This window comes from Anoplopoma fimbria, chromosome 24 (assembly GCF_027596085.1).
Source record: "Anoplopoma fimbria isolate UVic2021 breed Golden Eagle Sablefish chromosome 24, Afim_UVic_2022, whole genome shotgun sequence".
Lineage (NCBI taxonomy): Eukaryota > Metazoa > Chordata > Actinopteri > Perciformes > Anoplopomatidae > Anoplopoma > Anoplopoma fimbria.
In genome coordinates, this window is record NC_072472.1 from 13153788 (window position 1) to 13442145 (window position 288358).

Genomic DNA, 288358 nt, shown 5'->3' on the forward strand with positions numbered 1-288358 from the left:
ATTTTACCACTAACCAAACAGTATTTTGTGTCTCCTGTATAGTAAAGTGAGCCTGAATGCATACTGTATGGTCATCATGTCATGGTCAATGTGGGTAAATGTAGACACTTACTGGTGAAAGTGTAAATGCACCATTCCACTCCACTGACTGCAACGTAATCGGGCATGTGCTCTCCCGAAGCATGAGGGGATGGATTGATTGCTGTCCTTGGCAACCGCCTCCAGCACCCACCCACAGACCCCTCCTCATGTTCACACCTCCCACCTCCAGACCATCGCTCCCTTTTTCACACCGCCTCCTTTGCTCTGGTTCAATGATGCAGGCGAAGGCTTGACCTAAAATTGCGGGGTGATGAATGACTACCTTCTTGCTGACGCTAGCAGTCCAAAGGGTGCGAGTGTCTGAACTCAACCCAGGCTGCTGTGCTGCTTCCTCCTCTTGATTATAGCTGTATAATTTTACATTCACATATAACAAAATTAACCAATCCAACTTCAATAATAAGGCTACTCTAATATATTTCATTTATTTAAAAGTTGCCAATATATCATAGTAAATTCAGTTCAATTCTACATGAAATAGAATTATATAGGCATGTGTTGTAAAATGTGCTGGTGATAAACTTCTTACATGATTACATTTTTTTTATGTGATTTGCTTTCAATAGCTACTAATTACTTGAAATATAAATATTTACATACAGCTTTGTATACATACATACTAATTAAACAAACAATAATACTATAAAAAATAGTATAAGCCTCCCATCAAAAATGCAGAACAACATTAGGCTCTTTTTGTTTTATTCTTCACTAGTTATAAAATATTTGAGTTGGTTGCAGATGATAATGCCATCCAGACCCACAGCGGCATCTTGGAAGCATAGCACCAACCGTATCCTCCAAGTAAACGCTGTTGGCTCTTTTCAGCACTGTTGCCATCGTTTGCACTGTTAGCGCTGATTTCATCGTTAGCTGCTAGATATCTGCTGGGATTTTGAGAACCTTTGATAATATTGGATTGTTCATAGGGACTATTTGGGGAGGTTTTAAAAAAAAAATTGGGTGGTATATTCTTCTAAATGATATCATAAAATAAAGTGCCCACGAATAGGACATATAAATGATGCTGTTAATGATTCAGTTCCATTCATAATGTGCCCTGCTGAGCTAAACTCTTTGATGAGGAGTGGTGTGCTGCGCTCTTTTGTTTCAAAGACTACTTCCACTGAACGGAGCTGGGGGGCACCAAAGGCTGCTCTCCAACCTCCTCTCCAACCTCCTCTCCCCACTGGCTTCCACAGCCTCCTTCTCCTCTGTCCTCCCTTTTGTGCAGCTACCCGAATAAATTAGCAACCCCAGTCAGTAATGGGAGGAGGAGGAGGAGGAGGAGGAGGAGAGTAGGGGGGCTGGGCCTGGTGGCGGAGGAGTTGGCTTTCAGTCTGTGAGGTGCACGGTGCCCCGAAACGGCTCCGTCTACACACACACACACACACACACACACACACACACACACACATACACACTGTGTCTGAGTGACTGGATGCTGAGGGAGAGAAACGTTTAAGATCAACGAGAGGGGGAAAAAAAAAAAAAAAGGAGCAGTGCAGAGCCACAGACGGCTCCTTTCTTCTGCAGACAGCAAAGGACCCGTGGAGCTCTGCAGCTGATCGGGACGCGCTCACCTGACGCGGGGACGGGGACGGAATAAAGACCCTTTACCGGAGGACTAAACCAACCCACATTAGAACATCTGTGGAACTGTCATTTTTGTGGATATTATGTAAAAAAAAAAAAAAAAAAAAAAAAAAGACCGGTCCAGCTGGCCAGCACGGCTCCATTCAAGATTTTTTTTTCCCCGGAGGATTGTCTGTCGTTGAGGGGGAATTGGAGACCGTTTGCATACTAATCAGGTTTGGAGGGGATATCCAGAGCGTACATCCAGAGCCGCGGAGTGGATCAGATGAATGTAAGTGACAGCTCCTTTTATTCTCATCCTCTCTGTTCACTAATGCATCTGATCAGTACGGAATGAAGGTAGAGAATTCTGGCTTCTGGTTCTCCGTATAGAGGGGTGCACCCTGCATCTGCACCTTGCATGGTTGAGCTGGTAGCTGGTCCCGGCTGTGCTGAGATATGGGGAAACCATGCTAGAGGGGCTACAATAATAGGGGTATTATTCAAAATCAATGGATCATGGTGATGCTGCAGCCCTTATATTGATTATTGATTCCGACCCACAGCCAATCTAGCTAAACAGCCAGGTTGGAAAAGGAAAAAAAGAGGGGAGCCCCTTTCACAATATATGCTGAACATGAAAGGGAGGTTAGTCTAGTAGGCCAGCACAGGCTTCCTATGTCTAATGGACCTATTTGATGATAGTAAGTCAGTGGTTTCCTCCTCAGGGTTTTCAAAGTTTTACACTTTGATTTGGAGGGAGTACAGAACCAGTTGAAGGGAAACACCATTAAGCGCACAAAGCGGGCCAGCACACTTTGGACTATTTCCTGAGGAGACCAACTGATGTGACAGTGAAGAGATTTAAAAAGACTGTGAGGCGTCACTATTGGAGAGAATTTGAAGTAGCCTTCTGTTGTGCACTTAAGACCATAAGCTTCAGCAGAGCATGCTCTGTTGATGATGGTGTGGTTTCCACTTTTCTGTGTGATTTATGAAAACAGAACCAAAAAAAACCCACAGAGGGACTATCTCAGTAGACAATAAAGACTGTATAGCACGTTAAACCTACAAAAATAACAAGTCCAAGAGGATTTCAGGTAGTTTTAATATCCAGCAAATATATTCTGACACAATTGAAATACTTTTTAAACATTAAGTGTATTTATAGCAGCCAGTTCTGTCTATATATGTTTACATGGCCAAAAGCTAAAAATGGGAACCCAGGGGCATATTTAAGTACCTAACCACAGTAGTTATTCCAGTCATATCTTGTGTCTGCTCGCATCCACAGCCCCTGATTTTCTGCTTTATGGAGGGATGCGGATCTTTGCATTATTACACTATCCACTTACATGGTCTCATGTGCTCCAGCTCTGCAGCATACTGGCCTCAGCCTCTGGTGTGCACACAACCAGTAAGACTTTGGTTTCTTGCAGAGCGACAAGGCATGCAGCAAAACATTTTCTAACAGGAACCATATGGATATCTGTTGGTGCGGCTGCAACCGAGTGGAGCTTATGTTTGTGCAAACAACTTATATTTACTCACATCAGCTGCTTAGATGGGCTCATATACAGAAGCAGAGACTTTACAATAGTGGCAATTAAACATTTCTGGAGAGTTTGGTAATATCTTGATTCTGGCAGTCATAGTGTAGATTTTTAAAGGATACAATTATGAAAGGAGGGATAACAAGTTTGAGCCTAGACCATCATTTAATGTGTTCTTGGGGTGGCAGTTGTGAGTGAGTTGTCCACTTTGAGGACTAAACATCCTTGTGAAATTTTTTTTATTCATCGTTTTATTCGTCCTCTATTTAATTAACTGTGATAATTTATGTTACTCTTTTTACTTCCTGTCTATCTCAAACTGTCTACAACAAGCGAAGTGTGTCAAGGCAGAGAGGTCTATTCATTCAGTTAAGTGTCAAGTCTTTTTGTAGAGCTTATCAACAAAGTAAACAGTCAGCTGTTTACCTTGCACTTGATGTTGTTCTGGGCAGCAGGATGGATGAGCATGATACTGACTCTGCCAGGGTCAGGGGATTTTCATCAGGGCTCTGTTCAAAACACATTCACTCGTAAGACAACAGCATCTGTTGAAAGACTTTATATAAAAAATTGGGGGGAAGGGTGACTGAATAGCAACCACAACCCTCCAACCCCCATTCCCGAAATTGTATATAGGATTATTTGGGGTGCATGTTGGCAGCGACGTGAAATCTAACTTGGCTTGGTTCCTACATCTTATTCTACTACTTGTAATGTGATAATACTACATTGGAATCATGCTGACATACAGGCCAATATTGATAAATCTCTGTTTAATGTTGTATTCAATGTTGCCTTTTTGCAGGAGGAAATATAATACCATCACCCACAGTCTTTATGGTTTTTGTTTACTCTAATGGAATTACTTTAGGGAATGTCCAAGTTGAGGCTTTATTCTTCTGCAAATATCAAGTAATCTTGAGAGTTTACTTTAAACTCTGGTCATATACAGTGTAATCAAACTGAGGATTCGCCACCCACATTGTCACTGAAATCCTGCTCGTACTCTCAAAACCCACATAAGAAGAAAATGTCATCTTTTTGAGTCAAGTTTCATTATAAGCATCATTTTTTTTTTTAGAACTCTGAATGTCTGAAAACAATAACCTGATGAAGGTCTACGCACCGAAACGTCGTGACTAAAATACATTTATACGCAAGTGAAGAAGCCAGTGTGCAGGAGTTTTTGTTCTATATAACTCTGAATGTCTGAATTGTTAATAAGAACACAAAGTCACCAGGCGTACCATATTGCAGAGAAAACTGTAGCGAGTGAAAGGTTTTGTGCAATATCTGTTTCAGCTCATCAACTCAAATCATGGAGTGCTGCCAGCACAGAAAGAGAGTGAGGGGAAAAACCAGAAAGCATCTTCCCACCCAAATGTTGCAGCTCAAACAAAAATCTGTCTGATTGTATTCCAGAACTGTTTTTTCCTAGGTTTGTTTTTTTGTGCATGGGAAATCAGCGCCTCAGTATAAATATCGGAAAATGACTCATAAGGTCTGTGTTGGTGTCTCTATTTACATCTAAGACCACCGTTTTTAGACAGAACATGAACCAAGATTCAATTTTGAGGGGATTTCATGTAATTTATGTTTATTAGGCAGCATGTGAACTTTAACTAGTGTTATGCTGCAGTATTGCAAGGTGGAGTTGGTTCCATTTCCTTAAAAGCCACTTCTGTTTGCATCAGCCATCCACAGGAGGGCCAGGCAGTTATAAATAGCTTTAGTAGTAGAGTCACAAAATAAGATTCCCATTGATAAGGAATCCCCTTTGCTGATTGCTCCACATTTCATTAACTTTACCCTCAGGGCCTATTAGTTGCCATGGCAGCTACAATCGCCAAGTCTGCCATCTTGCTGTGATTACAGCCGAGAAATTTAATTACACTATTGTAAAATTTGAGCTGTGTGTGTGCTTACATGCAGAGAAAGTGCTTCCCAAATTCACATTGTAATTTAAATGCGGCCGTATCAGGTCGGTTTTAATGAGCTCTCCTTTAAGTATCTCGATGCATTAGTGGAATTTCTTCAATGAGTATCAAAGATTGGACAAATATAAAAGCATCAGGCTGTAATTTCATAATTTAATATTGGCTAGCCACCCAGTGGACTGAGGCTTATTTTCTTACAGTGTACTGTAGTCTCCCCACTGGGGAAATACAGATCTAACCTTCCTACTAACAGTATGAAGACCCATCTATCTGCTGCTCTGGAGAAGATATTACTGTACGACTGCCTCAACCAATCAAAGGAAATGACTGGACTCTCCCTTCAGACACAGAGTGATTGACTAGCTGGAGTTTTCAGATGGTGCAATTCCATTTTTGTTTGTTCTGAGGCCCAGTTATGAAGTAACCGCCATTATTCATGGTCTGGTCAGCTGAATGGGAAGGACTACAGACACTGGCTAAATTAAAAAAAGTAAAAAATCTTCCCAGTGCAGAGTAGTAGGTGCTGTCTGCACAGCTATGGAAAGACTGCTTTTGGACGAGTTCCACTATCCTTTCAAATTACCAAGTTTCAAACCTCTCGACTTGCTACATTATAATCTTCAAATTTGAAAACAGACGTTGATCCAAACTGGCCAGCGTAGCAAGACCAGGCCTTTAGATTCAGATCTGGGATAATGACTGCTGGAATTGGGTTGTTAGATTCCTGGAGGAAGCTGCAGATGGAAGTCTTCTAAGGCTTGGTTTTGTCTCGAGTTTCCCCATCCTGCGTTTCTCTGCCGTGGGTTGGAAAAGTGACGCTGGCTCCCGAGTGCCAAATGTGTGGCCTTTGGATTGAACTGTGTTGTTGATGGAGAAATCTCATTTGGGTGAAACTAATGACTATTTCCATTACACTCAATCTCTCAATTATTATTTTGAAAATAGCAGTTGTTTGTCCTTTTTTGCTTGAGAAATGTTTTAATTGTTAATTTGATGTCTGTCCCCTATTTGATTAATTGACTAGCTGTTGCAGAGCTGTATCCTAGTGTGTTCTATCAGATGCCAGCAGAGACATTCCTTCTCGGATCTCTTTATCGATTTTTCCCCATTGAGGAAACGACTTATGCAGGCATGTGTGTGCAGTAAATGCACACATGTTTCTGAATGAAGTGATGTATTAATTTCATTAGTCACATGAAGAGATGAATGTGGGAATTGCTCTGGGCGAAGATGAATGAAACGTAGTAACTGCTGCCCATCTGGGGGCATGATGGATGAGAAGTGTCTAAGCTCTGAGGCAAGAACCGAGAGAGGAAGAGAGAGCATGTCTGTGCAGAGCTTCATGTGTTTTTAATGAAGTAAGTGAGATGATCTTAGCTTCTGGTACATCAAACATTTGCACCGAGCTGAGAACTGCATGTAGGGCACCGCAGCTCAGGTAGTCCAACGTGTTGTGCAAGTAAAGGGATTCAGAGACTGGATATGTGCAGGTAGTGCGAGGCAAAAGGAGGAGAAAGAAAAAGTTGGCTAGAGAAGAAATAACCTAGAGATTGAAAGCAGTGGCCTTTTATGAAGATCAAAAACGTTATTCTGTGATATTTGTCATTGATTCAGTCATGAAGTAAAGATTTTCATTTGGAGCCTCAAACTCATCAATCACATGATTTCATTGCATCATTATTAACTGATGCCCTGCGACAGACTGGCGACCTGTCCAGGGTGAACCCTGCCTTCGCCCATTGACAGCTGAGATCGGCTCCAGCACCCCTGCGACCCTTAACTGGATAAGCAGGTTACGGAAAATGGATGGATGGATGGATGGATTATTAACTGATGAGTATTGATATCTGTTTAACTCTGTAGAGCAAATTAAAACAAAGACAGACAGACTTATTTCCCAGGCTTACCACAAGAAACATAATGTAGTAACGTGATACAAGGGCATTCTCTTGGAGAACAGCTGTCGGCGCGCCACTAACCCGAGAGTTGAAGGAGATTTTATTAGTTAATATGCTAAGTCAATGATACATATTCTGAGCAGGAGATGTGTAATTATGGATTTTAATAGTTTTCATTTATGTCAACCTAAGAACTAAAGTCCTAGTCCTTCCCAGTTAATAGCATCTCTCTTAGGAAGATACCCTCCTCCTTTCACACTAAAAAGTTTTGCTCTGTTAGCTGGCAAACTCTTCAACAAAACTTTTTATCACTTTGATTAATGTTTATGTGTTTTCTGATACAATAACATAACCTCATACGACTTTCTGCCTTAGGCCATGCCACTGATTATTTCATCGGGTGGAATGTGGAAAAAGATTAAAGTGTGTGCCTGCCTGTGTGTGTGTGTGTGTGTGTGTGTGTGTGTGTGTGTGTGTGTGTGTGTGTGTGTGTGTGTGTGTGTGTGTGTGTGTGTGTGTGTGTGTGTGTGTGTGTGTGTGTGTGTGTGTGTGTGTGTGTTTAAGTTACAAGATGGGTCTTCGGTTTCCCTTCTCCTGATCCTGTTTTGGCTATAAACTGAGTGTTTTGACTTTTAACTTTCCTCTGTTTGTTCATTAACAAATGCTGTGATTACTCCGTTAACAATACATTCATTTCAGAGTTTTAGTTTTTTGAATTATGGCTGGGTTAAGGTTAGGGTAAAGGTACAGGTCAGGCATTTAATGTTAGGATGACCCTACAGCGAATTAAAGTAGGTTAAGTGTGTGTGGGTACCAGCACTACACAATCATGCACATCATTCAAACAAATTATTGGCAAATGTTTCAAACAAAACTTTAATGAACTCCAGAGTGGTTAGTGTTGATTTGCATTTCATTCACATCACATTAGTATCTGAATGTTATGATTTGCCATGCATAAACAGACAACACTTACACTGTCTAATAATACTCTTCTAATACTTAAAAATAACAAAACACCTGAAATAACTAGCTAATAAATAACCAAAACTGTGTGTGTGCAATTCATACTACAGACTTGTAGCACAATGATCAGCCAAATGAAGCCGTGAAGTGCTTGTTGGTGCATTTTAAAGTATTTAACTTAAGGTTATTTATCTCACTTTCACAGATGAGGTAATGATGTTTGACAGAGAGTCAAGGCCTTGGTTCAGCTCGAAAACTTGCCCTGTTGGGATATTAAACATACTCTGATTGGGAGGGGCGATGATTGCTGGTAGAGGGCAGCTGCTGCTTCACCTTCAGGAATAACCGGCCATGTAAATCATTTTATTTTTACTTTTTATTACCCTGCTGACCATGTAGGCCCACTCTTTGTTTTGTATTTTATCTACTCTTTGAATTTCCATCCACTTTCGCCATTTTTCTTTTCAAAGGAATAGTCACACACACATACACACACACACACACACACACACACACACACACACACACACACACACACACACACACACACACACACACACACACACACACACACACACACACACACACACACACACACACACACACACTTTCATCCGAGAAGCAAAACTCACTGCACATTTACTTGGCAGTGTGGCCTTGAAGGTTGAGGGGTAAGTGAATCACCTCCGGCTGTGTTTTCACTTGCTCCTTGGCTTCACTGACAGTCCAGAGGGTACATTATTTATGTGGGTGCGTGTGAGGCTGCATGCATGTGTGTGATTCAGCACTCACTCAAACTATGGTTAACTCCTTCTTCTCGTTTCTGTCTCTGTCACTGTGGAAATGTTCTTTTTTTAAGGAAACCTAACTCAGAATCAAACTTTTCCTCTGTACTTCCACTTCTACCTCTGCTCCCTCCATCGCTGACTGTGTTGTTCTCTTTCTCCTTCTTGCCTGGCGGGCAGTAAAATCTAGGACGTTTTGTCACAGGGGAGCTAGTGCAGTTTGTAAGTGTGTGTGACTGTATTCCAGCTTGACATCTTCTTTGTGGGTAAATAAACAAATCTGAGTCATCACACCAGCTTTGAATTGTCATGCTGCAGCTGCAGAGTCTTCTGCAGTTATTTCTACCAACTATTATCCCCATGGAGTTAAGTTAGTATGATAGTGAGAAATGCAAAGATATAAGTACAACATGCCTATTTTAAGATTCTGACGTAGCAGCACGGTGAATTGAGACTTATTTGAAGACATTAACCAGAAATTACTTTTAAAAGTGCTTTACTACAGAATAAATTTGTCAAATATGGCTTAATACATGTTGATGGTTTTCATGATTGGTAAGATTTGGGATGCAACATACAACAAGAATGGGTTTTATTGAATAATATCTTAAATATCACTGACCCGCACATATGACTGAGTATAAAACAAAACTTAAACAAAAAGTCAGCACATTAACCTTGTTTCCATTGCATCGTTTGACATCCAAATGAGAGCATGGAGCCAAACCATAAAAAATATCTCACTCTCCAAATAGCTTTGGATCGGAACAAAAATAAAAATCACACGCAAGCAACATTCAATTCCTTCGAGCGGTGATTCCAGTCAGTGATGTGCTTTTAACAGCAGTAATTCCAGCAGGTCGGAAGTCTTTGACTATGTGGTGACCTATTCTTTGTATTTCTTATATACTGTGCCACGTTACGGAGCTCCGTTCTTGACTCACACGTTAAAAACAGTCCAAATCAAAACTCAAAAACTGATTCCATTGCCGTCATCTGATCGATTTATTGACACTTTCAACAAACTTAACAAAAACATAATAAGTCTAACGTGAGGTCAATGACTGTACTGATGCCCCGTTCTACACAAAGGAAAAACAAAAAGCCGAGATTCGGTCCCACCCTTTCCTCTTATCACAGCTGATCATCATCAGATTGATAACAATAGTTCAAAAAAAGAATTTTTCAGAATACGAGTTTCACATCCATTCATAAGTCAAAAGGATATATTTAGATCACCTAAATATATAAGCAAATTGAAAGAAAATAATTTGTAATCAAAACAAAAGATATGGTTCTGACCATCGACTCCAATCTCTTAAAGAACTGAAGACAAACTGAACTGATGAAAACAAAGTCTGGACTTTAGCCTTAAACTCTGTCTCAGTAGGCTCCTGGCAGAGAGGCTCGCTCTCTCGCTGTGAACCGACTCGTCTCTGTGATGACGTGTTCCCCCTCTGCAGACCCACTGATGTCACTGACATGGACATTTATGTAGGAAATAAGTAATGAAATAAAAACTCTAGAGCAACATTTCATGGATAGAATTAAAACCAAAAGTTTTCACAGTCTTGGTAAACCGGGAACAATGTTACAGCTTGGTTCCTCAGTACTTGAGTTTGAAATCACTACTGACTTAGATAAGAGAAATTAAGAAACAAATTGAAAAAAAAAAAGATTAGTCTTGAAAAAATCGATGTATCAAAAGTCTTGTGATGATACGGTACCTCAACTGGATGAAATCTGAACTTCAGATCAGTCATACCGACTTCTCTGTCACGTTCCCTTTTACAATATGTATTTGTCACTCTGTATCAGATCAACCAATCAAGCTCAGAGTAACCAAGGAATTGGTCCTCACTTCATCATGATTAATTCAAACGTACTCACTTAGATTCTGCCAGTCTCCACAAACCAGATACGTAGGTTCCGTTTCACAGGTTGTAAGAGCTTTTATGGCTGCAGGCTTCCCATGGGTGAGGTAACCTGCTTGTATGATACAGTCACAAACTCTCTCACTACATAGTATAATTAATATTAACTGTGCTGTGGTGCAGCAGATGCATGTATATTTCAGTGTGTGTGTGTAACTGTCCAGACAGTGGACGTCTGGCTGTCTGTGAGGCTGGTGCTAAGATACTTAAGATTCTGTTTTTAATAGTGGGCTATGGAAATAAATTGAAACTGATATCCACCTTTAGTGTAATCCTGAATGGAGGAGAAAGTAAAAGTGGAACTGAGGAAGCATTGGTATATGTGCATAGAAGGGGGCACACACACTCACACACCAATGCTCACAGTGCTGGTGACAGCTGGGGTTGGTAATGGGACGTCTATATCCAGAAATCCGGGGAAAGGCGATTCAAAGGGGGGACAGGGGTCATAGTTGTCGTCCCCCTAAACACACACACAACCCAAACGACATGAAAACTGAGAAGCAAAGCATTCCTCCATCCTCCCCCCCCCCCCCCCACCAGACTCTCAACCCTCTGTCCTTCATCTCACAGAGCTATTTACCGCTGCAGCCTGTTTCACTACAACCAGGTCTAACCTTTCATTCTCAGTAATTTAAAGTGTTGGTGTTGCTCTAGCCACTCTGTAATTGTACACTTGTCGAGAATTGTCAAGTGTTTTTTACGCTTTTAAATGGCGAAAAACGACAACTATCTAATGTCTTAACACACATGTATGCAATTGCATTTCAGATCTGTACTTGGCTTTGAAAGCCTTTCCCTTTATTCTTTCCCCTGGTTTGACTTTTACCGTCAATCCCAGGACCATACCAATGTTTGTTGTGGGTGGCACAGAAGCAGTTTCAGGGCTCAATGTGTGGCTGCCAACTATCTAGAGCCAATGCCAGACCTCTAAACCGCTGAGGAACTAGCTGAATGCAATCCTGAGCTGTTCCATCAAAGCACAAGAAACATGGCTGAGATAGAGGCGGTATGGAGTGGCCGTTTTTTACTTGGAACTTCGTGACTTTTGGTCCTGTTTAGCTTGGCCCGCGGATTGCAATGGCGTGCCCTACTCGATCTGCTAAATCCATTAAAGGGGACGGACGGACGGAGGGAAGGAGGAGGGACGGACATGGGAGGGATAGGGAGATAGGGAGGCCTGTTTAGAACTGGCACTGCCTGAGGGAAAAAATCAGAGATACTACAGTGTGAACACTCTCACACGCATCCCTATACACATACTGTACTACTTTAAATGGTTACATCCTATAGAAAACACTATGGTTTTCTATTATATGGCAACAGCACTTTAGAGTGGAGGCCCATGTATTTGAGGCTTTGAGGCTTACGCACACCAGAGGCAGATTATGGGGTCGCAATGCCAGATAAAATGTGGCTGAGACTGCGTGGAGCCCTCCGGGTCTGCCCTGTCTGTCAATGTGGTCGCACAGAGATGATGTCACTGTTCGCATGCACATGTGTTGTGCAGGCGTAGAAAGACGCAGACGTAGAAAGACCAATGCAACCAGACGGACGGTTGAAGCTTGTTGTGCTATTGTTGTATTTGATTCATTTTTTTAATACATACAAACGTAATTGATCATCATTAGCATAATCCTATAAAGAGTGCCACTAGAGGGAGTGAATTAGGTGGCTGTCTTTTCCACCAGCCATCTGTTCTGCCAGTAGCCTTTCAGCATGAGCTACATTTCAGCCCTTGCTCTCTCTTTCCCTCATCAGCTTGTGTTTTTCACTGTAAACACAAGTGTATTACAGCACACGTCAAAAGGGAGATGATGTCATGCAACGACTGCTCATTGACAGTGACAGATTGCAGCCATGCGATTTGTTCATCAATATAACCTTTCATTGACACATAACTGAAGCAGTGGTAGAGAGGATGTGAAAAAACACTCACACACACACACACACACACACACACACACACACACATACATTCAGTAATACTCCCTCTATGACTTTCCTTTTCTCAATCATGAGTTTCTCCTACACAGCTCAGTGGTCCCTTAAGACAATAAGGCAGTCAGGCCAAAGCAAACTATAATTACCCCTCAGAATGTAACTTGTTCTATTATGTCCTAAATCGACTCTTTCCTGTTCTCTTGTTCTTTTTCTTTGTCCTCCCTGGTGTTCTCAATGGCTGCATTATGGTACTTCAGGGTATCATGGGTTCATTTCATCACAGCGGTGACGCTAAATGCTCTGAGTTTCCCTCACAGCAGCAGAAAGGTTTCTTTTCATCATCACACCCCTATTTGTCTCTCTGCGACCTTCACTTTTTTCTATTTTCCTCCTTAGTCAAGACAGACAGTCCCAAAAACACAAACACTCCCACCACTTTGACACACCGCATATACAACAAAAGAAAGGCGTGTATGCTTGCTCAGCTCAGCTTCCCTCTTTGGGGAGGGGTGAAGCAACTGTCCAGAGCAGCCGTCTGGACCAGATGTAGGGATCAGTGACCGCACCAGAGGGACCAGTATCAGTGTCTCTCTCCATGTCCCAGTGGAACTATAGACTTTATTAATCTCTCCTCCTTGGAGGCCTCATAAACTACCGCAGGAGGTCAGGGTCGGAAGAAAGACTGGTGGGATGGATGATTGCAGGGGATTCATTAGATATTAAATAATGTTTTTTTATTTGCTCTATATATTATGCAAAAGTCTTTCAGGAACCCTGTAAATCGAAAATGAATTACAGAGTTGTATTTGCTCAATAGCATGGGATCTGAGGGATGATTTGCATTACTCATGCAGACAAAAATTAGTTTTACCCAAAACATATTTTTTGGACTAAAGCCATGATTAGAAACGAAAAAGAAACTCACCATATTAAGCTAAAAGACAAGCAAATATTTCAAATTGATTATGATGATTGATATGGCGAATCTACTCCTACTGCTGAGTGTAACCTCACTCCAATGAACTATTGTCTATTAAAAAAAGAAGCCGTTTCTCTTCCTTTGATAGTATATGGAATAGCAGTCAGCCTTACAATCGGCCTGGAGGAAGGTCAGTCTAAGGTCTTTTTGTATTTGTCAGCGTGAATGCTTCAATTCAACGTATGTGCAGAAACTGCAGCCGGCAGCAAGCTGGCTTTCTCTCTAGAGGTGGAAGGCATTCCTAAAGTTAACTGTCCAGACTATACATGCACTGTGGGAGTGATTGTAGTGGTGAATTTGGCTGGCCAGCAAAGGCCAATAACCTCCATTGACAACGAGCGTACTGTCTGCTATTGGACCTTTTTTCCTCCATCACACATTTATAGAAATTATGATTTGTACCGAACATTAGCTAATAGAGGCAGGATTCATTCACATTCCAGAGGGTTTAGGTGTTCAATGTAGAAGATTGTTAAAGCAGCATCCCTCTGGTCTCTTGGGTTTAATGAATGAGTTATGTTCGGCCTGGATGGCCCTCCTCATTGCAGGATGTTTTCAAGAGTTACACGCTCAATAAATCTTCCCTTGTAAATACGAGAGAAACATGCATAAACAGTTGGTCTCATTTTGAACATAATCTAAATATTTGTGGACCTCATCAAGGGGTAAAATGAACGTTTAACTCGTGAGAGACTAGAGTGGCCATGCAGGTTAGATTTGTACTTCCAGAATTTTATGTCAGATTGCAAAAGTATGTGTGTCAAACCTGGGTCAAACAGAATTTGCAAATAATTAATGGTGTTTGTTTTAATTTGCTGGAAGCACCAGATGGTTGGTTTGCTGTAGGATAACTCAGTGTCAGGTGAGTTTGAGATAGCCCTTAAGCTCTTGTGATTGCCTTTCATTCTGTCAATGTGCCAACTGATGAGGCAAATCCCCTCTTCTGACACACCAGGAACATAAAGAATTTTTGAGAAAAAAGTGTTTGACCCTGAACTGATGCATGCCTTTGTACACAGCTACAATACGTGTATCTGTTCATGATTAGATTCAGCTATGATAAGACTGATATAGCATTAGCATGAGGAGGATATTATCTTTATGGATTTGTGCATGATTTAGAGTTCAGGGAACATAGAAGCTAAGCTTACAGACTTAAATGGCTGCTTCTCCACATAAAGGCAGCCATAGACTTACTTTCCCATGCATTCCATGTATTTTTAAGTGTGTGTGTGTGTGTGTGTGTGTGTGTGTGTGTGTGTGTGTGTGTGTGTGTGTGTGTGTGTGTGTGTGTGTGTGTGTGTGTGTGTGTGTGTGTGTGTGTGTGTGTGTGTGTGTGTGTGTGTGTGTGTGTGTGTGTGTAAGCATTTTCTATCATAAAAATTAAAATCTTGCAAAGGACCTTGGTGCCCATTTCAGGTTCTTAGATGTGTTTTCTCTTGGGATTTCACTGCGTGACCGCTCTAGACACTTTAAAATGTTCTCACCCAGCGAATAAAACTTGTTATCCTTCAGATAAATATAGTTTATGATTCTGTCCTCAATGTGGTCCAAGCCAAAGTGGATCCTGGACAGATTTAGACTTCCATTTTCATGCTCTTTCAAATGTTCTTGATCCAGCTGAAGAGTTCTCTCCAAAACTTTTGCATATGTCAATTTAATGGGAGGAGAAGCTCACATTCATGTGTCTTAAATATAGGTTGAGGACTGTGAAAATGTTAACACACTGTCATAAGATACATACTCCACTGTGGAAAAAATGTTTTAATTTTGTGCTAAGTGAATTTTCATGTTTTTAGAGAATGAATATGGCTGTTCAATTGTTCAATTCACACATAAAATATATCGTTACTTGAAGAAATACATATTTTCTCTGGCTGATTTTTCTCTTTCTCTCTTTTTCTTTTGCCTAGGTGTAGCAGATCCCAACCATGCCGATAACAAGTAAAGGGTCAAGACGGAGGGCTTGGGTCAGCGGGCCCTGTGTGTGTTCAAGTCTCTGGCGACGAAAGCCACTCTTTTATTTATGCATCCTCCTTCTTCTTATTCAGTCTACAACTGTCCTCGGAGCACTGGAGCTCCAGCTGGATGAGGAGCAGCCGGCTGGGACCATCGTAGGTGACATCAGCGCTGGGTTACCGCCCGGTGAAATTGGGGGTCTTTACTTCATCTCGGACCATGAGGGCACAGGCGTTAACAGCGATCTCAACATCGACGAAACCACAGGCATCATTACCACCGCCCGCTCTCTGGACCGCGAGCAAAGGGACCACTATAGCTTCATCGCCGTGACAATGACAGGAGTCACAATTGAGGTGTCGATCACCGTCAACGACATCAACGACCATGCACCTGTGTTCCCCAAAAAGAAAGCTGCTCTTAAGATCCCTGAGCACACCGCAGTGGGGACAAGGTTTTCCCTGGAGCCTGCGACAGATGCAGACAGGGACCAGCTGACCACTCAAGGCTACGCTATTCGAGAGGGCAACGTAGGCCAGGCGTTCAGACTTGAGACCAAGAGAGCTGCTAACAAGGTGCTGTATCTGGACCTGGTGGTCAATGGACCTCTGGACAGGGAGAAACGCTCATTGTACACCATGGTCCTGGAGGCCTTTGATGGGGGCTCACCCAGAAAGATGGGATCCATGACCCTGGAAGTGACTGTGACGGACATCAACGACCACGCGCCGGTCTTCAATCAGACCAGATACCACGCTATTATCTCTGAAAGTCTCCCACAAGGCAGCAGCATCCTACAGGTTAGCTCAAGTCTTGTCAGTGTTCGGATAGTTAGTCAATACTTCATAACGGTTCTTTTGTCTGTAAATCCACATGGTTCAGGTCATTTTAATTTCAAAGACTTTCTCATCTTTTCAGGTGTTTGCAACAGATGAGGATGAGGGCGATAATGGTATGGTTCTTTATGAAATCAACCGGCGTCAGAGTGACCCAGATCGCTCCTTTGTCATGGATATGAAGTCTGGGGTCATCACCTTGAATAGGCCCCTGGATTATGAACTGAAGAGGGTTCATGAGCTGGTGGTCCAGGCCAGGGATAACGCCAGCCACCCTGAGGTAATTGCTTTATGATTATATTCATAACAGTGCTTTAAGCATAAAGACCCGTTAATGATGACAGGTAATATATTGTTTTATATTATATGTATTAATAAATGGACATTGTTACCTGGATTTTTGTTCAATTGATTGCTCACTCCAACACTGAAAAATAAAAGTAACATGAATATTGCCCGTTTTCTCAGGTGACCAATGCGTTTGTGACCATTCATGTCCGTGACTACAATGACAACCAGCCCACCATGACCATCATCTTCCTCAGTGAGGACGGCTCTCCGAGGATCTCCGAAGGGGCCCAACCAGGCCAGTACGTTGCTCGGATATCCGTCACAGACCCAGACTACGGAGAGTATGCCAACGTGAATGTGTCCCTTGAGGGGGGTGATGGGAAGTTTGCTCTCACAACCAAGGACAGCATCATCTACCTGATATATATTGACCAGGTCTTGGACCGAGAGGAACGGGATTCTTATGACCTGAGAGTTATGGCCACAGACTCCGGCACACCTCCCCTCAGGGCGGAGTCATCGTTCACCATTCAGGTGACCGATGTGAATGACAACCCCCCTCTGTTTGACCAGCAGGCCTACAGACAGACTATACCTGAGGTTGTCTATCCTGGCTCCTTTGTTCTCCAAGTTACCGCCAGGGACAAGGACCAGGGCCCCAATGGGGATGTACGATATAGCCTCCTCAAGGGCAAAAACTCTCACTCTGATTGGTTTTCCATTGACCCGGTCACTGGGATCATTACCACAGCGAAGGCTCTGGATTTTGAAACAGAGCCGGCACCTAGTGTGACCGTTGTTGCTACAGATAGCGGCCGGCCGCCATTGTCATCCACAGCAAAGGTGGACATTGTGCTACAGGATGTTAATGATAACACACCTGTATTCTCCAGCAACTTATACAATGCCTCCATCAAGGAGAACACCCCAGCTGGGACCTGCTTCTTAGAGGTAAGAGAACACCCTGAAGAAGATTTCTCTGCAGCCTTCTTTCCCTCTCAATCTTTTTTATCCCCCTCTCTTTTACTCTGCTCTTCTTTATTTTGTAAGAGACCTGCCGTTTTTTAATACTCATAGTGCTATGTCTCGCACCATGTTGGCCACAACAATGTCGTTCTACTTATGCAGCCAAAAACAAGTATTCACTGGCTCCCTTGTCCTCTCATCTCTTTATTCACTCACTCTTTTCACTCACACCCTTCCTGTAAACTCTCTCAGAATACTCCCCCGGAAAAAGCCTGATTTATACATTAATGCAAATTAGTCTGGAAATCAAAGTTATATCTGAAGTGAAAAGCAGTCTCAAAGTTCTATTTCCGAAAAGGATGTTTGCACTTGGAAGCATCGTGATGTGATTCATAAAAAACGAGCTATGGGAGGAGAAGCAAAGCCATTCAGTGTGTAAATTTAAGGGTAAAAAGATTTATAGGAGAAAAAAGAAACGGAGAGAGAAGGGCAGGGAGGCAGACTTCACCTGCATTCCTGAACCGAGTGTGAGGAGATTTACTCTGTGCTGCTATGTCCTCTCTCTCACCTCGTATGGTTGCCATGGTAACCAAGCCATCAGCGTAGGGTGAGCCCTTGGTATCTCGAGGCAGCTCGGCTGTCTTGCTTTTATCTTGATTCCAGCAGGTCTTATGTATAAAGGAGGACTTCTCTGGAGAAATGAAAAAAAAGGATGACTGTCTGTTTGTCTTCCAGCATGGTCTTAACTTGGCATCAAGCACCGTTTAGCCAAACTGTTTTTACAGGTTGGTTTTACCCTTCTGCCGTGAAGAGGTTGACATTTGAAGATTTCTGCTTCTCAGCATTTCCAAAAGGGCCTGCTGCTAAAACTGAAACATGCAGTGGCTCTAACAAAAGGTTTTAGACCCCAAATTATACCAGGGGAACTGAAATTAGATAAAGTTGAATTTCACATTCTTTCAGGTTCATATACCAAGTATTTGGAAAGGGTAACTAGTTGGGATTCTTTGGAAACTGGCATATGGGCCTGCTGGGACAGCAGATGAGGAAAGTAAGGGAATGTAATGAAGAGGAGGGATATGAGATGCAGATTAATTAAAAAGGAAAAAGAGAGATGGAATAACCTGTGGAAGGATTTTGAAAAGAAAAAAGCAATACTTATACAGCCAACCTGATTTATTTCCGAGTTGTCTTTACAATCACAGATACAGCATGTCCATTGCTGAATTATAAAACCCCTATAATTTGCTCCTAATTTAGATGCTCTGTTGAATTATTTTATCCCTCAACCCACTGAATGAACCCCCTGGACCTCGACTCAAGTTGCTGCAACAGTTCAACAGTTAGCCGTTTCTCTAATCCTAGCCTGCAGTTATTCTGGCAGTAGGTGCAGGCATAATCCCACGCCAGACACCACGGGTGGTTTTGATGCCAAAGTGAGTGAATAAGGCTTGAATTGCTCATTCCGGCACGTTCCTCAAGGTTTGCTCGAAACCGAGCCAAGAATCCAGGCGCGAGTCCTCCCACAGGGGCTGCGATTTGCAAGATAATGGTAGTTTGAGTAAACTATTTTTCTGGGCCAATGGAATATGTGGCCACTCAGATAGGACACACGCACGCAAATGATGTTATACCTGACATCATACCCTAATGGATGTCGTTCCAGATCTGTTCTGTATTTTCTCCTTTTGCCTGCCAACCAGCTGTCGAGATTGTGGAGCATTTGGTATTTTACTCTGTCAAGAAAGTGACAGAGTGAAGAATTGGGTCAGATGGTCCAGAAGACCCAGTTTACATTTTTGTGTGATGTTGTTTGGCACCGGCAATCAAGTTGTGAGGGTTCGTCACGTTCCTACAAAGTCGAGGCGAAGGCAGAATGTTCTCACAATTGAACCATTATTTATAACAGATAACAATCACATCACTGTTTAACTTTCGGAATTATTATACTGGACTTGCTGGCTTGGTTTTAAATTGTGTAAAAATACGGGAAAATAAGCAAATGTTTCATATCTAAACAAGGAAATATGTTAACAGAAGAAGTGTTTCGTGGAGCAAGACACATACACATATAAGGTAAGGGATAGTTTTTCTTCTCCTTTCTGTCTGTCTTCTTCTAAACTTTTTTCTTTCACATTCTCTCGATTTCAGTTTTTCTTATCTATTTGCTCTGTTCTTCTTTTTTGGTATCTTTATCATGATGCCTCTTTTGATTTCTGTCATTCTCCCCTCACCAATACACACACATACAAGCAGCAATAGTGTGTAGGAAGTTTTCTTATCAGTTGGGCTACTAAAGCAATCTGTAATGTGCTGCACTGTTTATGTAGCCGCGACACAAAGGAGTTATTTATTTCTTGGTTTCCCTGCTTTCCTCTTCCCCCGCTTCCTTAAAGTATTTCCCAGGCAGGAGAGGTTATGGTGCCTCAGTGTGTGTGTGTGTGTGTGTGTGTGTGTGTGTGTGTGTGTGTGTGTGTGTGTGTGTGTGTGTGTGTGTGTGTGTGTGTGTGTGTGTGTGTGTGTGTGTGTGTGTGTTGTGTGTGTGTTGTGTTTGTATGCACGTCCATCTGATTCATGTTCATATCCTGAGAAGGTAAGGGTCATGAGAACAGCAAGAATTGTGAACTGGTGATGAAAAGTGACAAGCGTATTTTAGAGTGAAGCATTTTCATTGTTTAAAAACTCTTATTCACATGCAAATGTTGCTGGAATCATCTGATCTGTGTGGGGCCTGTTTGAATGCCTGTGAGTTGATCAGGTTATTTTCCTTTTTTTCATGTTTTTTAGAGACAAAGGGTATTTCCCTACTGGGTGGGTTGTGCCTTGTAGAGTTTCTGTCAAATCCAATGACATGCTCACATCTTGCATGTCCTGACCGTTTGGTAACCACTGTTGATCTCACAAGCAATGAAATGCATACTCTTGTCAAGCCTCAAATGCAGTAACAACATACATCAACAGATGAGATGCCAGCATAAAAAAACATTGATTTAAGAACACTGAAAACTCAGTTCAACTCAAAATAAATAATAGTACAAATGAAATAAAAGGGCCCTAGCAAAGAAATAATCAAATAGTTGAGAAAGCTGAGAACGAGACGGAAAAACAGAAAGATAAAGTTTGTGTGTGTGTACATCTACATATAAGCATTCCTGTATGTCAGATCTGTGTTTGTGTACTTGTATACACTTTTGAAGCCAGTAACTCACTTTCAGCAGGTGATGCATCGCCCCTGGGATGTTCCACCATGTGGTTTCCTGGTCAAGCCTGTTAAACAACACTTAATCATCTCAACAGAGGCCCAGATGTGCTCTGCAGGGAGATGTACAAACCTGTAGAGAATAGCTTGCTTGCATTGCTGTACAACAGTATAATGGTACTGCACTGCTTGTTGATGGATTCAAATTTGACACCGTGCTTTAAAAATGAATCATTATCAGAATCAAAAAGAAATAAGGCGATGAAATAAGGTTAATGATGATTAAAACCTTGAATCCATGCTGGAGGCCCATGGAGGCTGCACATTTATTTACGCCCCCCAGTACAAAATGCTGGACAGAATGAGAAACATACTGTTATTTTGTTATTTATACGTTGCTAGCACTGGAGGTAAAATTTTATTCAGAGGGATTATCTCTTAAGGAAAATTAATATGCCCCTGATTATGATATAGCTGGCAAAGAAAATGACATTCTGACCTGAGACTAATGCAAGAGTGGTTCTGGAATGTCCATAATAGAAATGGTCCATCCTCTGGGGAGCATAGATGTCCTAAGTACATGTATTTACAATCTTACCATTAAATAACAGCTGCCCACTGCAAATTTCTATGTAAATCTGGGTATTTGAGATGCTTTGCCACTCACCGAACAGCTTGTCAAGGGGAACTTATGTCGGCAATTTCATTCTCACCAGTCAAGCGTGGCCAAATCTTGCTGTAGACTACATTTTTTTTTTAGCAGACAGACATATTATCTCACCTACAGAGCAGACCTTGTGGGTAGTCAGGTAAAACAAGAAGGGAGAGTCACACAAGAACATGTGAGTGTGAGTGTGAGTGTAGTGTGAAGGTGACAGAAATAGAGCAAAAACATATAGGAAAGGAGACAGGTTTCTTTTGACAGGTGGAGCTAGTCCCCCTGAACTTCCCGCTAAACCACTTAAACAAACACAGCACGTCGGCCTGTCAAAGCAATCAGCAATTTTTGGTGTGAAGTCCAAAGTCTGGAACCCTGTGGCTAAAGTCTGTATGGCTCTATAAGGAAATACTAATCATATTTTAAACATATACACAGGCATGCACACTGAGACTAATCACATTTGATCAACCAATAGACCCAGAGACATTTGTTGACGCACTGAAAGCAGAAAGGTGTTCTTCTTAAGCTTCCTGTAGAACTGGACCAGTCTCCTGCTGGTGTCGCACTGAATCTGAGCCCTGCCAGACCAGAGACCAAACCATTGCTTCCATTTTGAGCTTTCACACTCTCCTCAAGCCCAGACTTACAATACACACTCTTGAAAATGTGAGGGGGGGTGTCTTCCTTCAATGCTTGTTCTCAAACAGTGGCAGCTGTGCTTTAATACGGCCGCGCTCTGTTGAAACTTTATCTTGTGTGTTTTAATTAATCTGTCAGTGTGTTTAATTTGCTAGCATCAATAGCTGCGTTTAAAAAAAAGGCTGCAGGTTGGAACAATCGCTTGTCAACACATGCCTGGGTTGCATCTAACAGGTGATCAGCGCTGACAAATGGTCGGGTTAACACGCAAACAGACACCACGATCGAAAAATTTGGTGAATCGTTTCATGCTGTTAACAGCTGTCCCGTGTTCTGACACACTTACTTTCTCTCTCTCTCTGGTTCTGTATTTCTGTCTCTGTCTCCTGCTCTCTCCCGCCGACTCGCACGTCTCTCAGCTGCCAGCGATGTTGACAGGATGTGTGTGATGAGGGATCAGGATGGTGTGTCTGCCATGCGAACTATTCTCATATCATCCATCAACACTTACTGTGAATTCATCACCTGTTTGCTACTGGAAGCTAAACAGCCATGAATGAAATCCATCTTGGTTTTACGCTCATGTCCTAAACTTTCTCCATGATGAGGTGGGCTTTATTTGTTAACTGTATGATGGTTATGCCCGTCTTAAAAGAACAGATGGTCTGAATATATCAGTGTTTTTGCATCCACCTGGATGCAAGGATGAACTGATTAGAATTTAGTGCTTAAATGTCACTGACCTCACAAAATATGGGGCCATAACTCAAGAATACTTACCTCAAGTAACCACAGGTGTGGAATCTACCGTGACTGAAAGTCTTTTATCACATAGGTGCAATCTATAACAGTTTTTGAAATGTTCCTTTATTTTGTGGAGGCAACAGTTCAAAGCCTAGATTCTCTTATCAGAGAGATTTAATTTTTTGGAACAGCATTTTTCAGCTCTTTGGTGGGTGTTGGATTCTGGCCCGAGTTGGATAAATCATTCTTTTGTCTTTCTTTTTCCCCCTCAGAAGCAGTAGTTTTGTTCCATATCACTAGCCATTGGCATATGCTGTGTTTTAACCCTATCAGAGGGTTCATTCATGTGTGATCTGAGTGGCCGATGCCTCTGTGGCAAGGATAGCCTCATGCCTCATTAAGCCCAATACTCCGTACCATATGGCAGTGAGGGGTTTTCCTCTCTCACTCTCTTTCATTCTGTCGCTCTCTAGCCTGACTGGTTTTATTCCATTTCTTCATCTCATCTGTTAGTGAGCATCTCAATTTCCATTCTTTCTTTGTTTTTTTCTTAACTTTTTACCTCATGTCTCACAGGCTTTTACCCCTTCTGACTCCTGTACTGGGCTCAACTTTATCTTTGCCTCCGCTATTTAAAAAGACTCAATCTTTCATGAGCGAGTGAGACTCAAGTATGGAAAGACTTTCTTTCTTTGTCTCTCTCTGCATTAGTGGAACATTTTAAAGATAAGCATTTTAATACTATACAATTAAATGTTTTTAATGTGTCGGTTTTACTTCTTATGGGACTTTTACTTATTTTACTTTTATTATTATAGTTGTTCAGTCTGTGTAATGTCTAAAAAAATGTCATTGACCGTGTCACAATTTCCCACACCTAATGGTGACATATTCAAATAGCTTCTTTTGTCAAACCAAATATCCAAAACCCAAAGATATAATTAAAAGAAGTAAACATTATTGCCTCACATGTGCAAAATGAAATAAGAGTTCCTGAAAAATCTGCAAATCACACTAGCATAAATGAGTTTATTAAAAAGTCTTTAGTGCGGCAAGTTTCTTTCCACAGTCTGAAACTGAAGTGGTGGACACATTCAGATTTAGCGAGAACACAGTCGAGATAGCTCCTCAGTGAAACACACTGATATCAAACATCTGCAGGCACAGGATCCACCATATACAACACAGACAAAACTGAAGCCATTCACACACACATGCACACATTTTCTATCTGTCTCCTCTCTCCAGCCTATCTCTCTATTCCAGCTCTCCTGGGCTGCTTTTGCATTGTGTTTCTTTTCAAACTTATCTGGCGTCCAGACGTCCCCTCTATCTCTGTCTGGGCCTCCATTTTGTGTCAGTCTCATCTCTTATTGGTTCTCACTCCTACACTTGAGTATGAGAGTGAAAGGAACAAACTCACAGGCAAATACACACACACACACACACACACACACACACACACACACACACACACACACACACACACACACACACACACACACACACACACACACACACACACACACACACACACACAGTCACATGATGTGGATTAACACACACTCAAAAAGTGCACACACACACAAACATCACAAGTGAGCTGCAGGTGATCCTTAGGCTTTCCACAGTTCATTCGGTCACACTAATCTAATTTCATGACACATGGAGTTAAGTTGGTGTAAATTAGTATGCTTCCTGTGTTTCTCTAGATTGTATTTGCTTTGGGAGAGGTTCTGCAGTTTGGGACAGCAGGTGGTCGATAAGTTAGGGGTGAAGGGCGGTACAAGCACTTGTTTCCCAGCGTATCAGATTCTGTCATTTTTGCTTCAGAGAGATATACGTGTTAGATTTGAAGTCGCAGTTGGGTGTGACCAAGACATTTCCCTTTGAGCGCAGTGTTTTTTTGTGGCAGTGGGCTAAAAGATATGAATGACTCAAGTTGTTTAATTATTTTGTCTTTGTTGTAATCTTTTGCGTTACTTGAGGACATGACGTGTTTGTGCATTTGTGGGTGTGGTTGTCAGAGCTGTTATCTGGCTGATTCTGCTTCTCTTGTGTTGTGTCTGTCCCAGCTCTCTCCACGCTATTTATTTTCATCTCTGGGGTCAAAGACTGTGCAGCTACATATATTTGTTTTCTCAAATGAATCATCCATTTAATCATCTCACTTGTCCTCTTCGACTTCCTTCTCACCTCAGAAACTCAAACGTGGAGCGATGCTGAGAGAAGCAGAGAGGGAAACATTGGTATTCCAGATCCAGCGTGGCGTTCGCTTTGCCAAAATACACAGTGTTTGTTTTTTTATTAATGGCACCGACTTACAAAAAGCATTTTTATATCCAGTATGGTCTGCATCACGCTTCCAGCTTTCTTTACATCTCCCAGATGCATTACTTTCATGCGTGCACCTCATATTGTCTTTTGTTCGGGATTCAGCTTTTATAAGAATAGTTCTCACCATGAGTTGTCTATTAAAGGTTAGACCAGCACCAGAAAGAATAAAAAAGAAAGTTTCCACTCCGAAGGTGGAATCTTTTACAAGAGAATCTCTTACTACTTCCCACCTTCCCTCTCTACCTTTCACAAATCCACATTTTTCCCTTGTTTTTGTTTGCTGTCTAGTTCCGATGAGCTGTAGTGTACGTGTATTTCCATTGTGGGTCATGGTGCATGTGAGCGAGCATGTGTGTTTGTGGTTGCTGGCTGCGGTGTGTCAAGACAGGGTTGGAAGGACTTCAGGAGTGGAAATAACATTACTGTTTGCATGGGCAACTGCTGTGATTTGTTTCATTGAACTGTACAAACCTTGAGCCGCAGCGGCTGCGGGACAAGGATGAATAAATGAGTGTTGACAATAGATGGATAGGTGATCAGAAAGGGGATGGAAATGTTGGAACAGAACATCAATAGTCAAAATAAAAATAGATTTTGATTGTTAGCTTTTTCTTTATCCCAAACTCCTGTCTCTTTCCTTCATGCAGGATAAGCAGAACACCAATTTAATAAGCAGCCTTGAGATGAGCAATAAACCTATTTTTCCATTTAAATTGACAACCTTTCTTAGTGTGGCTGGACTTTTTAAAAGCAGTGCTTAATGTAGTCTTGTCTATCATTTCTCTATTTGGGCCAAGGTCTATCATTTCAGCACAAATAGCTATAATATCCTTTTGAATGGAAAATCTCTGCAATATAAGGAAAGCTCCACTGACATTAACACTAATAATATACCTATAAATACAAGCCTCTGAGTTTGCCGTTCATCAATAATGGCTTTGATTATTTCTCTAAGCTCTTGAGTTTAAACATTCTTGACAAGGCCTGTGGCTTTTATACTCTGGTCATTTAAAAATTAAGCTTTTGGCAACTTTCAGCTGCTTTCAGGGTGGTCTATCTTTTTCTGACCAACCATACTGTAACTCTTTATAAAGGAAAAGGGATTCTCCATCTCTCCTGTCACTATGCCCTTCAGTATTCTCACCCTGCAATTTGGACAAAGCTCTTGTTAGAACTATGACAGAATTTTTTTTTCATAGCAGCATGTCTTGGAGTCAGATCATGCACAAGGTGTTTGTATTGGAGTCGTGTAAGGAATCTAAGATGAATTTTTTCTGACATGAAACAGTAGTCACTCTGGGTTTTTTAACCTCTAACTGAGTACATTTACAGGCATTTGGCCCGGGCGATAGGTGTTGGCTAAAGTTATGTAAATCATCTGATTTGGCCTGTGTTCTGTCTTGCTGTTGCAAGTGATTTAACTTTTAGAGTAAGGATGTGTCAGATTTAATGTCAATTTAGGAGAACTAACATTTCTGGTGCATGTGGCCCAAATTCAGCTCTGTGGTTTTGGATCAGATTTACTGCGGCCTTACACACCCTGGTGCACAGTTTGCAGTTTAGGAAGTTCTTTCTACTACTTGGAATAAATCTCTTGGTTTTAAAATAACAGAATTCAGCAGTAAAAGTGCTACTAGATGATGTTCTCAAGTCATAGTGTGCAGCCATGAGGACAGGCAGAAGAGATGTAGGTTACTGTTAACCGCTGACAGAGATCAATTGCTGCCACAAGTCTGAGTCGGGATTTTTTGGAGCAATCAGACACTCGGCTCTCTTTGCTTGAAGATGTTGCTGTGCTCCTACGAAAGGCATCAAGAGGGAGTTGCACAAGCCATCTCTAAATGTCAACATCTGGTGTTCTAGCTGCTGTCACTCACCACAGCTTAATGTTCTCACATAATGGCTCAGCAGAGCAGGACTGTTGTGGAAAGTGGGAGCAGTTGGTTGGTGGGAGGATGAAAAGCGATACATTTTTCATTGGATCTGATATCCTACTGATCCATTTTCACACGGAGGAGAAGTGGAATATTTTTTGGTTCCAAGATATGTCTTAATAATGAAGGTAAGGCAAGGATAGGATTTGGTTAGTGATTCATCCGAAAGAATTTTTCTCAACCTACTTAACATCATAAATAGATATAATCCACAAATTAAAGGTGAATCACAAGTGATGCAATTAAATATGACCAATAAAATAAGGCCATGTCAAAAATACCGCTTGCTCGACAGAATACATGTATACATGCACATGAGACTTTCTAAGACTTCATGTGGAGCCTTGGAATAGGTTAGTTAGTGTTTTGAATGGCAGTTGTGGCGGCTAAAATAAAAAGTTGTATACAGTTGAATGAACTGTCGTATCTTTTGTATTTTGTGTGGAAGAGAGATTGTAAACAGAGACCGGCTATAGTTGTGTCTGTGCTGCTAATGATCGTATAAACCATTGCTCTCAGAATTGTGTCAGCCTGGATTGTTAATGGAAAAACCCTGTTATGTGGGTGATGATCAGTATTTCTGTATATGTAGCAGAAATTGGTAACTTGGCCAGCATCATACTCCGTCTAAGGAAATATCAATTTAAGAAAAAAGCTGGTGCTTTCTGATTTTGTCAAGTGGTTTTCACTCACATGGACACACATATATACATACAAACACAGACACACACACGGTTCCCCCCAAAAAACACAGACTCCGTGAACACTTGTAAACTCCCTCAACACTTGAGGGCTGTTGGGAGTATTTTGTGAGATTATAGGAGAGCTGCTTGATTGCAAGAATCTCGGAGAGCCGGATCTGCCGCTCTAATAATGGATATAAGCTAATGTGAATCCATCGCATTGGTATTTTCTTCTCCATAGCCTTTGTTTCTTATCTAAAGAATGGTTCTTTCAAGTCATGCAGTGGAGAAAATGAGATCACGGGAAGTGCGGAACAGATGATACTGCTTAGTATGTGAATAACGTGTAATGCAGCATGAAGCATGCAGTGACGGTAATGAATTGCAAGAATTGTACCTTGTAATGCAGTTGTCTTAACCTGCATTATATTTCCCTTTTCTTTGCATCATCAGATATATGCAGCTTTTAACTTCTGTTACTATGGGGAGAGAAAAAAAATCTTGTGCTCCTCATGAGCTTTGTTGAACAGCAGAAGCAACTATTTTTTATTATTATTTTTGCTGTTTCCTTTTGTCGTCTTCACTCATGTTAGATAGAAATTTAATCAAGACCCTTTAAGTTTTGTTTTGTTTATGTATGATTTTAGTAAATGCTATTGTTAGATTCATCACATTTATTAATGCTTTTTATTTAAGATTTGTCATGAAAACTACAGTAGACTAGTTTGTATTTTCTGTCAGGCATTAAAAATAGTTTATACTGTATATTGTAATGCACCCTGGTTGGTCTAAATGCCTTATTACATTGAATAATTTTCAATGTGACAATGGCTGATACTACAACAGACAAGCAATGACGTCAGAGTACCATGTCGCTATTGAAGACCATCAAATGGTTAAATACAGTCTGTTTAGTCACACACATACTTACAATCATGTAAAATCATATACAAAACTGGACAAGGATTTTATGAAAGCAATTTAGTGCTCCTTCAGGTACATCACAATATTTCCATAATGAATAGATGAATATGTGGATGAGATATGAAGAGCTTTAGATATATCAGGACTGCACATTTCAGACAGCGAGAGAGAGAGGGTATGAAAAAAAAATGAAAAAAGCTGTGATTAAAGGCGGGGAGCATGTGGTGTGAAAGCATGAATGCAGGATGGAGCTGAGGTGCTGATGGTTACCATGACAATGAGGGACGTAGAAGGGGGGGTCAGGGGAGGTGGGGCCGAGCCAATACATCACTGCTTACTCTTGCGTGTGTGCGTTTGTGTGTGTTTGTGTGACTTCACCTCTATCTGTCTGAGGACGCCCTTGAAACAGGCTATTTCGCTCTCTCGCCCCTTACCTGCACACACATTTACACATATAGTTATAAAAAACTAGAGCAGTGCGTTGGAGAATTGGATGGCGATCAGACAGGTAGTGCTCAGACCAGCGATGCAGGTCATCTATCAGAGCATTTTCCAGACAGAGTAAAAGATGACCAATATTTCCTTTCAGTCTTTAAATAGCCGACCATTCACTCCATTGTTTCATGACATTTCCCTTTATGACATGCAGACTGAGAATGGTATCACAAAATGCCATGAGGCTTTAGTAGAAATGCTATTGATTCGATGATAATGTTCACAATGAGTGGACTCTCTCTGTCTTTGCAAATTAGAATGTGTGTGTGTGTGTGTGAGTGCGTCTGCTAGGGAGTAATCTTCCATCCAAAGGTATTTTTCATTGCTGTCAGGGGGAGAGTGGGGTCATGTTATTGTAACTGGGCACAGAGAGGAGCAGGCAGACAGTCTTCTTATGAACACTCACCCATGTGAAGGATGATCGCCATTACTTCATACAGATAGCATGTGTATGCGTGCAAGCATGTGATGGGGGAAGCGTGATGGCTTTCAAAGGGTTGGAGCCAATCGTTCAGCGGTAGCCATGGTAACGGGACTCTCAGGACCACATGGAGGGAAGAGAGAGGAGGAGGAAGCAGGGGGGGGGAACAGAGGGAATGATGGGGAATGGTATAAAGCGATGATATAAATTATGTTTGTTTGTTCTGGCCACATGACACATCATAGTAAAAATTTAAATGAAAGGAGACTTAATTACTAAATTACTTACAAATGTATCATAAAGACATTGCAGACACACAACATAGCTACAAACTACACTGCAGTAGTATGCAGTCTGAATAAATGCTGCTTGGGTCATATGTAAGATACATACAGATAAAGGCAATTCAACTTGTAAAATCTTAAAACTGTACACAGAATTACATGTAATTGTACCTTTTTTTAACAGCTCCCATAGTCCTCTGTAAGTGAGTACAGAGGTGGGTTTTTTAGGCCAAAAACTATAAAAAATTCTTTATATACCTCTTAGGAAACAGACCCTAATACTGTGCAGCTCTCCTTATGTAGTTAAGCGTTTTGTTTGTGTAGCATCAATTTTAATGCACATTTGCAAGACAGATAATGTGTGTGTATGTGCGTAAGGGCTCAGCTTGCTTTCCCAACACCTAAAGTGTGACTCACTTAATGTGAGGTTTACGATCCTCAGCCAGCTGAAAAGAGACACCATGTGCGGGTTTTATTTGCATCACCTTTAAATCCCTGTGGTCTGCCGGTGCTTTGAGGTAAACTGAGGTAATGCTTACCCACAACTGTAAATACTCACCAGATTGACTGGCACAGCAGTAGGTTTTGCCTAGTGGTTTGAATTAGCAGAAAAGCAAATTTTATTAATTTAAGTCCAGTCTGTTCTTGCCTGCTTTTACTCACGGCTTCTTTTCTTTCCTTGCTTATCTAAACCAACGGTTTAGGTTTGCTCCAGCTTTTTAAGCTCCTGCATCCACAATACTTCCACTTCTGTCTCTTTCAATTCAGAAGAGAATCTGGACAAGCACACACACCTACTCACACAGTATACACAGCCTCCAACTGTGGCTCTAAATGGAGCCCTTTGTTTTCTTAATTGTCAAATTAAACATGTCACTCTATTTGAATGGGACGCACATACGCCAGCTGCCAGTTCACCCGATTGAGAAATGGGGGGGTTTAGCCCCTATTCTTTAATGACACGAGCCCCTTCCCCCCCAAAGACGTGCTTGAAAAATCTCTTTTTTTCACACACATATATGTATGAACACACACAAATGAGGAGAGGATGAGGAAAAGTCGGCGCAATCTTTTGTCTGTCACAGAGTGCGGCTGGATGGACGACCCCCCTCATCTGGTAACAATCACTTCACAGGCTGCCTCAGTCTCTTGCTTTTGTGTGTGTGTGTGTGTGTGTGTGTGTGTGTGTGTGTGTGTGTGTGTGTGTGTGTGTGTGTGTGTGTGTGTGTGTGTGTGTGTGTGTGTGTGTGTGTGTGTGTGTGTGTGTGTGTGTGTGTGTGTGTGTGTGTTTAAGCATGTGTAGTGCCTACGAGCATGTAAATGTTAGGACCAATATGTGTGTGTGTTTATATGTGTGTTTTCTAATCCCAGAGTGCCACTAGAAAGCCCCATCTATCCCAACCCTGTCTGTGAAATATGAAGGAGGAGTAGGGAGGGACCTGCCTCCAAAATGGAAAAAACTACAAGAGTGGGCGCTTTCTCTTTTTTCCTTTTCTTTTTTTTCTCCCTGTGGGTGATTATTCTTTTATATTTATTTGCCCAGCAGACGTCCTGCTCTCAGTCCAATCACACATCCTCCATTTTACGCATTAGTCTGGCCTTTTCTTCAAGCTGCCTCTCTCTCATAGGGGAGTGGATGTGAACCCTGTAGCAGTGTCCAGGCTGCCTGCAGCTCCACACAATGCACACCTATATTTCTCTCCGCGGGAGCACTCTTGCTTGTTCCTTGATGAATGCTGCAAGATATTTTGTGGAGGAAGGATCATTTAGTCTAATTAATGTCCTCCTGCTGCACGGCCCCCAAAGACACATAATTGAGGCTCAGAATTCAGAGCCGTCTTTATTGGTTTAGGATTCAACAGAGTGAGGAGTTGAACCTTGGCTTGAAGTCCAATCAGTGCCTCATTTAGTATTTCTGAGGCAGGTGTAGGTTCTCTATTGGAAAGATTTTGCAGGGAGTTAAAGAAAATCTTGTGTTAATCTTGTGTTAAAATAAATCATAGAATCTGGCAAAGGTGATTAGTCAGAGAGTTAAAGCCGCGTCCTTCAGTTAGATTTACATTTATTCTCAAAACAAAACAGGTTGTGCTATTTTTGGCTGTAAGCTTTCTATTTTCCTAACCGCCCTCTTCCACATAGTCTCTTTTTGGTTTTGGTCATGGCTCCAAAAGGCCTACCACTCAGCCTGTGCAATGTGTAATAAAGTGATTTGGCTTCTTCTTCCCTTTGCCATTTCATCCTGGTGATTTAGAGGACTGTAGTCAGGTCCACATTTTCACAAGGTTAGGTTTGATGAATAAGCTTCCTTCTGGCACAGCTCTCTGGGCGTCTGAGATTGTATATGTGAGCTTTGCTTCTCTCTCTCTTTCGACTTACATCAGCGAGGCATGATATACACCAGAGAGCATTTGGCTGAAACCCTAAATGAGATACATTGAGTCGCCAGGGTAACCGATAAAATTATGCGTGAGTCTCTTCAGTGGGGAGTTAAAAGAATATCCTGGACAAAAGGTTAAACCCTGATCCACTCCAAGTTGAAAATGTAACTTTGAGCTTCTAAAATATTCCACCAAGATAAAAAGCATGTAAAAAGGAGGAAGGGAAGAGGATTGAGAGACGAAAAATGAGATGGACAGGCGTGCAGGTGGACTGGCAAACAGGCGGATATTCAGCTAAGCACACAATTTCACAGTCTTTCTGTCTCAATGTCTTGGTGAACGAGGTTAACACGATACCGGTGGTCTGCATGGGGTGCACAAGCACATATGCAAACTGAGCATCCAACAGAGATCAACAGCCAAGATAGAGGAGAGCTGTGTCAATTAAACACCTAATAAATCTGTCATTCACTCATTTTTGTATGTTTGCCCCAACTGTGCACCCTCCCTCTTACCTCCCCTACCCTGACACTGCTGACCTTTACACGCACACACATTCATACACATATACACATATGCATGCAGGCTCAGATATACAGAGTCTTGTGTAATCACGTTCATTCAGAGGTCACCTTTGCAGGAGTGAGCACATGTAAAAAAACACATACTTATTTCATGGCTGACAGCTGGCTTATGAAGTGACTTAAATGTGGAACCAAGATTGCTTACAGTTCAGTCTCCATCGTCTGTCGGCTTTGTCCCCAGGCCTAGACAGACTCCTTCGGATTCCACTTTTGGGTGGAGCGATGGGGGGATCTGAGACATGAATCCAGGGCATACACTTACTGCCTGGTTTAGCCATCAGTCTCTCCCACTTTTGGAAACCTACAGTAGACGAGGGGTGGGGCTCCTCCCTGTGTCCCGCACTAAGCTAGAGGTTGGGCTCAGCTGGGCAAAACAGGATGACTGTGTCAGATGTACTGGGGTTTCTCAGGTGTGAGAGACAAAGGTACATTTACATCCAAACACCTGTGACGGAATTACAGCTGACAGCTCCATCCTCAAGGCTTGCTTGGCCTCAAGGCTTGCTTGGCCGCAAATTCCACCCAAATTCATATTTGTGTTGGGAAAACAGGGACCCATTCCAGTATATATGGAAATAAATATGTGAAAGAATGCAAGCAAAGATTTGACTTACATTGCCAGGTTTAGTGTCAACTTAAATATTGTATTGGTTATGACATAAAATGTAGGGTATAAGATATCAAAATTGATATCAGATAGATTGCCTGACATTTTACCAGACATTGCAGTTTACATTAATGGAAGATATGGAGACCACTCGTCCTTGGCACCAGATTTATGTGTGCAAATTGTTGCTATCAAGCGAGGTAAATACAGTTAACAGACGAAGACAGATGGATAATCATGTGCTTGGGGTCATTGCTATACAGTAGCTTTTATTTCTATGTAATCACACATTGAAATGATATTTGTGATGACTGATATAATGTAGATGTAGATGGTTGACCGTAAATGTTGTATTTTGTTCCCATTTGTTTGTTTTGGTCTTTGGCTTGGTCCTCATTGAGTATTACCAGATGTAGATACAGTGTTCCAATATGGCGCCTCGGCCATTCCAATGAAAGTGGCTTATGGGGGCATGAAAAATTGTTCAGGCTTTGGCACTTTAGGGACCATAGCAAGCGCACATTATAATCCTTTATGGCTGAGCTCATTGAATCTCTGCACATAAAAATGATATACTGATATGACTACATGGGCTTTTAATTTCCATTGGACCCGATGGCTCCAATTTTGATGGTACAAAGAGTTCTTTCTTTGAGGGAATCAGGAAGAGAGATAACAGCAGTCAGTAAACTGAAACCGTCCTCCTCTATTTTGTTGTTGTTCTAACCTGGGACTGAAACACAGGAGACAAACCTTTCCTCATCTGATTGTGGACCCCTCAGTGGCCCCTCAAGCTACCCTTGTGGTGTCTGGACCCCAGTTTAGGAACCACTGCTCCAGACCGAACGCCACCTTGGAGAGACATAGGAGGTAGGAGTCAGGTTTGGTTAGCCAGCAAACCACAGAGCCAGGACAGAGGTAATGTGAGACGCAGGCTATAGCAGACCTATGGAAACAGAGAGACGTTCGTTTATAGTCCAGTTTTAGAGATTTAATCTGTGCTATTAAGCTGGCCGACGACGTCCATCTGCTGGTCCTTTCTTATGGGAATTTTCAAAGAGATCTATAACTGTGATTTACTGTGGACAGGTCTCAGATAGTCCACACTATTTGTCTCCGTCCCTGGGCCTGCTCTTTTTCCTCTTTTTGCTCTTCTCCCTCGCTGTGTCTGTGTTATCGTACCTGTGCTGTGAGCCAAACATACTTACGAATGACTTCAATATGAAACCACTATATACCGTACAGAATGTGGTGTGTTTACACATGCAGTAAACCTCAGGGACTCTGTGTACACACATGGGTCAGTGTTGTATTTCCCTCTGAGGTTAAGGTCAGAATCTCAAGTAACCCACCCCTCCCTGTTTTTAACTTCAGTGTCCCCCTCGACCTCACTCCAATGTCCTGATCAATTACAGCTACTATAATCACTTGAAGAACCGCCCCTCATCCCCCCCCCTCACTTCATCTCCTTAGATCATTTTGGCTATGGTGAAGTTGGCAGGGTAGCATGAATGTCAGCTGCATGTCAACTAAGAGTGCAGCATATCTGCTTTGGCACTTGTTTTGTAACGCTGGTATTTCACCATTCTGCTAATCATTTCCATACAGGACATCCATTTTCTACTCCTTTTCGAATAAAATTAGTCACCATTGGTTTATTTTCAATGAGAAAAAAACATCCTTTCAGGTGAAAAAACTAATTTGTGATAAGTGGCTGAATATTTTGGTCATCTTTGTCCAATTTTCTCTTTTTGCCTTTTTAATTGCACACTTGGAAGCAATCACACACACACACTGCCATACGAACGCTCCCACATGTTTCATCACTCAGCCTTACTGTTCGTGTGTTGAATGGTGGGAAAAAGTGAATTATCAACAATGATCTCAGCATCGTAGCAGTGTATTCTCCATCTGGCATACGGTTTAATACTGACCACCTCCTGGGTGAGTCAGCTGTGAGGAAATTAGTCAAATTACTGGTCTGAATTTGCTGCTAGCGACTGCTGTAGGGACATGGAGGAAAGACAAGGTCAAGGAGATGAGAGAGCTTCGATGGTGGAAAACTTGTGCTTACGAAGTAATATTTCCCCAGTATCTTTGGTCTTGGTTTCTTCCACCGCTCATGTCAATCTACTTGACTGTCTCATCCTCTCAATCCTCTCTCCCCTAAGGGATCGATTTTGCAGATGTATGTAAATATCCACATATGTGTGTCTGCTTTATCCATCCATCTAATTGGGTTTAGGTCTGGGCCCAGGGCAGAGACTGGAGTGAGAGCTGGGTCTGAGGACCACTACTCACGTGAGGTGGTGACTGTGGACCCCAAGCCATCTGTCAGCCCTGTCTCTCACACATAACATACACACACAGATGCAGAAGTAGATTGAGGGCGACCTAATCCTCTGAGACAATACTCCTGTTACAAAATGCTGCCATGAACTGGAAAGAGTTGGGGTTTTTTCATGGATTGAGACATTACACGGTCATTTGTCTGCTGATTGGGTTTCATGGCCATAATGCCTGTGTAAACTCATTTTGTAGAGGATGTCATGCATTGGCTTCAGTTAAATTGTTACACTCTCAAGTACTAGATGTTGGCTTTCATGTGTTATCAGTGTTAGGATGAACATGCAGCACGTTGAAGTCCACTCTGGCGTTAACAGAGGATTACCAAGTGTAAAAAAAATTGCAAAAAGATAAAGGAAATTCACAAACTGGAGGCGAGATTTGACACTTAAGATCAAGTGTTTCCCATGCTTTAAAAAGATGAACATGTGCTCGTGTTTCTGAGTCCTTGCTGGAGGGCGTCACAGGGTCACACAGGTTAAGAGGGTCGCAGCAAAGTCCATAGATTGGGAAATGTGGAATGTGGACTTGGACAGCGAAAGGGGCTGCGCACACTCACCTCTCTGCTCATTCACTTACTTCCCCTTAAAACTCCACGGGTTAAAGGAAAATTATGGTTTGATACAATGTGGGTATTGTTTTCATAGTTTTAGTGATCCCTTTGTTTTCTTTTGAAAATAACTTTGTCTAACCTGGGGGATTGTTGAAAACCTTTCTGATCTGATGTGTTTTGCCCAGTCAGACTCTGTTGTTGCTATGTCAGTATGTTGGTATTTCTTAGCAATTGCTTTGTTGAAATGTGAACAAAAACATCAGAAATGATGGCTGAAGCTAGAAAAAAACAAATCCAAGTTGTAATAAAGCATAACATTCCTTGAAAAGTAATTTTATAATCTTCCCATCTCACTCTGCCCAGCTTCCCACAGTGCAGAGATCCATTTCCTTTGTCATAAACGCAGCCTATCGTGTTTTCCTGTCATAAAGTTGTGTTACATTCAGGCCTAGCCTCCTGTCGCTCAGGCCCAGTTGTCATTTAACACCCATGGTAACCTGAGGTCAGCTCCACTTCCGCACAATTGGTCACATTTTAAAGTTACCTGACGTATACATGTGTGTGCAGTCCATACAGTAAGTGTATGTTCACCACCATGTTTGGGTTTGACTTCATCTTGTGTATAAACATAAAAGTAAATCATGTGGAGCCTTGGCTGAGTAGAGTGTGTGTAAATGTTCAGGAGGGTGGAACAGCAGTGGTTCAAGGTAATCTCTCATGTCAGCAGTTGTTGAATGGGAAGCCAGTGTTTGAGCTGTGTAATGGTTTTTATGTAAACAAATAATACAAATTCTCCTCGAATCTGTTTGTGTGTATTTCTAGATATAATAATTTCAGGACAGATAAAATGTTTTTGCTGTTATTGCTTATGACAGACGCAAGCATTATTGATGAGATGGTGAAAATTAAATACAGTTTATCTTCTTATCAAAATACCAATTGCTTCCATCTTAAAGACCTATGTAAACTAATTGAGAAAGAGTTTAAGGCTAAATTGCTCTGACATTTAACAGTCTCTATACCAAGTCTCTCTTTCTCTCTTCATACAAACACTGGTGTAGAGTGACTGATAGGGTAGTTTATAATGCTGACTGGCTCTCTAGTGTTACCCCCACCCCCTACACACACACACACACACACACACACACAATCCCTCCCTCACCACGCGAGGTTGCGTTTCAGTCTGTCGCTTCAATATTTTATGCCCCTTGTAGCGCCAGTGCTAAAACCTTTACAGGCGTATTGATCATGTGCCGGTATGAAGGGGCAGTTTAGAAGACCACCCTCCCAAAATCCAGACACAAGTCATCAAAGCACCGACCCTGGATGTTTATACCATGTCTCCCTTTTGCTGTAGCATCTGTCTGTGTTATTCAGAGTGCATCTGCATTGCAGTGTGTGTGTGTGTTGTGTGTGTGTGTGTGTGTGTGTGTGTGTGTGTGTGTGTGTGTGTGTGTGTGTGTGTGTGTGTGTGTGTGTGTGTGTGTGTGTGTGTGTGTGTGTGTGTGTGTGTGTGGCTCTAACCTTGGCAAGTGCCAGGATTACTCCATCTCTCTGAACTCAACCACTCTGGAAATCATTACCTGGAATTGCTTGTGCTTCAAAGACGTCTCTCACTCCCAAACTCTGATGACAAATCAACCCGTCCAGGTCCTCCTGGCTCTGTGTTGTGGGAGCTGATAGGAGGGGGTCGACTTCTGGTGTTTGAAGAGAGAGTTTTTGGCAGGAAAGTTAAGCATCCTTGTGTCCTGAGAGTTTAATTGCAAAAACAGAACTTAGTATTTACCTGAGCATGTGTGGGATTGTTTGTGCCAAAATTCAAATCATCTGTTGAAATCAAAGTGGTGTTACATTACTGTTTGGTATCTCATTCCTTCACTTGTACGCCCCTGAGGACCGGCCTGTGAATTGAAAGTTTCAAAAACTGTAGGTTTTCAAACAATCTTGTTGTTCCTCTGAATAAATAACTGACAAATCCAAGAATATCACACGCAGTGAGGAGATGTTATATATAATGCTATGCATTATCAACAGAAAAATCTAAGCATTTTCCCAAAGGGATGTGGAGCTCATAGAGAGAAAGGGATGCAATAAAACACCAGTTTGGTTTATATTATCTACTACCTCCACTGTGTCCTCGGAAAGCAAGCCAAAGAGGGAACAAGGGAAACAGCTGCATTGATGAAGATTGATCAACGTTCATTCTCTGGGAACGGGGCCTTGAATGAAGCCAATATTTGTTGCTATTTGCTAGTAACATTGAAACATATGTTTGTTGTTATATGAGTGGACATTTACATTTTGTCAATTGTGTTTTCAGTTGTACAAAAATCCTTATATGAATGTTATTCCCAAATTCTCCATAGTGTTTAAACCCATGTGGCACCTAAGTGAGGTAAAAACAACCAACCAAAGGAAATGTAATATATTTGCTAATAAGATCTGACCCAGTTTGCTCGCATGGCTCTTGTGAGTAGGACTGTCTCTCTGTGTGACATCATGCTGCCATAGGAACAAACAAGGAGAAGACCACATCAGGGGGTTGCCTTTCACCATAATTGAAACATCATTTTTTGTGCAATTAGCTTCATTACAGTATGACAATATCCGTAAAGAAGATGAACATGAAAGCGCACACACACAAATGCACTGGCACACTGTACATTTTTAACCATGTAGTCTCCTTCTGAACCAGCACCTCACGGCAGCTGTTTGATTAAGGCTGAATGAGGAATCCAGATGTGTTCTCCAGTGAGTCGATTCCCATAATGAACAAATGAAAGCTATTTCGTCTCAGCGTCTGTCTGTTGAGCTTTTCTTCTTTATTATTTCACAGAGTTTTGGTCATGGCTGGTCGAGATTGGTTTTCCTACCTAATCCCTGACGCATTGTACAGTCTGGCTGTCACTGTCGGCGCTCACTTATACGCATAAATTTAAACATTTGCACACACACAAATGTTTGTCTGTCGCTGTGGGTAGCATGCTAAAGTCCTGTTTAATCATGTTCTAATTGACAAGCATCCTTTTTTGTCCTTGTCCATAATGAGGTTTGCCCAGAAATGGCAGAGCTGTTAGAGAGAGACACACAAAGAGAACATGCCCAATGCAGCCAAACATTGGCTTGCTTGAAGCCATTTGAGGGCTTCAGGCTGTGCAAGCCAGTTATATTTTCTACATGTCTGTCTCTCTGTCTGTGTGAGCGAATTTTGCGATTTTAAGCATAGAGAAAAAAAACCACGTTTCTGTCACCAGTCGTTTTATGGCGTATCACGAGGGATGGGAGGAAGTGTGTGTGTTGAAAGCATAAATGGAGGGGATGTGCGTGTTACCCTTGAGGCGACATAGTAAGAAGGTCTAATTGGATCTGTTGAGGAGAGGTGTGAAATGCGTGTCAGCAAACTGTAGCGATTATTGAGTCAGACCAGAATAACTGCTGGGTTGTCAGCCTGAATCTGGAGGTTTGCTGAATGTGAACAGAGACATAATTGTTTTTCTGCATGTGATCTTCTAAGAAGTATCATATGGTGTGAGCTGGGTGATAATTAAATATGATAATTTATGGTCTTAATGGAATCATTTTGGGAGGAAATCATATATTTGGATAATGTGATACACAATCACATCATCTAAATTGGGCTGCTGTGGCACATGAGGTAGAGCGCTTGTCCCGCAACCACAAGGTTGGTGGTTCAAACCCCTCTACAGGCAACTTGCCAAGGTGTCCTTAAGCAAGACACCTAACCCCAAGTTGCTCCCCAGGTGCTTCTTAGCAGCCCACTGCTCCTCCGGGATGGGTTAAATGCAGAGAAATAATTTCCCCATTGTGGGACTAATAAAGGCTTAATTATTATTATTATTATAATTGATAATAACAAGCACAGACAAACTCTAATTTATCAGAAAATCTATCTAGTATTAAAAACCATGCTTTTATTATAGATAGAATTTTTTTTTTTAATAATTTATAATAGCTCTTAGTTGATAAATGTGTAAAGGAAGTTTTGCATTTTACTTTTTATGTATTTCTAACTTTTGTCAGAACTTTGCTATAAACTGTGTTGCTAAGGTGAACTCATTGTTGGCCTTTCTTTAACAGTACGTTAAGTTATGACCTCAGTGTTTCCACCTTGTTACATTACAAAGCCAGAAGGATGTCACTTAAAACCTCTGGCATAGCTGTTGTGGGAACAGATTTTAAAATACATCTAAAAACAACTACAGACTTTGTAGATTTGTATTGAAATGCAGAATATGAAGTATAAGTCATTTGAGGAAGCTTCTTGGAGGATATGCAACTTAAAGCTAACTGCCATGTTGAGAAAGAGTGTGTGAAAAATTGTGTGTGTTTTGTGTATGGTGTCTCCATGTGCTTTTTGTGTGATTTCTGCATAGAAGTCCAGTTCCTGAGCATATCGTTCCAAGCAGAACTTCCGTTTTCAGTCCTAACAATAGAGGCACCTTCCTGGTTTATCGCATCATTTCCTGTCTTGGTTCTAATACAGTCTCACATCACAGAGTCCACTGGAAAAGAGAACGGAAATCCAACCCAAATCCACCAAGTAATCAAGGACAGGGTTAAAAGTTGAAGGATCAGGCAAAGCTAATATGATTAAATGAATTCAATTATGTGACTTTAAACACTAAAATCAGTTCTTTTATTTATTCTACAGTAGGAAAACTCATGGAGCATATCTTGTCATCGTCATGGTCTTCACCATAACATTCAAATGTTACACTTATTCTACAACAATTTTCCCTTTATCTCACATTTAAATGGCATGTAGCGTTGTCGAATTGCGTCAGGGGAGGGATCTCGAGAAGGGCTTTCACAGGGATTATCAGCCATCTTCATGTTTTGGTGGAATCAAAGGCCACTGCTCGGGTGGTCCAGTGCGTCCAGAGGAAGGCATGAATCTTCTAGTCCAACTCTTGCTTCTCTATTTCTCTTTCCTTCATCTTTGGTTTTATTTCAAAGCCCATGTAAGGGGAGCATTCAAGTATACCCGACAATGACAAAACCATGGCACTCCACTGAGCTGTGTTTCTTCATTGTTGAATTAAGTCGTGCCAGCAAAGCTGAATCCCCCTGTAGAGAGATGTTGCATGATACACCTGGCCCGGAGCCTTGTTTACAGCAGCTGCAGAGTGGGATGGAGGCTTGCAAAGACTAGCTGTGTGCTACGTCACATGATGCGGGCAGGTCAGAATGGGACAGCCCTGACTAATACACTGCTGACAAGGTAATATAGTCCTGCTATTCATCCAACACTCAATCCCATGCCAGGGATGTGGAGCAAACTGAATCCAGCCCAGGGGTGATGACAAAGACATTGAGGAGAAGGGGCTTATTGTTGCCTTTAACTTTCTTTTTGTCGTACATTTCATCTTGCCTCGGGACCCCGTCTAATGAAGACATTCTGGTGGTGCCATATAGCCATGATGCTCTGATTGTGTGTAATCTTCCCGACTGATTTTAAGCTTCCATCATACGTAATCATAAGTTTGGCATAATGCAAATGTTTAAAAAAATACTTATTTGTATTTAGAACATGTGGCTTGGTCTTGTATGGGATCATCAAAAATCATGGCAAGGGCCTGAAACCAAAAATGCTCATACAGTACGACAAAGAAAAAGATTAGATTCATTTGAGCTGATTCTATAATACTACAGAATAGGACGGTTTAGTAAGAGACTTAAGCTCTCTTAACTTTGATTATGACTCAACTTTAATTGATCTAAAACAGGATCTACATCTGCTGTCACAATGAAGCTTGACAGAAAATTAAATTGTGTCCATTGCCACTGGAATGTGTCTTATAATGTCTTCATAGTTTCTGTTTCAGAAAAATGCATTTCCCTTACAGCCTGTGACATGTTTTCTTCACATTCCAATAAAACCAGTGCGACTGCGCGGCCCTAGCAATTGTTTCGTTATTCGCAACGATATTAGTCATACATTTGTGAGAAAGGTACTTACAAATGGTGGGTATTATACTTGCAATAAATACATATCCTTCTTTGTCATTTGTATGCTGTTCAGTACAGAGGTACTCAAAGGAGAGAACTGTCTCAGTCTGTAAAAAATGTGCTGGCTTATGAGATGACCCCAATCAAAGACGAAGATGATGAGTAACCTTAAGTAAAGTAATCAACGTCTGGGTGTGTCACTCCACAAAGCCTTTCCTCATTCTTTTGTTTTCTGAACCTGATACTGCTCAGTTCGCAGTTCTGGCGAAACACTGAGCGAGGGGAAAACAAAGTATCTACTGATGGAGCCAGTTCTATACTGGAAGGCGCATTGCAGCTGGAGATCTGCTGTTGTAAGCCTAAATATGAGTTGACCATATGCATTATGCTGATGGAAGATCTGATTATGCTTGTTTTGTACAGAAATTGTTATGACGAGTCTAAGTTTCCAAGTGTCCACTTCAGAACTCTGTGTATGCCTTTGTGATCCTGTTTAATCTTACTGTATACACTGTCGCCTGGATCTGTTTGTATCATTATCCTTTGTTCATAGCAGTTGTGCGTGCGTGCGCAGTGCGTAGTCACAGCTTGCGTAAATCTGTGCCAGTATGTGCCACAGTGAGTGCTGGAGATTAGCGAGAGCATCAAAGCGGCGAATCAGTGAAGCAGTGTTAGAGCAATGCCTGAATTTACTGCCCCCTAGCCTTCTGTCATCGGCCACACCTAGCGGGGAACAAAGGGAGCGGAGGCTGGCACTGACTGGAGTAAAGAGAGAATGAGGGGGGAGAGTGGGAAGGAAAAGACAAGAGGGAAAACAAAGATTAAAAACACTGGGGATAAAAAGGCCCTGGCAGGGATGGGAGTAAGAGAGGAATGAAGGCTTATTACAGGGTTTTCCCTGCTTTGAAAGGGTTTTTGGCTGTTCTTTTGTCCATTAGAGCCAGATGATGTCACACGTACATTTTCATTTTAGTAATGGCATCAGTGTGGAGTTGTGGGCTTCATAAAGGTAAATCTAAGACATTTCATAACCTTGTTAATGTCGTATAGATTGAAGTATAAGGGAAGTGTCACCATTGTATTGAAATATAAGGCTTAAATGTTTCAAGGCTTCCAATCTTTAGCCTTAAGCAACAACTGTATCAACTCTAATAGCAAAGCTTCTGCAGAATGTTGGTCTGTGCACAATTATGTGAAGAAACATCAGTATTGAGCGGAAATTTGGGGAAAATAATGAACAATAAACTGAAACTTTCCATTTGTTAATCGCTAAAATCCATTGTTTACAAGATGTGTGTGTGCTGTATGTGTGTTTTTTTTCTTTTTGGAACAACAGGAGTTGGAGTCAATTTTGGTTTGTGGTCTATTTACAAACCACATCACCATCTCGTTTCCACTGTCTGCAGTTCAGAACACAACTCACTTTAATGTTTAAATTAGGATTAAGGTACACTCACAAGTTCAGAAATGACAATAGTGCTGTTGCGTGTGTTTTCTCGGAAGGACAATGACACTGAAGTTTGGTTAGTTTCCAGCAGTGGGCTGCCACCACTGCTAAATTAATGTACAACAGAGGAAACACAGTGCACCCTAAAGTAACTGAAATAAAAAACAAATCAACCAAAAATATTTTGGGTTCTCTTCCTTGGTCAAAACCAAAATGAGAGTGGACTGTAGCAGAAAAAACATCCAGAAATGTTCGTGACACACCCTGTCCATGAAGTAACGGACAGTAAAGTGTAACCCAAATTGAAAAGAGAAGAAAAAGCGAATCAAAAACTGTACATACATGTAATGACGAAACATGTACAAAGATAGAGTTGGTCAGGGGGGTTACAATTCTAAAGTAGAGATGGATTACAACCAAATTAAATAAAAGAGAAAAGTGGAGGAAGGAAAATAAATCTCTGCAGTTAAATAGGCAATTACCCAGGCTTTCCAGTTTTTACTCTGAGCAAAGAATATTGCACATGCCTTAAGAGTTCCAGTCAGTGGGGACAAATTGTCAATAAGAACTGAGTCAGTAGACAGGAGGGGTAGAGACAGAGAGCGGCCATGGAGACGAGATTGAGGTGACAAGGATCGAAGAAGGAAGAACGTAGAGGAAGAAGTGATAATAGGGGAAATGGAGGAGTAAAAAAAAAAAAGAAAGCAGTTTTAAAGAGACATATCCTGTCAGTGCAAAGGTCGGCCAACAAGGGGGAATCTGGTGAACGCTTTGGTTGGCCCTAAACACAAGGTGCCATTGTGCGTCTATCGTGGCTTGTTAACTGGGTTTGACAGGCCTGTTTTTACTTGACCCTCTGGGAGCAATGTGTTTAAGATAGAACCACAGAGGGGCATTTTTTTTTTTTTTTTACATCGTCCAAGAAGCTGCTGTCTTTTCCTTGAGTGCAATTGCCTTTCATGCTTCACTCATAATAGACACACGGAGGGATATTTACCTATTTGTCACACAGAAGCAGATCTCTGCATGCTGGGGGGGTTTCCTATCAAGTGAAACATCCAGAGTCTGAAAAACTGATGCTTTTGTTGGTGATTGGCATTATAAACTGAAAAGAAACTAAATCACTGCTGTATATGTGGTCAAAACAAAGGAAATGCATAACTGTTCAGTTTGCACATATAACCCATGCATGTTTCGGAATGCATATGAGTTTGTGTGTGTGCATGTGTGTGTGTCAGGGCAGTGTAGTTAATTCACAAGGGGGCAAGCAGAGTGCAAAGTCAACACGGTGTCTGTAATGAAAGAGAAAACCAATACGATTTCATAGACAGCAGGGACCTTCTTCTCCCTCCCCCAAGCTTTGTCTACCTCTATTTACTTACCTTCTATCATGTTCATCCCTCCGTACCAATCTTTTTTTTCTTTCTGCCATTGTATCTTATCCCTCTTTTGTTTTTGCAGTTGTATCAGTTGTCCCTTCTCCTATGTAAGTGCTGAGCTGAGCTAAATGTGAGCCTGGTGATGGTGAGCATCGCTTGCTTGCTAAGGTACGATGCTGCTATCTGAGCTGATGGGGGGAGTTGAGGGGTGTGAAAAACACCATCATGAGGATGCCTCTTGGAGGTCAAGTAAATACATTAAAGGGTAAGCAAACAGAGAGGAAGCCTGGGCAGAAGCTGTTTTTGGCAGCAGCGCATTTAATGTGGGGGTTGGGAAAGAGAGGCAGCAGGATGCAAATCTGTCATAGCAGGTGCATGTTGAAAGAGATGGTGAACGCTGTATTAAGGGGTTTAGTTTCAGAGAAGGAGTAGCCTATCTAAGCTTATTTCACTTAATAATATGTGTTTGAGGTGCGTAACGACTTAAACCTTTTTGAAACACAGTTTACAGTATATTTAGATCTCCGCCCTCCCTTCATTCTACTCACTGCCCCTGATCTCCTCCCATTTCTGAAAACCCAAATCCACTCAAACGTGGCTTTGATCTGGGTAATAATCTGCGCCAGCCCCCCCAGTCCACCGCCCTCTCTCACCCCTATCCCAGGCAGCATTGATGTGACCGGCCATGTGATAGCTGGGACCCCATCATTTCCCATTACTGTGTGGCTTAGTGCATCTTAGTCAGCGCCTTCTACTTTGAACCCTTTGGCTTACTGTGTTGGAGGTCTGTTTACCCCGTGACTTTAAGATAATCTCCCCTCTAACTCCCTGCTAAACCTCCCAACCTTCATCACCTGTTGTCCCCTCCTTTATGGGTGTAAATTATGCCAAAATAGACAACAGACATCTAAAGTAGAGTCACAGAAATGCATTTACATCACACATACTTCAAATGAAACCATAAATACTATTCTGTCATCTTCTTTATATTTTGAAGTGTTAATTATCCTCTATTCTCTTCGACTTTCAGTCCATCCCCTCTGCTCTGTTTTCCTAAACCCTCTGTTACACATCTCTAAAACGCCACATTAGTTCAGCTCCCTCTCTCCCTTCCTTGCTATCCACTTTTCCTCACGCACACTTCTTATCCTAACAATTTCCACTCCTTCTGACGCATATTGTACAGGCAACTTTCACCTCATCTCTCAGTATCAAACCCATTAGTGGGATCACTCTTTCGTCCCTTTCAGTCATGACTTCTGTTTACACCTCCTTCTTTCTTTCTCACTAGGACGACAATGACAGGTGCATCATGATTCACAAAGCAGAGTGCAGAGATTCTGTCCATTGAGATGTGGACTGCATCACAAATTATTAGCATGTGTGTTGCGGCTTGCTTCACTCTGCTAAAGACATAGTTCAACTTTTACCATGATCGACATTTCTCAAGCAGTGTGACGGCATATTTTTCTATCAACTGCAAATGTAAGGTAGATTAAACTTTCTGCATGAGATAATCCGTTATTCTTTACCGTAATGACGTCAGAGGCGCTGTTGTAATGATTCAGCAGAGTGAATGAAAACCGCTGAAATACAGATAGCAGCAAAGATTGAGTGATGAAGATAGAAAAAGCCCCCTCAATTAATCAGAGTCACTGGAGCCTCATTATTTCTTTCTTTGAAGCTAAAGTCTCTCTATTTGGAGACTATTCAGCTTTAAATGAATCTTCTTTTCAGTTTATATCTGCTTCATCGCCTCTGTTCAAGCAATTAAGATTTTCAGTTTCCCAACACTGCTTAACTGATAAAGCAACTGTGTAAGCATTCCACATTCCTTTGAATACCTGTGGTGTGCTTTTATAGTTTTTTTATTGGAGACAATGGAGTGATACGTGGCTCAGGCCTTGTCTGCCCAGTTCATGTCTGCAGTGTTTGGGTTCGGGGCTACTACTGTGCTGTACAGTGCTTGCAGTGGGTCTTTGTGTTGAGAAGTCATTTCCCAGGGAGCTGACTGATGAAGTGCGGACGTGCAGCTGATTTAAGACTTCTTTCCACACATCTGTAGGTGTGCAACGCTAACCTCCCTCTCCCTCTTCTTTTTTTTTGTCTCACATTCTCTCTCTTTCCCCTTTTCTTCATCCCTGCCTGATTCGCTCCCTGCAGGAGTTGGCTGTGTCTCTGACCCCGGGGCCGCATCATGCCTAGCCAACCTGTTTTTCTTGGAAATTCCAGTTGGCTGAGCTAGCTAGTGGAGGATGGGATGATAACGGGGAGGCCGACTGCGCACATGTGTTGTACCTCTGTGCGCATGAATGTATCTTTAATGGATGCTCTATATCACTGACAACCTGGTTTGCCAAGTGTGTTTTTGGTTTTAAGAGTCCTCCGGTGATCGCTTTAATCTGATAGGTTCCCCGCTGTTTGGCTGAGCCATCACTGTCCACACGGTCTTTTTTTTGCACTGAAATCAGAGGGACAGAGAAGCAAATGTTGAAGTTACCGACCCAAAGGAACAATTAAATCCATCCTCCCTCAAACGACTGACGGACCGATTGAAGGAAAAACAGAAGAGAAGGACAAAGCGGATTTAAGCAGCTAGAGTAGCTTCAGACAGAACAGTTTATCCCAAAAGAACTTGGCCGGCTCTTCTAAGCACAGTCAAAATTCTGAGGTTTTGTCCCACACGAACTTTGATTTAACAGGTGCTTTAGGAATCAGGACTGTGTTTCCCGCCACTTCCTCATATTCGCCTTACATGTGCAGGAAATTAATTTACCAAGTATAAGCTAGTTTTTCAACTCCTCAGGCTGTGTATGAATATGAAATCGCAGTGTCTATTATCTTTCCCCACAAATAAACATGGAGGCTTTTTATGTCCCTCTGGGTCAATTAAGCAGAACTTAGTTATACTGTAGACTAGGGTGTGTGCGTATGTGTGTGGAGCACACAAGGGTCTGGCTCCTGAACCTTCAGCAGAATAAAGTTAATCAATAGAATTCATTAAGATGTAATTGCCTTGACTACAAGCTGACCGATCAGCAGTTCATGTGTCAGTAAGAGTGCATAATGTGCATGTGTGTGTGTGTGTGTGTACTTGCGTGTGTGGGTTCATGACAATTATGTGTTTTAACAGTACCTATCGGTCTCTAAATTTCTAACACACAACTTGTGTAGCAGCTGGAGTTCATGACCTTCAGGGTCTTGCATGGGACCTCAGTAGTTTAACCTTCTCAACATTAAATTTGCTAACTGTGTTTAGTTTCATCTTGCCGTTGACCCTGATGGTAATGAGCAATAACGCAGACAGAAGAACCTCTATATGTTCCTCTCAACAGTCACCAGTGACCCATCTCTGACACTGGCTGTGTTTAAGGCCTGGGTCAATGAGAGGCTAATCCTGTTATCATAGCTGCCTGTTACTCCTAACTGCACAATCAACTTAGCTCCATTGTCAGTCTGAGTTCCAATATTAGCAGCAGTTAATCTTTCCTGCTTATTGTTTGACCCTCGTCATGCACATGACTACAGAAAATGCACAAGGTCAAGGGCATGTAGAGTTTTGAACAGCTTTAACAGCCACAATCAGATACGCATGAATGCACATCCATTTTGGTTATACAACATTACTGTCAGCCGGGGAAGATCTTAACAGATTTTGCATTAATTCAGAATACAAAGATCAGTAGGGAAGCAGCATTACTGAGGCATCAACAGCAGCAGGCAAGAACACCTTAAAATTATGTTTATGTTTATTTTCTGCAGAGAAAAAAAAAAAATACTAATAATGTGAAATGGAAAAGGACATTATTAGTCTTGGAAAGTGTGATTAACTGCCAATATGATTTGAATAGGGATTAGATTATCTAGTGGGACTGCACATGTGCAGCTTAATGGTCAGGTAGACATTACTCCTCTATATCTTTACATAGCACATAGTGCTAGTTTGTTGCTATATTAATGCTCTGAATGTCTCATTTGGGGGTTTTGTTTAGTTTGATTCAAGGAACATGTCCGTTAAAGATCAACCATTATGCTTTAACACTCCATCCCCCGTTATTGGCTTTCACAAGGGTGAATTCTTAACTTGCTCTTGAGACAAAATAGCTATTTCATTTTGCATTGCTTAAACCTTTTATAATTATGAGACCTAACACCCATATTGTACATAGCACATATTGTACATCCACAGCAATAGATGTGCTTGGCACTGACAAATCAATGCAGACACTTCACGTCAATCACAAATGTCAACCTCATGGCGGGGCTTGTGGAAAAGACAAGGGATCGCTGTGGTGATGAGAACACCAAAACACATTTTGCTTATTTCAAGCAAGACAATTCACAAAATGTTTCAATTTAAATTTGAAAGGGCATTTTTGCAGTGCATGAACGGGGAGAGGGTGAGCTTTTACAGCAGCTGTCATAAACAGGCCTGTCAGTGGTTTACTTCTGTATCCTGACCTGCTTTTCACCCTTGTTTAAGACTGGCACTTTTATAATGCTACCTGCAGTGTGTATTCTTATTGGAGATGTCACTGCTTTGATAAAGAGACACTATAGGATTACAAACCCACTGTTTTTTTTGTTTGAAGTGTGAAGGCCCGGTCGAAACTGTTCACAAATACACACACATGGACCCTGTGGGCCTGCTGTGCCTCTCTGCAGTCAACGACTATCAGAGTAACTCAACGCCAGATGTAAGCTCAAAGCTCAGAGGTTGCTCCTGCTATCTTTTACTTTTGTCACTTCCTTGAGGTGGAGGTCACTGACTGCCTGACCTCAGGCAGAACGAGGCAAAGAAGGAGTGACATGGAGAAACTACAGATGCACACAAGGGATTTTGGTGTAAAAAAAACGAGATAGACAAAGATTCAAACACACATACACACAGCTGGTTACATCTGTTCTGAGTGCTGATCTGCCATTCTTCAGAAACAACCCAACAAAAACAAAAAATTGCCTCAATGCTGCCACACTTTTTATATTATTTTGTACAGAGAAAGCAGGTGTTGCTTTCTCTTATTATGTGACACATTCATACATTATTAGGGATGACCTGTTACACACACACACACACACACACACACACACACACACACACACACACACACACACACACACACACACACACACACACACACACACACACACACACAAACTCATCTCTAGGGTCAAGGAAACAGAGGCACAGCTGGAAGTTTGGTTCCCCTTTGACCCTTAAGATTGAGATTGATTTGATTACATACAAACTACACAGACGCACAGTTTGTATTGACCCTCATCCCTGAAACTAATATTGATATAGATGAGTATTGGCTCTTTGTTCGACCATTACTAGAGGACACAAAAACGTGGTTTAGTCTGTCCCCAATAAAGCCTAGCTTACTTATAATGATAAACACACTCTGCCTTATTAGTGTGAGCCTCCCACATAGCTGCGTGTGGGTTTACAGATCGAGAAATAAAATGACACTGAAACATAAATGTTTATGTGGAGAAAATCAGGCTTCAACTAGCCTGGAAGCTTGTCTAGAAAAAAAGGCTGCTCCAAAGAAGGGGACTTGGTTTCAGATTAACTATATAAAGCTGTGATTTAGTTTGAATTGGAAACATGTCAGTGTAGAATCCTTTAACTGAAGTTTGGCTAGATGTATTGTATTCTTAGCCCAAAGGCAGGGAAAGTAATAGATAAATAATGTAATGAGTCTTAGACTTAAAGGCGACCATCTGGCAATGAACGACAATGCCCTAACCAAGGCTGCAGTGCCGTAGGCGTAAAATACAAGGAATCACTGCGGCAGTGACAAATTATTTTTGTCAGTTACCTCTGTGTTTGTATGAAGACAGTCATTTTTATCTGCCATGTTTTGAGTGGGGAGTGGTAGTGGGATGTTTGTGGCTTCTCAGTGAGTCCTGTTTAGATTCACTCCCCAAACAAGTCTGCACCTCACAAGAAAAATGTCCAGTGGCCACAGTCAATTGATACATCTAAAAATTTGCTTTGACGTTTTACAAGCTTTTTAAAATGTTCTTCTTAGTTAAACATTTAAAAAAGAAGGCAAGTCAACAACAGCAAATATGATACATCATTTTCACATTACTCAAAACTCTTCAAATGTGTAATCTAAAACCTACAATAGTACGTTTTTACTTAAAATTTTCTTGTAATCATTAATTTGGACATCAACGTCAACAATATGATATCACTAAAAGATAATAAATTAAAATGACAATTTTTTTGCCCAGCCCCATTTAGTACTATTTAGACAGTAAAACACGTTTGTGACGGTTAGAAAAATGTACTAGCCACAACCAAAATTCGGCTTTATTTGGCAAGAGTTAATTAAGTCCATTGTCCTTAGCCTTACAGCATCATGATGAAACTGTCCCACTTCCTCAGGGATCACATCCAGGAAGCATGACGGAATGGGCGGAGGGCTACAGAGGCTTAGAAACACTATTTTGGTTTAGTGGAGTGAAGCTGTGAAATCAACAGGGATAAGCCTGAAGCTTTGTGTAGCATGTTTAGAAGGTATCTTGTGTGTCTGAGTGTCTCTATTTGCGTAAAAACTTGAACCATATTATGTGGGGAGGTAAGGGGTTCTGCTCTATCCCAAAAATCTAAAATTAAACAGACACCTGATTAACTACGGTTCCAGTCTTGTTAACTTAAAGATTTTAACAAAATGTTTGATTTAGGCTTATATTTTTAAAACATTTTGAGTTCTTGCTGATGACAGAATCTTATTTAGACAAATTTTAGATCTCTGGAGGAAATTGACATTGACCTCCACTCCTTCAGCAGCTGTCCACATGACAGATGTTCAAATCACACCTATTGATCTGCCGTTTTCACTACTTTATGCTCTCACAGATGGACAAATCAATACCCATAATCAGAGCTGCTCACTGTGTCTGCCCACAAAACACACAGACACACACACATACACGTTTATTGGGTGTCATAACACAGCATTTGCCAATTTGTAAAGCAAACTGAAAAATGGCCAACAGAGTAGATGGAGTCTTTTGCTGTAGAATGAACAAACGTCTAGCCTCTTATCCTGTTACCTTGACATGCTTTGAAAATAAAGCACAAATTGGAAACAATAACCATCAACAAGATTACCACCCTCAAATTCCAAGTGACCGCTCCCAATGATATACTCTAACAGTGGTCTGGAAGCCCCATACACTCGTCAAAGAGAAAATAAAATCCTGTGGTGTACCAGTGAAGGAAAAAAAACAAAACAGATTCCACACTCTCTGTCTCTTTGTCATGTTTTTATTGGATAAACCACCAAAATGCCCATGATTTATATATACACACACACGTCTGCCCCCAGCAGAAACACAGATGCATCCTCCTAAACATACACTGCCGTTTTAGCTAGTTGGAGGACTCTAAATTACCCAGAGCGGTGTCCCCAAGGCAACTGTGGGCCGCTCACGCTCAATCATTCGTCCTCTCATTCATCCAAAAAACCCAACAGTTTAGAGAGTCTCAGACAGCAGTCCTCTGTCTGAGGTCCAACTACTCCAGTCCGTCTTTGTGCTCTCTCACTCCTTAATTACTGTTTTCCCTTCATCTCTGGAGCTAAATTACAACTGGAGGACAATAAGTGATAATCATCGCTCACTTTACATTTCAGACCTCAGAGTGTAAATCAAAAATGATGGCCCGGAGAAAAACTTTCCTGTCTTGGGTTTTGTTCTCTCTGTTTTAGTAGCTTTTGTTTTACTTTTGCAGTATATTTGATATTTTCAGAAACATAAAACAGAACGGTTGCGTTGCTCGTCAACAATGGAACAGCGTCAAGCCTCATTAAGCTCACAGATGCCTGAATTTGATTGCTGATCAAGGATCAGTTACAAGGGCGCGGTGTTGATTTCCCTAATTATGCTTTGGAAGAAAAAGTCTTGATGGTTCTGGGCCATATTGCCTCTATCGCATGCAGACTTAAGACAATTTAATGACCACAACTGCAAATATACAGTGAGAATTTCCATTAGTCTCTGTGGGTGGTGTATGTGCACATTCCCCCTTTAACTTTGACACCTGACCCCGAGCTCCTCATTAGCTTCCCCATAAGCAGATAGCGACAATAAAATCTCTGGTATTTCACAGCTATGCACCTTTGTGGTTGGCAGCTGCTGCACCAGCCAGGGTGAGTCTTGCTGAGGCCTTGGACACAGACAGAGACAGGGTTTAAACGGCTATAAATATTTAACAGTAAGTGAAAGATAGTGCTGATTTCTGCGCTGATTAGACCAGCTGTCACTCAGATCCACCAGGACTCAAATCTTAAAAGGGGAAATGAAGCTTCGACACACACAAACAGTAGACAGGCACTCACACTGTTGCACCGCCGGGTTAAGAGTTGCCACATTGCAGGGCTTTGAGCACAATGGGATCACTATCATCTAAATCCCCTCTGTCTCTTATCTCTCTTTTCAGTCCCGTAAGGTGATGTCATCCCTCATTGTGGTCTTCTATCCGTCTGTCCATCCCTGTAACAAGCTTTTTATCTCCTTCAGACCTCATTTTTAACCTCCATTCCCAGTCGACTCCCTTTCCTTTCTTCCTCTACCTGTTTTCAAAAAAGAGATGACAGCTTGTTCTTGATCTATGCAGCTCTATACTAGTTAAATGTTTATGCCTCCCTTATTCTTCTTTGTTGTCTTTGTTTTCTGTTTTATTGGTCTATTTCTAATATATGTAAATTGAGAGCAATGGAAAAAACAGAGTCAAATTCCTTGTATATGTTCGCATACATGGCCAATAAAGCTGATCCTGATTCTGATTCTAATGGTGACATAGCTGGCATTAATGCTAGGTTGTAGTACTGGAGATGTCTAATTTAGAAAGGAATGCACCACTTATGATATTTATTCCAACTACACATTTCCATTTAAAGGGTTGTATCTGGACGGTGAATCATAGCAGACTCGTATATATAACTGGAAAAAAAACATACCAGATATAGGGATGGGAAAATCCAAGCATGGGACATAAATGCGTTGACTCTTCTTGTGTATATTCCTGAACAACGGCTCCTGTGTCCTTTAACATGAGATGCAGCCCAAAGATAAACTTCCTAACACACACCACATGTCTGCACGTTAAACTTTGTGGGCTGAAGCTGTAACTCTGTGGTATAGTTTACTGTTTAGCTTTGAGTGTGGAAAATCTACAAATACAGTATGTCCTCCTGTGTGTATTTGTGTACAAGTATGCACAGAGAAAACGGCAGTGAGACTTTTAAATGGCCGCCATCCCTTATTATGTTCATTAATATTATTAGCATTCTTTCTTCCAAATATAGAAGTCATTCTCTATCGCTTTGCCTCTTTCACCTCCCTCCCCTTCCCCTCCCTTCAGTGGTTTGATCATGCTAATCATTTCCAGCCGTGAACTCCACATGAAAGACAACAAGCACTTGCCGTAATAGGGTGCTGAAAGAACGAGTGAGGGAGAGGACAAAAAGAGGGGAGAAGCTAAAAGAGAAAGGGGAGGTCAAGGGAGGAATGGAGATTGAATGAGAAGAGAGATGAAGCCTCGGCCGTCCTCGTTCCCATTTCAAGGTCTCATGTTATCATTAGCCCTGCCTTTTGTTCCTTTGCCAAACTATTTTCCCCCCGTCTCCGACCGTCCCCTCCCTTCTCTCCTTCCTTGTCGTATATCTTAATTGTACCCATAGTGCCTCAACTCACTGGCAGCAGAGAGGCAGAAATTGATTTGGAGACTTGAGAATTCCTAATATGAGGAATGCAGCTCACAGGAGAGCAAAGGAATGTGTCGGCAGAAAAAGAGCAACAGAGTTAAATTAATGTTTAAGCTCTATCCGACACTCCAACACAGTTTTTGCTTTGAAATCCAGAGAGTTTCAGTTTGTTGTAAATAACTTCAACAATGATGCATTCAGTTTCCAAGCCTCAAGTATATCATGCTCTTTTATGGGCATTGCTGCTGCTTTGGAGGATAATTCAAGTTTTTTCTTATTCTCAGAGTTGGTGCAATTATTTATATCCCTAATAATTAGATTGTGCTTATGAAGTTAATATATGAGATCAAGGAATGCAGTATAACCCCTAAAAATAAGTCAGAATGGGAAAGAAACATGTGTAGTCATGGTAAACGATTAACCAAGATCTCCCAGATTTGCTTTACTTGAAACAGACAATGAAGGCAAATGGCAGAATTATTTTTATTCTAATTATGATCTAATGAAAGAATAAGTCAACAACTAAGAATCAATGCCAGTTCAGAGTACAGTATCATCATAACGTGAATCTAATTGATGGGGAATACTACTAAAGTAACCCAGGTTGTATAAACTGCATATTCCGCATATGGTTGGACAACATTTGCTTTAATTTTAGACTTCTTCTTGGCCTATTTGACCTCTCAGATGATGATTACCACATAAACATTCAGGCCTGGCACCAGTCAGTGGAAGAGTAGATTAGTTTGGGACAACTACTTTTACTGTAAAAGCCTATGTAATCTCCCTCTCTGCCTCTATTTCATGAGTAGCTATAAAAGTCCAGAGCTGCTGCAGAGCTGCAGCTGCGTCCGAGAAGCCGTGCGCAGACTCCCTCTGACACTAACCGATGTTTTACAGAGACAAACTGCAGAGAACAGATGTTGCCCTACTTGTATCATTAGATACTAGCTGTTTATTTGCAACTCATCCCAGACAGGAGACCCCTCTTTCTTTGCAGCATGAAATACTCCTGCCAGGCATTTACTTTGGGTGATATGTGTGAGCATTAAGGAAAGGCATAGGTTTGTTTCAGACATCTAAGTCCACCCTCAGAGACGCGAAGGAGAAAGAGCGTGACTGTCGAAACATACCGTACGATAGAGAAATGCTAATTGGAAAGGTAGAGGGACAAAGAAACAGAAAGAGAGAGCGCTTGTAAAAGAAGAGTGAGGCAAATGAATGATGAGGTCTGGATCTTTGCTAATGCTCCGGTGAGTGATTACTTCTCTCCTGTCCAAGCCAGGGATGAATGGCTCTCACTGGACAAAAAGCTCCAGGCACGAGTCCTGGCCGAATTCGATACTCTGCACGCTCTCCCTGACTGTTTTTCACATAGTCCTTCTTAGGCTGTGTCTTTTAACAGATATATAGTAGTTGGTCAATGACCTACACGATGGGTGAATTTATGTTTCATGTATTACAAGTTCAGATGGTTAGCAGATGCTTAACTGAAGTCCATTTGTGTTTTGATGATTTTTTGACTGATAAATGCTGTGAAAGGCCAGTACATCGTCGTCAAAGTCAAAAAGGAGACTACACAGCTGGTAGGTAAGATATTGCACACGAAAAGTGATAATCAACTTTAAACGCTTCGTCTGTAGACACTTATCATTAACGGACATGTTTGAGCCATTTTCCCTACATAGGACACTTTGGCATTTTGTGACTTAAGGTGGGATATCAGTGCACAGAAAAGACCCACATTGGAGGTTTTGCACGTATAAGCCCATTAACTACAAATTGTGTATACTTAGCATTACTAAAGACCATTTTCCAAAGTGAATCACACTCCACGATTTCACCACCTTTCTGGCAGCCATTAGTTTTACGTCATGCCAGTGATGTGTGAAAGTCAATTAGTAAAACTACCATTATGGCCCTTTAATATAATAATGACCACCAAACAATGTGAATGCTTTTTGTTCCTCAACTGGATAAATATAAATGTGGCCTCATCCAAAACTACTAACAGTATGTAGAAACGCACTTTAGAGGTTCAATGTCATGCTTAAAAGCAATTCACAAACATGTGGACCAGACTATAGACCTTTTCTAACAACATGACCACCCTGCTGTCAACACCCACACCCAAGAATCTGTGTTAATGTGGAAGATCCCACAAATATCACAGAGACTAATACTATAAAAGCATATAGACTTAAGAGCATGAGACATTAAGATGTTGAAAGGTATGGGCGCCTGTCTGTGTATCGTATGTTTATCACAGCGGCTAACCCCCTGGATAGCACGATGAGGAATAGGTGTGCAGAGCTGAGGCTGGCTGGTCATGCATCAGAGAGCAGGCTCTGGCGTGGGAGGAATTCCTCTCTGGCAAACACCCTCGTCTAGTCCACCAGATCTCTTGATTTACGAAGACGTGCGTGTGTTTACTAGATTACGTTATTGGCTTGAAAGCTGTGCTACTTTTTTTAGTTGACATATGCAGGATACTGCAGCGAATTGGGAGAGGAGTTGTTGGTACTGAATCGGCATGTTGGTTTGATCCAACCTTCTGGTCTGCATAGTGTAAACTGATTGACATCAGGGAAATGTACTGATGACAGTGTTGATCCTTAAAAGCTACTGTTTTCTTTCTGGAGGGTTGATGTGATTCCTTTTTTTTTGCTACACATTTCAAACTGTTGTGCTTTTACAATACTGTCATGCATTCTTGCTTCTTTGTCTGTTTGTCTCTGTTTTGTCCCTCTGCATTAGTTTTTCTATGTTCAACTTTTGCATTTAAAGTCTGGAACCACAAAACTGCTCTGGTGCATATAGTATGTTGCAGCAGAAAACCCCAAATCATTACATCTTTCATTTTATAGCTCCCAAGGTTACAATAAAAGTGTTCTCTCATAGGTGTTTTCTTAGTGCAACCTCATGTTTGCCTTGCATATTTTTTTTCGAGCATGAAGAATCCATACCATACTGCTGAGGGTTTTTACATGTTAGAGTGTGTGGAGAATCAATGACCTGCTCTACTGCTTGTTCCCAGCCTCTATGCAAGCCATTTCCAAAAACTGAGCACCCTTTCCCTTGTCTTTGAATGTGACCTGCAACATAATTTATTGGGTAAATATAGAGGTGACGATGAAGTCACTCTATGACCAGGTGGGCGGTCATGGGTGTTAAAGCCTCTTTAATTAGATTATGTGAAAAGGATGGGGTCATCATACATGTGAGTGTCTGTGTGTGAGCATGTACACGTTCGTCCAGCTCTCATCACCACAGGTGGCTAATCCATCACAGACATTCAGAAAGATATGACGAACACCCAGACGTGCACAGATCCCAAAAGATTGTGTTAGTCTCAACACTACTCTGGAGGACGTCCCAGCAATGATCTAAATTCCCTAGCTGTAAACACTGACCAAAGGAAGAGGTTCAGTACGACCCCTCAAAAACCACAAGCGTCTAGCCGCAGTTCCACTACGACTAAAAACCCTAAAGGAGCTGTTCTAATATTCCCTGTGTGAGTCGGGTGGTTGTGTTTCTGTCCATCTGTGTATAGCCAGTAGGTATTTGTAATGGTGTAGACATGTGTTGGGGGGACGGAGTGAAGGTCGTTGCCGGATGTCTGCTATGGTTGTCCTCTGGGGTTCAAGGCCAGGGCAAGTTCACATGTAGGATTCAGACCTGTGATGAAATCATTAAACCTTAAACACAGACATAACATATATATTAGATACGATTTTATTCTCATGGTATTATGACTTTGTTCATAAAATCTCTGTTATATACTGTATGTTTTCTATTTACATTGTGTATTATCACATTTTTTTATTATTTCAGCTGGACACAGTAGAACGAATAGGGCCGCCCCCTCTTAGTCAATTAGTTGATAGTGATTTTGAATGAATCTTTTTTTTTTTATTGAATTGGTGGTTTTGTGTTACTCTTTGCAGAGAAACTCGCAGATCTGTTGATTAAATAAATTAATCAATTCAAAACCGTAGGAGTTTTTGTCAACTAAGAATTTCTTTGGTCGAGGACAACCCTAAAAATATCCTCCCTTTGCCAGAAATGTTGTAATCATTATTTACACAAAAACTAAATGGAAAGTAAAAGTTACTAGAAAATCAGATATCTTTCTGTTGCCTTATTAGAAAGATTGTATGACAGAGAGGGAGCGATGTCATGAGGACTCCCGGATCTTGGCTCGCCTTCAAGGCATCGAGATCTGAGGGAGAATGCTACTTTTAACAAGCACCATAAACGCCACCAAACAATGTTATGGACGGTGTAAAACTTCAGTCAGGACCCTGGAGCACAGAGGACATTTCCTTTTTGTGTTTTGCAAGGAAATAATAATAACTTTATCCATATAGCACCTTTCAAAACAAAGTTGAAAAGTGCTTCACAATAAAACATAACAGCAAATAAGAAACACAATCAAACAGGAAAACTAGATAAAAATGAAATAAAAAAACAAATCTTTGTTGTATTTTGGGATTCATGAGTGTTCTAATAGATTTGCACGGAGCATAAATTGTATGTTTGTGAGCGTGTGTGTGTGTGTGTGTGTGTGTTTGTGTGCGTGCAGGCGAAATAAATATGTGAGGTAGATGAGATAAAAAAGTCAAAAGCTGGATCAAGACCTCTGTCTGATGTGTCTTTGTGCTATCAGTTTAAAGTCGTTCGTGGGAGAGAAGGATTAATGTTGTAGGTGTCTGGCTCTCCCAGTCAGTCAGTCTGCATCTTAGTTAATTGCCAGATAAAAAACAGTTTGACATTCCAACACTTATTTTAGTGCCTCTGTTGACGTCTGAACCAAACAAACAACCTCCGTCAAAACACTTCTCCCTTTAGCTAAAGGTTACCTGTCAGTTCCTCCCTCTGTATCCATGGTAACAGTACCACCTGTCCTTTTACCAATTTTCCAAACACACCATGGGGGAGATTTCTCCTTTTTTTTCATACAGTGTGTCTGTGATCTATAAAAGGGAATTGCTCTCCCAGATGCTCAGTTTTATAGTCCTCTGGAAATCATAACAAGTAGTGCTATGGTGTGTGATATTTTGACAAGTGCAGATGTATGGGCAGTGAGGTGACTATAATATGGGACATTATTGTCATAACAGAAAGGCCCTCAGCTCGTATATAACCATTATGACACATGTAAGTTTTCTTTAATGCAGATTTTTGGGACCTGCTGGGTGTGTTGGTCCAATGCTTCTTGAAATCCTTATGTCTCACGGGCTGTTTGGCACCGATGGACCGTCCATGTCTAACCTTGTGTGTCTTTTCCCTCAGGTCTCAGCCACAGATGAGGATCGTGGTTCCTTTGGCGCTATATCCTACATCCTGAGTTCTGGTTCTGGAAGCACAGCACCAACACACTTTACCATTGACAAGGAGACTGGCCAGATTTGCACCAGCACATCTCTGGACCGGGATGAAGGATTGGACAAGTTTGACTTGACTGTCACTGCAACGGATGGAGTAAGAATACTTTTACCCTAAAACTATAAGGAATTAGTAGTTGTAATCTCTGTAACCTTTTTATCTTGTTAGACAAATCAATTCTTAAAGGAAAAGTGTGTAATTGGTCGGTCTCATGTCTGTCTGATATATAGCTAGGAGGCTACTGCTACCAGACAAGGTTAGCTTTAACGATGGAAGCAGGAGAAACTGCTTTTCTAGCACGGTAACAAACCCCCCTGTAAGACCACATTGTGTCATTTTTATACAAATAAAACTGAAAGCGAGCTATAATTTGTTATCTAGTCAGCCTTTTGTTATTTTAATTTCCTGGCCGATGGATTTTGTAAATTTCGTACACAGCCAGGAAAGCTATTCCTTATCCTTTGCATTTCCGTACAACTAAAGCCTAATTAATCATAGCTTAAAAAGACTTATGAAAGAGACAAAAACATCAAACTAGACTGAAGTTAAAGCACTAGTTTTTTGTGTTGCTACATGACCAAACATTGCTGGCAGAGTGTGAGATTCTCCTTCTGATCAAAGCGTCAAGCAGACGGCAAATTAAGGATGTATGCACTCGAATAAATCTGATCAAAGAGACACTGAGAACGTGTTTGAGGAAGACAGCGTCCTGTCTCTTGCTGTGTCTTCAAAAGATTCAAGGGAAACTGCAACAGCATGGCAAAGCAATCAGAAATAACAGAGAGGGAGTGTAGGGAGGGAGAAGGTAAAGAAATAGGAAAACAGATCCATTGAAACAGTCAATTTATATAACCTTTTTACTATAGGATACCATTTAAGTTAAATACGATGCCTTACTTGACCACAATAACACTCTTTGCTCTAGTGTTTTCCCAATAGTCCTATGCACATTTAAAGTATCAATTAATCACATTGGATTCACTTAAATAGGAAAAATGAGCAATAAAGCATTAATTCTGTTGTGTATACCTTGATAACATAAAGAAATAGAGTACATTACCATTGTTTTAATGTGTTTTCATTAGTCATAGTTGTACCAGTCATACTTTTTTTATTTTCTTTATTCAGGTGAAGATTGAATTCAGTTCTATAATTTACCACCGAATCCCCACAATGCATCTTCTCTCCCACCCCCGGGCACATTCCCAGCTCAACTCATCTGTTCCCCCCGTCTCAACTATCCCTTTTCTTAATGGTCTCGTAAAACTAAGCCGGCAGATACAGTGTAATGAGTGCAAACCCTTCTCCTCGCTGACATATGGTTACAACGGTTGATTGGCTCCATATTTCAGGGCTCTTCAACAGAGAACTCATCTTTCTGTTTTCCTTTACAGCGGCTTTGTCTTTAAACTGTGACATAAATCTATTGTCAAAGTTTCATAACATAAAAGTCATGGGCTGTTGCTTTTTTTACCAAGGAATATAAAACAAATTGAATGTTGTCTTCAGGGATATACAGTAAAGGAAGGGAGGGAGACTGTGGTTTAACTTAAAGCTATTTTTATGACTTTGTCTCAATAGACTAGTCAGTTAAGATCCCTAATATCATTACAGCAGTGGTGCCTACTTTTGTGATCTTGTGTACTCGTAATGCAAATATCTTTCATCAAATCTAACCTGATACATTTTTTTTTTTACAGGGCGGCCTGAGCTCAGTAGCACGTGTGCGAGTGTCTGTGGTGGACATCAATGACAACCGGCCCACTTTTTATCCAGTCCTCTACACAGTCAGTCTCAGTACCCATAGTGCCCCGGGAACCTCCGTTGTCAAGGTAACAGCGAATGACCCTGATGCTGGGGAAAACGGCAGGGTGACCTACCGCACAGTGCCTGCAGGAGGAACTGGTTTCTTCACTCTCAACAAGGACACGGGTATGTGTGTGTGTGTGTGTGTGTGTGTGTGTGTGTGTGTGTGTGTGTGTGTGTGTGTGTGTGTGTGTGTGTGTGTTGTGTATGTGTATGTGTGTGTGTGTGTGTGTGTGTGTGTGTGTGTGTGTATCACTAAGAACCACACATACTGAACAAACATAGATGAGGTCTTGTGAAACATGTCTGCTTGGATATAGATTAATTTGTCTTCCCTACTTATCTTTCTCCCTCTGCAGGCGTGATTTCTCTCTCTCGCTCTCTCCATGGCAAAGCCAACACGGTTATCTCCATGGTGATATCAGCCGAGGATGGCGGTGGTCTGACGGCGCCGGTCAATGCCAGGGTAAACGTGAGTGTGGTGGGAGGCTCGGTGGCGTCTCCTGTGTTTGACCAGGCCCAGTATTTCTTCACTGTGTCCGAGGACGTCCTCAGAGGGACGGCGGTGGGAGTGGTCCGAGCTGCTACCAAGACTGGTGAGGACGACCTGTTCTGTCTAGTTGTTGATTATTTTCTCTTCGTAGATGTCTTTTCTGCGTTTGCTCATAGCAGGCTTGCTTCTAACAATTTACCTGGCATGATTTGCCAGAGGAAACCGGTTTTATGTGCCTAACTGGTTTTATCTTTCCGACAAAGACACAAATGCACTAATGGGCTGCAAAGTGTATGATGTCTCCCTTCTCACTCCAGCAGTTGTACAAATACTCGAGCAATAAGAGCATACACTCCATTAGGAAATCCCATTCATCTCAAAGCCTGGGCTTTACAGGGGATTATTTTCACTTTTGCCAGACTTTTATTTTCTCTCAGTGTTATTGATGGAGAAATGAATTTAGATGGGCCTGTAAGTCTGAGTGGGAGTCAGAATGAAGTGTTCTCCGTGGTGTAGAGGACAGATGAACACTTATCTCTGTCTGTGTAACTGTACAGGGATTTCAGTGATTCTACCCCCTCATCCACTTTGAGTGAATCTAGCCCTTCGTTAACACTTACAATAATAATAAACACACCACATCCCTGTCAACTGGAAGCGGATATGGATCTGTCATCTGAATTTTTCATGTGTCGGATATGTTTTCATTATACTGAGGACATTTGGATAATCAACAGCTGCATAAAGTATATTGAAACTCTTTACGTCCCGTCTTGCGGTGAAATGTTTAGTTGATTAATTATACGCAGAAATTATCCAGCAAAAATTCCTAATAAGTGCTTCCAAACAATATTATTTGCTGCTTTTCTCTTTTTTAATTATTGTAAACACCCTGGGTTTCATTTTAGGATATTTTGCAACCCTAAACCCTTTGTGATTGTCCTTTTCTCACTTCTTTGGCTTTCTCTGTGTCTTCCATGCAGGCGTTTCTAAGGATATTTTTTACTCCATCTCCTCCGGAGACCCTGATGGTTACTTCACAGTGGACACAGCCTCTGGTACCATCCGCACTGCCCTTCCTCTGGACCACGAGACCTGCTCCAGTCTTGACCTGGAGATCCAGGCGCGCTCCGGCTCTCCTCCAGCGTATGGAACCAGCCGGGTACGAATTACCATATCAGACGTCAATGACAATGCCCCCACTTTCCTCCCCTCCTCATCAGAGTCCCTGCTTTTACCTGAGATCACCAAAATGGGGACCGTTATCTACAGCATTCGGGCCACCGACAAGGACTCGGGTCATAACGGTCAGCTCAGCTTTGACCTGGTCTCTGCTGGGGCTGCAGGCAGCAGCGGCCAGAGGACGTTTGGTGTTGACCGGGGCAGCGGGGAGGTACGTCTGATTGGGAGTCTTTCTTATGAAAGTGTTCCACGCTATGACCTTCAGGTGGTTGCAAAGGATGGCGGGGCGCCTCAGCTCAGCTCCACCTTCACCCTTGTAGTCCACATCCAAGCGCAAGATGCACAAGGCCCCAACTTTGACACCCTGACCTACCGCGTGGAGCTACGGGAGAACACCCCTCTCAACACACGTTTCCTCCAGGTTCGAGCACTCAACAGAGAGGCTTCAGGGAATGGAGGAAGCTCCTCCTCATCTTCTTCATCCTCTATTTCCTACCGGCTGAGGCCTGACGGTGACGCCGCTGGTTTTGGCATCATGCCAGACAGTGGGTGGCTGTTTGTTCGTAGCTCTCTGGACCGAGAGGTCAAAGACATGTACCTGTTGACTGTCCTGGCAACTTCAGGTCCAGGAGGGATGGGGAGAACTGGCAGTGCCACAGTCAGGGTGACGGTAACTGATGAGAATGACAATTCCCCAAGACTGAGCCAGGAGAGGGTGTTCCTGGCTGTCAGAGAGAACCTGCTGGCAGGGACAGGCTTTGGAAGGGTGTCTGCAACGGACAAAGATGCAGGACTAAATGCTCGACTCACCTACAGGCTGCTGCACAGCGACAGGCACTTTCAGATCAACTCACAAACAGGTGAATCAAAACACCATCACATAGCAAATATATTTGAATTTAAGAACAGTAATAGTATGAAGCAGTTTGCTGTAATTGTGTTACACTTGTTGAGTTGTAATTACTCCATAAGCAGGACTAATACAAACATGATTTCCCTTGAGGAATCAATGATTTGCTGTGAGACAATTAAATTAACAGGGTAGTTATTCCCTAACTATTGCAAGTAATGCACGCTAAGGCCTTCTCTCCTTCTCTTTGTCTTCAGGGGAGATTAGCACCCGTCTGGCCCTGGACAGAGAGCAGCAGTCCAGCTACCAGCTTGTTGTGGTCGTACAGGACGGGGGCACGCCTCCTCGCAGCGCCACCGGCACCGCTCATATCAGTGTGCTGGACGAAAACGACCACGCCCCCAGTTTCAGTCATGCCAGGCTGGACAGGGAGCTGCTCCATCAGGTGAGAATGAAGGGAGATTAGATAAATCTGGTGAGGGCAGAAAGAGATCTATAACTCAAACCTTAGAGAATTGCTATGCTAGCTAGGATTTCATATGACAGCAGCAATAGGTTTTGTTACCTTCATTCCCCAACTTACTTTACTTATTATGTTGGAGTTTCGATTAACTGTTTTACTTTAAAAAAATCTTGGAGTTACTCTTGATTTTTGAAGGCTGTATAGAGTTATTCTATGGTTTATAAGCAACAATCATAGTGCTAGAGGGGCAAGGTAAGGAATATAAATAATCATAATAGGAGGATAATGTACACAAAAAAGGCACAGTATGTCGGAGAAAGAAAATAATATTTATATATATCAATCCTTCTCCATTGTAGGTGATGGAGGGGCTTCCATCCGGGACAGTCTTAGGGACAGTGACCGCTAAAGACCCAGACGAGGGAGAGAATGGGACCGTATACTACTCATTATCAGGTGAGTCATCAGTTACATTTCAACCACTCGTTAAAGTCTGTTTATCCAGTGTTTCATCATCATTACCTTAAGAATCCGAGCTGATATCCATATATGTTGCATCCTGTGAAGGCTCCAGAGCAGAACGTTTCTCCCTTAACCCGACCAGCGGCGAGCTTAAAACCGCTTCCCCTCTGAGATGGGCCGAGCGAGCCGAGTATGCCTTCACTGTGACTGCTGCTGACCACGGCACACCTGGCCTCAGCTCCACCTGCCAGCTACGGATACAGGTAAACATCCATCATCCAGCTGCATTTGTGGTGTGTCTTCAAAACATTTGTGAAGCATTGGGCAGTGGGAAACAAAAGGCCGATCTGGTGGCCAAACTTAAAACTGTCACATCCACACATTACCTATGTCCTTTTACATTCCTTGCTGCAAGTAATTTTCTCAAACTGTGCACAATGAGAACAGTATAACTGTCAAAGGAATTCGGAAAGGAGATAAATATGAGAGGGGGAGAAACTGAACCTGTGCCTGTACAAACAAAATCATCTATCCAATCTAGTGTGTGTTTCCTGCTCCAAAGGTTAGTGGGGTAACCAAAACCCAAGGTGAGAAACCCGGAGCTACAGGAGGGAGCTGGTCTGGACTGAGTTATTGTGTTGAACTTTCTGTTGGAGGGTCAATCCAGCATATCAGCAGCAGGGGGAAAAAAATCCTGCCACAGAGGCATTTAGCCAAAAATGGGTGTTGGTTTGCTTTGAGCTCACTGTTTTTATGTGATTTGATTTCAGAAAGGAAAAGGATGCTAATTACAGCGGGAGTGCTTGCCTTAGATTATGCCTGCGTCCTGCCTGTGCAACACTTAAGAGTGGACAGAGGGGAAACAGGCACCGTGGAATCAAATGTTTCCAGATGAGATTTGATGAGAGCCAGCTGCATCAAATCAAACAAAGAGAAAGGGAATACACTGCTGTACGGTAGCAACCAGTGATACATACATCACAGGCACACTGACTGAAATGACAAAGTCAAACACTCTCATGAGGTAACATTTCCAGATAATGATTTTGAGATAAAGTTTCAGTGTGGGTAAGATCAGACACAGGGATACTACAATACACTAGCTAGCGTGCATGTGTACTCTATGCACTGGGTACAACCAAGGATATGCATAAATAGTTCTGCACATTCACTGGCACTGTATAGTAAAGCATCGTATTCAAGATAATTGAAACATTGGGATGTACTTGAGCAAATGATTTGCACCTGTAGTCTTACGTCCAAACATTTGTGGTCAACACAATACGAATCTCAATTTAAATGTGTTCAATCCTGGCTGAATTCCACTTGGAATTTAAAACCTCTTTGTTTCGTGGTGGGCTTTGAATAGCTTGCTGCACCACTGCAATCTATCCCAAAAGTTAATAAAATAACAAGGTTCTATTTTCTAGCTTTAAAAATAAAAAGGAGTCAATACGTCCTTTTTTTGAATGCATTTTAGCTAAAAAATGTTTGCACATAGTCAGAGTTTTTAGTCAGCACATGACACTAAGTTACCTTATCCAAAGCACTTCCCTCGTCCTTTAGGTTTATTTTTGCTATTCATATTTGATAAAAACACCAGAAAGATGCAATTCATTACATTCACAGATCTTGGTAATGAAAGCCATGGTGTGTGTGTGGTGTGTGTGTGTGTGTGTGTGTGTGTGTGTGTGTGTGTGTGTGTGTGTGTGTGTGTGTGTGTGTGTGTGTGTGTGTGTGTGTGTGTGTGAAATGATGAAACCAGACCTTGTTAAAATCTGCTTATGTTTGCTGTCTTCGGGGCTCTTTGATCTGTCCCAGAACAATATCGAACCCTGAGGCTGTTGCTCCGAGTGGCGAAGGCCCCCTATCACGCACTTGTTTCCCATCTGACCGGCCTGAGGCGTATGGAGGCTGAACTTATTGCTCTACATTATTTGCTTTGCAATATTTCCAGTTTTCCCCTGCATTTCACCCTTCATTATTTTATCTCAGGTCACAAACACGGACTCTCATCTTGAAGCCAGAATGCAGCAGTATCAGATATTTTACTGGAAGGATTGTACATAATGTCTTCATGCACAATAAGTATGCCTGTGAGGGTTATTATAGTAATAACAACAAAACAGAAACCGATGATAGCCCAAGGCTATGTTAAGGATAGGCTGGGGTGAGAGCCATACAGCTTCATTGTCTGCTGAATACCAAAGTAAATCAGATCCAGTAACATACACAGCACAGCATTCGCCTCGACACATTTCTACTATCTTTAATCTATTAAAAGTATATATTGAAATGTTTTTGTCACAGTTTTTTCATATACATGGATGATTAAAGAAAAGAGTGATTATTGCGTGACATGATCTGAATCATCATGTTAAGTAAAGACATGCTTAGATTAAAATCAGCCTGTTTGACCCTATTTACCTTTTCCTTCAGGTTCTCAGCTCCTCTCAGTCCAACCCCAAGCACAACATGCTCTCCATGACCCTGAACACAATCGAAGGAGCTGCTCCGGGCTCCATCATTGGCTCTGTCCGTCCACATGACCAGCATGAATCTAACATGTTGGAAGGCCAGGTGACCTATCTGGTTGTTGGGGGGACAGACCGGGACGGGACTTTCATGGTGGACCGCTTAAAGGGCGACGTGTACTTGGTGCGCGAGCTCGACTACGAGAAGGGGTCGAGGTACAGGCTGCATATCGAAGTGTCTGACTTCTCTCAGGCGTTTCCCAGCAGCCACCTGGTGCAGCTGGATATCCACGTGCAGGACAGCAATGACCATGCTCCCCAGTTCACAGAAGACCCCGTTACCATAGTGATCCCAGAGAACATAGAGCCAGGGGCTTCTATATATACTTTCCAGGCTGTGGATCAGGTGGGAAACAGAATATATCATCTGCTAAAGAATATGTGTAATGTTAACCTGTGCTTTATCAGTCAAGGTCCACTTACAAGTTATTTTCCTTTGAGCTTTCAACCATATTGCACATCAGTGGAAGGTCTTTTTCTCAGATGTCATCATGTGACTTAAGTATGGAAAGCGAACTACATCGACTGATGAAAACTGTGAAAAATGTGATGAAATCTCTGGAAATGTAATAGAAAGTCAAGATTATTTTTTCCAAAGTTAAGAATGAACTTTCTCTCTTTGTGATTTGTCCTTGCTTTATCAAAATTTCCACTCACTGTCTAATTCATCTGTTTCATATTTTATAGGATGCCAGTGGACCCAACAGTGAGCTGCACTACTCCATCGAGCACCACTGGCCTGACACGCCAGACCTCCTGACCCTCGACCCCTCCAGCGGAGTCCTGACACTTGGGCAAAAGTTGGATCGTGAGTCAACACCTTCCCTTTACCTTGTGGTGCGGGCCACAGATCAGGCGCTGGATCCTTCTCAGAGGCGCTGGGGTTCAGTCACCGCCCGGGTGTTTGTGACGGACGATAACGACAACGCTCCGGTCTTCAGCTCTCCATCTGCAGTCAGCGTTATGGAGGATCAGCCTGTAGGGTGAGGAGCTTGTCTCACTGTAGATAGTATTTGGTACCTTAAAACAGCTTTCTGGCAATAAGGAAGAACTTCCAAGAGGCCTGTTAAAAAAAGAATCATAAGCATTTACTTTCATGGCCCTAAGCTTTAAAGTGCTTGTTCTAATCTAACATTTAATTTGTGTCTTTATTGACAGGTTTGTGATTTTGTATGTGATGGCTCGAGATGTAGATGAAGGAGAAAACGGCCGAGTGTCATACAGAATCCAGGCAGGCAATGGCGCTGGTCGCTTCAGTCTGAACCCCAACACTGGTAAGCTTATGTTAAGCGTGAGTCACAACATCTAAAAATATCATAATGTTCCAATACTATAACAGGGTCTGTGGAGACTGGTGATTTCCCATAAATACCCAATTTACACTCCATCAAGAAATGATTAGGGTAAAATTCACCACATCATTTCCTGCATTTACGGTTCTGCTTTGAATGATTTAACACAGAAGAGTATGTAGCCCTTTTCTGGTAGGGTTTCATGATTGATAGATAATCAGCATCCCACCCGTGAAAGCCCCGTGGATGAACAAAACTTTCCAGAAGATCGTAATTACCCAGTGAAGTGCTGCGTCTACAGGGTCCCAACTGCTAAAACACTCATAACCCACATAACACTCTTTACTATATGGTCTTTCATTGCCTTGGAGCAATATTTAACTTGAATAATGCTTCAGTGTTCTTTTCTTGATGGATTTCTTCATGGGAAGGGATCTTAATTTGGGCTACGGACGTGGACACCCTTTGATATCTTATATATGTGTATGTGTAATCTCATCATCTTCTCGGAGCTCGGTGGTGTGGGTGTGCTCAGCACTGACTGAGATGGGATTAAGAACCATACAACACACACTTAATGCAGCTTCCAGATGGAAGAAAGTCTTTACCTTATTACTGTCAAGTGTCTGGTGCATTAGCAGGGGTGGGTTTCACTTCTAGGCTTGTTTCTCACACTGTGGTGTTAAGCTTATGGTTAATAATAGCTTTAATAGCAGATTATCTTTGTTTTGCAAAGACATTTACCAAACTTCCTGGCTAATGTGAGGTATCATTAGCCAAATTACTGCTTAAAATTTATACGTCTGCTCTGCCACTATGAACTTTCAGTTATTTCACATTACAGCTGCTTTACTGCTAGTTTTATAACCACTTGAAAGCTGATGTTTCTTCTATGACCCTTGACGTCTTAACATGTAGCTTAAAAACTGGATAAAACACTTTATTTATGCTTTTTGGATCATATATATTATATTTTATCTGCTATATAAGTAGAATTATCATATCCGAAACTCTTTTTATGGATCCAGAACTGCATTTCTTTTACTATATCTATGGAAATCTTGAGATCTTTGGTAGAACTGAAATGAAGTTTCATCTGAGTTTGATAAAAGCTCATGGGTAGGAGCACCTTTGTCATACAGTATGGGTGGTACTGTAAAGATAAGAGATAAAGAGGTTTTTATTGTCATTGTGGTGAACAACGAAATTCCGTTTGGCAGCTCTCAGCTAGCCAGCAGCAGTGTATAATAGTAATAATAATAATAACAACAATGTACAAGATAAAAATATACAAAAGGAATAAAAAACGTTACTATGTACAGCTGTATCAGTATCAGTAACTCTAAATTTGGTACATGAAAGAGAATGAAAGAGTAAATGTTTTGCATCTGTTTGCGTTTGGCTGGAACATGGGAGCTACATAGCAAAACCACACAGCAACATCAGAGCCTCAGCTTCACACACATTGTATGTGTTTGGCATGCTGCGTCATTTGTAAATTACACACGTCCCAGGCAGCGCATGCCAGCTAAACTTGTACACTGCTGTGAATAGTAAACACACGCACACACACATTTGATATTGCCTCTCACTTTGACTGACCCTCCTTTTAGTTTGAGTGATGACAGGCATGTGGAGTGTCGGCATAAAAGGTGGGAGAGTAACTGAGGCCAGAGTCTGAGAAGTAGTGGTCTTATTAAGAGATTCTATGTGATCCAGCACGATTTATGTAAAACACACACATAAAAACACCAACTAATGCCTAACAGATTTAAATGCTAGCAGATACTGTAATAACCTCATTTTAGAGGAGGTTGATTTGAGTTGGCAACTATGTAGTTCCAGGTTGTACTCTGGACTCTGCGTGTGTTTTTCTGCACGCCTGCACTAACATTAATCGTAAATGTTTACTGCTGAAGCATTGATTCACATTTGAATGCATATTAAAAGTGTCCTTTTTTCTCTTTTCTCTCTCTTGTAGGCTCTCTCTCCGTCCTTAAAGCACTAGACCGTGAAGAGCAGGAAATCTTCAATCTGACCATTGTGGCAGAGGATCATGGGATACCTCAGCTCTCCACTTCTCAGGTGTTGACTGTGCAGGTCATTGATGTGAACGATGAAGCTCCGTTGTTCCAGCGAGCAGAGTTTGAAGCTCAGGTGATGGAAAACCAAGGGCCAGGAACAACTGTTTTGACAGTTACTGCCACTGACAGGGACCAAGGTTGGTTTTAATGTTTCATATTATTTCTGTTTAGTCTGAACAGAAAGGGAACATGCAGTACATTAGGGACAAAAAGAGTATTTAAGTATTTTCTATAAATAAAAGATAAACCCCCAACAATGTTTCTCTTATGGTCACTAATACTTATGGATAAAGTCACTTCAAACCAAACCACAAACTCATGCTAATGAAAATATGTGGTTTACCACCATCGTCCAGAGCCTCAAAATTCTGGAGCTTTCATTTCAACTTTCTAGTTGCATTATATATATTGGATTCATCAATATCCCTGCCTATTATATTGAATGTAGCCAATTTGCTTTATTGCCAGTTTTGCAGTTTGCACAGCCTTTTATCTTTATTTTTATGTGTGTCTGACTTGTGTTTCAATGCAGGTTCTAATGGCCAAGTGACATATGGAGGTGTGACAGAGGAAGGCTTCATCATCAACCCTATGACAGGAGTCATCACCACCACAAGGGAACTGGATGCAGAGCTTCAGGATCACTACACTCTCACTGGTACTACTAGATCCACTGTCTTACACAACTCAATTCAACCTGTTATATACCAATGAAGCTCAAGCTTATTGATTGCCACAGAACACCTCAAATAAAATACATTAGTTAAAAAAGTTGAATGGGTCTCAACTTCTCATCAGCTTAACAATTTGCATCTTTTATCAGTGTATGCCAGGGATGGAGGGCTCCCTCCTAACTTTGCCAAGGCTGTAGTGCGTGTGGAGGTGCAGGATGTGAACGACAACGCTCCGGTTTTTGCAAAGCCATGGTACGGACTGGACGTGCCAGAGAACCAGGCCGCTGTGGAGCTTTGCTTTCTCAAGGCCACAGACCCTGACTCAGGTCCTGGTGGAGAGCTGGAGTACAAGATCACTGGTGAGAAACTGGTATTGTGTGTCTAATCCAAGTATTTTAATAGAATGGTTTTAAAGAGTGATTTAGATCACCACAATTACTGTAATTGCTCTAGGAGGGTGTGTCAAATGTGAAAGTAAAAACAATACCCCGGGAAAGACAGTACATTTTTGTAATTTTTGGTGTTTTTCAAGTTGAAAATGGTTGAGTTTAAATTTACAGATCCTTGGCTGATTATAACAATTGGCACTGTGTATACTGGATGTGATTATAGCAGCTTAATCTCTTTTTTTATTAGCCATCAGGTTTGCGTTGACCATTTTTGGTGATATCGGAAGTTATACTGACAGCATGCAAGAATATTATTTGGTATATAGTAGAGAGAGAAATCGTGTAACATTTGGACCATTGTATTGCTTTTGACAGTGCTCTATTCTTACCATATGAAAGATCAGATCTTCAAACACCTACCCTGGACTCACTCCTGACATTCTTCTGTCTTATTTCAGATATAGTAGATTCCATATACCTGTCTGGAGCACATTCAACCTTTGACTAAAGTGCAGATTTGGCAGATATGCTTTCACCACTCAGTCCACAGGAATTCTTGGATATTTAAAGATTTTTTTTTCTACCATATGAATTCTCCATCCAGCTGGGGACCCTGATGGAGATTTCCACCTCCACGCCAGCACGGGAGCCCTTTCCACGTCACGCGGTCTAGACAGGGAGACGCGAGCTGAATATACTCTGGAGGTGGTGGCCACGGACCGAGGCAGCCCTGCTCTCAGCACTACTGTCATGCTGGAAGTCAAAGTGCTGGATGTCAATGACAACAGCCCTGTCTTCAGCAGGAGTAGTTACTCTGTGGAAGTGTCAGAGGATGCTGCAGAGGGTTCCAAAGTCCTGGAGGTAAGTGTAAATGGGAATTTAAATTATGCTTTATTCAAACGTCTTAATGACACAATGTATATCTCAAGTATATAACAAAAGTCCTCATATGTCAATAGTATCATTTAACCCTAAAAAATATATTGATCTATTCCCAGGTGTCAGCCACAGATGCTGATGATGACCTGAATGGGAAGGTTCTGTACTTTCTAAGCCGAGAGGCGCACGGAGCGTTCAGTGTGGATGATAGCACTGGCGTTATCACCACATCAGCACCTCTGGACCGGGAAAAATTGGCCTCATACAGCTTCCAGGTTTTTGCTGTTGACCTTTCACCTGCTGAACCCAGGAACACCTCTGCTCAGGTAAATGATGGTATAGATATTGAAGGTGTTTACTTTACTTTATGATTCACATGTGATTTTTCTTTTTTTAACCAACATCACATTAGCAATAGATTAGCAATTAATTTAGCACTTAACCCACATGTGACCTCTTCCTTCTAGGTGACAGTAACCATCCTAGATGTCAACGACAACACCCCCTTCTTCCTCCAGGATCCGCTGGTCATCGAAGTGTCCAGCAGGCGTTCCCAGCGGGTTCTAGCCACCATGAAGGCCGAGGATAAAGACTTTGGAGCCAACGGTTCAGTTTTTTACCGTTTCGCCATGCCAGTCAAGGGCTTCAGCATCAACTCCCTGACTGGCGAGATCCAGGCCACCAAGCCACTGGGGGATCTGACCCAGGCTCAGAGGACCCTGATAGTGGAGGCCATGGACCAGGGCAGTCCAGCTCAGTCTGCACAAGGAGTGGTTGTGATTTACGTGAAGGAGGTGGAGTACAGCGGTATTCGCTTCTCTAGGAATGCCAGAGACGTCAGCCTACAGGAGAACGCTGTACAAGGTCTGGGATTAATACTGTATTATTAGGGATTAGAATAATCATCTCAGGCAAATTTCCTAAATTTACACTTTACTCTCTGCTGTCACAGTTAAGGACATTTTTCTCTGCTCTTCTTTGAAAATTCAGGCACTGCTGTGGCTCAGGCTCAGGCTCAACACCCGGATGGCACACATAAGGATATTAGCTATAGCCTGTTCAGTGGGAATAGAAAGCAGTCCTTCCGCATCATCTCCGCAACAGGTGAAACTTAAAATAAAACGCAATCATTTTTAAGTATTATGTCCTATAGATGAGTGGTGAAAACTATAACACAAACAGTTAAATCACCCATTTGATGATTTTTTGATGTGATCTACAGGTGAAATCATGGTGCAGAGCCCCAAGGGTCTGGACTTTGAAGACAGCCCCAGACTCCGTCTAGTTGTGAAGGCTGAAACAGTGTCCTCCACATCTTTCATGGCTATCAACTTGATCCTGCAGGATGTCAATGACAACCTTCCTCGCTTTCAGCTGCAGAACTATGTGGCCTACATGAGAGAAGCACAGGGTTATCAGATGCCAATCATACAGGTACTTTTAAATATAAAAACTGAACAATAAGCAGGAAGGCCACTCTCAGAGCGCAGACTTCTGCCAAGGCCGCTTTCATAGATGAAAAATAATGTCCTGTGATTTGGATCCACTCAGAAATGTATTGGGTTCTTCCTTGGTCCATGAAACACCCTTTCTCCAAGTTTCATGGAAATAGGGCCAGTATTTTAAATGCAAAATAATCAATAATGCAAAAAATAATCAATAATGCAAAAGTCACACAGGGATTAGCCTCACTGGAGATTTCCCAAGAGTAAAAATTAATTTTCATCACGCTCCCGTTTTTCCCTCTCCTCTACCTTCTTCCAGGTGATGGCTGAGGATGTGGATCAGGGCCAAAATGGTCAGGTGACTTACTCCATCCAGTCATCAGGCATGAGCGGCCTGTTCAAGATCGACCCGATGACAGGAAGCATCACCACAGCGGCCATCATGGACCGTGAGATCTTTACCCAGACCAAGTGAGGACAGATCTGTGGTTGAATAAACCTCTCCAACAACCAGTGCACGTTTTGGGGATGGATATATATTTTACCTGTAATAAATGTTTTAACTGCTGAATGGCGGTGTACAGGCAAAGTGAATTGTGTATACACATAGGTAAAAATGCATATAGGAAAAAGGACGTACTACATCATGAATCATATTCACTCATTGAAGTTATTGGCACCAGTGCGAACCAATATCCGCATGCCAGATGTATCAAAGCTGCAATTTCAAACTCTGTAAATCATCTCCTGTTCACTGTAACATGTTTTGTGTTACTCTTCTGTCAGCTTTAAAAACTACACATGAAATAAGAGCCTTTTTGGAAAACCTCTTTTTTTCTGTCCACCCATAGGCTTGTAGTTACAGCAACTGATAGAGGAAGTCCACGAATGGCTGGTTCGGCCACATTAACAGTGATCATTGTTGACCAGAATGACAACAGTCCCACTATTCCCTTGCCTCAGGAAATCCGCATCCCAGAGAGTAAGTACTTTAATTTGAAAGAAATTCAATCTTTCTGGTTATGTATCTTAATTTTTCTACATTTACAAAACAAATTCTGTCACAAGACAGGTGTGTTTAAGGAGGGTTACTGCATCATGGCTGTTACATTATAACATTTACAAAAATCATACTTTTATCCACCAGAAGTTTTAATGCAGCTAACAATTTTTTGTTCATTCTCTTTCTCTATCTATCAGATATGTTGATTGGCTCAGAGATCACTCTTGTGACGGGTAACGATGTCGACTCCAGTCCTGCCCTCTCCTACTCCTTGCAGCTGGACCCAACAGCCTTAGGCAAGTTTGGGATTCACCGCTACAGTGGAGGCGTATCACTCACTGCCCCTCTGGACTTTGAGGAGAAGACGTGGTACACCCTGACTGTCAGAGCCACAGACAGCCAGCACCAAACTGAGGCTAACATTACAATACTGGTGGAGGATATTAATGACAATGCACCTGCATTCACCCATGATCTCTATCAGGTAAGGTGGCTTTAAAATCAAACTAATGCTCTGTTTTATGCAGGTATGATAATTATATACCAAATTAAAAGTGTGTTCTAAGAAGTCTGATGTGTCCATTAGATACTATTTGCTGCCTGAGGAAATTTACAGAATATGTGTGTTAAATTTTGATGTTTGATTAAAGAAACAGTTTGAATTCAGAAACAGTTCCTCTGCAACACACTACAGCAGGAGGAGAACATTGAACTTGTAGACATGTACACACACTGTAAAAAAACACATGTACAGTAACAAGGTGCACATAGAGGGGTTATAAAAGTTAACTTCCTAATATTGACCGGGGAAAGGTTGCAGAGATCAGCCTATATAATATTTTCTTCTTTGTCCCAGGAAATGACTTCAACATTAGCACAAGGAAAGGAAAAACAGGAAATAAAATATAAAATACAATTTTCCCCTTTCTGAGTTTAGTCCCTGTTCACTTTAGGGACATTTATTACAGTAGTTCTGCAAACTGTTGTTGACTCATTTGTTTCTTTTGCCCTGATGCTTTAATGTTGTTATTTATATCTCTGTACTTCAGGTAACTCTGCCTGAGCACACACCACCAGGAAGTGTAGTCATCACAGTAACAGCGACTGACAGGGACTCTGGAGAGAACGGAAAGATCACCTACAGAGTGACGTCATCAACCCAGGAGGGATTCTACATTGATCCCAACAACGGTAGACAGCACTGGCATCCTCCCTGATGTAGTTGAAATTATTACATTTTGAAAGCACAATGTTCTGAATCTATCTCTTTGCCCTTGGTGTCCAGGAACCCTGTTCATCAATCACAGAGCGGAGTTTGACCCTGAACGTCCTTCAGTCAGTATTGTTATTGAAGCTCGTGATGGAGGGTCGCCATCGCTCTCCTCCCTCACCACTGTCCAGGTCCAAATCTCTGACGTCAATGACAACGCTCCTGTGTTTCACCAATCAGATTACAGGTCAGTCTACATTCATAAGATTCTGGTTGTGTTATTATTTAACCTCAGCAGCTGGCCTTACAAATGGCATGTTTCTCTTTCTGCAGGGCTACAGTTTCTGAGGATACCATCCCAGGGTCAACAGTTCTGACTTTTGAGGCCTTTGACAGTGACCTCTCACGAGAAAACTGTGGCTTTGACTTTGCTATTGCCAACGGAAATGAAGGAAATGCATTCCAGATCGAAAGCAGTGTACGGTTCCTGGAGGGGCGGGGCTTTCAGACAGTCGGGACTCTGCTGTTGGCCGAGGGGCTTGACTTCGAAACCAAGCCACTTTACAACCTCACAGTGGTTGTGTCAGACCGTGGTGTGCCCCAGAGGAGCTCTAGTGTTGCTGCGGTGATCACCATTGGTGATGTGAATGATAACCCTCCAGTTTTCAGCAGAGCAGAATATGCTGTGTCACTGAATGAGGGAGCTGCCGCTGGGACTGAGATCATACGACTGACTGCTACAGGTGGGCAAAAGTTTTCCTTTTTGTCCAGTTATCTCTCATTTACTATTCCCTTTTCAAATATTCCTCTCTTACTTCGTCTCCAAGTTAATTAATTGTACTCTGTCTTTGTCTTTTTGCCAGACCCAGACTCAACTCCCCATGCTGAGGTCCAGTACACTATCAGCTCTGGGGACGAGGTGAACTTGTTTACCATGGACCAGTGGACTGGAGCCTTACGGCTTCAGCGAGCACTCGACCGTGAGCACCGGTCAACACATGTTGTCATCATCCAGGCCACAGACGGACAAGGTCACTTTGCCCTAGCTCCAGTTATTGTCGAGGTCAAAGATGTAAATGACAATCATCCGTTCTTTCCTGTGGAGGTCCTGACGGTCAGTATCAAAGAAAACCAACCAGCAAACTCAGCTGTGACATTTCTACATGCCATAGACCATGACACAGGAGTGTATGGCCAACTGAAGTACTACATCATGGAGCGGTCTGTGGTGGGAAAAGACAGCTTCACTGTGGACCAGAATTCTGGAGAAATCAAAAGCAGAATTCCCTTTGACTTTGAGAAGGTGAACTCCTTTAACTTTGTAGCGGTGGCGGTAGATTCAGGAAACCACTCCGCAACTGTAACTGTACAGGTGTTTGTCACAGGCGAGGATGAGTATGACCCACTCTTCACGTCGTCTGATTTCTCCTTTGAAGTCCCAGAGGGAGCTAAGAAGGGCCAGAGTATTGGCCAGGTCCAGGCAAATGATGAGGATGGAGGGGTGGATGGCATTGTTCTCTATTCTCTTCCCACCAGTTCTCAGTACTTTGATGTAAACAAAACCACTGGGGTCATTTTCCTCAAGTTGGACGGCTCAGGCAGCAGTAGTAGCAGCGGCTCTGGCAGGACCAAACGGGAAACGAGGCTCATGACTCTGGACGTAAAAGCTCACAGTCCTCTTGATGCATCTCGCACTGCTACAGCCCAGGTCTCCATCGATGTCACAAACACCAACTATGGCCTTGTCACCGATGTCAACATCCTGCTGATTAGCATCATTGCTGTGTCTCTTGGTTTTATCGTGTTGCTTGTGGTCATGGCTGTGGTCGTGTTCCTTGTCAAGTCGCGAAGGAGGAAGAAAGCCCAGGAAGCAGGAAACAGAACTGCAGCCTCAGGAACAGCTCTGCAGAAATTGGACGAATGCAACTCAGGACAAGGAGGGGAGAGGATCTACCACCAGGCCTTGCCGGGCTATACTGGAGATCAGGGTGGGGCCGGTGGTGGACCCTACACTAGAGGGGGCTCTCTGGATCCCTCTCACTCCAGTGGAAGAGGATCAGCTGAGGCAGCGGAGGATGATGAGATCAGGATGATAAACGAGTACCCCCGTGTCGCCTCCATCACCTCGTCCATGCAGGAGCACATCACTGCCAGAGGACCAGACTCTGGAATCCAGCAGGATGCCGACCAGCTCTCTGATATTTCCTGTGAGCCTGCTGCTTTGGAAGGCAGCACCTGGTTCAAAGGAAAGAAACTGGGAGGCAGTCTCAGTGGGACCTTGCTCTCTGGTCAACTCCCAGTCTATAGGGACGAGGGAGGAGGGTTCCTTGGAGTAGGTCGTGGCCTCAACATTTCCCTCCCAAAGGATTACCCCTTCCCTGAGGATGGCAAACCTTCAGTGGATGGTTCCCTCACAGCTATCGTTGCCAGTGACGAGGAGCTCCGCGGAAGCTATAACTGGGATTACCTTCTAAACTGGTGCCCTCAGTTCCAGCCTCTGGCCAATGTCTTCACGGAGATTGCCAGGCTGAAAGATGAAACTGCCATGCAGAGCCAGAATCCTCGACAACCCTTCCAGCCAAAGCACAAAATGGATCCAAAACCCAGAATTGACCCTCCACCGCTCATAACATCAGTGGCTCACCCAGGGGCCATGTCAGTCCCCCCAAAGGTCCCTGTCATTGGACGGACATTCCCCCACTTGGCTTCACTCCGCAGGTCCCCTATCAGTCACGAGGGATCCATTTCATCAGCAGCAATGTCCCCCAGCTTCTCCCCTTCGCTGTCTCCTTTGGCAGCTCGATCTCCAGCTGTTTCTCCCTTTGGTGTCAATCAGGGGCCCTCAGCATCCATGATAAGCACCAGGGAGCCCTCACTGGACCAGAGTCCGGATCGCGAGATGAGAATATGATAGAAAAACTATTTAAGTAAGAATTTTCAGACAGACAACCTGAACAAAGCATGATGGCGCATCCTTTTGACTGTTCTTTTTCCTGGGATAAAAGGAGGGCAAGTGGAGACGTCAGTTGTACTGTCATTCTCAGAAACCATTGTTTTCATCATGAGGATGAAGGTTTGACAAATGTCCAGACAGAAATGGTGTGATGTTTATTTCAAGCGTCGTACCATATGGAGTTTGGACAATAAACGCAGCCACAAAGACATACCTAACCGTCTGGTGGTATTATATTTGCATTCTTTGAAGTACTTCCTTTGATCTGCAGTGTTACAGGAATACACAAAAGTGGAACATGTGCCTGGGTTGACAGGACCAGCCCGACCTTCCATGCCAACAGTGACGCAGATCTCAGTGAACTGATCAGGGTTTAGAGGTAAATTGACCTCTTCATGGGAATGTGCACTTACCATGCCCTGCAGTCAGAGATCCCTTAGTGTGTAGATAGATAGATGTGTAGTTTTCATGTTCCCTCGCTGGCTGGCCAGAGAGCTAAGGACCTTGTTCCTCTCTTTGTGTCAGTGACATTTTTACACTCCAGTATTAAACTCATCCAGTGGCCTCTTTAAAATGGCCTCTGGACATGTGTGTGAATCCCATGGACAGACAAACGGTGTGTGTTCACGCAGACACTGATTCTTTGAACTAGCAATGCATCACACAGTTGAACAGCAATGGAGATTTTTGTTTTTCTCACCAAATCAGAGGACCCTTTTTTTTTTTTTTTTTTTTTTACTTTTACTTTTATTTTTTATATATTTTTATATGAAATTATGATTTCAGATCCAGAAATGCAATTATTCTAACATGGAGGGGTTATTGTTTTTGTGTATTTGCATATATGTATATTTGTATGTATGCAGGCTACGCTATGTACTGTATGTGTCTCCTAGGTTTTTAGAAACTCTTGTGACAGTTCTGATGTGAGTGAGAGGGAGACTTGTGTTTTTAGCATTATTTATATGAAAAAAGGACTTGCTGCCACATGTCAAAAGTAGGAAACCAAGCACAGCTCACAATATGCTGTGTTGTTACCTTAAGATTTTTTTCTTTTTTTGTCAAATTGTAGATCATCCCGAATCTAAAACAACTGCTGGAAGAAAACCTGTCAATCTTGATCTTAATGCCTACTTCTCAAGCAGTTCATCACTCTGTCGTTATGCATAACAGCACATTCCCTTTGTTATTCAGGGTGAACTCCATTTGCTGATCAACTCTGTCTTTGACTAAATGTGCTTCCTAAAGTCATTCAACTTATCTAACTTAACTGCATTTTACTGTGAAGTTGTTCATCTCAGTATTAAAAAAGAGAACATGTAATGTATAGGCTGGGATTCTCATAAGAAAGTGGCATAACTTTGAGAAATGTAGCACATGAGCCAGAGAAGAGGGAAGCAAACGTCTGAATGCATGAGCCATGATAAATTCAGCAAGCACTGCAGTAATTATTTTCCATCTTAACTCTCTGTTCTGTGCATTTTATTGCCGTGATTCGCTCATCCAGATTGTCACCGATATGATGAGGTGTTTTTCTGGTTCCATGTGTTTAACTCATCATCTGCACCTTCTTTCTTTTCTCTCATTGTTTAGATCCAGTTTTAGCAGTCTGCTTGTGAAGCAAAGGCATTCTTGTATTTATGTATTTATCCTTCTGGCCTGTTTTTAATCTCTTTTGGTAATTGGAGCATTTGTTTTCAAGGGATGACTTCTACCTATGTTCTTTGTTCAACATAACTTTACAAATCTCCTAATGTGAAGCTGGCACCGGTCCAGCTAAAAGCTACTCATGCCACAAGCCTATCTCCAGCACAACATGTTCTCAACTCATAATTACGGTGTTTCAGAAACATTTCTGTGTTGGAGGACCTCCATTTGGAGTTCAGTTTGAAATTACTGCCAGTGACTGATCAGTGGAACAATGGCAGAAAGAAAGAAAGAGTTGTACATGTATCAAAAGCAAATAATAAATTCCTACTGATCTCTTTTGACAAACTGGAGTCAGACTCTTCTTTTTCAGAATTCAAACCAAGGCTTTGAGGGATGAACTGAAAATGTATTAAAGTTTAACATTCTTCCAGTTATCTTACCTGTGAATGGTCACTTTGAAGAGCTGGTGTTAACTTTAGAGATTTATGAGAAGGATGTTACTAAAAGGAAGGGCAGACTTGCCTTTGGGCAGAATCACAGCAGACCTTATGAGGGCAGTGGGCCAGGAGACAGAGACTTACACCCAGTATGGTCACCTGGCTTTAAAGAACAGCAAATATTCAGCTGAAGGTAAAACTGAACAGTAGTCTTACAAGCAGTATAAGATATTACAGTATACTGTATTATCATTATGATATAACATGTATTTATTTGTTATTTTATTTGGTTTTGTTTCGTTAAATCCAAGGGATAACATTTAAAAGAATGATTTTCAACATTGTTGCAAGATTTTAGAAACCAAGTTGGAGAAAAAGAAAAAAGAAAACTGAAAAGAAAAAAAGAAGCCACATTATAAATATAGGAATTAAAAAATATATATATGCAAATTAACTTTTAAATTAGTAGACATTTAGTAGACTTTGGGCTAGAAGGGACGGCTACTGAATTAGACTAAGGTTATCTCTAGATGTGTCCCAATCCAGCGGCCGCATCCTTCGGTGGCTGCATTTCTACATTACATTACATTACATTAGTCATTTAGCAGACGCTTTTATCCAAAGCGACTTACAATCAGTAGTATATTACATATCATTCATCCATTCACACACTGATGACAGGCTACCATGCAAGGTGCCACCATCAGACTCTAACTAACATTCATGCAACATCCAGTCCACACTGATGGCAAGCCTTCGGGAGCAACTTGGGGTTAAGTGTCTTGCCCAAGGACACTCAACTGCCGAAGCCGGGTATCGAACCACCGACCCTCTGATTGGAGAACTACCTTGCTCTCCACTACGCCACAGCCGCCCATTTGTAGACCAATTGCGTCACAGCGGCCGCGACGAGGCTGTCCGATTTCGAATACTCTTGCCGACAAATGCAGCCTTCTTTTCCCAGATTCAGAGGATACAACTGATGGATCCCCAACATATCCCAAGTTTCATTGAGTGCCGGTGAAGTTGATTTTGATTTTAATTGACATGGCGACTTGAATATCTACAGATACAAATGTTTAAACAAAAAACTATTTACAGCAGCTCGTCCATTTTAATCTTTTCACTTAGCTTTACCTCTTTTTTACTATTTTATGACAACCACAGCTGGTTGCTAGGAGACGGGAGCGGCAAAAGGGTGGGAGCGCGAAAAGCTGGTGACGCGAACGGGAAATCCTCTGTGGACCAGACCGTCTCATTTCGGAGACCGCTCGGTCTAGCCTTCGCGGTATTCAAAGGACGCGGCCGACGTAGACCGCGAAGGTTGGGTCCTCCGAAGGCTGCAGCCGCTGGATTGGGACACAGCTTATATATCAAACCCTTGACTTGACATGATGCGTTTAACTTGGTATCACAAACATACCAATATACAATATATAAGACATTTGATTTTACTTTTATACTCTGCAAAATGTTACGTAAGTGTCTCGGCAAAAGTATTTTTCTATCACAAGGTACAGAAAAGGCCTTCAGAGGTATCGGAGAAACCTAAAATCCAGCCAAGATCCAGTCAACAGTGGATTCAGTTCTTCCAGCTCATATAAAGGCATATGATGTTGATGTAGCTGAATAATTGCTAAATGTTTATTCATATGGGCCACAGACGTGTTTGCATAGCTGCTGGGGATTTCTGCCTCATTTGGTGATCACACACAGCCGTGCAGTGTTTCTGTGGTTATTGTTATGTACAGAAGGAGCTGGACATGGATTTTGACAAGGTGCAAAAGAAAATGCCAGAGACAGAAGCTCCTGTGGTGCCAATGAGACATGCACAAGACTTCATGTGAAATGAGAGGTGATGACGAATGCAATACTAACTATATTTGAATGTTGATTCTGCTATTTATACAGTGAACAAGCTGGCATTTGTAGTCAGCTGAGGATAAATTGTACAGTTCACAGAATGAAGAACATAACTTAAGACTTGCCTGCAATAAAAAAAAAAAGCTTGCTGCCCTCACTCACACGATCACCTCAGCACAGCTGTGTTTACAGCCGGCTGTCCCAAGACCGCCTTTGCAGCCTACTCCTTCACTAACCCCACACAACTCAGAATAATCACACACACAAGCACACGCACACACTTATAGGCTACTACACAGTGACACACATGGCCCACAACAATTTCCCCAGCTGATATTGGCCCAGATCCAGCTCCTACAGGCACATACTTGGAAGGTTATTTATTCAAATCTGGTTGAAATCTATCTGGAGCAGAAGTCCTGTCCCTGGAGAGGTTGTTAGCCAAATACAAAATCAAAAAAAATTGTACAGTATGATATTCATGTGTGCGTGTCATACGGAAGTATTGTAGGCCTTATGTTAACCTGTGATATTGTGGTGATCAAGTGGCAAGACACAATACAGTGCCATACATCTCATTCATCGGATGTTCAAGTAATGAGCACCATGATACTGGAAAACTTTTAAACACTTGAAATGACCATGTTATGAACGACAATATTCATTTATTAAGACAATTGATGGACCCAGTGTACTCACTTGAACACCCATTGTCTCCTTTACCTTTACTCTTTATTTAATCACTAGCCCTATAGGAAAATATTCCTAAAATGATATACCCAGAGGGAATCAGGAATAGCTCCTCAAACATACGTCTTAGCCTTTATGCATATATCTGATCACCTTTGAAATATAGGAAGAAATACGAATGCACGGTCTGTAAACCTGTTTCTATCATTTTTACTTGCCTAGTTTATTATCTAAATTTGTCAATATCACCATTATAACCAGGAACCTGTGGATAAAGGTGCAACTGATTATCCTACTCTTAACTAGCCTACAACTGTGACTGTAAATTTGATGAAAATACACAAAAATACAAAATTCATGATACAATTTATAAGATGGTCTCCATGTTTGGCCATATTCATTTTTTTGCCTACACGTTGATTGTTTACTGGGAGTTTTATTTAAAAATGACTTATTTCCATATAACCATTTTACATGTTACAAACTTTGAAATTGTAACAAACACAATTAAAAAGCCATACAGGCAGATAAATGGATAATAGAGGAGACCAAAGGGCTCGTTGGTGTTAGTTCTTCGATACTCGAAAAAACTGACAAAGATGGCTGCTGACTGACGCCTTCTTGAGGCTCACTGCGACTTCCTGTCGGCCCAAGTTTTACTGTGGAACCGTAAGTAATGAAAATATGCTGCTTTTCTCCGAAAATAACGTACGACTTGGTCAAATATTTTGGCAAGACCATAAATGTATGTCTTTGTGACTGAGCATGTGTGTGTGTGTGTGTGTGTGTGTTCGAGTTTTGGTGCGTTTATGTGCTTTAAAAAACTCGGAATTTCTGGATTCTAGCGATACCAGACATTTAATTGTAGTCCGACGAGAAAATATCCGGGATCTTTTCAACACAACTTGCTCCTCAAGAAGGCTAAATATATTTGTTTGACTTTATTGTTGAAATAGCCTAATTCGTAACAAGACATAGTTTGGAAAACATATACAGAAGGTTTACGGATTCTGAAAGCTGAAGATCCCATGTTTCAAAACAGTAGGCTATATATATACATATCCTCTATAAACTTAAACTTTGAACTTGCCTATTTAGTCAATAACAAAAAATGTGTTTTAGATATATTACTATAAGTATACTAAGTAGTAAAATACTAAGGTTTGAAACCGAGTTTGAATGGCCTTAATATGTTCAACATCTTTCTTTTGAGTCAGCTATGACCTCTGAGAATATCACTATAAAATGTTGTTTTAAATGTATGTATGTAATATTTCACCTTATTTAACTTACATTTACATATATCTACAAGAGATTGGATCCATTTTTAGTCAGCACTGTTTGAACTGTCACAATGGAGCACCAGTAGAACATTTCAATGTAACCTTCGATTGTTAAGCAAGCATCACTTTTCACTGAAAATTAATTGTAACTGTTGGAAAAGTCATCCCAAGAGTTTGAAGCTGAAGTAAAGGCTTTTGAGAAACACAATTATGTACTTTTATGAATCATATTCTCAGAAAGACATTCCAAGAAAGCACACTCTGTTGTCTTTCCAGTGGATCTGGGTAATCTGCAGCTGCACTCGCTGGGAATCAAGCCTGTAAATATCATGTTAGACTTGGCCCAATGCTGCAGTTAACATCCAGGTGTTCTTTCATTCTGACTTCCATCAGTTCAACTTTATTAAATTATGAATCAGTACATGCACATTAATGTGAAGCTAGTAAAACACTAACTATGCATGCAGCTGTTAAGTATGAAGTATTGTTCGTTGTATATTACAGACAAACATTGATGCAGATTGAACAGCAGATGAGACAGTATTCATAAATGTAGGTCAGTGCACACACAGAGAGAGGAGGGGAAAAAACAGAACCAGGAACAGCTCTGGAAGGCGAATTCTTAACTGTAACTCCTAACTGATCTTGAGGTTCTTCAGGGATTTTTTTTATTGAGACATATTAATGAAAATCTGTTGTTAAAGTAAGTGCCAAATGTGGTGTCTGTTGTGCAGCAATATTGCCGCTGTTTGATGTTATTATGAAAAAGCATCTGAAAGAAAAAGCATCTGAAAGATATTAACGATTTTGCCCGGAGTCCTCTTTCCAATGATTACACTTAATACATTCTGATGAAATACTGATGAAAAAATATATTTCTGGCAGCTGCTTTTTAACCTAAAGCCATCCAAGATGAATAGTTGGTTAATAACCTTATATGAACAAATTCACGTGCTTAAAAAAGTAAATGAAAAAATCAGCAATGAATTATGCTGTTGGTAAGCCGTGAACTTTGTAATTCAGAAACCTCACTAAATCTGGCATGTTTAAGGGCATGGTTGGACTCACACACATATACAAAATATACAAATATTTTTAGGGGCATGCAACCAATTTTTTTAAAGTTTTCTTGTCATAACAAATAATATACCTGAGAAAACAGTTGTATAAAGTCTTCTGTGACCTCTGTGAGACTTTAAATTCAAAATTGAAGGCTTGGGACTTGAATCAAGTGGGCATTTAGGGGTCAGGGAGGGTCTTGATTGTGTTATGGGAAATATAAGATCAGTGTTACTGTTGCTCGACCCATAATGGGACTGAAGTCAGGATATCTTGTCCACTGGTGCACAGATTTTGACCATTCTTTTTAGAAGTTGTACCGCTTTAAAAGTATTTCCTTTTCGTGTCTGCGTTTCAGAATTGAAATGATACACAATCAGGAGATTGTCCATCATATGAATATCACTTTATTTAAGTCAGCAACATTCAATTTCCATGTAAGTTAAGATAAGAGTATTCAATTCAATAATCTATTCTATTGTGTCCTCTTCACCCAGAGTTTTCTTTGAACAGATTCCCAGAGCTACAAACAAGACCTTTGGAAGTTGGCTAAGGTAACTTCTGCTCCAAGGTCAGGCGGGCCCCTGTGAATCTTTTCCCCTTCTCTGGTATCCCCCACCCCAGGAAATTACCATGAACACATACATCCCTACACACTGACATTCAAAGGCTCTAAGCGGTACCTTTGGTGCCAAGATCCAGTTTCACGCTGTTTGTCAGTTGTTGTCTCTGCTGGTGAAGAAAAAGCTTCTCACAGTTCTCCTTTTGCTATTTTGTGAGGGACATGTGTGTGTACGTGTGTCTTCTATGCATGTGTGTTGAGCTGTGATGTCGGGGCACAAGTCATATGCCTTCTTGTTTGTGGTGTGTTTGCACTTTGATATTGTTAAGTGGTAAACTTAAGTAGTCAATATAAATGATATAAGATCACTGTAATCCAAGAAGTTCATTAACCTAAAGAATTGCAGCTCAGAATTATTTCTCCATTGCTTTTATGCTCTTCCACTTGCGTGACTAAAAGGATTCAAGGAGGAAAAACAGTCACCGGGGCGCTTTGGCTCATGGCCTCTGAATTGCTATTCTTTTTTTTTTTTTTTGCTGTGGCGTCAAGCTTAGAAAAAAGTGACAGGAGAAAGGAGCCAGCTGAGTCAGTGTGAGCCTGGTTCTCATTTGCGCTGACCTCGCTTTACAGGACTCCCTCACTAGTGTCACTCTCACTTCACGCTGCAGGAGGGAGCAGGGGGGGGTTGGAGGGGAGGAGGGTAGAGATGGGAAAAGTTTACCACAGTACTTGTTGGGGTTTTAGAAAATGCAATCAGATTCTGTGGTATAGAGCCCAAATAACAGGCCCGTGAACTATGCTACATTGTTAATTAACTGGAAATTACAAGAATTGGAGAGAATAATTCCGCTGAGAGTTTGGGGCCGTTTAAGCCTTTTTCTAATTGCCATTTTGACTGTGTTTATTGCGCATTGTTTGTACATTGTTAAAAAATAGCACCATTAATCAAGCTTTTAAATGTTGAAAAAATAAATAGTTCTCTGGGATGCAGCGCAGAGTAATCAGTCAGCAGAGCAAAGTATGAATGTATGAGAAAAATACAATGACCTTCTAATAAATGCTCATTTCCCCACAGCTCCCGAGTGTTACCGCGTGAGAATGTGCAGGTGTCAGATACTCTGGTGAGAGCCCAAACAATCCAGTTTATGGTCAGTCAATCAATCTGTTGGCTTTTAGAACGCTGGAAGTACCTAAGGCAAGACGTGAAATATGGACAACATATAAACTGTTCATGAACTCTTTATAAATGTCAAAAAAGGTTACGACTCCGTAGCATTTGCATTATTTTTCCAGAGAGTGTAAATATCAAGGATATCTTCAGCTCGGGAAATGCTGCAAAACCCAGCTGCAGTATCTTAATGATGTGACTACAAATTCAGAAATACATTTATACTTTCACACATTTCTCAGTGACTAACATTTTCACAAATACTGATCTGAACAAGTGGTAGTTATTAGTAGCATAAGAAGAGAAGAGTCTTGAAAACAGATGTCAGTTACACAACAATATCCATCTACTGTTTGCAAACTTCAGCCTGCATGGACATTTAATGTGTTGTACTTATTATGAGTATAACTTTTTATTTGTAAGATTTGCAGTAACATGTGCAGACATTTGCTATGTTCTCTTCGGTGATACCTCGTTCTCTCTTGAAGAAACAACAAGTTTAACTCAATTTGAGCACCGTTTCTTTTCCAAGATGACAACATAATTACATTTCAATACTTGAAATAATAAAACTAAACAAATGAGTAGCTACCATCGATGGTCAATGGTCATTCAATGGTCTGCAGATAATCTGTCTTTCATTACTTTTTCTCGATTGGTAACCTTTTGAATAAGTGTACATATTTCACTGGAATAAAGTCAGTAACAAAACAAGGTACACCCCAAACCCCAAATAGCCTTGATTAACCTTTTAACAACAAAATCTTGTGTTGAAGCCCTCAACAGCGACGAACTGTGAAGAAATCACACATTTATTATGATCTCATGTTCTGGGCCTGTATTGGCCATTCAACACTGTTAAGGTTGTGGTGTTGCCAGCCATCACATTATAGGGTGGGGTGTCTTTCTAATTAGCAATTATTTATTTGCATGAATGACGGGCCAGGGTTACTTAGGCTGAGTTCAAAGGTTGTGTGGATGGCACCCAGTTGGAAAGTACAGAGGAAAGGGAGGGAAGCTGACTAAGCGTTTGCCAGGATTATTCAATCTTCCCCACTCTGCAAAGGTCCTAATGAACTCCATAATGCTCTCTCTGTTCTGTTTCTCTCTGTGTTTCTACAGCAGGCGACTGTTTCAGGAGAGCTGGTCGTGGTGCTACTGCCTGTCAGCCTCTTAGTCAGTGAGGATTGTCAGGATGTCAGCAGCAGCTTAGTGTGAGTTCACAGTAAGGTTCAGAGTCCTGAATTGCCTTTTTTCTACATCCGTCTGTGGCCAAGTGTCACTTATGAAACCTCACCGTTTCTCCATCTACTTCTATCCATCCCACCCCCCTAATACTGTCCCCCTGTCTTGTTGTCTTCCAGCCTCAGTTTTTCTTTGTCTTCTACATTTTTGTTCAAGATGTAAGCCAGTGGTCTGACACCAAACTTAAGAAAACACTCTTTGCCCTCAATCGGGGGGTTAAACCAACACCGCAGGCTGCGAGGGAAAGCAACAGGACAACAAAACCACTTCTTCTCGGTACTGCGAACAGAAAACGGCACTTTTAAAGAGAAAGCCTTTAAAAGGGAAAAAGCTGATTGTGGTGGAGGCGAGGCATGTTTCACATTACAAGCCATTATGTTGATTTATGATTGATAGATTGATAGACTGCCTGAGTCAAGCTTTTTTCTTAGATGGAAACAATCTATCTATAATGCTGCCCCGGGCGTTTTCAGCATTTTAAAACACCACAGTTGCCCGTTTATATCTCCATGGCTCCGCATGTCACGTGCACACCTGATGTTTTTCCGCTGTGTGCAGACCGTTTCCCAAAGCTCTGGAAGGAGGTGTAGTTCACTGACCCCTCACTGTCAAGGAAACGTCAGGCATTATCCTCTGCAGGTTTTTCAAATAAAAACAATAACGACAAGCTGTACTTGTGGGGTTACAGCCGGCATTCCATCCAGATTATTCGTCTGCTACTCACTCCGGAGCAAAATCTCACGCATGTAAACCTTCCTAATGGATTCAATAAGAGCAGAACAAATCAGCAGAGACGTCTGATCTCAGAACATTACCTTGGACGTACACAGTGAAAACAATAGCAGAAAGTAACTGCTTTCCAAAATGTTCTCTGCAAGTTCCTTTTTAATTTATTTCCACGACTGTCATCTGACAAGATTTATTCAGAGAAACTCCAGCCTTGCATAATTAGTTTCCTGTAGTGAATAAGCACCTTGAGTTCCCTCAGTTCTGTTATGATTCTTCTCTAATTATTTGATTTATACGCTGCAATTTGTAAACAGCTTTTTTTTGTCTTTCTGAGCATGTGCTTTTCACATGTGCTTTTTACATGAGTCTCTCCATGAGACTGAGAAGTACAGCTGTTTTATTGCTTACATTGAATGTGCTTGGATACAGAAGCAGTCTAAAGTTAGATTTGCTGCAGCATTGGCAGTAGTTTACCCTGTAATCATCATAATTTGCAAGTGTAATAAATACTCCTGGATCAGACCATAATGGGCATCAGGCAGAGGAGCCCCTCTTTATTAATTTCTTCTTCTTCCAACAAAGCACCAGAGACGCTGATCAAATCACATTAAGCTTAAAATTGAAACTTACTTCATTTCTATGATGATTTGCATTCAAATTTTCTTTAAAACTACATCTCAAATGGTCAGGTCATGTTTTTCTTCCGTGCTTAATTTATTGCATTTTATTTAATGATTTTTCCTTCCTTCTCCTGTCTTTCTTCCAAACCGTGTCTCATATAAATTCATATGCAGCAGTTCTCCTGCAGTGATTTACATTTGATGGCTAATTCATTGCCACTGCAGGAAGTACTGTGATGTTCATGGACATTTTCAAAATCAGAAGTTTACAGTACCACAGTAACAAATATTCCTTTGTGGTGTTGGTGAACTGACCATTCTGTCTTTCACCCATCAAGATAACTCAAGAGTCTCTAAATCTAAATGCAATTAAAGTCTGTTGTTTGGAGTTTATTGTGTGAATATGTCTTTATTCAAAAAAGACATATTCTGTGTGTTTTATTTTAAAAGGAGGTTATAGTTCTCACTAATGTCCTTTATAACATGATAACAGAAACATGTGTCCATGTTACAGAATGAATAATTGTTGTTTTGACACACGGAACAGATCAAAATGTGTTCCCAAACTTTCTCTTCCTCAGCTTGTCTTCAGATTGATAGTATCTGGCTGAGGCTGATTGTACAAGAACTGCTCCATCTTCATCTGTCTTCAAGATGGACAAGCCTTCAGTACTTAGCTTCAGATGAGTTTGCACAAAGTGGAGAAGTAAAACAGGGAATTAGGGAATATTTAGTAAGAAGAAGATCAGTAATATGGAGCTTTTTTGGCCAAGATGAGACGTGATTCAGGCCTATCATTGAGACTAGCCAACTGCTTGTCGTTTCAGCTTAAAGCACTGGAGTGCTTAAGTACTCTAGGCACAGAGAAATTTGCACTTTGTTTAGATTAACTTGGAGGGGAAAAAGTATTGCTAAGCAGCAAGGCTTATATCCATATTATTTGCACTTAAATAAATTGACTCCTTGTGGGTTTTTTGTCAGACACACTTACAATCAGCAGCATCATGCTCCTCTGCAAAATGACTGAGGTGACAGCTGAGGAGTTGGGGAGGGATTTGACGCGGCTTTCATATATAAGCAGAACATCTGAAGTTTGATCTACTGAGTGAAATGTAACTTTTTTTTCAGCAGTTTAAATATATTCTTATTCATGTGGTTTATTCTATCCAAAACAACATAGTTTATAAAGACAGTGATGGCTTCGCATTTAGCACAATCATTGTGCTAAATGCTTATGTGTAGACAAACATTAACGCATATGTTTAGACTGGCTAATTACTCGTTTGTAAATGTATAATTTGGCTTAAGTAAAATCACAACGTGGCCCTTTTGTGGCCTGCTTATCGTACTCTGTGTTGGCAACGTCAGTGGAATTGTTGACAACTGGATGGCTGGTCCACATCCAGTATGTAGGCGTGGTCATGATTCATAGACACAGAACCCAGGCTCGATCTGGTGAGCATTATCAAAGCACACATTGTTTTTTTTTAACATGTTGTGTCTGTGCCATTATTGTACTGATGCAGCTAAGTCTGATGATAAACCAAAATGTGACACCGCCTTTAAGAAAATCAGCAGAGAAACTAACCGAGTGGTCCAAGGTGCTCATTATATAATAAATCATTACTGTAAATGGCAGCTAAGTGCGCCTTTGAAAGTTCTGAGTCACTCCAGCTGCCAGTAGTAGTAGTAGCTGAATCAGGATACTGTGGCTCCTGTGTTTGATTATAACCCAGAGTCTCAGGGCTCCACATGTCTCCCAGGGTGTCTCTCACAGGCTGTTTCTGTGAAGAAAATAAGGAAAAAGGGACAATGTGTTTTGGCCAGCATGAGTAATGTAACCACATTTATTTTCTCTCGCACGGAAAGGAGAAAGAGAGAAAGGGAATGCAGCACTGCAGGGACTTAAATCATAAAAATTGACAAGGCATTTGGTTTCCCCCAAAAATTATTTTCTGGCTGATGATAACCTGGATTACTCTCACTGATTCATAAGAGCTCTAAGTTTCGCGTGGTACTTACTCCGCAGCCATTTACGTTTTTGTAAGGTCAAAAAGATCCAAAACTGGATTGTTCCAGCAGAAGTGGGTGGCTTAGCTGCAGATAAAATGAGAAACATGTCAACAAGGTTGTTTTTCTGGTTTATTCTTATAATGAATGGTTGAACTCTGGAAGGATTGGTTTGGCTTCTTAACCGATGACAGCCTCAGACCACATAATAGAGAGATCAGGCACGGTGAGCTGTGAATAATAAAGATTTATAGGGGTTCTGTGGATATCTTCGTAGTGTCCCCTATGGCTCCCACATTTCCTGTCCTGTCCAGAAAGTAGCCTCCCTCCATAACCTCAGCATTTGTTCACTCTCATCACTGCCACCTCCCTTACTGAGTATTCTGCTTCTAACTCCCTTCACCTCCCCTCTCCCCAAACTCTTATAGAGATTTAGATGGATGCATCTGGGTAATGCACCTTTCCAAAGGCCCTTTCTGTCATACTTACAATGCACTGTTGTTTTGAATTATTTCTAGTTTGGAAAAAACAATCGCTGGCTGCATCTGGTGGCAGGGAAGGAGAGAACAAATATGAAAACTGAAAGTATTTTTTCGAGTCAAGATTTCTTAGTGTTAAAGTGCTGCTGCTAATGTTTGGATCCGTTATCATCTTGTTCAGATTCGCTGCAGTTGCTCGACACCGGTTCTTTACACCTCTATTGTATTTTTTAAGTCGTTTCACAATAAAACATGGTCAGTGCTTCAAGTTTTGTATTCTAGCAATGTGAAAGATTGCTACACTGAAGATTTGGACGTGGGCTTAATATTCATATTTATATATCTTTATACTTGATTAAACCATTGGGTAGGTCATGCTGACATTTGGCAAATCAAATTCTTCATCACTCTTGTAAAGCTCCTTTTTATCCCTATCAAATTTATTTAAAAGGTCTAGGGTATTGATGTATGCTTACAACCTTAGTCTTAAGACAGATACAATCCTGAGTAACATTGAAAAGGTTTTACAAATGCACCAATAACGAACAAAAATTGTCAGAATTTGATTAACAACATTGGTTCAAACTTGGTTCATGTTCAGATATGTTTTAATATAATCATGAAGAGAAAGGTCTGCTGCTCAGCTGGTGTCAGATATTTAAATCTTACTGACTCTCCATAGTCAAATATGTTCCCCAGAGGACACCATGATGTTAAAAAACAATTGTCATGACAAAGTCGGGGCACCATTTGTCTTTTGTGCAGTGTACGCTAGCTAGACGAACATCCAGCTTTTGTGACATTTCAGCTCACTTTGTTCAGCAGCAGTCAGAACACCAGCACTCAGCACTGCCATTGCTTTTTGCAGACATACCAGTAAATACAAAACACTGCCTCCCTTCACATTTCAGAAGAACCACAGGGGGGATTTTTGACAGGAGGCAAGTTTTGCTTTTCACCCCCCTCTTAACGCTGGACCTCAGTCCGCCTCTTTCTCTCACTCCTCTTGGCCCCTGCTGTGTGAGTTGTCCAGGTTGTAAAGGATACGGGTTGTGGTTGTACGTAGTTCAGATGAACCGAATTCCTGGCAGCGTGGCATGTCACTCGGAGGAACAGTAAGATGTCAAGGCCAGCGAGCCGTGAATGAAGGAGGTAGAGAGAGTGGGGCGGGGGGAAACCCATGAGATTGTGTTTTGGAATAAGATGGATGAGGTGAGAACTCAGTTACATTATAGAAGCCAGCCAGAATGAAAAAAAAGTTTAGTTTTTTTCTACCGTTTTGACATAAAGAATTTTCTGCTTACTATGAATTATTTTCCACATCTGCAGGTAGTAAACGTCTAAATGATCGGCTGTGTTTCAACATCAGGCAACTGAGATGTGATGTATTCCTGAAAGTGATGACTATAGTTTAAAGAAGTTCTGAGACATTTTGAATAATACTTTCTTGCCGAAATACCAAGCTCATATCTGTTCATTAGAAATATTAGCTTAGCTTAGCATATACACTGAAAACAGGGAGAAATAGTTAGCCTGGCACTGTCCAAATGTAACAACTCCACCTCCCAGCACTAATTCAAATGTTATATCTAATTTGTTTAATCAGTACGAAAAACTATTTAAAAAAATTGTCTTTGTACATGATCACATTCAGAGAACAAGTTAAACTTCCCATGGTTAAAGGCTAATGTTGAAGTACCTTCTTGTTTAACTTGTTCTCCGAATGTGATCATGTACAAAGACAATTTTCCGTTTACAAATGTCAATAAAATGAAAAAATTGGATCGAAGTTGAATATACGTCTTTTTAAAGGACATCGTACACCTAAAAAATAATAAAGTCACATATAAACCAAATATTCAATCATAACAAACTTAATTTTTTTTTTGTTTGGGTAAATCTAAATAACTGCTAGATCCAAGTAGACCAACCTCGTGAGCGGTACAGCAGAATAACGTTATTCCTCTGCTCTCGTTTTCCACTGAATAATGGGCATACATGGGGGACTGGTCACAAAAGAATAGCTTGTGCCATTAATCACCGGCTAAAAATAAAACTCACAAGCACAAGCTATAAGTGATGGAGAAGGTGACCAAAACAGTGAGTCTCTAGAGAGTGCAGCTAGAGATGTTGAAAACAGCTTAATCATTCCCAAGAATGTATGTGTGTGTCTGCATGTGTGTGCATGTGACTATACAACGCACATACAGTAAATGTGTCTCAAAGAGCGAGACTCACTGCTTGTGTTTGGAGAACCCAACACGCCACTGATTGTTCTATATTTACAGCCAGCTATAAATACATATCTTTTTACAGTCGGCTCAAAACTGAAGGCAGGCTATGAGACACTCACACACTCTTCACTTTCAGGCCTGTTGAATGAATGGGCGTCTCAGATGGAGGATGCAGACGGAGGATACTTGCTTTCTGTTCTCTGAGCTGAGATCATGCAACCACGCGCTTTGTGCAGCTTGACGCCAAAGTCCTTTATGCATTTACACAAAGATAAATACAATGGTTGGTCTCGGGGTCACATTACAGATGCGCATGTTGCAAACATCATTCTTGTCGTCTGAAGGGGGAAAAAAAATAAACTGCCTCAGTATTGTAAGCTGTTACTGTAAGTTATTGTGAGCCTGTCCGACAACACTGTCAACTGACCTCTCATGAACTTCGCACGCATTGTTTAGCTCCAGCGTCGAGCCAGACATCTTATTGTTGTTGCTTTTGGGGTTTCTCTCACGCTCACCCTGTCACTGCGGAGGGTCTTTCCAATACCACTCGGTTGACCTCACACGGCGAATATTGTTATGAACCATCATGCTCCCTGCACATCTTTGTACTCATGGTGGGGAGTGCTCAAATGTCTGTATACCAGTGCACATATCTACATTCTTGTAAGTGCAGGCAGGATTTGTGTGTATGTTCCCATCTGTGGTTCAAAACCTCTTGTTGAAGGCCGAGAAACACAGGTTGAAGAAAACTAGAATGGGTCCAGAAACAGGGAGCAGAGCAAACACGAGTCCTTTACTTCAAGTGGAAACTATTCCAGACTAAAGTTCCATCTGCTTTCACTTTAGAGTCTGAGTCCTAAACTAAATAAAGATCCCTCCTGAACACTTTTATTGCCTTTCTCCTTCTTTCTATCCATCCTTCTCTCTCGTAGACTTTTCTCAGTATCTCCTATTCCTCATATAGATTCTCTTTGTTACTTTGAGGGAGCTACAGAGAGTTGAATGTGAGCAGGCTATACTGTATAATACCCATACATCTCTCCCTCTGGTTGCAAATAAAAGTGTCCCGTGGTGTTAAAATGAGATAAACTGTCCCCAGTAAAGGCCAGAGCTAATCCCTCTCATATGCAACTCTTGAGTTTATTTTTTATTGATGTGTAAAGAAATAACTTACCTTCATGCCTTCTTGTTGTTGGTGCATATCTGCCGACCGACATCTCTACCTCCTGCTAAAGCTTTTATACAACTTGATTGGTGCCTGTCCAATGTTAGGTGAATGATCAACTTTTAAGGAAAATAATTGTGAGATGAAACTAGATTTAACTACTTGTGTTGGTTAGTTGGTCAAAGATGTCCTTTGTTAGTCACATTTCAGCACATTTCTGTATTATCCTTTCATCTGGCTGCCATTTTTATCTGTCTAAAAGAAAGGGCTTCCTGCTTATTGAATACTATGTGGCAGGCAAATTTATTTTTTATTTTTTATGCAGTCAGCATTTGTGCATGCATGTTTTAAAGCAGTAGTCATGGCCACTTGCTTTCTCCTACAATACTGTAAAATGGAAAAAACAGAGGGGGGAATATAGAGATGTGCTAAAAGACAGATACCAAGAAACATCTGAATACTTTTTTTGGTTTATGATGTTTGAGTCACTGGGGGGAAAAAACATGTTCTTTGGGACAAATGCATGATTTAGCCTCCCGCCAATTAAGTGCCGTGAAGATAATTTGATTAAGTAAAGTGTATTTCTCTTCACTGTTTTCTCAGGCTGCATCAAATGACATCTATCAAAGACATCTTTTTAACTTTATGCACTTCCCAGCAGCACAAACAACCGCAGACGGGTACAGCAACATTAAATATTCCAATCAGTTCCACAAATACAATTGTCTGCGCTCACAGGGCCCTTCCATAATGAATAGTTACCACACTAAACCAAGACAATCCGACTGAGTCCAAACCACAAATTTATGTCCCATTAAATGCTCACTGGGATAAAAAGCACTGTAGCTCTGGTGCTGCTGGAGGTAGACCGAGAGATGTTTGAATCCACATTTAAGTGTCTGTGTTTTCAGACTCAACCGAGGGAGCTCCTACACAGTGAATTACATCCATCTGCTATTGTCGTTCTAGCATGCGGCCTCCCTTCGCCTCTCCCTGCATGATATGGTTTGGATTGTCACACTCTGCAGCCAATGCAATCACTGAGCTAACTTCAGACATGCGCTGCAGCCCGTAGGCAACAGAGGCCATGTTTTTGTTTGTCAGAACAAACAGTGTCCATTTTTGATGTTAGGTTTGTTGGAGTTTCAAATAACATACACCAAAGGAGGTATTGAAGTTGTTGGGCACTGAACAAAGACTTCTCCATCCATACAAATAATTAATAAAATGAATGAAACGCTCCTTAAGTCCACACGGATCTGAAGAGGCTTCTGCTGAACAAAGAGATGATGATAAATTTGTGGCTGACAGCATATCCCAAAGAGACATTTGATGTATATTTATGGAGGGGTAATTCTGTTTGCTGATTTGCAGTCTAACTGGCTGTCTCGGGCTGAGTCTTTAAGGTCATTGGAGGGCAGACTGAGCTCAGAGAGCTTCTACCTTCTGACTGGGTCACATGTGACCTCATGGTGCGGGAGACATCGACAGGCCTCCCATCTAATTCTTCCCGTGGGACTCTAACCAGCCGCACAGGGTGCATGAATAAGTCATGGAGCAGAGACATCTTTTAATCTGGGGTGATGCTTTTCTTTCTGGCTGCAATCCATTTTATTTCTCTGCTTCTTGATTATTTAAATTCAGAAAGAGAGCCTCCCTTCTTTAAAGCAACACCAGCCTGTGCATCTGTGGTTCAAGACCAGTTTTCTTCTAAGATATGCACACTTGCCCTTCTCCTTCCCTCTCCTCGATTTCTCCCTTGGGTCCTCTTGTGGTGAAGAGGACAATTTATTCATCTATTGATTTACTTTAGTGTGAGGGAGGAGGATTTCTCTGTGGACTATGTCTGTCTCTCGATTGGTTCCAGTGAGTGTTGTACGAGTCAGACCAAATAGATTCCTAGGTTCCTTCTGAAAACAGAATGAAGTGACAATTTTATTTTTATATTTTTATTTAGTTTTCTTACACGTTTGGCAATCAGCAAATTGACTGCTGGATGCCGCCAAATCCTACACACTGCACCCTTAACCAGATAAAACCAATTGAGGTAAAAGCTTTTTGCAACGGTGATCCGGCCAAGAAGGCAGCAAAGTTTCCTGTCGAGAACTTGTGGATTTCATACATACAAAATAAAACATTACAGAGCAAAAAATAAAGTCCATTTATCAAATTTAAAGGTTAAAAAGACACAGATAGTGTATAAAACTTACAGACAAAAAGGTATCAAGAAGATTATAGTGAATCAATAAGTACAAGAAAAAAAAGGTGAGAGATTAATGCCTTTGTTTCTTGATCCATTTCTTTATTAAGGCACTGTTATATTGAATTTAGAATTGTTGTTCTGTGTTTTTTAATTTATTTTATCTGACCCCCAGGGAACTATAGGTACAGAGGTCAAAGGTCAAAATACAAAGGGCTTAAGAGAGGCTTAAAAGGCCACAAGGAAGATGGACTGTGGGAGAAAAGAAAACAAACAAAAATGGTAACCCGATGCCCCTTGGAACTAATTTAGGTATATGTGCAGAAAATCAGAAAGAGCATTAACCACCTTCAAGTTTAAAATGCAGCATGACTACAAACATACTGCCTAAGATCCTTTGTTTTTATTCACATACCAGTAATTGCCCCACACACTTGACTTTTCCTATCATGTGTGCAGACGGATCATCTTTTTTTCTTTTTTTATCCAGCTTAGCAAAAGAACAAAATCAGGATATAATGAGTGACAATGACAAGTTAGTATCCGTAAATGAGACAACTATTATCTATAATTATGCCGTCTTGCTTTTATTTATCTCAATAATTGCTAGCTTCGTGTCATTCAACAGATCAATTCTGCATATATCAACAAGAGGCGGCAAATTCTGTGGATAACAACAAGCAGCAAAACATAATTTCATAAAAAAGGAAATCTAGAGCAAGCAAGAAAATATGAGCTTGGCAGGAAGAGACAAGAATGAGTATTTAATCATGGAGACAGGAGGTAGTAAATCAGGGTTATAGTAAAATGTGGAGTTTGCATCTGGTGTGTGTGTTGGAACACAAATGTAAGCTGGTCACAAATCTGCCCATCCTAACATGCATTCATAGCAAAAGAAGGACTCACAAAGCAACATGTGCATTGATTTTGAGTGGAAATGTTTTGCCAAGTGTGACTCAAAAAACACAATCTGTTTCTCATATTTATGACATTTGGCCAGCTAAAAAAAACTTGCCCTGGCTGTTATTTGTGCATCGCAAATGTTGTCCTGTCACTAACAAATACGTCATTTTGTGCGTTTGCTTATGTGTCTCCCATGATGCATTAATCAAACTCCAAAACACGATACGGAAGAAAGGGAACAGATGAAGTTCCCAAAGTTTCCCCTTTTTGCCCTTTGACCCATTTTTGAGAAGAGTGAGAGTAAGACAGTGAGAAAGAGAGAGAGAGAGGGAAAGAGTTCATAGAGTGGGTTTGAAAAGAGGACATTGAAGTTTACTTTGCATTTCCTGGTTATAATTCAGGATAAGGAAAAACCCTCTTTGCGGTATGATCTCAACGCTGGCAGTTTACTAGCTGAGCGTCAAGCAGTGAAAGGTATTAAACTGGTTCTTAAGCTTCCACAGATGGATATACAATGGTAAGGCCCCTTTTCCGCTTTACCCCAGATTCACTGTACATAATCTTAGATGTGTTGGAATGTGAATGGGGTGCACAATAAACATTTCTTCACTGTAAAGGACAGATGTCTCCGTAGCATCAGCAGCAATTGCAGGGGTAAGATGAGCAGCTTTCACAGTAAGCCACAATGAAAGGCTCTGAGGCGCCATGATGAGCAGTGCTGTAAGCTGCACTCGCTCAGAATAAAGTTGAGGCTGTTTTCTTGAACTTTTTTTTTCTTCAGGAGGATAAGGATTTGTGGGAGAATGCGGGGATCACTCTGGTTTTATGGCTAGTTTTGATTGGTTTAGTACAGTTCATCCAGTCATGCCATCGTTATGGGGTTTCAGAGGATGAAGAGGAAGGGAAGATATATGCAAAAACATGCAAAGAAGATCATATAGACCCACTTACTTATTACAAGACTTACCAGAAAAGTGTACCACGATGTGTATAACCATAATTCAGGGTACAGTGAAACCTTAATGGCAGTTAGTGGATTGATATAGACACTGGTAGCAATATTCTTTAATAGACTAAAGCTCATCATGAGTTCAATAAGAATTCCAAACAGGTTTGATCAGCTGTGCATGACTATGACCCTGGGCTGCACTGAAGTGACACACACACACCGGGAGAAAGGACCACTTCCAAAACAAACAAAATGAAAAATAATAAAGTCTGCCAATGGAACAAGCAAAAATGTGCTCAATGATATTGCTTCGAATAAGATAGAGATGTTAAGGCCCCTATATCATAATGAAATGTTACTTGTAAGGTGATATCTATATATCTAGGTGTTAGACAAATATACAAAGTAAGATTTTGCATTTTTGCTGTAGGGCAATTGTGCAATCATCACAGCAGTTACAAAACAATTCACTTGTAGGAAATGGAGTCTGGTGTCTTTTGCTCTCATCTAACTCAGGTTCACAGGTTTTCACACACTATCTAAACACACTGAGATTCAGTCCAGCTAGCAGAACTGAGAGCAAATTTACACCATGACCATATAAGGACAATATGTCTCCTGATCTGCAATCTGAAATGCAGCTGTGTGTGTGTGTGTGTGTGTGTGTGTGTGCGCGCGCGCGCGCGTGCGCGTGCGTGCGTGCGCGCGTGCGTGTGTGTGCATGTGTGCGTGCTCAACCTTTTTTAGAAAGCGAGGACATTTTCACTCCTTCAAAATACATTTGTGTGGTTAAGATAAGGCATGAGGGTTAAGGTTAGAAATAGGATTATTTTTCAGGTTAGGCGTTGTGATTGTTATTGTCATGGTCAACGTTATGGTTTGGGGCTAGGGAATATAGACAGTCTTATACACTATATGTAATATATGACTTGGTAGTGTATTTCACCATGTGAAATTGAATATCAATTTTATTTCTATTTTTCCTGACTTGCTATTTTCAATATCATGTTTCTATCCCAAATAAAACATGGGGTTAAATCCCCAGTCTCTGCCTGAGTTCCCAAAAAGGAATCAATGAAAACCCTCAGAGTAATATACTTTCTCCATTTTACAACATGTCAGAATCGTGGTGTAATGTTCCAAAAATGCAACAATTTCTCATCCCCTAGAAGCTTTTCTGGATCCTCATGTGCATAGCGTTTCTTAAAGGAGTCGGGGGATAAAACATGGAATGGGTTTGGAGGGAATACAAGAATGAGAAGAGGGAATTTCAAGAAAGTGTAAAATCTGCAAGTGGGAGAGAAAACAGGTGGGCTGAGCACTCGCATCAGACCTGTAAAAACTCGCTTTAGGACAGCGGCAGCCTACTGTGCCAAATCTGACTCACTTTTGCTTCATGCTGAGGGTTGGCTGGGTCACAAATGTGCTCAAGCCCTGAAATGCATTTGGGAGAGACAAGTAGACAGAGGCAGACAGAGTGACATAGATACAGAGGCCGGTGGGGGGCTGTGGGAGGAGCCTCTTAATTTAACAGATTTGACAAATAAGTTCATTTTGATGAGAAGTCTTATCCACAGGAAAGAGGTTTAGGAAATGGTAATTTGTGGCTATATGGCCCCCTGCATACTTAATCCTTATGATCTCTCTATAAATTAATTTTCTTGGGGAATTCACTTCCATCTGAGCTTGTGTGTCTTTCATAGTTTGTCCCCCATCACAGGTAACCAATCAGTACAGTTCCTATATGCTGCCTCACAAAGTCCTGTACTTTTGTAGTTTTTGGCCAGTTAAATGATAGTGATTGATTTTTTCTTCTTTTAGGTTTGTTGTTTCTATGGACTGAATGATTTCAAAACCATTAACACAGCATCCTGTGTCTGCAGATAGATGTCAGTTTCTTCTTTGCAATCACTTCAGCAGCAGCAAGAAGGCAGAGGTCAACAACTGGCTTTTGCTTTATGTATTATCATCATCTATATTGCAAATTAAGTTAAGGGGAGGAGGAGCAGCAGCACAGGATGGAAAATGAGGAAAGTAACAGAGCGGGAGAACTGATTTGGGTTTTTTTTTGCACTGGGAGAGATGGTCTTGTCATTTGAAAGGGTTTCAAGGGGATGTTTGCTCACCCTCTTAATGGCTTAAAAGGAGTGAAAGCATCTATCTTTTTGTCTGTGCATTTCAAGGGGGGGGGGCAGGCAAGATGAATGGACCTATTCTGCCCTGTGACTGATTGCACAAACTCCAACACATGTGACCCAGCAGCACACATGGAAAAATGCCATTATTAAAGTAAATATCACAAAGGAATTTCCATTACGCTGACACAATTTGGGGATGAAGTCCGTATTACTAAAATCCCATGGAACCAGTTTACATTTTAATACACTCATCAGAAGTTCAGGATAATGGGATTTTGTGTTTTTATAACTTAACAAGACAAAGTTCATTACTCCAGCTAAAGAAATACTTGTACTTTTAGATAAACAGTATATTATTCTCATAGCTCTGTTGAACACTGTTGCATGTAAGCAGACTGTGGATGTTTTTTGTCATTACATGGTTTTACATCGATCTGTTGTGACTTTGTGCATATGTGCATATTTACAGTATAATTACATTCCTGTATAACTAATTTGTCTCTAGAGCAAGATATAGTCCAAAGAAAAGTCACTGTGCATTTATTGTGAAATAAATAATTAAATGAATGCTGTAAAGCCATTAGAAGCATGAGCAAAGAACACTGTAGATGAAAATAGATAACAAATATAGATTTTGAGAGAATGTGCATGCATCCACACACACACATACGCGCAAATGCACACAAATCACCCTTTAAATCATTTAAGCTAGCTGCCACTGAGCGTGACCAGTGACAGCAGCCTGTCTGCCAGGCCGCCGTCATGTGGAGCCTGGTACTGGGGTTGACAGCCCGGCCTGAAACATGAGGACCAAATGGACCTGGAAATCTCTGGGGGGCTGGGTAGGATCTTTCTGCACCTCTGTGTCCCACACATCTGGCCTGCTGCACTGCTGTTATGGCTGGAGGTACAAGGGGGTGATAGAGGTGCATTCTGGGGCAATAGATGAGGTCGCACTCAGTACAGAGCCATGCAGCTGTTCTGTGGTTTATTGCTTTTTTTCCCCTGTGCAGATTTTAAAGACTATAAATATGCGAAGATTAAGCTGGCATATAATAAGTGCTTCATTTAACTGCCTGAAGAAAATAAGGATCCTTGTCATTATTAATGTGTATAAATATCTATGCAGTTCTATAGTCCTGCTTGTTAAAAGTTGCAGTGCCTGTGATCACACCGGGTCTGTCAGTTTGATATGAATTTGGACAAATGCTCCAGAGAGGCTCATATTGTACGGTTGCTTGGTAAACAGACACATTCTTGGCATCTAAGGCAAAAAAAAAAAGGCTTATACTGCAACTTTGAATATGACATTAAATATGGCAACAGTTCACAAAGGAGTAAGTCTTTTGGCAGTGTTTACAGGAGTAATTGTTGGCTTTAAGATTTATTTGCCACTCTTTGCCCTTGCCAAATGATTTCCTACAGATGAAATTTATCATCTTCGTGATAAAGCATCAGAGCTACTCCTACTGTTGTTGAGGTCATGTATTTAGTATGTCTTTGGTGTGGGGCTGCCTCCAGGACTGAAAAACATTTCAAATGTTTCACACAGAGCTCTTATACCACAACAACAAAAGTCCATATCTTTACCATTGTTCATCTATCCTATTTCTGTCTACTTTTCTCTTTTTTTCCTCAAGAAGCATCTTCCAACTGTTCCAGCTGACCAACGTAATGGAAAGCTCGAGGCCAAACCATACTGGGCTAAACGCACAGTGCAGTTACTCTGATGGGTCTCATAAGGCTGAATAATATAAATGTCACCAAGCAGCTCAGACAGAGACCACAGACAAAACCGAGAGGAACAGTGTTGGAGTGTGTGCCTGTGGAAGAATTGTATAAGAACAGTGTTCAGAAGTGTATAACTTATAGCAATGTTGAGGTATGAGCCATGTAGCAGCACTCATCCCACTCGCATCCCGCAGACTAGTCAACTCATTAATACCCTGGAATTTCTAATGGTAAGTAAAGCATTTTCCGTCACCAATGGGAGAAGCAAAAGTGATGCTAACGTTTCATAGCAGTTTCAAGAGAGGGCACCATGAGTAAAATACATTTCTAAGACAAAGACCAGAATGGAATGTATGAGAAAAAAAGGTGTTTCCTCTTTCATTGTTAGTGGTCGACTGCCTCATAAACCCAGTGAACACTTGGTGTTTCTGTGGCGGCTTCGTTTGATTACAGTCCATTCCCCCTCTCCCACAGCCCCACCAGGTGGCTGCCCAGCTCTCCTCCTTAAACCAAACCCATTGTGATCCCGCAGTGCTCGAACCTCCTGAAGTTCCTGAGGTTAGTTCAGGGGCTTTTGGGCTCACTGCAAAAATGATGGGTTCGTCAGAACAATATCAAAGAACACAAAAAGATCAAACGGTTTGCCTTTAAGCTCATGGATTTGAAAACATGATTCCTTGGAATACACAGTGTGTTGGAGGTCCTCTGAACTCCTAAACATTGCATTGACATATTGGTTTGATAGGAACCCCCAGATTCAAGTTTTTTTTTTATTATGATCCTGGTCGACTGCCTTTGCTGATGATGCCATGTTTTTTTAACTCTGTAAATAAATTCCATGTTTTTCCACATTTACAAAATTGTTTGCATACGGGGTTTTTTTCAAGACACAATTTGTGTTTGCACCTTGCTTATGTAAAAATAAATCACAAATGGATTTTCATATTTTTAGTCTTGGATGATGTATTGTTACTTTTGCTAGACCATAGTTAGTGCTCATCATGAGGTTTGGCAATACCTCAAAAATACATTCAACAGTATAATGCTTTTTATTTTTTTGCTCTCAAAGGAGATGATTCCATTATGAGCTCACTATTCTTCCAAACCTTTTGAAGACAAATCACCTTGAGCGTCCCTTAAGATGTCACCTCAAGAAAAACAAAGTTTAGAAAAACCTTGACTCTTATTAACTGCTGATTAACTACAGCTGATGTAAATGTTTATGAGATAGATCTTATTTATTTTCATTTCATATGAATGTTCTCTCTCCTTTCATGATTAGGCTTATGGATCCCCTGTTTCCTGGTGGGATTAGTGCAGTAACTTTGATGTGGGTTGTGTCCTGCTTAATGTGTGTGCGGGCAGGCCTCCTACGCCTGTCTGTGTGGCAGTGTTGAGGTGAAGGGGTACGTGCAAGCCCCCTTTTTACTCTGGCAGTGTTTAGATGTAGTGCGTGACCTACTGTGCACCATAAAAAGCAGATTCAGGAACAAATGCAGCTGTTAAACACAAGTCTTGGCAACTAAGGCAAACGCTGCTGATCACAGCTCGCTCATTCAGCCACATCTGTGTCTTTGCGTGTGTGTGTGTGTGTGTGTGTCCCATTATGTGAGTTTATGTTGTTCATTTGTGTGGTTTTAACAAGCTATGGTGTGTTCTGCCAAGTACAGGTAGCTTATTTCAAAATCAAAATAAACTCAGGAAGCATTAATAACATCTGGCACAATGGGAACATTGAATGTTTCCAACATTGCAAAAGCCTCCATAAGAATTACTGATTCTTCATTGGAGAGACAAACTACTGCAATATCATTTTCAACATTTATCAATATTAATACCTATCATGTTTAATTTATCAATGTTGATAAAAAAACATTGTTATCTGACTGTAACTTTAGACTTAAAAGCACAACTCTGGGATAAGGCTTAAGAGTTCAGACTAACATTGTCCTAGCTGAATTTTAGAAGTGTTATCCAAACTTTGGCAATATAAATATGTATAGCGTGACATTTTATTCTTTACCTTGGAAACATAATTTAACAACCAAATTACTTTTGGGTCCACTGATCACCATTATTAGAGCTTTCAACTGCATTTCATGGCATTCCTCAGTTCAGTTGTCATACTTAGGACATTTGTTGACAACTGAGTTACTGTTTCTATGACAACTGAGGAGACTGTTGAGGCTGTGTGATGTGGTTGAAAGCTCCAGAAAAGCTAGGAGGTGTGCCTTAAGTTAATCATTTATTGTCAAACATGTAAATACAGTTAAACCATATTTAACCAGAAATATAAAACCAGGAATTAAAATACAGAAATCTGCAAAGTATGGAAAGTTAGTCAGCTGAAATATGTCCTCACTGCTTCTGTTTGAATGACATTTCTGTCACTTTTCAATGTAAGCGGAAGGAAAGGATTTACACTACTGAGCTCAGAAAGCTCCTGTGCTAATATTATAGTTCAACAACACACACGCTTTACAAAAACAGCAGCACGACATCCTGCGAGGAAAAAGAAAAACCTTTAACGGCAATGACCTGTAATATTTACCCAGGGTAACTCCTGAATGGCTCACTCACAGCTATAGAAGTCCCTGCACACCTCAGGGCAGAGGCCGGTTGTTATTGTTGCTCCTGATGCAGAACAGATGAAACTTTTGGGGCATTTTTTGGGTTGCTATTGAAGATTCGAACACCGTGCGATCAGCTTGGTGGTCAGTCAAAAATATTTAAACAGTGATATGACCCTAACGTACAGTGTGTTTATATGTATGTGTGGCTGCTTCACAGGAATATGTCTACATGAATACAACATCTCAGTTGGAGCACACACAGCTTCATTGTTAAATAACCACCAGGAGGTCAAACACTTTGTTTGAAAAGAGGTCGGGGTGTCTCTTCACAATGTAAACACTTCAAATAAAACATCAGTCTACAAGCAGCGTTTCTGATTAGCTGATGAACAAAAGCAATCAAAGGCTTGCTTGGTCGCTTGGGGAATATACATCAATGCCATTTGCTCAGGGCCTGGTACTGATTGGCATGTTCATTAAGTGTCCTGTTTACAATAAGCTGAGAAGGCCACATGTGAAGTCAGCAGCAGATGATTCCAAGTGGCTCTGAAAGGCTGTTAGTCATCCGGCAGTTCGTGAAAATGATCGTAAAAGCTGCTGCAGTCATCATCATGTGGCCACTTCGTTTATTCCTAAGAGGGGATAGACAAGCTGATTTGAAAAGCCTCATCAGCTTTTAAACTGAGTCGTCCCTTTGATGATGAGAGTTAACGCATTCCGTTGACAGTGGCTTATATGAAGTCTGCTCTTTGTGTATTTATTCACTGTAGACATCATTCTTATTTGGCTGTGCTGTATCTAAGTTTGGGATTTGGTGCCATCATGAGGCCATATCAGGTATAGGTGGACCATAACTCATTTTTTACTCAGTATTTATTGATTGTGTTGGCAGGCAGTATACTAAATGTGTGCTCCACTAAAAATGTGAAAGTCAATCATTTCTGAATTTTTATGTTGCTGATTGTGCGGAAAGTGTCGGCATGAGACTTTCCCTAAGTTTGCGTGACTTTTTACATGATTCAGCAGGTGAGTCTGCACGCTAATGACTGAGTGAGGGAAAACATCCCCGATTCCAGTAACCAATCCTTCTAAAGCCAAGCTCATGCTTCATGTGGTTGCTGACAAACCCAGAGATGAAACACTTTCCACGCCACTTTCTACAACCATGACACTTAACAGAAAAATCTAAGCTTCATACTGCTTACTCTTCCATAGCAACAATGAGTGATCACACACAACTGGTTTATGTGAGTGTGGTTATCTACCTATTCTGTATGTGTATGCTGTCCCATAATGTAAGAGTTCACTTGAATTATATTGTCCCAAAAAGACACACTTTCCTGGGATTTTGCAGCAAGTTATAATTTATTTGATGGGTTTATTCTACGCACTACAGTTTCTCTACGCAAACGTCCATACGACTGAGCACATTAAGTAAGAAGTATAGCCATGAATTATGGGCCTTGATTTGAAGTTCAGGTGGTTTTGGAGGTAAAAAGAATAATTTGAAACATATATCTCTGTGAAACCAACTCACCTCTACTGAGCATGCTGTAATAGATTGATTAAAAAAAAATCAGCTGTTTTCATAGCATGTTTATTTTTATTTTTTAATCTTACCATCCTGTTGGAGGGATGAATTTTAGGTAAAAAAAGAAACATGCTTTTCTCCTTTAACAAGCCAGCCTGCAATTGTGCATTGTCTAGTTTTTGAGCATGAACCTATTTAATCATATATAAGATGAATGATTTAATTGCACTTTAGAGCCCCAAAAGGAGGGTCATTTATTTTTTCCATTTCTTGTATGAATTGCATTAATTTTGCCATACTTGCTAACCTCTCAGGTATTGCCATCTCTCATCTCTTGTAAAACTGATGGAACTAATATATTATTGCATGTCAAGGAGAAGGGTTAATAAATCCACTCAAAGCATTAAATCCAGACTCACTACACTGTTAAAGTGAATTAATGGCTATAATCTGAGTGGACAGCACTGCACACATCTGCAGTAGCAGCAGCTGTGGCTCATTATGTTTCATTTGATTATATTGTTCACACGTCTGCAAGCTGTCAATCATTTTTGTTGTTTTTTATGTTGTTTAGGATGGAGAAGAAGACGAAGTTGCACCAAAACGCCACACCTTTACACTGGAACAGGTAGTGATCCAGACTGGCACCAAAGAAAAGACACCGACCGCTGGAAAATTCACATTGTTTTCAAGCACACTTCACATTAGTTAAACATTCCCATATGGCATTTCACGCCCCTTCCAAAAAATACCATGAGAGTTTCCTTTGGCTCCACACTTCTTTCAGCGTCCAATATTCATTAATAAAAAGTTCCCTCTCTCCCTTCCCTCCCTTTCACTTTCCACCTCCTCCCTCACACTCTGACTGACTGCAGAGGCTGTTTGAATTCCCTCAGCCCTTCAGTGTTTGTAGGATCTCATCCAGCACTGTTAACAGTGTTCACAGTGGTTCATTCATAGCTCACAGAATTGAGAGTAAAACGCTAATATACTCCAAGTGCCCGTGCTAGATTCATTGTGTTAGATTATTCTCTGGCATGAGATCAATATTGTGACAATGTGTACGGTGAGTTGTATATGTTGCCTGTTGGCACCCTGTTATTCAGACATGATACATGATTTATTCCCTGTGACGAAGTTTTGATACTGAAATAAAGTACATTGAATCTTTGCAAATTACATTTTTCAAATAATAAATTAAATATTAATTAAAATGTTATATTTCCAAATAACATTAATGTTTCATGATATGTGTATGTGGTAACAGTGATGAAGAACTCATAGGATCTTTATGAAAATACTTAGTAAACTGAAAGAAACTACAAGACAGTAGTGGCAGCAGTTCTCCTCAGCATATCACATACTAGCACTTACCCACAGAGGGCAGTATTGTAGTAATGTTAAGCTTTCACCACAGCCTGAGGTTGGAAATATAAAGCAGTAAGGGAGGGCACCACATGGGAGATGATGAGTAAGCAGCCACTCTTTAAGTTCACTGTAGACAAGTATAGTACAATCAAGGTGAAAGTACAATATAGTATTATGGAGTGAAATTAGTTTCAAAATGGTCACACATGTATGTATTACATGATCTACAAATAAAAAACAAAGATGTGCTTAATTTGGGGGTTCCAATCTTGAATCAGTCCAAACTAGGGGGGTGTTTACATGTTTGTTACCATACAAAGGGCAGCATATTCTCTTTTTCACACAACTAATTGTTCTTTATCTGTGAGGATGAAGTAATATAGCCCTTTGATATAACAACATACATTTATACCACACATAACTATTCTAAAAGATTTATCTCAGACAAGCTTTTAGGTACAGGGTCTACAGGTCACTCCCAGTTATATGTTCAAAATGTACACTTGCAGCCACACAGGGGGCAGGTTTTTCATGAAATACTGGAGTTTGCATCCCGGCAGGTTTTTCTTGAAATACTGGAATTTGCATCTGATCGGATTTTCTTGAAATACTGGAGTTTGCATCTGATCGGGTTTTCTTGTAATAGTGTAGTTTGTATCTAACCTCTAGATTTACAGTGGTCCTACGTCTTAGCATTTTTTTTGGCGAAAATGAATAGGACAAGTAAGTCACACGTCCTCATTTAATGTAGACTACAGCCAGCAGCCAGAGGCTTGCCAATACGTGCACACATCACCTGCAGGATGCTCTCAAAGATGGGTTATAGGCGCGTTGAGGAAAAACGAAGAACTCTTACTCCGTTCCAATTTCTAGATCCAAACCCGAAGTGTGATGGGGAAATGTCAATTAATTTTGTCAAAAGGATCAAACTATCATAAAAGCATAATGCCTGTAATATAAAACTGCTGAAATTGGCTTGCACACATATCATTTTGTCGTATTCAAAGACAATGTTAAAGGCAATTATGTGTATGAAACCATTGTTTTAATGATGTCAATATTTTTCACGTTCAGTTGAAACCTTTTTTTTTAATAATCAGGCAACTGAGCTGCATAATAAATATATGTAATATAAATACCTTTATAAATGTACACAAACAGTTAAAAGATGCCTGACTCAAAGGTCAATAATAATAATATTGTCAATCTGTGCAGCAGGTAGCATCATGTCAGTGTTTGCCTTTGTAACGAGTGATCCATCTTCTCTAAAATAGACGTTCTTTGCATCGGAGCGCGTCAGTCTGCTAACTGAATTGCACGGTGTCGTCAGTTCCGTAAAGCGTTCCTCCTGGTTTCATTAAAACAGAAGATAGGGGGATTATTAACGAAGAGTCAGAAGACAAACGCAGTTAGAGCAAGTCTTTACCTGGCTGTGTCATCCAAATATTCCTCAACCAGAACATTGCATTGTTCCCCACGGGCTGTTTTTTTCCTGCTGGACTGACAAAAGACACATTAGTCTCCTCTAAGCCGCGCGCATACACTGGGATGCACTGTCGTTAGCCAGCCTTTAGCTCCCGCGCTAGCTTCCCGAATCAGCTCTGTTTTTACGACGGGACCAAGCACACCGTAAGTCAAAACGACGACATGAACGTCACGTCTAATCTCTGTGGTTTTACATGTCTACCTCTGCAGACTGGACTCCCTGGGTTGTGTCGGACCAGCCTCTCCTCATGACAGCTGCTTGTTTGATGTAGAAGCAGGGCCTTTTTTTTTCTTCTTCTAGAAAGCATATTCTGCACGTTCTTAACCAATGACATGCATAATAGGTTATGTGTTTTTTTTACTGTCTAAATAAAGCCCCCTCTGTGTTGGAGGCCCACTGGGGAGGCCTGCGTGTACCTGTGTACACCTGTGCTCGTGCACCTGCCATGGCTCCCAGGGATGTTCAATGGAGCAGTCCATTTTAAGATAAAACGCTCCAGTCTCTCACTTTAATAGTAAACTATTATCCACGATATATATATATATTACCTTTTGTAATAACGATAAAAAAAAAATATTGTATCTGTTATTCAAGTTATTCCCTCATAATAGGCTGTTGATGATTCATTCAAAAGTTAATGCCAGAGCCAATTCTTATTGATTCAGCCTGGTTTAAGTGGTTAGACTAAGAGACCAAAGATAAGGGGATTGAGGGATTTGAGCACTGTAGCTAGATCAGGGCCTTTTTTCCAGATGCAGATATTATGCAAAGCAGTGCCTGGGTTGCTCAGTCTATGGTGACCTTTGTCTCTGATTTAAAAACAAAGCTTGTACTGCAAGTGAGGAATCCAGCATATGGAACTACAGGTTAAGTTAATATATCTTTAAAATGAACAATTTATTTGGAGAAGACGTATTCCCCCCCCATCCTAAAGATCTGACCCAGGTGCAGTGATATGTCTAGAGGGTTTTTGTGTGGAGTGATGTTCAAAACTTCAAATGTCTAAAGTCAACATAGATGTTCATTCCTCAGGATATGGACTGGGCATGGCCCACAAAAGCCCACTTACAATAGGCGAGGTCAGTGCAAAAGTAAACAGGCGCTACCTCCCTCCAAGCAAACGCTGTAATGTTTGTGGCAGCAAGAGATTTAACTGCCATAAACCTACCAAGTAATTATATTACAGTCAGAGTCAGCCACATGGTAGCAAGTCTCAAAAGGACACGTTTTTCTTAGTTTACTGACATGATACACGTATACTGTACTCTCATTTTGAGTTATGCTGCAGTATATATATGTTAAGTCTGCAATCAAAAAATGGAAGTTCAGTTCAGTCTAATTGCTAAATGCATTCTGTCTACTTTGTGGCGGGATGCATTTATTTCTGTTACCCTACCACTCTATTTTGTTTCCCACAAATAGTGGATTCAACTGATGCCTTTTTTATTTTATTTTATTTTTTATTTATTTTTTACTGTTCAGTTGTTTTGTCCTGTCTTACTAAGCGCAATAATCTAACTCACCATCTCCAACAGGAAACAAACTGGCAACTGTTTGAGAAAGTCCGTTTGCTTTGATTCATCTTGTGGCACCCTTTTACGTAAGCGTGCAAGCTCAGTGCACTTTAGCCTGACTTTCTATGGAACAAAGAACAAAAAGGCCACAAAACAGCCACAAATACAATGCGAATCAGAGGCTGTTTTGTTGGCTTCTGTCAGTCTGCCTTTGCATTAAGCAACTGTTTATGCTGCAATAGATCCGGTTGTGACATTTACCTCGTTTAACGGTCATCCTGTTCTGCAAATGTGAAAACCACATCTGTAGGGCTTCCTTTTTGCCCCCTCATCTGTGGCCTTGTCACACACATACACACCAACAAACACAAATACACACATTAATATACAGTACAGTACATTTAGGTGTTTGTTGGAGTGAATTCATCATTTCCTTCCAAGCCAAAAATAGGAGTTATGTTACTGCTTGTCAAGCACTTTTTTGGGGGAAAATGTATTATGCTTATGTGATTATGTGTAGCGCTGTAGGCCAAATCAGTTTTAGCTATTAGAATGCTGAGACTATGTTGGTATAATCATTTTGCAATCATCCCTCTAGTCTGGGTTTTTAGGCGGTGGGTGCTGCTAACATCCAAACCTTTTAATAAGCTGTTGAGTAGAGTGGCCACTTCAACAGGACGGCTCATCGTAGTGGCGGTGCCTGAGCATGGAGCTTTCATAGGTGTGCTGTATTTATGCCGAGCGGTAGCCTTGCTCTTTGAAAACCACCTCCTCGCTTATTTGTGGCACTTATATTCCCATCTGCCTAATGATTTGGCTGTTTTGACTCCGCCCTTTGCTCCCTCCTCTTCAAAGCAGCATTTATGCCTCGGTGTTTTTTCCATCTTTTCACTTTATTTTTGTTTGTATCAACATTTTATCTTCCTCTCTCTCTCTCTCTTTTTCACACAGACATAGTGCATTATGACAGACAGCATTATGAGTAAAGCTGCCACAATGGAGATTCCTATCAACAGTAATGGTGACACGGGGACCCTACCAGAAGATGACAGCCTTGAACAGGTGGGTCACAGTTATGTAGCAGTTGTCTACTGTGTGTAACATTTTGACACCACCCTGTGTAGTTGTTGTTTTTAACCTATTTAAAGCTTTTATTACACAAACTGTTAAGCGTTTACCCACTTACAACCCCAAGCTGACAAAAAAGATCATTTGCATATTCAAATCAAGCACGTGAGACAGCGTTGTTTCTTTTCTTATTCATTTGTCAGTAATGTATCTTATTTTTTACTACATAGAAATCAAGTTTTCCTATTGCTGGACCATTTTTGCCCCTTTACAGCTGTTTCATGACTTAGAGACTGTTGCAAAAAAGTATTCTTAAAATAGTGATGATGTAGTTTTCTTTTAAATTCTGACTCCTTTTTATATTTATTTGTAGTTGGTGCCATCTACCTATTGGATATATAGTTGTTAAACCATTTGTTTATTGTCAGTTTTAATGTAAATGTAAGTGTACGTTTGCATTTCTTTGGTACTTGTACTTTATATTGAGATCACAGTGACTTTTAGTTTAGTGACTATTTTAAGTTTGTCTGCTATGGATGTATTCAGTGGTACAGTACTGTATCTGAAGGTTATATCATTCACATGAGAGCACATGAAGAAAATGAAACCTACATTTAAGCCTGATGTCATTACGTGGTCGTGCGGTTGGTTTAACCCGGTGTGACGGATTAATGCGTGCCTTCGGTTGTTTGAAGTTGACATGGGTTATGGGTAGAGTTCTCAGCTGTCACGAGATAAGCTAAGTGAACTGGCTCTTTTCATACCAGTCACACTGCCACAGTACTACCCTGTGATAATATGCACAGTACAATTTAAGAGTAATCCTATTAGCAAATACAGTTGTCAGTCCTAAACACTGGCTGTATGAATGTGGCATGTCACTTATTGTTTGCGCTCACATTACCTTAATGTACCTGTATTACCCTGTTCAGAGCAGAATGATCATTCAGTGTTTTGTTTTGAATTGAATGCTGTCTTGTTCTCTTCCTGGGTTAAACCATTATTGTGGTATGTCTTGCCTGTCATACACAACCAGAAGACCTTGTGTTACTTGGCTCTCATAGATACAAGTGTGGAAAGAGATCTTACTGGGAAATTAGGTGTTGTAGATGTAGTTGCAAATTTCCCCGCTGCGGGACTAATAAAGGATTATCTTATCTTAGTGCAGCGGTCTCCTTGGGAACCAGTTGTTCCCATTACCGGCTCATGTGGTCTCACGTTCAGGGTTGAAGACACATTTTAACGCTCTATGTGTTGAACTGAAAGGCTAAACTCTCAGATGTAGGTGGGGACTGCTCATTTACAGAACAAATAAGCACTCGTGGGCCTCATTCAACAGCAAAAGACACTGCTCTGGCTGAAGGGAAGACCACCAACATTGTGTTCCCATCATTTTCAGAAGTGTCCTGGTGTCAGTTAGAAGGAAATAACCGATGACTGTAGAGCTAAGGTGGGTGGAACAGGTTGTTTCTTTTTCCTGCGTCCCTAGGCACACCTTGTTGGACAAATAGACTGAAGATCCTGGAGGATCCTGTTATTTGCTCTCCAAACTCTGTGCACTCAAGTAGTAAAAGAAAACCCTACCTTATCACTAATCTTGCATTGTGAAGCAAGTATTCAACTGTTTAATGTTGCTTCCCCCAGTTGACTGTGTTCATGTATGAGAAGTGTTTAGCTGCACTGTTTGGTGCTGCATATTAACCAGTTGTCATAGCAACGCTGCAATTAATCTGAAACTGGCTGTGCTTTGTCCTTGGGTGAAAGCCCTCTGAAATCAGATTGACACCTGCTGTACAGCACTCACTTTAGAGAGCTGCAGCAGTCTGTGTTGCTCTTGCACATAGAGAAGTAGATTGGCAGGTTAGGGACGAGCAGAAGTCTGGTTTCAGATGTCGTAGCATTTCACTTTTGTCAGAACAGGGATGTTGACTGGGAGCTTGACTGTCAGCGGCATACTGGCAAATGCTTCGGTTGTATCACAGTGGCTCACTGGTGTCAACTCAGACAGTCAGCAGTACTTTAATATGCTGTAGGACTAAACTGCTCAGTTATTTTGGATAGTAGCTCGAGGGTTGTGGCCTTTTTAAATCAGAGCCTCTGCTCTGAAAGCCTATTTCTATCCATCTGTTTTGGTTCAATATTTGAACCTAACCAGGTAAGACTCTTTCGTAGGTCTACCAAACCTCACTGTTAAGATATGACTTCCAATATTATTGGAAGATAACTTAAAGGCTCTGTAGTTTTCTTATGCTCTAGGAACAGGCACTATGTCAACAAAGTGTCGGGGTATGATCAGTGTCTGCGTCAGCTTTCGCCCATATTGAACAGATGACACAACACAAGGCAGATCTCTAAAAGAAGAGAGAGACGCAGACTGAATGTGGGAGAAAATGTAGTTAAACAGGCTTTAACCGTATTTTTAACGCTTTTTGTGGTTGTTGGTTCAGTGAATTTGTGGTTCAAATATTCATCTTTACAAGATATTAAATGGCGACAGAACATTTACTGATGCTATAATGAAGACAATTTGGCCGAAATGTTACACGTTACTCCTGACCCAACCCATATAAAGATCTTTTCCGGCAATCAAAATGTGCTACCTGGAGCTTGGCCACTCAAATTTGTTTTTTGTGTGTACAAGGTTCCGTCTATGATTGATTTCCTTTCAGTGTTGGTGTCACCTTTTAATGTTTGTAAATGTCTTGTTAAAAAAATATCTTCATTTGTGCAGTGCAGTGCTCAACAATATGATTGCCTGGGGCAAGTAAAAAGGCATTTTGTGCTAGTAAATCTAGAAACTCACATCGTGGAGCTGATGAGGCAAAGAAGTGAGCCATCTTGCTATCTTCTCATCTCTCCACATGTGCAGTACCAACAGGGCAACTTTAGTCTTTGTTGTTATTTAAGACCGCTAACAAATAAAAAAAATTGTATAGGGGCAAGTCAAAATTTACTTCAAGCAAGTAGATTTCTGTCCTACTTGCCCGACCGGAAAGTGAACAAAAAACATTAACGTTGAACCTGCATTGTTGTACAAGACTCTGTATTTTCTTAAAGTGATGAGCTAATATGTACCAAGCTAAACATAGATGATCCACTTGAAACTTCACCATAAACTAGCTAAATGATGAATCCTGAACCAATCTGCTTTGATATCAGTCATCACTGCTCTTCATCTTACATCCCTGCTGTCTGTGGACATTATGATGATTTTTCTGGGATTTCTTTTTTATCATTCTATCTTGCCTCATAATTTCAGTCATGGATTTTTCTTTTTGTTTTTCTTTTGTTGTTGTTGTGTTTGTCTATTCCCCCTCCATCTCTGTGCAGGCTGCAAAACTGCAGTGGAGCTTAGATGAGAAGGTAGGGAGCTCCAGAGGCACCAGGGTGAGCAGGCCATTTGTCCATTTGTGTGTGTTGGTGTGTAGTTTTGCTCAGTGGTTTGACTTTATGCAGCATTAAATTGCCTCGCATCACTACGTTGGTTTATTTCACAAAATGTCAGATATTTCACTTTAATGGCAAACCACTGTGCAGCTTGAATTATACTGCCCGTTAACTCAGCTCCTACTAACTCTAGATAAAAGGAGTCTCTCAGACTTGAGATGTTTTGAGAGATATCCCTCAAATTAAGTAGTATTAACAAAATAGCTGGCATCTAACACTTAGATCTCAATACTACAAACTGTTTTCATTTGATTTATTCAAAATCATCTAGTGTGTGTTGAGCTAATATAACCTAGATTCTGTGTGCACTTTGGTGATCTGTGGGTGTGATTCCTTAAGTTTACCGAGTGTTGGTTGACATAACAATCATGGCGTCATACTAATACCCATAATGTCGTACTACTGCTGTAATATTGATTTGAATTTGCTGTGCTTTTTCTGTTTTGATGTTTCAGTCATTTTGAGAAATGTGGTTGTGTTCTTGTAAGAAAGTCAAGAGAGAGCTGACAATGACTACAAACAAAAAGGCCTTGAAGCAGAGCTTGGATACATTTATAATAGATACATTTGAAGATTCCTCGTTTAACCTCCAACAGCAAAAATCATATATATATATTTATACCCCTGTTTACATTATCGACTGGACCATATTGGTCTTTACCCATAGTTTAGTGCAATGTCTTTAGCAAATTAAATAATAGGCTTGCTTACAGCACAGGCAAGGGTTACATTTTAATCTGTTTATTGTAGGAATCAAGTCTCAAATATGGTTTTCCAAAGTGAAAACACATTTAGTACAGATTTTTCTTTTCCATAAATTCCTCAGTTTTTTTTTTTCTTTACTGGCTCAAAATGGAGCAGGAGAAAAAAAGAAAACAATGAGTTAAGATGGATCGTAACACAGTTCCCCTCACGATCCAGAGCTCCACTGAAACCTGTGATTATTTTGGAAGGAGAAAATAGTTTGAAGGAGCATTTCCTGCTGCATAGATCATTGAAGTCACTGCTTGTGTTAGACTGGAGGTCTGTCATAGCTGTGGTATTGTAGTCCTCTCACTTGCTCCTATCATAGCAGGAGTTTCAGGTCAAGCCATCGGTTAGGTTGATTATTGACTGGGTACTTCTGGTGTGTTTGCTGTCTTTCACACACTTAATAGTTTTTCCTGTTTGCTTCCAGATAAGTGGTTGAAGTTAGACACTGCCTGAAGATTGTGTGAAATGACTAACCTTTCTAACATAGTAGTGTTTGTCCCCCTCTAGTGAATAAGCCTTAAACCTACATTGTCTTCACTGTCTGAATTTAACAAAATCATAATCTCCTGTCTACATATCCCCTCCCAAACCCCTCAATCCTTCCCTTGTTCTTTTTTTTTTTTTTTTTTTTTCTTTTTCCCCCCACTTAAACTTTTGTAGGACCTACAGCAGGTGATGGTATCGGGTCCCAATCTCAACGAGACCAGCATTGTATCCGGGGGTTATGGAGGAACAGCAGAGGGAATCATCCCCACCAGCTCAATCAAAGGTAGAGTCCTACTTCTCTATTTGTCAGTCTCACTCATTTTTATATCTTTTCAGTCTCCTCCCAGCTACGTCGCCGTTCCACTTTGACTTGGCACTGTGCTGCTCCTCTGACTCAAAAGTTATTCAGTGTCTCTAATGACAATGAAGTGTTTGATTCATGGGGCCTCTTATCAATCTTCCCATGAGATCGTCTTGCAATTCATTTGTGGTCAATTTGCCCCTATTCATCCCTAGCTCGCCAAAGCCTCCACTATATCTGAAAATGTGCCTCTGTGGTCTGTATTACTCAGTTATTTATGATTCTTCTATACACAGTAATGGGCGGTAGCAGGATGGCCGACTGAATGATGAGCTTTATTGATTTAGTCTGATAGTAGTGTATTTACTGGATATAGTCCAAAACTGCATGTTTTGATATAGATTCTTTTAAATGATACTGATACTACAGTAATCACCAGACTTGAAGGTTTATTGGCATAAATTGAATATGCAATAATAAGTATGTTTTCTTTAGTGCATAATCACCTTAAAATATGATTATAATTTTTTTCCGTTGCCTTTAGAATCAGCCCTTAATATCTACGAATGGAGAGGGTCCTTTTTCATGGAGTCTGCTATGTTGAACGGCCATGTTTCAAACAAACCATTTATTGCAACATAGAGGTGGTATACATCTGAAAGTTGGGAACCAGAAGGTTAATGCGAGATGCAGCTCAGCACTGTGTGTCAATTGTTATAGTCATAAATCAGATTTAAGAATTTATTACAATACATTGTGAGAGTTTATGAGGGCTTAGAACATTATGATGGAAGTTTATGATGGCCATTCCTATGCTTTAATATGTCTTATAAGTTGTTGCAGTTGCAACAACAATTTGCAATTTCGGGGTTGATACCATTTTTGCACAGATTTGGTGCTAAATTTAACATTTTTTATCACTCAACAATGAATAAAGGTTGTGATGTTAATGCTACATGAACAGAAACTTGAATTTGCCTACATGAATTAGTTTGGTATTATGTATTATTTACTTAATTGTTGTGACAGCAACACTAACTTAATTCTACAACATGATCGTGGGGATATATCAACCAGCCGTTGGCCTGGCATTTATGTCTGTCTGTCATGACAGTTTGCAGTGCTAGACTGAATGCTTCCTGCATTTGTGGATTTAGTGTGAAACAGCACCGTTAAACGGTCTCAAAGGAATCCATACAAGTAGGTGGAGATTCACACACATATTTCCTTTGAAAAAGGCTTAGTTGATCTACAAATTATGATAAAGGAGTTATAAATTAGAGGCACAGATACAGATTTACATCTCACTTTCCAAGTCTTACCCATAAAACCAGTTTTCATTCAGATATTTTGAGGTGAGAGGTCAAGGGAAAGCTTTTTCCTTTTGGAAAAACAAACACAAATTGAAGCATTATTTGGCCCCCTTCCCGACATGGTACCAATGGATTCCTTGGTTCATCTAGTTTCCTGTCTTTTAAGAAGGATCCTGCTACAGCCTCTTAAAGACAATAATGTCAGCCTGGATCCTCTCACTCTCCCCCACCAATGCAGCCCCTTGCATTGTTTTTACAGTATGAATTCAGGGTAATGCTTCAGAAATATCACAACTTATGACCATTGTAAGTTTTAAGATATACTGTAACTGTTCTATAACAGTGAAAGACAAGTTTATTATCAAATATGTTGTGTTTCTAAATGTCAGACAACGGCTTGAAGTCAAATCATGAAAAGAATTCCACAGGTATCCGACATCAGATCCCAGTACTCCCATTAATCAAACTTACAAAAAATATTTAACCTAATGATAAATCCATTCGGCTGTGTAATATTGAAGTGACACAAAGGATTTAACATAATTTTAATTTTCTAGGCATTTACTCCAGCAGCGTAGATGAATGAACCTTGTCAAGGAGAAATAACACTCATGAGTACTTATTTGATTCTAACATTTCTGCTTCTTTGTCTCACTCTCTCAGGCCCTGCTGTGCACTACAATGCAGAGTTTAACAAAAGGATCCCAGTTACAGGATTAGGTGGCTCCTTAGACCTAATTATTACTTATAATGGACAGCTTATTTCCAAAATGTGATAGAATCAATTCTGGTGATGGGGGACGTTTGTAGGATTAAGAACCTCCAGTCTGTAAATATATAGTATAGTACAGTAAATTTTAGTTAACTGCAACATGTAATGTAATTCACATTTTAATGTAAATTTCTCACATGATTGCTATCTAATTTTGGAAAGACACTTTTCATACTGAGTCTGTCTCTTTTAGATAGCTGGGAACCAGCTTCTCTGTCTTTCTAATCTTCAGCATTCTTTCTCTTTTTCAGTGGAGAGAGAGAGAGAGAGGCAGTACACGTCTTTTGCCTGTCCCTCTCTTTTAAATTTGGGCTTTTTTCTATCACAGCATTTCTTTTACATAATATTCTTTCTGATTGGTCTTTCTTGCAGTTTTAATATCATCCATTAAGGTCTCTGCACTTCTCACTAAACTCTGAACTTCTCGGTAGCGAAACAATAAGTCATTATCACGTCTATCGTAGTGTATATTTGAATTGATACATTCATTTTAGATGGCAAAAGTAGGATGTTATTAGGCGAGCCTTAGTTAACGTTGAAGTTTTAGGGGACCTCAATTCATCATCATGAAATAAAAGGCACATCCAGTTTATTGAGTATCAAACTGTTTAGTTCTGCTGCACTTCAAACTGCCCCCGTCTTCATAATCACTCATTTGTCTTTATTGTCATGCACTAAACTCTTTGTACTTGTCTATCTTTGTCATCCTACTCCTTTTTACCATTCCCTCCTACACATTCCTCATCCTCCTCTTCTGCCTTTTGTGGTTGTACTTTTCTCTCTTCTCTGCATTTCCCTGCTCCTCCCCACAATCCTCCTCCGTTTTCATTCCATTCTTGGCACGCTTGTTCCATAACTACTTCATGTTTAAACCCTAAATATCCAACTATCATTTCCCATTAAATCCTGATCCCGTAAAAAATTTTTTTAAAAATTGACAAAAATCCAATGTAAATCCCACTTCAACAACCCTACCCTAATTCATATTGACCCTGAACCATTCCTTCATCCATACCTGACCACCCACCCACACAGAACTGCGCATGAAGGCCAGACGAAGTAGCGTTCCCCCAAGCAGTTCTATCTTCTGCCCCATAGCGAGCCAATCAAATGAGCGCCAAGGTACTGCGGGAGGAAAGATGTGAAGTAGAATGCTATGGGCTCTACATTGATTAATCAGATTGCAGGGACCCAAATTATCACTACAGTGTACAGTATTTCTTTCTTCTATTAAAGCTCAATAACAAAAAAAATTGGTGGCTATAATATTCATGTTATTTTCCTCAGCCCAGTTACTTCTCCAATTTAGTTTTTCTGGCTTTTTCCTGTTTTCCTGTCATTTATTCACTCATTAACTCCACCTCACTCCAATGCATGTCTAACAGTGGTGTAAGGGATAGTGGTGATAAACACTGGTTTGAAAAATAGCAGACAGATTTCCATCCTCAGTTTTGTCTTTATTGAATGCAGCACAGTTTTAATGTACTTTTAAGTAGTTTTTCGATTCTCTATATTGTCTATTCTTTGCTGGGCTTAATCTTGTCTGCCTGTATTTGTGTTTGTTTACTCTTGTTTGTTTACAATGTTCCTGTGTTTCTACATTGTCTCTCAGGTTCCAACATGCACCACAGCAGCAGCAGCTCGTCAATGACGGCAGACGAAGCGACCCGCGGTGTGGCTGTGGAAAAGCTAGAAACAGTGAAGAAGTGGGGTCTCAACACTTACAAGGTAACTGAGGTCCTGGAATGTGGAGCTGCATGAAAAAATGCTACTTATTTTTGTCTGTGCCTGAGAATCCTCTGTAATCAGAACCCCCTCCCTCCCCGTGTCCTTATGCAGTATGAGTTGTGTCCCTAATGTCTCTGTGTGTCTTCCTTTTTTATTTTTTCAGTGTACAAAGCAAATGATCTCCGAGCGTTTCGGTCGGGGTTCCCGGACTGTGGACCTGGAGCTCGAGGCCCAGATTGAGGTGCTGAGAGACACTAAAAGGAAATATGAGAATGTGCTGCGATTGGCCAGAGCACTGACCAACCACTTCTACAACATGGTGCAGACACAGCATGCACTGGGTGACACCTTTGCTGACCTCAGTCAGAAGTCTCCAGAGCTGCGGGTGAGGCCTAAGAATCTGTTCATGTAGTTCTAATTCTTTAACTCGTAGACATTGATCTGCTTAAATGTTGAATAAAAGGTTTGTGTGGACAACATGTGGAAAGCATGATTAAATTCATGTTCTATTGTGTGCATTCATTTTCTCTTACAGGATGAGTTTGGCTACAATGCAGAGACTCAGAAGTTGCTGTGTAAGAATGGGGAGACTCTACTTGGTGCCATCAACTTCTTTGTGTCCAGCATCAACACACTGGTCAACAAGACCATGGAGGACACCCTAATGACAATCAAGATGTATGAAGGTGCCAGGTAAGAACATGCAGCACATCGATTATTCTTTTCATCTGAGATTCGCAAACGTATGTAGACAAAACTTAGGAAGGAACAGACTGATCGGGTTTCGGCACTGTTGGTGCACTGTGTTTGCGGCAAGCCGATCAAATCCCTACACCAAATGAATACATACCTATATTCATTAAATCCATCCATCTTCTTTTATGAACAGACTGGAGTTTGATGCCTACCGGACAGACCTGGAGGAACTGAGTCTGGGACCGAGGGACGCTGTAGCCATGGCTCGCATAGATGCTGCTCAGCAACTGTACCAAGTTCAGAAGGACAAGTACGAACGCCTCCGCTCAGACGTCGTCATTAAACTCAAGTTCCTGGAGGAGAATAAGGTTAGTGGGCAGGGCAGGCCTGCCTCACCATCATCAGCCTTCAAAGTGGAAAAAAAGTCATGTAGGATTAACTCGTGTGTGTTGTCTTTGTGATGATTTACTCAAATCAATTTCTCAAGCTCCCTTGTTTTCTCTCCATCAGGTGAAGGTGATGCATAAGCAGCTCCTCCTTTTCCATAATGCCATCTCGGCGTACTTTGCTGGCAACCAGCAGCAGCTGGAGCAGACGCTGAAGCAGTTCAACATAAAGTTGAGGCCTCCAGGAGCCGACAAGCCCTCCTGGTTAGAGGAGCAGTGAAAAGGTCTGCCGGACCTCCTGCAGCCTCCTTCTCGACCAACTCCACCTGTTACCTATTGAAACCCCCAACTTACAGAGGACCACTACAGAGGGAAACGCATACGTGTAATTGGGTGGATTAAGATATGAGATGAGCATGAGGCTGGATGATTGGACTGATGGATTGCAGGGTAATATTGATGATTGGGCAAAATACAGCAGGGAACCAAGCGGCCAGATTCATGAACAGTCAGGGGGCTTTCAGTGCCTCTTCTCAACTTCCTTTTTTCCACTATGACCTATTCTTTGTGCTTTGTTCCCAGAGGAACAGTTCATCTCTCCCTTCCCTCTCTCCTGTTTGACTAATTTCTATTCCAACACTATTTTGCTGTGTGAACTTGTGTTAGTCATGTTCATGGTCATTATTGTTCTCCTCAAGTGCTCCCAGTGCTCTGAGTTAAACTTCAACCCCACACCGTCTCGGTAACTGAGACAGATGACAAAAGGAAAAATGACAAATCCATTAAAACACACTCAGATGTAACCAAACACTACATCAAAACTCTTCCAGACCTTATCACTCTCCTCGTGTGCCTCTTTATTTATGAGCTAACGCACTAAATGAACATGTGGCCTGCAGGAAGAAAGATAAATTCAGGAAAAAAAAAAAAAAGATTTCAAACTCCAAATGAATGGGATTTGTATGGTACACTGAAAAGGAATGTTTTGGACATTTCAAATCAATGTACATTTAAAATCAAGTACTGTTCAACTTTTGAAATAAATAGTATATGATTGTTTGTAGCTTCTAAAAACAAAAACACTGCTGTGTTTAGTTTAGCTTTTGCTTAGTTTGACTGACATCTTTTTAATTTGTAATTATTTCAGTACTAGTAAGCTTGTATGTCATGCTTCAGAGTGAAGGACAGTAAACTGTTTGGGTAATGTGTGCTGGTGCTTTTGAGTGAGAGTACTGTCACACTTAGTCTGTAATTATCAGAAATGCTACACATTACAATTGTTTTTTTTTTACTTCAACTCATATATGCAACAATTGTTTAAGGAACACTGCCACAGCGTCCCAAAACGTTATACTGGTTGGGATCTTTACTAATTCTTTTTTATTTACCCAAAGATAATTGAGAGAGATGTTCACTGTACCCTTGATACGTTTTAATTGGTTGTTTCAGTGTCCCTGTGGACTGAGGAGGCTTTGAGGGATAGTTGAACCATGCCAGATGGGCATATCAGACAGTTAAGACACAAGAAACTTGAAGGATGCATTATTTAATAGTTTAACAGACTGTATTTAAAAGGAATTCATATTCTCTCACATTGATACATTGAAATATGTTTTTGTCTTTAAAGATAACAAGGACATGTCATTGACATCTAGGGTCATATCTTTCAGTCCCCCTGAAGAATATATTTGTCTATGGTTACCTTTCTTCACACTGAAGATTACTGTAGTTGTCCAATATTACTAAACCTAATATTTCGACATTAACATCTTGTAAATTAGTAGTTGGGGAATGGGATAACACTACTTATTCACCATTTGTTTCATGTCCTCTAATTAAAACATTGTCTAAGTATAATAAACAATCATCTATTGTTGACAATTAGGAGAAGGTATTACCACAAACTATCGGCATGGTACTACAAATGAAATGTGTAATGTAATTAAATGCATCATTGTATTTATTAAGTTCATTATATGTGTTTATCTGTTGGAATCAACATAATTGTACCTTGAGACTTCTGTGCAAATTACTCGATTTATGAGTATGACGTTATGGCGTGTGGTAGATGACACATTTACGTGAGAGTATCTTACGGGCTAACAATTTCCGTTATTGATATACTCAACAAAAAAAAAATTGGGTTAGTTTTCCAGTGTCAAACCTCTGAAGTCAAATGAAGATAACCCGGTATAATGAAGGTTTCTCCATGCTGAATTGAACTCCTGATCAGTTAATGGGTTAGTCATCCACCTCCTTGTCTCCTCTGTATTTGCATGGCAGGCAGCGATCCAAAGTACAGGTGCATATATGTGTGAATGCACTGATGCTCTCTCTACCCTTGGTCTTCTGCACGCCAGCTCGCATGGCTTGGCACAACGCCATGTTCACGGTTATTTGATTTCAATCTTGATACTGGCTGAAGCAAAATCCAAAATTTGGGTTTCCTTTAATTGTGTCCAGGACATTTATGAAAGGAAGGTGATTCGATTTTTGATGAAAAGCAGATATCGAAAATGTAATGTATGATTTGGTTGGCTTGTGCTTTCTGAGCCTGTATCTGTCAGTGTGTCAAATGGGTGTGTTTTATTCTCAGCTGAAGGAGTCGCTCAGTAAGACCTTGGCCTCACTTGCGGCTAAAATTGCAGTTTCACTGATCAGCTCCGGGTCTGTTTGATCGTCACACAGCAATATTAACAAAATGTGACTCCTCTTTTCCAAACCTGACCCTTTGAAATTCCTAACCCCCAACACCAAAATGAAAGGCAATAGGATATTTTTGTTCCGTAGTTGTGAAACCTCCAGTACATTGAAGAAAAAGAAAGTGTGACAAGCATTTTTAGTCAATCTTACTAGCAGTCTTTAGATTGTTGCCGGGAGAGAACCACAATTTATAAAATGAGATATTTTATTTGTGTACAATCAATATTTTCTAGGCTGAGCTGGTGTATTGTACTGTATGAATGATTGCACATAATGGTATTTAAGATGATAAATGAAGTTGTGTCATAGATTGATGTGATACTCTGCCTTCATTCCTCACTCAGACCTGAAAAGTCCCACCCCACCCCGAGGGAACAAATTAAAAGTACACATTTTCAAATGCTCTGGCTGTATTTCATGTTTGCTCTTTAATTTATATTACACTGTGGCCCAGTGTTGCATGCAAACGGAGAAGCAACCATCTGGATTTAGTCAAAACTTTAAACTTGTGATTACAATTGTACAATGGTATTTAAGAAGTAATCTTCTTATCAAGCATCATTTATCAAATTGTCTCTCATGTAAGTAAAACCTCCTGTTTTATTATTGAGACAACTTCGGTATCATCATCATATTTCTGTAGCAGCTCTCCTCTGAGACCTAAAGACCAGCAGTTCACATATTTTAACATTCAAGTTGCATTATTTTGCATATTTATGTGAATTCTATCAACACTGGTTTGTCTTTGTTTACTTCACAGTATATTTGTGTTGTTACATTTGACATCTATAAACAATAACTTGTACATCTGCCATTTTTAAAAAATCTTTTTTGCCAATAAAATGACAGGTATTATTCATGTACTCATACCTGTCTTTGTTTAGGTAATGAATTAGAATGTGGCAGCAATGTAAAGATATGTAGAGCATGTTATACATATGCTGTATTTAAAAAATGATTTATATGTTATTCTTTTTATGTTCGCGGTTTGACCTTTGTTGATAGCCTGGTGGAAGTGGTTACCCATCATTTGACGTACCTCTCCCTAAAAAGGGGCGTTCCCGTACCTGGAAGCTAACTTGAATGTGATTGGTGGAGGCGCGGCCTGCACCTGTGACTGCTGTTTGTGAGGCAGACTGGCAGCAGACTGCACTTCGCATGAGCACGAGGCAAGATCAGAGAGTGAGGATTTATATGACAGCTACGTTTTAATAGCAAGGTAAGTTTAAAAAAAAAATAAATAAATAAAAAAATGTCTTTTAAAGCGCCACGTTGCGTTTGATTGTGTTTGGTGGATGCTTTGTTAAGATAGGAACGTTTTCTGTACAGATGTGAGCTCTCCAGTGTATGTAAATAACTGACAGCGAAACATTCTTGAGAAATTGTCAAATGAATGATGCCTTGTTTGTGGAGAACGCACAGATGGGTTTTAACAACAATTTGAGAGTCTTTTGTGTCAACATTTATATTCGGCTTATAAATATCCCAGATAATGGGATAAAAGGATATTTTTCATTTCAATTTCTCCAATTCTAGTATCCGTGGAGATTATCATGATGAGATATGGGCAGAAAAACAGCGTAGAGACCATTAGTTAAGTAGTTCTGGCTTGCATGCATGCCGAATACACCACTTTGCTTTAATATGTGGCATAAACTATGTCAAGTCGATGTATTTACTTTTTGCTGTGAAGAAGAAAGCATTTAAAAGTGTCGTTTCGTGTTAACATATGGAGGAACTATAATTAGGACAAACATATGTATGTATGTTATGCTATGTTGTATAGTATTGAGGAAGATAAATAGAAGGTAAAACAGTAATGGCAGTTTCTCTTTAAGTGAGAAAGTGGTAGCACTATTGACAAACTAGTCTCTGCTTTTGGATAGCCTATAGCCATTTCACAGGTTATTCAAAATAACTATTAAAAAAAACTTCTAAAGTCTTCTCTATGATTAAATATGTCATATTTTTGATCAGGAACACTAAAAATGATATATGTTTTGGCCTTTGGGCAGCCTGTGAGCAAAGCATCAATTTCAGATATAGAGCAGAAAAATGATCTGTACTTATCCTCTTTTTTTTGTCTAAAATACTCTGCACTCTTATGGATTTATATTTCTGTATCTCCTCAGATCCGAGTGGCTAACAGCGGGGTACTGCGTCTTACCATCATCTTGGACTTACAGATGGAGGGAGTGCTGATTTTAAAATCCGCCTCTCCTCCAAACTGTCCCCCTCAAGACTCTTCTCCTCTTTCACCTGATGCTCAGGAAGATTCAGATCTGCAGTCACCATCTCCTGTGCCTCCTCCAATGTGTATTACCGCTGCACCAGCACCTCCACCTCCTCCTCCTCCTCCTCCTCCTCCTCCTCCTCCTCCTCCACCACCCCCTTCCTTTGGCTCTCGTAACGTCCAGCGGCGTTCCATGAAGAAGCTGAACTGGGACACCATCCCCAGTCAGCGTGTACTGGGCAAATTGAACGTCTGGACGTCTAAACGGCCTCAGAGGGATCTTGTGCTGGACATCCCGAGCATCGAGGAGTTGTTCAGTCATGTAGACAAACGGGCCTCGCTGCCCAACTCCAGGATCACGGGTCTGATGACCTGTGATGGCATGGGCCTCTTTCCACAGGAGCCTCAGGTGAATACGCCATTTTTTAAATGTTATTTGACATAGCAAAGGTTGTTTTCCAGTAAATTGATTTTTATGGGCATGGAAATTCACACAAAATGCACAAACTAGGGAAGTAATGAACTCACAAATAGGAACTGCTTTTTAAAAGTTCCACACTAATCATGCCATCAATGAGGAACTGCTAAAGTAAAGCAATGTTCGGGAGCGTTTTTCTTCCTCAAAGATAACGTAATTATAATGTTGAGTATAGATTTGTCTTCTCATCTTAATATGGCTGAACATTGTGAAAACCCCTTTTTTTATTATTATTTTTCTTCCTTATACCTTTTAGGTCACAATCCTTGACTCTAAAAAGAGTATGAATATTGGGATCTTTCTAAGACATTTCAAGAGGTAAGGTTTGCTGAATTTCGAACTTAAAGGTAGTGCTATAGGTGAGATTGACTGGAACCAAGGGAACTTCAAGTTGAAGAACTGCAGCGGTCAGAGCAGGGAGCTCTCATGTCAGACATATAGTCAGGAAAGCGTCTCTTAACAGGCTAATCATCATTACCCAACCAGCAGCCTCTTTATCTCAGCGGACCATATTCAAATAAATGTAAATGCCTTTTTAACTTCGCTGTTCAGTGTCAACATGGAGAACAATTATGACTCACTTTTATTAATACGTAGGAAATGGTAGGAAAACATAGTACTGTCCCAGTGGGTGAGGCGGAGCAGAGGAGGAATAAACCCAGCAGCCTTTCCAATTAGTTGGTTCCTTTTTAAAATACAGTTTCATTTAACAACAGGGACACAATTGCTTCTTGAGTCCGTACTTACTAACACAGCCAGGGCACTCAAGTCAGTGATAGGCAACAGAGGGATTTTGTAAATTGTTGTGGTCCAACTGTGACAGTTACATTTCAGCATGAAAATTGCTTTCACTATGCATTGTATGCAAGTGTGTAGGATTGTTTCAGAACGAAGTCAGAGGTTTCTTAGAAAAATGTAAAAGAAATTTATAAAACAATGCAATATCTTGCATTCATCTGCATTTATACCAACCAAGCAAATTACATAATATGATGAAATTGATTATTGTGCTTTTCATGATAATGAAACAATAACTAAATAAATTTAATGCTGTTTGAGTTATACACAAAACCTTTTTTAAATCATATGTAGCTCCCTTAATACTGATATTTGATAAATAATGCATTTCCATTTTTACTGCTAAACCCATTGTATTTTTTTATTTTTATTCATGTTCAAATACGGGCTGCACAGTGGTGTAGTGGTTAGCACTGTCGCCTCACAGCAAGAGGGGCCTGGGTTCAATTCCCGGTTGGACAACCTTCTGTGTGGAGTTTGCATGTTCTCTCCGTGTCAGCGTGGGTTCCCTCCGGGTTCTCTGGCTTCCTCCTACAGTCCAAAGACATGCAGCTAAGGTTCATTGAAGACTCTAAATTGCCCGTAGGTGTGGATGTGAATGTGAATGGTTGTTTGTCTCTATATGTCAGCCCTGCGACAGACTGGCGACCTGTCCAGGGTGAACCCTGCCTTCACCCATTGACAGCTGAGATCGGCTCCAGCACCCCTGCGACCCTTAACTGGATGAGCAGGTTACGGAAAATGGAATGGAATGTTCAAATACATAACATATAAACAGTTTCCGTAGTCCTGCCAGCACTGGATCCAGTTTCTGTGTGGGAACCACATCAATATGATGTCACTTTCAGTACAAGGTCCACTCAGTTCTCCCTTTGAATACCAAATGCACACCTCCGATGTGCGTCAATAGCAAAGGACTGTAATGAGCTTTAGATTTTAAGTTAGTCAAATTCAAATTGCCTCTGCTTATGTGTGGTAGTGACGCAAAGGCACTTGATGCTGCTATTTGAGGGCATTTGCTGGACATTAAAAAAATATCACATAACACGTTTGAATGTAGAGTACTAGTATAGTACATCTGTTGGCAGCAGAGGTCACCAAAGAAGCTGCAGTGTTCAATATCTGAATGTCTGCTGCTGACCAACAACTTTCTGAATGCAATGAGTTACTAAATTAACATTATTATTTTCTTGACAGCCATGTTTGGTCATTGTTTGTGTTCAGGCCTTAACTTTGTGATACGGACTCTAGTCTTAGATGCACTGTAGAGGTTCTCCACCACTTCAATGCAACACCTCGAGGGCTCACTCAAATCAGGCAGTGGTGTAGAACAGCAAAGTCACGCAGCAACAACATGAAATAGAAAGAATAAAAAGCAGAGTGTGATGCTCATGTGATGGATAACCCGACTCAAGGATGTTGTAATTTTCTGTAAATTGTTTTATTAGCATCACTTAGCTTTAGTAGCTTTTTTATTATTATTATCTTTTGTCTCCCTCTACAGGTCAAGGACAGAAATGGTGCAGGATATTTGTCAAGGGAACTGGCTGAGATTTGGGACAGGAAAACTAAAAGAGCTTTGTAAGCTACTGCCAGAAGAAAGGGAGGTAACAACAGCTCTACTCGTGCCTTCACATCATTTCAATTACATCCTATATGCATAAAATAGGACAAGTGATCATTTGTGTGTTGCTGCGTGCAGCTCTCTGGATAACCTCCCATGCAAACACATTCCTACCTCCTACTCAACACTGTGCTTCCTTGCATCCTGAGCAATAAACCTGCTATGAATTAGTTGCATCACGCACCCAAGTTGCGGCTACTCATGTTCAGAACATACACTCTGGTTCACGTGAAAAAACTTCCGAGGCAGACTTTACTGTAAAGGAGCTATAGATTTATTATAATGTTTGGATATGAAAAGCATCTAAAAATGTTATTATTCCCAACTCATATACCCTGAAATAACTTATAAAGGGCCCCTAAGGCACTTGAAAAATATGCAACTCAACTGTGTAGTATTAGCTTTGTACTAATACTTAAGAGGAAAACACTGTAGTACTACATTTACATGACAGAGAAATGTTACTGGTTACATTTCAGATTTGACTCACAAAATATATAAATTGAAATATAATGCATTATTATTCATTAAACTATCCAGCATAACATTAAAATGTAAAGCAAATGCTAAGGAAATGTAGGTACATTGTGTTATAATAATGATAATTGCTTTCTTTTACTCTTCACTTGAAGTGAACATTTGAATGCAGGACTTTCACTGTGCGGTATAAATAGTTATATAATTAATAGGTAATAGTACTACTTCAGACAATGCCAATACTAACATTCAATTAGAGAAAGGGTGAAAATTAAAACAGTGTTTTCCTTGGTCCCTTAATCACTAACTCTACTCTTAAAACATACCAAGACTTTGTTGCTTGTTCTCAGAAACATGGGTGAAATACACTTCGTTGGAGTATTATAGTTATTTGCCACTGCGGTTATAAAGTAGAGCATCGATTTAATTAGCAGGGGTATTTTGCTGGCAGTAACGTTATTATTGTTATAAATACATATCAAATCATACATAGGAAATTTCACAGGAAAAAAAAAACATCCAAGTCGGGAAACCGGGGAAATACACTCTGTTTCTATTCCGCTGCCAGTTGCTGCTCGTGTTGACCCTAGGGAAGGGAAGAAGAGTTCAGTTGTAGAGTGAACTGCAGTCAATGAACTGCAGATAACATCCTGGCCTGCAGAGCCCTGAAGCTCCGCCCCCGTTGCTGCAGGAAGCGCTGTTCGCTTGTTTTTTCAAACTTAATTAATAGTGAACGTGTTGTGTTTCCAATTTGCTAAAAAAATGGACAAAGCACTCCGTTTGGTCCCCTGCAATACACCTGCCAAGTGTGCAGTAGATCTGATGGGTCGTTCTCAAGATATGAAAAAAACATACTGACATGAATCGATTCATTGCTTTATTGTTAGATAAATCATTTTATAGGTATTTATAACTAATATATCATCTATGTTTTTTTTTATCAAACTTGTGTGTATGTACAGGTGAAGCAGCTGCTGTCATTCAGTGGGAACCTTTCCGTGTTACCAGAGGCTGACCAGTTCATGGTGCAGCTGGTCAAAGTGCCGGGGTAAGTTTTCCAAAAAGCTTTTTTTTTTATGTTTTGGATAAACCTATGAAATGTTTGATTGATTGTTAGTTAAAGAAATGTTCTTGCAAACTCAAGCCATAAAAAATTAGGGGAAAATGTGCAACTTGATAAAAAAAAATCACTGAAATGCTGACAGTGACTTCATGTAAAGGACTTTTAGTTTGGCCTTGCATATGTTGTATTATTTTAATAATTCTATCACTTCTGATACAGACTTGCCCAATCAAAACATGTATTCATTGAGGAAACCTGTGCTATTATTTTTGGAGATTTGTTGTTCAAATTGAAAATGTTGCCTCAGACAAATACCTCTTGGCTTAAGGGGATAGATGGGTCTCTTAAAGTTGAGTTGTATGATTCTTCTCCATAGTCTATTTATTACCTACACACCACAGCCTGGTGAAACATACAGCAGTATGAGCATTGCATCACTGTGGACTGGGCAACAGCTAACCAGTTAAAAGAAAGGCCCACCAAAAAAATGTGTTATCCTTACACGTGTATGCTATATTTTCACCAGTTTTCCTTGCCAAGACAGCTGTTTTTTGTTGGTAAACTGAAACCATTGTATCCATCTATGCTCTCGCTAAAGCCATCACACTCCATTGAAGGTTGGAGGGTTGCTGTTTTACCGCTGCCTTGATTGTTTGTTTGTGTCCCTTTAATAACGGATAATTAAAGTGATCATGCAGTAATGTTGTTGGTTTTATTAATGCGTGTCTCTCCTTCAGCTATGAGGAACGGCTGAAAACAATGGTGCTGAGGGAGGAATTCTTTCCTCTTATGGAGGAGGTGAAGAACTCTGTTGCTGTCTTGATCATGGCAGCTAATGGTAACATTTCACACACATCCACCAAAGCTGCTAATCATTTAAACCTGGATTGTGTTTTACACCACCAGTTCTCATTTGAGGTTTATATCAAGGTTCTTTGTCTCCATCTCTTTATCTTCTCTCCCCTTAGAGCTGTTGGACTGTGATGACCTCCACTCGGTCATTCGACTAGTATTAAAAGCTGGGAATTACATGAACGCTGTTGGTATTTTTCTTTTAGAATTATGTTGTTACTACTTATGATTTGATATATTCTATCTGGTGCATAAAAGTTGCCCTTTGTCAACATTTATTATACTGATGAATGGACCATTAAAATGTATTATTCAGGGTGGTTTCAGTGCCAATGCCAACGTCATCGGCTTCAGGATGACCTCTCTGCTCAAGCTGGCAGACACCAAGGCCAACAAGCCTGGCATGAACCTCATGCACTATGTTGCCAAGGTGAGGAGGAGCCCTGGGATGGACAGATGAAGAAAATATCAGGGAAATTATGTAAAGTCTGTCTACATGCTTTGTCAATAAACTCACTGTTGCTCTATCTCCTTTGTCTTCCCCCCCACAGCAAGCAGAGGACATCGATGCTGCATTGCTGACATTTGCCACCCAGCTTGAACACATCGGGATGGGATCAAGGTGGCTATGATTAGTACACTGACATATAATTGGTGATTTAACTGAACATGGTTTGTTCACAAATAATAGCTTGTTAAATGCTGTCTGTTTCAATCTGATATTGTATCTGGTTGGTAGTTTGCACTATATTGGAATACTTGGATTACGTTGTGTTAATGTATGAATGTTGGTTGCCAACACAGAATTTGTAAAGAGGAGGTCATCACAGACTTTGAGAGGGAAGTCAAGAAAGTCAAGGAAGTGAAATTGTACAGCAGCAGACATCCTGGCCTCTTACAACAAATCGATACATTTTTTATGGTAAAGTTTCTGCTTGTTGTTTGACCTTTATTGTTAAAAAAGCACAATATGTATAACAAAAGCACAAACTGAGCTTGTGAATATTTCAGTCAGTCTCCAATCGAGATTCCTCTTCTTCATATCTTTTTATATGTTCTTTCCTCAGAGGGCTGAGGCCAAGCTGGCCAATTTGGAGACCTCTCTTCAGGAGCTAAAGGCTCTGAGCAATGCTGTCGCGGAGTACTTCTGTGAAGACCCAGCTACCTTCAAACTGGAGGAGTGCTGCTCCATCTTTCATTCGTTTTGCAAGCGGTTTGACACAGCTGTAAAGGTAAGAATCTAGAGAATTTACAATAATACTTCAATGTGAAATGGAATAAACCACATCACAGGGGGAAAAAAACATGCTGTTGGTTTGTATTTAAGGAGCACCTTAAAATAACCTTTAATGATTTAATGTTGAGTATTTTAATGTGTACAAGCATGGTCCCCCCTGTCACCTTGTGTCATTAGTTTGCACTGCGTTGTATTTTACTTGATTTGTATCCTCCCTGTAGGAGAACCAAGAGCGAGAGGCAGTAGAGCAGAGGCGCAAGCGGAAGGACAGTGTGCGGATTGCAGCCAAACGCCGCCCCACAGTGTCTTGCGTGGGACCTGCGCGTGATCGGGACTCCTCGAGCTTGGAGTCGGCCCTACACAGCTTTCTCTCGACTGCTCCAGAGGGATTAGTCAGATGCAGGAAGAACATACTGCCCACAATCGAAGGATCCCCCTCTGAGCACACCTCGGGGACCGTTCCATTAGAAGGAAAAACTGAGGCTACGCCATGCACTAGACAAGAGAGACACGAGAAAAAACAATCCAAACTGCAGCAGGTGGACAGGAACATGGCAGATCTAGAAAACAAAGAAGAAGCTCAAAAGATCCGTGAGATAACTCGGAAGGTGCTTCGCTACCAAAACAGCAAAAGCAGCCTAGATGGGGACAGAGTTTCAGGCACTCCTCGTCAGTCAGAGAGAGAACAAGACACACCGGCTACCCCAAGAACCCCTCGGCCTAGAACCAGAGACTTCTTCTTTTCCAACAATGAGGGTGTGGGCTCCCCGTGGACTATCCTGAGTCCTTTTACTTGCGACCAAAGAAACGCCTCCCACCGAGGCAGACGACCACACCAACGCAGACTATGCTTAACGCCAGGTGGAGATGAACTTGATGATGGCGTCTGGGAGAGTGACGAAGGCAATTATCTCACCAAGTCCTCCAGTCAGGAAAATCTAACATCTCCATCTGTGGGTTGTGCATCTCTTCCTGAGTGCCCCAGTCAGAGAGCTGTGTCAAAGGTTCCATTCCTCAGGTCCATTTCCATGGATGAAACCATGAGATCTCCAGCACCTGGTTTCCGGCTGGGAGACTTGTTCCAGAAAAACTTGTCTCAAAGGTCATACTCCTCTGGATCAAGGACAGAAAACTTGAAAGAAGAGGCAGGAGTCAGTTCATTGCTTGGTAGGAAGGCAGGGAATCATGTAGAGGGTGAAGGGAGCACCTCTGGGTTCATATCCTTCTTCAGACGCATTGGAAGCAGAAGTAAGCCTGGTGATGGGGAAGAACAACATAACAAAGGATCTAATACTTGATACCATTTTTTTTTTATTTAGAGTCAAAGGCCAAGCTTTGCCTTTTTTTGTGTGTTTTATATTGTTAAAATTAGTTTGTCTATTTTTATTGTTAAATATTTACCCTTCAGTGGACCCAAGGCAAATGGGGACTTGCTTTGAACTGTGAAGGTTTTGATTTTGTGTGATTTTAAACCACATTCAAAAATCTTCATTTTTGTCTTTTTGTGCGTAATAAAGGGTGTCATTCTACCTTATTTGTTTATGTATTATGCAATAAACAACATTTAATATTTACTGCTTTTTAGGTTTAAATGTCTCCTCTTCCACCCTTTCCATTAATTCCTTGAAAGTCTGACTGCTGCTAATGTCTCCTTTGTGAGGCCTGCTCAGTTTCCAGTACTTGCCTTTCACTTCATCTATTATTTCTTCTCTCTGGCTGGAAGGCAGTTGTTCAGGTAGCAAAGGGAGCCTTATAACTTTTAAGCTTTTATCACTTATAGGATATGAACACTGAGACAATGCCCAAACACAAAAGCAACCAGATTGGAAAATAAGACCATAGGTATATTCATTTAAAATGTCAAACTCCTCCCTGATGCCGTCATCACAACTGACAAGAAAATCTAAAGAGGGAAACGTTGCTGCTGGTGAACCCTCTCTGGTATCCAGATGACGTGTCCTACCACCACTGTGCCACCATGGTCTCTCTGCTCAGCAGTAGCTGAGATTTGGGACAAAAAGAGACATTCAGCTGTGTTACTTGGGCAACAGGGTTTGTTTACAGCCATTTCATTGGTGCTCTCAGTGTAATGATACTCTCTTGAACAAACTGTTCAGTAAAGGCTCCTTTCTGACTGTGCTGTTGTCCTCTCACATCCATCCCGCCCATTGGCGAGAACTCAGTGGGGACATTTTCAGTCGCCTAGCTTTTCAAATGAAGGGGCACAATGAATGGAATGACACAGCGAATATATGGGCTATTTTTTTAGGAGTTGGACTATTCTGTGACATTAGAAGTTAAGTATTTTCTCTTGGCTCTAAGCATGCAGGCTCTCTTCCAAGGTTAGGGATCTTTGTTAGTTAAACAAAAGCTCAAAGAATGGCCTTGTACACTTGCAGAGATAAAAGTCTGGTAGTTGGAAATGAGCACTACGTCAGCAGCGACTGACCTGTTTGGTGTAAAAATGAGAGGGCCAGAGTACAATTGGGCCATTGTGTTAAAATGTTGAGTGCATCACATGTGAGGCAACTCCTGAGGACTTGAGGTGACCTAACTCTCACCAGGCCTATAATGCTGATCTGCCTTCAGAGTGTGTGTGTGTGTGTCGCAGTGAAAGATGAGAAACAGGCATGAATAGAGATGAGAAAGGAGGTGAGGTGGGGGGAAACTTGGACCAAGTCAAGGAGGGAGGAGGGAGTCTTTCAGTTGTTTTGTGAGGAAGCATTTAAGCAGATAAGAGCATGTGAGAAGGTAGAAAGGAAGTTAATATCTTAAAGAAAGAGTAAACCTTAAATAGAAATGCACAGGAGCAAAAACTAAGCTTAACGGGATTTACGGATGAAAGGAAAAGCCTGTTTAGTGACGATCCTGGATATTCTTTTAATGTGGGAACTGGCAGCTGGACCGAAAAAAGGTTGCAGAACAGGTTGTTTGGTTTCGAGAATGCATAATAACAGAGCAGCTATGAGGTATGTTGTCAGGTAAAAGGATTGATTTAAGTGGGAAAAAAATGTTTTTATTCTGTGTAAGCCTAAAGCGTTAATCACTGAAGCAAAGTGTCTCGCTCTTCGGTAACATGACAGTATATCACATGGTGTGCAAACTTAATCCACCAAAGCAGCTATGTTTACAAGTGTTGTAATCAGATTAGAGGTGGTAAAGGAAAACCATGACAAATCTACACGTGAGGCCCTGAGATCTTGAGTTGGGTTTTTTTAAACACATTTTGGGGTTGTAGGTCACAGTCCTCACCCTATCTATTTACGTGTATGATGGACTCCTTTGTGCTTTAAAAAAAAAAAGTGTCATGCTCAGCCTTGAAAAAAGAGGCCACTCTATATTTTCCATTGACAGTGATTCCCAAACCTGATTGGAACTTACATTGACAGGAATTGATTAAGCATGGAAATAAGTTAAACCTGCAATTTAGAATTGTGTATTAAGAAATTTTAGTTATAATGACTGTTGTGGAGTTCAAGCAAAACTAATAAAAAAAAGGCTTGGTAATATTTTACACTTTTCTTTTACAAAAAATGTAAAAGGCGTCCAAGCTCTACTGCCGTTTTAAATAACTCGAGCGTTAATAATTAGAGAACACGTTCTGCATCCCTGAGTTTATCGTGTTATTCGCAGACTAATCCCGAAAACACATAGGCATTTATATGATTCACCCTGACGTGAATTGAACACGAAAGGCGTTACCATTGCGCCATTTGGTCCTATCTAGTTCGCGAATAAATGCTCATCTGGATGTCGTGGTATATATTTATATCCACTCCGTTGCGTCGTTTTAGGATATTTGTGCAAAATGTTTGTTTTGTCCATCGTAAGCTTTTAAACACACCTTGAAGTATCAGAAACGGACAACTATCACTGTGCATCTCAGATACTTTGTAAAGTACAATTATAAATGTTTACTTTGTTAGATATTTTCAGATGGAAAGTATTTTTTTCCACAGCTGGTTATCTGGTTTGTCTTTTATGCTTGGCTTCATTGAGTGTGTGTGTCTTGATTCTCAGATAAAAGAAGAGCAACCGGTGAGATCACATTGCTGTCATATCTGCATGGTATAGAAGTGTAGGCGTCCCTTAAAATCCATCCAGTAATATGTTAAGATGCTGTCGACTATTTAGTCTCCAGTCAGTCACTAGATGGGGCAATCCAACAGAGGTGAATATGTTCTTGATTTGGTACATCCACATGCAGTTCATCCGGCACAGAGCCAGCACGGTTCTCCACAAAATAACATTTGGAAAGCAAGTGAAGTAACCGCTTGTTCAATTTGGACTTGATGCCACTTGTGGAAGTATACATGTGACATAGTTGTGCATGTTCATGGTTCCATTACTCAAACATTACTCAATAACAGGATGTCATTTAATCTGTGGGTAAATTAAAAAACATAAACACAATTTGCAGAATCTGCGTGTATGAATATGTACTATTTGTTTTGTATTTCACATGTGTCCAGGTCTGGCTGTTAGTCCCAGCTGTTTTCTGCATTGGAAGGAAGAGGAGCATCTGGAGAATCTAGGACACTTACCAGCTAACCTCAATTAGTGACCAGCCTGTTTGTAGCAGAATGGATGGGTAAGTACACATAAAAGTTTTAAATCAGTGTATAATTATGGCACATATTTGGTATTGTATGCAGTTCAACACTGGGGATATACAAAGATAACATCATCAAGCGGAAACTGGGTGCCTTTCATAGCTTAAAATATTCTTTATTTCTCTCCAAGGGTTTTTTGTCATCAATAAAAGAGTAATCATATTCATCAGTCACCTTAAAAGGGTTGCTCAGTGCTGACATTAATGTCCTTCCTGCCCCAGCTGAAGTCACTCTGATTGGGATGCATGCTGTTTCCTTCTACGCTGATGAGATGGGTTTAAATGTCAGGGAGTTGGAGCAGTGCAAAGAAAATTGATTAGCTGGGTAAATGTCACATCATAGCCAAGGTGAACGACAATACTTATGTCTTTTCCATCCAGTTGTTATATATCTCTGTTTTTTTGTATCACACCAAAGCCATATTTCCCTTCTCTCAATCAAAAATATTTAGCTGGTAATCTGGACAGAGAGATGAAAGCATGGGGCTCTGTCTGCATGGGACTTCTTCTTTTGCAGGAAGCCACCAAATTGAGTTAAAAGGCCTCAGACTGTTGTTTGTGGTTCATCATCATTGGTTGGTTTGGTTAAGTAAATTGTTAAAGGTTATAGGAGCTTGGCAGTAACTAAGCAATGATATACGTGTGTCTGTATGTGTGCCTTTGTTTTGTAAATGGACAACACAATAAAGACCAAGCTTAACCAGGTTTAAGGAAATGACTGTGGTAATATGTGCTGCAGTTGTTATTGAGTTTGCGACCGCAATCGGTGTGTATTCTCTATCTACTAAGACAGAAGCTCATTATGGCAATTTTTAAATAAGCCACAATTCTTATTCTTGCTGAATGGAAACAGAATAAGAAGTCAAATACATCCAGCTTATACAGCCTCTCCCACACACCTGACTGCTGCAGCAGCCAAAGCTCCATTACTGCCTGATTCTCATGCTGCTTTACCAAAACTAATACCCATCTGACCACATTCACAAGGGTTTAGCCGGATTTTAAAATCCATCCAAGACATGATCTACCACTTCTGCTCTCGTACAGCTAATGAAGGATTTTTTTAGTGGTGATTTGGGGAAAACAAAGCATACTGTTACTATCACTATATTTGAGTGGTAGCATAATATTAAATATGTTATGTTACTCTTAAATAAGAATAACTTCAGTTCTTGTTTTCAGCATATCCAAACAAATAATAAATTACAACAAATAACACATCACAGTTAACATGCACTCTTTATGAATTTTTATTTGCTCAAGTACATTCAAACTTTTTGAAGAATTACAAGAATTTATTCTTACCTGTTTTTAAATTTCTTACCAGCTAACTCAGCTCCTGGTGCTGAATGTTGTCAAATCACTGAGCTTAACGTATGATCCTCACCCCTGGAGTCTGTTGTTTTTATTGTTGAATAAACTGAGCATGTTTTATTTATAGTAACATAACTTTATTTAATTATATACAGTACAGACAAGCTGAGAAAGCCAGTTGAAAGTGCTGATGTAGAGCTTTCACACAGTATCTCACACAATTAAAATGTATGTATTTAGATCATAGAAAAATGTTTAAAGGACATTTTTAAAACGATTTCTATTTTCATAATATCCTTGGATCAACTAGAAGTAATGTATTTTGACAGTTAATCTGAGAACAGTATGCTTTGGAAAATGGTCAACAGGACAACCCTTTACAGATATTGATTAAACCACACATCACCTTTACATGCCCTTTTCTGCTCCAGTCATCACATTTTAATATTGTCCCCACAATCCACATTCAAATGCTGACCATGTACACTTTACATTACAGTGAAGAAGCATGTGATGATTGGTCTGCACACCAATAGCAGAATGTGCCTTTAACAAAGTAAAGGTTGTTTATCTAATGGATATGCTATTACACAGTCGTTGTGCTACATACATACACATTATTACCTAATACTTTATGGTAAATAATCCTCTTGCAGTATTTGGCCTATTCACTTCATTGATGTCTGCGTGCTGAGTCCAAAGATTGTCTATACCTGGAAGGGTTTTCAAAACGTGCACAGAGACCAGGTTTTATGATTTGCTGGCCAGGGATGAGAGGCTAACTGGACTGTTTCAGGGAGAGGGAGAGGGATAGAGAAGGAGAGAGAGAGAGGGAGAGAGAGAAGCCATCTGCGTGTTCTGCTGCACTGGATGCAGTCTCCATGGCAACATGGTGCTCCCGCAGTAAAAGATGGTTTGGTCCCCACCCCCTTGCGCATGCACATACGCACACTTGCAAGGAGGACAGTGATCATGCCTCCACTGTCCAAACACACACACATATTACAAATTCCACTGTTACAATTTTCCTATCTATACATTTGACTGTTACATCCCTTCTTTTCAACTGTATTTTCTTCACTTCCCCACGTTGTAAACGGTAGACACAAACTTAACAATATATTGTTGAGTTTGCTTGAGATGAACCTGGACCCTCCATCAGCCAAAGCATCTCCCTTTTAAGCTGAGCTCCACATTTTACTTGAATAGCACAGCCTTCAATTATTCGAGTTCCCAACAGGATTCAGTAATTTGTCTATCTTTCCTCTGATCAGCGACCCTCCACCTGCATTCTGTGTGTGTGTGTGAGGAAGAGAGGAAGAGTGATAGACTTGGTTTCCTTTTCTGTTTATCACACTCACTCACTCACCCATTCCTCTTATTAAGCATCACTAATTTCCTGATTGATATTTTGGACTTTTCTTATTCTCCTTAAACATGTAATCAAAGAGAGAGGGAGAAGGGAGAGAGAGAGAGAGAGAGAGAGAGAGAGAGAGAGAGTCAGGTGAGGTAAAGGATAGTGAGGACAGTAATTTGAAAAAAATGCTCCGTCTCTTTGTTGCTATCTCTCCTTCACTCTGCTCATCTCTTCCACTATTGGTCAATCCAACCCCCTCCCATTTCCACTCCAGCCAGTCAGCTCATACAATCTCTCTGTATCTCTTTCCTCCTAAGAGTCTCTCTCTCTCTCTCTCTCCCTCAGTCGTGTTCCCTCCCATTAGCACACACATACATGCGTTAAAGCCAGATCTTGATCACACTCACACACACACACATATGCCCTGTTCCTGCCTCCCTCCCTAGACTCTCGGTGTGGAGTGCCTTTTTGGGCGATGTTGGGTTTTGTGGAAGGATATCGCTCCCTTTGGAGGAGAGCGTGCTGAAACTTCTTTGTACCTCTCCTTCATCTGTCAGGAACCTGCTGTAAGTAATCTCTCTCTCCGCCACTCTCTTTATTTTCGTGCCATCCTGACTGTGTGCCAGCGCTCATTCGTTCATCCTCCACTATTTCCATCTCACACCCTTCTCTCCTTGGCAGAGGGTGCAAGACTTTCCTCCTCTCAAGCTTCCCTCTCTCCACTTCATCCCTCTCTCCTGGTTCCACTCCCTCTAAGTGGTGGACTAATACACCCAGGGTTGTCTCTATGCAAACCAATGCCGCAGGCCATTTTCTGGCCTATAATGGGTTTGTTCTGTGCAGCATAACCTGAAAATATGCCCTGTTTGTGTATGTGAGATACCCTCTGTGAGGCTGACCTGACTGTCATTTAAAATGAGCGGCGAGACAGGCTGCAGTTATCTGTGCTGGAAATGTGGTTTGGTGATATTCTGTTGTAATTGCTGACTGGGAGACACTCAAAGTAATGACTGTTGGCTTGATGCTGCATGTTTTTAAAAAGCTTTTACTGCTTTAATTGGGCATGTAAAACTGGAATGAGAGCTTGTTTTATTGAATCAATTTAAATAAGGAACAAAAATCTGTATTTCTTTCAGAGAGCACCATTGTTTCGTGCAATATGAGATTATTCTTCATATTATACTTAATATAACAAACAATGCTGCTCCACACAATGCAATTCCTTCAACCTGTCAGTCCCAGCAAAACCTTTCAGAACTCCCTGGATAAATTCAATAATGCATTGACATCATGCTTAAAGCATGACCTGGTAAAGTTTGCCTTTACTAAGTCGGTAAAATTTGTTTCAGGAGATTTAAACCTCATCTTTCACCAGCTCTACACTTTGGTCCCATGCTGTAATCTAAAGATACAGTTAATGGTGGTGTGTTCAAAACCTTACATTGTTGTCAAGCTTTATGATTTGATGATGATTAGAATACAACTCCAACAAAGCTGGACACTGAGGGCATCAGTAGATGACTACGACATGACTACTTTTAAAATAGGTTGAACTAGTGATCCAGGGGCACCTCTGGTCGCTGTTGGGGGTGGGTGAGGGGGAGGGGGGGGGGGGACGACGGAGAATGGAATGTCCAGCTGGTATGGGAGGAATATCACTAGAGCTGCATGGGAGGGGTGAGAGTCAGGCGAGGAGAGATGTAAACTTCACCACGAACTTAATGATTAACTGAATGGCCGCCAAAAACTGTAACTACTGGATTTTCTGCCCCATTTGTGTCACAACTGCCATAGGTGTTGTTGTAATCATTGTCAGAGAGATGTCGCTGTGATTGGATCAGCAGCTCACTTCATGCACATGCTGAAGTCCACCAACAAGCAGTGCAGCAATCGATTAAAAGGAGAGATGTGGAGCCAATTTTGTGTTCTAATAATGCCTTGTGCAATTATGTTGTCTCTTGCATCCAAATGGCTTTTCTTGTGATGACACTTGATACACACACACACACACACACACACACACACACACACACACACACACACACACACACACACACACACACACACACACACACACACTGAAGAGAGATAAGAGACAACCTAACAGTGGCATCTAGCACCATGACAAATTATGTGACACCAGCAGTAATAAACCTGTTAATCTTGACGGTTGTAAACTGTGTGTGTGTGTGTGTGTGTGTGTGTGTGTGTGTGTGTGTGTGTGTGTGTGTGTGTGTGTGTGTGTGTGTGTGTGTGTGTGTGTGTGTTTGTGTGTGTTTGTTTTTGTGTGTGTTTGTTTTTGTGTGTGTTTGTGTGAAGGTGTGCTACTCTCTTCGTCCTCCTTGCAGACTTGATCAGCTCTAAGGTGATTGTGTTGCCATGGGTAACAGCAACAGAATTCCTCCTCCACTCTGACTAGGCAAGCCGGTCTCTACGTTTATGTAATTTTTTTGTTTTTAATTATGGTGCTTCAATATGAGCCCATCAGAGAAGGGATAAAGGTCTACATGGAAAACAGTACCTAACAAGTCCAGTTAGAACTCATTAATTCAAAGTTTTAACTTTGTGAAGTATGAGTACAGGAGTTCCACTGAGAGATATAACAGCTTCTACTAGGAATTCTGTACGAGTCTGGTCAGGTTTAATTGTTATTACCCTCTGCTGTAAAAGCTGTGATGGCTTATAGGGCTAATATGGCTTTAATTACTTTTTATTTTATTTAAAATTGATTGATTTTTCTGAACTTCCAACTCCATGCTAAACTTATCCTTCACATTAGTCTGTTTGTTAGTTTATCTAAAGATGTGATACTCAGAAGTGGTCAGTAGTAAGATCATTGTGTTTAGATTAACATCTTATTTGTTCTATGTTATGGTGTCAAATTGATCAATTTCTATGTGCATTGTATTTCATGTCTTAGGTTTTAGTACATACACATTTAATACTTTATGCACTCCTTTGGAAGGTTTATGTGCAATTTATGCTTCACTTGGAAGCACAAATATTTTTTTCCCTCTGTAACAAAGAAAACATGATGTTTAAGTTGAAAATTTTAACTTCATTGGCAGATTGATCATAATAGATTCTGCAGTTGTCTGACAGCAGCAGCAGTCGTGCAGTCTTGCCCTTGTTTGTTTATGAAATGAGAGTCTCTGAATATATTTAGATTTTGGCACATGTTTGGTATTTATGTTTGGAATAAAAATGTGACTGCATGTTTCTGCTTTGTGGGCACTCAGGTGGCAAGTACTTTCTACCTTATATTTATTTAGCATTGTGAGTGGAGAGCCATGTGGTGAAAGCTTAGTGACTGATGCGAGATATGCAGTCATGTCATGTTGGATATATTTAGATAGATCCCTCAGGGAGGCTCAGTAATAGCACTGGCCATATTGTGCCATTTCTTGAGCATTCCATATAACAACAGGAAATTTATTTTTTAGACTGATTTAACAGTTACAAAAACAATACACAATTTTTTTTTTCAGGTATATGTTATGGTTTTCTTTCTTATTTTAACCATATTTGCCCATGTGCCCCACTAATGTTAATTTATATCAGTGTTTCATTCAACTGGAATTTTCTTAATTTTTTATTTTTTCAGGAAAAAATAAAGCATTTTTGGTCATTTAGAAACTACATTTTCCTTGATAAGGGTAACAGCTTCCTGTTCTCCATCTTTGTTTTCAATTCTGACCTTTATAGTTATACAGAGATGTGTGTGTTGCTTCATTCATTATAAGCTATGATCTAAAGGTCCAAAGGAGAAGATATTGAACATTATATAGCACTAGCATTTCCCTCTCTGTGACACTCAGGTGAGGCTATTGATCTAAAAATAATTACAACTAAAGGATGGATTAGTTACACTCACTGATCTGTTGTATAATTGATGTTCCTGTGTTCACTGTCTTGATGGTAATCCTTGAATCACTCATGTGTTGGTTCATTACTTCTTGAAGGACACACACTCTCCCTCAGATGCACTGTACGCATGTCAGGCAGGCCTGTTTAGATGAAAAAGTGATAACCACAAAACTGAGTTCTCCTTACTATATACTACTCATCCCTAAGAATAGTAATTAGAGAGTCAAGGCTGTGATGATGTGGTTGTAAAATAAATAGCTTGGTGATGGCGGATAGACTGCTGTGAATATAAATTAAAATAAATCCCATCACCACGCTGTAAGTGCATTTAGGCAAAATAAAATTCTGTCAATATCTCTGTCTGGGGAAATCCAGATTTGTTGCCCGTTTGTTCATTATTTGTTCCATAGACATGCTTCTGTGGTAATGATGTGCAGCTAGAGTTGTGTAGACCTTTGTGTGTCTGTGTGTGTTCACATGTGCTTGTCTGCTGAAGTGTGAGCCATGTGTTAATATGCTGATGCAGGCGGTTCCTGTGACACATTCCTGCCCAGCTTGGCTCAGATCAGGCAAGCTGATAATTTTAGCAGCGCTTATATCAGTCAGTCCCGCTGTGCGTGGACAACGAAGAGTAGGTACCACTCCTCGACATTAGTCATCCACTACATCATCATTGCCAGAGGACTATTCAGGATGAATGTGTGTGTTGCAACGTGCTAGTCAGTAGACAGGCCTCTCGGTTTTTCTGCCCTGGCATCATAGCAGCAACCTGGTGTTTCAAGCAGACTGACTACAGGACGAGCAGAGCTGAATTAGGCATCACAAATGTTTGGTCAGTATGGGTTTCTTTATTTTTTATAGACGCGTCACTTGTACAATCCAAGGCAATACTGTACTGAAAAAAAACACTACCTTTGTGGTCATTTTGAGGCCTTGTCCAGCTGGATTGCATTAAATTGGAAGATGTTTCTGTTATTTTGTCCACCAGGAGTGTGGTTAGGCCACATTCATAGTTTTCCTGGTTCATGGGCGTGCAAATTATAAATCCTCTGAACTATCAGCATGACAGACAAATGATGGAAATTCTAATCTCCTTTAGTAAATTAATTTCCACCCTGTTGGGGAAGCCATAATATCAAAGCCTTTGACATGATGTCCGTTTACAATGAGCAGAAAAAAACAAAGGTCCATTAATGCAATTTTTGTCTCCGACATCCTTCACCATGTCTGGTTTTGATGCATGCGTCTCCGTGATGTGAGGAGCATGTGAGCAAAGCGCCCCTGGCTAAAGGCTTTTATTCTTCTGTTGTGATCGGTGTTCTGGATATTTGGCTCTTACATAAACCACATTTTGACCTTTTTTTTTTCTAAAAGCTCCCCAGATGATGACAAACATGTAAACTTCCCACACACCTGGATAAATAAACATTCGTACAAATAAATGGTAAGGTCTGTTAAACTACTTGACACATCATTGTGGTCTGGATTCTGTTTAGCCATGTGACATATTTATGTTAATATATGTTTAGCTCAGGGCGTCTACTCCCTCAGTTATTTAAAGAAACAAATTATTTCAGGATCAGCTCTTCTACCCTGTGGCTGGCACATGCTCCTATTTCACTGAAATATTTCTCTCTGCTTGGACGGTGAAAAAATGTATTTAACATTGAAACATTTAAAATATACACAAAATGTGTATTATAAGGTGTTTATTTCTTATGCTTATACTGTTCTTTTACAGGCTTATAACTATAAATTCTGATGATTTTTAATTTAAAACACATGCAAGAACTAGGAAGCTCACCCCCAGATGTGTCTGCAATGACCACTGCTGTATTGTATAATTTAATTAATAAAACTCAAAATTGGCTAACCCCCCGTCTAGACACCAAGACAAGGCTGTAAGATATAATGAAACACACTTCATTCAAACCAAAAAACAAGCGTCGATTTATGCAAATAATGGATTGAAGTTGTCATAAAATACACTTCATACACACTTACCAAGCTGCAAAATTAAACTCACCAAGCTGTCTGCAGACTTTGCAGCAGCTGAGAGGTGCACAACACTGAATCTAACAATATGCTATTATATAACAATAATGCATTTTTCTGCAAGAGAATGGGAGATTAGCCGTGAACAGACACAGAGGTGCACACTCACTCAATCATGGATGTCTATATTAATTTCATTTGTTTGATATTGTTAATTCCAGTATCAAGAGCTTGTGGCAGTATGACCCCCACATGCACTCACTCATAGACAATGCACCCATACAACAGGGACTGTAATCATGGATGGTACATGTGACTGTATACGTGGTCCTCACAGAAGGGCCAAACTCTGTTTGCTCTCTGCTTGAAAATATGTTGTAGTGTGTGTGCATGAAGGGGATCAGGTGTGTTTTTTTCTCAGATGTTGTGTCATGTCTTCAGATAGTTGATGGAGGGTGACCTAGAAGGTTTTTTTTAATGATGTTTTTTATGCTATTCTGTTGATTGTTTAGAGTTTGGGATGCAATACAAATTTTTGTTTGAAAATGCTCATCTAATCTCATCTCATCTCATGAGCGTGTGCATACACCGGCTTCATCACGTATTCTAAGTGATGTGAAGGAATCTGTATTTTTCTATCTTTGCCGTTCATGTATTGGTTTCTCAAGGCTCAGTAGAGATGAGCTGCTGTTTCTGATGTCTGCCTTGATGTTGTTCGTGTCAAGAATCTCTTGATGAAGTTCTGCTTGCAACAGAGTGAATATGAGGGGAGATAAAATGGTTTCATGACTGCAGTGGTCACAGATCGTGGTTTGTTTCAGATGTGTAAGGACTTGATATATAAGTATTTGACTCATTTAAGGTTTTACATGCAAAAAATGTTATGACTTCACAGAATAGCAATAAATTCAATTTTACTTTGATTAGGTTAAGGCTATGTGATTTCCTCTGCTCACTTACAAGGTACACTTACAAGGAGCAGTATAAAAAAGATGTTACCAATAGGAATACAGGGAATAATTTGCTGTGATCCTGAAACTTTTCACTTAGGAAGTGAGGGATTTTTCCTTGGCTGGTCTGTTTTATATGGATGTAAATTAAAGAATATGTGTGAAGTGGAGCAATCGTGCACAATTTACACTCACACACCTGCTTTCCCTGAGGCCAGCTGTGGTGTAAAGACAGCTGGGTAGCTGAAAAGAAGCGTGAGTATTTAACAATCAATCTGGGATTTTAAATTAAAATCTGCATTACATGTATTGGACAGTAATGGAACGAAGCTCATGTAAATGTTTAGCATGTGAATCTTTCTTGAGTGTTTCTGAGTCATTACTATGCTGGTCATCTGAGGATCCCTTGGCTTTTTTGCAGTGTGTGTGCAGCGCAGTGCACGTGTCTGCCAGTGGTGTGAGGGGGATAAGAACTGATAGCTCTATATATAGAAGTATATGTATGTGGAGGCTTAGGACTGAACTGTGCAGCAGAATGGGGGCTTGCAACGCATACTAGCGAGGGTTACAAAGTCTGTACCATGCACGCCATCTATTATCTCTGTGTGTGTATTCTGTCTTCGTTGAGAGGAGCAAATTAAGCTTTAAACCCTCAGAGTGAGGTCTGTGTGTTTTTGTATGTGATTGGTGGAACTTGAGCAGCCATAAAGGAAAGGGGGATGTGGAACAGCTGACTCTGAAGGTGTGCGTGTGTGGTGTGTGTGTGCGAAGGATGGTGTCAGGCCCGGAGCTTTCGGACTCCAACACCATCATGGTTGCCCGGAGATATCAGGATTGTCCTCTGTTACACAAGAGCCCTCTCATTATTTTGTGCCTGTGTGTGTGTGTGTGTGTGTGTGTGTGTGTGTGTGTGTGTGTGTGTGTGTGTGTGTGTGTGTGTGTGTGTGTGTGTGTGTGTGTGTGTGAATGTACTGTATATACAGTAATTATGCGTCCCTTCTTCCTTCCTTGTCATCTTTTTCTTGAGTCCTCTTCCTCCTCCACATCATTCTGAGTGAACTTCCTCTAACAAACTTATCCTGAGGTTTTGGGACCAACAGGCAGGGGCAGGAGGAAACTATAGTACATTGTGTAGGGAGAGCGCATAAAACCCAACATCAAACAACAACTAAAAAGTATAAGGTCTGCAGTACCCTGATGTGGACACGCTGTTGGCTGCAAGCACAGCAGCACCCTTAACCCCTTTTACTCACTCTCACTCTTACAGAACCTGTCTTGTCACGTTATTTGTTGTGTGAGAAAAAGACACATAATACAAAACGTAAAAAATACATGACATACAACATAAAAGATGGATGGTTCTTTGAAAATATAATTCTATTTTCACAAAAAAAAGAATTATATGGGGATTATTTTGTTGAAAAATATCACTATCATTGCTTTTATTGTTCTGCCTCTTTCTGACACCCTGGTAAGTTTCTTTTGGTTGATGATAATGCATAAGGCAAAGAGGTTTGTTTCTATTATTTAGCTCAAACTAAAATTTGTCTCAAAACATTATGGACTTTCTGCTTAAACATCCGTATTTAGTTTGAAACCAAATTCTGAAAAAAAACAGGATTAGGTTTTTTTGGGTGATTATCTGTGGTCTTTTCATACATAGTCCCATTATATTATGTGTACTACTAGTTTCAGGAGACTCATAGTGGGGTCCACTGGTGGTTCACCTTCCCCTCGTTTAATAGGAGTCGTATATTCTGATAAAACTGTCGTTTCAGCAGAAAGCACAACGGTAAACCAATAATGCATTGGAGCGTTCACTGCAGGGATGACAGTGCTCCATTTGGTATATTGGTCGTGTCAGATACTCTTTCTCTAGTTTTGGATTGGAAAGAATCATCAGATCTTGTAACTATTATCAAGCGTTGCAGCAATATATATTAAAAAAAACATGTGAAGCAGCGCCACTGGTCATTCTCTTAGTGGTATTTTCATGCTTTTATCCTCTACTTCCTGTTACACCCACAACAGCAGTCTGGCCTGTGCGTTTAGGACATGGGATTTTAGAAAGGTGGGCGTAGAGGGAGCAGAGCCGGAAGCATGGGAGGAGATATGACTGCATCCAATTCGCACAGATTAACTGTAGATTGATGTTTTTGTAAGAGAATCATCACCTCTTGCACCGGATTAAACTCTGACCATCTCACAAGGACGGGTCGTGTAAGGGAAATTTCCTGAGACAAGATATTTTCACTTGAAATTCAAAGTGATAATCCCCTTTTCTGTATTAAAGGTCTTTTCTTAATCCCTGCATATGTGTAATTTGATAATATAATGCTAAGCGGAGAGGCATGTGTTCCAAATTCGAATTTTAAGTGTTTTTTTAAAGGTGACATCATGAATTATGTAACTATATTTTATTTGGCTGCTCTGCGTGTGTGTGTGTGTGAGTGTGCATGTGTGTACTTGGCTGGCTAAGCAATGCCATATTTCTTCATAGCTTTAACTGGAGGCCAGATGATCCAAATGTTGAGAAGATCGTCACCCGTCAGCTGCTGTCTTAAATTTGTTATCAGGAGCAAGCTGCATTCAAGAACCGCCCCTGTTTCTTTGTCTAATCATCACAGTTTTTGGTGTGCACGTTTCACAAATGAAATAAATATGAAGCAGATTAAAACTCTACTCAACATATTCCTGGAGTCAAGTCTTGACAGTTGGTCTTTTCCTCTTCTTGTCCGTTTCAATCTTTGCCTCTCACTCCCTCTGGCCAGCACAAATTGTTGGCCTATGATGCAATCCCTTATCCCTGCTAGTTTAAGTTTCCCAGCCAATCAGAGCGCGGCAGTCGGAGGGTATGCAGTCAGCTCATGCTTGTAAACAGTACTGACAGTAGGAGGGACTTTTGAATTTACGGTCCCACCCTCTGTCGTCATACCGTCATATTCTCAGTGTGTGGTGGAAAAGGAAAAAGGCAACAGAAGGAAAAGGGGAAAAGGAAGAGTGGTCAGCAGGGCCGAGGGGAGAGACGAGGGAGGAAGTGGGCGTGCTTGTGTGGGTCAGGGAAAACAGAGCTGCCATGGATTGTTTCTAGGCTGATCTACTCCACACTACTGACAGTAGGTAGTCTTTTCGTCAACTCTGTGTGTGTGTGTGTGTGTGTGTGTGTGTTTGTTTGTCCTCCTCTATGTGTGCATACAACCTTACATTATCTGCTCAGCTGTTACCAGAGAGGAGTGTGTGAGTTTGGATGTTTGTCCAAGCTGTCAGCACATATTCATAGCTGAACAGGTGTGTGACAGTGATCTGAGGGGCTGATACTTTAGCTGTCTTCATTCCTTTCCTTATTAAACTGTCTGTCTCTCTGTCCCTTTTCCTGTCCTCTTGATGAACTGGGAAGAAAAATAAATATTTCCCGTCGTTCCCCTCCCCCTCTTTTCATTTACACTTTATATTTATAAGAGATACACATGAGCTGTGATGATCCTATTGTATAGTAAAAAACAACAGCAGAGGTATCAGTTCTAAATAAGACAAATAAAATACTTACTTTTGTTTCAAGTTAATCCAGCAGGAACTCAGCGGGTGTTAGCTCGTTCTCACAAACAAACATGCTTCATACATGCACTTTAACGCACCCACAAACAATTAGTTACACATACAAAAGCTATAATCCTGCGAGTTTGGGGATTTAGTCAGGCGTAGGTCACCGACAACATTACTGCTGTTATTAGTGTGCATATAATGGCCAGGAGAATTATAACACATTTCATTTTGATGGTATTAGTTGACAGCTCTCTGCAGGATGTGTCTTCTCATGCATCATTTTTGAAGCTTCCTGTAGTCTTGCCTGGGATTTATCCCACCCTGCTGTCTGTAACTGCAGAGCCTTGCATCTGCACGTCTTCACTCGTTTTTTTAATTTCCCAAGCCGTTCAGTTAACTGGTCATGGTTACTTTAGAGCATCAACTCTAAGTATTGTGGCCTACTTAGGAGTTAAATTGGCGTGAATGGAGTTGGGGAACTTGTCAAAACACAGTGTATTGAATATATAACTATAAACATGCTCATCATTAGGAAGAAATTCACATGCACGCATGCATTTGTATGTTCCCGTAAACTTTATAGCAAAGCTGGAACATACAACAGCTTTGTAAAAGACTCAGGCCTTTCATGCATCAGCTGAACTAAGTTTTTAAAATTCTCTGTGACTTACTTACGAACAGATGGTCTTAGCTTTTGTGCTACTTCTTTTTTTCATCCGGATGATTTGAGACATAATTCTTATTTGGGATTTACAGCTTTGGACCTGAGATTCTCTTTTTTTTTTTGCTTTGATCCATCCAATAAAACTGTTTTTTAAAATATAACCAATCCTAAACAAAGAGACACACCCACTATTCAACAGTCCCCCGATCTTATTTTTAGTTCCACCGTCATTGCTTCCTTGCCTAACCATTAATACATGTGTCTAAATTTAGACAGATGTCATAACAGATGATATTATTACCAGTGTGTTCTAGCACAGACAGAGAATGACATAGAAGTGTGAGAAACTATACGGTACATCCTGTGGTTGATCCCTCTTTAATTCTACTTTCTATCAAAATATATTCAAGCTTCTTTTCATCAGAATCCAACAGAGACAACTGGATACTCTTGAAGTGCCAGTTTGAAGCGCAGGGTTTAAAGATAACAATGCACATTTAGATTTAGACAAAACATGAGCTACTTACCAGTAATCGTTTCCAGAGTGTGAATGTGGCATGTCATTCTCATGGTTGGCAGCTTAAGAAGTGACCTTTACCCTCCCAGTCTACAGATTGTGTGATCATTGGATCCTTTGTGTGTGTTTGTGTTTGTGTGGGTGTGTGCGCGCGCAGTGGGCAACAACTAACAATAGGTCAAGAGCTAGATGGTACATAGGGGGATTGAGTGCTGTATTAGATCCAGCAGTGACAGATGTGCGCACAGGGGGAGAGTCTGGTGGGGGATGATGATTATCAGTGTGTTTGTGAGAGAGTTTGTGTGTGTCTCCTTGTGATTGAGTGTGTAATGTTCATACCTACTATATAGCTTAAGGCCTTGGATGTTTGTTTGAGACACATGCTGTGACACTGCCTCTGATAAATGAATAATACACGTGTTGACCCACTGAGAAAATGTGGCTGGAATACATTGCTGGAGCCAGTTAGCAACACAGAGATAAAAAGGAGGGCATGCACAGTATTCATCAAAGGTGGCAATTTTAAGCTGAGGGTCACGTCAGGCGGCGCGGTCTTCTAGCAAATATTGGATGTCGTGGCCTCTTGTCATTGTTAAAAATGGTGTGTGTATGAATGTGAAAATGCTGCAGAAGAACTTTTAACATACCAAAGTAATTATTATGCCACATGTGTTCAGGCTTGCACTGATGAATGAGAAAGTGGGCCAAGTTGGAGCACTGGTTTGTGTTGCTAGGCAGAATATCCAAACTTTGCAGCTATATTTTTACAATGGATGAGATTATGTAAAGCATGAGGCTCCTCTGTTCTGGTCACCTCACAGAGTTTTGCTACTATTTCAAATTGTCATTGACATGTATGCATGGCCTTTTATTCCATTTGTTCTAAAACATGTATGTATGTTTTCTAGTTCAAACCAGTGCTGGCATGACATATTTTGTAACATTTAAATCATACAAAACAATTCCATACATTGACATGATTCTGTGTTTAAAGGCAACATAATATCTTTTTCATATTTAAACTAAATTTAATCAAAATTTGAATGCAGGATTATAATTTGCTATAACTCACAGTTGTTTTTCAATAAACTCAACCACTAAATAGAACTGCTACGTCAGTAAATTGTAATCAGGCCAATATGTACAAGTTAGTATTTCACCCATATATCAAACTCTTTAATTATTATTACACATTGTCTTTTAATTCATATTTCATTTTGTATGCTAAACAAAAGCATATGGTTTGATCGAGAGACAATATGGTAGTAGGGGAGTGCAGTATGAACCCAAATACAGTTTAGCAGAAGTGAGACCTCACTTGTGACTGAAATATATAGAAAGAAAGACAAACACAAATAACACACAATCTGTTTTAAATCACATGTGTTTGTGTGTGTTTGTGTGAATGTCACAAGGTCAGGAATGTGTATTTTTAATTCAGTGGCCAGGAAAGCTTGTTTTAATGCATTGTTGTGGATTCGTAATAACCACAGACTGCAAATATTGTTTAGTTAAGACCTTTCCTTTATTTTACTGCTTTGGGGTTATTTGAAATGTTCATCAAAACCAGATACATGGCCATACGGATTTTTCCTCATCGGTTGCTGTCTGCACACTCAGGACTGCTTCTATTTCACACAAATCGCTTTTGTCTGGTATTAACCTAGAAATAACGCTATAACAATGGACATGTTATACTATTATCAAGTAATTAAGCAGCTTTGATAACTTTGGTTCCTCGTGCCTGCTGTGGTATGTTTACTAAGCATTAGCAGCCCTGAAAGTGACACTCGCTATAAAAGCTTTCATGGACAAATATAGACAAATATTCATGTTTTTTTCTTTCTGTCTCTCTGCAGGTTAACTTCTGTCATTGTCCGTGGCTTTAAATGTCATCTGCCATGGCAAAGCGTGAGGCTGGGAGCACCAGCCCTGTGGTGCGTCAGATAGACAAGCAGTTTCTGGTCTGCAGCATTTGTCTGGATCACTACTCCAACCCCAAGGTCCTGCCCTGCCTGCACACCTTCTGTGAAAGGTAACTTACGTTTGTGCTCTCTGTTTGAATGACAACTGGCAAAGGTCCTAATTACATGCACTCAAGCTAAACCTGACACAAACCCAAGTCTCTGCTCACACTGTCTACATGTAAAACATTGAAGCTTTTTCCCTGTAGAACTACTTATCCTCCCATCCTTTTACTCAAGAATTATTGTCTTATTTACATGTCTCCTACTAGAGGAACCTCATCTATTGCAAATCCCTGGCCACAATTAAACCGCTCAGAGCACTTTTTCTCACCGGCTCCACTGGGATACAGTAAGTGCATTCCACAGCATCAGGGACCGTCACCGTCTAAGAAAAGGCTCATTGTTGGAGGACACAATTACAATTCCTTAATCTACAGTGCCTCGGAAAGATGACACCCCCTCAGGCAATACTTACTGGGGCTTTTTCGTGCCGAGCCAAGCAGAGGAGGCATTTGGAAAGCTTGTTGTAGGTCAGGGTGGAAAGATGGAAAATGAAGAGGGGGGGCGTGTTGTTAGGTACAGACGATAACTGGGATTATGTTTCATACTGGTTTACTTCTAAACCTATGATAAAACAAATATTTATTGAATACTTTGAATAGCCACACAGAGTACGTGATAAATCCTTTTTCCAGGCAATGTGGGGGCGTTCGCCCACCCGAGGGCAAGTTTAATCCCCGGTTTAACTGAATGGCATGTGATCTGGAGCCCTGCTGAGGTGAACAGATTTTTGTCTGGAGCTATACATGATGTTGCCAGACAGATGTTTTAATACTGCATGGGTTGATGTAGTTTAGGGGGGGTTTAGCGCTGAACTGGCAAACCCATGCTGGGCCTAGTTTGTTTGGTATGGTATTGCATCCCTTTTAATTCTGCTCCCCTTTTACTCTTTGTGTGATTATCCTGGTTGTGTGCTCATTATTCTGAGATCAGGATCATGAGTTTGCTATGGGCTGTGCAGCTGTTTCAAATGGTGCCAAAATATATTACATCCTCCTACAGTAGGGGCATGTGGCCTCTTGTACTCCAACACATGAAGGAAATATTTTATTTAAATGGGATGTGTGACATTAGTGCTAAACCGTTAGTAAGGTTTTCGAAAGTTAAGGTTATCGGTTAATTGTTTATTCAGTTCTATCTGCTGCTTTTCTGTTTTATTTTGTTATAAACAAAAACATTTTGTTTTTTTTATTGTTATTGGACAAAACAACTAGAAACATATCATTTTCTGAAATTTTATAAACCAACAAGTATTCAAGTAGCCACAAATTGACAGATCAGATTAATCTACAATAAAAGTTCAAATGAGTTTTCACCCATCACAGACCTTTTCACCAAATCACTGCTGTGGTCCCCAGCATTACAGTGGTGTTGACAGAGCAGTGAGAGACTTTGTTTAAAGCTCTCCCTTGTTCTCAAAAGCTAACGACTGCACTTAGGCTTGGTTGATACGAGTCATTCTGGTGTAATAAATTAAACAGAATGGTGTCAACATGCAGCCCGAAAAGCTGCCAGACAACCTTGTGTACAACTACAGAGACTTATCCTCGGCACTGACCTCAGGTTTCTTGCAGCGTCAACCGCCAATTTTGTGATAACAGAAGCTAAAGAAAAACAACCATACATCACATGCTGGAAGGCAGCCGGGCTGTAGGCCAGGATTGCAGTCTGGTAATCTGCATATTGCAGCTGAACTTTGCTGACAGTGGGTTTGTTCTTGGCTTGAAGGTTGTCTAACGTTAAATAGATTGAACTTGCACATTCCAGCTTGTAGGGCAGTTGGGATAGATGTGTGACTGTTACCAGGATGAGGCCAGAATCCAAGACACATGCACACTCACACAAACACGCAGAAGCATAAACGAATAAAGAAACATCTACTCTCCCTAAAGTATTTTGTCTCTTTGTGTTTCTGTTAGGCAGATTGATTTACCACAGATTCACTTACTTAAAGAGGAAGTGTGCGTGTCTTCTCCTTGGGCTGTGTGTTCCATGGATTGACTCGGATTCACACTTTTCCACTATTTGTTGTGACAGCAGCACTATTTAGGCAGTGTCTCTCAATTACTGTGATAAGACCATGGCTCTCTCTGGTGTCTTCCTCCACTTCTCTGTCTGCTGTATTGATAAATTGACAGTATAACGCAAAATAATCGTTTGGGTAGATTTTATATTCTAATACTTGCTTGTCTTTTATTTGTCGACTCCCTCTCTCCAGTTGTCTCCAGAACTACATTCCCCCAGAATCTCTGACGCTCTCGTGTCCAGTGTGTCGGCAGACGTCCATCCTGCCAGAGAAAGGAGTTTGTGCTCTACAGAACAACTTCTTCATCACTAATCTCATGGAGGTTTGACTCTTAATCACTTTTTTAATTCAAGACACAGACAAATGTGTTACAGACAGGATTTTGAAGTGCGTTACATGGAACAAAAGACAAAACACAGATGACTTAATAGCAAAGAATATCTAAGATAATTTCAGATGATAATGAAGGAAATGGGACAGCGTATTTGTGTGCTTCCTTTCATTGCTGTTTTTGTGAGACACTTTTTGTGTTTAACAGAGGGAGAACATATTTGCACACTGAGATCATTTCATCTTTCTTTTTCAAGGGGCCCTTTTTAAGCATGTGCATTGTATCTTAGGTTTCCCTTGGGCATGTAGGGGTGATGATCAACGTTACCATTGAGTTATAGGGAAGGAATGTATTGAATAGAGGGGGCTCAAATGGATAGCAGTATATGAATGTGTGTTTATGTCGGGAAGAGAATGAAGTCAGCAAAAGACTACAAGGAAATTCAGACAAAGAGAAAAACATCTGGGGTAGTACCATGTACTGTTACGTCCCTCCCAATAATTGTCCACTGCTAAATAAAGGAAAAAATGCCAAGAAAATACCAAGAAAAAAAAAAACACCACAGTACATAAGAAAATAGATCATTATCTTACAAGTCAATTGAAACTACTAAATAGCAATATGATGAAGCTTAAACATTTTTCAACCAGGTTCTTCAACGAGACCCAGAGTGCTCACGGCCGGAGGCCTGTAGTGTCCTGGAGTCAGTCAGCGCTGCAGCTGCAGGGAAGCCCCTCTGCTGCCCAAACCACGAGGGAAAGGTGGGTAGCCCTTTTGTGACGCCTCAGTCCAGTCTTCACCTCACCAACACTGCCCTACTTCTTTAATTTCTTAGCAATAATTACTCAGTTTGTCTCCCTCTACAGGTGATGGAGTTCTACTGCGAGTCGTGTGAGACAGCCATGTGTTTGGACTGCACAGAGGGCGAGCACCGGGAGCATGTGACTGTTCCTCTGCGGGATGTCGTGGAACAGCACAAGGCTGCTCTGAAGACACAGCTGGATGCCATACTTAGCAGGTGGGGGGACTTGATACCTTGATAAAGCTTTCACAATATCTCCTTCACATCAGGTGTTTGGGAACATTTGGCCCAGATCTGGCATCTGCCATCAAAGATCACCTATGCTATGCTGTGCCCAGCATGTCAAAACAAATGGCCCCTGGTATAGTGGTAGGGTAGCTCTTCAACAAACAAAAAAAAATCTAACTTATGGAAGAAAATTTCACATTGTGTCAACTTGCAGGCTTCCTCAGTTAACAGCATCCATCGAGCTGGTGACTGAGATCTCCCGCCAGCTCAATGAAAGGAAGAATGAGGCGGTGGCAGAGATTACCAGCACGTTTGAAGAGCTGGAACGGGCGCTGCATCAACGCAAGACGTCCCTCATCACAGACCTGGAGAACATCTGCAGCACTAAGCAGAAGGTTATGTCTCACAAATCCACACATCTGATACATGCAATCGCACAGAGGTCTATCGGATGCCCAACCACATTAGCATTTTGCAAGGAGTTGATCATGACCTGCCACATGTCTCACATTCCTGTCAACATAGTTCAGCCTGCTGACTTTTGCGCTTACCTTACCACAGGTCCTGCAGGCCCAGCTTTCATCTCTCCTCCAGGGGAAGGAACACATACAGAGCAGTTGCAATTTCACTGAGCAGGCTCTCAGCCATGGGAGTGCTACTGAGGTGGGCTGGCAGATTGTAATATTTACAAGCAGGTTACAAGTTACAACACATATGAGAATCAGCTATCAATTGTGTTGCAGTGTGTACCAGGATGTGCTTGAGTTCTTCATTACAAAACAACTTGTGTCTCTTGTTTAGGTGCTGCTAGTTCAGAAGCAGATGAGTGAGCGGGTAACAGCGCTGGCCAGACATGACTTCCCAGAGAAACCACATCAGAATGCACACCTGGATTGTCAGGTATGACCTGTTGCTTATTCTGATTCAAACTATTTCTCTGCTCTTGATATCTGATATTCCCACATGGTCACAAAATGAGGCTTACTTTTTGGGTTGTGAGAGTTTCTGCTTGTGGCCCTAATAATCTCAAATTGAAATATTATGTTTTTTTCTTTAAAAAATGTGGGTGTTTTAAAACTCTTGTTGACGTAGGCTGGGGTTGATCGCGGTAAGAAAGAAAAATACTTTATAGAACATAGACATTACAGCTTGATTTAGCTTTTTTTCAGTGAAGTTCGCACATGACAAGCAGTTTGTAAATGCAGTTTCAAGCGCATCTAAATATGTTTTGAGAAACATTATAATTTTAAATACGTGTTTGTGGATTTCTATTTCTATTTTATTTTAAACTAGAAATATTTGTGTGCATCAGAAAAATATTTGTGAATCTTATATTTGTGGACTGGATATGTAGATTTTGTTTACATAATGATACTTTTTGTGTGAATTTAAAAATATTTATAAATGTTATATATATTCAATAATATTGAGGCTGATCAAACTCATAAAAAATGTTATTATACAAAAATAAAAACATCATGAAGCCAACCATGAAAATATTACTTCTTAGAGCAATAAGGGACTCTGCAGTGGAAAATATTGTTTACCTTGTGTGTTGTCTAGGTGGAGACTGAAGGTCTGCGACGCTCCATTCAGAACCTGGGAGTTCTCCTCACCACAGCCGCTGTCGCTCACACCTCGGTCGCCACAGGAGAGGGCCTCCGCCATGCAGCTACTGGGCAGCACCACACCATAACTGTGACAACAAAAGACAAAGTACTGTCTTAAATATTTCGCCTCACTTCCATTTTCTACATGTGTTGAATGAACCCTGGATAAAGCTAATAGATTGTAATCTGTTGTGTCTTTATTTGCTTAAGTCACATATTTCAGTTTAGCTTTTTATTCATATAAAGCTATTTTTCTCTTTTTTTTCTTGCACGGGGTCAGTTGTTCTATGATGGCCATGGTCACAAAGTCAATTAACAGGGATTAATATAATTATTATGAGTGTGATGTCTGTAGAAAGTGCTGCCTTAGATGCTGCAACCATGTGCATAGTGCTTGAACAACAAGATTCAGATTTTTTTCTTGTTCTGAAATTGAATCAATGACCTCTCTCTGCAGGATGGGGAGTTGGTGCGGACAGGAAATGCTGTTTTAAAAGCAGAGATAACGTCTGTCGACGGGAGCCGTGTTGCAGAGGCGGATATAGCGGACAATAAGAATGGGACTTATGAGGTGGGCTACACGTTACGCTCTGAGGGAGAGTACTCTTTCGCCCTGTTGCTGTACGGCCAGCCGATACGTGGCAGCCCGTTCCGCCTGCGGGCGATCAAGCCCTCAGATGTGCCACAATCTCCAGATGACGTGAAGAGGAGGGTGAAGTCTCCCAGCGGGACAGTGGGCCACATACGGCAGAAAGCAGTGCGTCGTCCTTCCAGCATGTACAGCACCACCAAGAAAAAGGAGAACCCCATTGAGGATGAGCTCATCTACAGAGTGGGTAAGAAAGATGACCCATCCAGGAGAGATAGTCCATACACTGTATCTGTCAAACCAAGTACCATGTAGACGTTACTATCATCACTGCACACTAGTTTTTAAGTCATACAACAAGTTTTTAGATTGACGTCCTCCCCTCTAGGCAGCTTCTGTTTTAACATCATGCCAATAGCCTACAGGATAATAATCAACTTTCTGTGACTTGATAGAAGAGGTGACATCCAGAAAAAACACATTCACAAGCTACAGTATGTTGGCAGAAGATGAAACATAGAAAACAAATGTTGTGAAATGTAATAGCGAGAATGTGGTGGTTGCTCACTTAAAATGTTGACTCTCTGGTTTTGGAGGTCAGTGTCCCTGTCATGCACAGATAATGTTACTTGCATAAATTAAAGAATGTGAAATATTCTTACTGTGAAGGATTACCTTTCTCAAGTAAGTCTTTCAAGTCTTTGCACTTTTATTTTTGAACTGTACTGACATGAACTCGAAACCTGCACTTACAGGAAGGTAAAAAATCTATCCAAACACTTAAGGTGTGTTTTGAAAAATGATCAGTAGGATAAGACAGTTTAAGTCCAAATCCACTGGCATAAGCCTTTAAGGCAAAATATTACAAACTGAGACTAAGGTGAACATATGAAATGGAACATTTACTGAGTGTGTTAATCATTTTTCAGGTTCCCGGGGCAGAGAAAAAGGGGAGTTCACAAATCTGCAAGGAATATCAGCCTCTTGTAACGGCAGAGTGGTGGTGGCCGACAGCAACAATCAATGCATACAGGTGAGACAGACAGAGAGAAAAATGCAACCATGATGCCTTTGTGGTCACATAGAATAGAAATACTGTTATAGTACTGTGATTATGACACAATTTACTCAGAAGGGGCTCTTTGGTGGAACCAATTACAGGTATTCTCCAATGATGGACAGTTTAAGATGCGCTTTGGGGTCAGAGGTCGATCTCCAGGTCAGCTGCAGAGACCGACAGGCGTCACTGTGGACATGAACGGTGACATTGTGGTGGCCGACTACGACAATCGATGGGTCAGCATCTTCTCCTCTGACGGCAAATTTAAGGTGAGATCTCATAAATGATTATAAGCTGAACAGACCAAGTATAATGGTATTGTTCGTGTGTGTGTGTCATCATGGCAAAAATCTGAGCTTGGAGACACCTAATGTAGCAGGAACTACCACAGAGGCTGTTTTGAGTACTTTACCAGGTATCTTTGGGTGAGGTCTGAGCAAGGGTGCCCGAAGTAGGGGGTTAAGAAGTGTGAAGGGGGCCATCGGTCCCCCAATGTTACAGCCATGGCCCAATTTGGCGTCATGGCTGGTGTGATCATATTTCTAAAGGGTCTCTAGTTATAACAATTTTATAACATATGACACTATGCCTTTTGTATGACATACACCACTATGACATTCTATGTGACATTTTTATGAGATACTATACTAGGACATTTTTATGAAATTTTAATGACATGCTATAATGACTTGATAACATTCTTATGACTTACAATACTATGTCTTTTAATGTCATTTTTATGATATGCTATACTGTACTATGACTTTGTATGCCATTTTATATGGCAAATTAAATATAATTTTTAATGAATCTTTTTGGCAAACTTTAACTTTTATTGTATTGTATTTTATTAATAATTAACATCCCTACTGCAAATGACTATGATCTGTCATGGATTTATTAGTTACTATACTATACCTTCTTAGGTGAAACATAACAACATATTATCAAAATGGACAAAAAAATATTTTTATATTTTATATATATTTTACATCCTAAAGTCTTTTAAGTCTTTCATTCCCTCTTAAAATCGGTTGTCTTCCTTCCTTTTCAGAATAAGATCGGTGCAGGTCGGCTCATGGGTCCTAAGGGTGTCGCTGTGGACAAGAATGGACACATCATTACTGTGGACAACAAAGCATGCTGTGTCTTCATCTTTCAATCCAATGGGAAGTTGGTGACCAAGTTTGGAGGCAGGGGGACGTCTGACAGACAGTTTGCAGGTGAGAAGTATGAAAAGAAAGACCTCTAATGTAACACTGACAGGAAGCTCCCAAACAATCCCCTCTCTTTGAATGATGCCATCTGTCAGAGAGGCAGCAGTGTCTACTTTAAAGTAAATCTGTCATGATATTTCACATATTTAGCATAGTATGTGACAAAACAAAATATCCCATAGATACTATCTTCATTATTTTTTATTTTGAAAGAGATAAGTACAGTAAATAAAACTAGAAAGGAATAAAAAAAAAGTGACTATCAATAAATGGTTTTGTTGACATTTTTACTGCCAGTATGAGAAAAACAATAATGTACTATTGTGCTCACATTTCAAATCTTAATATATTTAAGAATGTAAGCCTGTATAATCATGTATGTAAAACCTCAGCGATGCAGAGGCCCCCTGCTCCCCCCACAATCTGCGACCGGTGCGGGCCATCCCACTCCATTTTCTTCTCTGCTTATCCTTTATCTCTGACTACCCATTTTCCTTTCTTTCTGTTCTCCCTCTTGTTTTTCAATCTAGAAAAACTTGGTCCAAACTTTAATAAATCTGGCTCAGTTTTCAGTAAGTACTAAGTGTGGCCTTGCTGCAACCTTAATCCCACAGTGCAGTGCCCTCTGTCTAACCCAACTCCTTGATCATGTGTCTGCCCTCCTGATAACTCAGATTGTTGACAAATCAAAGCTGTGCCTGTTCAATAATAATCAGAGATGCGTACATGCCATTGTAATTATCACTTACTATTACAATAATGAACATGTTGTCAAGTTAATTGTGGTTTTTGCGTCAATTCCTATAAAATTGGAGAAGTGTGAATAATTTTCGCTGCTCTGACATGAAACTAACTGATGCTCCCTGTTTGCTACAAGACAATCAGTGTTGGAAGTTACAGAGCTGATTAGTGGCTAACTCAGCTCACATAAATACCCATGATTTTTTTTTAATAAACCATCATTGTTGATGGTGTATCTCGGAGCCTTGAGCCTTTCAATAGTTTGACATTCTGAAAAAACTATAAAAAAATTTAAACCACGATAAAGCCTCTAAAGCATGAAAAGAATGCCATCGCTAACCATCTGATTTAAATACGTTTCATAATTGCAGCTTTAGGCACAACAAGGTGAATTTTGTGTTTTAACAGCCTACTAACAGTAAAGGTAATGGTGCAAACTATAGAAATCAGTTTCTGTTCCAGGTTCATCAAATTCCACCTCAACCTGCCTCTCTCTCCTTATCCAGGTCCGCACTTTGTTGCAGTGAACAACAAAAATGAAATAATTGTGACTGATTTTCACAATCATTCCGTAAAGGTAAGACATGCTTTGTCCTGCATTCAAAAGATTAATTATCTGGAGCATGAATGTATATTCTTTCCTTTAGATACATATATACTCTCTATATAGTTTATGGCGATGTATCAAAGTGCACATGGATATAGACAAAACGTGTCTATGTGTTTTTACTGACTCCCTGTCCCAGGTGTACAGTGCAGATGGAGAGTTCTTGTTCAAATTTGGCTCTCATGGTGAAGGCAATGGCCAGTTCAATGCTCCCACTGGTGTGGCTGTGGACGCCAACGGAAACATCATTGTAGCTGACTGGGGTAACAGCAGAATACAGGTGAGACGGGCTATATTTGGTCTGCTATCAACTTCCAAACTATACGGCTTGAACGTCATTTTATTAAATATAGCTTTGTATTTCAGCAAATTAATAATATTGAAGTTACAAAGAAAAAGTGACATTAAGTCACATTAGGATACATTTTATAATAAAAAAAATAATAATTTCATGAAGCAAAGCAGCACATTGAACTGTCCATTAACAGCAGCTTGATACCTTCAGAGTTGTGAATTTTTGATTATTAAATGAATGCTAACACTATAGTTTATTGCCACATGAACACTGAAACTGTAACCTTTGTGTTTTTCTATATTCCAGGTGTTTGATAGCACAGGTTCCTTCTTATCTTATATTAACACCTCAGCAGACCCGCTGTACGGACCCCAAGGGCTCGCCCTCACCTCAGATGGACATGTGGCTGTTGCCGACTCCGGAAACCACTGCTTTAAGGTTTACAGATATCTGCAGTAGGCTGAGGGATTACATGGCAGACACAGCCTTTGCTTAGACAAGTTAAAATCACGCCCTGCTTATGGACATTGAGCTGCAACGTGACTGCACACTTCACAATGGCCCCAGGTTCCACAAATGCATTTTCTTTTAATTTTATCTGTACATACTTTAGAAGATCCAATATTCAGAGCTTAAGAAGAACAATTTGGAGAAAAATGTTTACATAAAAACAACCAAAACACAAAATTAAAATGTATTTTAAAGACAAAATAAACTAGCTACTCAAATATAATTGCAAGAAGTGACATTAATTCCCTCTCTGAGGAAAAGAAATCTCAGGAGATTATCATTGTGAAATAAAGGTTTTAAAAGAGATGAAAAAAACATCCCATGATTGGATTTTGATTACTTTTTCTACCTTAAACTTAGGAGCTTTAACCACACCCCGTGAAGAAATAAACTGAACTGGAAATTAACTTCTGGAACAAGGTGTTACAGCTATATTTCTCAATACAGAATGTGTGACCGCATCAGTAGGTGGCCCGCCAGTCTGAAGTTGGTGATACACTGCAATTTATTTGAGCAATGCAGATGGGCAACACTCCCAGCAACCAGCAAACAAACCTAGAAACAGATGCAGAAGTGTACTATCGGTTTCCTAATTCTGCTTTGTGATGAAATAACAATGCTCAGGCCTTTCCTTGAACACTGTTGCATGTCTGCGTGCTCTTAAAATTTACCCTGTCATCACTGCCTTCAACTTTTTCTTTCATAAACATAACATATGCAGACAGGAATGTGTTGTTTAAAAGGAATTGTTTCTCATTCTCCTTTTGCACCTTATCATTCTGACAAGATCCTTGCACATGGATATAGATTTTTTTTTCTTTTAAATCATAAAATGATTTGACCTAAATGCTAGTTTTTATTTGTTTTGTTTTGTTACTCAAAGACAAGAAGCAAGAAGCACAACAGTCAATAGAACAACAAGGTTTTTTGAACACAACATTTAGTTAGTCTTCTTCTTTTATTGACAAAACAAACTTCTTATATCTGACCCCACTAGTTCTTGTACTTCTGTGTATTCATATCTACAACCTAATGTAGTTGTACATACGGTATGCATATTTTGGTGTACAAATGGATTTGGTGTCCATGTTATTTCACTATATATCCTACTTAATGAGTCAACACTGGATCATATACTAATACAGTAGAAGGTAATGCCAAGTAGTAGCCAACTGAATGACTTGCAACCAACAATGGAATAAAAAATTGTATACACATTATTTGCTGTATTTTTTTTTTTTTTTCAAAGGACTTAATTTATTTTTTTCTTTCCTTTTCTACATATTTTGCTCTAAAATGTATTTTTCTAATTGGTGCATTTTGACTGTCTTTGTATATAGGCCTTGTAACTTGTAGCACTGAAAGCCGCTCTCTCTCGCCTCTTCCCAGAGCTCACATCCTATTAAACAGTAACTTTTCCTGCTGCCAAAACGCATCGTTGTAAGTTGTTGTTGAACATTGCACAAAAATACAAATATTATAATAATTATAAAGTTTGCAAGAGTAATATATGCCTATATCTGTATAGTATCATGTAACATAATCAGATAGTTTACTGTTTATTACAATCACATTTTTGTTGTAGTTGACAAGCACTTTCATCTTGGGTTTATCCAGTATTTGTATTCATTTGCTTGGTTGTTCGGTGTTTTGAAGGTTTTCTGTGTGGCCCTTTTTCAGGAACACAACAACATTTTTTTATTTTATGAATAAACTGTCTGTCCCCAATAATTGATCAGTTATCCATTCCTTTCTTTCCATCTGCATTTCACATTTTAATCACTTGAAATGCATTTGAAAAGTTGACTTTATAATCCATAAATCAGACCCCTGTGATCCTGTCTCACCGTCTCTGTTACTAACCTACTCACATCTGTGTGAAATAAAGGAAGCACATATATATGGTACATCAGCCATCTTGTGTAGCCTACTGTATACTACAAGAGGCCAATTTTACAATAAGTAATCCCTAAATTTATGTTATGGCAAAAGTATGACTGTAAATATTAAAGAATTACACTATGAACTATTGTGCAAATGCTCTGTTTTGTTCAATAACACTTGGTTTAATGTATACATTTGTATGCCTGCCAGCCAAGGACAGCTGTGGTTTTACAGACTATGACATTCGGTACATTGGGTACAATTCGACCCACAGGATGACTTCAGAAATTGTGAAAATTGTAGAGAAGTCATTAATTTCAATTCTTCAATAAAATGTACTGCTGTTCCTATTAATGTTTAGTAAATGAGTTGGTCATTAAATGTGTATGCTATCACAATGTACTTGTGCTTCTTTAGACTAAAAGATATTGGAAATATTTGAGGATATGTTATTTATAGTTTATTATGCAATGGTTACTGGTCAGGCCCATTTGGGATTTCTTTCGACTTTTGGGGATATAATATACTACGACTTTTTTATGATTTTTGTCATCATAGTATACTATGACACTCTTATGATTTTTTTTTTTAAATATTATACTCTTTCTGTTTACATTACACTATACTCTGAGTTTTTAGGATTGTTTTCCACAAATGCTAGTATGATATTCTTAGACATACTATAGTATGATCTTTTTATTTCTTTATTCATATTATTTACATTCTTTTTTTTTTTACTTTCGTCAAGATAAAATGCTATGATTTGTTTTACTTTGTTTGCAATACTATGATATGACACATTTATATTTATTTATTCATTTTGACATTGTACACTATGACTTTTTTCGACATACTTTATCGGAATTTTTTGTACCTTTATACTTTTATAATATGATATGACTTCATTCTCGAAAGACTCATTATAAAGAGGGACACAACATCAGGTTAGCTGCAACAGAATATAAGATTTATTTACAATAGGACAAATAGGATAACATGGAGGCACAAATAAAGCTGTGTGGTGAAGGGTAAATAAGAGATATGGGCATAGAAAAAGCATCCTGCAGACCCCCAGCCCACAGCTATAATCAGGTGCCCTCAATTAGAAAGCTGCACCTAGAACAAAAAAACAAAGAACTAAAACACACAAGAAAATACACAGAGAAACAACAGAACACGTAATTATATGTATCACCATAACATTTCTTTTTGACACTTTTTGACATGCTATGTGATGACTTTTTTAAACTTTTTTGAACATACTGTGATTCGAATTACTGTACCTTGACTTTTTATTTTTTCAACTTTAGAAATACTATTCTATGACTTCAAACCATAATACTGTGACTATTTTTGTCATACTTTACTGTGACTTATTTTTGACTCATTTTGATCTAGTATACTTGATATTTTTATAATTTTTTTGGACATACTATTATATTACTTTTTAAAGACCTGTGTCAACATACTAATATTATTTAATATACTATGACATTTTTAGAAATGCTTACTCCGACTTCTCTTACTTTTTTAGACATACTAAACTATGACTTTTAATTCCGTTTTTTGACATACTATACAAAGATGTTTTGTTTTCGAGAAACAAAATTCAGGCTTTCTTATTCCTTTTTTGTACATGCTATATAAAGACATTTTTCAACATTCTTTACAATGGCTTTTTTCTGACTTTTTCTGACCGTTTTTGATAAGCTTCCCTCAGAATTCTTTCGTCAACATTATACAATACGTTTGTGACCCCTACTCTATGACCTATTCTATGATTTTTTACAAACTATAATTTGACTTTATATTACTTTGTTCAACATGGTATACAATTACAAATATTTTGCCTTTTTTTTCTCTACATACTATACAATTACTTTTTTCGACATGTTTTACTATGAACTTTTTCTTGATTTTTGGACATCCAAAAATAGATTTATTTTGGACATACTATACTTTGAATTTTTACAACATAGAAAACTATGACTTTTTTATGATCTTCATGACATAAACAACTTTTTTTTACATAATATACAGGGATTTTTTTACAGGCTATACTATGACTTATTTATGACTTTTTCGGACTTAGTATACTGACATTTTTATAACTTTTTTGGACACTCTATAATGTGACTTTTTAAAGACTTTGTTTCAAAATAGAACACTGTCATTTTTTTTCAACATAGTATAGAAGGATTTTTTTTCATGCTATACTATGACTATTTATTTTCTTCAAAATACATTTGATTTTATTGTTTTTTCGGCATACTATACTATTTACTTTACTACTAAGCTTTTTTGAGATATCATCCTATGACATTTTTGACATACTATACTATGACTTTTTCCACAGACTATACCACATCCTTTTTAAACATTTTATCTTTATTTTGATATGCTATACTTTCACTTAATTTGACTTTTTTTGGAATACTATTTTTTGTCTATTTTTAACATACTCTACAATGACTTATTTATGACTTTTCTGGACTAAGTATACTTCAATATTTTATAACTTTGCTGGACACACTGTTATGTCTTTTTTTGCCTTTTTAAAAAAGAAAACACTTTTTTTTTTTACATAATATACAAGGATTTTACATGCTTTAATATGACATCTATTACTTTTCTTCAAAATGCTACATTTCGACCTTTTTTTTTTTTTTTTTTTTTTTTAAAAAATTGTATTTATTTTTAGGTTTTTTTTAGGACTTTCTGTTGATATACTATATATTTGACTTACTTTGTTTTACATTTGATACAATTGTGTTTTTATGCCAATCTTAAGACATGATAGACGTACTATTCTCTTACTTTTGATGTCTTTTTAGACATACTATACTATGGCATTATGACTTTTTTGACACCTTATACATTACATTTTTTAGACATGCTATATTACAGCTTTGTGACACAATTTTTTCCAACAAATTATGTAATAACTTTTTCAAAATACTTTCTTCAGAACTATTTAGGTTGACGTTTTTATATATTTTTTCTACATACTATGTTGACTTATTTTCGAAATTTGACTTGACAATTTTTCAGCATACTATACTATGACTTTCTTAAAAATATTTTACTATGTATTTTTATGACTTATTTTCTACATACTATAATATTAATTTTTAAAAATGTTTTCCAACATACTACACCGTGACATTTTATGACTATTTCTAAAATATTATACCAGGAAATGATTTACTATGACTTTTTCTGACACCCTATACTTGAACTTTTTATGACTTTATTCGGCATACAATACGAAGACTTGTTTAGGACTTTTTTCAACATCCTATGCTAAGGTTTTTTTTATGAATTTCCTGACATTAAATAGAATTAAAAAAAAAAATTCTACTTATTCCGACATACTATATTATGGCTTTTTGAACATACTGTACTGTGACATTCAATTACTTTTTCCAACATATAGGATATGAGTTTCTTGGACATACCAAAACATTGTCTCTTTAGGACTTCTTTGATAGATACTATACTTTCTTTTTCGACATACTATTCTATGACTTTTTTGTCATACTATATTTTGACATATAGCATTGGAAAAAGTAAAAAAAATAAGAGTCTGACAATCAAGCTACTTCATAAAGTGGATTAGTCCCATCCGAACAAGATTTTTTTGTTAAATGTCACTGATCTCAAGTGGCTATTACAAGCTGTAGCGATTGGAAAAGTAATGGGAACTTGACTGAATCAGCTTGAAGGCCTTTCATTAAAAAAAATAATTACTCCTAAAAACTCAAAGATGAGAAGACATTTCATCTTCCATCTTTGGTAGCAATATCATTTTTAGGTCTTAAGGCATTTTTGCTTCATTAACTATATACATTTTTTTCATAAAAAAAGATTTCCTCTCATAACATGTTAACATTTTGCACAATTAAGCCAAATATAAATGTTTAAGCTACTGATTACAGCAAAAAAAAAAAAAAAAAAAAAAAAAAAAAAAAAGAAAAGAGATTGGCCTTTTCAATTGAAAACTTCCAATCAGAATGCATCCTGAGAGACTTATCTGTAACCCAAATGATTTGTGATTATAATGCTGATTTTTGTGTATGTCCTCTATTGAGGGCTACACCAAATTGTCCCAACAGTGCTTAGAGCCAGTCACCCAGTGTTGCAACTTATAAAACATAGTTTTGATCAGCCTAGAATAGACACGTTAATGCATTTGTATCACATTGTAAAGTCAACTATTTATATTATCATTAAAACCACATCACTGCAAAGAGACAGGAAAAAAAAGTCAGTACTGAGTCATTACCAGAGAAGGAGGAGGACAGAACTCTGTTTTCTCACCTCCTCCTTAAATGTTCAGCAGTATGAAATTAAATCTGCAACAAACCGTCTCAGAAGGTTAGATGAGAATGTTGGACCAGAATAGCAAACAAGGAGGAACAGCCCTTTTGAGGCAGCAGCCTGGTCACTGCAAAGTGTCAGTTCCCTTGGTATTTTATATTAGGATGTTAACAAAGCCCTTCACAGGATCTTCCCGTGGTTATTTAGGTGTAAAAATCAGATACTCTAACAGCCAGTATGGCCACTAAACTCAGTATGAGAAGGAAATGACAAAATTCCAATATGCCAAAGTGGTAAAAAAACTAAATAAAAGGTTGTTTTAAAGATAGCATTGAGATTTTTGTAGAGGACAAATTTCTTTAATTCAAAGTGTTGAATCTCACATTACTGGCCAACAGAATTGAAAAATAACTAACTGAGTAGATTTTAAAAGAGCCATTGTGGACAAACCAGACTTTTAGACCAAATAACTAACTGTCCAGTAATACATTTTAAAGTACCCCACACTGGTATATTGGTTGTTTTGTCTTTATATCACCCATGTTTAATGAAAAGAGCGGTAAAACACTGAGCAAAGTGGGTACAGTAAGTGGATGCTAAAGGCGTTAAAGAAAATAAAATAAAATATATTTTTTCTCTTTTAATCCCATTGTTAAATCTGAGAAACACAAAGCACATTTATGTTAAAAAAAAAAAAAAAAAAAAGGTGAAAGGGCCACAAGCAGGGACTACCAAGTTAATTTTTTTTTTATGTCACACTTAAGACACAGCCCAAACACTGCTATGCTGAATACATGAATGAAAAGTATTTATAGGTATAAAAGGGGGTATACCATCTTAAACAAAACATTTATCAGCAAATTTGCGTTCCTACCACACCTCAAAATGAACATAAAAAGGAGCAAATTGAGATTGGCTGTAGGAATAGCCATTCCCAAATATGATCACTTATCATGCTGTTAAAAGGTTTCTACTATGCTCCTCAATAAAATAATTTGTAAAAGAAATAAATAAAAGAAATGGCACTGTATGACCATGTGAGATGGCAAACTTCTTACTTGAAGGATCATAACTGCACTGTTAAAACTGCACAAGCAAAAATAACCCCCCAAAATTACCTCAAATAAAACAATGTTTTAAAAAATATATATATTTGCCCAGATACATGTATTTTCACATTCAACATCAATAATGCAAAATAGAAATCACACTGGACCAAGTTAGATAATAGACTAAATCTGCAGCTCCAGGACCAACTCTGGCAATTAATAGTCTAAAGCAGGATTATTTAAAAAGGAATATAATGAAGGAACTGCTGCAGGTCATTTGTAAGAAGCAAACAAAAACTGTGAACATGTTATACAACTTTCATTCAGCATTCCATAGGTTTACATTTTAGTCCACTAGGCTCACGGCTATTTTTGATGGAATGCCTTTCAAAGTAAAACACATTTACATGTTCACCCGTTAAGTGTGACAACGTATTTGAGGACATGGCTGTAAATCTTAATAATTTTCTATTGAACTATTTGAAGATATTTTTTCTTCTTTGTCCTGCTCATTTTCAAGCAGACTGATAAAACGTTTTTTTGAATATCTCTTAAAAAGCAAAATGGCAGGACTTCATGGCTTCAGTATTACTGCTAACAAAAATTAAGCAGCAAAAATGGGTCTTGAAGCAATATAAAGAAGAATGTCCAGCAATGTTAACAAATACAGAAATTAAAAAAGGATACATAAAAGTAGACTCTAAAAAGGCTAACGATAAAACTTTCTGTACAGACGTTAACATCCACGAAACAAATAGCACGAGCGGATCCTTCCTGGAAGTCTAATCATTGTCTGGGAGCTGAACTCCCAGTACAAACTGGCCGATGTCAAATAACTCACTGAACAGACTGGTCTTCAGTCTAAAATTACTCAGGGAATCTAAACTGACGACAACTATCAATGTGATAACGATGTCATATTTCCTTTAAGTTTTACCCAACAAGGCAATCGCACTTACCCTGCCTTGCAAAAACTTAGCCAATATGAGAGAATGTACAGTAGTAAATGGCATAGTGATCGCTAAGAGGATAAGTGCTGCTCTCATCAACAAGAGCATCTGGGGCATCTGCATCCCAGCAGACACAGTGATACAGACAACAAAGCACCGCTCCACACTCCCAGCCACAGTAGTCAGGGGTTTAGGCCTACAGTGTGTGTCTAGGTTCAAAGATACCAAATTTCACATTTTCAACCTCAAAATGAGAAAATTGAAGCTTTTCATCACAACCAAAGTGTGATGAGACACCTGGTAACACTTTTAACTCATGTTTTCTATCACCAGTGAGACAAACAAGTAACGGCTCAAATGCATACAGCACATGGCTGCAAGGGTCAACAGCACTCTGTCACTCCAGCCGCATCTGTGAGATAAAACCTTGCCAACAGGAGATCTGAAAACACTGGCATACATGAGTTTGCACTTAGATAACGAGGACTCGTCGCAGCTCTCTCAGTAATAGTGGCATATCTGCAGCCTGCTGCCTGGGTCATTCTTCCCTGGGCTAAAGAACGGATAGACGGGCTCCTCAAAGCAGGTGTCAAACATGTACAATCTCTTCATTGTGACGGCGTCATAGAAACTAAGGCGCCCGTTGTCGTAGTCCAGGTACACGCCGACCCGAGGAGAGTTCCAGTAGTCGGCTAAAGGGATGCGCCCATCCTCTCCGTTGGCATACAGCCGGTCCTGCAGAGACAGGCTCCAGTATCCCGAGGAGGGAGTGAGGCTGACGAAGCCCTTTCTGTTGCTGCTTTCAGTGGTGACTCCCAGGTACCAAACACCTTTGTCCTTCACATCCACCTCCCAGTAGTGCTGGCCGCTGGCATACTGGGCTGTGGCAAGGATTCCACAGAACCGGGTGAAGCGGGCTGGCAGGTCTGGTTCCTGGTTACGGACATGGCCCTCCTCCACTTTGGTGTCGAAATCTGAGGTAAACAGGTTTGGGTGGGCCGTGTCTGGATCCAAGGTGAGGTTCTGAGGCACTACGCAGAAAGAGAAAGGAATTGAGTTCACAGTCTAGAGAAGTGGTTGTCTCATTGTTTTGGTATTGTCTGTACCTATTTGCTTTTGTGTCTCTACTTATGTGCTTTGTATTGTGTTAATGTACTTTTGTCTGTGCTCTTATTTTTTCCTTCAATGCCATCAACCTGCCAGGAACCGCAGAAGTAAATTTGCCAGTAAAGCTAAATCTGGCACATTTACATGATGATAATTGATGTGCTTCTTAATTAAATAAACATAATCAATAGCAGTCATTGGGCCAGATGAGCTCCACCCTGGACAGGTCACCAGTCTGTCCCATAGCAGGCACATATAAACAACCACTCACACTAATGTAGAGATGCCAATTAAACTGCATGTCTTTCGACTGTGTGCAACAGTGCACCACCATTAACTGGGATAAATACATCTAAATAAAGTTACATGCACTGAACACAGTCAACAGTGTTGTGATGACTCACTGGTATGCAACACATGCATCATCTTCTTCCACATAATAAGCTGGAAGGGGCCTGAGAAGTCTGTAAATTCAGTCGGACAATTAACTGTGTCAAGAGATGGAAAAGGCTTGCAGTGGATGACTCTGTGGAAGAGAAAAAAAAAAGAGAGCAAAAAACAAAGATTATGAAAAGGGTAGATTTCATTTTTAAAAGCTTTTTATCAGGTCCATATCAAATAAACAACAGTACGCTACTTACTCATTGAATGTCTCGGCAAGGCTCTGAAAAAAGAAAGGCATTCTTTGATTAGTATTTAACACACTCACAATTTAATTCAAACAATATGTTTAATAAGATGTTTTTTAACAGTAGGTTCTTTATTATAGACCGGCAATATCTGACAGAAATCCATCTCTACTGTGACACTCTAGCAGATGAATGGTGATGTAAGAGTAAGAACACCTGTCAGACAACCAATACATCAGACTGACCTCAAAGCTAGTTTTCCCACTGATGTTTCTGTGGATATCAGCTATAGCTTTATCCACGGCTGACTCCTCCGTCTCCACTATCTTCAAGTTCTCGTCTATGACGGCCATGGTGGCCACTTCCTCAGCATCCAGGCTCTCAAGCAGGGAGTCTCTCTCGTCGAGCAAGAATTGGACCAAAGCACCAACATCGGCCTCAATCTTCTCCTTGAGTCTCTTCTTCTTCAACTGGAGGACAGAGATTTTAAAAAGGGGGTTAGGATGAAGGATCCGATGATGATGATGATGATGATGATAAGTGCCAATGTCATCTATGTTCAGTCAGTGTTAAGTGTAACATGTCAACATACTTATGCAAATGTCAACAGCAAAAAAACATGCAACTAAAAGGTCCATTCCATACCTTGACTTCACTTCTGGTACGCTCATCAGCTGTTACAACTTTTACACATTGAGACTTCTGCCAGTTTAGCTCCATCAGCCTCAGTTTCAATTCCATCTGTAACAAACATATACATCAAGACACATGTACACAGGAAAACAGAAATAATGCATCATGATATCACAAAAACAAAAACAAACACAAATATTTTAAATGTAGCGAATAAAACTTGTGGCAAAGGCCATATAATCTCTGATTCCTCGGCCAAATACACAGCAGGTGATTAAAAGAAGGGAAAACTTCCTACCAAATACAAACATTTAGACTTACCTTCATGTCATTCACAACTTCTGGCACAGGTGCTACCTCATGGTGTCTGAAACAACAGTAAAACAAATAACAGGCAGTTAGTGGTTTAAAGGGCAATTTGTCACACCATCAGAAAACACTTAACCTGTGGAGTTTTCTTGTAATCAAACAGAAGACGTTTTTATTTAGTGCTTCTTAACAAACACTGTGTGTATCCTTGAGGTCTAACAAAAGTGTTGAGTGAATCCTTCCTCGAATAGAATTAGAAAAGTAGTAGCAGTCCCGAAAGGCATCTCAAAAAACTTTAGGTGCATGCTTTTGGAACTCTTATCCTACATAATGGCTGCGTTCAAAATCTCATACTAAACACTAGATCACCATGTGCTGTATACGGCCAACTAAATTATTAGTTTGCCAGTACCAGCAGACTGTTCACACTGAAGTATACTCAAGCAATAAGTCTTATCTGCATCATATGACTGGATCAATCACAACGATACTGGTCCGCACTACCGTTAAATAAAAGTCGTTTATCACAAATGTTAATCAACATCTACTCTTCCAAATAATTTAATGTTTTCTTGTATTATTTTAAGATAAATTAAATCATTAGATATTTTAGTGTTAAATACAGTATTTTCTACAGTACATTATAAAAGTGACCTCTCGCAACTTTCCTCTTAACGATAGCTTAATGTCAACCGCCATCATTTGTAATAATTTGATGCCTGCCTCGCAGTCCGCCATTTAACAGTCTGAGGAGCCGTCTTCTCATCTCTACATAGAACAGAAATGTTTGCTCATCTAGTATATATCCTGGCATTTTTCACATTCTCAAAATCCACATACTATGCAGGTCGAACGCACAACATAGTCATTTTTTCGTCACACTTTGGCATGCAAACTCATCATGGATGAAAAAGGTGACGTGGACACAAAGTTGTTGCAGCCACTCGTCATAGTGTGACTGACTCGCACGCAAATTGGCTTGTTGTGATAACCTCAGCACATGTTGCTTACAGCGTACCGGTTAAATTAATTGGCTACGAAAAGCAAAAGACGGTCTAGAATGGTATAAGACACCAGTATTGCAAAATTCTAATTAATTGAGTTACATTCAGTTATTTAAAAAAAAAAAAAAAAAAAAAAAACTCCAAGTTAAAACGTTTGAGTCTGAGAGTATGTTCCACTTTTCAATATTAATTGGCAGTAAATGGCAAGATTAAGCTGTACACCTACTCAAAGTTAGCAATAAAAGATTCTAAAACCTTGAAGTCAAAATTACAACCACATTTAGACATAAATGACTCATACTTGAGTACTGTAAAACAATTGAATCAGAGTACTTGAATATGGAAATTATATATATATATTTTTTTTTGCATTCAATCGCGGTCCTTGTCAAACCCCTTCCTTATATGCCCATACAGACAATGTTTTTCTTTTGAAGACAACAGTGACTGTTTGCATGTTACCAACTTGGCCTTCTCCCAGAAGTCTGTGCTTTCTCGCCTCTCAGGTTTCCACCGACCGTGGTTGTACCTGCTGACTTGGCCTTGCCTGACACCCACTGCTACTACTATTATTATTACAAGTCACATTTGTTTTACTGCTACCACTGCTATTATTCAAATTATTATAACTGCTTTTATTAGTGCTACTTCTGCTATTACTATTCTCATATGTCTATTTCTGTCATATGGATTGACTATGTTGTAATTTGATTAAGTTTTTATTATTTGCACATCACATCTATTGCATTTCTGCCCATCCTGGGAGAGGGGTGCCTCCTCAGTTGCTCTCCCTTATGTTTTTGATAAATGTTAATGCAATGAACAGTTATGGTGCACTATACTGTCTATACCCACAGTTGTGCAGCTCAACTTTGCCAAAGTATATCACCACTGCCTAAATCTTTATCATCTTCCACACTTACCCTGATTAAGAGGCACATTCCACCCTAATAATAATAATAATATCAAATACATGCATCCACAGCTTCATGTTTTGCTTTTGCTGATTTCTAATAGGATAGGAGAATTTACATTTGCAATGGTTTTATGAAGCATAAAACCTAATCGGCCCAATCATGGCTTTATTAATGAGAAAAAGATTGTGCCAAAGTGATAAGACTTAGATTGAGTTCTCTCATTAAGGTTTTAAGCGTGGGCATTAGCATGATTAAGACACAAAACAGGGAAAGCATCCCTTCAGTAGAGGTATGGCAGGGGTAAGGGAGAACCCTGATTACTGAAAGATATAAACTTGGTCTTGCTTAGGATAAGAATTTTCTCCAGTATCCCATTTGTAAAAATATTCAGGTTTCTTGGAAATAGCAACTTTGTGGAAACATTCAGACACCTGGCAATGGCTGGGTCCCAGTTTTCATCAGGGCAATACTCCAACCTGTCATAGAAACTGTTTGAGGTTTCAAAAGTGTGGTTACTGTCAAACGCAAAGACATTTCTGCAGTTCATAATGCATGTAGCTATGCAGCTATAATGTGGCATGTCATGCGTTTAGGCTCTTCTGCATTTGTACAGATTCCTTTAACCGGCCAGGTCTAAACTGGTAACCTGCAATGATGGTGAGTGACTGTTAAATTTTACTGAAGAGGAATACCTTTTTCAGAGCAAAGAGAAACCAAATAGTATGCATATTCTTTTCCTATGTTGATGTGAACACGACCAACCTGTGTGCTCTAGATTCCCTGCAGACCACACAGATGGGCCTTTTATCCGTCTGGCAGTACAGTTTCAGCTCCTCTCCGTGTTGGTCACACTTTTCATCTACTTTAACAGGCTTGGAGGGGGGAGGACATGTCCCCAGACAGTCCAGGTCTTCTAGTTTGTCCACCAGGTTCTGCACCAGGTAGTTTTTTGTGAAACTCCTCTTGTTGAACACCTGAGAGAAAAAAAGAAAACAACTGAGAAATGTGCAGAGATCTGCTTGTGACCAAGGCCAGAGTCCGTATTACTTGGTTCACATTTTTTTTTATTTTTTTTATTATGCATGAAGAAAATCCTTTATAGCTCACACACAGGGGTACGTCATTCGTGTTATCCAACTTCCCTGCTCACAATTTGGCATTAATGTCAGCTAATGTTAGCCAGCATTGGAAAGGTAACCCACAAAAAAAAAAAAAAATGCTCTTTTCTGCAAATATCATTATCATAGACCAACAGACACCAGCTAATCTGAATTCCCTTACATATATAACGCGTGAAAGTAAATAAATACGGATTGTCACAAGTGCACTATACACATTTCATGGGGAAAAAAGCACGACAGGAAAATAGAAACGCTTGCAATAACTCACCGTCCGGCATTGAGGACACTGATACCCGTAGTCTCCGCCATTTTCATCCCAGTGCATGCAGATGCAAAAGCGACAGAAATTATGGCCGCATTTCAGTATGACAGGATCTTTGAAGAAGTCCAAACAAATTGCACACGTGAGCTCTTTCCTCAGGTCGTCTCCAGCTGCAGCAGCGGTAGCCATGTTTACCAGCCAACAGCAGCACAACACTGTCCAATGCTGGAAGTAAAGGAAGAGGAGGGAGGGAAGCGGGCACATTTGTGGTGCGTCATCTCCGATTTAACCAATCAGCTTCTTCCCCCTCTCTCTCTCTCAACCTGCTGTCTCACACTGCTCGTACTCTAATCAGGCAGTAGCCAATGGCGAGGGCAGTAAAATAATACTTGATGAAATCTCACTTTTTATTATTGACAAGTACAGTACCAGTCAAAATTTTGGACACACCTTCTCATTCAATGTTTTTTTCTTTATTTTTATTATTATTTATTTCTACATTGTAGTGTATTTTATCATATTCTGCTATACCTTGTTGTAATGAGGCCATGGAGTTGTTGCATGCTATGTGAAGTTGGGATTCAGGGTTTTTAGGAGCTGCCCTGATAATGACCTCATGACCAACCTATGGCATGACAACCTTGTTTATGGTGATGTTTACGCAGACGAAGAGTCTAGGTTCTCAGGAACTGCCCTAATAATGACCTCATGACCTACATAAGACATGACAACCTTGTTTATAGGGATGTTTCCACAGATGGAGGATACTAGGGTCTCAGGAACGTATTTCAAAAAGTGTATGTTTCAAGGTGTCTGAATGATGTATGTACTGCTCAACATGTGTTTTGCCTTTGTGCACATTTAGGGGATGCACAACACACATATAAGTTCAGACTGAAGGCTGAGAGCCTCAGTCCATGCTGAATCTCTGTATGGGCTCCATTCTGCGCAGAATGACTTCAGATGCATTGATTCAATAAAGAAAATTGTTGAAACTGCATCAACGGACCTGGACATCTTCCTTCATCCTTTGATATCAAATGATATACTACAACATCCAAACTATGAAGGAACACATATAGAATTATGTGGTAAACAAACAAATGCTCAACAAACCAGAATATGTTTTAGATTTTAGATTCTGTAATATAAAATAATCATGACAGCAGTATTAACCAACACGCTTTACTTTATTAGTGATATAGGGTAGCCATGACAGCTGTATTAACAAGCACGCTTTACTTTATTACACGTAAACACAGGCACTCAGAAAGAGTGGAAAGGTGCTGCAGAAGGTCAGAAACTGCGTGAGAGCATCCCCGCGTCTACACGCCAACCTTGAACAGCCACACAAGAATGGGGAGGGCCTGAGACACACACATATACACATGATGAATCAAACACACAAGAACAGGGAGGGCCTGACACTCACACATATACACATGATGAATCAGTCACACCAGAACAGGGAGGGCCTGACACACACACATATACACATGATGAATCAACCACCTGGCTTAAGGAGTAGGCAAGGTCGTACTCTACGAGGACAATACCCTCACTGTAGAAAACTGACAAATAACAAGATGAGGAAATAGTACAGATTGCCCGAATAAAACCCGTTCAGACCAGATTCGCACATGTACACTCGACAACATACACACACACTGAAAGATGACAGCAACCAATGGGACGTGAGCCAGTGTGGGCGGATATGCCCAGAGCTCCAACCAGGCCGCTTATAGCTAAAACAAGCTCCGCCTGCTACTTTAATATTTGACCAATAGGCTCCCTAACGGAGAACCTATGAAATCCGCTGCGCACCTTGTCCTAAGCGCCTTTTTATTTTGGTACTCTAACTCTGTTAGACATCCATAACTAGGACCGTGCACGTATAAATGCCGGAAATGTAATACTCTTGCTAAGCTTGCAATAAAGCGTTTTGACTTTAACTCAACTGTTTCTCTCTGGTGTCTGACGAATCCTGAGCACAACAATTCTTCAAAGTAGTTGAATGAGAAGGTGTGTCCAAACTTTTGACTGGTACTGTACATATTCTGCTGGCATGGTTAAGGGTTTATAGCCTAATGTATTGAGTTGCATTAGTTACATGAGAAAACACAATAGAATGCTATTGCTTCTTTAGGTCTCAAGTATGCCAAGTTTCAAAGCGCTCCAATCAAGTCTTAAATCCTCAGTCTCGACTCCAAACTCTACAGTTCTGTATAAATACTGAGTGAATCAACAACAAAAGTAAGCAACAAGATTTATTTTTTAAATACATATACATAAAAACCCATTATTAAAAAGACACAAACTGAATATCAAGTTTGATTGTTTGTGCTAAAATATTCATATACATGGGGATAACCTGCTGTGGAATATACATTACATTGCATAGCTTGGATTGGCATGTGAAGGATGTGACTCAAAAAGTGCATTTGATGTCAGATATGGTGTTATTTCCAAATTCATCAGGGAAAATTAATCGCAGCTGTGCGTTAGCAGACTATGACTTGTATAAACCATCACATCCGTCGCTGATTTCCACCTCAGTTGATTTCCACCTCAGCTGATTTCCAGCTGATGTTCATTATATTAGCTAGCCCTGATAAATATTGGAAATAATTATACAGTGATGACGACACAATAATAGACAAATATTTAGGAACACTGATCCCAGCATGTTATATATCCATAGCAGAGTAAGACACAGGTTTAACAACACATGTAAACAAGAAAGTTCACCAGTGATATCAACAAAATAACGAGACAGCAGATTATATCAAATGCCTCACACGTAATATTTTTTTTCCTGGTGACATACCGTTTTGTAAGCAGCTATTTTGTTTGCATCCTTTGTTAAAAAAACATGACTCAGAACACTGAAATCCCACACAGTACAAGTGACAAATAAAACTTACAAGAACATAATATGAGAAGAATAGAGGTCAAAACATTGGTTATGAATAAAGTATTTTCATGTTCACAGCACCACACTCATTAGCAGTGCAACACAGAAGTGGGAAGTGAATTTGTAGAGATTTTCTTCAGTCAACAGTTGTAAATTGTGTTACAAGACACGGTCCATTGTCTGTAAAATAAATAACTCCTGAGATGAGTGTCTCTATTCACACAAACCTTAACCAGTGTTAATACGACAATATCACAGCAATACACAGTGGAGCAACAGGATGAATAGCAGTAAACATTCTGGTAATAAAGCAGTGATGAACTGTAAACATATGACGAAGTAAATAACTGAGATTTCAAGAATACAAATAGTGGGAATTACCCGACTCAGCAGCAACAGAAATGTTCAATACATCATATGTTTAAAAAGAAAATGATTAGCTGGCTAATAAACATAAATTCTAACAGCAGTGGTATTAATCTCCTGTAATCTTATAAGAGACTTCTGATATAAAACAGGTGGTGGTGTCTTTCCGTTTTTGTTTTTCATTACAAATCTTGAAGTTCAGAACAAATATTTTTGGACAAAATTGTTGGCCTAAAGGCACGGTTCACTCCAGAATGCATAATTCACACAGCATAGTCTTAAATATTTTGTAGCCAAAAATTCTATATTTACCTTTTAATCCCCAATATTTTCATACATTTTATTATCATCTGGCAACTGATGAAATTTATAAAACTTTCAGGACAGTAAGTGAGATTATAGTGTCAATATTGGACTTTTGCTTGAATAACAGACTTGTTACGATACTAAACAATTGGAATATGCTGCACAATGTGTGCAGAAATCTGTTGTATCCCTTGCAAGTAGAGAAGATGGTTTTGATGCTATGAATATTTTGGTAGACACACAGAAGTACCAGAGCTCACAAACACAAAGTTTTGACTGACACCGGGGCAGGTCGATAACATCTGAGTGCTCTTTTCAGGGTGAGCTATTCCTTTCAGTATGAACATTGACATCATCTAGTCCTCTTTACCCAAGGTAAACCTGCAGCACTAAATCTCTGACTTAGCCTCCGTGACACTAGCTTTATGAGAAAAAGTGCTCGCAGTGACTGGGACTCTCCAGAATGGATATAGCGGCTTCAAAGACTTTAACACCACAAAAAGCTAGTAAATGAGAAATGAAATAACATGCTACTAACATCACAAGTAGGAATGTTAAGTGAAGACAGCCTATAGGACTGTGTTCTGTGCTGTTTTCTGTTGCAGTGATCACGGTGCGTAAAGGATCCAATACTGTATAAATCCTCCACTTACAGGCACACACACACACACACACACACACACACACACACACACACACACACACACACACACACACACACACACACACACACACACACACACACACACACACACACACACACACACACACACACAAACACTAATGCATGTGATCAATCTCAGATTTTTGGTGTTGAATGAAAGCATTTCATTACCAGTTTAAAAAAAAAAAGAACATATAAAATTGTATAAAACCCTCACATACTCTTCATCCCTGTGTCCATCTGTCCATCCACTGCTCAGACTTCTGAGCTGTTGTGGCAGTCTTGCATCCTCACCACCAACATGGGCTCTGTACTGACAGACCCTTTCACCACCTCCTCCACCCCCTCCCTCCATCCCTCCTTCCCATCCTTCTGTCTGGATCTCAGCACCAGTACAATGGTGACAATAATGAGGACGGTCAGCAGCAGCCCCACCAGTGCCCCCACCATAGTCACCAGACCTTCTTCTTCCTCCTCTGTGTTCAGTTCACTAGGTTCAAGCCCATTTTTGAACAGCTCATTCGACCCCCCTGCCTGTCTCTTGGTGCGGTCCAAAGCGATGTGCATGATATTGGTACCACGGTTGTTGTCTGCTCCGATATCATCGGCTATCTCTGGGACTTCATCACCAGCCGACCTCCTGGAGCGTTGACCTTTGCCGCTCGATGAGGTCAAGGCGATATCATTGCTTGTGGAAACCAAGGAGTGATACTCCAGGCTGCGCTTTCCAATTCCTCTGTTAGCATTCTCTTTGGAGCGGACTGTGTAAATAGTGTGAATGTACCACTCACGGCCTGCAGCAACCTGAAGAAAACACCAACAGATGCACATCTTAGAATAATGTTCAATTTACAGTAATGAGAAAAGCAGAATTGATTAAGTCCAAAATGACCACATCTTGCGAAAATAATTATCTCCATTAATGTTTGATAAGATGGGACCTGTTGGTGCTAAATTGACTCATTAGACTTTGGATTTCTGTCAAAAGTGCACTTCCCCAGCCGTGAATTGATTTAATGTAATGATGATTCAAAATACAATAACTCTGCACTGCAGTAGTAACAACCACCAAGGATTACATCACAACAAAGCCTAATGTCTCACATCCATTGTGGTTGAAACAATACAGCATTTAAACCATCACACCGGTCGAGGCAAAACATACACTACTGTACACAAAAAAATTGTGACAAAGCCAACATGTTCCAAGATCTCTTATAGTGCAAAATCTAGCTCACATAACACGTGTACAGTAAGGCTTTTTTGAATTTTTATACACTTAACTTACTGTACCTAATAGGTTCACAATACAAGTCACTGGCTATGAGGAAAATTAAGATGATGAATACCTGGAACATGGCTGTAGAGTCGACCCTAAAGCCATCAGACCCGGGCTGTTTGACGAGGGACATGGCTGATGGATCATCCACTGCCAGCGCAGCATTAAAACTGACATCACCAAACACACGTGCCTGAGTCTCTGGTTGAGCCTTGTCCTGTTAAGGTGGGTTAGATTGAAGGAAAAAAGGAAGTAAGGAAATTATTTTCTTTATTATCTCCCTGCATACTGAAGTTGCATTATTAAAACCCTGAATATACTCACAATAATCTTGAATCTATAGAGCAGTGAGGGGGAGTCAGCCAGGCAGCCAAATTCAAACTTAGTGGGGTTGTACTTTGGTACATATCCATCAGCACCGGTGCAGAGGAACACTTTCTCTATGCTACAGAAGAAAGAGTCCCCCAGGTTCTGCACAGGGTCCACCATCACACGGCCGTAGATCGTATCACCTAAAATAAAAGAAGACATGAATCCTTATTATTATTATGAATCATCAATCCAAGAAACACAGAGTATTCAATGGAAGTAAATGGAAATTATTGTAATGGTTGTAGTCCGTTTTTTTTGGTTTGTTTTACGATTGAACTCCAAATTCATGTACTTTACTGTCAACCATGTACACAGCATACCATTGCTTTAAATGTATTTTCTATCTTCACAGTAGTTTAACTTATTATTTTCATGATGTCAATGTTTGCATATTGGATGTCTTCCAGGATTGATTCAGGAATTTTAAACTTTAAGGCTGAAATATCAGATGTCAGTTCTACACAACAATATAAAAATAAAAAAGCTGATGTAATGTTCACTGTGATGGAATAACCACGGTTTGTCAAGCAAGGCTTATTTTTGGCAAGTCAATTTTCATCTTGAGCTGACATGAACTCAAACCAATGTTTGCTTAAAAGGCAGAAAATCAATCTCAAAACTTGGCGCACTTTGCAAAAAATGACAGAAGTGATGTAAAACAAATTCTAGTTGTAGACAATGTGAAACAAACATCTATAACCACAACTATAGTCTTTAATCTTCCTTGTACTTTAAAGTATTTGGATGTACTAAGAGGGTACTAACCCTCAGAAAAGGCTATGTCAGTCTCCTGACCAAAGCCCATGGAGCCATCAGAGAGCCACAAGCTCCTCTTGGACAGCAAGAACATCTGAGTGTTCAGACTGAATTCCACTGCAACCGGGTCACTCACCTAAAGCAGAACGCATAACAAAGTGAAAAACAACAAAGCAGGAGAAAGAGCCCATGACAGAGAGAGAGAAAGAAAGAAAATATTCCCGTAATAAAATAAATATGTCACTTTTGTATCTTAAGGTTCAAACAAAATGTCCCTTACTTGCTGGAATCTGATGTCTAGATCGAAGGTGACTGGTTCTCTGGGACTGCAGACAGGTGGAAGAGTGTATTCCATATTCTGGGCTGTTGTGCAGGGGATCAGCTTCACTGTGTAGGTCCCAGAGTAGTCTCTCACCTTTACGGAGCAAAGAGGACAGATACTGTGTCAGTCTTTTTGTCCGTCCAGCTGCTTGAACGCACAGCTTTACACAGTGGATGTTTCAATTTCATGTTGTCATACTTACAGCAAAGTCAGAGGTGAAGGTCCACTGCTGGACTGGCTGGTTGTAGGTGGGCTCACTCCTCACTAAGGTGAGGTTAAAGGTCAGGCCGGGGTGGTCCACACTCATCACCATGGATGACATGAAGGATGCTAGGTGATGAAAGTTGAGGGAGGTAGAAGATCATGATGACTAATTATAATAAAAATGTATCTTCAGTGACACTCATGAGGATTAGTAAAAATGGTATAATTAAAATAATCTGTCAGTCTTACCAGTACGTTTTATTCCGCCTCCAGAATGAGACTCCAAGAACAGACCCCTGAAACGAGCCCTGGTGCGGAAGTTTACCACCAAACGTCCCTGTTCATTGATGCGCATGCTTGTTGGATACAATGCACCTGGGAAAATACAACAAAGACACAGGGTTTTACAAAAACAGATTTCTTTTCAAATTTGGATGATATTGGGTCAATAGGCAGAATATGTCACGTCCTCACAACCTTGGGAGCTTACCCTGTAACTCAGCCTTCGGGGGACTGCCGATGCCATCCTTCCAGAGAATTGCCGTGTCATACACAAAAGTGAGGCGCAGCTCTGACTGCAGGTCAAAGTGCTGCCAGCCGCCGGATCCCACGGGAGAGTGGAACACATAAGACACGTAGAGAGGCACACGCAGAGTCACATAGGACTGGACCAGATTTAGGACCTGTAAGGATGTTTCAATCAGTGATTAGTGAAGAACCTGGGCTTTCAAAAACAGTTACAATTTTAGGCTTATAATGTAAAATAGATTCAAAGCATATTATTGACAAGGCAATTAATAGATTACTGTTCATTTACTTGATATTATGGTTGAAGTTATAAACAAGAACTTCTTGATTGTGTGACTAAACCTGTGATATCCTTTTAGATTAAGGGGTGATTGTAGGTCAATAAGCTATATTAAGTCCTGAGCAGATGTAAAAGATGAACACATTGTTCTCCTCCCCGAAGCGTATGAACTCTTTCACTCCTACTCAGTGTTGTCAAAGATGCAGAGAAGTCTTTCTGTGTTGTACACGAGAAAACCACTGTGGGCAGCAATGTGGGCTGGTATTGTTCTTTTCCATCTATTCAAAAGTATTCAAAAACATGATCACATTTACTTAGATTTTGTAAGCTCGAAAAACTTTTATACCCAACACCTTTTTTCTGGATGAAATTCTAATAAATTGAAACCCATGTGAACTTGTAGTCTTGGATGTATTTTCAGGAGTCCAGCCACTAGGTGTCTCTGCTCACCAACATTATATGGACAATTCTGTGTTTTGTGTGGACTATGTGCCCTCACAAGTTTGACAAAGTCAGTTTGTCTTAGAAACAGATTGAAAATGCACCACATAATGTTTGTTTGACTAGGAGTCAAAATGTGTCAATTTGTATTGTTACTGTATTGATTACTGGGCGGGAGATTAATTGACAAAAGAAACTTAGAGGAGCAATTTGTCATAAGATGTTTTTGGTACCTCTCAGATCAACCATTCTTCATCACTTGAGTACATATATATCATGACATCTAATCTTATTTCTAAAATAACATTGGAACACAAAGCCCAGCTACATGAAGAGTCTGGTGTAATATCATTGCAAACAGAGTGAATCATCACCAAAAACCTGAAATGCACTGCACACACAGCTGAAACCTACCAAATCCACCACAGTGGCTCTCAGTAGAGGAAGTTGTGCAACTGCAGAATCAGGATCCAAATGAGAAATAATATGACTGCTAGCATTGAGACAAACTACTTCAGCGCTAAGGTTTAACAAAGCCATAATTGTATTACAACCTTATAAAATAAATTCATACTGCATGGAACAGAATAAAGGTTGAATATTTTCACCAAGAGTTCCCTCTAAATACCGGTATCTTATCTTTTCTTGTGAGTTCAACCTTTCAATTAGTGCATGTTATCCCCAGACAAAAAAGAAATAGAAAATCAGCAGTTATGGAGACCAAAATACAAAGCTGTCATGAAAATCCAAGAGTTAAACATTGATCAAGATTATTACAGTCAAAATGTAATGTTTTCTTTAAAGATTAATTTGGTGTGCTTTGATTCTTGCACTGTGGTAGAAGCTGCAAGGTTCTGACTGCTTCTTTTTTGGCACTCCTTGAAAAAAAAAAAAAAAAAAAACATAACCCACGGGGCAATGCGACAGTGATTTCTGGACTTTTAAGGTCTTGAAAGATGATGGGCGTCATGTGTTACTATGTGTGCAAGCGGTTCTTGATGTGACCGGGGACATATAAATTAATTTCTTATTTCTTCTTCATCTCCTCTTTACACACACACAAAAACGCCACACACACACACACACACACACACACACACACACACACACACACACACACACACACACACACACACACACACACACACACACACACACACACACACACACACACACTCAGCACTCTGATCAGCAACAAGAAGCTCACAGATCAAAGGCTGGAGGAACACAAAAGAGCAGCAGGACATGAGCGTGGGAGCAAGGGTCTGTCTCCTAATCCACAATAACAACAAGAACCCATGAAAACACTGCAGATCTGTACAGTATCCAACACAAAGGAGAATTGCAATGATGCGATAACACCATACGGCTGCAGGAAGTTTGTTAGCATCTAATTGACTGCCGGCACAAAATGCCAAAACAGCTGACTTCTCTGGTGAGATCAACTGTCATTCCACCAAGATAGTAAAAGAAAAACTAGGCAAAGCTGCCTGATTCCAAATAAAGTGACATCCCTTTCATGATTTCCTGGGAATTTAAGCTTTAAATCTTCTGTTTTGATACAGTAACAGTGGTGAGCATAAGGGGAATGGCTGGTGACAGGTTGGCAGTACAATGTTTGAGTGTGTATGTTTGCATGCACACAATAACACGCTGGGGCACAGAGGTGGCAAACACACACACAAACATTCAGTGAATGAGACATAAAATGCGGGCAAACAGACACGGTGCCGTTCTGTCTGTGCGACCCCTCACATTCAGAAGGCTGTAAATAGACTGAACATACAGACAGGAACACACACAGGTGGACACACACACAAAAAGGCGAACAGTCAAACAGATGTACATACAAACCCTAGATTGGAATTTATAAGTTGTGGACAAACGTACACAGAAACACACACACCTGTCCATCAGTCCCTATGGTGCCTCCACAGTCTGTGAGCAGCTCGGACATGTGGTAGTAGCTGGTGAACTCCCAGAGACAGGCTTCCAGGTTAAGGTTCCTGTAGAAGCGCAATGTGCTGTTACCCCGCAGAGAATTGCTGAACTGATAGGGTGCTGTGTCTCCCATGCTTTCTGGGCTGCGCGTCAAAGCGGTGATGAAGCTGTGACCTGTGGTGACCTCATTGTAGTCAAGCAAGTTGGAGCAGCGGTGGTTTCCAACGCGGGTTCCGTCTGGACTCAGAGTCAGTTCAAAGTTCATGAGAGGGCGAGTGGAGATTACCGGAAGCATACCTGCAAGGTGAAAGGAGACAATGCGATCCTTATCTTTGATACAAGTACTGAGAAAATATAATTCGGAAAACTTAGTGGAATGAAGAAGTCGAAAGAAAAGTGATGATAGAAAAGCAGGGGAGCAACAGAAAAAAAAAGGTAGAGGGAAACCTGAAGGAGACGAGGCAGCAGGGAACTGATTAAAAATCAAGAAGGAAATGTTAAGTAGCGGGTGTGCTGGAGGGTTTCTGCAGCGGGGTTCGACACAACCCAGCAAGATCTACATTCCGGCTGTCACGCTCCTGAGGATCCACGGACGTGAATATTACACACACTACATTACTCTTCACTTCATCTGGGGTACAAGTCCTGCCTCCAGCTCCTACCTACCATCTATATGAGGCATGGTGACAGTCACTTTGATGAGGTTAGGGTGTTTCGGGTCCTCTGCTCCAGTGTAGCGTAGCTTGGCAGAGAACGGCTCAGCGCCAACGGTCCCCATCTTACGTGGTTGACACATACCTTAATATGACAGAGGAACAGAGGGGAAAGATTGTGAACACAAGAACACACGGCAACACTTTGGAGGAAGTGAAAGTCAAACATACAAAAACGTATAATGATTTAGTAAAATATGACACATTGTTACAACTACAACAGTAACATTCTATTAACATATTTATGCAACAATGATAATAATCCCTTAAAATGTATTTAATTATATTATATTCACATGGGGCAATGATCTGTACTGAGTACCTTTGTTTTTTATATGTTTAGTACATTTTGCTCATTATACTTACATTTTGAATAATGCAGCTGGACTTTACAGTAAGAACTGTTCATTCAAAAGCTCTATTACTAAGCATTCATGATGCTCGGAGAACAAAACCTTTTTGGTTCTCAATGCAACATGGGGCTAAATCCCTGTTCAATTCCTTCTCTAGAAAACTGTCAACAGAAGACAGAGACGGTTGTTTATTGTTCTGTTCTCACCTTCCTCCTGGCTGATAGTGACGATGGGGCTACTGAGCTCTAAACCCTCATCCCCATTAGAATTAACGGCTCTAGCAGCACACTGGACCCTGGAGCCAGCCTGGAAGTAGACTGAGTCCAATGTGATCATCTTGGAGGACGTAAAGAAAGTGTCAAAGTCCACCTCCCTCATGGGACTGGTGACGCCATCAGGGCCAGCTGGGGCACTGATGAGCCAGCGGTAGTGGGTCAAGGTGTTGTTGATGTGCTCGCTGACACAGATAGAGCCCGTCTTGTCATAGTCTGGGTATTTCGTGCTGCAAGCCTGGAGGATGGATAAGGAATAGAGTAAGAGTGGGCGGCTGGGTAGGGACAGCAGAGAGATTTGAAAGATACAGCAGATGCCAGAGGACAAAGAGGTGCAGAATACAAACGAGTATGCCATGGTTGCCAAGGAAATCCAGATGTTTCAGTGTGCTCGGTTTTGATATTCAAGCTTTTAAAATTGCCTGTTTTAGAATAAGAAAAATGAAGATGGGACAAAAGGGTAAGTATTTCTACAAACCTGTTGACAACGTGCCTCCTGATGCAGCACTCAACATTTTTTCAGTTTTGGCAAGACTGTTTCATTTTGTCACCCTGAGCAGTCACCTGAGAAGCAAGTGACTTAACACATCACGAAAATCCATTTAAGTGTCTCACTGAGCCTACATTCAAGAGTGGAAGTGACTCTCCGGTGTCTGAAAGCAAGATGACTGTAGCCTACTAAACTCTCTAATGTGTCTTTTAAGGATGGACTGGCCAACTCCGGAAGGGCAGCTTAACTTTGGCTGAAGAAAAGTATCGGGTCCTAAGGGATCACAATGTGCTTTCCGCTCCCAGAGGATGTGGGTCCTGTTTATGTCCTGCTACTTCATTCCAGAAAAAGCCTACAAATTGAACTGTAGCCTGTGAAGTTAAAGTTTCCCGGGCGCTGTTAGAGTGTACTGCTTTTGTCGAGCGAGCAATGAAATTCAAAAGATGCAAAAGGCACTTGTGTCTCTGAATATAGTTTCAGTTTGACTCACTGTGACACAGATGACAGGGTAGCCGGCTGGTGGAAGGAGGTTGTCTGGTGTCCTGGCGACATCGTCATAATGGAGCAGTGATACCACATGAGGCAGAGAGGGGAAGGTGACATCAGCCATGCTGTTGGTCTCCTCGATGTAAACTATCATTTTAGTGACCTGTTCCAGAAAAGAGAGATTTAAGATTAATGAGAACTACGTACACAGTGCTGTTTGTGAATGAGTTACTATCAATGAAATTATTTAAGTCATCACAGGGCTGGATGTGTTTACAATCTCACAATCATGACTGATCTTGGCTTCTATTTATACTCTTCTCTCTAATTTCTCTCACTCTTCCTCATATATTTTGCAGATAATCTATTATTTATTGTAAAATGTTTTCATCACTCTTTTGGCTGCAACTACAATAATTTTGTATGGGCCAGGACACCCTCTTAAAAGAGAACCCTAGTCTCAGTGGGACTGACCTGGGTGAATATGGGTCAAATAAGAAAAAAATAAAGAGTTAAAGAAAAAACAAATTCATCTCTTTAATTTATAACTGGCAGTTTGGATTTTGTGTTATCTGTTGTGTGATGTTTAGGCAGGAACACTTCCTAACCTGAGTTTCAGCCACCATGTTTTCATCAGGCTTCAGGTGGAGAGTAAACGCTTCCCTCATCTCTCGGACGCCGTCAAATAGCACCTCCACCTCCACCACGTGTTCCTTATCCCCCTCTTTGAACTCAATGTCTGGGCACACACAAACACAAACACAGAACCCATGAAAAGCAGTTTCAAACTTATAATTATAATTAGAACAAGTGTGTTGCATTGATGGTTCTGGTAACTTCAGTTATTGGTGTTAGTGATATTTTTTTTGGCAATAAAGACAGTCAAGATACATCAAAGCCAAGTTTCTCTCTTTTTTGAGTTAAGTTTTCAACAAAAAAACAAAATTCACGTTTTATTAGTTCAGTAGAATATCACTTAACTAAAATGCATTGCAGGTTTTTTATTTGCATAGTGGAAAAATTGGTCCATCTTCTAGCGGGGCAAGTCATAGAGCTTTGCATTCGAAATGAGCTGCACTGAGACAATATTGTGTAAAATGAAAAATTCAACGCTGTGTGATTCAAAACTGCTGGGAAATTTGAACGGTGGGTAGGCAGGTATAATTTGAAGAGACTGAATGTATTCATATAAATATTTCAAGCCTTGATTAAGCCAAGAAAGGTTCATTGCACTTAAAGCTGAGTGGATAGAGAGGAAGATTTCACCCTGCTGACAAAGCATGAAGTATACTGAAATTCAATTAAAAATTACATGACCCTCCACTGGATTATTGCAGAAATTGCCTTTTCCCACTTGGGATGAAAAAAGAAAATCAATGACCCTCGCCCAAATAAATCCCTATGCCCACTTTCATTAATTTAACGCTCCTATAGGGAGCCTTGTTTTAAAACTTCTCGTACTACTTTAGCCGCTGCAAATGCATCAGATAATTCTATCAGGAGGATATCTGCATGTCAGTATGAACAAAAGTAAATGTATCACGCAAAGTTTTGATCACTTGTGGTGTTGTAAAGGTTGTTTTAGGACATGCATTTAACGTGTTAAAGGAGTGAAACTGTGGTTTTGAATGTTTCAGCCTAATTCTGTTGCTAACCATGTTGGCGATTCTTCAGAGGTTTGGTTTTGGTTCTTTACTTCTTTTCACTTGTGAACATTAGGTGTTTATCTTTTTTTTATCATGGTCACATTACCTCTGTATGGTAATGTTTTTTAATTGCAGCTTGATTTTAGTCTGCACTGCATTACATCATTTTTGTTCAATTGAGCTTTTTTAAATATAAAAATACCACAATGCCTTTTTTACCACAATGGTAAAAATACCACGATGTAGCAGTAACCCTGCGAGACAGAAGATAATGTGTGTGATGTTTACCTTGAGACACGGGGAAGTAGTCCTCTCCTGAGATAGCTGACCCGTCTTTGGTGTGAACACGGACCACTGACACTTTTGATGTGTCACCCACTCTTACCACAGGGATCCTCACAGTTGCCACGGCGCCGGCTTCCTTCGGTTCACTAACACTGAACTTGGTTCCCAAAAAACGAATGATGGGTTCTGAGGTCCACAGAAAGGGAGAAAATCATAATAAAATGCAGACACATTGTTTGATTATGGATATAAACCTTTAATCATCACTTAATTATTTTTGCTGATGACAATTATGATTTCGAACCATATGTGTTCAGGCTTATGCAGATTTTACCATATGTTTCCTATCAGATTAAACTACTAAACTATTCAGATAAATAAAAAAACTGGATTAACTTCTTTATATTTTACCATACATTTCATTTCTAAATTTCTCTCCCCTACCATCTCCCCCTCTCAATTACACTTACTGTCGTCTGTGTCCTTTATTTTCACTAGTGTCTCTTTCAGAGCTCCCGTTGATGCTCCAAACTGTGAATCGCTATCCGGGTTTCCTAAGACCAACCGCAGCTCTTCTCCTTCCTCGAACAGCGTGTCATCAACCAGTGACAGAATACATGGCTTCTCTCTCTCGCCTAGAGGGTAAAGCAAGAAGGTGATGACGGGAAATGTCAAAATAATTTGAGGTGGAAGAAAGAATAGAATAATTCTGCAATACTTCTTTTTTTTAAGCATGTAGCATCTTATTTATATAACTTTAACCAACAAATTCTTCCCCAAGAGTTTAGAAAGCTGTTTGCAGATATTTTGTAAAAGAAAAACTGCAGTAGGTAATGTGTGGAACAACAAAACAAAAAAAGTGTGACAAAAAAAACTTTCTTGGTTAGAGCTGTTTATTATAGATTCTCACGACACAAAATTAATATAAAACAACTGAGAAAAAACACGTGTGATATACTTTTGTGATTAATAAAATACCTGGTAAGAAAGTGATGATAGATGTTTCTGTGTTTGGTCGCTCATCAAAGTCAGAGGCGACCTGTGCAGAGCCCTGACGGGTGTAACAGCGAACAGTGGATTTGTGTCTGATGTCTCCACTGCGGTACACTGTTGCTGTGATCTGACCGTCACTCTCCTCTCCACTGTATACCGGCTCACGGAACTGTACCTTCGGCACTGTCAGTCAAAAAGACAATCATAACACATCAAAGTTCAATCATCACATATGAAAAGGTAATAATTTGTTCCATGCTGTCAGGGCTGCATTTAACTGACTGGCCTCATTTTAATCAATCATCAAATAACACAGCTGTCATAAGAAGCTTTTTTTCTGACTGAAAATGGGTAATGAAAGTTGTAGAACTATGAATACAAAGTAAAAGAAAAGGGTGAAAATAATTGTTAAGTGGTGCTCAGCAAAGCAGCTACATTTAAGTGTTAAAAGTTGTGCTGGCAAGCTAGAAAAACATGTCTACATTGTAAGAATTTCATGTGTTGCAATGCTTAGGGCAGTTATCTTCACTAACAAAATCCAAGTTTATTAATTTAACACATTTGAGACAGGAAGATAAACATGCAGTTTATACAAAGAAAAAGAAGAATCTATAGCCATGCTGTTGTGAGGCTGTACTTTGGCTTAGTGGTGCTTGAGTTAAAAGCATTTAGTAGGATTCATCCTTTGAGGCCCATAAATGTCTGAAGAAGCTGTCAGGACCAACCGTTATGACAGACTGATATTGCCATTCCTAGACTCATACAACTTGCATAGAAATAATAATTATTATGATAATAATACATTTTATTTGTATAGCGCTTTAAAGTGTACTCAATAAAGAATGAAGATGAGAAGAGATGCAGTAAAAGATTCTAGGTAAATCAAGTCACTCACAGTCAGACACAGAGTCATTAATGAAGACTGTAGCCTTCCCAGGTTCTCCCAGGATGCCGTTCACTGGCATATGAAGGACAAGCTCAAAGTTCTCAGTCCCCTCCAGCTCTGGTTGTCCCAGGTCATCCAGAATGGTGACCCTGAACGTCTGCATGCTGACGCCCGGGGCGAAGTCCAGGTTACGACTGATGCCCACGTAGTCAATACCAGCTAGAGGAAAGATAGAGAGCGGGATGGAAGGTTGGAAAAAATGACAACAATAAGAAAGTGAGTAGATGAATAGACTGAGTCAGATGATTTTATATTATAATTCAATAATTACCATAAATCATAAGCAACAATTGACTCTACAACTGGGAGCTTACCTTCTGCAGAGACAGGCTCGGCCTTGCGAGAGCGGATGGTGACGGTGGCGGTCTTGGACAGATCGGTCCCTGTCCTCCACACTTTAACCTCCACATATCCATCACTCTCATCCACATGATACTTAACCTCACCAAAGTAAAACACTGGAGCTGGAATCAAATTGGCAGTATTTGTTAATTATTTTATAATCTTGTTTATTTTCTAAAATACATTTCCAGACTGTTTAACATATTAAATACTTTTAGAGCATTAACTGATCAGTGCATATTTTGGCCCCACTGATTTGGCTTTTTTTGTTTTTTGTTAGTTGTCTCAAGTTGTTTTAAAACATAACTGATGCTTAATATTAAACTATTGATTGACTTTTTTACAAAACTCAAAAAGTTTGTATTAAACTCTGTTTAATGGCCTTCAACCTCATATGACCCACCTTTGTAGCAGGGTTCATGTGCATTTTCTTTATTTTATTTGTGGTTTAGTGTTTGTCTAGCTTGTCTCCTCTCCTTATGCATGCACCTGTGGTAACTGTCAGCAGCCATCCGCAGTCTTACATGATTCATTTGTAAAGCCACCTGCTGGACACAGAGGTCAAACAGCGACAGCCCATTAGTCTGAAGTTAAACTGCAGGGAAGCGCGACCTTTCAACCTTTCCTGGCCTCTTATCCCACCTCATTATTACCATTGTTCTGACGGAAACCACTGAGTACTTTCAACAATAAAATATGCATTTAGCACTGAAAAACAAGGCCTCTCTATGTGTGTGTGTTTGGTTTGTCTCTTTCTCTGAATGTGGTATAGTAAGACGGTGAGACAGAGAGAAAGCGGCCCCCCAGACTGCTCAAAGGCTTGTTTGAACTGGCACTGTTTCCTGAGGCAGCAAAGTGGAGGCAGTCCAATGTGTATTTGACAGCTTCATCTCTCACAAACTCCCACTGTCAAGTCCAAAAAAACTGACAGAATAAAAGTTCTCCCTTCTTCGTTTTAAGATGCCGCTCTCACTCGGCTCCTTTCTTATATTCTGGCATATAATCCAAAAATAGCACGCGTATTATCATTTTTTGTGTGTCATGATCAAATACTTCAGCAGTCCAGAGATAATTTTTTTTTCTGAATATTACTTTACTGATATATGAACTTTCATGTTTTATTTATATACTTTAACTGGGCCAGATAATAAAAGATAAGCATAGTGTATTTAACTAAGGGAATGAGAGAATGTATTGCAGTTACGTTTTGACTCTCAATTTAACACAATAAGTGACAGCCCAGGGCAAAAAAACTCAGGAAGTATCACCACATCAAGTGCAGTCTGTGTCCTCCTCGCTACATCTAAAGACCTAGTTCCTCAATGCATCTGTCTTTCTCGCTTACCTTTTCCTCCTACACACTAAGTTTCACCTAACATATGTAGTGCTGGTTTGTAATGCAAATAGAATTTGTGCATTTGCACAATAGCAGAATAAAAGGAATATTACAGATTGCGTAGGTGGAAAAACACATGGATTAAAACATCTAAGCAAATACTCTGGTGAAAAGCACGCGGGCCGGTAAGTGTGTTTTTTGGATAATTATTTTTGCAAAAATGCATTCTTCAACAATGGTTGAGGAAACATGTAGCATACCGTAAAGACTATGGAAGCAATCTGGCACACATTCCTTTTTATGAGGAGACTTCCGGACCAGTGCTAATATACATGTCTGCATTCACACATGTCTTGACTGCTCCCGGCGACGACAAATTCTTGACACCACAAGAGGGAGTGAGTGATGACTGATGAGTGAGAACTGCATCCTCTCTCCCCTCTGGGGCCACGCCTGTGGTTTAGCACTCTGAAGAGTGTGTGAGGGCTGGGGAAGGTGTCAAGCCAAATTGTGATAATTAGTATGTGTGGGTGTCCGTTGCCATTTGTGTTTAACTGTGCCTTTAAATACAGTTTACAGAGCATTCTCAGCTGCCCTCCAAAGAGGGCCCCTTCATTTGGAAGTAGGGGACTAAGCTCTTACAACATTGTCTGAAAACTTAACATGGTACATAAGATACTTTCTAATCTTTTAAACTCCCATTGGTGCTTGTGATTCAAATGCATACAGATAATAATATATGTTCTGCTATATGCATCATGTTTATTTTTTTCTAACTTTTCTCAAATTTGTGCTTTTAACTGTGAAATACTGGACAGTTTTATGGCTTCAAGCACGACAGGCAGTCCACAAACCAATGGGTGAAGTCATGTTGACTATGACCACTTCTTATATACAGTTCAGGCCTTTAAACAGTATTAGACATCACTAATGAGCTTGACTGATTTACATATGCAACCTGTCACGAGGACTTTGCAAGTAGGCACTGCTTAACGTTTAGAAGTTACAGTCCAAAAAAGTTGGGAACACATTGTGATGTGGTAATTCTGACAATGTTTTCATGCATGGGTATAATGTTTACATGCTTTGCTCCCTTTTATTTGGTTTAGCTATTTTGTAGCTGCCTTCTTCATAGACCTCTCAAAATCATTTGATAAGGTTGATCATAAAATCCTACTCCATATAACTACAGTCACTAGGTCTGAGTGAAGCCACGCTTATGTGGTTCCTTATAGAGATTACTCAAACTGTTGTTGCTGATGGTAGTCAATCATGCCGGCTTACTATTAGAAATTGGTTGCCACAGTTGTCTATCCTTGGCCCATTGCTGTATACATTATACATGAATAACATAATTATTCTAATCAATACCCATATTTTTTTGCTGATGATACAATCATATTTGGCCAAGGCTCCACTCCAGCCCAGGCCCTGAATTGTCTTAAGTCTGCCAATGATGCTTTGCACTTATCACCACTTAATCAGAGACGAGTTTTAAATGCTGAAAGACCAAGTGCATGATATTCTCCAACGACGCCAGTGACTATTGCTAAGTAATAAAAATAGTAGGAATTTGGCTTGACAAATGTATGTGTCATGTATCATAGTGCCTAACGCCCTTTAAATGGAATACACTGCAAACTGTCCTCAAATTAAAGTCCTACATTCCCCTTGGAGATTTCTAAGCTTTATTTTATGATGTTTTTTATGATTGTGAATATGAAGTGTTTTTAATCCCTGTTTATATTGTAGTGGTGTTCCTACAGTTTTGCTGATTGTATTCCTGTGAATGTTTCTCGTTCACAGGTCAACATTGGATCTTAATCTCAATGAGACTGCCTGTTTAAAATAAAGATTAAATACATTTTTAAAACAAGTTTCTGGTTTCACTTGCTTTTTGTCGACTATTTTCTTTCTATTTTTCAAGTAAATTTAGCAGGAGTCTTAATTAAGGAAGAAAAATGACTTTCTTATTGCTTGCTGCTTGTATGCTAATGGTAGATATGTGATGAAATATGGCATGTATGTATAATTAGCAGAATTAAAACAGATAGATTCACACAGAATAGCTCCTGTTAGAGGGATTTTCATTGCTGTGCCACGTTCCGAGCACGAAGCTCTTCCTGCAAGTACAAAGAGTCGCTATCTTAAATACCTATAATGCATATGCAAGCAGACTTTGCGATTGAAACGTTACACAGCAATAAAAATCCTTCTAACAGTATAGCTATTTGATGTATGGATCTGTCTGTTTAAATTCTGCAAGACATTTCTTTGATACAGCACCCATCCTGTCTTTTTTATCATTACGTTATGTATGTATTATATTTATCATTCATAAATAAAATAAACTCACAAACACACACATCAGCAGCAAGGGAATAATGTACAAACGAGCAAGAATCTAGCAATTCTGATGCTTGCTGAGTGTGGCCAACAGTAAGGACGACCTAATATTGAAATGAAGGACTGGGTCTCCAAGAAATACTCAGAGTTAATCTACAATTCTACAAACTCAGCTGTGGCCATATGCACTCAACTGAGAAAGTCTGAGTGTCCTCTCTCCTTGGCAGGGCACAAGGAGATGACAACACTCACTTTGAGTCAGAGTGTGCAGCCATGTGGAGTAAGCAACACTCAGGGAGACAGGTACTGTACAGTTTAATCTGATAAAGCACTAAATCTGGCAGACACCCCTGGGTCATTTTTTCCTGCTAAAGTGAGAAAAAAAGTGTGGGAGTGGAGAGAAAGAGAGAGAGAGAGAGAGAGAGAGAGAGAGAGAGAGAGAGAGTGGTGGTAGAGAAATAGATGGAAGGAGAACGGTGGACTGAACTTGACTTTGACCTGGGGGAAAGAAAAATGGGGCTAGAGAGAGAGCACTAGCAGTCACACTTGGAGTTTTACAAGTGCTTTTCTCGCCACTTGCCTTTGATGCAGAATTTGAGGTCTAACATTAACTCGGTGTACCCACAGACACACACACACACACACACACATCTACACACAAACACATATGCAGAGCAGACACAGGCAGCCATGTACAGAATTAAACACAGAGTGTCTAACTATTATTCTTATTCGTGAAGGAGGATGCAGTTTGACTGCCTGGGTGCAGGTATTAGAGCACTGTCAGACGGAGTATTATCCTCTGGGAGGCTAAAAATGACACATCATCTCTCACTGGGTTTGGGCTTTCACAAACACATTTTCCATTCCTTTGAACTCAGCACCTCGACTGAAGTCTTCTGACAATAAACTAACAATCAGACAGTGTGTCATGTTTCTTGTTAACTAGACCCAAGATGCCTCCCTGCACACACACACACACACACACACACACACACACACACACACACACACACACACACACACACACACACACACACACACACACACACACACACACACACACACACAAACATTCAATTTGGCACAATTGTATCCCTAAATGAGTTCTCAGTTGTAAGTCATCATTGTCTTATTCATCTTAGTCTGGAAATGGCATGACAAGTCTTCTCTGACACTATTATTTCTGATGAAAAACAATTTGTGACTAAATAAAAGGAAGACTGAGAGAAGTAAATAGTGAAAGAAGTCTTAAAAAAAGACTTTTTTTTAAAGATTAACAGTAACACTCCCTATCCACCGGATAGGATGGCATAATTAATGTGACATAAGATGGGAAATAAAACCCACTTGAAACCATTTCAGTAAATTTCCATCACCATGAAACTGAAACTAAGAACGTCATTCAACATAATATAGAAAAGAGCTTTATCCATTTATTTGGCGCTCTCCAGGTGCTGGATAGCTGACGGGATAGCTCACTGGAGATCCCTCCTGTGGCGCACAGTCCTGACGAATACAGACCCCACGCCAGGATGAATATGCATAGCAGGCTCAATAACAACAACAAAAGGCTACTGCTTAAAGACTAAATTTATTAGAGTACTCATAAAAATCAGCAGGGAGGTGCATTGAAACAGTATTGAAATAGCTGTTTGCAGCTTTCAGTTCTCAAGGGACACACCCTCTGTAATAGTAAGCTCATCTTTAGCCTAAATGTGTTTTTCATAGACTTAATATGCTTTTAATACGCTTTTAATTGAAGTAAAAGTAGTTCTGCCAGCTTGTTAAGTGCAATGCAGGCTACTTATCAACACAGCCACGAGTGGCATGTCTGTGCAGTACTGGATTGGATTCTAGTTACATAAACCATGAGCACTCCTGATTTTGATCAATGAAGGTAAAAGCATAGCAGACAATGGACTAGGTGTAACAAAGGTACAAATGGTAAAAAAGTGCAGTTATACACTTTGTGCAAGGCTACATACACCAGCTGAGCTATCTGAAGATCTTATTTTTCTATTGTTGCCTATTTTTTGCCTATTTTCCTTTGGCTTTGTGTTCTATGAAATAATTTTTATCAAAGATTCTAAATTCTAAATTTAGAGCCTTAATATGGCAGCAAACGACCATCTGTAGAGATATAGGGGAGAAATGGCGTCCTGAGCAGAGAATCAAGTAACCCTCCCTCTGTGTGTGTTTTAATTCAAGCTTCTCTGTGCACTGTTACAGTTTTAGCACTGTAAGCAGCATTAGCACTGTTAGCTCTAGCCGCTGGCTTACCCTTGGCCATGTTGAGAGCCGTGTGGAGACAATCCCTAAATCATAGATATTCTCTGAATTTGTAATTTAGCACATTTAAGGTTTAATGATTGACATTAACATGCATGACATCGGCTTGGCCTCTTTTATATGAACCTTTTTTTATTTCGCACAACAGATATGATAAATTATAAGTAAAATTCCTAACTAACAAGTTAAGAGAGGGCTCAACTAGGACAAAAAGTTTATACCTGAAGAGCATGTAGCCAGTGAAAACAAATCATTTAAAACCGGCTGGACTAGATTTCAGTCAATTGGATCGTATTCCTTTGTTGATATGTTTTCCTCATAACTCATCTTTAAGTATTTAAGTTTAATAGGATTTTTTTTTAGATTGCTGGAATTTTACCTAAATCTATTATATCAGTACTCCCTCGTGTAGATAAAAGGAGTATGACTTTTACGGTAACAATCTATAGCATGGCATTTAAAAAAATAAAACTTGAGCAGAGACATTCAATCTTTCTAAGTCTATAAAGTAAATCAATGCAGAATAGTGAGATGGTGATGAGAACGCCTGTCGATTGGAATAAGTATTTCCCAGCAGGCTTGTCCCTACCCAGATAAATCCTCTAAGCATTTCTCTGCCTGTCAGAAGATGTAATCTACTTTGTCCAAACAATGTTGTAACAGTGTGAAAGCAGACCAGGGAAATGTCTTCATAATGGAGTCCCACTGGACTTCCGTGTGAGTCTCGACTTTAATTAAAAATTGTCTGAATGACAGCGAAACAGGATTTTGATTCCATGTGTCTGCTGTCGGTGAAGAGTCTATGCCAGGGTGTTTCCAACATGCCTCAACAGCCAGTAAGTCTGTTAACAAGCCTAATTGAGTGAACTTCTGTGACTTGAAGTCTCTGATGACAATTTACCAGAACGTCTAAGAATATGGATGCCCAGACTCTGTGATTACATGCATCTGTATGTGTCAGATTCATGCCCATCTATATATGTATGCATAACCTTAAAGCCCTGCACATATGCACACCAAGCAGAAATACATTTAATATGCTCAGCGTGTCTTTGGAGCCAAAATACCATTTGCAAATTCACCACAACCTCTCATCCATGTGATTTGGATACATCATATTCAAATGGCAGTGTTTAACCAGAGACATTTCTTACTACAACGTTATTGTTAATTGCACAGAAAGATCTCTGGAAATAGAAACTTGGGAGACAGCACCAGCGTGCCTTACCATCATCCATGTCTTCCAGGATATTGACTTTGCTGGTGGGGTAGTGCATTCCCAGACGCCCCCCGACAGGCAGTGACAGAGTGACGTTGAAGCTCTCGTCTCCCTCGTACAGAGAGTCGTCGATGATCACAACACGACAGTGCTTCTCCCTCTCACCCTTGTCGAAGCGAAGGACGCTGACATGCTCCTCCGGACGGGAGATGTAGTCCGAGTAAGACAGAACGGTTGTCGGAATCGTCCCTGAGGCAGAACCTTCAGAGGGACCAGCAAAAGGAGAGAAGGGAAGAAATTGAAGGACATTTAAAAATGACATATTTTAAAAATGTAAAAGGCATCAGAAAACTTGAGCCCTTGGTACATATAGCAGCTTTTTAGACTGCATTGCTTATCCTATGAATACTGAGTACAGGTACAGCTTCAGGTACATCCATTTTCATATAAAGGATCCACTGCATTTTAACTAGTTATTATCATATACAAAAACATATTACACTGAATGTTATGTGTAAAGTAGTGTAATGAAGTTTATTGAATTAAGAGGGGTCAACAATCAACCATGAATAATGTTATAAGATAGATTTTCCGTTTTAGTTTCATAACATTCAGGCTGTAGCCATTACAGCTTGTGAAGGGTTGACCTTTAGTTGCAGCAAGAATGTCCGTCAGTGAATTTACTTTAATACAATAGAAACAGATCAACCCCACAGGTTTTCTTAAAATGAAACCATTTTGAGATTTGACAACGGTGCCTTGATTAGGATAATTAGCGTGGGCATTATCCTTCATTTCTCTAAAGGTATTTCATTAGGAGAACGTCAGACATCACCAGCTAAAACTTTGTTACTAAAAGTAATTTGAATTCTCACAAAGAGAGTGGTACTCTTTTGGAGGTTGAATGGAAGCCTGTTATTAGTTTGAATAAACAACAGTAAAACTTGGAAAAAGCAGCGGCTAACAGCTAGTTTACATACAGTTCTTCTGGGCTTATGCTGCAACTTTCTATTTGTGAGAATACAAATGTAAGGTAAACTCTTCCAGTGTGTTGGCTGTGTTTTAAACACCTTTCATTGAAACTGTCGTATAGGAAAAGAGCGACAGGTGTTCCTGACACTCCACCATACAAAAGGGTTTATTATCATCACATTAAAATAATATGGAGACGAAATTTAATGGCACATTTCCGATGCAAATGTAAACAAGATTGTAACTACTGCTATCATTCTGAAATTGACTGACGTTTTTTTTTACTGTGAGCAGATATTACTCTTGCCTGTGTTACGATTTTTAGGATTATGTATAGTAATCTGTGTAGCATAAAATACGATCAATAATGTTTCATCTAGACATTAAACACTTTCAATCTCTATGTTAATAATGGATGTGTGATCAATAAATATCTATTGAGCCTTAAATACGACATTCACCATCATGATCAGTCTGATCAGAAAGTTGGCAGGCAAGCGAGGTTCACTGAGGTTAACAGGGTTAGATGAGGTGGAAAAAGACTAGTCTATACCCTGCTGAGTGTAGCAGACCACCATGAGCTCCTGGCTGATGTCTCCACTGCGGTGCACCGGGATGAAAAGCTCGCCAACATCTTCCTCCACGGTGTGGATCTGCTCAGGGAAGAACACAGTCGACTCTGTTTGGAGAAGAAAAGAGAACGAGAAGAGGGAGTCAGAGGAGAAAAAAAGGGCAATGATATGTATAACAATCAGCCAAAATTCACAGTACATTAGGCCATCAATGACGGATACAGGCTTTTGTTCTGGCTCTGCATTAGTGAGCTGGAGCTGACATTTTTTTATTCACATCTATTGAAGTGGTAGTCCTGCGGTGTGCTTATTCATATTCAAAAATAACTCACCATCACAGTTTTCGGTTTGATGCAACCAGAGGTACTCTTCAAAGAGACCCCTCTGGAAGTTTTTCTTACTGCCTGGTGTGTCACAGACAATTACACATGCAAGCCTCTCAGTTCATCGCACAGAGGGGAATCAGCTGGGAGTTTTGACACATCGACTCCTCTATACACAAAGGGGTCAGCCCCTGCTTTATTCTTTTTCTCTCATTCTCCACTCCTCTCTCCATCTCTGAGAGGAGTTTGTGATTGAGAGAGAGACTTAGGGCCAGTGAAAGCATCATCTATCAAAGCCAAGAACTTACTGGCATTATAGAAACAATAAATGCTGGAACTTTTTTTCCACAGACACACAGGGACCAATAAAAAAACGAGCAGAGAAGACTGAGCTTCAGATCGTCCCAGATCTTCTTGTGACTTTATTCCCCCTCCACGTTTCTCTGTGAGTGAATGAATGATGGGAGCTCCAATACACTTTGCTGGTTTGCTTGTATAGCACAAACTTGCATTAAAATGTCACAGGGCTGGAGTGTGAGTAATCAGCGAAAAAACAGATTTGTATGTTTGGTTCAACACCAAGCATAGAAAGAGATCAACACCTGAGATGACTCTTTGGGATGAAGTCATCAGCATAAGACAATCTCAAGCACCGCAGGAAACCAAAAATGTATCTTCTCTTACGGTAACTCTCCTTAAATCGTTCTCTCTCCTCTCAATCTTCTCGCCTCTCCTTTATTTCTCCTTTCTATCGTTGCCCACAATCTGTCACTCCCCAGGGGGGTACAGGGACGCATAGCAGGGGATTAGGGTCCACTGCTTACCAATCACACACACACACACACACACACACACACACACACACACACACACACACACACACACACACACACACACACACACACACACACACACACACCGCTTTACCCTGATTTTCTTCTCCCTCCACACACTGCACACCTCCTCTCCTCACAGTTCTTTCACATTACAACACACAATTCGCTCTTCTAGCGACTAAATCCAGCATAGTATTAGAAAAGCAAAATTTCAGCGAAGTGGGTCAAGTTTATCTCCGTGTGGAAGACAAACAGCCAGTCTGAAACATTCATGCGGTGAAAAAGAAACACGCTTTTACAGAGGTTGTTAAAGTAGTAAACATTTGCACCTGATCTTGCTATTTCCTTGTTTTTTATTTCTACGCCTAGAACTTCTCCATTATTGATAAATTCATGAATATTCTATGGATGCAGTGATTTTTTCTTTGTTTCTATTGTCTGATTATTGTTTGTATTTGTTTTGTGCCACAAGTTTTTTTTAAACTGTGTATGCCCGTAAGCTAAATGCCTAAAATGTAACTGTAAATTTAACACAAAACAGCCTCTAGAGAGCTACGGTTGATAGCACTATGTAACTAAACACTGCACAACACCATGACACTGTTCAAGGCAGCAGCAAACTCGCAAAATGCAGTCCCTCATTAAATGTGTCCTATATTAGTCAAGACATTGTACATCCTAACTGAGACAAAGCTCTCATAATTACACAAGGATGTGCTTGGCTACAGCTGGCCTTGCGGTCTCAGACCAAAAAAAATTTCAAGGAAGAAAACAGTTCTTCATCATTTAGTGGAATGACCTTGATGTAAAATGCAGTGGAGCACCAGCTCTACTGATATATGGCGACTCGGCTATATAGAGGAAGCAAGAAAGATATGTAGTACGATGCTGGCATTGCTTGCAGCAAACAGTCAAACAGCAGGCTGCCACCTTCATCTTCAGTCAGCACTGTACATGGATTATATATGAAGAAAGTCCCAAAGTTTTGCAGGAGGAAGGCTAGGCTATCACACCCTTTTATTAAATACATTTTCTGTCTGCTGCAGCACTGGAAGTGGGTGCACCACAGGCAACCACACCACACGACAAGCCCACTCATCGTTATTAATCAAAGTGGCAACAGGCGAATACAGAAGGGTGGTGAAGGGTACGCATTGGTGCAACTAAAACAAAAAGAAAACAGTAAAAAAAAAAAGCTTTTGCCTTTGTGCAGACAAACACACACTGTCTGTGCTGTCAGAACGAACTCAGCTTGTTAAGTTCTCCTTAATTTTGGAGCCCTTTTGGTTAAAGATCAGTGATCCTCTCGCCTCCCCTAAAGCCATTAGCCTAGCTGACATATCCTCTGGGGGGGGGGATCTCGAGCTAACCAGAATACCAAACAAGCCAGTTTTCATCATTAGAGAAAGAAGTTGGAGTACAGCTAACGCCACAGGCATAGCTAGAGCTTCGCTGGCCCATTAGAGAACAGAGTGGCACATCTCTGTCACATTAGACAATCCCGGGAGATGACAGAAAACAAACCAGCCCCTGCCTTCCACACACAACATAATTAACCCACAGGGGAGGATAGATTGAGGAGGGTGAATGTGAAAGGGAGAGAGAGAGAGAGATAACGACATAGTGAAAGTGAGGGAACGAGAAGACGAATGAGAGAGAGGGAGAATGATGACAGCAGCTGTTGTGCGACAATATAATGGAAGCTTCAGTGTTTCCATCTTTGTTGCACATCTATAATTACTGAAAAGTTGCACTGAGGAGAGGCATACAAAAAAAACTGACTGTAAAAGCTTCAGAAGAGTAAATTTTACTTTGATGGAGCAGAGTAGCCAGTTTGTCACACTACCCAAAAAATCCATTAGCATTTCAGTTCGCAGGCAAAGACACAAAGAGTGAGAATGGCAGATTACAAACAAATAAATAAGCTCTAATCATACTGCTTATGTGTATCATTGTGTTTTAGGAATAAGCATTCTACTCAGTATTTCCATTGAGAGCAAAACGACAGCATAATCATCATCACTACAACAATCCCCACTGGTTGTCAAGTCATGTGTCTCCTCATTCCCTGTGGGGAGATTTGACATGACTATATCTACAGCAGACAGTGTTTATGTTGACAATTCTTCATTCTCTGTGTGCCAAGTTGACTGATGCTTCACACAACAAATGTGATTTACGGTAAAGGGTTGTGTATTTTTCATTGCTTTGTAACAAGAATGCTTGAGTGGCGGTTGGGATTTTGTGTGGTGTGAATAATAACTGTCCGAAACTTCACTGTGTCTGTTGTATTGGCCTGTTCAGATGCATAAGGCAAACACCTCCGCTTTGGGTATTCTATGAACTTGTATTTTCAATCCTCCATATCGTCATTAAGGCAGTTCCAGTTTTATTCTAAATTTCACTAAGGGATAGAACAAGGAATAGGGATACTAAACTGAACCCCATGAAACAACTGGGCATCTCTTTCATAGAGGGATGTTGCCAACACCTAATATTCTGCATCTGTATTCAATAGCTAGAAAGTGTTACTGCCAGGATAGAAAAACCTCAAAGAGTATTCAAACTAAATGTGCAAAATTAATGAAAACATTTCAGCTTTTACAGCCTATTGTGATTGAAATGAGGAGCCTCCATCATATTTAATACTCTAAGCCTAAAAGTGTGTGTGCTGAGTGCTGGATATAAAGGACTGACCGTCACTAGGATCCAGGATCTCAACTGTTGCTGTGGTGGGGAACTCCATCACCCCCATCACCGGCTCCGATAGCAAAATCTGGAAGGTCTCCGCTTGCTCATACTTCCCGTCAGTCAATATCCGAACCCGCCACGTGGCTCTGGTCTGTCCCGGGTTGAACTGGACCTGCCTCTGGGACTTTCCCTTGAAATCCTCATCCTTCTTGGCACTACCATCCTGGGTGCCAATGCCTAAAGGAAAGAGAAAGTGATTGGCGTAAAAAGAAGAAGGAAAATAGAGGAGGTCAGATGAGTATAAAAATAAGACAGACAGGAAGAAGTAAAGACAAAACAAAGAAAGCAACCATTACAGGGTGACAGGCGGGAGAGAGAAACAGATGAAAAACAGATTAGATATTCACACCCTTTAACTGTGTTCAGAGACTGGTGTGAAAAAAGAGCGTGCTATTTTTCTATACTGATCACTTACAGAGCCTCAGGAATGTGTGAAATGAATTTGTGACTGAAGCGTTTAAATAAGCATCTTCCACCTTGCTGAGATGGATTAGCTACTGCAATCTTTTCCCGAGGGTTAGGCATTCATGCAAGGGTGTGTGTGTGTGTGTGTGTGTGTGTGTGTGTGTGTGTGTGTGTGTGTGTGTGTGTGTGTGTGTGTGTGTGTGTGTGTGTGTGTGTGTGTGTGTCTCCTTTTCTCTTCAAATGTCTCTTATTTCATTTATAATAGGGTTTTCATGTGAATCCATCTAACAATACATCTAACATGCATGCTCATCAATATACCTTCTTCAAAGTAGCACAGCTTACTACTACTACTAGGTTTCACATCAAATGCACATCAAGGAAACCAAGGTGGCATAAGCCATACAATTATGTATTACATTTGGAAATATGCTGTTCATATTCCTTCGTCTACATTCAAAGAGCCTCATGAGAACAAGGTGAGTGGAGCTATGCCAGGTTGATGCATGCGCCTGTAAATAAAAAAAGATCTGTTTTCCTTTTTCAGACACAAAGAAAAAAGAAAATGACAAACACATGCAGAATAGGCTGGTTACATTCGATCATACACACAGCAAGATCCATGCTGTGAGCATTGTATGCTAAATTTAAGCTGAGAATAATCACACACACACAGGGGTACACACTTTTACACAGTCAGACTAATTCATGTTACTATAACTGTGAGGACTCCCAGTGATTATATGCATTCACAAACCCCCAAACACAATTATGGAAAAATGGGACTGAGAGCCTCAAGATTGTTATGAATGGTTTGTGGTGTTAAGCCTTGCATTTCTGGGTTCATCTTTTGTTATGCCAAGGGCAACTGACTGAATATACTCCATAGGAAACGCTACTGATGCTGCTATTGCTCACTGCTGTTGCACTTATGCACCATAACAAATCTACTCCTCTTGGGGTTATTGGAAGTTTTTCACTGATTCACTGGTTCACTTCCTGGGTGCTCCTCCTGTATCAGCTTGTGCAGCAAAAACGGTAGTTCTGCCACTAACAACGAAGACCTCTAAATACAAAGGCAATTACAGATGACTCAACAAAGTGTCCTTATAACAGATGATTATTATCTATCCTATCTTTCTCATCTTTGTATCTTGAAGATCCGTTGCCCCACATCAAATACACACAAACACACAAACACAGCAAAACCTGCCTGTAAAAGAGAAGCAGCATTGATCTTAAAAGGGTGGAGCCTCAGTGAGCCACCTTTGCTGGACTCCCCGAAGGGGAGAGACAAGCACTGCCTAAGGTCACACTGGGGTTCCTTCTCAGTAGGTGGAGATATACCCACAGGAGGGCTTTTGATCTTTATGGTGCTGTTCCTCAGAGCTACAGTCCCGTTTGTTGTTTCTCACTAACACATTCACAAGGAGTTGCTCACAAACACAAACAATTTCTGTTTATATCTGCAAACTTTGCTTTCTCTTGTTCTGCATTGAGTTTGTTTCACTTTTGAAAGCTAAATACTGTGATAAGCTTAGTTTGGCTGAATGTGAATTCTACAATTCATTATAAAAAATATGATTGCAGGGACCTTCATGCTCATTTTACGATAAAGGGCATTTCACATCAATGCAGCTGAGGTGGAGATCAATTGAAAAGGGGTTCAGTGGGGCAACACTTTCTTTTCTCTCCTAGTAAAATGAATCCACTCAGCTTGGCAACAATAATGAGGCTGGAATATAGCCCAAGAGATGATTAACCTGGGAAATGAACACCTTCTTAATAATCCTACTTTTATCTGAAAGAGCAAGGACAGACAAGAATAGGACAGAACAGAAAGGATAAAAAAAAAAACTGTCTTCGAGGGGTGAGCTTTGACTTAAGCGAAAAATAAAAAAAGAAGAATGAGAATTCAATTCCATCATGTTCCCACATGGGGTTCCTCATATTATTTATGAAGCAAAGAAGATAGGAGGAAAAGAGGAAAGTACGGGAAAGGGAAGAGGTTCAGAGGATGAGGATTTTGAATGTGGAGGGTTTTATGAAGGGAACAGAACGGGAAGGGAAAGACAAAGATGGAGAAGAACCAGTGCAGATACACTGCATTGGGTAACAGAAGCTGTGGTAAAAGAAGGATGTGGGAAAATAAAAGACAGAGCAAGAACAGAAAGTGAATGTGCGCTGCGCTAAGGAAGAAGGTAGACATAAAACGAATGACAAAGGAAGAGTAGGTGGAGGAAGAATATAAGACAGCCTATGGCATAGACCCAGGGCTATAACGCAGTAAGGGGGGGAGGAAGAAAAGACATGGTGTCTTTGATGAGGAAAAGCAGGTTAGAAGCAAAAGGACCAAACGTTCTCCGTGGTGAGATGAGGTGAGGAGAGATTATGGATGAAAAGAACAGAAGGTAAGACAGGTTAAGTGGGTGGACAAGTCAGTAGGACGGTGTCATAGGAGACAGGGAAACGTGACAGAACTCAATTAGAAGAAGACACGGAAGAGAGCAAACACCCAGGAAGAATAAAGCTGAAGGTTGATATCTTAGCCGTTTTTCTTTCTTTTTTTTTAAAGAAATGACAAAGTGAGGCATACGATTGAAAACAGTGGTAGAAGAAACTAATCTGATCCCGATGCTCTTGTCCAGCCCTGCTCTGTCTGAGCTCTGCTATGCGGGGGCATCTTTGATCCTTGATCTTATCTCTGCTTTCCTCTGACCCTGATCCTCTCCACCTGTACGTCCCGTAGTGATGGAGCATGTGCTGAGGCTCTCCCCCCACCGTTGTCTGGCTGGCACGACAGCAGCTTTCATCAGCTAACCTTTGCAACAGCAGCAATCTTCTGACACCATCGCTGGCTGTACAACTCCCCGCTTTCAATCCCTGACACATGCCACGGCTAATTTAACATTAATACTTCTATATACACAACTACATCATGCAGTGTCTACTTGTGCCATCAATTTATATTGGGCCTATATTTTTTTTATTTTAATTCCTGTTCTTTTGTATATTTACATGGAAGTTTTAAGTAAACAATTCTGTTTTCATTTACAGCTCTGGTTTTCTGTTGATCTTTTCTACTACCCACCCATAACCACCAATAGCACATTTCACACACACTTGTTAATTAATCCAGAAAGTATTAGTGAATTGAAGCTCCTAATTGTTTTTGGTTCAACTTCAGCCTATATGATTTTGAATGAAACATCGGCTCTGACATTAAAGTCATCTATTCAGCAAAATTTGCGAACAAATACTATATGTGATTGTTCCACTATCTCCACAAATTGGAGGTAAACAGGGTTGCAGTTTGTATGCTGTTTATCTGCTCTGGGCGTAAAAAAAACAACCTTAATGTCTCTGTCGTTTTATTTTCTGACTGCACTGTATCATCACCATCATCTTTGTTGTGAAAGTTTTTTGTTTTTTTTGCATTTTACAATTGTGATTTATTAATGTGTGTGTCTCATGACAATGAATACATATAAGTGTTTTAAATTGCCTTTGCAGTTTTGATTTTGTTAAAAGTTAACATTTTACTGTCAAAATGTGTTTCTATTGTTTTGCCCATTACATTTCAAACCAAATTATAAAGGCAATGACAAAAGTGAGACACATTACAACTTGAGTACCATCAGCAGAGTAGTTTTTGTCAGCTTTAATACTTAACTGACAATCAACGATATCAAGGCAAAATGAGGCAACTTATGAAGAGGCCAGTCAAGTGCATCCTTAACGGACCCTGCAAAATTATGAACTGTGGCGAGGAGAAAACTCAAAAATCATTAAGACTCCAGGCAAACGTATGAAAATTAAATAAGCAAAGAGGAACACAAGTAAAGCCTCCACAACACTGACTCTTAATGAGATATTTGCTTGGCAACGACACAAACTACAGCCTTATGATGACTTCAATTGACACCAAACATCAATCAAATGTATTATTACTGTGTCAGCATTGTATTGGATTGGTGTTCTTGCTATTTTGTCCACCTCGAAAATGTCGACATTCTGTTATCGGTTCATTCACTCCATTCTTTTGTTCACCAGCCCAGCAAATTGAAATCTATGAAAGTTATTAGGCTTCGATCACTTTCTGTTTCTCATTTTGTGTTGCACTAAACTAGACCGTATTTCATCATCAGTGTCTGAAAAAGATCCAAACTGGGCATATAGACACAAAAATACAAGCAAACATACACAGTTTATTTAAAGTAAATTGTGTAAGGGGGACTTTGGTTTGGTGCTGTGGGGTAAGATCCACTTTTAAATATTCCCTCTCTTTAATCTTCCTTCAAGTGAAGCACTTATGCATAAAAAGCCTCAGCTCAACATGTTGTAGCTACGTCGACCAAGAAGGAAATCACATTGATGCATTTTAGCACCACGTCTACATTCCATGCTAGTCGTACATTCAAAAGGAGGTCTTGAAAGCGAATGTGTATGCATGTGTTGTGTGTGTGGTCAGAGATAACCAGGTGCTCACACACCAACTGTGCAAAGAGATGAGAGTCAGAATGAAAGCTTTCATGTGTGCCCAAGAGATACACTCAAAACCTCCCCAAGAGGTATCACATATACACACATGCACACACCGGCACATACACAGGTAGATAAGTATTAAAACTTACATAAACTGCTACACTGTGGTGCTAACACCTGACCTGATGATTAAAAGGGGATCAGAGTGATGATGAGAGGTGGGAAATAGTAAAAGCTGCTTAGAGCTGCTGCTTCTCCCAGACTGAACTAGCTGACAGAGTCATCCTCATCCTTTTAAACTTCAAATCAACGCAAACACTCAGACATAAGCACAAAAAACATGCTGGGCTGTTGTTTCTAGCATTAAATCACCTCCATCTGCTGGTCAAAAAGCTTGTTAAAAAACGCTGGCATTGATCTTTGTGTAGCTGGCTGGATTTGAGATTTGAGCAGCACAGAGAGCCAGAAGTGTGTTCTCTGCCCATTCTGTGTTTTGTACAGTGATGATGAGAACTGCAGCCGGCATGATGCTCACTTTATTTTTAAGTTTGCTGATGATTCACTTATTGTCATTCTTCTGACAATAAATCAAAAATGTTCAGCCTAAAAAAAGTTAAAAGGCTCAGAGAAGCTGTTCATATGCCACCAAAAGCGGAGGAAAACCCCACCACAGGGGTCCAATTTTTCTTATTTTTTTTCATGTTTGACTAAGTCAACAGTACACTAAGGAATCATTCAACTGCATGGCTCGGCTTGACACAACTTGACTCAAATCCCTTTTGGTATCATTTTCTTTTTTTGTACCCCCTCAGTGTTTGCAGGATGCTCAGCTTAACCCTGTAGCGACGCTGCTTGAAACTGCATGCATCATCTATAACATGAAACTGGGACGCAGTTCACCACTTATGAGGCGTAGTTTTGGCAGCTGCCATTGGTTGGAATCTGGGTCAAGTGAATACAAAAATTGTGGTCGCTGTAGGTTGACTAATTAAAAATGGTTGGTCTGTGTGGGATGTCTCCTGTTGCCCTAGTGACGATCCTTTATGACCGGTCACTGCTCCACAGTGTTTTAACTCCAACCTCTTGGGTCAGCTCGCTTGGAGCCTTGACCGAGGTGGTACCAAAAAAAGTAGGCTTATCAGCTACCAGGTAGCCCACTATCAACAAATCTTCTAATGGAAATCAAAAAATTCTAATTGTGAAAGTAGCGTTGTATTTTGTCTGAACTTCATGTCATCTCAATCTCTTCCCCACTCTCACTCTTACACAGCTGTTCAGGGACCTGACGCATCAAACCCACCCACATAACGCAGCTTGACAAAGACCGAGATATTGGCTTGCTTCACCTCCCATCTATTGTCATAAATTGGGCTACACACTGCAAAACAGCAGTTGCGAAGACTACAACCAACAAGTAACTGGTGTGCATGGGAGAGAATAAAATGAAAGCAGCCTAATCAAAACGTCTACTCCAAATAACACTGTGAAAAGACAAACCAGCCAACCGGAAACAGGTGTGGCAATATAAATGTAAGGCGGTGGACTCCTGAACGTGTCGCGTGTCAACTCAGTTCTTAGGAAGCTCCAAGTAAAACACATATACACAGATAAACATGCATTCATATCTATAGCTTTTCTGTAGATAATTATGTTAATCTTGACATTAATGATGTCAGTGATGCTATTTAATCAATGACTTGAACTAATTTATTTGTGGATTTCGTTGTATCGACCTGCTCTGTGTAATGCATATTTATTTCTCTTTGACAGTCTCATGTTGATTGATTTCTCATGCCCTCATAAACTACTTGCCCAGCTGGGGTAAATAAAGCTGAACTGAACTTTGAAAATCAAGGAAAATAGTGGGTTGCTTTACAAACACTCAAAATATGTGTTGAAAGGAAATGTTGCAATTGCTTTTTGGCTTCAACTGTCAGGGATTATGTTTGGTCTGTATGTGTGTATTGGAGAGCAGAACTCCAGGTGAATGATGAGGTGAATTTTGACAAATGGAAGAAGCAAATTACAAAATTGTGTACACTATTCACCATCATACAAGTAAAAAATAGAAAAATAAGGTTCAGATTGTGTTTTTTCATGAATTCCAAAGCATTTTGACATTATCATTTTTTTTTCTTTTATGCTTGTTGCAAACAGAAAGAGGAACGTAGAACTGACAAAAAAATGAAACTATGAGTAGCCTGATGTAATGTAAGAAAAGTTTAAATGACTGCTACAGAAAAGGAGACTGTCATAGATTGTCTAGTCTGACAGAATGAAACAGACTACATTACATTACATTACATTACAGTCATTTAGCAGACGCTTTTTATCCAACTAAGAGGCTGCAGTTATGTTAAAGCTCTGTGAGGCTGTATTCAGTCCCAACAGTGCTTTGAGCTTAATACTTACATCAGCATGCTAACAATTGCAAATTAGCACAAAAGATAATGTCGTGAATGTCATTGGTTTAGTCATTAGTATCTAGTCCAAAAACTAAATACCGGACTATTTAAAACTTTGACGTGATGATGGCGCTAGATGAAAGCTCAGAGCATCAACTAAATCCTAACAATTGTGTTTACCAGACTTAATGACAATCCATCCAATTGTTGTTGAGACATCACACTCAAAACATAAAATGTAAACCTTATGGTTTTTTGAGCATTTAGGATTTATTATCTGAGGACCATGAATATCTGTAGCAAATGTTGGGACATCCATCTAGGAGTTGTTGATATTTATATTTATTTTGCAGTCTGGACTAAAGTAGTGGACAGATTGACAGCCTGGCCCGGAACCAATCCGCTGGCCTGGTTAATATCACAAACCAAGTCCTCTTGGATTAGAGAATAAGAGAGTGAGAGAGACAGAAAGACAAACAGACTTACCAATGAAAGACGTCTCTCCCAGGTAGCCTCTCCGCCTGAGCACCACCTCCAGGAACTTGTCCTCCTCGTCCACCACGTAGTACTCTTTCTCCAGAGAGATCCAGGCCCAGTCCAGACGGAACTGCTGTCCCTTGAGCTTGTTCCCACCTGGACAAAATGCATAAACACGTAAATACATTTTGTTACTCCAGATTGTAAATGTTTTTTTCATCCTTTTTTTTAAATTATATTTTATTTAAAAAACAAAGTCTCTCATACCCATCTGAATTGCCTTAATTAGTTTCTTGTTCAATAACCCTATGCGAAAGTGGACTTACTGTCCTAGTTGGAATACTGTATGTTCTGGGGTGTATCTTTGCTCATCTAACTGCCAAATGCTGAGTTCAATATTCTGTGTTCTGTAATTTCTGTAAAACTGTAATGAAGAAGAAATGTTTTAATTATTTTCTATGTACCCTCCAAATGTTCCAAACGTATCTGCTGCAGACTTTTTACAGATTCAGAAAAAAGAACCATAGAAAGATTATACCTTTCTATATCTAACAGTCAATCTTTTCATGTGCTCTCCAATTAAATTCAAATTTCCTTTTGTTGAACAGTATTTTCTTCTCGCTTGTGCACATCATCCTGAGGATTTGATGCATGGCAACCAATCAGCGTTGCAAATGGCCATGTTAGTGCAAGGCTAATAGAACTACTCAATAGCTGCCACTTCAACAAGCGGACAGGAAGGATACTGCTTTGTGCGGCTAATTTACCCACCTGCAGGTGTGAAGGATTGAGCCCTGCGTTAATGAAAGGAAATAATTAGATAGCATTGTAAAACTTGAATAAAAGAAGTGGAGGAGGGTTTTTTTTCTCTTTTTTCTGCTTTTGAATAGTGATAAGGAAATGCAGAGGTGGAGGATTGCACAAACTTATTGTGTAGGTTGTCAGAAAGGAAATCTGATTTAGCTCTACTGAGGACAATTTGAAAGCTGTTTGTTTTTTCAAGTAATTTATGCTTCTTAAATGCTGGAGCAGTAAGGCAGTTAAAAGCACACACAGCAGAGCACTTCATCTCCATCATTGTAGAGGTCATAAATGTCAGCAAGGCAGCAAAGTTGTTCAAACATCCTAATGCAAAAAAGTTGATGCTCCTCTGTAACTAATCCTGCAGTGACAATCTGATAACAGATAAAATAGGATTTTCCTACCACGATCAATAAATGCTCTACATAAAAGGTGGAGATGTAACCCTCCACCTCCATAAGTACACAGGCTCAGCCCTCTGTTAGAATAAAGCTCTAACACTGAATGCCAACACGGTGCTAAAACGAAGCAGAGGTGAAAAGTTTAACACTTTCTGGCTTGGCAGACATAGCTACAACATGCTGAGGTGAGGAGACAGCTAATATAATCAGAGCTCATGTATCCTCCAAAAAGCCTGGAGGCCAAGTTCAGGCTTCACTTAGCGGTTGTGAGAATACGAAATTGCGCACACACACACACACACACACACACACACACACACACACACACACACACACACACACACACACACACACACACACACACACACACACACACACACACACACACACACACACACTCGCAAATACGCACAACGTTTCAATCCCAACTTCACTGCAAACTTCACTTTCATCCAAGCTCCCTGATAGTAAATGCATCATAAGCTGCCTGAGATCTAAGTGTGTCTGTGTTTGTGTGCGCATGCATGTTTGTGCGTGTGTACCAGTCCTTCTGTGTGACCTCCCACTGAGGGAACTGTGCAAAGACAATAAGGATCTGGGACAGAGGGCTTCAGACTGTCTCATTCCTCCAGCTCTTCGGAAGGATAAAAGACCTCTCACATGTGCTGACCATACAAAAAAACTGCTTTGAAATCATCCTCAATAGAGCTAAATCCACTTTACAGCCTCTTTCAAAGGCTTTCCAAACAAAAAACTCAACACAACACCCTGATTCTTTAGAACCAATTAGGGATCATAGTTTCTGCAGAGAAAGTTTCAAGGATCAGGACACTGAGAAATCTGCAGAGAGAAACTTTGATGCTGGTCTGTGATGTAGGAACTACTTTAAAGCATAATAACTGACAGTTATATCTATATTTTATAATCATAAAGGGTTTGAATCAAAAGGCATGTAGCCATATTTGTTCAGTACTGCAAGTAAACATAAGTGTGCTGCACATCATCTAAAGTATCTCACTTTTAGCAAAATAACTTAAATCCATCAAAACCAAACAGTTAGTTGGTGAATACATTTGAATAAGGAATGAGCTAAACATCCAAATCTATTCCACAGAAGTTAGTGGAAACCAAACCAGAGCTATCAGGAAAGTGAGTATTGGTTTAATCCTCAGGTGGCCAGAAACACAATAATGTTGCCGCTGGATGCAGATAGGCAATTGTTTGCCAAAATGTTAGCTTTGACAGAGAGACTATAATGCATGACCAAAATTAAACACTGCAGAGCAATTGCGGATTTTTAAAACGTTTTAAAAGAAAAGCAGAGGAAGTCCCACTTTTATTTCCGTAATGTATTTTCATACAAAGAGTATCAGTACAAGCTCTCCTTCCACAGTAACCCACCCCTTTCTTTTCTCATCAACCTTCTCTTTCCAAAGCTACACAGATCCTTGACCCCTGAAGAAGACCTCCCAGAAGGTACAATTATTTTTCTCAAAATCAGAACAAAACAATTGCTACCGACCCTCACACACTATACACCTGAGCATTTTTGGGTTTAGTGAGAGGATCCAAAGCAGAATCTGTCAGCACATTCTTGATCTGACTCGGACTTTTTGAGACCACAGGACTGGCATGCTTGTTCTGTTTGAGTCAGCTTGAGAGTTTAGTAAGACAAAGAAATATCTCTGATCATAGGCAATATTGAGTGTGACAACAACCAATGTTTTTTAGATTAAAATGACTTTTTCTTACTTTTCATATACATATAATATATATATATATATGATGATTCCCATACTGTATAACAGACCAGAAAGCACCACTTTCGTCTCTTCCTAGCACATAAAAATCACCACCGTTACTACATTAACCAACCAAATCATCACTACGACCACTGATTTGTAGATCTGCTGTTGTGAAGGTAACGGTATGTCACTAAGTGAAGAGTGCCAACTTGATGTTTTACATAATATCGTATAACTTTCTTTATGCTGTATACTGTACTGTATGTTACATGCGTCGCAGCTACACAAATAATGTGTTGTTCACACACACACACACACAAATAATTATCATTCATAGCTTTTTGGGATGTTGGAAGCAAGTGTTAAAGTGTGTGTGATTGTTGTAGTGAAGTGTGGAGGGAGGGTCCCTATCCTGCATGAGGTCACCTCTCTTTTTGCTGGACCAATGCAGGAGCATGTAGTGTTACAGTCATGTTATTTAGATAAGAAACATTACCACGGATAAAAAAAAAATGTAGATGTTTTACTGACTTTATCTTTTTATTCAAAAGCTTTTGGCTACAGTTAAAAAAAAAGCTGGGCTTTCTTGACTTTTCTTGAGTTTCAACTGTATGTGGGTGTGTTTTCGTGTGTGTGCGCGTGTCAGAGACTTTACATCCAAAATCAAAGAAAGTGTTTCACAGCGAGGCGATGCCTTCTGCTGCTCAGTACATTTATTCTGCTGCTGGCAGTGTGGCCCTTTACTCACTGTTACTTCTCCATCTGCCTTCTGTACTCCTTTGTATACGAGTCCCCATCTCCCAGTTCAACTGGCAACCAACAAACCGGACGATCTCTCGAACCATGAAAAACTTTCGAGAAACATTGGACTAGGAAGTAATCGCTAAATCTGCTATTTATTCAGTTGGCAGCGATTTCCTTTATACAGAAACATGTATCATGTGAAGCGTTGCAACACTCTCTCTCTGCTAAAATAGACCACCAGTAATACTTTTGTAGTAATAGGAGCCCACGCACCATCAATCTGACAGGAGTACTTCTCTAGATAAATCGTGATGCTTGACAAAGTACAAATATCTCACTCCACCTGAGGATGTTTCAATACTTTTTAGTTTACCCTGATAGATGTGTGCCAGTCGCTGTACAAACGCTGGGAGGATTTGCATGTGTGCAACTAGTGCCAAAGAGGATCACACAAAGACTGTTATGGGTTCAGCACTCAGCTGTGTCTTTCTTCTACAGTATGTGTGTGTTTATGTGTTTGTGGAGCCATGCATGTATCCAACTGAAATCAGGTCATTCTTACAGGTCTTTTAGCAGCACCTTAATCCATTGTCTTTGTCTGTGTTTATTGTATGTGTGTATCCCACTAGATTTACACTTCGCCCAAGGCAATCAGCATGATAGGGGAAATCTCCTGAGGTGTGGTGAGATATATCAGTAGGCTGACCAGGAATTCATGGCCCTGGGCAAACACGAGTATTTAAAATGCTGCTCAACTCGAGGGCAAATTGAAGCCAACGTTTGTGAGCTCTCTTTGTTGTTAATCTACCAGGATCGAGTACATTTTGACTGTCGGACTGCCGCTTTACATGCGTGTAGATAATTATTTCCGCTAGTCACTGCTTTTGATCAATCCCTTCACACGACGTCAAACCAAACCAAATGGAAGGACGAATCATACACAGTATACGTGATTGTGTCTCTGTGTGTGCCTTCTGGCAACACAGGAAGTGAAGGGCACATACATTACCCCCCTTCACCCATCTTAAAGAGATACAAGTAGCATGCAGCAGAGCAATGTTTCCTCCCTCCACTGAATAGCCATCAGGCATGAATGAAACACCTGAAGCAACCTGGCACATGAAACCATAAGAAACTGACATCTGGGGCAGAGGATCCTCACTCCTTTGAAGTTCTTGTGGTACACCTAATAACCGTGAGGTTTTTCCACTGATGTCTACAAAGACAGCCGTATACGACCCTGGGCATAGCTTAAAGGGAGAAGGCTCGAGGACAAAGAAATGGTGGAGCCGTGAGGTGTATGTGTGCGTCTGCAGTTGTGCATGAGTGTGTAGTCACACGCCCGTTTCAGTGTGTAAACGCCTGTATGTCTCTGTGCGTGAGTGTCAGCGAAATGTCTCCTGCAGGATTTTTTTTTGTGCTCATCACAGAACTTCAGCACGCCGATCATTTCAGCAAGTCTCCCCATGCCACCAATATAATATTTAACAGAGGGATGAGTTTAATATATCTCGGGATGGTTACTGTCAATCCTGAGAGCAAACTTTAAGCACAGAGATGATAAAAAAGCAGCTGAAATCTCGGGTTTCTCCTTCCCAGTTTTTTTCTGCACTCATTTCCATCCTTAAAACAACATTTTATTTTGCCAGAAATAGGGAATTTCAACTTCAACTGTTTACTTTTAGATGTAAGGTTTTGGATAGAGTGTTTAAAAATAAAAACAACAAAGCTTAGCTCACAAAAGATCCCCAGTGTTTTGTATTTTTTGGATTACAATGTGAAAAGAAACATGATAATAAAGTATCACTTTACATTTTTATGGTAATATGATATAAATACAAATAAGGTTTGAGATACATTTTAAATTATATACTAGGAAACCAAGACGGTAAGGATAACTTATAAAGTCGGTAAAGCAGGGATGGAGTATTTATGTGAGCTTTCAAACTGTTTCATTATGTATAGAGAAGGACAGGGTGAACATTAGGTGAAAACAAAAACCTCCTAAGATAAAGTAACTGTTGGAAAAAAAAAGTAACTCAGAACATTTCAATGGCAAAATAAATGATCTAGCTTTTTGTTTACTCTTGAGATTAGGGTGTTTGGTCATGCCTGCGTGTTTACACATCGAGCGTCGGGGCTGTCAAGCATAGAGGGATGCAGAATCAAAGATGATTAACATGAAGAAAAATCTCTTCAACAAGTCTCACACTCTCATCGCAACGCTCTAATTAGATGCAGATCATCGCCAGCGACGTTCACAACTGCAGAATGTGCTGTAATCCTACAACAGAGAGATCCATCAGCACCAACGCTGACAGAAAAACACGGCAGGCGGGCACAGGCAGCAGGAAAAGACAGCAAGGGTGTGACAGTAAAACCCGATTCTGATGCCTGAGACAGAGTCGACACTCGGCACAATAAACCGCAGCATACTTTGAGATTAGACTCAGCAAGACAGGAGGGCAAAATATTAAGACTGTACCTTGAGCGGAAAAGAGGACATTGATAGGCTGTTAGACAGACAAAAATAACACTAAAGAACAAAATATATAATGAACATGGATGCTGAGCAGCAGGGTAAAAGACTGAATAAAACACATCCAACAAGATCTAACAGTGACAGTGTGAGAAGGGAGAGATGAAGATGATAAAGAAAGGAGTTTGGTCCTGGGAGAAGTGAGTGACAGTAAATTCCTTAATGCAGACAGATAGAGAACAATCCTCTACTAAATCCAGGCGACGTGTTAGTGCGTGTGTATGTGTGTGCCGCATGCTGATGTATACCTGCTGCCCTGATCTGTAAACTTTATTGGACAGGTTGACAACAAAAAAAGGATTAACCTCAATTTGTGGCCATGGTGACAGTCAGTTTAAGCCTGTAATTTATGGGGTTTTTCACATCACCTTCCAAAGCAGGTGAGATCTTTTAATGAAGAGGATTGGAAAAGCACAATGAGTTATAATCTTTGGAAAATAATAAAGACAGCTTTTTCAATTCCAAACATTCAAAGAACTCCAGCAATCTAAACTGGATTATATCAGTGTGTTCATGGATGACATTAAACTTCTGAGCAAAGACATAATCAGAATCTGTCATTCTACTATTGAGTTAAAGAGTTTAAAAGTCATTATAGAAGCAATTTAAAAGTGACTGCTGAATGCTTATAAATAATTTGCTACCCTTATCGTTCAACAGAGAGGAAAACAGAAGGCCTTTTGAACAAAGGGAAAAAAGTCACAGTGGCACCGCGGATCCACAGCCAATCACACATTATGCACAAACAAAACTGATGATAAAGAATTGTTGCCCTTGCAGTGCAGTCTCCGTGATAATTAGTCTTCTAACACCAACAGGGGGAATGTCAAACGCATAGTATTTTGTCATATTCAAGAGATATTTTTGAAGATCAAAGATATGCAATGTGTATTGAGTTCAGTGAAACATGGATAAAATGGGGATATAGTGGCTGCAGGTGATGTTTTAAGGGGAGATTTTGTAAATCTGGATAAAGCCGTGGTATGTCAAGGTTGCTATTGTGAAAGAGGGGTGAGGATGGGATGAAAGGATTATATTGTAACAATCAACCTTGTTTGCAGTGAGAGGAGAGACACACTGAAGAAAAGACTGGATGAGCAGAGCGACTGAGACTAAATATTCTGGTCATATTCAGCCTTCTCAGAAAATAACTTTCTATATTGAAGTGTAACTAAATGAAAATGACAAACAATGTCTATGTATTTTAAAGTAGCTGGGTTATTGCCGTCAAATAAAATATGTAATTCAACCACTTACCCTCAGTGGTATCCAGCCGTGCAGAGAGCTTCTGTTATAAATATCTCAAAACTTGGAAAATAAAACCCTAACTGTGTGCACTACTTTAATTAAGTGAGAAAATGTGTGCTTTTGTAATTTCAATGAACTAGCCTGTTAAGCAGAACTGAATGGTTAGATAATTAAATCAGCAGGTATTGATATAATTAACTCATTGTTTGAGGCTTTGCATTACTTAGTTTGTTTTGTATATTTGTAAGTGAACTTAATATATGTGTTTTGTTTTTTTGACAGAACATGTTTATGACATTTTTATAGATAGAGGAAAAGAAATGACAGACCTATCAGTAGTGAAAATCATCATTAGTCTCAGACCTACTTTTTTATTGTAAATAGTTGGTAAGCATTGTTTTCATGGTTTTCCAAATTTCTCCATTGTAATTTTTGTTTTGTGTTGCTCCATTATAACTGTCAACTGAACAACCCAGGGCCAAAGACAAGCCTGGGAAACAAGCCATGTTGCAGCCCATTACAGTTAACCATAGTGATCCCAGTGGGTATTAACCTGTGACAGAAGGTGCTTCCTTCCACTCTTCCCCTGTAGATGAGCCTGTAATAGGGCCATGTAATTACCAGTGGCTGCCTCAGAGCTCTGCCCAGCTCAGACGCCCAGGGCTCTCATTACCCACAATGCTGCCTGGGCTCTTAAATATCAAATACCTCTTTGTGCTGGAGGCCCCACCAGCCTTTATCCTACAGCTACCCCTCTGTGTTCTGCTGTGCATGCATGTGTGGGATTATTTGCGTGTCTTCCCATGAACATCTGGATTGGTGTACCTGCTTACATGAATGTAATGATTCACATAGCACTCACTTCCTGTGAAATACAGGCTTGTAGACATGGAGGAGTTGATTTGGGGGATTTATGGGTTGGAAGAAAACTGAGAAGGATACTTTGTACTTTGTTGTACCTGCTGCTGTGAATCACTGTAGTGCAGCCTTTTAGCGGTATGTTAACAGTGTTTTATCTGGAGTCAGTATCACCAACCCTCTTGCAAGGAAGATGGCTCAAGTGTATCCAGTAAATTTATGGATTGAATATATAAACTCATGTACGTCAATTACAGATTTCCATTTTAAATGCCATGGGCCTTTTTTGTTCAGCAAATAGCGTAGAAAACGAAAGAAAATAAGTTTACATGAGCATGGACAATCGATTTGTAAATATTTCTCCTCTCATGTGCTTAAAAAAACTGTTACTCGTCTACACATTACCACTTTCTCCTAAGTGCATAAGCACCACAGTATGAAAAAGGAGTGCAGAGCTGTATCACAAAACCATTAGTTTGTGTTTTTTAGCCAGAAATTGTGTAATATGGATTTATTTTTTGGAATGTCGTTGGTTAGGGCATACACTAGTTTTAAACCTGAGGAGAGAATCACCTAAAGTTATCCATAATGTCAACGTTATGTTTTAAACACATAGTTTTGTAGTCCTGTGATTGAGAAGTATTGTTAATTTCTCTTCAAAGTCCATTCAATTGAATTACCTCAATGGTGTGAGGTTCAAAGGGCTCTACAAGAGTTGTTCTGTGAGTTCTTAAACCATCATATCTGATCATAAAGGAAGTAAATTAACAGACTAAGAGAACAGTGTACATACTTATATAAATAAATAAACACCCCTGCTATGATAAAACAAGGGCATCTCTTATTTTTACTGTACATTTAGGGGAGAACTGCTCAAAGAAATGGGTGGGGTATTTTTAAATGAGTTTTTTTTAGGCATAGAACTACGCACAAAAAATGTAGGGTGAGCACCACTGAATTAATTCAAAAATAAGAACGTAAAGGAGCAGAGGCCAATAACAACTAAACCCATAACCACTATGTGATCTGACTGCTTTAAAAAAAAAAAAAAAATGAATGTGGACTTGGAGTTGTGGTGTTGTGGTCATGACACTTAAACCTAAACCACAAGGACAAAAAACATCAGGAAGCATTAAGAAAATGTGCTTCTAAAAATACTAAGACCACCATCCTTTTGTGTTTGTTTACGATAGCAACTTCCATGCTCTTCCAGTCTTGTATGCGTTTGCAGTATTTCTTCATTTGTAGTGCCTTATACTTAAGGTTTATGCTTTTCCTCATTTACATTGATCTCAGGGCCCACTGATATAAATATCCCAATAATTGCTGATCTCAGACAAATTCTTCAAGCTCTTAAGCTCTCCTTCACTCGCAGAAATTTCCTAAACGAGACTCCCAGTCGCTGACTGCTTAATGAGCTGCTGCCTCAGTAAATGGACTCTAATGTCAAGCCTATCGCAACGAACATATATTATGAAATGTACAGAATTTAAAGGGGCCATTTCATGTGCATAAATCAGGAAGGTAATGATGGTCATAATGCATCTCAAATTAGATGTATCAAAGAGGATTTTACACATAAAAATTAAAGTATGTTGTTCAAACTGAAAGCGCTCTTTGCTTGATGTACGAGATTTGCCCTAACTCCCTGGAGGCAGACATGAAATATTGACATAAGCATAGTTTAGACTGAACAGCTCAGTGCTTCTTTAATTTGATCTATCCTCAGGAATTACTTTCCTATCTGTGATGAACCTGTGAGCCTCATCAGGCCATCAGCAAGTTAACACGATATAGCATCACCTGTAGCGTACAGTTACAGACAGAGGGCCTCTGTCGGCCCACGCACATTTTTCAGGGATTAATATTCTGACCAACAACTGCATTGCTGCTTTGAATAGCAAATCGTTTTTAAAGTCAAATCCTGAATCAAATGAAATCAAAGCAAATAAAAGTCGCCTCATGCATCGTAAGCTGATAGAGCTTTACAAAAATTTACAAAATTAAACCCCCTATGAACTGGAATAGGAAGTGTGATTTTCTGAACCCTGACAACTACAGTAGAAACTCAGACAGAAGAGGAGAGATACAGATTCACCCGAAGAGATGAGTCTAAAGGTTAGAGAGACCATACCATACCCAATAAGTGACAGGTTTGATCTTCACCTGAGCCAACTTGTATCTATTAAAATTTAGTTGAAATTTTGGTAAAACATTCAGGACCTTTCTGCTCATGCAGCAAAAAGCCTCTGTGCAGAAAGAAAGGTGGCTACAATTTAAATGCAAATATCAAGATAAAAAAGGTGAAATCTTACCGTTATCCTCAACGGAGAAATGGAAGAGATCAGAAGTAGCATTTTCTTCATTCCGCAACACATAGCAGATGTTCAGGTCATCAATATCAGCTGTAACAGGAAAGTAACATGGAGTTAGGAGTGATACAACGGGAATAAAAATCAGGGCTACAAGAAGCACCCAAAAATAAATTCATGCAAATATGGTACAATCCTCTTAGCCTCAAAACCAACATAAGGAAGACAAAAAACAAGATCAATAGCAAACAACAACAAATGTTTCGATGTATTTAATGCCACGCAAATGAAGGCCAGTGTCGTGTAAATGATGCATGATGAAAAGTTGAAACTTACACCAATAATGACAAGGTGATGGCTAAATTATAAATTGTATTTCGAAATGATTTGCCCTTGTCAAGATAAAAAAACATATATTCATGAAACAATTAGCATTTAAAGATAAAAAAAAAAGTTTCACGCTGGCTACACAGAAATAGCCTCTAACACACTTTGAAGTTGAATTATGGCTTTCTGGCTTGTTCAAACACTCTCTGTCGAATAATTGTTCAAAGATGGAAGCTGTCCCGCTTCAACACCATATCAGCTAAAGAAACAGCAGGTCTCTAGTATCACACTGATTCTGTTCCTTATCAGCACTCAGCATGAACAATTTTCTACCAGAGAACGCATTATGAAAGTCATGCCTCCGTAATCCAGGACGATAAGGCCGCAACCTCACATCCGAGACGGCTCGAGCTAAAACCAACAAAAAAATTAAATCCTGAACCTGCCAGCTCTGTGTCAACAGCCCCGAAAACCAGGTGACAATGGATCTTTTAATGACAGACGAGAGTAAGAATGTTAAAAGCAGGATTGCGGTGGATCACTAGGGTACACTTCCTCAGCTGTTTTCCTAGCTTCTTGAATTACAGGGTTTCTGCCTGCCTTTTTTTTTTTTCACCATTCTCCAAAAACGTCTATTACAGTGCCGAAAAATCATCAAGACTGTGAAAGGGCTTGGCCTCTGACAACCATGTCCTTCAATAATAGATGTCAGCGGAAGGAGGTTCATAAAAGTATAAATCCCTGACTCTTGCTGGGATGCCTCTAAAACCTCTTAGGTGGCTGCCTGTCATTGCTGCCTCTCCTAACATGAGGACAGGGACAAAAGCATTCAACCATCTTTTATTTGCACATAATTTGATGTTTTTTGTAACAGTATTGTTCTACTTTCACTTTGGCGAGTATCGATCTTCTCACATTGGGAGAGGCGGCAAGAAAAAGGCTCTTCTATGGAGTGTTGTGACACAGCCGTGAACCCGAGGACCTTGCAAATTTAAAGTCAGCACAGTAAAACCAGGGGCACATTGTTCATCAAATATTTAAAAAGAAAGCCTCATGGGATGTGCCCTGGAAATAGGAAGAGTAAATAAAGAGCGAGGGATTGTCTCTTTCACTTGACTGATTCCTCTGACGAGCTTGTTTGCTCTCTCTCACTTTACTCTCTCACGCCCCTTGCCTCATTCTTTATTTCTCTCATGCCACCTACACTTCCCCCTTGCTTTCTGCCTCCTTTGCACTCTCTTCCATTCCACTTGCTCCCTCTGCCCCCTCTTCTGCCCCTCTGACCCTCTGCCTCTCTTTTCTCGCCGCACTCTTGTCTCATCTGTGCCTTTATTTTTTCAAAGACCGTAGGCAGTCTGACGTGTCCGATTCCTGTTGACTCAGGAGCTCTTGTTCACTCTGTTTCTTCAGCCCCTGTCTGTGCCTGTGCAAAGCTGTAGCACAAGCAGGTGAATTTTCTTACTTGTTTGTATAATTGCCTCAGCGTGACATGAAATACTGCATTGATTGCATCGCTTTAAACCTCAATCAACAGCATTGTCGCCTTGATTCTGTGTGTGTTATCAGTAAACAGACATGCACACATGCAGGAAGGGACAAATTCAGTACCGGCGGCATTTCTCGCTTTGTATGTAAATGTATTATTTTGAGAGTTTTCAGGGTTTATATATGATTATCTAAGATGCACAAATTGCTATAAATAATTTCTAATTCAGGTCAAACCACGGGCATGGTCGGCAACTCAAATGCCATCCTTTAACTAAAAGATCTGCTCTGACCTTTTCACATGATCCTCTACTTCTGTCCTGCTTCATTTAACAAACCACTGTAGAGAACATCAGATGTGAACATCTCCCCGGAGAGGCAGAAAAAATAAATTATTCATCCTTAACCGTCTACAAGACATTTGTGCCAAACATCAGCCTCTAACTTTGGTCTGCTAATTATGATTTGATGAGGAAGGCACATCTAAATCAGGCCCACAAATTAACTATTGAAATTCCCATGACTGCACTTGTCACACATATGAATAATTATTACTCCATAAATTAAAAACTTGTGAAACATTAATCAAAACGTACAGGTTTGCAGGGATTTTTTCACTTCAACATTTTGCTCTGAATTTAGTCATAAGGAATATAATGATTTGATTCCAAAAAATGATTCCATTTTGCCAAATAAGCACAATAATGATACTCAACAATGTTAAAAGATGTTTGATTCGGGGAATTATTTTTTTTTATGTAAGATTGACATTAATGTAGTTTAGCTCACTACTAATAATGTAAGGTAATAATGTAACATTTCTTGTTACAGTATATTAGAGAGTGGGATGACCATTAAGGTAATTTTGTTTACCAGAACTGATAATTACATTATTAAATCCCTTTTTTTCTGTCCAACATCACTCAGCCACTGAACAGTACATTTGATTATGCCATCCACATGCAATATTCATGCAAAGGTCATGCATTATAATACCGGTGGGTGTTTGTTTACCTTGACTAAATGTGATGATGGAGTTGTTCCCTTGTGCCAGATTAACGATGTAGCCATGTTTGGGCTGCGTGGTGACGTGGAACACCAGGGAGGCCAGGGTGCTGTCTCTGTCCTCTGCTCTCAGCACTTTGGGGCTGATGGGGAACCCCAGGTGACCCGTGGCCAAGATCTTTAAAGCAGGTGCACCTCTGTTCACCACGATCTGGGGGATGCCGTTGTCAGAAGCCACAATGGTGATCTTCATGGTCTGAGGGCGCCGAGTCTCGAACACAGTGTCCGGGAAAACGTAAAAGTCAGTGTGTGTGCCATCGGTGACTGTAAAGGAGAAGGAGTCCTCTGATGATTCGGTTCCGTCGTGTTTGTAGCTGATAAGGTTTTCATTGAGGTCTTGTTTGGTGAAGCTGGTGACGGGTGTGGACTTGTTGTAAAGGAGTTTACCATGAACAGGCAGCTGTGTGACTGAGAACTTCAGCAGCTTTTCGGCTGTGTCCTGGTCCTCTGCGGTGAGCTCAAATGGTGTAATCAGCTTAATCTGCCCTTCTGTGACAACCAAACTATTTACAGTAACAACGGGTTTCTTATTATCAACATCCACTATGGAGACTCTGAAGGTTCTGAAAATAGGATTGTAGCCGTCAGTGACTTCAAATTCAAAACTGTCCATTTTCACCTCATCGTCTGAGGTGTGGATGTAGTAAATCTTACTGCCAGCCAGCTGGAGCTGAGAAAAATCCACAATGGGCATCCCAGGAGTATCTGTACACTCCAAGTGGCCTCTGACAGGGGCCCTTGTGACAGTGAAGATTAAATTCTCATCAGGGCTGTTGAGATCAGTAGTGCTGAGAAGATCTGTGGTCAAAGTCACTCTGCCACCTTCTCTCAGGGACACACCTTTACTGACCACATCAGGGAACACCATGTCAATACTGCCCACAGTAATGTAGAAGTAACGATCAATTAGTGGGTTCATGCCGTCTGTGACATCAAATTTAAGCAAGTCTCGGATGCCCTCCTGACCGTTGTGTGTGTAGAGTAAAAGCCCTGCGTCGATGTCAGCTTGTGTGAAATTCATGCCCAGCGTGATGTTCTCCAGAGACCCGGATGGGGTTTTCCTCTGCAGGAGACCCTGAGCAGGCCCGAACTGGGTGATATATGTGAGCGTACTGTCATCTGAATCTAAATCTGTTGCTTTGAGCACTTTGTTGTTGATCTCTTTGGTCTCCCCGATTTCCACCTCCAGGCCGTCGTTGATGAGCATTCTGGGGGTCTCGTCATCGACAGCAATGATCATAACCTTGGCTGTTTTCTGCACAGAGTACTTTCCATCAGTCAGAGTGACATCAAAGCTGTCCTCCGTTGTCTCTGAGTCATCGTGCTCATAAATAATACTTGATGCCTCCCTAATCTGTTCTAAAGTGAAATTAGTCACCAAAACTGAGCCGGTGGATAGCTGGTTTAAAATGACACCATGTTTGGGAGGTTTGGAAATGATGAACATCAGCTCCTCAGGTGGAACATCGGCGTCGGCACCATTCAGAATTGGAGTGTCGATGACGACGTTCATTCCCTCCATCACGACTATCTCCCTCAAATAAATCTCTGGCTTTTCATCATTTGATGGGATGATGACAATTGGGAAGAAATGGTTCTCTGAGAAATTGATCCCATCAGAGCACCTAAATGTGAACCTGTCTTCCACTGGCTCTACCCCTTTGTGAATGCTCTGCACATAGTGGATACTCCCCTCCCTGATGCCTCTGATAGTGAAAGCACTGATAGCTGTTCCTGACCTGGACTTTTCTGAGCCTGGGGCAGGTGATACATTTTCCACATAGCCGGCAGTGGGCTGGACAATGATGGTGCAAAGGATATCATCCGTCGGAGTGTCATTATCATCAGCGTTCAAGTGCTGAGGGCCGATGGCGTATTTCGCCCCTTCAATGACACTAAATTGAATCCCAACCCCGACCTCAGGGGCCTGGCTGTCAACAGGAAGGATAGTGACTCGAACATGGACCCCGTTGACCTTATTTCCACCCACCGTCCAATCATCGGACATGTCTGTGAGAGTCAAATTGAAGCCATCCTGCTCAGAGGAGAGACCTATCTCCCCACCAGTGTGTGCATACACAACTACGCCATTAATAATATCAGCCTGTGTAAACCTTGTTGCAGGCACTCCTTTAACCAGTATTTCACCCATTGCTGGGGGATCTTCCACAATAAAGGTCAGCAAGAGGTCATCTGTGTCATCATCATGGCCTTGAATGACATTTGTTGTGATTTCTGTGGCTCCGTTTTCCAGCACATCCATATGTGAGCCGATTGTCCCCGGAGGCAAGTTGACGGTTGGAGTTTCATCATCGACCGGCTTTACATTAACTTTGACCGTCACGGTTACAACATGAATCCCATCACTGACATCCAGCTGAAATTCATCGCTCCTTGTCTCCTCCCCACCATGACTGTACGATATCTTCCCCTCTGAGATATCCTCAAGTCTGAAAACCGCTTTTTTCTCTAGATCAGTGAATGCAGCCTGGACCTGGCCATGTTTAGCGGGCTGGCTCAGAGTAAATGTAATCTGTTTGCTCTCTGTGTCGAGGTCTGTGGCGTCTAGCTCCGCAATACTGATGATGTGCATTCCGCGTTCAAACACAGTAAAGCCTGTGTTTGTAATCTGAGGGGGTTTGTTGTTGACGGGCTCGAGGTAAATAGTGAAAGCTCCTTCTACGCTGTTCCCAGCTGTGTCTTCAACAGTGTAACGAAACTGCACCACGTGGGCTGTAATTCCGAGCTCAACATCCGGGGGGCCGTAGGAGATTTTATGGTGGTTAATTTGAGCTTGTGTGAACTCAGTGACTTCAGTGTCTGGGCTATCTGTCAGAACCAAAGAACCAAACACAGCTGGGTTATTTTCATCGGTATCCATCGGGGGCTGGATAACTGTATATTTGAGGTCACGGTCCTCAGAGTCCAAATCGGTGTAGCGCAGAACTTCTTTGTTAAAGTGAGTGAGCTTGAACTCCTGAACAGTCATCTGCAGGGTGGTGCCAGGGTACAGCTCAGGGGGGATGTCATCTATGGGTAAAACCCGAATTATAAATGCACTCTCTCCTGACTCATTAGGGGGGTCGTTGTCATCCTGAACTGTGAACACAAACTGATCCATGATGGTATCTGTGCTGTGAGGGCCTGTGTGCTTGTAAAATAACTTTCCATCAGTGATGTCTTTCTGAAGCCACTCCTGCACCTCCTTCTCATACACTTCATCCTCAGCATTGAATTTCCAAGAGGATGGGTCCTCCGGGGCATCTGACTGTCTTAAGAGCACTGTGCCAATGGTGGAAAAGGGAGTTACAATGGTGAATTTAATAGTGGAGTCCTCAGAGTCAATATCTGCGGCGCTAAGCATGAGGGGAGATATAAGCATCATCTGGTTTTTGAATAGCACCAGGCCGGTGTTGGCGTTTATAATCGGTGGCTCGTCATCAGTGGGAACGATTGTAATAGGAAACAGGAATTCTACTTCGTTTTTTCCATCTGACATCTTAAAGACGATGTTGTCGCTGTATGTGTCGCTCCCATCGTGCTGGTACACAACGACACCTGTTGTGAGGTCAGCAGGTGTGAAGAGTTTCCTGTGGGAGCCCAGCACCATGAGGGCCCCGTGGCGCAGCCCGTCCACCACTGTGATGGTGACCGTGTCCAGGTTGTCTTCGTCGCTGATCTCCAGGTTGTGGGCGCTGAAGAGAGGCCGAGACTGGCCCTCGTACAGCAGCTGACCCGTGTTACGTGTCACAACAGGGGCCAAAGAGTTCATCGGCTTCACGACTATCATAAAGGCAAAGGGGTCTGAGATGGCCCCGTCCGTGTCTACCACCTCAAACTCAAGCTGGAAAATCCTCTCAGTGTCTGAGTCCAGGGAGGGGGGCTTGTAAGCAATTTTCAGATCTTGCAAGTCTCTCTGGTAGAATGATGTGATGGGGAGGTTTCTGTCATCAGTGCTGACTATGTAGCCCTCCTCATAAGATAAGGGAGAGGTGATGTTGAAAATAAGCTCATCTGGGTCTGACTCGGCATCCTCAGCGGCGAGCATATCAGGCGTGAGGGCGGTCATGACAAACTGACTGATCTCCATCATCATCATGGACACAAAGCTGGGTTTGGGAGGAGTGTTTTCCTCCCCCTCTTTGATGCGAATCATAAGATGGAAATACTCCTGTGTCACTAAGTTCCCTTCCTTATCATGCAGCTCCACAACCATGGGAACATAGTCCCTATTGGGAGACTTGCGTTCAAACGTGTGCTCATAGCGGATGTCAGCTCGTGTGAATTCATCACAATCCATCATTTTGGAAAGTTTCCCCTCGTCAACGAGTCTTCCATATCTCGGCAGTTGGCTGCCACTAGTCAGGGATGTGACCTCGCATTTATAAGAGTCTCTGTCATAAGTAAACTCTAAAATCTTCTTATCAATGGGGTTACTGGTCGCTTTGAGATTATCAACAGTGAGAGGCATGTTTTTGGTGAGTAATTCTAGCTGAGTAAAAACTACTTCAACCTCCATCATAAACGGGATGATAACGGTTTCGGTTTGCGCGTCATACCTGAGCTGCAGACGCACTCTGTCTCTAGCCGGACTCCTGGAGCCGTAGTGCACGTATGTCACGTCATTGGGACCGAAATCACACGGAAACTTTTTGGGCGAGAGATGCCCCGGTCTCTGTGAGAGAGGATCGTTCTCCAGGACGGTGATGCTGCACCGGTCCCCCGGCTGCGTCTGGATCACCAAATCATTGATGGGATCGATGAAGACCGATCTCCCGAAAGGAACACGTATTCCGTTGTTGGCCACCAAGATTGCATCTTCTGACAGTTCAGATCTCAGCGCGTAAAATAGTCCAGAGCTGTCGGGCTGCGCGAGAACGATACCTGTTAGTGAGAAACACAGGAGAAGTCTATGGAGCAACATAGCGACGGATGTGATCCAACCCACCCGAAAACAGTCACTCTGCAAGAGGTGTGTGGGGCGGTCTTTTTTTTTTTTTTTTACTCAAAAAGGTAAAAAAACCCAAAAAGTGTTGGGAGTCAGCTGGATGCCTACACGGTGGTGACTCCCGTGCGTAGAACCGTGCGGACCCTCGACATACTCAGCCAGAATAGCGCGCAGGAGTTGTAACTTCAGACATTTGAGAGCCTGTGTGCAAAGTGCTACCGCCCACCTCTGCACATTATTGGAGGATTTTCAGGGCTTGTTACCTCAGCCCTGTCGCCAATGGGCAGTGTAGCTGACATTCACAGGAGAGAGAGAGAGAGAGGGGGGGGGCGGGGCTAGAAGATGAGCTGAATTATTCAGGTTCATCACACATATTGTCGTGCAGTTACTGAGTTTCTCCTGCCAGAGTCTCTAACAAGATATAGACTTACAACATTCCCCAAAATAAAATGATTTATGTTGTGCTCATGAGTGCTCTCCTTAACACTGAGACATAACACATAAGCATGTGTCACCTGTGGACATTCAGACTGTGGGCATGCAGATATTTGTCATGTGTCAGAAATGTGAAGTTCAAAAACATTTTAATGAAATGAAACATTTAAATATCGCAAAAATGATCATTTTAAACAAAACTAAGCATTTGTTTATTGTTCATTAAAACAGAAAATGTATGCACAAGCAGGCTAGTCTGCTGCAATGACCATTAATCAATTTTATATATATTCTTTTTTTTTTTTACATCTTCAAAAAATAAAGCTCAGGGGCATCTTACACTGCAAAGTCCCTTGATCCAGTGTGATGATGGATCCTTGTAGATTGTCATCTGTCTCTCCCTCTCAAAATATTTCCTGTCTCTTCTTCAGATGCTTGTGGTATTCCATGGCAATCTTGAGTGCAACAGAAACCTAATTTTGTTGCCGAAAACTTTACTGAAAAATTGTAAAATAAGGTTTAAGAAAGATGTAGGAGTAAAATGGAGTATGTATCTTTTTCAATTCATGGCTAAAGTATTCTCATCACAGTGGACTGATGGAAGGAATGACCCTGTCACTGTCTGTGTAAACTATGATACAATAAAACAAAAATCCATAATACTGCCATAAACAGCAGCAGCGGGTTAAAAATGTACCTTTGGCCGACAGGGACTAAAAAGTGCAGCAAATAGTTTCTTAAGGCTGTAGAAAATCTATCTATCTATCTAAGTCTAGTGGTCCTAGGGGGAAATTTGTACCGCAAGATACAACATCTTGCAAGGCTTCTGTAAGTCATGAGAGAATACGCCTATTTCTTTTCCTGTAAGTGGGCTTTTTAATGTGATCAATTCTTTGCAATTTAAAACATTTTACTGAATACTCTTTGATTTGATAGTTAGCATTTGCATGGAGAGCGATCTGCAGGGGGATTTGGCATCAGTTGCAGTCAAGTAAAAAGCATGGCTGCCATTACTCACATGTAGGTTGGTAAGTTTTTGCAAAGATTTGTATGATTACTGAGAAACATGTACTTTACAGGACCGTACATGAGTTCAGAGGGGCCAAGCATCAGCACCGTGAACACACAACAATGTATACAATTCATACTAACACCTTTACCAGGTAAACTCACAGTGTTGCTAAAATCCTATTGAAGGATATTTTTCTGCCCAGGAAACTGGTTACACGTTTCAAATATGAATATTTAAAAAGTTGCACGCTGTTCCCACAAACCTGACAGCCTTGAGTCTCAAAAATCTCCATACATAAGCCAGATCCTTAGAAGTACTGCTTGTGACTGCATTTTGTTCCTGACTCAACACCACCCACGTTTTAAAATTCCAGGTGATTAGAGGGTTTCTAGTGCCTTGTTATTTCAAAGTATGAGGCACCCCCAGCTTTTCCAGCTGTCATACTTTTTATATGTACCTGAACATTCTTTTTGTGACTTAACATGAGAAAAGTTAAATATCCACTGGGAGAAGTGAGTACATTTATGTAGATTTAACTGGATACGGAAGTCTGAAGAGACACAGAGGGATTGATGCGGAACAAAGGAAGGATGTAAAGATCATTATTAAGTCAACAAATTAGAGACTAGTGAACATTTTTCACCTGGAACTTCAAGCTACAATGTGTGTTTCCCACAAAATCATTTTCCATTCATAGGAAAACATTTAAAGGAATCTATAAAATGATGATGATGAGCACCTTTTGGATTCCCACGATCTTGAAACAATGGGTATTTCTATTTCTGTTCATCTGACTTATTAGCACTGAAACTGCCCTGCAGCCCATTTCTATCACCCACCAAGCAAACTGAAACTTTTGAAAAGTCCAGCCTCAGATTTATGACATATTTATACTTTACTGGATGTGGGGTTCCTTCAGCACAGCAGCTGCCTCACTGTGATAGGGGCCACACGTGGAGATTCTCGGGTTTGAGCATGCATGGGAATGAGAAGGATTCAAAACTGTCAGGTAATGAGGCAGCATGAGGTTTAGCCACCCATGAGATTGTTGCATTTGCAACACCTTAATGCACATATCTCAAATGACAAAAAGCTTTCTCTTATCATAAAAGCTACATTAACAGAATAGAAATTTTGTGATGAGCTAAGACCACAATCATCATTAAAAGCCAAATGAATATTCATCATGTAGCGTGCAATTATTCAGCAACAGGAGCACATCAGAGCAGATTCATCTAAATCAATTTCACAAATTTGTATAAACCATATGGTGAAATAAGATAATTATTGATTGGCCTGTGAATGTACAAAGCTGTGAATAGTTTTGTCTGGTTAACAAGCCATCAAAAAATCCCAAACTAACTGCTAACAAGACAATGAAGATTCTCACCTCAAGGGTGAACCCCCTAAAATGTGACTGTAGTCCACTAAGAAATGTGTTTATTTGTAGAGACACACACAGCCCACACACCTCTGTCCCAACAGAATCAAGGAGCTTTAATCTTTGTTGCTGTGTCAAAGGATGTATTTTTTTTTAGTTGGAATTTATTTGCCTCTGATGTGTCTCTTACTATTCAATATGCTTTTGCAGATGTCCAGCAGGGTCCATGCACACGTCAGTACATTGTCCAAGGAGAAGCTACATGATTTGAATTTTTGTTGCAATGGGTTGGTTTTATTGGTTTAGAGGAACATCACACTCTTAAAAAGACCCATAACTCCAATTAATGCGGTAGTCTGTGTGAATTATTCATCCCGTAAATGCATTTAAGGCACAGAACTGAATTTGTTATGCATACACACAGTGGTGAAAGTAAATGTTTGTGTTATTTGTGCTTGAGTTTTGTCATTTTATGCAACTGTATATTTCTACTTCACTACCTTTCAGATAAAAAAAGTAATTTACTTACTAAACTACTTACATATCAATATTTTACATACAAGACATTTGATCAGCCCAAAGTAAAATTCATTAGTTTAAACTACTTACCAGTATAAAGTAGTTACATTTTTTTCTTCTTTACCAGTTTAATCATTACAATTCTGCTTATATATTAAAGCATCATGAATAATAATCCAGTAAAGTAATATGACTCTCTAAAATCTGCATAATGAGTATACATTTACTTAAAACTAAAATACATTTTACTGATAAACCTGTACTTTTATTTGTAATGTATTTGTACATTGTGCTATCAGTAGTTTTCCACAAGTAAAGGATCTGAATACCTCGTCCAGCACTTCCTCCTGCATATACATCACACAGCTGTTACTCTCATGCTTTCAACACTCAACATCAATGAAAGGAGCCAGCCACCTGTCTCTCTGCGCTCTGTCCGCACCATCTTCATCACCGCACAGAACCTGTTACGTCTTGAGGAAACCCACGCATAAAAGCAACAAACCCGACATGCAAAAACACTGATTTTACTTCACTTCAGAACCAACCTGCAATTACTTTTTGTCTAGGTCAGCTGAAAGTGTAATGGGCACCCCCAAACCCTGCACCGTTTCACACTCACAAGGGCACACAAATTGTACAGATTCACATCTGGTCCGTCTTTGTTCCCTTATTACAGTTGTGAAAAAGTAGGCATTCAGAGGACACACCGGGAACTCTTTTCTGCAAACAGGCCTCTCAGCGCCACCGCTGCTCTGTAATCATCAACACAATGACCGTGTGAGTTTACACAAAGTGCCATTCTGGTAAATGTTTACTGTGCGGTGAAACTGCCAGTTTTTTTCCTACGTTTAACACACTCATTTACATTACAGATCACAGTGCTCCTGAAGACTTTTGCCTTTCAGTTAGAGGAAGGAGGTTTTCCTTTTGAATTAGAGGGGAATTGGGTAAATATCTTATTCTATATTAATTGCCCTGGAAATTGTGAGGATAGATAGACTTTCAATGGACCACTTTGCCCCTTACTGGCCTTTTAAAAGCACGCTAGTTAGCATCTATTTCATTCAGGTCTACCTGCTTCTGTACTTTTGAGAAACCTTGAACGTCCCCAGTTGGACTATTACCTTAAACGCATAAGAGCCTCTATGTTGAACTGTTGGCATTAATGAATGGTTTACAGCTCGTATGTGAAACTTTTCACCAGGTGGTTGGCTTTGTGACATGCCCCTCATGCTCACAGAGCCTATTACCTCTATTTCAATTGATTTCACAGAGGTGATGAGTCTAATAAGGAACAAGCCTGCCACACTCCATCACACATCATTCAAATCCCTCAGCCCTGCAGGCAATTTGCAGCGATTGTTGTCAGCTCTTGTGGCTTTTTGGAGGAGAACATTTGTTATAGTACTTTTAAAGCCTTTTCTTGTTACTGTGAACTGTAACGTGGACCAATGATGAAAAGAGAACAGAAGTGAAGTGAAGACTTTTCAAACCAATTAAACATTTCTTAGCATATTTTTAAGACTTGCATTTAAATTGGTTTTCTATTTTTACATAAACCTTTCGGAGCAAAGTAACAGATAAGAATAGAAGGCCCTCAGAGAAGTAAACTTTATGTTGTTTATTTTCCTGAGAACAAAGGGGAAAAAAAAGAAACTTACTCACTACACAGTAAATTACACAGAAGATGAAACTAAGGCTTTATAAACACTTGCAGATTATTGAGTCTTAAAGAAAAAATATATTAGTTTGACAAAAATAAAAGAGACACCTCTGTTCTTCTGAATTTAAATAAGGCAGATCAGTCATTTAAATGCAGTCAGGACTTGGGAAAATGGAAAAAGAAATGGTGTTATTATTTTTTAATAGGCTACTGCTCTCTGGTGGTGAAGAGCGGCAGCAGCATTCCAGGAATCAGCTCATGAATCAAGTGTGAAAGGCTAATAGGTGTTAACAACTTGACATACATCCAGTTGCTTTGACAGCTAAGAGAACCATCGCTTCAGCATCAGAACTAAACATTTTCTTTGCTAATGCTAGTGTGTTACAGTGATTTATTTCCACTAATCCCGACACGGCTGTTAAAGTTTTTGCATGGCTCAAGGCAGAGATCGGTAAACTGAAAGAGAGGGTTTTAACATTGTGCATCTAAGATTGTGAGAAAGATACACTGTAGAGAAGCAGCAGAGACTTCATACTAAAACCATTCATAGTATGATTTTCAATCTGAAAGCTAAATTCAGTGCAGATTTTCAACCTGACCTTTGACATTACATGCATCTGTTTGCTCCCTGTGTTTTGTCCACCTTGCAGAGAAAAAATACTACTACACAGAAACCATGTGAAAGCGGCACTGTTAAAAACAGACTTCTGAACATCTGAACTCAGTCAGAACAGAGAGTGCGGGTGCTTTGAAGGTTAACAGCCTTTACACGCTTTCCCCTTTACTCCTACTCTGTTCTTTTCTCTGTTCAAATGAGCTGTCTCTTGTCCACTAACACCTGCTGTTCACACACACACACACACACACACACACACACACACACACACACACACACACACACACTGCACACAGACATTAGACATCAGGGCATCAGTGAGATACTGGCGGCAGAAGACTGTTCAGGGCAGTAACTTCAATTTTATCTTATCAGAAGTCACATTAGGGTTCGCAAAGACACTCAGCTTTGTGAAAGTTGCACTTGGGGTATAGATGTACTGGGATGAATTTGCACTGCAGTGTGAGAGGAAGTGAAACATGAGGAAGGGCTTCTAAAAAATTAGAAATATCAGAAAAAATATAAATAATCAATTAAATGAGATATGTACTATATACAACGTGGCTTAAAATGGGCTCTAAGAAAGTAGTTTAATTTGTTGTTAACAACTCAAACCTGTCTAGATTTAACCACTTACAAAAAAAGGTAGAAGACTCAAGATGGCCAGAGCTGCCTAACCTACAGAAACAAAGCTATTCTACCATTAGCCTGCACTTTAAAGTTTTAAGCCATTTAGTATTGCACTTGTTTAAAGTTGGTTGACTCGGAGGAGACCGATTTAAAAGATAATGGTGAAAATCAAATCCGTCGAGGGCGAGGTATTCTGACTTTTCACTCTATATATGTGCATATATAGAGTGAAAAGTCACTCAATTCTGTCTTTCATTAGACCCTCTCTACCTCCTAAAAACCCATTTCTTTCAAACCCCACACCTCCAGTTTGTACGGCAGACTCTCTGTTAAATATTCAACTCTCGAGTCCAAGCCGAGATAACCCCGTTGACACCATCAGGTTTTCCTCTCAGACTTTACAGAGCTTCCTCCAGAACCACAAAAAACATAATTCAACTGACAAGACAAGTTATTTTTCTAGTAATACTTTGGGATAGACACTGTGGCTGACACTGGAGGAACACATTATGTCCTAAGGGGCTTGTATTTCAATTCAGATCTGGTTTCATGACTCTTGTGAGACTAAAATTATGTCAGCTCAAGACCCCGTAATGATATATGCTTAGAGGGGGATTTATCTGGTACATTTCAGACTGACGGGAATGTTGACATCCAATCAAAATTAAGATACAAGATTTGTTCTTCCTGTGAGACCTGTAATATCACATATTTTAGAGAAAGGTCCCACATACCTGCTTCTCAGATGCAAAATGATCCGTTTACTTCATATCAAATTGGGGACTCATCATCCTAACTGACGAGTTAACAGAAAATACCTTCTGCTTCTACCACCTCTCTCCTTCTTGGCCATCGCTGTTTTTCTGATGGCCAATTCAAGTCTCTAAGATTACATTTAAACTGAGTGTCACCTTTTGGATATGAAATGGATAATTCATTTCTGTATCTCTTCTAGTTTTTTAATGAGTGCAGACCTTGTTTCTGTGGTGAAACTGTTCACCTTAGCTTTAAGCACTGGATACTCTACATGGTAAACCTGGATTAAAAAGTGCAAATCTTTGCACATCAATATTCATAACAGATACTTTTATTCAAATTATCATATTATATAGGCAATGTAGTTAATTAATGATTCATTTTATTAATAAGCAGCATTAACATGTTGTAAATCAATGTTGTATATCCGTTTTGCTAACATGAATTAACTTGCTCATGTATTGTTCATGTTAGAGATTAAGGCATATGATCCATTAGAATAGTTGAGTTCATATTCAAAGAAAGTGTTAATTTATAGTTATAATTTATCGTTTTTCAACTGCAAAAGATAAACTTTAGTCAACCAACTAAACAGTTTTTTAACCTGTGAGTTAAGTGGTCTCCTAAATCTGTTGAGGCTGTCCTAGAGCTAATCTTTTATAATCCCCTCGTTCTTTCTATCTCTTCTCTCTCTGCACCAAATTTTCTGTACCAATGTGTTTAAAGGGCTTGTGGGAGTATTAATAAACCACTAAGAGAGTGTATTCTAAGGACACAGGCTGAGTTTAGCTTGTCCGTGCTAGATCCATGAAGCTTGGTCAAAACAGAGAGAGCAAAGTCTGAGCCAGTGTATTTTTCCAACAGCAGCTCATTTTGTCTCAGTGATAGCATGCTGTGTATGAGCACCTGGAGTGAAGGGATATAGTGTAAGGCTTCACAACTGCTTTCCATCTCTGTCTTGGTTTGTTGTTTTTAACCACTCTTTCCGTGTGGCTTTATGGATGGTAATTCTAGTCTGGTTGTCCGCCACTTTGGTCCAGATCGAAATATCTCAACAAATATTGGATGCATTGTGCTTTCATGGTCCCTCAAGATGAATCTGACTTTTCTTACACAACCATGAAGATGCAATGTGAAATGTCTTGTCAACTATTGGATGGATTGCCATGAAATTTGAAATACACTTGGTGACCTCTGACTTCTCATCTAACAACTCCACCAGGTCAAAATTAGTTGTTTGTTACCAAATAGCTCAGTGGTTCTTAACCTTATTGGAGGTACTGAACCCTGCGAGCTTCATCAGTGCATTCACCGAACCCTTCGTAATTGGAAAAATAAAATATGATTTCTTCAAAACATAGGTATATATTTTATTAGTGCACAAAATGAACCATGCATCAGTTGCACACAAAAACACTGTGTGCAAAGAACAAAACCAACAAAACATGAATTTCACATAAAAACATAACTCAATGAATGATTTGCGATCAGGTACGCAACTTCGTACGATGCTGTGAGGATCGGTTTGTCGACAAACAAAACATGAATTTCACACAAAAACATAACTCAGTGAATATTTACTGCAAATCAATGTGACTTTTGCTGTTGCCTTTCAGATACAAGTTCAGAAATGTGCGGCTTCACCTTGGCAAGTGCCACTCTCATATCATTTTCGCAGCAAAGTCAGTTCCTTTTCTTAGTTTTCATGTCCACCATCCTCGAAAAGGATTGCTCACAAAGATACGTTGTAACAAACGGTGTGAGTATCTCAAGGGCTTTCTTGGCAATACGAGAGTATGGTACGATTTGGTGACACCAAAACGTTGAGAGCGTTGTTGTTCCGAAGAGTTGCTGTTGAAGCTGGCTCTGCTGAAGTTCAATGATTTCGTCGAGGCATTCATCGTTGGCATCTGCTGTCATCTGCTGAACGCAGCATAAGTTTTAGCTTTCTCCGTGCTTTTTGGGCTACCCAAGCCACCGTACCGTTATGCTGCTCGGTGTGAACGCACCTTAAGGAATACACGGTCATTCATTTTTAAAGCAGCGGCTCACTTGACCGCAGTGTGTGTCTGCTGAACCCCTGAGAGTGACTGGGGTTCGATCGAACCCAAGTTAAGAACCACTGAAATAGCTGAATAACTTTCTCTTTACCATCACTTTGGCTACTTTGTGTTTAATGCTAATTAGAAAATGTTAGAACACGTTAAACTTATAATGGTGAAGAAGGTAACCATTATACCTAATAAACATCAGCATGTTAGAATTAAAAGCATGTTATTATGCGAATGATAGCATTTAGCTCATAGCACTGCTGACCCTGCTTGACAGACCGACATGAGTGACTGCATACTACTCTTACATGTTGAGGCCTGATAGCAGTATACTACCAAGAATATACTTGAGTGCTTTTAATTTCAAAATACACAGAAAGAAAGAAAGATAAAACCAAGAGATGCACTAAAGGTCTGCTTTAAAGCCACATTATCTATCTCACTTTAGCTTGAAGGATATCGGAGGCTGAGATCTCTGATAAAGAAGAATCTTCCTCTTGGCGGAGATATGTGGAGTGTTTACCCCTCATTGCTGAATTAGAGAAAATTGCAGCATATCTAAATATGCTGGATGCCTCAATATCTGTACTCCATCAAGATGAATTAGTGTAAGTTCTGCAGAGGAAGAGGTAGAACAGCATGGGTCAGAGGAGTGTGTGGGCTCCTCTATGGGGTTTCCCTCCAGCTGCCATACTAATTTCAAGACAGAAGGGGGCAGAATTAGGTCATTCATATAATTAAATAATCTTGATGCAGAGCCTCAAATGACTTTTTTCCTAAGGTAAGATTCCACCTGGCTGTGTACTTGTGGTGATTGAGGTTCCAGCTCATTTGGGACACTGTTTGAACACACACACACACACACACACACACCTGCATTATACAGATGTGCTGCATGTGTTTGAGTGACAGATGTGTGAGAATGAATTGAAAATGAGCAAGATGGGCTATCAGAGGTGGGCTGTTTCCATTCCCTGGTTCCCTATTTCTAGGCTCACTGACCTGTGGCCGCTGGTTTTATCTACTCTGTGTCTGTGGAGGACCACCAGATCTCATTTTAGATTGGCTGATTTTAATGGGAGGCTAAGGAGCATGCTCAATGTCATTTATGAAGCAGTGGGAGTCAATGGGAAAACCAATTTCGTACCAAGTGGGTCTTGATTCCTCTATCTCTTCATCTCACACACCCAGATTCATGCATTCCCAGGCAATCAGTCAATACGACCCTCATCCCTGTGTCAGCATCCAGTTTAGTAAAGGAGACTTTAAACCATTGTCTGACTCATCATGAGATGTGTATGGACCAACTTTGACCGCAAGACAAATCAATCGATGTGACAAGTTTGCTCATTTTAAAATGAATAAAACCACATCTGAAGCAAATTTTTCAACAGGTCATTAACTTTGCAAAATGTAAAGCATAACAACTGTAGCGTGCTGTTCTGGAGTTCTTTCTTTTTCTGTGTGTCTGTCTGAATAAGCATTGGTGCAGAAGCAAGAGGGGGGGACACATCTGCTGCAATTTGAGGAGAAACTGGTGACTGATTACAGAGATAAATTCAAAAGGGTGGAGAGCAGTGGAGGACAGACCTGCCCACGCTCTGCTCAGTGCAACCCAATTAGCCAGCTACTAAACATCTCTTTTCCTCCATATATCATCCCAAATGTTGAATCAGCCCACAGTTACACACACACACACACATCCCATCCTGCTTTTCTGTTTGCATTGCCTCAGTTCAACTAAAGGACTCACACATTTTTTAGCAGCGACTCTCAGCCTGACCATGATTTGGCATTCGCTTGCAGGATCTGTTCCTCAGCAGAGTCAATAGACTGTGTTTTATCATTATGTTCCCTGGGAGCCATGATGGACTTGCAGACGCCTGGAATGGTTCTGCTGATGATGCGATGGCGGATCAAAATAAATTCTTCTCTTGTGTGAGTCCCAGTTAGGACTTCAAATGGGCGACACTGTGAGCCAGCTCTGTGAGCAGCTCATCCTGAACTTGGCTCAGGACAGACAGCTCAACCTGATATGGGATTATGAAGCATCTTTCTACTTCGTTGCTTGTAAAGATTAAAACTTCAGCATCTGTTGTGTCTAAGTATGAACTTTAATTTCATGCCTTAAAGAGCGCAGATTTAGTAGATGATTATGTGATAAGAAGAATTCTTTCCTATTAATAAATCAATGTAATGTTATATTCTTGTACTTTGCGAGCACGTAAATAAAAAGTCAAATATTTATGCTGGCCTGAAGAGACCATCCTTGATTTAAAATAAAAAAAGGGTTTTAAGTATTAATTTAATCATGAACACACAGTGCTTATACATAGTTTGAATATTATGCAATCAACAATTAAAATGTTTTTAGGCCAACACTGCAATACAGTGGATAACATCTGCTGCATCCGGGGTGCTATCTGGTCTTTTCCCCATTCAGGAGTAAATTCTGGTGAATGTACCCAGCAGGGATTTTGATTAAAATAAATGAGAAAAATCCATTTATTATGGCACTCCAGCACCCCCCGCCCCCCACCCCCGAACCCCACCCCATCTGCATCTTAATGGATGGTGAGACACAACGGTGTGCTTTTTCTTGTGCATTACATCATGTACGCTCCAGTATTCTCTCTAGCCTGTTTTTTCTTTACCAAGTATGCGTTTTAGTTTTTCCAGGCTGGAGAAAAATAAACCAATTCAGAAATAAATTACTCAGACCTTCTCCAATAAAACTGATTAATGTGAAAAAGATAATAAACCTTGTTCTCTCATTAATCTGTCAGAGAAACAAAAAAAAGCAAATTTCAGAAGAAACTACTGGTCCAGCCGTTAGTCATGATTTTGTTTTGGATTAGAATAATTTTGAGACTTAATATGAAGGTAAGTTTTCTATTCAAATTGCCAGCAGATCTTGCCATAAGAAAAGACACAGGACCAAAATCCGCAAGTAAACAGTGAATTTATTTCCAGATGAAAATCCATGTTTTTGGTGGTGTGGGATTGTTAGCTATTGATAAGCCATTGGGACACATTCTGGGGCCTCCGCATTTAAATCAAATCAAAATCAAATAAGATGCCTGCCTTGTTTTCTCACCACCTGCTCCTCAGCTCCTAATTATGCTAGCAGTGCACATTAAACAGTTCTACTATTCTCTCGATTACTCAATGTAGTCTTTTTATATTTATTGTGCAACGAGGCATAATACATAGCTTGAAATACAGAGACAGAGGGCAGCAAAGATCCACGTGCCCGCAGCGATTGACAGATGAACATGTCCTACATTAGCTAAAAAGTAAATGTTCCTTGAGTTATGGAAGGAGCTGGTCCACCATACAAGTTAAGTACAGACCCATGATGTAAGTTTATTTATCTTGTGTTTGGGGATAAAGGACAATAGCCTGACAAAGAATAATGTATATCATCATACAGACAATTTACCTGCACATCAACAGCCACCTAATATAACGACAATGGTCCTTCAAAGCATGTTTTACATATAATGCAACCTCTCATATTACCATATTCACAATGCTGATGAATACAAAAGTAAACATTGCCATATATGCATGTGTTTTTGTTAGTTATACTGATTTATTGTCATTTACAAAGATACAAAAGCAAAAACTGTTGAATCAGTTTATTAATCTTAGCTAAATATTTTCCATGATGCCTCTGTTGTGTTTGTGTCTATTAATGACTCAGTACTTCTGGGAACTCTAGCCGTCACACCAATCCTTTGATGCGACGACACTTATTGAAGAAAATAACTGAGAACGAAGAAGCAGGGAGCATGCAAGTTTGTGTGCATTTCACCATCAAGTTTAAATATACATATTCTCTTGTGAGTCACTGTCAGTTGTGGGCCAGAAAATAAATATGACACACACTTAGGTGTTTCCTGGGTCTCAAGTGTTATATGATTCTGCCGGGTGAGTCATTATGTCGTCAGCGAGGAAAAGCAGCATCAGTCTTCTTGTCCTCCCACTCTGTCTCTGGGAATGATGCGAAGCTCTGAGCCGTGTTTAAGAAACACATTTCCTGGAACAAAGGATAGAGCAGCATATAAAGATCACAGTGTATAATCTGTGTTCTTTAACAAGGGGTTTTATTGGCAGTGAAGCTGATACACTATAAATAAAATGTCAAATCACAACCTGGGAGAGAAAGTTGGAAATTATGGTTTGTTCAAAAAAAGTGCTGGAAATAATTGACAAGTATTTGATTTTGTTAGCATAACTGTATATGATTTGTTTAAACCTTAATATGGAGATTAAATATAATTCAGTAATCTAATTGAAATGTATAGATTTGTTCACAAAGTTGCACAAAGTTGGGCAGTTACACAAACATTTGAATTAAATTTAAAGGTTTCAAGACATGCTCAGAGATGTCTAAACTGAAGGATTAAATTATTTCCTATCGTCTTATTTCCAGCATGGTAGCCAGTTAATCAGACATCAGGTGGATTTAGGCGAGAACACATAGTGAGTTTATTTGAATAATTCATAACACTGCATGATGAAACCACAGATAGAAAATTCAGTCATTCATTTGTTGACTCAAACGTAAATCATGCTGGGATCATATACGTATAACTCATTCCTGTTATGCCAGAGGAAATGCATGTTATTGGCCTTATAAAGATGTGTGAAGGTGAAGAGATTGTAAAAGTAAATCGGATCATTTCCGCCGTGTACCCAATCTGATGAACAACAGGCAGAGTGGCTGCAGTGGGAGAAAAGGGCAATCTGACAGTGGTGTCTGAATTGAGGCTATTCTTGGCAGCACACGGCTTGAATGATACACAGATAATAAGTTGTTGTGAATGCCCACCACTCTTTCCTTTCTTAGCAGAAAAGACCCAATGCGGCTTTCGGTCAAAGCAGGCATTAGCTTCATCCATTAACCGGCAACACAGTAAGTATGAACCTCAGGGAAAATACAAGGAGGCTGACATGGAAAAAATGTGATTCACCAGGGCTTGGTAATAATGTGGGAATCTTGAGTCAAGTGAATTCTGACTAAACAGCTTGGTGCATCTAGTTCGCCTCCAGTAAGAGGTCAGTTTAAAATTGAATTTAACATTAAATACTGCCTCTCGAGGCCGCATCTATATTCATGAATCAGGAAACACAATTTCCATGCAAACAAGCATGAGTCCTGCTTCAACACAGATATGTCAGTCAAATTAGGATTATTTCAGTAACTCAAGTTTATTTCACATATATATCGATGTGGCTGGATGTTTAAGAGAGCCAAATGTTAGGGTAAGGGACAGATTGGGGGAAGTTACTCTACAAATAAATATTTTCAAAACTTCCTTTTGAGAACATATTCATGTGCCTGGACTCCCCTGCTCTTCTAAAAAATCATCAAAAAACCTTAAGAATATTCTTCTGTATTTCTCATAGATTTCTCTCCTTTAGAATCTGAATCATTGACCCCTGCTTGACATCTCTGGCCTTTTTTACATCCATTAAGAACAGTTTAATTATGCCCTTTAAATCTGATTTAAATAACCCAGATTATATAAAATGGGACTGCTTGATCGCAGTTTGATTTGTTACATTACCTCGAGCAAGGTTTTTCACATTCAGCCTTACTTTTCTTTGCCTTCTTTGTATAACCACCCACATAAGTCACTGCCGCTGAGGGCTTTATCAAATTAATCTTTAAGACTGTTAACACAATGCCTCCAGCATTACCAAAGTGCATTATGAAACATGCTTTATTCAAGTTTTGCTTTTGAAGAAAGTACATAGACAAGTGACAAAGAGTTTTAAAAATAAAAAAAGCCCCAAGGTTGATTATTAATCAAATGAAATGAAAAAACACCATCAGGAGTGGCTTCTGTGGAGATATATAAATAAATAAATAAATAAATCTGTGAAAAATAATCAACAACTCACCTGCTGTCTGGGCAGGATTGATTCCTATTCCATCTGCAAGGCAACCATAATAGAAAAAAATCAATCCAATGTAACCTAAAAAGATTGTCAGTCAACTAATGAAATAAAAAAGCTCATTTACAATTTCCACAGTTTATCCATAATGATGTTGCACTAGGCCCAAAAAATAAAACAAAACAAATGACTCAGCAGCAGGCAATTCCCTCCGGATGATAACAGACCAGCCGTTAATTCTGCACTAATAAAATGAAAATGCATATTTGACATGGCAGTCAGATCTCAGCCATTTTAACACAAATCTCATCTCAGTCTTATTTGGCAACAGTCATATGTTCCAATTATTCCCACAGCACCCTAAACATCTCATCTTTCTATGAGAAAAATACATCAAGCAGACTTTCTCTAAAAGACTTTCTTCTTTCTCAATTGCTGTCCGTACATAGCAGAGGTAAACAAAAACAAAATCTGATTTTATGTGGCGCCGCATGGTTTAATTGGTTGGAAACATTGATTGAGCTAACGATTTTCCTGCTAACAGCCACAGGACCATTTACTGTAATATGTTCTGGTTATAACTATGGTTATAAGTTTTCTGTAGGAGGATGAATCAAGCTAAATATTTTTTTTACATTTTACTGGCTTAGGTTATTTTAGACATGCAATTTGTTGGATATTTGCAACAATAAACTCTTTCCATCCAGGTTAGAGTTCAAACTGCTTGAATTTTTTTTTTTTAGCCTCAGTGCATCATGTTTTAAGTTAAATTATTGAGTCAAAAGCAGTAGCAGCATATCAAGATGTGATTTTCAAATTGAAATATCTTAGATATCTAGTTACAATTTCTGCTGTATGTAAGCTCTAATTAGCTAGCTTACCCGTCTCTCATGTGGAGATAAAATGTGGCAATTATAGGCCAGTGTGTGTTAGTGTGGGTCTGGCAGCTGAGATCTTGCAATTCCTGCTGGTGGCCAACACAGATCAATAAAAGGTCATATATCACTTAGTGCCCCTTAAACTGAATTAATAGTGGACCGATGGCCAAAATTGCTGCACCCTCTGGGAATTTAAAGTGAATCAAACATAGCAAACTACATTGAAACATCAGGATCTGGACACAAAGTACATCAATACATGTGCCGTGTATTCCGCATGGTGCTAGTCTAATGTTACGGATGATACCGCCTATTCTCTCTGTGAGACTGTGTTAAAGGGGCCTCATGTCTGATAATGTACAGCAGCAGGAAAGACAAGACTGGACTGTGCAACTGAAGCCGAAAAGTCGATGGGAATTTTAGGGCACATTTAGGGTTTATTTATCAATCTAAAAAAAGAGAAAATTATTTTTACTTAGATTTGGTAGGTAACTAGTGTTTCAGACATTCTCTGAATGTTAAAAAAATAGTTTTCAGTTGTATTACAGTACAAAAAAAAAGGAAACTCATTATAATATTTTTTACACACAATACTCGATTCTGATTGGTCATTAACAGCATTCTACTGCTGCTTAGAATAATAGAACGTTGCTATGGACACAGTTCTGATCTCAGTACACAGCAAGCGGACTATTTTCTTTTTAGCCGAAGTAATATCAACTTTAAATCATTATTTTGCATCAAATTATAGATTTTTAAAAGTAGGCATGTCATAAACTGGATGATGTGTGGCTAGTGGGTCATTATAGCCAAATGAACCCAGACAGGGTGAGCAGGACTGATTTGACAGCTTTTCATTCACCAGCATCACACTGCTGTTAAAAGATTTATTTTGTTTGAGCTCTTAAAAATTGTCACATCTTGTTGTTGAAGTTTTGAAACTCAGCTGAGTTTTCGAACATTTCTGTCAAAACACACGGTTTCTAAAGAATGAGAAAATAGTCCCTAATAACTGTCAAGCTGGTAAATTCTGCTGAAGAGAAAAAAGAAATACACAAGTTTAAAGACTTTTCCCCTTAACTCACCATTTGTTATTATCGCACTGGTTGCTGATGGCACTTTGAACTGCAAAAGAAAACAATACAGAGAAAATCCCCATTAGTGAAATTCACAACATTGACATTTAAGAAATTTCAGCAGCACTTAATTTGGTTAAATAATCAGAGACATGTTGAAACCCAATTCCACTTTGCCTGAAGACACAGTGTGAATAAATCATCAAAAAGGAAAGCTTCATCCACTGAGTCAGCGCACTGAGTGACTTTGTTGGGTGACAACTTCAAAATAGGAGCTGTTAAGATGTATTCAGAAGCAAACTTGGTGTAACAAGCAGAAAGAAAATGCTGTGTATAGTGTGTTTTGTTTTCCATCTTTTGTCTGCCAACTTTTATGCTTGACAGACACATGAGAGTCTGCGTTTTCACACAAAATCAGGCCTGCACACACATTTCAGCACCATATTTAATGTGCACAGGACAATGATACATATTAAAGGGAACCAAAATCTGAAAATTCCAACACAATGCCAAATAACAAGGATTTAAGAACCTATTGCTAACATTTAATTTTGCTAGGTAATTCATTAGAAGAGTGTTTTTGTGCATTTGTGAGAAAATGTAAAAAGAAAAACACACAACACACAACACACACACACACACACACACACACACACACACACACACACACACACACACACACACACACACACACACACAGACAGAGTTAGGAGAGAGCCTGGGGGAAAGATAGCCACGCTTGAATTTCTGGAAGAAAATCACTCAGCATGGCCACAATACATGTCCTACTTCAGTGTTGGACAGAAGAGGATGTGGGCCGGTGAGATTTGCAGTGAAAGGATAAAGGGGCAGTCTGTCACCCGGGAGATAAACTAAATGCTGCTCACCAAACTACTGGACAGGTAGCACATGCAGCACATATGAAATACAGGTAAGATCAGGAATGAATGGTTGTTGCGCTTTGTTTCATGTAGCATTAAAAATAGGTTGAATCACCGACTGTAATTATTAAATACAATAATTTACATTTCCAATTACGCCTTTCAGGAGAGTTTTTTTTTTCTTCCTTTGTTCATTTCTCAGCCACTGTTATCATGATCACTGAAAGCAACGCTCAAAATACACCCTAGCTAATAACAGGTATAAATTGTGGCTAAGAACACTTAATTCTGTAAACCGCTTCGTGGGCCTTTGACAAAACAACAGTTCTCCCATATTGATTCGGTTTTAAACGGTCTATTTTGTAATAGAAGTAAATGGACACCCTATTTGCACACTGTAAAAGAAGCACATGACCAGCAGCTCCAGTGCTCCGTCAGTATGCCGTCAGCCCCATTACTGCTGGGCTGTCTGTGTGTATTTGTGTGAGTGTGAATTTGAAGAAATTATAGGTTTTTGGTCACGGTTAGGCTTTTAAGGTGTGTGTGACACATGGGGAATTACATGGCCTGTATAGACAGCTGTAGTGATGTACATATAAGCAAATCTGTTTTAACAGACATTCATGTGGCTTAAACATAGTAAGACTTATTTTTAGTTTAGTAAAGGTTATGTATAATTTTAAACCAGTTTTTAAAGCCAATACTGATATATATATACATATATTTATACAAAACAGATACATTTTTATCTGCTGATATTTGTTTCTCACATTATAATAGACATTAACATTTTTTCTTGATACATATACTGGATGTGTACATTACCAGTCAAAAGTTTGGACTCACCTTCTCAATGGTTTTTCTTTATTTTTATTTTCCTTTTTTTCTATATTGTAGATTAATATTGAAGACATCCAAACTATGAAGGAACACATGTAGAATTATGTGGTAAACTAACAAATGCTCAACAAACCAGAATATGTTTTATATTTTAGATTCTTCAAAGTAGTTGAATGAGAAGGTGTGTCCAAACTTTTGACTGGTACTGTATGTACATGTGAATAAAATGAGTTTGATGAATATGTTAACAAATCTTTCTGTGTATGCATAGGAGGAGGAAATACTTATTTCTTTAGAGGTTGCCCACTAGTAGACGTGATTTTTTCCCTTTCATTTTTTAACCTCTTATGCAACTATATTTTTACGGCTTTTTCCTTCTAAGATTTCACCTTTTAAGTTGATAATGGGTCTTGTTATGAATGTATGCGAGTGTTTTTTAAATCTGCATTGAATGATCAATAAATATTAGCATATATACCATATACATCTATTGGACACCAAGGCTCAATGAAATTTGTGCAGTGCAGTCCCACATGAAAACAATATCAAAGACTGTCGTTATATTCTATACTTTTTCCAGTTTATGCATCACTCCCTGTTGATGACTCTACATCTTAATAGAACAGCACAAACAGTAAGCTTACCTCCTCAGCTGCAAACTTCAAAACTGCTGTGAATGGTGTGCTTTCTGGGACACTTAGTCTGTAACAAAACAATGCAATAAAGAGAATTTTAAAAACAGCACAAAACCCAGCCTTTACTTTACCCCCCATTGTTTTACTCTTTGATTTTTAAAACGATGAGTGCCACATGATTAAATATCAAAAATTAAACATTTGACCTGAGCTTCAATCGACAAGTGCCTCGACTCCTTCAGTGTTGTTGAGCAAGACACCTACACCTTATCAGCTACAGAAGTGCAATTCTATAGCTGACCTTTTTTTTTTTACCTCCATGGAGAAGAGAACAAAAGCAACATTTCCTAACAGGGCTCAACTGAGTGTAACATTTACTTTTGTCTGGGTCATTTTGGCCAGAGGATATGAATATTATGCATCCTCAGTATTTGCAAGTACTTAAGATATAAACATTCAATGTGAAGCTCTGTTGGGAAATTAGACCATGCATTATGTGGCAAGAAATGGCTGTGGGGAAATAAAGACACTAAAAGTTCAGGTGACATTTTGAGCCGTATTTTCATCTCTCAACAATATCAGGCTGATATGCAGTTTTCTGCCGTAACGTGGCTCATTTCAGCACCATATTTAATGTGCACAGGACAATGATACATATTAAAGGGAACCAAAATCTGAAAATTCCAACACAATGCCAAATAACAAGGATTTAAGAACCTATTGCTAACATTTAGTATCATTTAATTTTGCTAGGTAATTCATTAGAAGAGTGTTTTTGTGCATTTGTGAGAAAATGTAAAAAGAAAATCATACCCCTCTAAAGGAGTATAGTTGCTATGACAGAGCTGTACATGTCATTTAATACTAATTCATCCTCAACCACACAGCGTCAACCCCCAATAGACCTAAATTACAAAAATCTACATTTGGAATTCCCACACTGATCATCCGCCAAAAAACACAATGGAAAGTAAAAGATAATATTATAGACAGATTAGTCCAAAACATGATGTGATTTGTGTTACTTCCTACTGAACAAAATTATAGCAATGCTACTTGATAGGAGCACTACATCCTAGGATCATATACACACTGTTCTGACTAGCAGTAAATTAAAGTAAAATTACTTTATCTGGAGTGACGGGAATAGAATGCAAGCAATGAAAATCCATTTGTATTTTAAAGTAACTGCAAAAGACAAATTTGTTAAAAAAAAAAATGTTGTTGAGAAGTGCAGAGTTTGATTGAGTGTACTGAATGGGAAATTTATTTCTGTGTGCCCCTTAAATCACATTTTTAGACATGTATGTACATAGAGTATGAACCCAATTTTGTGACATCACAAAATGGAACCATTACACACGTGTGATGTGGAAACCTGAAGCCTCCAGTACACTAATGATTGACTTTACAGGGAGGTAAGAGACATTTTGTGTCCAGGGGTAAAATGTTTGAAATGAATAATATTTTGGCAAATTTATAGATTCAGGATTGTCATTTTAAGAGTTTTCTTTTTTTTAATTTTATTTATGGAAAAACAATATATGACACAAATTATTATCAGACGATTTTCATAGGTCTTAAAACATGCCTGTGCTTGAGTGTGACAACACACAGCAGACATGGATGGCAGACACAGTGGCACAGCATGAAATTGTAGGTGCCTAACAGAGAGGACCACAAACGTTATCACCGTGTCTGTGTTTTTACCACCAGTTTGAATCTGCCAAATGAATGAATGTCACAGCCATAAGTTTGTTACTTTCACCTGTATGTAACTTCCCAAAGTCCCATTTAGACATGTTTATTTCTATTGCTGCTCCTCCTGTCTGTCATCTCTGTCATCTCACAGGACTTATCGGTGTCACAGACTAATTAGCTCAGTGATACTGTGTTTTTATATTTATTAAGACCACTGAAAGACCAGAATATATGCTTTTTGTCCATTTAATTTAAAAAGAACTAAATAATGTCATACTGCTAGCCATAACTTTACTACATACAGTACCAGTCAAAAGTTTGGACACACCTTCTCATTCAACTACTTTGAAGAATCTAAAATATAAAACATATTCTGGTTTGTTGAGCATTTGTTTGTTTACCACATAACTCCATATGTGTTCCTTCATAGTTTGGATGTCTTCAATATTAATCTACAATGTAGAAAACAAATAAAAAACATTGAATGAGAAGGTGTGTCCAAACTTTTGACTGGTACTGTATATATATATATATATATATATATATATATATATATATATATATATATATATATATATATATATATGCTAGTATACATTGTTATTCAGGATCAGCATGTGAATCACAGTTTCACACTAACAGATGTTGTTTCACTGACCACGTTCTCTGCAGCTAAAGTCAAACACACCAGCACAGGTTTCCACGACAGCATGAAATAACGATATCTGCAGAAGCTTAAAGTTTAATAGTTAAAAACTCAAATGAAGCTGATCTATCACTGTACTTACACTTTGTATGGAAGCCGGGGGTCCGACGTCAGGGTGATTTTAAACGTTACTTTAGACCTAATGCAGATGACAAAAATACCTTTATTAGCACCGTGATGTTGGCTGATGAATATGAAATATATTCAGCGAAAATTACACACAAAAAGGAGCAGAAACTCACATCTTTTGGGAGAGGCGACACCGTTTGCGATCTGTTTACACACCCGGAAGTCCGAAGGACCCTAACATACACGTCATCCATTTAGTTCAATGTTTGACACATATCTGATTATGTTTGGTATTTTATCTTAGTATCTTGGTATTTTTCAATACGGCGATACTTGCAAAATATTCCGGAATAATTATAAAAACACGTGAGGTATTATTTATCTTATTTACTGTCAGGCATTTATATCAAACTACTAACGTTTTACCATAATTGACAACAGAAGGCGCACTGACATTTGTTTGGGGCGCGTTAATGATAATGGGGTTTGTATACATGGTAAACCTAATTGATAGTATTTTTCCAAATGAAGAGATGCATTTATTTTTACGGTGTGCATTCCTACAAACTGCATGTGCTGTCCTTACACTGGCGTTTGAAAATGTGTTTGCTGATTTGAAACTTGTTGGAGACAAGCAATCAATTTGTTGAAGAAGGAAGAGGATTGGTCCGTTTCGACCGCCTCACAAGTCTGTCTAGTGCTCTCAGAATAGGGAGAGACTTCAGAGATTTGGTCCAAAGTATACTGGAGCAAAAGGATCTAAGGCAGCAGCATCTTGAGACTAACGTAACAACTTCAAGTGAGACAGAGTCAAACAGTAGGCCTATAGAGACTCGCATTCTTTTAATTAAATAACCTCCCTAATTAGTATCTAATTCAGCACAGGCTGGAAAAGTAGGGAGGGGAAAACAAGGTGCATTTAGGCAGGGTTAACAATTATATAATAATAAAAAGAGAAAAGAAAATATATAAATATCTCTTTATGTCATTGCATCAGTAACCATTGAAATGTTCCAAAAAGGTCATTTGAATAGTAATTCTTGCCCTCTCTTGGGAGTTGTTAGGGGAGTGGTATTATTTATTTATTAATCTTATCCCTTAGTTAGTTATTAATCTTATCCCTACTTTTATTTTGATATATGACTAAAATAAAAATGTATACATTTCCTTTTCTGTTTTTAGTATTAGATAATTGTGAACCCTGCCTACATGCAGCTCATTGTCACTAAGAGAATGTGGGTTTCTGTAATGTTTGACTCTGATCAAGATGCGCTTGGCATTAGCCCTCTAATAAATCTGTGCGCGCCTGCATCATTTAGGACAAAAATAGTAATATATAGTGGTGTACATAGTAATGTATCTAAACATCCATATGAATTCCAAAAGTTTCCAAAATAGTGTATTCAGCTGAAAAACCTCAAGACTTGTTTATGGCTTTAAGGACGGTGTGCATCCGGAACGAAGTATTTAAACCCAATTGTTGCTGACGTAAACGCAGGGAGTTTGCCAAATGTTATTATAGCTGGATTATCGGGCCACAGTGGCAGCATTTCAGCATTTCGCCATCCAAGCGGTGTCATTTTTAGAGGCTCTATTTTCCTCAAAGTGTGAAAATCCTGAGTAGCCACGTCAAGCTGTTCACTGCTCTCATCAATCCAAAAAGAAAGCATGAGCCAGACTTGTTCAGTTACATTTTGGCTTGGAATGATTACACATCTGAATAATGATGGATGGGCACGTGAACTTACTGGAAGTTCAGAAGAAAGGTTATCCTAAGAGTAGTGCAGACTGTATAGATATCTTCCTGTAAGTCGCTTTGGATAAAAGCGTCTGCTAAATGACTGTAATGTAATGTAATGTAATATCTCTCCAATTCTGCTTGTGCTGGTCTAATCAGAATGCAAGTCTCTGGGTGGTTATTGTGCTGCTTAGTCATGTGTTAAAATCGTCTCATCAGCTTAAGTCTGATCAATTAGACAATCTGCGTGATCCCAGGACGAGAGACTGAATGTTAATCAGAAACACAAAACCTCAACTGTCTGTGAAGAACAAAACCGGCCACAGCATCGACTGAGAGCAGGTCAAAGGTCATTAAAATCAGTGGACGGCCAGAGGAGATTCAAGAAAGCTACTGTGACTTATGTCACACATAGTTCATGATGACAATGAAGCCAGCTCCATTCATTGAAGGAGACCTTGAGATGCACTTGAAAGCTCCAAAAGCTAGTAAGTGGGTCTTTTATCTTATGAAATTTGTTAATCTACAAAAAAATATGACAAATCATGCATATTTAAATGTTCATTACAAGCCATTGTTTCAGAGATAATACCTATGTGAGCTACACTCTTGGTGCTGTGCCATCAAGAAAGAGAGAGAACAAAGGGGAGACAGAGAGGATGATGCAGTGTAGGCAGTGGAATGAGAACTGGCAAAGAGAATGGGAGCAGATTGATTATGATGACTCAGAGTTACAGTGCAGACACTCAGGCACACACCTCTGGGATAACAGTGAAGGGTCTTCCCCAGTTAGAAGTACAAATGCAGAGGAAGAGGTGGTGCTAAAAAGAGCTTTTACAGAGCATATGGAAAAAAGAATGTGAAGCTAATGAGAAAATATATCTTGTAGAATCCTGATGCAAGTACATTCTAATTTATAGATAAGGTTTAGGTCTAGATAATAAATATATCAAAAGCAGATCCCTTGAGCATTCTTTTATTTCACTTTTACAGTTGGAATCAAAATAGTGACTTAATTCAGCATATTCAGGACACAGTAGAATATTTTAATTAACCAGTCAGATTGAAGTTTCTTGCCTGATCTTACTCTCCTTGATCATAGAGAGAATTACATAATCAGTTTCCATACAGAAATTGATTTTCAGACTCTCTGAATCCATCATTGTGGTAAAGAAACATTTGTTTTGAAGCAGAAAGACTAGACAAAGATATGACAGTTGTCCATCATCCTCTTGGAGGAAGCATGAGAGTGCGTTCAAAATACAAAATCTAATGATTGCAGTCAGTGCATGAGAGCAGCCTCTACTGAGAGACCACATTATCATAGCAGAAGTATAACAGCAATCAATGCTAATACTGCTGCTTATGCATGCAAGCATGTGCACACACACACACACACACACACACACACACACACACACACACACACACACACACACACACACAAACAAACAAACAAACAAACAAACAAACAAACAAACAAACAGACGTGCACTATGAAGTAGGTGTGAAGTACATGCATAATACGTGTGCTTTTGTGCATACAAAAATGTCACTGATGGGGAACCTTCTGTGTTATTTCTCTCTGGATCAACAGAAATATTGACATAATCGAATGCTCTCACCCTCAGGGAAAGGGTTCAGACATCATGGTGACCCAGGAAGAAAAGTAGTGCACAGTGTGTAAATGCAATTTACAGCCACTGTTGGAGATGTCTGACTTACAAACACATATCATTCTCTATTTATATGTAGGACATTCTGTTGCTACAAATACTCTGCAACACCCCCTCAGTAATCCTTTTGAGTTCCAAGTTGTTGGATTTTTGTGTGCGGTTATGTTCCTGTGTTTTGTATTTCTACTTGCCACACAAAATCAGCCAGCATGGCTCATGTAGATAGCTTTTCAATCTGTATAGTTGACCTGAGAGATATATCAAGACACAAGATACAATGTAGATATGTGAAAAGCTTAGACTTCTTTTATTTCCTGACTTCACCTCTCCCCACACTGACGGCGGCCCGCTTGATAAGTCGCATATCACCGTTTTGAGTTGGTTTATAATAGATATAGAATAGATTTGATCCTTACATTTTTTCCTTCAGTTTAAATATAGACCAAGCAAAGGCTGCTGCTCCAGACAGAGAGGCAGTTGATAATTAATGCCTTAATATGGAGCCCCTAACCTCTTAGGTTAAGACTGGATTTAAAGTCCAGGCTTAGTTTATCAAACAGTGCCTGCAAGACTGGAGAAAAGGTTAATCAGGAGGGCAAACCATTTCACGATTCATTGACCTCACCTTCTGAAAAAGAAATCAGTGCCCATCACAAATATCTAGAAATGGTATATATCTTAGATGAAAATCAAGCATTAGAATAAACTTAATGCTATAAAGCTGTCTCTGTCATTGCTTCTTTCCCCTGGCTTAATGGCCCGTAGAATTTACAATCCATACTGCATTACCTACAAACTGCATATACTCAAACTCACTCTGTGTTGTTGGAATATTAGGACAAACTCTTACTATTGCTTATTAGTTATTTGCCTTGTATTAGGCAACATGCAATTGCTCAATGTGTGTGTGTGTTTGTGTGTGTGAACAACTGGTGGCAGTTTATTTTCATAGTAGTAGTTGGCAAGATACTACAGGTGGACAGAAATATTCTGTAAGTTATTTATTTTGTTCATAGCAACAACATTTAGCTTACTTACACTGATTCCCAAATATTAAAATATACCCTCAGTGTTATGCTTTTACAAGGAAAATAATGGGTCTCATCGACAATTATCTTCCTATGTTTTTTTCTTAAATATAGGGTCCTAAGGAAAGTTACGTCAGATTCATGACGTGTTCTTAAATGGAAGAATTGTTTGTACCTGTGTTCTTATGAATCCATTGTCCTTGTGCCAGTTGATCCTAATTAGCACAGGTAAACGCCTTAGTTTATGGGATTCTATCTGTCCTTTTGTGTTTAAGTGTCAATGAAGTGTTTATTTATTTTTAAAGACAGCAATGCTTCCTAAAATAATGAAAAATATTATAAAGAGATAATAAAATAGTAAACGTATTTTTGTTATTTAAATCCTATATTATACAACTATATTGTATATACAACAATATTTTGGACAAATATGTCAGCACTGAAATGTGTGTAAGTGTCGGTAGATTCTGTTCTTACTGAACAAAACCAAAACAAGAAAACATTGGTGAATGTCAGAATGTTTGTAAAAACTGTATTTTAAGAAGACATTTTCTTCTGAAGAGCTGTTGGTGAATGAGGCCAATGTGATTAAAAACATCATTAAAACACAGTTACTGTTACTATGGACATGACTCCAGTTTATACAGATCCATTACAGTATTTATTAATACATCTGTAACTATGCCTCTTTCTCCTCTTTGTTGCTCATAGTGACTTAGGGTTTAACTGACAACTCTATAAATTCTCCACAAATTATTTTTCATTGTTACAGAAATGTATCTGATTTTCAACAGATGACAGTTTCTGACAATGAAAAGTTTACAAATCAACTCATAGCACATATTGTTATTCTGTTTTCCAACGGGCTTACATAACCATATATAACACAATTTACCTTCTTATAGTTGTCATAATGCTGGTGTTCGTTTTCCTATGCATTTGTGTTATCTGGTTGTTTTAACATGTAATCCTCTGAAGCTGTCATGTAGACACCACTTTTACTTGTTGCTGCTGAGCCTCTAAGTCAAGTTCTGTGTTCAGCTGAGTCTGTTTGAGTAATTCCCTGTTTGCGTAGCAGGGGATAAGATTATAGTTTTGGCAGTTAATATGATGTATTGTATATAAGTTTTACCCATATGTATCATAATTGGGAACAGAACACTGTCAAACCATGATGATTCATACTAAACAGATAACCTTACCAAAAAGTTGTCCCTCCTTAAATTATTATCAAACATGATGATAAAAATTAATCTGCAAAAACGAATGCAAAAAGACCTCAGGAGACAAACCCTCTAAGTCACTCTTCTAATGTTTACTTATTTTACATAATCCCCAGCATACTAAAGTGTAATTCAATTCATGATGAGGAAGAAGTTGCCAGGGTTGTGTTGATAACTAAAGGGCATGATAAGCAAAGTTCCAAAGACACAGTTACATGGCATGTTGTTTGTATACAGTGAATAACTCCCAGATGCACAACACTGCTCCACAGTCTGATAGATGTATTCAACCTTCCTGTTGTTGATGCGTTCCCCAAATGTTATTATCCTGGTGGCACACTGAGCCCAAACAAAATGAATCACAGATTCAAGTGGGAGGCCAGATACATATACAGCGTATCATTAAAATTCACATGCAGTAACCAAAATGTAATGATGCATGACAGAATAATTTAGTTTGATACAGGCACTGTGGGTTTAGGAAATAAAGAGACACTGGGGAAACAGGTTTTTATTTTTTATCGTGGATTCGTTCCAAAAACACATTTCATAAGTTATTTACTCTGATGTACGATGGCTGACAATTCTTCACTGTGCAAAAAGGTATTTCTTATCTAGCAGGTTTACCCCGACTTCTCATGTACAGTGTATATTTATAATCTGTAGCCAACAGCACATTTCAGAATCCGTTCTGAAGAAATGTCAGAACGGATTCCGAAATGTGCTGTTGGATGTTGTTAGGAAGATCTCCCGACCGGTTTGAAAAAAGAATCATGAATAGCCAAAAGTAACAGAAGATTGATTGATTGATTGTAAGCTCAGAAGACTGGTAAGTGAAGGGAAAAGAAGACAGCAGTCAGTCATTAAGAAGGCTGGTGAAAATGTGCAGAGGTTGTGGTGTGTGTGTGTGTGTGTGTGTGTGTGTGTGTGTGTGTGTGTGTGTGTGTGTGTGTGTGTGTGTGTGTGTGTGTGTGTGTGTGTGTGTGTGTGTGTGTGTGTGTGTGTGTGTGTGTGTGTGTGTGTGTGTGTGTGTGTTCTTATGTGTCTTGGTGACGAATCCACACATCAGGCAGTTATTAGCAGCATCCTTTGTTTCCGCCTCATCAGTATGTTTTCACACAATATAAAAAAAAGTTAATGTGAAAATTGTACAAAAATGTCTTTACTTATATAACACAAGTTACACAAACATTGTGCGTTTGTAATGTACAAAATATGATTTAGTATGGTCTGTTTAGTTTCTTTTCCACTCGCTTCATCACCACCACCATCATCACCTTTCCAGCTCCTCTCCCTCTTTTCTCCCCCTTTTGTCAAGTTTCCTCACTGATGCGTTGCCACGGCTTTCCAGATTTAGCAGCACTCTCCGTTTCTGTCTCAGTTCATCTTCACAAGTCTGCAAGCAATTTGTCATTTACCATCTTTCTGTCACACGTTTCCTTCCTCAAAGATTGGAATTGAATGTACTGCTGACAGTTAAAGAAGCCTAATAGCATTGAGGTGGCTTTACCTCTCTTTTTTATTCTCGATTCTCCAAAAACCAAAAGCACCAACAATCACAGATCAATACAAATAACTAAAACCATTTTATGTTGTGGATAGGTCTCAGAGGTTTTGAGAAGCAGTGGCAACTCACAAGTTGATCCATTATTCTTATTTATGTTTTAAACTATAAACTCCACCAGTACTATAATTTTGTGCAGCTGCCTACCCCTCATGGTCATTCCCCCAAATTATGTGCAGGGATATTCTGTATTTGTGTGTGTGTGTGTAGGCATGAGCCTTGCATCTATTTGTGCCTCAGCTGCCTACACTACAGAAGATGAGGCCTAAAGCACTAATTAGAGCGCCAATGATTACAGCTCAATCCCCTTGTTCTGTCACTCACACACTTCCAGACATAGCCGACTATATTTAGACAAGGAAAATCAGTGTTTTTGCCAGAAAGCAGTGTACCTCCATCAGTCTGGGATGTGCATGATTGGCATCTCTAACAAGGTAAGTAGGTATTTTTGAAACCAGTTCATACACTGGATTAAGAAAGATGCCTGTAAACCTAAGTGTTGCAGAATTCAGCCTATGCATATGATTATTCAATTTATGTTAAACTAGTGCCTGTTCAGTGCAATGTCGTTTGGAGGGTGTGCCCATCCGGAGCAGGCAAATTATTTTGCTCCCAGGAGTTGTGCTTGCAGCTTAGTCAGGCGGGGGTGCCCGTTCAGAGCGAGTCGACTGCTGGGCCCGGGGGAATACTGTTGCAGCGTTGTCAAGAACAGCTCCGGAGAAGTGAAGAGAAATTTGTCTGTATCGTTAGTATATCCAGCATCCAGCAGCACAACTGAACGGCCAGCTACAGGCAACATGCTCAACTATTGACTGTGTTGCATGTCCAAATAGGACCAAATTCCACACGGCACTATCTGAGGTCCCCACCAATACACCCACCAGATGAACGTTTTTTGAAATATGTGAAGAACACACACACATGCAGACAGAGATTCCTTGCTTTGTAGTTAGGTGAGGAAAATCAATAGGAGTTGCAACATTTGCATCACCGATGTTATTGTACTTGCCCGACCGTTGTGAAATCAATACTAATCTGTTTAGTGTTATGCAGCAAGGAGCTTTTTCTTAATGTTCTGTCTAATCAGTGAAAATTAAAGTTTTGCATGGTTTGGTAGCAAATTGTCTAAACCTCCCAAAATTGCCTTGCAAAACAACTTTTAATTACAACTGTCTTAATAAGTTAAGGAAAGGGCAGTCTCCTCTGCAGGATGTAAGTGGCATTTAAAAGTGAAAAAAGGTTGATTAACAGCTTACTTCCTTAATAAATCTCCTTTTTTCAATTTGCCCAGACATTTCTCCACGTTCACCCACAATGATTCTCTTGAAACATTTGCTTGACTGATGGAGCATTTCTGTGCTTTACAGCTTTTCATTTTTTTTTGCATGTGAGAGCTAAGAACTGCGAGATTAGATGAAAAAAAACAATGGTCTCCGTGGAGAATAAAATAGGTTTGTTGCAGCAGAAAAATACAACAACACTGACTACTATACAAAATGGTCTAACGTGTTAATTAGTAAGAATCCTTTTGGTTTTAGAGATATCTCATAATTAATACATTTATATGATAACATGTACAGTGGGTACGGAAAGTATTCAGACCCCTTTAAATTTTTCACCCTTTGTTTCATTGCAGCCATTTCCTAAAATCGAAAAAGTTCATTTTTTTTCGCATTAATGTACACTCAGCAACCCATCTTGACAGAAAAAACCAGAAATGTAGAAATCTTTGCAAATTTATTAAAAAAGAAAAACTGAAATATCACATGGTCATAAGTATTCAGACCCTTTGCTCATTATTGAGTAGAAGCACCCTTTTGAGCTAGTACAGCCATGAGTCTTCTTGGGAATGATGCAACAAGTTTCTCACACCTGGATTTGGGGATCCTCTGCCATTCTTCCTTGCAGATCCTCTCCAGTTCTGTCAGGGTGGATGGTGAACGTTGGTGGACAGCCATTTTCAGGTCTCTCCAGAGATGCTCAATTGGGTTTAGGTCAGGGCTCTGGCTGGGCCAGTCAAGAATGGTCACAGACTTGTTCCGAAGCCACTCCTTTGTTATTTTAGCTGTGTGCTTCGGGTCATTGTCTTGTTGGAAGGTGAACCTTCAGCCCAGTCTGAGGTCCTGAGCACTCTGGAGGAGGTTTTCTTCCAGGATATCTCTGTACTTGGCCGCATTCATCTTTCCTTCAATTGCAACCAGTCGTCCTGTCCCTGCAGCTGAAAAACACCCCCATAGCATGATGCTGCCACCACCATGTTTCACTGTTGGGATTGTATTGGGCAGGTGATGAGCAGTGCCTGGTTTTCTCCACACATACCGCTTAGAATTAACGCCAAAAAGTTCAATCTTGGTCTCATCAGACCAGAGAATCTTATTTCTCATAGTTTGGGAGTCCTCCATGTGTTTTTTGGCAAACTCTATGCAGGCTTTCATATGTCTTGCACTGAGGAGAGGCTTCCGTCGGGCCACTCTGCCATAAAGCCCCGACTGGTGGAGGGCTGCAGTGATAGTTGACTTTGTGGAACTTTCTCCCATCTCCCTACTGCATCTCTGCAGCTCAGCCACAGTGATCTTTGGGTTCTTCTTTACCTCTCTCACCAAGGCTCTTCTCCCACGATTGCTCAGTTTGGCTGGACGGCCAGGTCTAGGAAGAGTTCTGGTCATACTTCTTCCATTTAAGGATTATGGAGGCCACTGTGCTCTTAGGAACCTTGAGTGCTGCAGAAATTCTTTTGTAACCTTGGCCAGATCTGTGCCTTGCCACAATTCTGTCTCTGAGCTCCTTGGGCAGTTCCTTCGACCTCATGATTCTCATTTGTTCTGACATGCACTGTGAGCTGTAAGGTCTTATATAGACAGGTGTGTGCCTTTCCTAATCAAGTCCAATCAGTTTAATTAAACACAGCTGGACTCCAATGAAGGAGTAGAACCATCTCAAGGAGGATCAGAAGAAATGGACAGCATGTGAGTTAGATATGAGTGTCACAGCAAAGGGTCTGAATACTTATGACCATGTGATATTTCAGTTTTTCTTTTTTAATAAATTTGCAAAAATTTCTACATTTCTGTTTTTTTCTGTCAAGATAGGTTGCTGAGTGTACATTAATGCGAAATAGCAAATGGCTGCAATGAAACAAAGAGTGAAAAATTTAAAGGGGTCTGAATACTTTCCGTACCCACTGTATATGCAGTAAAGAGAACTGCAAATTCAGAATATATGTGTATGCAGGATGTGGACATTACAAATAGAACATTATTCATTATTTACTTTATAACATTAACGACATTTGTTATTTATCAGCTCGCTGCATAGAATGAAATGCTTCCAGATAAATTATGTTCAGGTTGTTTGCTCATTGTCAGATTGATTTTCAGTCCAGTTTTTGTGGTGATGCACTGGTGACCACATCTTATGGCTATGTAGCTGTGTTTAGCTCTAATCTGTCTGGCAATAACATCCCTCCATCCACACTAGCATTGCAGATGGCAATGTCCTGTCTCACACACTCGAAATATCCCTTTTACACACACACACACACACACACACACACACACACACACACACACACACACACACACACACACACACACACACACACACACACACACACACACACACACACTCACAACCATATAAGCACATGCTTTTCTACCACTTGTTAGCTTGAGAGATTATTTCCATGTTGCTGTCACGCTCATAATTGGTTTCCTGGATGTCATTCTGTTCAGTCCGCCTGTTCTGCTTTGTCTTTAGCCTTATTACATGGCAATGTTGGATGAATGCACATATAAATTGAATGCTGAATGTATGTGTGTGCATCTGTACTGTCTATTATATATTGCCATTGCTCTATACTATTTCCCATTGTCCTCTCTTTCAATTTGGCTTGTGGTGCCATCTGGTCGAGTAATATCTTTCTGAGCTAATGCAACCAGGGTAATTTACTGCACATTTATCGTATTTGACACATTAGGTTAATATGGTTCTCGTGGGACATCATGCACCAATTTGTTGGGGTGGGGGTGTCTTGTCAGAAATGTCAATGAATGTAATTCTTGACAGTTAGCAAGTGGCAGAGCTTCAGATTTTCAGGTGGGGAGAGCCTAAATTGGAGCCCTGTCACAGATAATTGAATAGTGTGGATGCAGCCCAGAAAAGGAGGGGTTGCATTGTGGATGACAGTTCAAGTGTTGCTAGGGTGAATTTTGATCTAACAGACACAATTAGAGACATGTGAACGCAGAGCTCCTCTGTTCCAGCTAATATAGAGGTTGAAACTGAGATGAAAGGCAGTGTCAAGCATGCAGCACAGTAGTTCGAAGCGCACATCAAAACATTATGGTGCAAATTGTTTTTACAAATTACACAAAGCACCTGAAGTGCATCAAACTACAAACTGTTCCTCAATTTTATAAAATTAAAAAAAGTCACACTTACAGCAGATTATACTTCAGAATGAGGTACAATAAGATGTACAATGCCTGAGACGTTACCAAAAAATTGTACAGAACAAAATCAGAAACAAATTCACAACAAAAAGCTGTTGGCTTGTTAGCTATTCATTTATTAGCAGGCAGTTCCTGATTTGAGCACAAGACGTTAAAGGGAAACTATTCAGGGGTTTGTGTCCCTTATTGCAAAGTGCAACCCAGGTAGGGGGCAGAGAATAAGGATTTGGCAGATGGGGATATGATTTGTAAGAAAAGATGATGTTGCATAGATATAAGTTTTTCTGTATACAACAGAAGATAATAGTCAGTAACTGGCGTTCAAGCCTTCAGCTGTCTTGTATATGATTGGGGAATGGATTTTAATTTATCAATTTAACATTACATCATATATCCCCTGCTTTAATTATTTCCGTTTAGCTCCATGCAACCTCAAGGTAATGAGATGTGTGTATATTTTTCAAATGAGACATTGGAAATATCTCTGCGCCTGCTCTTTTTTAAGTTAATTTCCACAGATACCAGATTGATTCATTTTAGCTCTTGTAAATTTTATTCATAAAACCACATGGAAACTTACTGTAGAAGGGTTCAAGTTGAAATGTAGTTTGTTCAGCCAACATTTTCCCAATACCAATCCTCTAAACAAACAATCCTTCTTAATTATACATGTCAACCTTTTAGCTCAGCTTGTCTGCGTTATTGCTGATAAGTAAGCAGCTTTAACATCAATCATATCTCCTGCTTTGCACTTGCTTTGTGCATACCGAGGCACAATCTAATGCAGAAAAAATAAATAGAAACTTAGCTTTATTAGTAAGACAGAGATAGTGAGAGAATGAAAAGCAGTTGAGGCTGTGGAGCTGGTGGAGATCAGCCTTCTGTGTTTGGCACCAGGGTGTCGGCACAGAGTGTACCCAGGGCCTCCTTCAGCAATCAGAGGCTTAATGGATGACTGGCCTGGGAAACTGCAGGCGCTATTCTGAAGTGATGGAGGTCTGGCTCAGGATGTGCCTGTCTCACATACACCGAAAACACACTCACACACTTAAGCAGACATGCACACAGAAGGGTAGTTGGATGACAAACCGCTTTGGTCCCAAGAGGAAAACGTGACCTTTCAGAGACAATTGGGCATTATTTTAGCAGAGCACATGGCAGCATTTTGCACTGCCTAAGTGGCATTTTGGTTGGATGTATGTACGGTTTGTTGACAGTCTGACAGTCTAAGATTTGTGCTTGCAATGATGAGTTGCTCATCAAGACCTCTTACACCAGTTAGGCCTTAGCCATTTTCATTAGCTTAACGCATGTCTAACCAGATCCTATTCAAAATGTTACCAGCTCTAAATGATGATAATACTGTCTGTTAGTCAGTTTAAATGGATATCAACATAGCTCCAAGCAAGACAAAAAAAACATTCTGATACATTCAGGTGTAGCTGTATGATAAATATCAACTTTAGAACCATTGCTATGAAAGATGTTACATATAGCATATGTTATTACAATATAGTTGCATGAAGTGACAATAGTGAGGGTAAATAGTTGTTATGTGCCAATCCTTTAGCAAAGCTGTCACAGTGGTCCAACACGGCACCTGCTTGGCTCTAATTTAGGAGTTATATGCAGACAAGGTGTGCTAAACTTGTTACAGTGAATCAATATTGGATTAGATTAAAAACTTAATCAAGCCTTGAAGTGAGGACTTGTTTTAACCTCAATAGGAAATGCACTGTTCTCATTTTAGCTGTCAGGTCTGGAACGAGGAGTCAAGCCATTGTATTAATTGATTTAAAAGAGCCGTCCGTGGGTTTCTGTTACAGCTATCTAGTTCGTAATTTACAAGTTAGTGATTGTTAGGCTAAGTGGCTGCCGTCCTACGCACCTGTCTGTCGAGCTACCTGCCAGTGTACTTGTTGATCATGAATTCGTCCTCAGTTGCATAGTGGTGGTGTATTATGCTCGAGGCCACAGCTTGTTTTACGAACCTTCTTGTTTTGTTCATTTTCAGGTATGCAAATGTTTCAATCTATTGTCTTTTTAAAGCTATTAACTGTTTATTTTAATCCAATATTCTGCATGTGTGCAATGCCTCTCTTCTCCTGCCTGTTTAACATACTGTATAACAACTTACAAAAGCTTAAGAGATTTCCAATGCCCTTAGGCCTCCCTGGTTTGTCAACCATTTTTTGTTCACATCGTCACAGTTGCTGAGTTCAGTGTTTGTGCCTTTTCCAAAACACAAAAAGATTTTGCAACTAACGACCACTCTGATATAATGTGCCTCTATAACTGTGGGAAGGTTAATGGATATTGCAGTAGATAATGTAGATATGTAGAGGCAGGGGGCACTATAGATTGTGAACAAAGCTCATTTGCCATCCTTAATAATTGCCTGGACAGGCTCCCTCCATCTGCACTGAGTAATAAGTCATCCTACAACCGATTTGCATGGTTATGCTATAGACTTGTCTACCCGATCGATACCACATTGCTTTCCATGGTCTACTGCAGTGAGCACCCATATTACTGCAGCCTGCACTAGGTGTTTGGAGGCTGAGAGAGAGGCAGACAGATCCCGACATTTAGACAGTTTAGAGATTAGACACCAGCTTGCTATTGACATTATCCGTAGCACACCTGGTAACCATGGAGACAGGTTTGGGCTCATTGTCTAAGGATGAATAATTTTTACCTATATTTAGAGGCCAACCCTGGAGATGAAAGAGAATAGGATAGGAAGTGAGAGAAGTCAAATATAGTTTTGCAAACTGGCTGCAATAAGTCAGACAGGATAAGCTTGTCTGGAAATGTCTGATAGAATGGATACCATTTGAGAATTTTAAAACATAAAGGACATAAACCTGTATTATAGATAGTATATACTGGAGCACACTCTCTGTATTCTGTGTGCATGCAAAGCAAAATGCACTCTTTAATATTGTGATGAGTGGGTAATCCCAGATGTTAACAAGAGTAATGTAACAAATCATATCTGTTTTCACTGCACTTTATATCACCAAGGAAACATCAGTCATTTTTATCATGGAAAAGTTTACTGCTTTGTGTAAAGGTCATCTTGAAGAAAACTCAAGAAAAATGTAATTTACTCTCACAGCTGCATGCATTGACATTTTAAACTCTGAACCATAATTTACATAGACTTTTTGGATTCACTCAGTTCCTAAGGTTGTTTGTACATAGGACTCAATGTATACCATTAATAAGTGAATGGCAGTACAAGAACAGCAGCGGCATAGATTTTTAGAACCATTGTTTAGAAAACAATATGAAAAATAATGAAAAGGTCATTTAAAAGCTGCTGTAAGGGAAAGGTGGGATACTGTCATGATGCTCTTTGCTGCCCTTTAAGGAGGGGAGATGAGTTGGAAGCCAAATTTTGTTGGCCTTGGTTAACATCTACACTTCAACTGCTCTGTTATAGTGAAATGAATGGGACATCGTGGAAGTCAGTAATGCAAAGTGCAATTGGTTACTTACTTGTGATTCTGTGGTAGGAGTTGTAAGGTACTTATACAGTGAGGGTGGCGGGTGTATGTGTTTCGGGGGAGGGGGGGGGGGGTACATTATGATTGGTTATTGTACAAACAGCCTCTTACCTGCAGAACTGATATAGCTTTGGGCAGAGGAAGCATATATTTGATTAACTGCATTCAATGTAATTATTGGGGTGGACACAATGCAGGCTGCTGATCTTATCAAAGAAGATATTACCATATGTATGGGCTGATGGTTAAAGGTGTTTACAATATAGATAAAGATGGTATATTTTTAAAAACAAGACTATTTGGATGCTAATAGCACTTGTGAAATATGTGAAAAATGTGTCTGCAATTTAAACCTGGATTGATCTGAAGTAGGACTGCAAAATGGAGAAAATCAAATATCTTTTTTTTTGGACCGAATTCCTCGATATCGATATTACAACGATATTGTAGGGTCAAAATATTTGCAAAATTACATTTTTAATATCAGTAATGTGGATATAATGTCTAAATGGGTAAGGTCAAATAAGAGAGGAGCTAGAAAAGTCTGGTATGTTCAGAAAATGACATTAATGACTGTAAAGCAGTTTTTAAAACCAGCAAAAGACACTATATCGTCCCACCACTAATCTGGGGATAAATTAATACTTTGTCGCATTCAAATTTTCATAATATCTGATATGTGAAACTAAAAGACGTTTCTACAGAGTCAAGAATCACCCATTTTCTGCTGAAGCTACTTTCACAACCAGAGTGTAGGTTGAAGGCAGTGCAGAGGTTCTGTGCTGTAAAACTATCAAGCCACATCTACTCACCCACTGGAATTTGTTACGTGTCCAGTGAGTCAGTAGTTTGTCAGGGTGATTAAGTAATGTGTTTCGACTATCTACATATATAAAGGTGTTGATGCTACATAGACTGGGCAGTTAGTAAAGCTCCAGGGTTCCCCATCTGGTGCCCTCATCTGAGAGAGAAGGGCACTCCAGAGTGCAGTGAACCATATCTGGAACCGACACACGGTGAAGGACGCCCACCGGACTTACTCTAAAATATCGTCAAAGCTTTAAATACTGCATGGAAAATCAAAATGACATGCACAGCCAGCCCATTGCCTTTCCCAGACTCTCAACATAACATTTGTAAATATGTAAAAAAGCAATACTCCAATTATTATTGCTGCAGTACTCTCATACTCTGTCCTGGTCCTAATCACGACATCTATCATATGCCCTTGTGCTGATGCCTCAACTGAAGACTCTGCACTGCTTGATGATGCCGACATCTGTCCCAAGTGTCTGTTCAGATTTTGGTGGGTGTAATGAATGCAATTTGCATCTCTTAGCAAACCCTGTCTATGAGAGGTGAGATTTAGGACATGTTTGTGTATCGTGACCAGAGACCAGATTCAGTCTGCTGACTATTGCCCATTGACATTAATAGTGATAATAGGATGCCATGACCATTCTGTCATTAACAGCAGTCATTGCAAAGTTGTCTGAAATGTATTCAAATAAAAGCCATGTAAAGATGTGAGTAGCATATCTGAGTGAAGTAAATCATCCCTGATGTGGTTAAGAGCTAGCACACATCGGAGACCATTATAGGGTGCTAAGTTTCATAGATAAACATGATTAATACAGCTCACATCTGCTTACTTCCGAATAATAAATCTGCTTGCTTCAGTCCAAAATAAATGATAGCCTTTCCAACTCTTAGATTAATGTTATTTTGCCGATGTTGTTTGCATAATTCTCAATATTGCTTCATCTTAACTCACCTTTAGACTGAGCAATAATTTGTTTAGCCATATTGTTATGGAATAAGCCACAATATATGATGGATTTATGGCTGCCTGGCGTCAGCCCTGAAATGTCACCGGCTGAATATTTATTAGCACAGGACATTTCAAAAACTCTATTTGGTCTCGAGTAAAGCGCCAAATAACATCAGTCTTCCATTGAGCTCAGTTGACGTTTAATAAAAAGACTTTGAAAGGTCACTTATCAATGTGATTCCACAGCGGGAGCTGATGCCAACATAAACTGCAGTCATTTTAACAAATTTTCGCACTTGAACACAATGAATGCTAATCAGTTCTAGTCAAATATTGATATGATATGACAAATGCTGTTTGAAATTATACTTGATGCTCCATTTAACTACTTGGCATTTTGTATAGTTGAAACAGTCTTCTCCCCTTTCCCCTACTATTTGTGACTCAATTGTGGATTAAACAAGAACTTTCAACATATCAAGATGGACATTAAATAGTTAAAAAACAAATCATTTAATATTAATATATCAAGATAGCACAACATAAATACTGTACATACCCTAACAGTTTCTTTGAACCTTCAATGGTTTCCAACCGTTCAGATATAATCTTTTCACACATACATTTCCAGAGGAGTAATAAACAAAGTGGAAATGACTCCTTGATTTTCTGGCCCTCAAAATGTTGAATTTAAGGGCAATGGCCGTCTGTTAGTCCGTGGGTCAGTCTACCACCTTGGTCCAGACTACAATATCTAAAAAGCTTTGCTAATTGGGCATAATGGTGTGCCTAGCACTGTGGCCTCATAGCATGAGGGGTCTGGGTTTGATTTCCGGGCTGAACGGCCTTGTTCTGCATTTTCTCCCTGTGTCTGCGTGGGTGCTCTCCGGGTTCTCCGGCTTTCTCCCACAGTCCAAAGACATGCAGCTTAGGTTAAATTATATTCTTAATCGCCGGTAGTTGTGAATGTTTGTCTATCTATATCTGTCAGCCCTGCGATAGCCCAGCGACCCGTTCCGGTTGTACCCTGCCTTCCACAAATGTCAGCTTCGATCGCCCCCCCCCTGTTAACCCCTGGACAGGATAAGCGTTTAATGATGACGGATGGTGGATATTTTGTACTTTAGATCTAACGTCACCATGAGGTCAAAAATGTATTTTGTCCAGTTGTCCGTTTGTGAACAAACCCCTGCAAAATGAATAACATTTCCATTAGCCCCAGCTGTACTTTATGTTTTGTGCTGATTAGCATGCTAACAGACTTAACTAAGATGGTGAAAATGCTAATAATTATACCTACTAAACATCACCATGTAAACATTGTCATTGTGTGCCGCATTACAGAGCCACTACGGCTGTAGACTCTCTGTCTTGTTGTGTGATGTGAGAGGAGATACTGCGCTCAGAGACACACAGAACTTTAAACAAACACACTTGTTTAAAGTTGATGTCAATCATACCCACTAAGAAAATAAAAATCTCAATGTAATTAAAACAGCATACTTCCATGTAATTCATTAAGAAACTCTGAAATAAGTTGTTACAGAGTTAAGGGAGTTTATCCCCAAACTTTAAGTTTATACTCACAGGCTGCAAAGTTCATTTTCACTTCAACAGAGAGTAAACCAATTAAATCTAGTGGCAGCTTGACAATCTTCCTGACATAATACAGCATGTACTGTCAGATCAGCTCAACTGAGTCCATCCACTCAAAGGTTCTTTATTTTCGAAAGCAATTATAGCCATAGGGGATGATGTTCAAGTGTTGTGGCTCGGAGTGTTATAATGCGACTGGTACATATCTTATGAATATAAATCTTATCGTCTGTTTCAACAGTTCTTTTTAATGCAGTGTCAAAGGATTCTTCTGCTGTCTGTTCTTGAGAAATGACAACGTAGCAGCAGGATGTGATTAGTGCAAGTATATGTTTGTGGGTATCTCCCAACTAATGCACTGTTACACAAAGACACAAAAAGTTAATGATCTCTTGTAAAATGGAATAATAACAATGATTTCCTGCTGTTTCGAACAATAGGCCTTGGTGGTGTTGAGTTAAAAGATAATGCGGCCGGATGGAGAGCAAATCTAATTCAATTTTTATTCTTCATACGAAGAGGGGATGTTTACCAAATTGTTGGGCTCAAGTTACTTGCAGACAGTGATCTGTAGTGCCATAATGATGTTAGAAAACACAGGAGGGGAGATTGTCTACAGCAAGTAGCTAATACCATCATTTAGCCTTTTTTTGAAAACCAATGATCAATGAACATATAGCAACTTTAAAATCTCCCTAAACTGTAAACTATATCTCTTTATATCTTCCTATATCCCTTAAGTTTATGCTTTTATTGTTCAACCATACATTTAAGCACCAGCTGGTCTGTGGTGCATGAATAGACGGATGTTTCTTTGAATTTTAAAAAGTATCTTGACTTCAAAGGCGTAAAATTCACTTCACTGCAATTACCTTGTCCCCACATATCTGCAAAGTCCAATGAATCCTGGTATTACCATGTCTCCTATAAAGAACTGCAATCCAGTATATTTCTACCGTTATATACAATTTTATCTCAAGCTTGTGGTACATATGGCTAAACAGATCTCATCAGTTAATTCATATTTTGGCTTTACTGTGTTTTTTCAATGCACCCAAGCAATACAATATCTCATTTCAACTATCCTTCGTAGTTTGAGCTCCAAATAAAGGACGTATTCATGGTTCTACAAAGTGCATGGCAAATTGTTACTGTGTAGGAAGAAGACATTGTTATTTAGAAATAAAAGAAGTGTGGCCACAGGCAAAGAGCTGTCAAGTCCAGGAGGCTTTGATTCAGTAACCCACCTACACAAGATTGTTGCAATTAAAAAAACTATTTTTATGGGTATGGGATACAAAATTTACAAAAAATTTACAAAGTGAACATTTCTTTTTTTTTTTTTTTCTTTTTACTTCCTAGCTTGTTTTTGTTATTATAATACAAAATAGAAAACATCTTAACCTTCTGGAAGGAAAAAGTGATGGCTTTATTATCTGGGCAGTCGCTCAAGTGCCTGAGGATGATAAATGAGGAGGTTCCAGTATTGATCAACTGTGAGTAGAAATAAAATTAAAATAATAAATGCAGACAATATGATGGATGACACTTCAGTCAGAGTCTCTGGATAAATGTGTGAATTGGTACTAGTTTGTGCTGTTTTTAAGAGTGGAGAGGTTAGGAAGACAGCACGGCCAACCCTTTAAATCACTAATATGAAGCTCTGTTTGAAGAGAGGTCAGGGTCCTGTGGTGTCACTAGATCCCCTTTTGAAGTCTCCACCATATCCTCCATCAGCTGACCTATTGATGATATATCCTGAGAGAAGACTATACTGTACAACAAACCCAATAGTTAATCTTAATATGAACAATCAGTGCTTTTCTCTGATCTATTTTCAACTTTCTGACTGATTAAGACTTGAAGCTGTCATAAAAAAATGTTGCAGAGAGCCTGCAGAGTGTCTAAAACCACATGCCACTACATTCTTCACGTATGAAAAATTTGTTGTTTATTCAACACCATGAAAAAGGTAAACCATACCTGAATCTTTTAATACTTAAATTAAAGTATTCTATTTTCACAACTCACTAGAAAATGGGAAAATTACAACCCAATTTTGAATTATGAATAATGCATACTTTAACATTTTGGGTTACATTAGTGCAGTATTCATCACAATTATACAATGCATGTACATAGATGCTGCAGTAGCAGCTACAAACAAAAACATCATAATGAGAATTTAATTTTACGATGGAAACTGTGCAGTTGTTTTGGAGCCGAGCACCATTCAGTTTACGTGGCTGTCAAATGCTGTGCTGTTACACTCCAGTATGATTTACATGTGTGACTGGAGGCACATTTCTGATTCACGGAACACAAACAGTATCAGGAACATTTAACTTCACTTTTCTCTGATAGTAAATCGACCACTTGTTAGGTGAATAAAACATATTTCAGTATTTGTATCATTTTAACATATTTAACGTGCCCTGCGGCTGCTTTTCAGTGGCTTTTTTTCTTGGTTGTTTGCTTTCTTTTTCCTTGTGGTGTTTTATTCAATGCCTTGATTGAAAGTCGCTCAGCTTTAATGGTTCTAACAAAACTATGAGCTCAGTCTCTCCATCTCTGTCTGTATACTGTAAGATTTACAGCAAGTAAATGCACATGCTTCTCTTCAAATGAAAATTTGAGAGTGTCTATTTATGATTTACAGAGATATTTAATTTTCTTCATAAAGTAAAAGCAAATCACCTTTTTCTTTTATGAGGTCATTTTAATTAAACCAGAAGGTAAGATGGCTACTTACTTTATCTCTCTTCAACTGATTTCTTCTCTCTGTATCTCCATCATACAGCTGATTAAAATACATGCCTTCCTATAAATAAGATATATACTCTATTATAGTGTAATATGCTTAACCTCTTGTGAACAAAGGCCAATTATCCTTATATAATTCAACATATTATACCTGCTGAAATCCATTATGTGACTCACTTCCATTTTACTTGACCAGTTCCCATATGGTTCAGTAAGCACAGCAAGCACTCTAACACCTTCAGTCCACTGAGGGAACAAGAAAAAGCACCCACAGGCTAATGTGACAGATGAAGTGATAGAACACATATGAAATGAATGAAAATAGAAATATATATACAACCATCAGAATAGATTGGATTCTAAACATTAAAATGAGCAACAGATTTTTTTTCACATTCACTATACTCTATCTCTATTTCCATTTTGTTTTTCTGTTTCTGTGACTAAAACTTGTACTGTATCTTACCCTTTAGAGCCCAGACTTTTCACAGACGGTATATAAAATGATGGATGTGTAGCTAAATGCTATGACTTTCACTGGCTAAGCCTCCAGGGGCTCCAGAGTTCCCTTTCCATTTTAAAGCTGAAGCAATAAAAGACTGGTACACATTTAGTGTGACCTTACTCAGCTGCTGTCTTTTCACAAATTTTAATTTGTCCTCTCTTCACCCATTACCCTCGTTCCCTGCAGGCAGGTCTATTAACCTGATGATGTTAGTAGCAGCTTGGAATGACGCTGCTGAAAGTTCCAGTTCAGCTAATGTGAACAATAATCAAATCACTGTCACCTCTTAATTGAACATTTTTTCATTTGCATTAAATTGCTGGTCATCATCTGTAATCATGAGAAAAAAAAACAACACAAAACACATTTATTCCCTGATGGTCATGATAGTTTCCTGAAAATGTATCTCAATTGTAGTTTGAATTTTATATATAAACTGGTTGATAATCCAAACACGCTTTGTCCCTGGAATCACCTTCAGGCAGTTTGTTCATGGAGGTATTGAAGGATAACCAGTGTAAGATTGACCTTTTATCATTGCCCGAAGATCTCCTTTGTTGGTAATAAGAATCAAGCCTCAGTGGCACTATTGGTCTGCTTTGGTTATAAAGACAAACAGGCAATACCTTTAGGTTTTTTTAAACATTTCTAAGGAACACATTGACATTTTGCTCTTTTCTTTAAATGCCTCACAGCAATCATAACAATCTAGCTCCACAACCTGTGAGTTACCTCAGTAGGGAAAATCCTCTACAATCATAGCTCCAGTTTTCATTGTTATGCAGACGACACCCTTCTGTATGTGTCTGTCAGATCACTTTATTTTCACCCCGTCGAGTCCTTCACAAATTATCATTATTTACATGAGTCATTTCCTGCTGATGATTATGGATAGAATGGAACAATTGGTTAGGGGCAATGGACATGCTACAAAATATACTGCTTGAAGGGGCCCCTCAGAACTGGCTCACTTGAATCTACAGCTTTGATAGCTATGTGTCACGGATGTGGTGTGGACCCAAAAGCAGTACGACCAGGAGACAGATACATTTCTGGAGCTTTATTCAAAGCTGAGCACACAGCAGACATACAGGCAGGGTCAGACTAACATTGGGAAACAGGCAGGGGATCAGGCAGATGGAAACTAGAGGAAGCGGAGGCTAAACTCGTGGTCGGGGACAGAAGGCTAAGGCGGCTAACCGAGGCAAAGGCAAGGTAGGGGAATCCGGTGGTCGGGGACAGAAGGCTGAGTCGTTGACCGGGGCACAGGCAAGGCAGGGAAGTCCAGACAGACAGGCAGGGTCGGCAACGGGAAATCAGTCCACGGGAAATTGCTGGAAGGTCTGACATAAATGCAACAAACGATCTGGCAGCAAGTGTGTGACTGACTGGGGTTTAAATACTGCAGGGTGTAGGTGCAGCACAGTGAGCAGGTGCACTGCATGAGGCTGATTAGGTGAGTGAGGGAGAGTGTGGTGAGAGAGAGGGGGCTGGGCTGAGAGCTGGAAGTGGAACTGGGAGTGGCCGGAGTGAACTGAGAGAGAGTGACAGGCAGGTGAACAGAGTGAGACAGAGTGACAGGGAGTATGGAGCTACTGACAGTATGGAGGAAGAACTGTGACACTATGTGTCAAACTATGGAGTTTCCCACCCCAATAAATGCTGCAACATCAACCTGCACACCAAAGTCACAACCTTGCTCATAAACTCTGGTCTTGATGGTCCTTTATGATGCTTTTGTAGAAGAAAGGTTCAATACATTTCGAGCAAGTAATCGCATACAGTGCTGATATGTCTGGTGATTGTTTCCTTAGAAACTGAAGAGGAAAGGAAGATCCCTAATTTCCACAGCAATACATAAACCAGAACAATACAATCATACAGTCATTACAGTCAAACGGTACAGTCATTAATGATGAGGGGATAAATATATAATACATTTTGTACTAACACAACCAAATCAAACATGTGACATTATGTCTGCCTTGTTTTCATGTTGCATTTATTCTAGTAGACTTTGTGATTTACACCCTTTAAAATACAAAATCACAACACATGTTGAATATATACTGTATTCATTAATTCATATTCATGTTATTTTCTTGACTCGTCACTCATACATGCAGAGCCCTTCTACAGAGAAAACACAGTGACAAGTAAATTATGGTGTGCATGTTTCGTCACCTATAATTACAGAACATTGATTTTTTTATTTTCAGAGACTGGTCATTTCCATGGTGATGGTGTCCTTTGAGAGGCTTTAGAAAGCTCTCTCCTCCCAAGGTGCTAGATTACACTTTTTTAACAATTTGCTTCCGTTCTGTACCCACCTGCTTAATTACACATTAAAACAAGCTACCTATCAGGCAAAACGAAAAGTAAGGAACTCAGTGGCGTAGTTATTTTTGATGCTTCTTAAAGTCTGACAGAATCAGCACAGATGCATGCTGTTTTAATGGAAGAGGCATGAGGGAAAGTAGAAAAACCAGCAGGGCAAACTTAAACTCTCAGCTGGCACTCTTTACTGCTCAACCTTGACTCAGGAGGGAACATCTTCAACTGTGAAAAATAAAAGAGATAATGATGCACTTCTTATCTGAAATATTCACTATAAAGCTATTATGCTTTCTCCATTCTCCACCAGGTCATCTGAAAATGAGTTACTTGTGACCAAAAATGAACAATCATTAGTACAAGGCTGTGGTTTCTGCTCGCACATCGTCGTTTAGGGACTCTCTATTCAGTTCTCTGCTTTCTTTTTATTTTGCAGTACCTTCCTTCTCATCTGCTCCTATGTAACTAGCAATTGTGCTAGTTGAGTAATACGCTCCCCTCATTCACCAATTATAGCTGAAAGGCTGTCAAGCAAGGCACTTAACCCCTAACACGATCTCATAAAAGTCGGATATGTAGACTCAATGTTGTGGATATGAATAATTTAAAGATAACCTTTTTACACCACAAAAGGGTTTTTGCTGCAGTGTTTTCACTTGTTGTCCATTAAAAATTAAAAAGTTATATAGAGATTCGATGTCACTTCAATTTCCCTTGTCTTATGCTATTTTAGTATACTGATGAATTGACAGTCAAAAATGCACTTGTTGATTTGGTTTGAAAATAGTTGTCATGTACTTGTATTTGTGACCATTGTGTTCATTTCATGAGATCAGTAAATTACCAGAAGCTGTTTTCAAAAGGAAAAGCTTGAATGTGAGAAACAGAAATGTTTTTTTCAACAAAGCAAATCCTATATAGCTTCAAAGTAAGTACAATATTAAAATGATGGACAGCTATCAAATGGTGACAAATTTATTTCCAGACACACAAAGACACAAACAATGATTGATTTTTAATAATTGTTTTTTCATTCGCTGTCAGACTCACACCTTAAGTGCAGACCTGCAGATCCAAAGCTGTTTTTACTTGCTTGTCTTTTTCTACTCAATTAGCATGGGACTATCGTCTTTGCTGCATAATTCATAGTAAGCGTGAAACTCATAACACTAAATGTAACTCTTATACTTACAAGTCTGTCAGAACCATGATGCCATAGTATCAACTCCAGTAATCTAAATGCAGTTGTACTGCATTGCACGTGGTGGTAATTTATATTTGCCCCATAAAATATTCTAGAGCTTTTTTTCATTCCTGTTATGTGAACATGCATATCTCCTGCTCCTTACTGAATCTCCCAGTAAGTCATAAAGATGAAGAACTGGTTAATATCCAGCACACGTGTAGCACGATTTGCTCATTGATGTAGCCGTGTGTTTGATGTGGGTGATCAACACAGGGCTTGTTATCCTTGCAGACCACCCACCATTGATTGTGCACATGTCAAAAAGACCTCATTTCGGACTCGTGTGCTTTTTGTTGCTCATGTGCGATTTACAGTAAGCATTTGATTTATTGTACACACATGGTGTATGTGTGTTGTCACATGTGGCAGGTATAATTGCATAGCTGGTTCAACTTTTGAATGATAATCAAAGGTGCAGGTTCAGTGAGGTATTGGAGAATACAGAATGTCTGTTTCATTAGATGACAAAGCCCTTGCTATGTGTTGTTATACAAAAGTATTCTTTATATCCCCAGTCCAGGCTATTATTTTTGAGGCAGACCATGCCTGTCTTTTCCCCTCTGGCTTTGCCTAATACCCTATTAGGGGCCGACACAATCAATGCAGTTTGAGCTAATAATTGGATTTCTCTGGGGTTTTCTTTGGGTTATCACCTGAGGCAAAAGGGAGAGGGAATAAAACATGAAACACGACCTCCATTGGTCTGCTCAACTTACCTTTATTTGCATCGTGATTGGATCCCTTGTCTGATAAGCCATGACTCGGATACCTCTGGAGAGGTCGATAAGGGTAATTACCATGAACCTCCCAAGGCATTAGTCCAAGCGTGAGTGGGGATGTCTTAAAGCTTGCGTGTGCTTCTGTGTTTGCGTGCGAGTGTGTGAGCGACAAATCACATCACAACTGCAATCAAATTACTCCAGAAAATCTTCATGTTGTAAAAATGCTGAAATAAACACCGACATATGTTAAGCAATACTGCAGTTTTGTTACCATTCCATATGGCAATATAATAATAATAAGAAAAAGATGATGAAGAAGAAGATACAAAAGTATATAAAATACAGTAACAGTTTCTAACACAGACTGTTACTGAGTCTTCTTCTCCCTTCTCTATTTTTTGCCTTTTTCCATGATTAGCTTTTATGTGTTTACACAAATTTGTGGTATCACCACTCTAGCTGACAGCCTTCCTACACAATATCAAAGCTAGTGACATTTCAATTCTTGGAAAGAAGGTGACAATTATACTCAAATAAGGTCGCAATTTTCAAGTCAATATAACAAGACAAGAAGAAAATTTATATTGTTCTGCAACAAAACAGAGGAGGGATACTGCAATGTTATTGATCCTAATTCTACTGTATGGAAATCAATACTTGCAGAAAGAAGAATGTCTGAACACATGAACAAAAAAAGAAACAAAAAGTCTCTCCTACGGGGTTGTCTCAAATGATTAGATCTCTTATACGTGACAGCAGCTGTCTGAGAGTGGATTTATTAATTAACCCTATGGCAGCAGTGCCAGTGATTGGGAGTAGTGTCATTTTTAAGGAACGGTTTGTAACATTTAAGAGGATTAATCGGCAGGAATGGAATATTTTATTTACAACTATGTTATAATCAGTGTAAAATCACCTGAAACTAAGAATCTGTGTTTTCGTTATTTATAATTGCATAGGGAGCAGGTCCTGTTCCATGGTGTCCGACCCATCTTGCACCCATCTTAAATTATTATAGATTTGGGTTACCATAAGCCCCAAAATTAGTGGTGTTTTTAATTAGTACTTTTTTAAACAGGCCCTATTATGCTATTTTCCAGGTGCGTATTCTTATCTCAAGTTACAGTTACAACATGTTTACATGCGTTAATGCTCATAATCCGCCTTGTTTTTCTCATCCTGTCCTGTAGCACCTCTTCTCCCCCTCTCTCTGAAATGCTCCATTATAGCGCTTGCTCCTCCCTCCAGAAAGCAAAGTCTGCCCTGATTGGTCAGCTAGCCCGCTCTGTTGTGATTGGTCAACGTTTCACATTTCAAAAACTCTTCCTCCAGAGATTCAGCTCCGTCTCTCTCTTTTGTTGTTTTAAGGGCCAAAATAGCCGGAAGGAGTTTTACGTCACTTACGTAACATTATGACCTCATAAAGTTATGGAAGTGAAGGAGAGAATTCAATCGAGCCGTTTCAGGCAGCTCAGGAGCAGTGATTCTGAGGGGGAGGGTAACTCCTTTTAGATGTGGACTTCAGGTTTTACACTCTACGGACCTTTTACATGTACAAAAATATATATAACACACTAAAGAAGAGGGGAAAAGTGGAAAAGCATAATAGGGCCACTTTAAATGTTTTTAATGTAATTTGTTATCACGCTGCAGCGCCCACACCTCTGTCAGGGCTGAGCTCTTCCAATTACACACACTAAAAGACACAAACAGACAAGCATGAAGCATTAGCAGGTAAGCCTCTGTGGTGAAGTGAACCCTCTGCAGGATATTCCATTTGAAAGCAACTACGCATGTTGGCGAAAAATCTTATTCTAATCATATTTACAAGCCTCCACTAATAAGGGGTGAATGCACTACATTCAGGTATCTACGGTATGTGAGACTTAAGGAATTCAAAGATTAGCATCAGTTCAATCCCAGCTTGTCAAGTAAAGTTTCACAAAACCAAAAGAGAGGCAGGATAAACATACAGCCTAGCTGGGTCAAAAAAGACTAAATACACCTTCTAACATCCTTAAAGCTGTCTTAAATATGATACACATTGTTGTTTGTTTACTTCATGTGAAGTAGTTGCACAAAGATTAAACTTTGTAGTTTTAGGGTGAAACAAAATCTTTATTTTTATTACCAAAATAGACCATTTGTTGGCTGTTTTCAAATGTTTTTATTGACGAAGAATACCAGCTGTGGATAGCTTCAGTGTTCTATAATAGATACTTTAAAGGGTAAATTCTGTATTGTTCAGCCTGAATGCTATTTTTTCCATGTTTTTGTGTGGGGACAATTTTTTTTAATTAGTCCAGTATTGAGTGAGACAGCTGCAGAAGTTTTTTACATTACACAAAGTCCTTTACTAGAATAAATGCAACATGAAAACAAGGCAGACATAATGTCACATGTTTGATTTGGTTGTGTTAGTACAAAATGTATTATATATTTATCCTGTCATTATTAATGACTGTACCTTTAAACGGGCTGTAATGTAATAGCTCAAGGCAACTCAGGCTAAATTTCTGTTTATTAAAAGTGCTTGTGTTTACCACTGACAGGATCGGATTGTTATTTCTAAGCGTCTAACATTGTGCAAAAGACCCTACAGAGGAATAAAACACTTTTCTTTTCCTTTTGCCTTGATCCGATCTGTTGTTCTGTTTCTGGCCTAGAGAAGTCTCGTTCTGAAATCTTCCGTCACATCCACATTGTAGAAATAAGCTAAATATTTAGCCATGACAGTGAAAATCTTTTTAAGAACACTAAACTACACTTTCTGGACTCCAACACATTTACATTACATTACATTACAGTCATTTAGCAGACGCTTTTATCCAAAGCGACTTACAATAAGTGTATTCAACATAGGTATTCAAGAGAACTACTAGTCACCAGAAGTCATAAGTGCATCTCCTTTCTTAAACAAGCAAAAAGTATAGTGCAGAAGCAAGTTACTACGAATACAATAAGTGCAACAAACTAATACGAATGCAATAAGTGCTACGAGGAAGGCTCAGCGTAGTACTTCTTGAAGAGGTGAGTTTTCAGCCTGCGTTTTCAGGCAGTGACTCTGCTGTCCTGAGGTCAGTGGGGAGTTCATTCCACCACTGAGGGGCCAGGACAGAAAAAAGCTGTGACCGGGTGGATCGGCCGCAGGGACCTCTGAGCGACGGGTCAACCAATCGCCCCGAGGCAGCAGAGCGAAGTGGTCGGGCGGGGGTGTAGGGCTTGACCATGGCCTGGAGATAGGAAGGAGCTGAAAACAAAAGAAAAGCGTTTTATTTCTCTGTACGGTCCTTTCAATAATGTTGTCAGACTTTATAAAACCAATTTCAGCCTGTTAGTGGAAAAAAAAAGCACTCTTAGTGGACGTACATTGACGGTGCAGAATTGCCCTGAGCGATTACGTAGCATCTCGTTTTGCACCTGACTGCCACAGCATTCTCGCACAATACTGGACCAATTTCAAAAATTGTTCCCCCCATTAGTCACTT

General features: G+C 40.0%; 7 protein-coding genes across 13 annotated transcripts; 4 read left to right on the plus strand and 3 right to left on the minus strand.

Moving 5' to 3' along the window:
• The first annotated feature begins 1830 nt into the window (after window positions 1–1830).
• Window positions 1831–82114, plus strand: dchs1b (dachsous cadherin-related 1b). The gene is made up of 29 exons (XM_054625928.1): window positions 1831–1969; window positions 15587–16432; window positions 16551–16748; window positions 16937–17710; window positions 60331–60519; window positions 62124–62355; window positions 62589–62825; window positions 63706–64764; window positions 65012–65199; window positions 65577–65673; window positions 65785–65942; window positions 68119–68559; window positions 68901–69196; window positions 69372–69487; window positions 71487–71726; window positions 72122–72247; window positions 72413–72622; window positions 73257–73513; window positions 73651–73857; window positions 73999–74395; window positions 74522–74635; window positions 74754–74965; window positions 75296–75447; window positions 75828–75958; window positions 76177–76463; window positions 77029–77170; window positions 77265–77436; window positions 77523–77932; window positions 78053–82114. Exons 2-29 carry the CDS (start codon window positions 15605–15607, stop codon window positions 80098–80100), a joined length of 9918 nt encoding a protein of 3305 aa, XP_054481903.1. The 5' UTR covers window positions 1831–1969; window positions 15587–15604; the 3' UTR covers window positions 80101–82114.
• A 29928-nt stretch (window positions 82115–112042) lies between these two features.
• arfip2b (ADP-ribosylation factor interacting protein 2b) lies at window positions 112043–128107 on the plus strand. 6 transcript variants are annotated; one of them, XM_054626002.1, is made up of 10 exons: window positions 112043–112358; window positions 114681–114791; window positions 118128–118184; window positions 119658–119766; window positions 121761–121817; window positions 123482–123597; window positions 123761–123982; window positions 124133–124290; window positions 124487–124661; window positions 124804–128107. In XM_054626002.1, the coding sequence occupies exons 2-10, from the start codon at window positions 114693–114695 to the stop codon at window positions 124957–124959; spliced, it is 1149 nt and encodes a 382-aa protein (XP_054481977.1). In that variant the 5' UTR covers window positions 112043–112358; window positions 114681–114692; the 3' UTR covers window positions 124960–128107. The 6 variants fall into 6 exon arrangements, with proteins under 6 accessions (XP_054481977.1, XP_054481978.1, XP_054481979.1 ...); XM_054626003.1 differs by having other exon boundaries at window positions 118128–118160; XM_054626004.1 differs by lacking the exon at window positions 121761–121817.
• Window positions 128108–128512: 405 nt separating this feature from the next.
• On the plus strand, window positions 128513–137656 carry fhdc3 (FH2 domain containing 3). The gene is made up of 12 exons (XM_054626243.1): window positions 128513–128601; window positions 129515–130024; window positions 130350–130411; window positions 132396–132498; window positions 133955–134040; window positions 134793–134893; window positions 135024–135094; window positions 135224–135337; window positions 135459–135529; window positions 135712–135829; window positions 135975–136139; window positions 136366–137656. The coding sequence occupies exons 2-12, from the start codon at window positions 129569–129571 to the stop codon at window positions 137440–137442; spliced, it is 2424 nt and encodes an 807-aa protein (XP_054482218.1). The 5' UTR covers window positions 128513–128601; window positions 129515–129568; the 3' UTR covers window positions 137443–137656.
• Window positions 137657–153109: 15453 nt separating this feature from the next.
• trim3b (tripartite motif containing 3b) lies at window positions 153110–169070 on the plus strand. Of its 2 annotated transcripts, XM_054625335.1 has the most exons (17): window positions 153110–153355; window positions 156823–156998; window positions 159209–159338; window positions 159998–160108; window positions 160214–160365; window positions 160592–160772; window positions 160939–161040; window positions 161179–161277; window positions 161941–162093; window positions 162445–162823; window positions 163506–163609; window positions 163738–163905; window positions 164691–164859; window positions 165384–165425; window positions 166101–166171; window positions 166341–166481; window positions 166803–169070. In XM_054625335.1, exons 2-17 carry the CDS (start codon window positions 156853–156855, stop codon window positions 166953–166955), a joined length of 2301 nt encoding a protein of 766 aa, XP_054481310.1. In that variant the 5' UTR covers window positions 153110–153355; window positions 156823–156852; the 3' UTR covers window positions 166956–169070. The 2 variants fall into 2 exon arrangements, with proteins under 2 accessions (XP_054481310.1, XP_054481309.1); XM_054625334.1 differs by lacking the exon at window positions 165384–165425 and having other exon boundaries at window positions 153111–153355.
• A 4829-nt stretch (window positions 169071–173899) lies between these two features.
• Window positions 173900–181407, minus strand: trim47 (tripartite motif containing 47). The gene is made up of 8 exons (XM_054626083.1): window positions 181198–181407; window positions 180571–180782; window positions 177900–177945; window positions 177591–177686; window positions 177191–177415; window positions 176958–176980; window positions 176721–176842; window positions 173900–176240 (listed from the first exon to the last, which is right to left on the minus strand). The coding sequence occupies exons 1-8, from the start codon at window positions 181378–181380 to the stop codon at window positions 175711–175713; spliced, it is 1437 nt and encodes a 478-aa protein (XP_054482058.1). The 5' UTR covers window positions 181381–181407; the 3' UTR covers window positions 173900–175710.
• Window positions 181408–185696: 4289 nt separating this feature from the next.
• On the minus strand, window positions 185697–236967 carry frem2a (FRAS1 related extracellular matrix 2a). The gene is made up of 24 exons (XM_054626082.1): window positions 231984–236967; window positions 229161–229250; window positions 218519–218665; window positions 210684–210914; window positions 206809–206934; window positions 205293–205544; window positions 198063–198212; window positions 197698–197907; window positions 196788–196985; window positions 196280–196444; window positions 195813–195995; window positions 194487–194617; window positions 193883–194041; window positions 192837–193140; window positions 192231–192362; window positions 191530–191861; window positions 188865–189057; window positions 188624–188749; window positions 188373–188500; window positions 188129–188263; window positions 187858–187984; window positions 187045–187232; window positions 186791–186937; window positions 185697–186245 (listed from the first exon to the last, which is right to left on the minus strand). Exons 1-24 carry the CDS (start codon window positions 236956–236958, stop codon window positions 185697–185699), a joined length of 9378 nt encoding a protein of 3125 aa, XP_054482057.1. The 5' UTR covers window positions 236959–236967.
• Window positions 236968–248993: 12026 nt separating this feature from the next.
• On the minus strand, window positions 248994–259009 carry ufm1 (ubiquitin-fold modifier 1). The gene is made up of 6 exons (XM_054626126.1): window positions 258915–259009; window positions 258755–258811; window positions 256275–256332; window positions 253919–253958; window positions 251962–251994; window positions 248994–250090 (listed from the first exon to the last, which is right to left on the minus strand). Coding segments are annotated over exons 1-6 (264 nt in total). The 5' UTR covers window positions 258917–259009; the 3' UTR covers window positions 248994–250016.
• Window positions 259010–288358: the final 29349 nt, after the last annotated feature.

Bases quoted from the DNA above. Each gene is read 5' to 3' on its own strand.
- trim3b (XM_054625335.1), top strand. From the start codon at position 156,853: ATGTCATCTGCCATGGCAAAGCGTGAGGCTGGGAGCACCAGCCCTGTG. The intron at 159,339-159,997 runs GTTTGACTCTTA...TTTTTCAACCAG, and splicing joins TCATCACTAATCTCATGGAG to GTTCTTCAACGAGACCCAGA. The intron at 163,610-163,737 runs GTGAGACAGACA...AACCAATTACAG, and splicing joins GCAACAATCAATGCATACAG to GTATTCTCCAATGATGGACA.
- trim47 (XM_054626083.1), bottom strand. From the start codon at position 181,380: ATGGCTACCGCTGCTGCAGCTGGAGACGACCTGAGGAAAGAGCTCACG. The intron at 180,783-181,197 runs GTGAGTTATTGC...TTTTTCTCTCAG, and splicing joins AGTGTCCTCAATGCCGGACG to GTGTTCAACAAGAGGAGTTT. The intron at 177,946-180,570 runs GTTGGTCGTGTT...CTGTTGTTTCAG, and splicing joins AGGGAATCTAGAGCACACAG to ACACCATGAGGTAGCACCTG.
- ufm1 (XM_054626126.1), bottom strand. The intron at 256,333-258,754 runs GTAAGTACAGTG...GTTTTGTTACAG, and splicing joins CCCCGGCTTCCATACAAAGT to ACTAAGTGTCCCAGAAAGCA. The intron at 250,091-251,961 runs GTGAGTTGTTGA...CCTTTGTTCCAG, and splicing joins CAATCCTGCCCAGACAGCAG to GAAATGTGTTTCTTAAACAC.
- fhdc3 (XM_054626243.1), top strand. From the start codon at position 129,569: ATGGAGGGAGTGCTGATTTTAAAATCCGCCTCTCCTCCAAACTGTCCC. The intron at 135,338-135,458 runs GTGAGGAGGAGC...TCCCCCCCACAG, and splicing joins TCATGCACTATGTTGCCAAG to CAAGCAGAGGACATCGATGC. The intron at 135,530-135,711 runs GTGGCTATGATT...TTGCCAACACAG, and splicing joins CACATCGGGATGGGATCAAG to AATTTGTAAAGAGGAGGTCA.
- dchs1b (XM_054625928.1), top strand. From the start codon at position 15,605: ATGCCGATAACAAGTAAAGGGTCAAGACGGAGGGCTTGGGTCAGCGGG. The intron at 16,433-16,550 runs GTTAGCTCAAGT...TCATCTTTTCAG, and splicing joins AAGGCAGCAGCATCCTACAG to GTGTTTGCAACAGATGAGGA. The intron at 72,248-72,412 runs GTACTACTAGAT...ATCTTTTATCAG, and splicing joins GGATCACTACACTCTCACTG to TGTATGCCAGGGATGGAGGG.
- arfip2b (XM_054626002.1), top strand. From the start codon at position 114,693: ATGACAGACAGCATTATGAGTAAAGCTGCCACAATGGAGATTCCTATC. The intron at 114,792-118,127 runs GTGGGTCACAGT...ATCTCTGTGCAG, and splicing joins AAGATGACAGCCTTGAACAG to GCTGCAAAACTGCAGTGGAG. The intron at 123,983-124,132 runs GTGAGGCCTAAG...TTTCTCTTACAG, and splicing joins AGAAGTCTCCAGAGCTGCGG to GATGAGTTTGGCTACAATGC.
- frem2a (XM_054626082.1), bottom strand. From the start codon at position 236,958: ATGTTGCTCCATAGACTTCTCCTGTGTTTCTCACTAACAGGTATCGTT. The intron at 210,915-218,518 runs GTAAGTCTGTTT...TCTTTCCTTTAG, and splicing joins GGGAGAGACGTCTTTCATTG to GCATTGGCACCCAGGATGGT. The intron at 195,996-196,279 runs GTAAGTGTAATT...TGTGGACCTCAG, and splicing joins AATAAAGGACACAGACGACA to AACCCATCATTCGTTTTTTG.